Consider the following 288,358-nt stretch of genomic DNA (forward strand, 5'->3'; position numbering starts at 1 on the left):
ACCAGTATTCCGATTTAGAGGCAACCAGGAGGTCTCGAATATTTTATGTCTTCAAGAGAGCATTCTTGAGGCACCTGGGTGGCTCAGTCCGTTGAGTGTGGGACTCTTGGTTTCCACTCAGGTCACAGTCTCAGGGTCTTGAGATCTACCCCAGTGTAAGGCTCTGGGCTCAGCAGGGAGCCTGCTTGAGATTCACTTCCTCTCCCTCTGCCCCTCCCCGGCCCCCCCGCAAATAAATCTTAAGAGAGTGAGCATTATTTTGCTTTTAAGACGGCTTTAGGGACGCCTGGGTGGCTCAGTCAGTTAAGCGTCTGCCTTCAGCTCAGTTCATGATCTCAGGGTCCTGGGATCAAGTCCCACATCTAACTCTCTGCTCAGCGGGGAGCCTGCTTCTCCCTCTCTGTCTACCCCTCTGCCTACTTGTGCTCGCTCGCTCTCTGTCAAAGAAATAAATAAAATCTTAAAAAAAAAAAAAGAAAAGACAGCTTTAGACATGCCCACCTTTGGGTAATAGGCTTTCCCCAAAGGTTCATTTTAATTCACATGTAGCCCAGTAGCTTCTGGATTTCTTGGAATTTATATTGAAAATTCCAGAAAACCTAGGAATGATTTTAAAGCTAGCACCTTTACTATATTGCTATGTGAGCATGTATAATACCTATCACTTAATATCCTTACTATGGTCCTAATCTCTGCATTCTATGTTCCTACATTGACCCAGCATTCCTCTTAGAACTCACTTAACGTCAACCTTAATTCTTTTCACATTCCTCATCTACCTAGTAAACTTCTATTCATCCTTCGAAAACCCAATCAAATGTTACTACTTCTGTGAAGCCTTCCCAAACTCTCTGAGGCGGATTTAATCAGCCAGTCTCATAGCCTTTTATGCATGCTTCTGTTATTCTTTTTTTTTTAAGATTTTTATTTATTTGGGGGTGGGGAGCACAAGCAGGAGGAGAAGAGGGAGAGGGAGAAGCAGACTCCCTGGTGAGCGGGGAGACTGACACAGGGCTCTATCCCAGGACCCCGAGATCATGACCTGAGCTGAAGTCAGACACTTAACTGGTCCATCCAGGTGCCCCCTTACTTCTGTTATTCTAAATAGCAGTTGTACTAGACCATGAATTCCTTGAGAGCAAAGATAATTTGTTCTGTGTATGCTCTGTACCTCACACAGACACTCAATAATTTCTAATTGAATTATTGAATGGCAAAATACTACATTATTTTCATCTAGCTAGGTTCAGGGCCTTTTAGGAAAATAGGTGTACTTCCAGGGACTTAAAAGTCTTCTCTCCCCACATCCCACTTCATCTCAGGCATAGAAACCACTTGCTGATGCATGAAATTCCTTTAAAAGGAAAAAAAACTTATGCACATTCGTAAGAATGTAGTCTTTAGGGCGCCTGGGTGGCTCAGTTTGTTGAGCGTCTGCCTTCGGCTCAGGTCAAGATCTCAGAGTCCTGGGATCGAGTCAGGCATCTGGCTCCCTGCTGAGCAGGGAGTCTGCTTCTCCCTCTGACCCTCACCCTACTCTCATGCTCTCTCTCACTCTCTCAAATCTTTTTTTAAAAATGTAGTGTTTAAGGGCGCCTGGGTGGCTCAGTTGGTTAAGCGACTGCCTTCGGCTCAGGTCATGATCCTGGAGTCCCTGGATCGAGTCCCGCATCAGGCTCCCTGCTCAGCAGGGAGTCTGCTTCTCCCTCTGACCCTCCTCCCTCTCATGCTCTCTGTCTCTCATTCTCTCTAAAAAAAAAAAAAAAAAAATGTAGTGTTTAAGTGGCTGAGGACTATATTGAAGCCTGGCTCAAACCATTGTAAGGAATCAGTATTTCCTCTCAGTGTCCGTGACATCAAATATTCCATTGCTTCAGGTTCCCAGTGCGTTTCAGATAACACACTGAAATACTGGATCCTCCTTGAATTCCACCTTTGTGAAGCAATAACTGCAGGAAAAAAAGAGTACTTGTAAAACGGCAAACGAGTTTGTTTGAATTTTAAACTGGAATCACTTTTACCCAGAACAAGATGTACGCAAATAAGACTCACAGTTTTAATCTGCTAAATACACTCTACAGATGGGGCAAGCATATCCTATGCTCACATTTTTATGGAACATGCATTCCATTCGGCAACCTAGAATAAACTGTCCAGAAGAAACAGGAAGAACCCATTTCCTATCCAAGGTACGCATACTGTGCCTCTTCTACAACCATGTTAAACAGCCATTTACTCACTTGCAGAACACCCTCAGTAAGATTCAAGCATTTTGTTGAAGAATTAGCTTGTGATTTTAGGTGAAGTAACCAGTTGCCCAAACTGAAAATCCTCTATCACCAGTCGTCGTTGTCAGGAAGCTCGCCCTTCACTTAGAGAAAACAGAGGCCCCACCACGGTGAACTTTCAGATTTCAGCAAATCTATTGTAGAATCTTGAGTTATGCTTAACCACAGAGATGTCAATAGGGTGCCTTTAGACTCAGTTAAAGGAAACCTAGCTCAAGGATTTCAACAATAAGGAAATTTAGTCATCTCACTCCAGGCATACATATCCAACTGCCTACATAATGTCTCCACTTGGATAACCCACAAGTATCTCAACCTTTAGATGGCCAAAACTGAACTCCACCTTCCCTACATATCAACTTCTTTAGTCATCCTCTTCTCAGTAAATGACATCTCCACTCACCCATGTGCTCCTGGCAAAAGTCAGGAAGTCCTTTGTATCACCCTTTCCCAAACCCCTCACATCCAATAAATTACCAACTCCTACTTCCAAAATACATCTTGATTCATCTAAATGCTTCTTAGAACATAAACAGTGGTGTTATTCCTAGTTAGATATATTCACATTCAAGCATGCAACACATGGCACAGGTACATTTCTGGTGCTAGGAATATAACTGACCAAAACAGTAAGGTCTTTGATCTCAAGGAGCTGACATTCTAGTAAGAGAAACAATAGACTAAATATGTGATAGATCGTGATTGGAATAAAAATAATGAGTAAGGTGCTAGAGCTAGAATATGTGCTATTTTAGGTAGGGTAGTCTGAGAAGACTCTTCAAGAAGGTAAGTTTTTGAGTAGAACCCTCAAGGGGTTCTACACATAGCTTAGGGAAGACTTTACACAAAGACTAGAGTGTCCTTGACACTTTCAATGAATGATGGAGGCCAGTGTAGCTGAATAGAGTGAAGGGGAGAAAATGTAATAGATCATACCTGTGAGGTATCCAGTAACAAGTTCACCCAGGGCCTTGTAAGCTGCGGTTAGCATTTTGCTTTTATCTTCTTTTTTAAGATTTTATTTATTTGTCAGAGAGAGAGCACAAGCAGGGGGAGTGGCAGGCAGAGGGAGAAGCAGACTCTCCACTGAGCAGGAATCCCAATACGGGGCTCGATTCCAGGACCCTGGGATCATGACCTGAGCTGAAGGGAGACGCTTAACAGACTGAGCCACCCTGGCGTCCCGCATTTTGCTTTTATTTTAAATGTGAGGAGAAACTATTGGAGGTTTTGAGCCAGGGAAAAACATGACCTGATTTAAACGTTAAGTGGCCAGAATAATCCAGATCATTCTGGATGTTGTATAGACAGTGGACTGAGGGAGGGTATCAGGGAGATGAATTAGAAGGCCGCTGCCATGAGGTCTCTCATGGTTGATGTCTTCTGGCAAGAGAAATCTACAAACAGGGTGTTATTTACATGTGATCATATGACTTTTTTGGGGGGGGGGGATGATGTTTTCAAAAAAGAAAAACACGCTCCAAAATTGTTCAACATCACTTATTGTCAGGGAAATGCAAATCAAAACCACAATGAGATATCACCTCATACCTATCAGAAGGGCTAAAATAAAAAACACAAGAAACAAGTGTTAGTGAGGATGTGGAGAAAAAGGAATCCTTGTGCACTGTTGGTGGGAATGCAAACTGGTGCAGCCCCTGTAGGAAACATTATGGAGTTCCTTAAAAAGTTAAAAATAGAACTACCATATGATTTGGTAATTCCACTACTGAGTATTTACCCAAAGAATATGAAAACACTAATTTGAAAAGATAAATACACCCCTATGTTTATAGCAGCATTATTTTCATTACTTACAATAGCCAAAATATGGAAGCAGCCCAAGTGTCTATCAATTGATAGATGAATGGATAAAGAATATGTGATATATATATATTTTAAATATATTTTTATATATTTTTAATATATATGGAATATTACTCAGCCATAAAAAAGTATGAAAGCTTGTCATTTCCAACAACATGGTTGGAGCTAGAGAGTATAATGCTAAGCAAAATAAGTCAGAGAAAGACAAATACCATATGATTTCACTCATGTGCAATTTAAGAAACAAATGAACAAAGGGGGAAAAAAAGAGACAAACCAAGAAACAGACCCGTAACTATAGAGAACAAAGTGATGGTTACCAGAAGGGAGGTGGGGGGGGGGGGAATTGGTGACATAGATGAAGGGGATTAAGAGTATATTTATTGTGATGAGCACTGAGTAATGTATAGAATTGTTGAATCACTGTATTGTACACCTGAAACTAATAAAACACTGTGTGTTAACTATACTAGATTTAAAATAAAGTTTAAAAAACGAAAGAAAAACATGCTCTAATGATAAGAGATCATTAAAAATAAAATAAGAATTGGATTATTACTGATAACATTCGCAATAAAGAATAAGACCAACATTTTCATTAAATTCAGTATTTTTTTCTTCTTTTTCTCCCCCTTTCTGCAGCTCTGGGATGAAATTTTGGTTAGTTGCTGCAGTTAGGTTTTATCCAGAGCCTTTTCATAATCCTGCCTCAGGCATTGCAATAAGTACAATATTCTTTTCAGTTTATTTTTTTTAATTTTTTGGTAATCTCTACACCCAACATGGGGCCTGAACTCACAACCCTGAGAGGAAGAGTCACATGCTCTTCCGACTAAGCCTACCAGATGCCCCAGTAAGTACAATATTTTGAGTTGAACTGAGTTCTGGCATTTTGGATACTCCAGACTTCTCTCTTTTCCCAGGCACCAAGGCTGAAGCTTGAAGGTTGTTTTAGCTGCTAATTTTATAATTGTCCTACTTAGTTTGTAGAAGTTACAGTTCAAGAGAATACTGAAAAAGAACATAATCAGAAAAATTCAAGTTTTCAGATTAAGGTTCAACTAAGAACTATTGAAAATCTCAAAAAAAAAAAGTTGAAGAACATATCTCTTGTTTGGGGGCTATTTGGGGCGTTATCCTTTGTTGCAGTGGCTCTGAGTTATTTGATATTCCTCATCCCATACAAGCTGCATGAGACTAATTGCTTTCTTACACCAGGGCTGAGAGTTCTCAGGTGCTCAGACTCAGTACAATTGCTCAAAAGTCCCACTTTTTAAAAGTAGTGACACATAGGGCGCCTGGGTGGCTCAGTTGTTAAGCGTCTGCCGTCAGCTCAGGTCATGATCCCAGAGTCCTGGGATCGAGCCTCGCATCAGGCTCCCTGCTTAGCAGGAAGTCTGCTTCTCCCTCTCCTGCTCTCCCTGCTTGTGCTCTCTCTCTCAAATAAATAAATAAATAAAATCTTAAAAAAAAAAAAAGTAGTGACACATAATCAAAAGTCCCTCTGGCCATAAGAGGAGGGGTTTATTCTATTTCACTGGTTCGTGTCCTTGATGTTTTGGCTGCTGTAGTAGACATTTGGGGTTGGAGCTCCCTAACATCGGTTTTCCCTTCTCAAGTCAGCTAATCAGAATGAATCCATCATCCCCATTATCCTTGGTCACATCACTGGTTTGGGAAGGGCATAGGGCCTACGGCATCCAATTATATTGAAGAACTTCCTTTTGACATTTGAGTGAAGAAATACTCTCCTACCCACTGCTCATTCATAATCCAAGTATGTAGCTGAGGGAACTACTGACCTCCATTCTGCAACAAAAAGATGCCTGTAAAGATAGGTATCAAAGAGCAATGAAGAGTTGACAAGGATCGGGGGACTGGATACCAGGTCCTGCTCATGTGCTTTGTGCTGCCAGATCAATTTCCACTGACAGCTATCCCTACCTCTAGACTTAGTTACATGACTCAATAAATTCCCGTTATCATTTAAGTCAGTTTAACTTGCCAGTTTATTTCTCAAAATCAAAAGTATTCTAACTATACTGGATTGTTTGTTGTCAACTTTGCCTTACTACCACCCCCTTGTACTATCTGCATTGCAAAAGAGAAGCTAGGCACGTTTCCCAGAATCCCCTGCCGTTTATGGTTCTGAGTTAGAGTTGGCCAAAGAGAGGTACTCACAGTAGATGGGAAAGGCAGAGAAAAGAAGCTTTCACTCTCAGAAGGTTGTGGCAGCTTCACAGACTTCTCTTCTCCCAGGAGACCTGCAGTTTCTACCTTCTCAGATCTCACCACAAGCTCTTGCTTTGCATTGACAGCAGCAAAACACAATGGCTTCTTAAACTTCTGTGCAAGTTCCTGCCTTGTAGTCAAGGGGGCCATAAATGGCAGCTTCTCCGACTCCTCTACAAGTTCTGGCATCTTGTATTTCTCCATGGATTCTGGTTTCTTCATCTGCTCCAATGCTTCAATCCATCAGTGAATGTTCTCTAATCCTTCACCTGCAGTGCCCAGCCCTTCATGCCTCCAGCTTCTGCTACAGTAAACTAACCCTCGGTTCCTACATTAAATCTCTTTGTTCCAGAATACTTCCAGTGGCTTTGCTCTCCTCACTACAGTCAGTGATTAGTAATAGAAAGGGTTTCCAAGACTTGCAGAACTTTAGGGCTCAGAATTGCCTCTCTGATCCCATTAGATTTAAAGGACTCCATTGCCAATGATAATAGCATTGGTAGCTTACAGCATACAGTGGCAAATGGCTAATTTGTTATCACCTTGGATGACCAAGACATTGCTGCAATAGGATAACGTAGAGGAAATAAAGGGTACAAGGACTGTGGAGTGGTTTGGCTATATCAAATTACACTGGAGAACTTACAGAAAGAAAATGATAAGCTCAAGGTTTGGAATTTCCACTTCAAAGTCTGGGTAAGAAACAAAGTTTCTTACCTGCCTGGGGAAAAAAATAAACCTTACTTGATATAGCCACAGGGTCAACATTTCTGAAACAAACTTAAAAAATCTGATAATGAAAGTGGATGAATTACAAAGCAAATTGAATTAAATTGCATGTTCTCTTATGTTCAAGTTAAGGTATTGGTGGAAAGAGTGGAACTGAAAATTAGGTGGGGACATTTGGACAAATTTCATTGAAGCTGAAGACCTTGAACCCCAAAATTTTGTGGAGCCTTCCTTGCCAGTAAAAAACAGATTCTCTTCTAATGTAGTAAGCAGGATAATCACCCCCAAAGATGACTACATTTGAATCCCCAAAACCTGTGAATGTATTACCTCACATAGCAAAGGGATTGTGCAGATGTGTTTAAGGCTCTTGAGATGGAAAGATTATCCTTGACTATCCGGGAGCGTGCAATGTATTCACAAGGGTCCTTGTAAGAGGGAGGCAGGAGGGTCAAAGAGAGATGTGAAGATGATACATTGCTGGCTTTGGGGATGAAGGAAGGGGCTGGACGGAGTGGGGGGGGGGAGGGCAGCGCGGAGCGGGGCTGTGGAGGAGGCACTCGCCCAGGAATACGTGTGACCTCTAGAGGCTGGAAAAGGCAAGGAAAGAAATTCTCCCCTAAGGTCTCCATAAGGAAAGGAGGCCTGCTGACATCTTAATTTAGCCCAATGAGACCTCCAGACCTGTAAGATAATAAATTTGTGTTGTTTTTAGCCTCTAAATTTGTGGTTAGTTGTTAAGCAGCAATAGGAATCTGGTCCATCTACTGTTTGGAGAGTAGCCTCTCCTCTTGCCTAAAGACCTCGTAATGACCTATCCTGAAATGGTTGCTTTGCAGAGGAATACTGATTCTCCTCAAGACTTATTTCCTTGCTTGTAGACTAACAACTAGACTCAAATCTTGGAAGACCCCAATAGACAAGTACATTACATAACATTCTTTTGTGTTGACCATAGTTTAACAAATTTGGAAAGCTATTTGTAAGGTTACTAAAACATTTCTCAAAGTAGATACAGTATTTGCTCAAGAGGACTAAAACAAGAGTTTTTGGTCTGCTGATAGTTTATGGCCACCTGGCAGACTAAGTGACATATAGCTCTATGTGTGGGGGCTGATTTTTTTCTTTAGTATCACACCATGGTTGTATGATGATGGTAATGATCCAGTAGAAAGATAAAAACTGGTGATGTAGGTGGAAGTGGAGAGATAATTGCAGAAAATAAGTTCTTTTTTTTATTATTCCAGTATAGATAACATACAGTGTTATGTTAGTGTCAGGATGTAGTATAGTGATTCAACATTTTCATGCATTACCCAGTGTTCATCACGACAAGTGCATTCCTTAATCCCCATCACCTATTTCACCCATCTCCCCACCACTCTCCCCTCTGGTAATCATCACTTTGTTCTCTATAGTTAGGAGTCTGTTTCTTGGTTTGTCTCTCTTTTTTTTTTCCTTTGCTCATTTGTTTTGTTTCTTAAATTGCATATATGAGTGAAATCATATGGTATTTGTCTTTCTCTGAATGATTTCTTTTACTTAGCATTTATACTCTCTAGCTCCATCCATGTTGTTGTGAATGGCAAGATTTCATTCTTTTTTATGGCTAAATAATATCCATTGTGTATATATATATATATATATATATATATATATATACCACATTTTCTTTATCCATTCATCTATCGATGGACACTTGGACTTCTTCCATAATTTGGCTATTGTAATTAATGCTGCTATAAACATAGTGCTGCATTTATCCCTTTTAATTAGTGCTTTTGTATTTTGGGGGTAAATACCCAGGAGTGCGATTACTGGATCATAGGATTGTTCTATTTTTAATTTTTTGAGGACCCTCCATACTGTTTCTCACAGGGCTATACCAGTTTGCATTCCCACCAACAGTGCACAAAGATTCCTTTTTCTCCACATGCTCACCAGCACTTGTTGTTTCTTGTGTTTTTTATTTTAGCCCTCCTACAGTAGCTTACTGTAGTTTTGATTTGCATTTCCCTGATGATGAGTGCTATTGAGCATCTTTTCATGTGTCTGTTGACCATGTGGGTGTCTTCTTTGGAGAAATGTCTGTTTATTTCTTCTGCCCGTTTTTAAACTGGATTATTTGGTTTTGGGGTGTTGAGTAGTATCAGTTCTTTATATATTTTGGATACTAACCTTTTATCAGATATGTCATGTGCAAATATCTTCTCCCATTCAGTAGGTTCTCTTTTAGTTTTGTTGATTCTTTCCTTCACTGTGCGAAAGCTTTTTATTTTGCTGGGGTCCCAATAGGTTATTTTTGCTTTTATTCCCCTTGCCTCAGGAGACATATCTAGAAAAACGTTGCTACGGCCAATGTCAGGGACATTACTGGCTGTGCTCTTTTCTAGGATTTTTATGGTCTCAGGTCTCACATTTAGGTCTTTAGTCCATTTTGAATTTATTTTTGTGTATGGTGTAAGAAAGTGGTCCAGTTTCATTTGTTTGAATGTAGCTGACCAGTTTTTCCAACACTATTTCTTGAAGAGACTGTCTTTTTCCCATTGGTTATTCTTTCTTGCTTTGTCAAAGATTAATTGACCATATAATTGTAGGTTTATTTCTGAGTTTTCTATTCTGTTCCATTGATCTATATGTGTCTATTTTTGTGTCAGTACCATATGGTTTTGATTACTACAGCTTTGTAATATAACTTGAAGTCAGGAATTATGGTACCTCCAGCTTTGCTTTTCTTTTTCAAGATTACTTTGGCTATCTGGGGTCTTTTGGGGTTCCATACAAATTTGAGGATTATTTGTTCTAGTTCTGTGAAAAATGCTTTGGCATTTTCATAAGGATTGTATTAAATCAGTAGAATGGTTTGGGTAGTATAGACATTTTGACAATATTTGTTCTCCCAATCCATGAGCATGGAATGTCTTTCCATTTCTTTGTGTCATCAGAAGGCAAGTTCTTAAGTAAATGAGAGGAAATGGGATCCAATGCACAATATTGAGTAGAGACAGTTCATCTGTTGTATAAGAGGGAAAGAAGAGGGATGTCTGGGTGGCTCAGTTGGTTGAGTATCTGCATTCCGCTCGGGTCATGATCTCAGGATCCTGGGATCAAGCCCTGCATTGGGCTCCCTGCTCAGCGGGGAGTCTGCTTCTCCCTCTCCCACTCCTCCACCATGTTCTCTCTCTCTAATAAATAAATAGAATCTTAAAAAAAAAAAAAAAGAGGGAAAGAAGATTATATGAGTCAGATATAGGCCAGTAGATGGGTTTGGTGATAAACAGATAATTAGTTCTAAATCCTTTTTTTCTCAGCCAGTTAAGATGTCTGTCATCAGCTGACAGTGTGGACAGGGGTGGAGATAGAGAAGACTTAGGATATTAGGGAAAGTGGAAGCACAGATTCACTAGGCCCAGAGAATCCAAGACTTTGATAAAAAGTGTTGATCAGGACAAGCCACCACAGAGACTTACTGGATGCTAATGGAGATCTACTTGTAAGATCTGAAAGCCACTCCCTCCAGAAACTTCTGGCAGGATGTCACTGATTTATCATTTGTGGGTGTGGTCATTTCACAAGTTGCAATCTATCTTCTTCCAACCAACTCCTGTTGGTTAGAAATCTATCTATTCAACCAACTTCTGTTTTTCTACCTTGACCCTGAGGACTTATGAGAAACCTAGGTAATAAATACCTTTTGAATTGTTTGCCAAGCCACAACCCCCTTCTCTGAACTCTCCCCACTATCAAGGGTGGCCCCTTTGCAGCCAAATTTACATTGCATGACCCCACCTCCATTGCCATGACCAAGTCCAGGGTGGACACATGACCCAAGCTGATCAATTGGACTTTTTCTCCTGGGAATGGAAATTGGATACTGGGTCTGTAAGAGGTTGGCCAGAGGGCTGGAGCTAGGGGAAAATTTGGTTATAGGACGGAGCAGCCTTTTGGCACCATGTAGATCAGAGAAGATGAGAACATGGGCTTGAATGTGAAGGGGGAGACAGAGAATGAAGCAGATGTGTAGAAAGAACCAGGGACCAGAGACCACGTGGTCTTGACAAGATGCAGATGGTACCTGCCTCAGCTCTTGATGATAAAGCAGTTACGGACTTCTGTCCTCAGCTGAACTTCCTCCCTTGGGTTATATACAATGCTCTTGGTTCCCCTAGATTCACATTTTACGTTAGCAAATCTGAGAAGATTTCTGTTACTGTGTAATCCAAACAATCATGATCAAGAGCAAAGATATATCAAATGCTATGCTGAAATCAGGATATACTGTGTCTATATCATTTTGCTAATCTAGTATAATAACTAGATCTATCAGAAGAAAAAGAAAGTGCCATGAGACTGGATGATTATTTACTGACTCCATGCAGATTCTTGGGAGACTTGAAAAGAGAAAAGCAGTAGTCACTATGTACAGTCCAGCTATATTTTTTTAAATCATTATAAAAATGTATTCAGTTTGAAAAGCAATGAAAATAAAGACAAATTATTCATTAAGACAACCTTCCTAATACAACCACTGTGAGTATTTTGATATGTTTCATTTATATCAGTTTTGCCCCTTATGTTGTTTGTTTTTAAACAATGAAATTAAAGTATAATATATAATTGCATTTCCTACTTTTTTCATCAGATATTATGCCATAACATTTCCTGTGTTGCATAATCTTTACGGCTAAACTTGTAATGGCTGCCTAATAATCTACTGATTAGATATACCACGAAAATAACATGGCAGTGATTATCTAGCATCCTCCAGTCTGAAATTCCAAAAAGAAATTCCTAACTTAGTGTATATAGTTATAGAAGTTCTTTTTTGTAGGGTCGCAAATCATTAATCAGACTTTACCATTTCCTGCATCCCTCAAGATTAATGTTTACCTTTTTCTTGGACCTATTCTCAGTCGATCACACTTTGATTAATAATTCAGCCTCCTACTTACCAAGGATGGTTATATGAGGAAGGTGTTATCTTTTATGGCACTTATAAATGTTCAGGCCACTGGAAAGGAAACTTTCCCCTGTTACCAAAATTTTACATTAATAAATTAATAAATTGGTGTTTGGGGTTTTGCAGTGACATCTTGTGTGTTTGATTGTACCAGTGGCATAATCTATACCTAGAACCTGAGAACAGGTTTCTATGGCGGTCATACTTAAGTACTGCCACGCTGTGGGCCCTTTTTGGGAAGCTTGCCAGCCCCCTTCATTCCCATCTCTGTCTTCTGAGCTTTGCCTCATTGACTATGGAAGACCTCAAACCTAAAGCCACAAAAATCAGCTAAGCAATTGCAGAGTGATTTGCAAGAAGTAGCCAAGAAGAGGATAGAGTGATGTCATCTACATTCATATACCATCTCGTTTTGATAACTTGAAGACTTTGGATTTCTGTTTTGTTATTCAATGTTAATTTAGGTGCCTTTCATCATAGACAGATTTAGCATTATCTGCGTTTTCACCCCCGTCCTTCAGTATTTCACTTACAGCCCTCTTGATCAGTTTGGCATATTTCTGGGAAATTTTGTGTTCCTCTAGTCCTTTAGGGATATGCTCTACCCCTAGCTTACATACCAATTTGCATTATCCAAAGATATGATTAATTCTATGCACCAAAGCATCTGCATACCATATCATTCTTCTTCCTTCCCATTGACAACCTTATACTGAAAACACTGGTGACAATGCTGTTTGTATTCCTAAGTACTTCATCTTTTGGCCTAACACTTCAAAACATATATCTTAAGTCTCTTCTGCAAGGGATAGATGATCTTCTCCACAAATCAGTAAAAGCAGACAGTGACTGTCAAGTTTGGTGAGACTGTAGATCATATATCATTTTTCAGCAAGATACTCCAGGAAGACAGCCTCCACATGGGCCACAGAAGGGACCAAGGTTGCCTCTGCCCTTTTAGGAAGTTGCCAAACACCATTCAGTTAACACAGAGTTCATTGTGGGCTCTTGTGTGGCAAGCAGCCTGACAGGCTTAGCACAGAGTCAACTCACAGTTTAACAATCTCTCAGGGTCTAGGAACCATATCCTTACATTCTCTACAACTTGTGAAGTTTCATTATTTCATTTTGTCCTATATTCTCATTTTACCTTAAAGTAATATTAAAGTACACAAATAATATATAGATGCAGTTTTACTAAACATCTGGACAAACAGAAATTTATAAAGAAAAAAGTCCTCAGGGCACCTGGCTGGCTCAGTCAGTAAAGCATACAACTCTTGATCTCTCAAGGTCTTGAGTTGGAGTCCCATGTTGGGAGTGGAGACTACTTAAAAAAAAAAAAAGGAAGTCCTCTTCTCTCCTAACCCACTACCACTCTCCAAAAATAGACACATAATCTATTTTTTTAAATTTTATTTAGTTATTTGAGAGAGAGAGAGAGCACACGAGTGGGGGGGGTGCATGGACAGAGGGAGAAGCAGACTCCCCACTGAGCAGGGAGCCTGATGCAGGGACCCTGAGATCATGACCTAAGCCAAAGGCAGTCGCTTAAATGACCGAGCCACCCAGGCACCACAGAAACATAAACTTTAGAGTGATACCACCATTCTTGAATTCTACCATTAAGATCTTTTGATCTGGGGCATCTGGGTAGCTCAGTTGGTTAAGTGTTGGATTCTTGATTTCGGTTCAGGTAATGATCTCAGGGTTTTGAGATTCAGCCCTTTGTCAGGCTCTGAGCTGAGTGTGGAGCCTGCCTGAGATTCTCTCTCTCCTCTCCCTCAGCCCTTCCTCTGACTCTCTAGAAAGAAAAAAAAAAAAAAGATTTTCTGATCTACCCTCTGTTTAAACTGTATTGTTCCCAAGATTTTGTCCTTGGTCCTCTTCTTACTACAAACTCTTTCTGAGTGACCTCCACTATAGATGAAGTATATTCATAACTTCAAACACTATCTCACTTTGATAAATTTTTAAAAAATCAACATGGTTTATAATCATCTTAGTACAGTATATAATCAGAATTTCACAGTGGTCTACTAATTGCCAGACTGTTAGCCTCTAGAAGCAAACATCTAAATTGATCCATAAAGAAATATTGGTTTTAATTTTTAAAAATTACATCCTTACACGTTTTTCAGTTTTCATTCTTCTTATACTGGGAAAGTTTCTTCAGTGACTTCTTAATCTCTCTGACAGATAATGTTCTAGGATATTTTGTAAATTTTCCCATAATTACAGCTCTGAGCTCAGATGATTGAATGTCTAATATCACATAAAGAATTAAAAGCTGAGAGGCTGATTGTATAACATAAATGTATCTATTTGCCACATAAGAGTACTAGATTTATTAAAGATTTTTTATTGGTTTTTGACAACACAACTAGAAAGGTTGAAGTCAAAGTGGAGGCCCCCATCTAAGTTATTTTAGGCAGCTAAAGGAGAGGTCAAAAGATCTTCCTGTCTGCAGGGCCTTGATTGTCCTCAGTTCAAAATAATCCACATGTCAAAGTGGCATATTTTGGGGTGCCCTGAGCCCCATCACACTGTTCTTTTTTTTATCTTCTAAAGTCTACTCTTCAGATATTAACATGGTTAACTCAGCTTAATGAAGAAGAAAATTGAACACCAAAAATATATGATATTTATTGATAAAGTTCGTGTTTCCAATTACTGAATCAGCTATTTCTTTTAAGGAATGTGTATCACAACTACTAATTGACTGGAGTTACACCTGTGCTAGAGGAGAGAAATGCACATATATATCTGTGCTAATGATTTTTATGCATGCTTCTATCCCTTTTCCTCTACATTATACCACCATCTGAGATCAAAGGTCCTCCTTTAGAATAAAACGTTGCACATTAAGAAGTCCCAGAGACTTTAGTGATATTAAGCACATCACTCTTCTAAAACTCAAAATAATAGTAGAAATTTGAGGGGCTCCTGGTTGACTCAGTTGGTGGAGCATGCGACTCTTGATCTTGAGGTTGTGAATTCAAGCCCCACATTGGGCATAGAGCCTACTTTAAAAAAAAAAGTGGAAATTTGATTTCTGAAAGATAGAATGATCTGCTGGCATTTCCAGCCCAGATTCTCACTCTTCACATCATGAAGAAAGACCTAGCCATCCCTGGTGAGCACTCCCAGAAAAACTGCTGGGTAAGTTATCTTACACACCAACCCCCAGACATTCTTCTTTTCTTCCCTTGCATCCCAGAAATGCTGTATTATTCACTTGCTCTGTGCTGTATCCAGAGCATTTTTTCCCGATTCACTTGCCTATGAAAATTTAAGTGTCCCATCTTTTATTTTCCTAACATCCTCTACCTTCCACAGCCTAGAGTCCCCTTTATGGAAACAGATTCCCACAGCCCCACCTTGCTCCAGCCATTTCTTCACAATCCAAATATTATCCCTACCAACTGACTCTCATTTTCTAATCAGGTATCTCCCAACTGTTGGCTTAGCAAGACAGACTTAGACAAAGCAATTTAAATTAAATATGTGTTTGACTCATATTCTCTTTAACTTTCTAATTGAAAAGGTAATACCTCTTTTAAGATTACTTCTTTTTAAAATAAAAATAATATGTATACATTATAAAAAATTGAGAGTATGTGGAATATATATGCAATGGAATACTACTCACCCATAAAAAGAATGAAATCTTGTCATTGGCAATGACCTGGATGGAGCTAGAGAGTATCATACTAAGTGAAATACATCAGTCAGAGAAAAACAAATACCATATGATTTCACCAATATGTGGTATTTAAGAAACAAAGCAAACAAACAAATGGGATAAAAAAAAAAAGAGAGAGAGGGAGAGACAAACCAAGAAACAGACTCTTAACTATGAGAAAACAAACTGATGGTTATCAAGGAGGAGGTGGGTGGGGGGGATGGGTGAAGTAGGTGATGGGATTAAGGAGTGTACTTGTGATGAGCACAGGGTGATGTATGGAAGTGTTGAATTACTATACTGTACATCTGAAACTAATATAACACTGTATGTTAACTAACTGGAATTTAAATAAAAACTTTAAAAAAAGGAGCACCTGGGTGGCTCTCTCTCTCTTGCTCTCTCTCTCTCTCTCTCAGGTAAATAAAATCTTAAAAAAAAAAAAAGACAGAAACAGCCCATAAATACAGAGAACAAACTGATGGTTGCCAGAGAGGAAGGGGTGGGGGGACGGGCAAAATTGGTGAAGAGGAGTAACGGGTACAGGCTTCTGGTTGTGGAATGAGTAAGTCATGGGGATGAAAGACACAGCATAGGGAATAGAGTCAATAGTATTGTAATAGTGTTGTATGTGACAGGTGGTAGCTATACTTGTGAGCATAGTATAGTGTATAGACTTGTCCAATCACTATGTTGTACACCTAAAACTAATGTTTTAACATTGTGTGTCAATTACAATTTTTTTAAAAAAGAAATATCATCCATGTAACAATTTGTAGTAAAGAAATTGTAGCAAGATGACCTCACAAGAAGTTCTTGAACTCCCTTCCTCTTGTGGACACACCAAATCTATAGCTACATATGAAATAATTCCCTCTGAAAAAGACCTGAAAACTAGCTAAATAGCTTCTTTACAGCAAACATTAAAAAGGCCACATTGAGAAGGGTAGGAGAGGCAAGGATGCAGTTTTGCCAAAATCCCCACCTCTACAATGGGGACAGATCTCACAAACCTGGAGCTTCTCCCTGAGACACACGGGGTTTATGTCCCACATCAGGCACCCCAACCCTTGAGGCTTGCAACAGAGAGACAAGTCCCCAAAATGTCTGGCTTTGAAAATCAATGCAGTTTAGGTCCAGAAGACTCAAAGGGATATAGGGAACTGAGATACTTCTTTTAAAGGGCTTGTGCACAAGGACAAGCACAAAAGCAGCAGTTTGAAAAGCACTTAGACTATATGTGAAGGAGATTGATTTGTTAATCTTAAAGCATCTGCCAGAGGAGCAGAGTTCTGTTGGGACTCTCTCTGGGGCCTTACATGCTGAGAGGCACCATTTTTGTGTTCTCCCTATCTTGATAATGCTTGTGGTCATGCCCTAGCCATATACTCTCCCAAGTCCCTCTGAAAACTGGCAGGCACATGCAGTCCACACGGGGGATGCTCCTTATCATCTGGCTCTGGTGGCTGTGGTGGTGGGGGGCGCATGCATCCCTAGATCCCATGGGACTATAACAATCAAAGAGACAATTCTTGGGGCACCTGGGTGGTGCAGTTGGTTAAGTGTCTGACTCTTGGTTTCAGCTCAGGTCATGATCTCAGGGTCGTGAGATAGGGCCCCGTATCAGGCTCCATGCTCAGCACGGAGTCTACTTCAGATTCTCTCTCCCTCTCCCTCTGCCCCTCCTACTCATGCTCTCTCTCAATCTCTCTCTCTCTCTCTCTCTCTTTAAAATAAATAAATAAATCTTTTTTAACAAAAGAAAGAGAGAGAGACAATTCTTGACATGATGCCACCCCTTGGGCACTACACATAGCACACTGAAACACATCCCCAGTCTTTCTGTTAAAAAGGCCTATTTACAGGGTGGCTGGCTAGCTCAATTGATGGAGCAAGTGACTCTTGAGCTCAAGGTTGTGACTTCAAGCCCCACACTGAGTGTAGAAATTACTTAAAAAATAAAATCTTTTTTTTAAAAAAAGAAAAAAGGCCTATTTACTTGACTGGACCTTTAGCTTGGGGGGCAGAATTCAGGTTTGCCACATATCTAGATGCTAGGGAGGGGCTCTCAGGAAAGATAGGCCAGGGGACGCCATATGTGTGTTCTCCCCAGCCCTGCTATAGTTTGCTGGTACCTCCCAGAAAGGAACTTATAAACTTGTCTGAAGCCCCAATTCTTGCAACTGTCAACTCCAGATCCCTGGTCTGGAGCCCAGCAGGCTTTATGATTGGGGTCCCATAGGACTGTACATATTTGCATGGTTTAAACCTGCTGCCTAAGGCTCTGGTTTCCAATCAACTTGAAACTAGATGCTGACTGAAATCCCTTCTTTTAGAACACCCTCAACAACTGGGCCCTATCAAGAATAAATCAGGTCTTCAAGAGACAACCAAGAGCTAGGGTGAGGTTGAACAATAAGGTTCATCTGCTATACAAGGCCATCCTTCAAAATTGGGGGTGGTAGCTGTTTTGCCTAATACATTGAAACAAACACAGGGTGGGGGCTCCTGGATGGCTCAGTTGGTTGAGCATCCAACTCTTGATTTCGGCTCAGGTTGTGGTCTCAGCGTCATGGGATTGAGCCCTGCATCAGGCTCCACACTCAGCACACAGAGTCTGCTTGTCCCTCTCCCTCTTCTCCTCCCCCTGCTTGAACTTGCTCTCTCTCTCATATAAAATAGTCAAACAAATAAAATCTTTAAAAAAAAATAGAGAGTCAAACAAAATGAGGAAACAAAGGAATATGTTCCAAACAAAAGAACAAGATGAAACCTCAGGAAAAAACCAAAAAACCCTTAATGAAATAGAGACAAGAAATTTACCTGATAGGGATACCTGGGTGACTCAGTCAGTTAAGTGTCTGCCTTTGGCTCAGGTCATGACCTCAGCGTCTTGGGATTGGGTCCCACACTGGGCTCCTTGCTCAGTGGGGAGCCTGCTTCTCCCTCTGCCTGCCGCTCCCCCGGTTTGTGCTCGCTCTCTCTCCAACAAATAAATACATAAATAAATAAAATCTTTTTTAAAAAAAAGAAATTTAGGGGGCCTGGGTGGCTCAGCTGGTTAAGCAACTGCCTTCGGCTCAGGTCATGATCCTGGAGTTCCGGGATCGAGTCCCACATCGGGCTCCCTGCTCAGCGGGGAGTCTGCTTCTCCCTCTGATCCTCCCCCTCTCATGCTCTCTGTCTCCCGTTCTCTCTCTCAGATAAATAAATAAAATTTAAAAAAAAAAAAAAAAAAGAAATTTACCTGATAAAGAGTTCAAAGTAATTGTCATAAAGATGCTACTGAACTTATGAAAAGAATGGATGAAATAGAGAAAACTTCAACAAAGAGATAGAACACATGAGAAAGTACCAAACAGAAATCACAGAGCTGAAGAATACAATAACTGACCTGAAAAATATACTAGAGGAGTTCTACAGCAGACTGGATGAAGCAGAAAGTGATCAGGGCAGTGGAAATTCAGGACAGTGGAACAGGGCAGTGGAACTCACATAAACAGAGCAGAAAAAAAATTTTTTTTTAAAGTGACGATAGCTTAAGGGACCTATGGGACAACATCAAGCAGAACAACATTCACATTATGGGATTCCCAGAAGGAGAAGGGAAACAGACATACAGATCCAGGAAGTCCAGAGAGTTTTGAAGAAGATGAACCCAAAAAGATCCACACCCAGACACATTATAATGGAAATATCAAAAGTTAAAGAGAGAATCGTAAAAGCAGCAAGAGAAAAATAAATTGTTACATATAAGGAAACCCCTATAAGTCTATCAGCAGATTTTTCAGCAGAAACTTCGCAGGTCAGAAGAGAGTGCCACAATAAATTCAAAGTTCTGAAAGGAAAAAAATGCCCAACCAAGAACACTTTCCTGGCAAGGTAATCATTCAGAATTGAAGGAGCAATGAGAAGTTTTCTAACAAGCAATAGCTAAAAGTGTTTATCACCACCAAACCAGCCATACAAGAAATATTAAAGGGACTTCATTAAGCTGAAAAAGAAGGGCATTAATTATTAACAAGAAAACTTAGGAAAGTATAAATCTCACTGGTAAAGGAAAAGATATAGTAAAGGTAGTGGATTAATCACTTATAAAGCTAGTATGAAGGTTAAAAGAAAAAAGTAGTAAAAATACTGTAACTACAATAATCAATTAAGGAATACACAAAATAAAAAGATGTAAAATGTGACATCAGAAACATAAAATTAAGGAAGTGGTAGTAAAAGTGCAGAGTTTTAGTATGCATTCAAACTTAAGTTGCTATCAACTTAAAATAGACTGACATATATAAGCTGTTATATGTGAGCCCCTTGGTAACCACAAAACAAAAACCTATAGTAGATACACAGAAGATAATAAGAAAGAAATGTAAGCATCACAGTAAAGAAAACCATCAAAACACAAGGGAAGATAGCAAGAAAAGAAGAAAGAAAGAAGAAAGAAAGAGAAAGAAAGAAAGAAAGAAAGAAAGAAAGAAAGAGGAACTACAAATGAGCCAGAAAACAATTAACAAAATGGTAATAAGTACTTAACTATCAATAATTACTTTAAATGTTAAATGGTCTAAATTCGCAATCAAAAAAACATAGAGTGCCTGAATGGATAAAAAACAAGAACAACCTATGTGCTGCCTACCAGGGACTCACTTCAGAGGTAAGGACACACACAGACTGAAAGTGAAGAGATGGATGGAAACAAAAAGAAAGTTGGGGGACTTATATCAAATAAAATAGACTTTAAAATAAAGACTGTAATAAAAGACAAAGATAGGCATTACATAATGATAAGGGGGTCAATCCAACAAGTGGACATAACATTTGCAAATATGCACCCAACATAGTAGCACCTAAATATATAAAGCAAATATGAACAGACCTAAAGGAAGAAATTATCCGCAATAAAATAGTAGCAGGGGACTTTAATACCCCACTTACATCAGTAGATATATCATCCAGATAGAAAAATCAATAAGGAAGTGTAAACCTTAAAAGACACATTAAACTTGGGGCACCTGGGTGGCTTAGTCAGTTAAGTTTCCAACTCTTGATTTTGGCTTGGATCATGATCTCAGGGTGGTGGGATCGGGCCCCAGATCATTCTCTGCTCTCAGCAGGGAGTCTGCTAGAGATTTTCTCTCCCTCTACCCCCACCCACACTTGCGTGTGTGCTCTCTCTCTCAAATAAATAAATAAATCTTAAAAAAAAAAAACCACGTTAAACCAGACAGACTTAATAGAGACATACAGAACATTCCATCCGAAAGCAGTAGAATACACATTCTTCTCAAGTGCACAAGAAACATTCTTCAGGATAGATAATATGTTAACTCACAAAACAAGCATCAGTGAATTGAAGAAGTTTGAAATCATATCAAACATCTTTTCCAACCACAGTGGTAAGTGGTACGAAACTTGAAATCAATTACAAGAGAAAAACTGGAAAAATCACAGATAGGTAAAGACTAAACAACATGCTACTGAACAACCAATGGGTCAATGAAGAAATCAAAGGAGAAATCAAAAACTATTTGAAACAAATGAAAATGGAAATACAACAAATACAAAGGCTCATAAGAAACGACTATGAACGGGACGCCTGGGTGGCTCGGTTGAGTGTCTGCTTTCGGCTCCGGTCGTGATCTCGGGGTCCTGGGATCGAGCCCCACATCGGGCTCCCTGCTCAGCGGGGAGCCTGCTTCTCCCCCTGCCTGCCGCTCCCCCTGCTTGTGCTCTCTCTCCCTCTGAGAAATAAATAAAATATTAAAAAAAAGAAACTACTATGAACAATTATACTAGACTACACAAAAATTAACTCAAATTGGATTAAAGGAATGAACATAAGACCTAAAGCCATAAAACTTCTAGAAAAAAAGAAAACATGGATAGTAAACTCTTTGGCATTGGTCTTGGCAATAATTTTTGGATCTCACACCAAAATCAAAGGCAACAAAGAAAAAATAAACAAGTGAAACTACATCAAACTTAAAAGCTTCTGCACAGCAAAGGAAGCCATTAACAAAACGAAAAGGTGGCCTACTGAATAGAAGAAAATATTTGCAAATCATGAATCTGATAAAGGGTTAATATACAAAATATAGAAGTCATACAATTCAATAGCGAAAAACCCCCTCGCAATCTGATTTAAAAATGTGCAGAAGAGGGGCGCCTGGGTGGCTCAGTCGTTAAGCGTCTGCCTTCCGCTCAGGTCATGATCCCAGGCTCCTGGGATCGAGCCCCACATCGGGGTCCCTGCTCAGCGGGAAGCCTGCTTCTCCCTCTCCCACTCCCCCTGCTTGTGTTCCCTCTCTCACTGTCTCTGTCAAATAAATAAATAAAATCTTTAAAAAAAAATGTGCAGAAGATCTGAATAAGCATTTTGCCAAAAAAGATACATAGATGGCCAATAGGCATATGAAAAGACACTCAGCGTCACTTAAAAAAAAAAAAGACAAAACAGGGTGCCTGGCTGGCTCAGTATGTAGAGCACGAGACTCTAGGCCTCAGGGTCTTGAGTTTAAGCCCCACACTGGGTGTGGAGCCTAGGAAAAGAAAAGAAAAGAAGGGAAGGGAAGGGAGGAGAGGAGAGGAGAGGAGAGAGGAGAGGAGAAGAGAGAGAAGAGAAGAGAAGAGAAGAGAAGAGAAGAGAAGAGAAGAGAAGAGAAGAGAAGAGAGAAGAGAAGAGAAGAGAAGAGAAAAGATGTTTAGCGTCACTAATCATCAGAGAAGAGCAAATCAAAATCACAATAAGATATCACCTCACACCTGTTAGAGAGACTATTACCAAAAAGACAAGAAGGGCACCTGGCTGCTTCAGTCAGTAGAGAATGGGACTCTTGATCTCCGGGTCATGAGTTCAAGCCCCATGTTAGGTGTAGAGATTGCTTTAAAAACAAACAAACAAACAAACAAACAAATAAAATTTAAGAAATGTGGGGCACCTGGGTGGCTCAGGTCATGATCCCAGAGTCCTAAGATCGAGCCCTGCATTGGGTTACCTGCTCACTGGGGAGTCTGCTTCTCTTTCTCTCTGCCCTTCCCCCGACTTGTGCACTCTCTCTCTCTCTCTCAAATAAATAAATAAAATCCTTAAAAAAAATTAAAAGGGGCGCCTGGGTGGTTCAGTCAATTAATTGTCTGACTTCAGTCGAGTCATGATCTCAGGGTCCTGGGATCAAGCCCCATGTCTTGCTCTCCACTCAGCGGGGAGTCTGCTTCTCCCTCTGCCCCTCCCCCTGCCTGTGCTCTCTCTCTCTCTCTCTCTCTAATAAATAAATAAAATCTTTAAAAAAATTTTTTAAATTTAAAAATTAAAAAAAAAGTGTCCCTCAAGCGGTGCCTGGGTGGCTCAGTCTGTTACACATCTGTCTTCTGCTCAGGTCATGATCCCAGGGTCCTGGGATGGAACCCAAATCAGCAGGGAGCCTGATTCTCCCTCTCCCCCTCCTCCCCACTCGCACTCTCTCTCTCTCTCTGTCAAATAAATAAATAAATAAAATCTTTTAAAAAAAAAAGTCCCTCAAAAAAAATAAAATAAAATTTAAGAAACGGTGCTAGTGAAGCCTAATTAAAAAAAAAAAAAGAATTGGGGCACCTGACTGGCTGAGTCAACAGAGCAGGCAACTCTTGATCTCCAGGCGGTGAGTTCAAGCCCCACATTGGGCGTAGAGCTTACTTAAAAATAAAAAAAAGAGAGAGAGAGAGAGAGAGAAAAGACAAAAAATAACAAGTGTTGGTGAGAATGTAGAGAAAAGGGAACTCTTGTGCACTGTTGATGGGACTGTAAATTGCTGCAGCTACTACAGAAAACAATATGGAGGTTTGGCAAAAAATTAAAAAACAGAACTACCATATGCTCCAGCAATTCTACTTCTGGGTATTTATCCAAAGAAAATGAAAGCATGAGTTTGAAATGCTATATGCACCCCTATGTTCACTGCAGCATTATTTATGATGGCCAAGATTTAGAAACAATCTAAGTGTTCATCAATGGATGCATGGATAAAGAAATTGTGGTATACACACACACACACACACACACACACAATGGAGTCCTCCTCAGCCATAAAAAAGAATGAAATCTTGCAATTTGGGACAACATGGATGGCCCTTGAGGGTTGTATGCTCAGTGAAATAAGTCAGAGAAAGAGAAGTAATATATGATCTCATTCATATGTGGAATCTAAAAAACCATTCAAACAAACAAAACTCATGGATACAGAGAATAGAACAGTGGTTGCCAAAGGGGAGGATAGTTAAGAGGTGTGGGAAATAGGTGAAAGTTGTCAAAAGGTAGAAATTTTTAGTTATAAAATCAATAAGTCATGGGGCTGTAATGTATAGCATGTGACTACGGTCAATAATTTTATAGTGCATATTTGAAAGTTGCCAAGAGAGTAAATCTTAGAAGTTTTCATCACAAGAAAAAAAACTGTAACTATGGTGATGGATAGTAACTAGACTTATTGTGGTGAACATCTCATAGTGCATACAAATATCAAATCATTATGTTGTACACCTGAAGGTAATATAATGTTATATATCAATTTTACCTCAATTTAAAAATCTCATATTTATTTTCCTTTTTTTTTTTTTTTGGATAGTTTTTCAGGATAAAATTCTAATCCAAACTTCTTTCCATTAATTACCCTGAAGTGTTGGTTACCTTTTAAGTTCTCTTCATGTGACTTTTTCCTAAAAAGAATTTTAAAAGATTTTGTAAGCTTTTTTTTTTTTTTAAAGATTATTTATTTATTTATTTGACAGAGAGAGAGGGAACACAAGCAGGGGGAGTGGGAGAGGGAGAAGCAGGCTTCCCGCAGAGCAGGGAGCCCAAGGTGGGGCTCGATCCCAGGAGCCTGGGACCATGACCTGAGCGGAAGGCAGACGCTTAACGACTGAGCCACCCAGGCGCCCCTTTGTAAGCTTTTTTAATAATTAAATGTACTGACATTGATTGCACCTTTAATTTGTTTTTTACCACTTAGATGATTCTTATATTAATCTTAAGAATGCATTCATATATATGTACTCAGACATATATAAGTACATGGGTATATAAATATAAAATTGAAGCTTTTAAATTTAGTTTAAGATAAAATTAATCTGATCAGCATAGTAAATCAATGTGCTTATTACTTGAAATTACATTTAAATAAACCAACAATTTAAAAAATAGACAAGGTATAGCTATTATCTTGTATACATATTCATACCTCTCTGTAATTATTATAAGTAAAATAACTATTATTTTATTTATTACTACCTTTAACCAAGTAACCAACTTTTCTGTTGTCCCGACATAAAGAAGCCTAGAAGACAGTAAACTAAGAAATGTCTACCTAATTTTTGAGTATACATTTAGGATAATCTTTACAAATTTTTTTTTTAAGATTTTATTTATTTATTTGAGACCGAGAGTGAGCACAAGTGGGGAGAAGGATCAGAGGGAGAGGGAGATACAGGCTCCCCGCCGAGCAGGGAGCCCGATGCGGGACTCCATCTCAGGACCCCAGGATCACGACCTGAGCCGAAGGCAGACGCTTAACCGGCTGAGCCACCCAGGTGCCCCAATCTTTACAAATTTTAAGCTGATAAAACAAACTGGGCGGGAGGGGATGGCACCTGGGTTGCTCAGTCAGTTGACATCCAACTCCTGGTTTCCGCTCAGGTCATGATCTCATGGGTCATGGGATGGAGCCCTGCATTGGCTCCACCCTCAGCGGGGAGTCTGCTTGAAGATTCTCTCCCTCTGCACCTCCCCCCACTTTCTCTCTCTCTCAAAATAAATAAATAAACCTAAAAAAAAAAAAAACACAAAACAACCCAAGGGGTGCCTGACTGGTTCAGTTGGTGGAACATGTGACTCTTGATCTGTGAGTTTGAGCCCCATGTTGTGTGTAAAGATTACCTAAAAAAAATTTTTTTAGGGGCGCCTGGGTGGCTCAGTCGTTGAGCGTCTGCCTTTGGCTTGGGTCATGATCCCGGGGTCCTAGGATCGAGCCCCACATCCAGCTCCCTGCTCCGCGGGAAGCCTGCTTCTCCCTCTCCCACTCCCCCTGTTTGTGTTCCCTCTCTCGCTGTCTCTCTCTGTCAAATAAAAAAAAAAAAATTTTTTTTTAATCTTTAAAAAAATAAAAAATAAGCACCGTTTTATATTTTTAATCTTAAACAATTTTTGAGAATGATCACTTATTTGACTCATAACACCAAGAGAAAAAAACGAGATAGTTTAAAGCATGAGAATTTTAATTTTAGTCCTATAAAAATTAAAATATAGTGTTAGCATTAATTTTATACAATAAAACAGTTTACTTTTTCTTTCTTTTAGAAATGTTTGATTGTTTTTGTGGACTAGGTATTCCTAGAGTGCACAGATGGCAACAGAATGATTTTTTCCTTATCAATTCACCTTTAAAATCTCTCAAGTGAGGGGAAGAGGGAGAGGACAGAAGGCAATAAGAGATTAGTGGGACCCAGCTTTAGACAAATACAAAATTATCATTGGAGAAAGGCTAATAATCTTTCTGCTGCAAGGCGAGGAAAAAGTTTAGATTTAGAAAAACCCATTTCGGGCGCCTGGGTGGCTCAGTTGGTTAAGCATCTGCCTTCCGCTCAGGTCATGATCCCAGGGTCCTGGGATTGAGCCCCGCATCGGGCTCCCTGCTCCATGGGAAGCCTGCTTCTCCCTCTCCTACTCCCCCTGCTTGTGTTCCTGCTCTCGGTGTCTCTCTCTGTCAAATAAATAAATAAAATCTTAAAAAAAAAAAAAGAAAAAGAAAAACCCATTTCAACACACACACATACACACACACAGTGGATACACTGGTTTAAACGGTAACTCGGGCTCTTGGCAATTTTATCAAGTCAAAGAATGAAACAGCCAATATTCATTAATCTCCTTAGAATGGAAATGAAGGATGCTTGAGGAGGGAGGGAGTCTTCCATTAAACTAAATGAAATCTCTTGTAGACAGGTGAGATAGACAATCCCTTCAAGAGAGGTTCCCCCCACCCCCCTTTTTCATTCTAAGGCCTCTCCAAAATGGACATTCTTATTCAGGTCAAAATACTTCCGAGGAGACACTACAATTCCAAACCATCCTCTGTGAAGTTATGTCAGCAGCCGTGCAAATTCATTAGCAGGCAACCCATTAGAAGTTGGCTGGCAGTTGGTCAAAAATAAAAATATCACAGTTTGGGGCCCTAACTCCAAGGATAAGTTGCCTTCAAGAAATCAGCACGACTCTGAAGAGCCAAAGAGATAATAAAAGTGCAGATATAGTACAAAATCATGCAATCAGGGAGAGAGAAAGTCCTCAAACGGGGGACACGCAAATGGTCCTAGATGTGCATGTTCTTACTGAATGGAGGTCCGAGTTCATAGCAGGGAGGGTCTTGGCTGTCCGTGGTGGTAATTGTTGCAGTCCAATCAGCCCAAGACCATCTGGGACAAACCTGTAGTCAAACAAAGTGAGGTTTACATACTTGTTGCAATGAGAGAGACTGCACCTGGAGAAACTCTGGGGTGTCTCACTAAACAAAGGGAAAGATAAGTCAGAGGATTTGGGGGAAGGGTGACATTTAGGTGAAATCTAAATGAAGCGGTGTTTTGATAAGATCAAAGCAAAGCAGGGTCCTGTATGAAGGAGGCAATGTCCGATCTGGACCGCAAAATTGAACAGGCTCCTGTTCCCTTGGAAACGGCCAAGTTAAAGTAAGTGTGGAATGTTGTCTTCAGAAACCTCTTCTCTGAAGTTTTGCACCTGGACTGGAAATCAAGATTGCTTCTTTGTGCCTTAGATTCTCTAAGAAAGAGTGGGACATTTCATTCTTGATGTATTTTCAAACAGCAAAGTTTCTAGTCTATGATCTTAAGAATCAATAACCACTCAACAAAGGGGGCTGTGTGGATGCTTTACCATGGCCCCATGTCCTTGGCGGAAATACTATTCCTTGTTAAATTTGCAGCTGACTTTATCTGTCCTCCTAGACTGACACATAGCAGGGCATATTTTTACTTTGTCAGTTTCAGCCAATTTATTACTTTCTCAAGTTTAAAGCCTGCAGAAAAAGTGATCCTCTTTCTAGCACTGTTTAGGACAGGACAAAAAAAGTAGGCTTGAGATGTTATAAATCAATTCTTACTGGTTTGATATACTTAAGAGGTATAGACAGGTATATAGATGACCTTGATAAACTTTTCCATGAAGATCCAAGCTAGGGAAAACACCTCTGAACACAAACTGCAGTGTTGCCTGCATGAAAGTGTACATGTTTCTACACATTCATGTTTGAGATCCTGGCTGTGAAAGGATGAGGCATTGGACGAATCAGTTGTCCTTGCTGAAGTTTTCGTCAGCTGGCACCGAGCAAGTTACTTTGCACTCTCTAAACTGGATTTCTCTCAACAGGGTTAGTGTGAGACTTAAAGAGGTTAACAGGTACCTATGATTTAGCATTGTTCATGTCCCCCAAAATATGTTACCCAAGAGCCTTGAAAAGCAAAAGGAAGTCTGCAGGTGGGGACCATGGAGTCACAGATGTATTCCTCCCAGTAGATGGAGGAGGAAGAAGTAATTGAAGTTTGCAAAGGGGAGCAGGGGTCTAAAAAGATAGTCTCTAAGAACCAGAGATATAGGGGCGCCTGGGTGGCTCAGTTGGTTAAGTGACTGCCTTTGGCTCAGGTCATGATCCTGGAGTCCCAGGATCGAGTCCCACATCGGGCTCCCTGCTCGGCAGGGAGTCTGCTTCTCCCTCTGACCCTCCCCCCTCTCATGCTCTCTCTCTCTCATTCTCTCTCTCTCAAATAAATAAATAAAATCTTTAAAAAAAAAAAAAGAACCAGAGATATAAGGTATGTTGTCTTTTCTAGCATGATCTTTTCCATATTATAAGATCTCTAAAGTTAGGCAACAGCTTAAATCTATATGTACATTTAACACTCTTTCTTTCTTTCCCCTTTTCTTTCTTGCTTTCTTCTTTTCTTCCTTCCTCCCTTCCTTCCTTTCTTTTAAATATGCTCCACACCCAGCATGGAGCCCAATGCAGGGCTTGAACTCACAACCCTGAAATCCAGACCTGAGCTTCAATCAAGAGTCAGACACCTAAGGGCGCCTGGGTGGCTCAGTTGGTTAAGCGACTGCCTTCGGCTCAGGTCATGATCCTGGAGTCCCGGGATCGAGTCCCGCATCGGGCTCCCTGCTCGGCGGGGAGTCTGCTTCTCCCTCTGACCGTACCCCCTCTCATTCTCTCTCTCTCAAATAAATAAAATCTTTAAAAAAAAAAAAAAGAGTCAGACACCTAACTGACAGCCATCCAGGCGCCCCAAAACAGTATTTCTTATTTCAACATGTTTGGATCTCTTTATGGCTGTTATTTTCTTTTAATTTTATTGCATTGCCATCAGTGACTATGACTTGATTTCTGTTTTGAATTGTATTGTATTTTGTTTGGTTCCTAAGGGTTCAAAACTAGTATATCTTCCTGGTGTTTTATACTACTATTAATATGAAATGTTTCACATTACCTTTAACTGCTTTTTGCATTAAATTCCATTTTCCCTATTACCAGAATCGTTAGTATTGTAATACTGTATATTTTCCGATGTCAATATTTTTAGCCTTCTTGTATCATTTTCTTTTGGGTATATCTTCTTATAAATTGCATATACAACATTTGTCTTTATTTTACCCAGGTTGTCTTTTATCAGTTGAATTTAATTCATTCATGCTGTGGTTTCTGTTGTGTTTGGACTTACTCCAGCCACCTGAATTTATACCTTAAATTTACCATTTTTTTTCCTAAGTATATTGTCTTTCTTTCCAACTATGTCAGACAAACTCTAAGGTAGCACCACATTATCCCCTCTTTCTCATATTCACGCCTTTGTGTAATTATCTACCCTTGACTGTGAATGGGACTTCTTAGCTGCTTCTTTTTTTTTTCTTTTTTAAAGATTTTATTTATTTATTTGTCAGAGAGAGCGAGAGCACAAGCAGGGGGAGCGGCAGGCAGAACAGGCAAGGGGGGAAGCAGGCTCCCCACTGAGCAGGGAGCCTGATGCAGGGCTTGATCCCAGGACCCTGAGATCATAACCTGAGCCGAAAGCAAATGCTTAACCGACTGAGCCACCCAGGCGCCCCTTCTTAGTTGCTTCTAAAGAACAGAATTTGGCAAAGGTGGTGACGTGTCACTCCCATGATTACCTTACCTTGCATAGAAGAATAGAAGACTCTGTTTTGGTATTAGACTCACTCACTCCAGAGACTCTTCTTGCTGGCTTAATGAATCTGAATGGATCTTTTAGACAAAGCTTATACTAGATTGGATTTTAATAATTTTCTCTCCCAGTAAATAAGGGGGAGATCAGAATAATTTTAGGTTAAAAAAAAACTTGTGTTGGGGCACCTGGCTGGCTCAGTCAGTGGAGCATGGGACTCTTGATCTCGGGGTTGTGAGTTTGGGCCCCATGGTGGGTGTGGAGATTACTTAAAAATAATATATTAAACAAACAAACACACACTTGTGTTGTACCATGTAGTGTTATTTCACTGATGGGAAATTGGCCAGACTTAAATATACATCAAAAGAGTAACAAATGTGTTATGGTACGGCCTTATGATGATTTATTTTAAGTTTTTTTTAAAGATTTATTTATTTATCTGAGAGAGAGAAAGAGAGTGTGAGGTGGAGGGACAGAGGGAGGAGAGAGAGTCCCAGGCAGACGCTGAGCTGAGCGTGGAGCCTGATGCAGGGGCTGGATCTCACAACCCTGAGACTATGACCTGAGCCAAAACCAAGAGTCAGTCACTTAACCAACTAAGCCACCCAGGCACCCCTGAAATGTGATTTTTTTAAAAATTTTATTTTATTATGTTATGTTAATCACCATACATTACATCATTAGTTTTTGATGTAGTGTTCCATGATTCATTGTTTGCGTATAACACCCAGTGCTCCATGCAGTACGTGCCCTCTTTAATACCCATCACCAGGCTAACCCCTCCCCCCACTCCCCTCCCCTCTAGAACCCTCAGTTTGTTTCTCAGAGTCCACAGTCTCACATGGTTCATCTGAAATGAGATTTTTTAAAACTAATTTGACCGTATGAAGTTTTAAATGAAATCATTTCTTTTTTATGTCATTCATACCAATAATATTCATTTTGAATTTGATAAAAGACTGATAATTTGTATTTCTTTCTCAGAAAATCCATGAGAAAATTATGAACTTTTTGATCATTCAAGATTCTTCCATTATACTAGATGGTCTAATATTTGGCCAGTCTAATTTCTCCACATACTTAGGTCAATTTCTATATGATGTAACAACTGTCCACACTATGGCTAATACAAAGAATAAATAGTGGTATATGAAAATATTCTGAATGTCCAAAATGACAAAGTCAAAATATCCTGCTTCAGTAACAAAATTATAAGATAAATAATAAAAATTTCTTTTGCAGTTTAGGAACTAACTAACTAGTTCAGTCTTATTAAAATATAACAAAAGTGAGCTAAAAGAGCTTAAGTTAGTGTTAAATCTCTCTTAAACTAGAAAAAAAAAGTAAAGACCACTGTTGGCACACAAAACAAAATAGAATCAATTAGTACAAAAATGTTATAAAAGGCCCTGTAGATTATTTAGTCTTCTTGGAGAGCACAATAAGTATACAATTATACTACTTTGAGAAATGTACAAGAAAGAATTACTCCAATCCAAAGGAATAAAAAATATGGTGCAAAGCTATTTATAGTCTTCATAAAAACGGAATTCTGAAAACCCCACGTTGTAACCATGACCTTCTAAAAACGGTAGAATGTCTACAAGAACATATACTTTTTTATGCATATTTATTTTTTCATAGTCAACATTCATTTACATTTCCCCACATTTACACTAAATTTTTTTCATTCCTTTTTGTAACTTGGGCCTTTTCTCTGGGATCACTTATTTTCTACATTTAGTTTAAGCTTTAAAATTTCCTTTAGTGAAAACTTCCTCATGTGTTAGTTTTTTTCTTTCAGAAAATATTTTAATTTCATCTCCAATCTTGAAAAAATTTTGGCTGACAGATAATTCTTGGACTTAGTTATTCTCTTTTGGCATATTGAATATATCATTCTACTGTTGACTGGCTTCCATTTTTTTCCACTCAGAAGTTAGCTCAACACCTCACTGTTGCCCCTTTGGAAATAGTACTTCTCTCCCCACTTGCTTATCATTTTACTCTCTTATTCGTTATTTTTCATATTTTTAAAGGGAAATTTCAAAACATACACTAGACTAGAAATAATCATAAAATGGACTCATGTACCCATCACCCACTTAAAAAAATTATGTGTTATTCCTATCTTGTTTTTTCTATATTTTTCTTTTTATGCTGTAAATACCATATACCATATCATTTTAGCATAAATATTTTTTGTATGTATCTCTAAGAGGTAAGAACTTTCTTTAAAATATAACTACATACTACTGTGATGTCCATATTTTAATTTTCCCTAATGTGTGTGTGTGTTGTTGGTTTTTTGTTTGTTTGTTTTAGGGAAGGGAGGGACAGAGGGAGAGGGAAAGAGAGCATCTCAAGCAGGCTGCATGCCCAGTGCGTGAGCGCAAGGTGGGGCTCTATCTCACAACTCCAAGATCACCACCTGAGCCAAAATCAGGACGCTTAACTGACTGAGCCACCCAGGAGCTCCCTTAATGTGTTTTAAAACTGTCTTGTCATAGCTGATAGTTCAAATCTTTTTCAAATATAGGCATATAATTTGTATTGGATGGATATTTATTTATTTATTTTAAAGATTTTATTTCTTTATTTGACAGAGAGAGACACAGCTAGAGAGGGAACACAAGCAGAGGGAGTGGGAGAGGGAGAAGCAGGCTCCCGGCTGAGCAGGGAGTCCGATGCGAGGCTCGATCCCAGGACCCTGGGATCATGACTGAGCCAAAGGCAGACGCTTAACGACTGAGCCACCCAGGCGCCCCGGATTTATCTTTTTTTAGTAACAACTTTAAAGAGATATAATTCATAAAGTTTAAAAATTCATCTTTTAAAATGTACAATTTAATGGTTTGTAATCTGTTCACAGAGTTGTACAATCATCACCACTTTAGAACTTCTTCTTCACTCAAAAAAGGAATTGCATACACAATAGCAGCCATTCCCTACATCTTCTCCTAGCCCTTGAGCAACTGTTAACCTATCTTGGTCTCTATGGATTTACATATTTTGGACATTTCATATAAATGGAATCATATAATATGTGACCTTGTGTGTCTAGCTACTTTCACTTATCATGATGTTTTCAAGTTTCATCCATGTTGTAGTATGTATTAGTGCTTTATTACATTTTATGGCCAAATAATGTTCTATCATATAGATATTCCACATTTTGTTTACCCATTCATCAATTGATCCAAAAACATTTGGATTGTTTCCACTTTTTGGCTATTATGAACAATGTTACTATGAATATTTAAGTACAAGTTTTTGTGTGGACATATTAACATGTTTTGGGTGTAAATTTAAGAATGAAATTGCTGGGGGGCACCTGGGTGGCGCAGTCAGTTAAGCGTCCGACTCTTGGTTTCGGCTCAGGTCATGATCTCAGGGTGGTGAGATTGAGCCCTGGGTTGGGCTCCACACTCCACACGGAGTCTGCTTGAGATTCTCTTTCTCCCTCTCCCTCTACCCCTCCCCCTGCTTGTGCTCGCTTTCTCTCTCTCTCTTTCTAAATAAATAAATAAAATCTTTAAAAAAAGAAAGAAATTGCTGGGTCATATTGTAACTCTACATTTAACTTTTTGAGGAAATGGCACATTGTTTCCCAAAGTTGCTCCTATTTTATATTCTAACCAATGATATATGAGGGTTCTAATTTCTCCATATTCTCACCAAAACTTGTTATTGTCTGTCTTTTTGATTTAGTTATCTTAGTATGTGTGAAGCAGTAACTCACTGTGGTTTTGATATTTGCATTTTCCTAATGACTGATGATGTTCAATATCTTTTCATGTTCTTTTTGACCATTTGTATATCTTCTCTGGAGAAATGTCTGTTTGGATTTTTTGCACATTTAAAAATTGGGCTATTTGTCTTATTTCTGAGTTGTAAGTGTTCCTTATATATTCTAGATACGAGTGTTTTATCACCTATATGTTTTGCAATATATCCTATGTGTTGCCTTTTCACTTACTTGGTGGTGTCCTTTGAAGCACAGAAGTTTTTAATATAATATAAAAAGAATTATACACTACGACTAAATGGAATTTATCCTAGGAATGCAAGCTTTATATTAATCTTGTACCCTTTAATCTTGCTGAGCTCATTTATTACCTAATATTTTGTGGAGTCTTTAAGATTTTGTCATATACAAGATTATGTCATCTGCAAATAGAGAGAGTTTTACTTCTTTTCAATCTGGATAGCTTTTGTTTTTCAATCTTGCCTAACTGGCTTGGCTAGAACCTTCAGTACAATGTTGAATGGAAGCGACAGAGTTGACATCCTTGCATAGTTCCTCATTTTAGGCGGAAAGCATTCAGTCTTAAGTGTGATGTTAGCTGTGGGGTTTTCTAGACAGTCTTTATCAGGTTGAGGAAGTTCCCTTCTATATGTCTGCTCAGGTTGTCATAACAAAATACTAAAAACTGGATGGTTTAAACTATAGGCATTTATTTTCTCATAATTCCGGGGGCTAGAAGTCCAAGATCAAGGTGTCAGCAGGGTTGGATTCTGGCGAGGCATTTTTTTAGAGATTTATTTATTTATTAGAGAGAGAGAAAGAAAGAGAGAGAGAGCATGCGAGTGGGGAGAGGGGCAGAGGGAGAGAGAAAGAATCCTCAAGCAGACTCCCTGTTGAGTGTAGAGCCCAATGCAGGCCTGATCCCAGGGCCCTGAGATCATGACCTGAGCTGAAATCAAGAGCCAGCGTCCCTACCGACTGAGCCACCCAGGTGCCCCATGGTGAGGCATTTTTTTCCTGGCTTACAGATGTGTTTCATCTTGCTGTGTCCTGGCATGGCCTTTTCTGTGTCTGCGTGTGTGTATAGGAAAAGATTGATCTCAGGTGTCTCTTCATTTTCTTTTTTTTTTTTAAAGATTTTATTTATTTATTTGAGAGAGAGGGAGAGAGAGAGCACACAAGCAGGAGGGGATGGGCAGAGGGAGAAAGAGGAGCAGACTCACTGCTGAGCGGGGAGCCCGATGCGGCACTCGAACCCAGGACCCAAGGATCATGACTTGAGCCGAAGGCAGATGCTTAACCAACTGAGCCACCTAGGCACTCCATCTCTTCCTTTTCTTATAAGGATACCAGGTCTATCAGATTAGGGCCCTATCCTTATGACTTCGTTTAACCTTAATTATCTCCTTAAAGGTCCTATTTCCAAATACAGTTAGGGGTTAGGGCCTCAACATATGAATTTTGGTGAGGGAACACAATTTAGTCCATAACACCTTGCATTCCTAGTTTATTGAGTTTTTTTTTGTTGTTGTTGTGTTTTGTTTTTTTTTTAGATCATGGAAGGGCATTGGATTTTGTCAGGTGCTTTTCTGCAACTATTGAAGTTATGTAGTTTTTGTTCTTTAGTATATTAAAATATGGTATGTTACATTGGCATTGATTTTTATTTATTTTTAAAGATTTTATTTATTTATTTGAGAGAGAGAGAGAGACAGTGAGAGCAAGCATGAGCAGGGAGGAGAGGGAGAAGCAAGCTCCCTGCGAGCAGGGAGCCCGATGCAGGACTCGATCCCAGGACCCTGAGATCATGACCTGAGCTGAAGGCAGGTGCTTAACTCACTGAGCCACCCAGGCGCCCCAGGCATTGATTTTTAGCTGTTAAACCAACCTTGCATTCCTGGGATAAATTCCACTTGGTCATAGTGTGTAATTCTTTTTATATGTTGCTAGATTCTCTTTCCTAGGATTTTTTGAGAGTTTGTGTGTGCATATCCATAAGGGATATAGATCTGTAGTGTTTTTGTTATATCTTTATCAGGTTTTGATATCAGAGTAATACTGGCCTCATAGAATAAGTCAGGAAGTGTTCTCTCTTCTTTTGTTTCTTGGAAGAGTTTATGAAGGATCGGTGTTAATTCATTTTTTGGGGGGGGGGAGTGTTTATTCTTTAAACATTTTGATAAAATTCACCAGTGAAGTATCTGGTCATGGGTTTTTCTTCATAGAAAGCTTTTTTTTTAATTTAAAATTTTTACTTTAAAGTAATCTCTACCCCCCCCCAATGTGGGGCTTGACCTCATGACCCCAAGATCAAGAGTTGCATGCTCCACCAACTGAGCCAGCCAAGCACCCCTCTTCATAGAAAGTTTAAAAAAATTATTAATTCAATCTCTTGTTCAATTTGTCTGTTTCTTCTTATATAGTTTCAGTAGTTCTTATCTTTCTAGGAATTTGTTCATTTCACATAGGTATCTAATTTGTTGGTATATAATTGCTCATTGCATTCCCTTTAAGGGAAGTTACAACATCATAAAGCTCTCTTTTCTGAGATTCAGTCATTTAAAAAAGTGCACCTTGGATTGTTGCAAGACTTTATTTCCAGAGTTCTAAAAAAGTGGACTTTGGCAGTTTTTTGCCACTGTTCTCATTGCTTTTACAGGGAGTGAAATTTTGGATGCCCTCATTCTGCTGTTCTGGAAGTGCTTCTGATTAATACGTCTGTTGAATATCTACTCATGTATATATTTAGCTAAAAATGAATTTAATAATGTCTATTTTAGTACCTTACACCCTCTAGGAGAGTTGGAAAGCCACATTTGGGAACTCTCCTCCAGCAAGGATTTCCAAATCACACCACAAAACTGGCTCCATTGAGATGCTTCTGTTTCTACTGCTGTTGCTCCTGCTGCACACAGACACCGCTGTTTGAACATCGACCTGAGCCATGCTAGAGCCTTAGGAAAGTAGCTCCGCTGAGTGGTTGCCACCATGGCTGCCACCTCTCCTAGCACTGACTCCACTAAATCATCTTGACTCACTAGTTCCTGTCTCCATGTCTAATGTAGGAGAATTCCGATCGATAGGCCACATATCTATGCTCTGGCTCTAAGGGAGCCTGGGAATGTGATTATTAAATTTCGATTTTCAGTGTTACTCCTCATTTCTCACCAAGACTCGTATGAGAATTCTCCAGACATGGGAAGGCTGTCTCCATTTTCCATGTAACTCACATAATGTCATAATTAAGGCAAAATGATTTGCATTTAAATGCTTGCTTGCCATAATAAATCTTGCTTTCCATAAGTCTTCTTTAATCTTAGAACCACTTCCCTCCACACTTTTTTTCACATAATCTATTCGTTGAAGAAATGGAACATTCTAATTGTTGAGTTCTCCATATTCTAGATTTGGATGGTTGCATTCTTTTTTTAAAGATTCATTTATTTATTTGAGAGAGAGAGAGCATGAGTGAGGGGAGGGACACAGGGAGAGGGAGAGGGGGAGAATCTCAAGCAGACTCCTCACTGAGTGTGGAGCCTGACATGGGGCTTGATCCCATGACCCTGAGATCATGACCTGAGCCAAAATCAAGAGTCAGATGCTCAACCGACTGAGCCACCCAGGCGTCCCTGGATGGTTGCATTCTCATGTGCCTCTATTTCTTGTATTTCCTGCTTACTGGTAGTTGGATCTAGATTTAGCTACTTTGAAGGTTTTTCTCTCTCTTTTTTAAGATCGATGCATTTTATTGTGTGTAAATGACATCTAAAACACACCTCAATTTAAAAAACCAAAAACAAAACAAAGAAACAAAAAAGCCAGGGGAAAAGGAGAACAAAAAAATGCAGATGGCACATCCTATAGTTAGAAAATTAAATTGAGCTTTCTGCCAGTGAAAGCTAAAAGAGAAACACGACTACTACCTGATTCTGTTGCACAGGCTTTAGATCTCAAAATAATTTCTCTTAGGTACCTTCAATGAGGGACAGTATCCTTGAGGACAGCTCTGTAGTATGTATATTCTTTTTTTTTTTAATTTTTTTATTGTTATGTTAATCCCCATACATTACATCATTAGTTTTAGATATAGTGTTCCATGATTCATTGTTTGTGCATAACACCCAGTGCTCCATGCAGAACGTGCCCTCCTCAATACCTATCACCAGGCTAACCCATCCTCCCACCCCCCTCCCCTCTAGAACCCTCAGTTTGTTTTTCAGAGTCCATCATCTCTCATGGTTCGTCTACCCCTCCGATTTCCCCCCCTTCATTCTTCCCCTCCTGCTACATTCTTCTTCTTTTTTTTTTCTTTCTTAACATATATTGCATTATTTGTTTCAGAGGTACAGATCTGAGATTCAACAGTCTTGCACAATTCACAGCGCTTACCAGAGCACATACCCTCCCCAGTGTCCATCACCCAGTCACCCCGTCCCTCCCACCCCACCCCCCACTCCAGCAACCCTCAGTTTGTTTCCTGAGATTAAGAATTCCTCATATCAGTGAGGTCATATGATACATGTCTTTCTCTGTTTGACTTATTTCGCTCAGCATAATACCCTCCAGTTCCATCCACGTCGTTGCAAATGGCAAGAGCTCATTCCTTTTGAAGGCTGCATAATATTCCATTGTGTATATATACCACATCTTCTTTATCCATTCATCTGTTGATGGACATCTTGGCTCTTTCCACAGTTTGGCTATTGTGGACATTGCTGCTATAAACATCGGGGTGCACGTACCCTTTCGGATCCCTATTTTTGTATCTTTTGTAGTATGTATATTAACATGTTTCCTAAGACCATCCCTGACTGCATACACCAATGTTAGCCCTACTGAACATTTCTGCAGCAGGAGTTGGGTGGGCAGGCAATGTTAAGTCAAATGAGCAGCTTGGAGGCTCAAATGAGAGGAGGACCAAGAGCTCAGGAAGCTGTGAACCCTTAGGCAAGGGGTGCAAAATTGACTGCCCAGTGTGACTAAGCCAGCGAAACTCACAAGTGGCTTTGGCACCTGCCCTATTACAATGCAATTCACAAACAAATGGCTTCGTTACAAGGGTACTCTGCAAAATAACAACCAAGGGCACTCCTGGGCTCATCCATTGAGCTCCATGTAGCAGAGGCTCCTGACTGGGCCCCCACATCCATTTTCTCCTTCATCTTTTAGTTCTAGAAGCCCCTGAGTTTTAAATGGACACATGGTCACCCAAATAAGAGGCTCTATGTCCCAGCGTCCCTTTCAGCAAAGTGTGGCCACACCGATTTGAGTGAATCCAGGTCATATCCTTTAAAAAGAAACTGCTTTGTTCTCTTTCCCCAGTGTATTGTAGACACGGAGCTGACCTTCTGGGCAAGGTCAACACCCCAAGGTTGGCTGAACAACAAGATAGAAGGAAACCGAGGTCTCAGTGACCTTGTTTATTCTTCTCTCTTCTAATAGTACAGGTGTAATCAGATGGTCTGGGGCAGATTTTACTAAGAGCCACTGTACTTTAGGTTCTCTTTGTTATAGCGGCTTAGCCTGTGGCTTAACCTCATTCACAACAGAATGGAAAGATGCCAGAGGGAGACTCCAAAGGACTCCGGCAACACCCTAGAAAAGTCAACTCACAGTTCACTTCAGCAAACAGGTCAGGAAATGATAGCCATCACACCAAGGGATGCCTCTTACTCCTTCTCCAGGAGAAGCCTAGCTGCATCCCTGGAGTAGAGGAAGAGGCCTTTAGTACAGCCCAGCCCAGCCTGTCCACGGCGGACTTAGGCCAAATCCTCAATAGCTGGAGATACAGACTGCTGTTCCCACCAACCCTAGGCAGGCACAGCCCTGTCCTACCTTTTCCCCTCCACACTTCTCCACTCTTCATAATTACCATTCTTGAGAACAGGCCAAGTCCAGTAAGGCATAGGGTGATGCCGCTGCTGGGGGGCTGTGTGTGAGGGTCAGGGGAGGGGAGTCCAGATCCCCAGAACAAAAGTCACAGCTGGGAAGAGGGAGAGAAGCCTCCATGTCTGCCCTGGGTTTGTGGGGTCCAGGGGTCTCAGGGTGCAGCACCTCTCCTCCTGCGTGGCCCCCCTGGTGACAGAGCTCAGCCGGGCAGCTGCCAGTCACTAACAAATCCCAGCCACTAGCACCTGCTGCTGCTTGCGGATCTTACTGAAGAGTTCCATGTGCTGGACCATGGTCTTTGCTGGGCCGTACATGGCATTGCTGTTCCCAGACTCTGTTCCCTGGTGCGTGTCTGCCTAGAAAACTCTGTGGGAACTTGAGCAGCAAGCTCCAGCTGCCGCTGGCTACCATGCAGGGGCCATACTCTAGCCATGGAGATGCCTCGGGCACTGGGCCCCTAGATGGGTGGACTGTGTCCACCTTCACTAGGAAGTCACAGTGCTGGTAACAGCTACTCCGGGTCTCAATCTTGCTGGCCTTGGCACTCTGGAAGAAGCCCTTGAGCTTCACCATGAGCTCATCGAAGGTGTTGTCGGAAATAGGCAAGGGCCATTCTCAAAGGGTACTCTGAGTTGTGCATCACGTACATCAGCTTCCCAGCCTGACCTTGGCTGCCAAGAGTAGAGGCAGCTGTGCGGTAGGTCTCACAATCCACACAAAATGTTCCTTGCTTCGCCGCCTCAAGCATCTCCAGTTTCCAGTGAGGAGCTCCACGGTCTGCGGGACACTCATGCCCTTAGCCACAGGCATCTGGGACACACAAGTCACACCCACAGTATTGAGCCAGTAGGGTGGCAGGTTCAAACAGTTGAATCACAGTATTCTCCAGCTGCCCACAGTAAGTGAAGCCCCCGAATGCAAGGTTCTGTCGAGAAAGTTTTTCCTCTTTGTTGTTAAACATTTTAGTTTCACCAAGATGCATCTCTGCATAGATTTCTCTATATTTTTCCTACTTGCAATTTGTTGGTATATTCAATCTGTAGATTGTATTTCATCACTTCTGGAAAAATTTCAGCCATTTTCTCTTCATATACGGTCTCATTCTGTCTTTTACTTTTTTGGGGGGTGCCCCCACCCCACAGGAAGAGTCTAAGGCTCCTCTGCCATCCCTGCCCCGTGCTCACCTTCTCAGTGGGCTCCTGTGGGAGCCTCTGTCTCTTCTTCTAAAACCCCAATTAAACATGTTATGCCTCTTACTATAACCTTTATGTCATTGGTTCTCCATGGCAATTTTCATGTTTTTGTCTTTCCATGCTACATTTTGGGTAGCTTCTGTTCATCTCTCCTTCAGTTTACTAATTCTTAACTTGCATCTACTCTTTTTAGACCCATCCATCCTTAGTTTTTTTTTTTTTTTAAAGATTTTATTTATTTGACAGAGAGAGAGACAGAGCGAGAGAGGAAACAAGCAGGGGGAGTGGGAGAGGGAGAAGCAGGCTTCCCGCGGAGCAGAGAGCCCGATGCGGGGCTCGATCCCAGGACCCTGGGACCATGACCTGAGCCGAAGGCAGACGCTTAACGACTGAGCCACCCAGGCGCCCCCCATCCATCCTTAGTTTTTAATTTCATTTATTGTTTTATTTGTATCAGTTCTGTTTGATTCTTTATCAGTTCTACTGTGTTGCTTTAATAGTTTCCTCTTCCCTGAGGTATTTTCAAGCTTATATTTTATTTCAATGTAGTAAGCAAGGAGACCTGTTATCTTCTGGGTTTGTTCATTGTGTTCTCACTCATGGTGGATTTTAATTTATTATGTATCGGTCATTATGTTTGAAAAAACATTCGTGGAAACCATCAGAAATCTAGGGTGAAGAAATGATTTTCATTTGCTTTTTCCAGGCGCCTGAGGCCCCTTACATGACTAGAACTATCTTAATCTAAATTCTGAGATTAAGGTTCCCTTAACTACCCAGGTGAGGAAACTGGGTTCTCAGGTCTTTTGGAAGCCCTTAGTTTAATGGGGGTGATTGGGGTATCAGAGTCTCCACCTGGGGGTGGCCTAGGCTTTTGACTTCTGTGCCCTTTGTCTGGTAAGGCCATCAAACCCAACTTTGAATGCCAGGCTTACTCTCTAGGTTTTGACCTTCTCTAAATTTTAGCCAGGTGAGCTTTTCATTATATTTTTAGCTCTTTAGTTCTTTTAAGAAGACTTAAAAATATATTTCATCCTACTTGTGTTCAGGATTAATTTGAATTACTTAGGCCATAGTTGGTGAAAACAGAATCAAGTATTAAATACTTTTTGAAAAAATGTCTAATGAAAATTTTATCTAATATAGGTGTATACCTGAGTACATATTCTTACCCTATTGTGAGGAACGTGCTAATGCATGGAAATATGAATATGTACTGCTAAATTAAAAAACAATATGATCTTAGGAGCATTTTATGGAATAATTTAAGAACTGACATCTTCATGTAAGGCATTTTCTTTTCTCATGGCAACAACTGGAGTTAATAAACTCTGACCATTGTTCTTAACCAAGTTATACTAAAAATTTGCATACCTTTTCCAGAATTGCCAAGAGAACAGTAATTAATGCCTGTGTATTTCCTGGCTGAGTGTCTGCCTGTTTCTGTTAAAGGCAGGGAGTGAAATTTGCCCCCTGGTGGCCTTAATAAGTAAGAGGATGATTTCATCAAGGGGCAAATATTTATACCCAGGAGAATTTAAAAAGATTCAGATTAAACAACACTCGCCTGTAGTACTGTGGCTCTTGGCTATGGGTCAGTGGCAAATCTCTGCACCTGCCACTAACACCAAGACCCTCCTCTCTTGGGGGGTCAAGATAATAAAATAAATAAAGAATCCCACTGTCAGCAGAGAACGGGAAGTGAGATGATGTCCCCGAATTTGTCACTGTGTTGGATGGGGAATAGAAGAAAAATAAAAATCCTTCTGATGTATCTTAGTGTTCTAAAACATCAAGATAATAGCAATTAAAATAACTTTAATTAAAAGAATAAGGGAAGACCTAGGCCAGGGTGAAGTTTTTCTTAGTTTTGACAGGCTCTAAATCCTAGTTTACATGGAATGTAACTAAAGAATACATATATGAAAAACATAGAAGTATATATTTCAAATGACATCAAAGGTATAATTTGGAGGTCTGTTTCTGATTAAGTCATTCAAAAGCAGGATTTAAATAAATTTAAATTGGGGCACCTGGGGGCTCAGTCAATCAAGCATCTGCCTTCAGTTCAGGGGCCTGGGATTGAGCCCCAAATTGAACTGCATCGGGCTCCCTGCTCAGTGGGGGAGCCTGCTTCTCCCTCTCCCTCTGCCACTCTCCCTGCTTGTGCTCTCTCGCTCTGTCAAATAAAATCTTAAAAAAATTAAAAAAGGAATTTCAATTGTATTCATACTGCAGGTACTTTAAAATCACTTTCCCCAGAATATGAAATACATACTCAAAAATGCATTTTCTTTTTCCTTATTCCCAATGATGTGGTCAGTGTAGTGCTCAAGTCCTAGAAAGCAGTAATGAAAATTCTTAAGACTTATTTTCAGTATTTTAGAAGTCTGATAGAAATCATGTATTTTTAAAAATCTGCACAAGCTAATGAAAGTATTGTTTCTTTGCTTTTAGCTGGTATTGTAGTTGATGGTATGATGCCAATTATCACTGTGGAGAATTCTGACAGCTATATGCTTTTTTTTTTTTTAAGTAATCTCTACACCCAACGTGGGGCTCGAACTTAGAATCCTAAGATCAAGAGTTGCATGTTCTACCGACTGAGCCAGCCATATGCCCTATGTACCTTTTTAATAGAAACGTCATCACATAATGAGCAATATATTTGGTAAGTATATAACCATTCAAAACACAGTCCAGGGGCACCTGGGTGGCTCAGTCACTTAGGCATCCGACTCTTGATTTTGGCTCAGGTCATGATCTCAGAGTTGTGAGATCGAGCCCATCAGGCTCTGGGGCAGGGCGTGGAGCTTGCTTGAAATTCTCTCTCTCTCCCTCTGCCCTTCCCCTGCTCTCAAAAAAAAAAAAAAATCAGTAAGAAAAAAAAAAAAAAAAAACCAACCCCCCCCCCCCCGCCACGAGTCTGTGAAACAATGTATTTAAAGGGTGTCCTGGTAATGAAAAATGTTGGAACTACCCTAAAATGCCATTTAGCCCCCACTATCACTGTTCTTTCATCCCTCTACTTGCAACATCTATGGAAAACTTACGTCCCGTTCCAACTGTCTCATGGTTTAAGACAATTAAATAATCCCATAGGACAGATCTCTCATGAGAACGGTTTGCTGCAGACTATCAAGACTCCAGTTTCATTAGAGGAAAAAGAGTCAATTGTAACAAAAATCTTACTTTCCAACAAAGATCTCAGCACTTACAAATTAATTGTATTAAAGACTGCTGACCAATCTTCCTGGAAGTGACAAAAGCTTCTGTTCAAAATCTAAGACTCAAGAGATGCTTAAGGTGCCAGAAATTGAAGATTCCAAAATGCTGTGAGTTGGTATTTCCAATTAGCTAATTTCTCCAATTGGAAAAGGGGATTAATCATATTTTTGCCCTAGGGCCTTTTGTGGGGTTGGTCACTCCTGTCTTCTAAAGCAATCACTCTCTGTTGAGTGTTGACCAGCCAACACACAAACACCCAAGTAGAGGACATCTGAAGAAACCTCTACCTGCAACTTCATGAAGGATAGCAAATTCAGTAAATTTTAGTCAGTTACCATAAAAGCCAACCACCTCAAGAGCCTTTTAAACTAGATGGCTTTCAAAGATGTAATTTCTCTGAAACTACATTTAAAATATTTATGTATAGACATGCATCTTTTTTTTTTTTTCGGTCAGAATTCATTTTTGGTTAGATTCTCAAGATAACCACTACAGTAGCATAAGGAAACTTGTCTGCAAGACAGTGTTTCTCACATACTTCTCATTTGTGTTGGCCTTTTGACAAACCCAAACCTTAAAACATTGTTATTTGAAATTTCTACATTTAAAGTAACAAATCGGGAGTACACTGAATACCCTTTTTCAAACTACAAGTCAGTCCCAACACCCTCTGAGATGGAGATATACCTCCCCCCAAATGGAGGTACATCTTTTTTTTTTTTTTTTTGAAGATTGTCCAAAAGTAATCTCTATACCCAACATTGGGCTCAAACTTAAAACTCCAAGATCAAGGCACATGCTCCACTAAGCCAACCAGGTGCCCAAGGGGTACACCTCTTAAATTAAGTACTGAAAGAATAAAACCAGATTAAGCTGCCACTTAAACATAAATCAAGTCTTCAGAATGTACATCACCCTGTAACCCCAGGAATGCACTATGCTCTACCCTAGTTTATAAAAAGCAGTGGTTGAGAAGTCAAAGGTGAATTTTATTTTTTGCCATTCAACCAAAATTCGTTGAAATTCCACATCCAATTAAACTATTTCGAGACAAAAATACAAAACCCCAACTAACCCTAAAACAACCCATATTTTTATGACAGTATTTTCAAATGACTTCATAGAAAAGGTTAACAAAAAAATTGCAGTACACCTGCAGTGTCCTTGAATCACTTTTAATCAGTGAAACTTAGCATCCTGTGGTTGACATCCTAGCAAAAAATCTTGGTAATGGGTAGTAATTAAATTTTCAGATATTAAAAATTAAGTATTAAAATTTACAATTAGCAAAAATCCAGTCCGTCACCATCAGGGAATGGAATAAAAGCTCTGCTTATCCACGTTAGTATCCCAACAGACATCTTAATCTTACAAACATAACTATGAGACTGCAGAATAAAAGTTTCTATTATGAGTAACACCACACAGAACTCAGTCAAAACCATTCAGGAAGCACATTTAACAAGATACACAGGCTCATCAGATACACAGGACCTCAGAATCTCCACCCTCACGCCTCCAATTAATTTGTCAAATTACTTAGTTCTAAATGAATACTTCAGGATGACACCTTGGTAACTATCGTTCATCCAAATGAGTCCTACAGCTTAGCCTTGCTATATTTAAAATTTACATCAGTTGGCACTCATAGAGCCTAAAATCTGAATTTAGAGTCCAAAGCCCTTTGGGGAAAAAAAAATGCATTACTTTCAGTTCTTCGTAAATCTCAGACAATAATCTCTAGATGTAGTGTATTTCTTCAAAGTCATATATATCAAGACTTGATTGAAAAGTTTGGATTTTGTTTAAAAAGCCTTTATTCATTTTTGATCAGGGAAAGGACAATCTCAATGTCAACTTCTCACCTAATCATAAATTTGAACAGGATTCACTGCCTTAGAAGACACTGCGCCTACAGATTTTGACAACAACTTAAAATGAAAATCTCCCTTGTTCCCTAAGGTTGCATGTTGAAATAATAAACAGTCCCTTGCAATAACCAACATTGGTACTTGGCCTAGGTTTAAGGTCAAATAGCAAAACGGGAGCAAAAGGAGGCCAAGTGCATTGTAACTTGATAGCCAGCAAGTACAAACATCATTCAACAAAGAAAGTTGCAGGCACCAAATAAACAAAAGGCAGGTTCAACAGCATAAAAAAATTTACATTTGGTTGAAGGTGAAGTCAACTACTCTGCATGTGAACACGTATGCCAATCCTAGAGGCTAATGTGGAACCACAGAACACAAAACTTAAAAACCTTGAATCCAATTACACTGCATGTAAAATTCTAAACTTGAGTTTACCCAGGAAATTCTCCCAAATCTAGGGCTAAAACTGCTTTCTGATGCACCAGGAAGATGTTTTAATGACTTAGTCACTTAGATTTGCACTGACATACATAAAATTTAAAGTATACTTTTCCCTACTACTCCTTCCTATGTCCGAATCTGGGTATGCTTAACTACCCAGCTCATGCACTAATGCATTAAAAATGATGAAATCTACTACCATGACTTTTTCTAAGAACTCACATCACATTAACAGTTAACACCCAATATAGCTTCCTAAAAATGCCCCAATAGAAAACATTTTGTTCAGTTTGGTGCTTGCTGTGACAATACCAACAATACAACTAATTCCCTCAGCCACTACTTCAAATACCTCAATCTAACTTTTGCTCAAATTTTAACCTCATACCTATCTGCCAAAATGCTTGTTAAAATTTAACTGTTTTAAATTGTAGCTCCTATACACAGTTTAACAGGGCCTTTTCCCTGGGTATATCTGGACATTTTAATCAAGAAAACAAAGTCATGGTATTATGATTAGCCAAAGCTCTTTCTAGCAGACCACGGATTCTGATTTAGCGTATCTTTAATAAATGGCTTCCCAGAGACAGGAACAAAGCACAATCTTTTCTATTCGTGAAAGGAGCTACCAACATGCTTTGTGCCAGAAAGGTGCACTTTTCCAAGACATAGTCCAGAAGACTCATGGTCTGCTAGAAAGCTTCCACTAATGACAACCCTAGGACAAGGTCTCCAGATATACAGAAAAGAAACGTTAAAGGTGTGATAGAAACGCCATTTAGCAGGGAAACGAAGCCTTAGATAGTATACATCTAACAAAAATGGGGAACAGGGGGACACTGTAGCTGGCTATTCATAAAGGACCACAGTTTCTCCCTATGGACCAATACTCCCTACAAAATAAACTGTGCCTTAATTATTGCTTATTTTAAATTACACTTTTACAGAGCTATTTAGTACCTGACGCAGAAAAACAATCACATAAGGAAGCATTTATTTGAGGTTTAACATGGAATCATACAAATAAAATTTGTATAAACACAAATCCACATCGAGTCATAACACAGATAGCAAAAGACAAAGTAAAAACAAAGAAAACTAATTGGCGGCTATATACAGTTGGACACAGTTGTGTCTTGTACACTAGAAAGTCTTTTACAAAATAATCATCTTAGATCAACAGAAGACCAATCTTCAATGTCGTCCTGCAAGATGGGTTAACTTTAGCAATCTCCTCCTAAAAACAAAAACAAAATAGCAATTAGATCTGTGCAACTCTGAAAGCTTTCAAAGGTCCATTTTCATGAATTGTTTTAAGTCCTCAATTTATTCTTTTCTTCAATAATTAAAGATCACATGCATGTTCAATGGCAAAATGTAATTTGGGTCATTAATAAATTCACCCTGGAGTTCCCAAATGATACTAAATTTAAATTTCGTTAAGGAATTGGGGAATGCAATCTTCCCATATTCACAGGTTGAACTGTGCTAGATTAAGGTCTACTAGAAGTATCTCTAGTAAGCCAAAAAAACGCTCTTACAAAAATGAATTTCTAATAGGCTTATTATATTGTAAGACAACAAATTTCTGTGTGCATATGATCTTTAATTTATATCCCAGATTTTAAAGTTCTTGTTTTGGTTTGTAGATTTCACTATTAGCTATAAAAAGAAAAAGCAAGCATTAAATCTTAAAGAATGAACACTTAAAATGAGGCTCCACAATTGAAATACAACACTAAACAGAAGACCAAAATGATTAAGCTGTAAAAAGGCATTTATGTACTTTAACTCCTGTAAAAAACCATTTAAGTTAAGTTTAGACACTTAATCTTCAAAAAGATTAAAAAAGAAGCCAAAGTCTGAAGTTTTCCACTTTAATCTTTACGCTGGTACATGAAGTTGGAAGAGACCATACCACAGGACAGCGTTTTCTGGTGTATGCCTTGCGCTCTGCCCGCAACGTGCGACCCCCAGAGATAGACGTGGTCAGGGTGACACACGGCCTGCAATGAAGTTCCCGCTGGCGGGTACAAACAAGGTATAATGTCAGAGTTAGAAGACAACATTCTTGTTTTCCTTAAGTTGTACCCATTTCAGTACTTTACCTGTTAATAGTTCTAAAAAAGTTTAATTATTCCTCTAGACCACCTGGTACACAAAGCAAACAGAAAAACTCTTAAGTTTTTCTGTAGTACTAAAGAAAGTGAGATAAGACTTTAAAGTTAAAGATCTATAGACACTTTAGGCAAAACAGGCTCATAAAGCAATTAAAAAGTTAACAATTTAGTAAAAACAGACTACATAATATTGTTTTTACTTATTTTTCATTTGTCTATTGATCTTTAAATTAAATTAGACATTTCCACTGGTTTCTTGTACTCATACACACACCTGTTTTCTCCAACGTCCTCCTTTAGTATGGCTGGTAATTGTTTTGGTGATTGCCACCCCCTCGAGACGCCTTGCCATAAGTGCTCTGTTGGCCTAGTTTGGAAACACACGGAAATTATATTAAGATAGTTTTCTACAAAATGGTTTCATTATAAGTACTTTATAAAGCTATTAAACATGTACAACTCTGCATGCCAAATGTTAAAATTATCAGATATCTTAAATAGGCATTATAAACTAGTCATGTATCACATATTCTAGAACATTTCTAACCACCGAAGTTTTTACATTAGTATAATCACCCGGTAACTATCAAATGCCTAAAAGCTTAACTCCAACACTTCAAGAACGAAAACCCACACACAAACAATTTCAGAATGGGATTGTACTTTTAACATGGAATTTTAATACCATTGGTTTATGAAATTAAGTTAAATATTCTTACCACTGTAGTCTGCATATCCCTGTCCATATCCATAGTTCCCATAGTTATACCCAGTATAATCATAGCCGCCATAGCCACTATAGTTTTGATCACCACCATAGGCACTATTGTAATTTCCATATCCTTGATCATAATAGTTATTAAATCCTTGGTTCCAGTTTTGGCCCTGACCTGAAACAATGCACAATGATTGTTAGATAACAACTTCTGATCCCCAATCCTAACACAAAATGTTGTGTTCTGTCCCTCACTCTGAAAATCTTAAACAGGTGGAATAAACATCTATATAGTCATCTGAGAAAGTTATTTTTCCAGTTGTCATAAAAAGGGGCAGAAAGTCCAATTTTGCCAATTATCAAGCTTCCTAAATTTAATGGAAAAATCAGAACAAAGGTGAAGACAATTAGGCTGTTTAGTTTTAAAACAAGAACTCCTGCCCCCAAAAACCCAGTATGCCATGGTGTTTTCATGTAATCATAACTACGTTAAATTGGCATTATTTTCCCATTAAAAAAGGACACTGTCAGAGGGACCATTCTTCAAAGAGGTGAAACCAGTAAACTAACAAAAACCCATCCACTAACTTGAGCATTTTTTATGTTGAAAACCTGGCTTTACTTTCTCATGGGCTTATTCCTATTTAGCAGTTTATAGCTTAAACCAAGGAGTCATTTTCAAAGGATTAAGTTCCAAAGAATGAAGCCTCACCTCGACCACGACCCCTAGTACCACCTCGTCCACCAGCTGCAGCACCTCTTCCTCCTTTTTGTTGTTGCTGTTGCTGCCTGTATACCTCTTTGGGTTGTGCAACTTTGATTTCACACTATAAACACATTAAAACACCTTTTTTACTGTAACGTCAAGCCATTTTATTCTTCTCAAAACAAACTGAGAAATCTCATCTGAAGAAAACAAACCACCTTCAAATTTTCATTTAATAAGAGCAAAATGGCTTTACCTTCCCAGAACCAATTTGATGATATCTGCTTTCTAATAATTTCTTTACTGGCTCTTCGTCTGTGTATGTGATAAAACAAAATCCTCTTCTTTCATTTGTTTTTGTATCCATGGGAAGTTCAATATTTTCAATCTGAAACCAAGAAGCACACTCGAGATCATCCAGCAATGATAAAAACTACCAGAAGGTATTACAACACCAAAGGTCCCTGGTCCCCTTCAAGCGTCAATATAACATGCTGCACATTACTGTAGTCAGATTGCTTCTGTATAAAAACTCGTATTATATTATCAACATCGCACCACAAAGGTTCATCTGTGAAGCAGAGAACAAAACTTAGTATTATTTTGTACCTAACAGATGCCACTGGTCAAGTCCAAACACTGACCACCCCAAAGCACCTGTGTTTTGGCCAAAATAAATTAAGATGTTTATTTCCATCACAGGACAGAAAAAACAGCAATTAAGGTACAGTGACTAGAAGGGACCTGAGCAGTTAATTTAACCTCTTCCTCACCTGACAAATCAATTTGTTCTGTAAAAAGCTGGGGATTAACATTACATAAACACACCAAGTATGAAACACATATAAACGTAATCACACAGCGCACCTCTCCAAAGGCTCCAAAATATTCTTTAATTTGTTCTTCAGAAGTATCTGGGCTCAATCCACCCACAAAGACCTTTTTGGGAGGTTCTTTCCCTTTTAAAGCTTTGGCCCTTTTGGGGTCTATCAATTTGCCATCCAATTTGTGTTCTTTCAGTTCCAAAACCTAAAAGACATATGTATTTAATTTGACAACATACAATCAAACCCCCAATTTGCAAAAAAAGCACACAGAAGCAGCACAATGCAAGTACCTGCTCCTACCTTATCAACACTAGCAGCATCTTTGAAAAGCACAAATCCAAATCCTCTTGATCTTCCAGTTACTGGATCTGTTTTAATTGTACAGTCTACAACTTCCCCAAATCGAGACAAATATTCAGTCAGATCTTTCTTGCTTGTATCCCAGCTCAAGCCTCCAATAAACATTTTACTAGAAATAAAGTTATTTTTTAAAAAAAGATTAGCAGCACCTCAAGGATTACTTCAGTTCTGGAATTATGTTTAACTACGAAATAACTGGGGGGGGGGGGCGTTTAACCGTATATGCAAGTAATTCAATCCGTGTGTACACATCACATATAAACAAAAGACCACAAAACCCCCCAAATTCCATCGAGGTCACTTATTCGAAACAGTGGACATTTTGCTCACCATACTGCATAATACGAAATTTAAGCGAGGCCAACCAAGTTAGTTCTACATTGATTTAGTATTAAAAATCCAACTTCCTAACCCGATCCCTCACAATTTAGGTCCACCCCCTTCCACAGCTGTCAAGGCTATGTTCCACCTAAAGAACTCATAACGCGTTCTGGGGATCCGGGTACCAGTCACACACTGATTCCCAAACTAAGAATTCCCTAAACTCTCCCCAGTAAAACTGTGCGGGGGGCCCTAACACAGACACAATAAAAAGGCGGCGGCAGCTGCAGCATGTGGCGCAGCGAGGCCGGCCCCTCCCCCTCAGGCCCCACGCGGCGCCTGCGCACTCGGGACATAGACGCCGCCGCCCTCCTCCTCCAACTCCTCCGCCCTTCCCCCACCTTCCGCGGGCCTCTCGAGGCACCCCCTCCGTCCCTACTTTCCTCTTCCCTCCAAGCTAGTGCGGCCCAGCGGGCACGCGGGGAATCGACTCGGGGCAAGAACCGGGGCAGCACGCGGCTCCCGAGGGATGAAGGGCGCGTGCGGCGCGCTGGGGGAGGGGGAAGAGAGGAGAAGCGTGCGGTACCCGTCATCCTGCTGATTCTTGCTCGCGTTGATCTTGGATCCCTCTGCGAATTCCTCTATGTTGCTGTACTCGTTCATGTCCTCCATGGTGGCGGAGTTGTCGGCCGTGTGGTGCTGGCGCGCAGTCCGGGTCGCGGCAGCAGCGGCGGCGGAGCGTTGTATGGAGCTGGATTTAAAATGGCGGCGGAAGAGATCCGGGCGCCGCCTGCGCCCTCCCTTTATAGCCGCCCCGCCCGCCAATCGGGAGGGCTGCTGGGCGGTGACGTGGCGCTGGGCCCGGCGCGCCCCCTGCCGGGCGGAGCTGGGAGCGAGCGAAGGGAGGAGCGGGGCGAGCTGCCGCGGCGGCCGCGGCCGCCAATGGGAAAGGCTGCGGGAGGCTAAAGTAGCGGGAGCGGAGGGGAACAATGGCGGCGGCACATGGGAAAGCCGGGGCGGGACCTCCATCGCGGCCCTCCCGGTGAGGAGCGAGGTCGTGGGTGAGGGGACGCGGGCTTAAGATGAGAGAAGCGTCAGAAGAGAAAAACGAAGGGGCGAAAAGTCCTGGGGTCAAAAATCCCGAGCAGCGCCGTCGCAGGGCCACAGTCCCTCTTGTCTTGAGAGCCTTTGTCTCTGGAGTCCGGTCCAGCCCACTCCTAGCAAAGAGCCGTCAACCCCGCCTTTTTCCAAAGCCCTCGGTCCCCCAGTGCGGACTGCTGCGGTGGCGGCTGCTGCTATCGATTAGCACCGTGGCCGGGGTGCTCCGGGAAAAGGCGGACTGCGCCCGGCGCCGGCGGCTGAGACAGCGAGCGCGCCCGCCCGCCCGTCTGCCGCGCGCACGCGTGTTTTGTCCTCGAGCTGGCTGGAACCAGCCGAACAGGAAGCGGGCGCGCGGCGGCCCCTCCGGACAGCGGCGCGGCGCGGGTGCCTCTTCCGCTACCGCGGCAGGCGCGCGGGCCGAGGAGGCGCGGCGGGCCTCCCTAACCGATCGGCCGGAGCCCGGGCCAACGCAGTCAGGCAAACCAGTCCCGGCACGGCCTCTTTTGCTGGCTGAGGACGGGAGGAGGGGCGCGAGCCCGATCAGGTTACTGTAAATATGCAAAAGCGGAGGCAGTGGGCGGGGAGGGGGCTAGGTGCCGTAGAGGGCAAGGGGCACTCACATCCCCGGCGCGCCACTCGCGGGGCTCCCGTCTGCACGTGCCCCGGGCCTCTCCCGCTCGCTCAACCAGTCTGCGGAGAGGGCGCGCGCGCCCGCGCACCCGGCTCCCGCGTTCGCTTCTTTGTTCCCGCCCACGCGAGGCCCATTTTGACGGATCGGGTTCGAGGCTCTCTGGTGGCCAATCGGCGTCGACGCCTTTACCTCCCCCCACCCCCTCGGAACTACGCGAAGGCCGCCCCTTTTCCCTGCCCACGTGGTCTCGGCCTCCGGCCCTAGGCAGCCAGGTAGTTCAGGGCGCCTGTGCGGCCGTCTTATCCACCTTCAGGGGCGCGGAGGTGGCCTTGTTCCTCGTGCTGCGGGCCGCACGCGGCTGCCGGGTGGGAGATTCTTGCGGGGCTGTCGGAAACCCAGGACTGTGCTGGGGGAGCAGTGTGCGCCGCCTTCCGCCCTTCCTTCCAGTAGGCCGATTCCGGTAGTTGCATCCGGTAGGGAAATGGTCGTGCTTTCCGTGCCCGCCGAAGTCACTGTGATCCTGTTAGATATCGAAGGTACCACAACCCCGATTGCTTTCGTGAAGGTGAGGGGCGGAAGGGAGCGGGGAAGTGACTTGTGCTTAAAAGCAATTAAAAACATTTTTTTAAGTGTTGCATACCTTGTACCAGAGACATGAGGCGTAGGAGAGGCGGTGTGGCTTTGCACCCGCTGTGGGGTGGGAGGAAGTAGTGCGGCGGGTTGCGGGAATGCTTTTCCTCACCGTACTCTGTTCGTCCTCCCCAGTCCCTGCCCTTGGTTCAATGCAGATGGATAGGAAAGGGGTGGAGATGGTGGCGAAAAAGGGCGGAGGAGGGCAGATCCGCCCGGGTGGGGAGAGGGGACGTGGGCGCACCCCGCCGGCCAGGTATGCGCCCCGTCGCCCCGCAGGCGAGCGCCTGTTCGGCTCTGGGTTGGGCCCATCTAGGCGGCAGCCGCGATGGAGTGGTCCTGGAGGCTTCTAGTCCCGCAAAACGTAGACTGAAGTGTCAAGATGACTTTTCAGTTAGCCCTGGTATCTTGGGCCGTGGTGGTTACTTTTCGCCCCCTCCCACTCCTGCTATTAGTGTGTCGAACTGCACTCCTCATGTTATTGGGCTAGACACTGCGGAACGCTGTGCTGATTTATTAAGCTATAGAACAAACATGTCTAGATTCCGTTCATTTTCCTCTGAAAACCATGGAAACTTGAACCTCTTACCCAAAGCCTCTATCCTAGCCTCTGTCACTATTAACCAAACAATTGTCTACACCTAATTCGTAAACTTATAGCTCTGCATTATAGCAGGGCTTTTAAAAAAATACCTGTATTCTATCTATCAGTAAATATTAAATATTAATATAAATTTAAAAAGGGCCTAGTCTACGCTTTATTCGACTTATAGAGGTTTAAGATGAAAGCATTAACTAGGAGGGTTTGCATACAATAATAGATATTGTTTACAATGTAGGGAAAACCCATCTTCCAACAAATTGAGCAGTCTGAGTTTAAAATTTTTTTTAGTTTTATTTTTAAAATTGCCTGTGAAGAATGATTTTTTTGATGTGGATTATAATGTAAAATCAGTGTACACTTTTAGGACTCCAATATAACAACCACTTACAAATTTTTTAAAAGAATCACAATACCATCTTAACACAAGTTCTTAAAAAATCTAGTTTGACATTTTTTTCTGTTTTTAATCACACCAGAGGCCTCTGCAGAAATAGTCAGGATTGACCAAATGCTGGTAATGGAGTTGACTTATTTTTTCTTAATGACTGACAGAATAACCGCTTTCTCGAGTTTTCAGAGAGAAAAGGATTCCTCATCTTTGTGGGTTACAGTTCACAGCTTATTAACTCCACCAGGGATAATGACAGGAGAGGTAGTGATGCGGCATAAGATCATGTACCATTCTTGGAAAGTTGATTAGGGACTAGGATACCTCACGCAAATCAGTTTTGTAACAAAACATAGGTCCCTCTCCCACCTCTCCACTCCCCAGCCAATCCTTTCTTTTGCCAGATGACATGAGCCACTTCTTGAAATCTTCGTTATGGTAGATTTATCCTGACATCTTTCTGAGAGTTAAAATGTCTTCATAGCCTAAATAGATTTTTTTTTTTGAGTTTGACACTGATCTATAGGTAAAGTCAAGGCAGCCTGCAAAAAATGATTTTGGGGGGTTTTGTTCATTCATTTTTCAAATTTAATTATGTTAATCACCATACATTACATCATTAGTTTTTGATGTAGTGTTCCATGATTCATTGTTTGTGTACACCCAGTGCTCCATTCAGTACGTGCCCTCTTTAATACCCATCACCAGGCTCACCCATCCCCCCACCCCCTCCCCTCTAGAACCCTCAGTTTGTTTCTCAGAGTCCATAGTCTCTCCTGGTTCGTCTCCCCCTCTAATTTCACCGCCTTCATTTTTCCCTTCCTACTATCTTTTTTTTTTTTTTAACATGTAATGTATTATTTGTTTCAGAGGTACAGGTCTGTGATTCAACAGTCCTACACAGTTCACATCGCTCACCATAGCACATACCCTCCCCAGTGTCTTATCACCCAGCCACCGCATCCCTCCCACCGCCCACCACTCCAGCAACCCCCAGTTTGTTTCCTGAGATTAAGAATTCCTCATATTAGTGAGATCATATGATACATGTCTTTCTCTGATTGACTTATTTTGCTTAGCATAATACCCTCTAGTTCCATCCACATCATTGCAAATGGCAAGATTTCATTTTTTTTTGATGGCTGCATAATGTTCCATTGTATATATATACCACATCTTCTTTATCCATTCATCTGTTGATGGACATCTTGGCTCTTTCCATAGTTTGGCTATTGTGGACATTGCTGCTATAAACTGGGGTGCATGTACCCCTTCGGATCCTACATTTGTATCTTTGGGGTAAATACCCAGTAGTGCAATTCCTGGGTCATACGGTAACTCTATTTTCAACTTTTTGAGGAACCTCCGTAAAGTTTTCCAGAGTGGCTGCACCAGCTTGCATTCCCACCAGTAGTGTAGGTGGGTTCCCCTTTCTCCGCATCCCCGCCAACATCTGTCATTTCCTGACTTGTTAATTTTAGCCATTCTTAGTGGTGTGAGGTGGTATCTCATTGAGGTTTTGATTTGGATTTTCCTGATGCCAAGTGATGTTGAGCACTTTTTCATTTGTCTGTTGGCCATTTGGATGTCTTCTTTGGAAAAATGTCTGTTCAGGTCTTGTTCTTTGGGTGTTGAGTTTGATAAGTTCTTTATAGATTTTGGATACTAGCCCTTTATCTGATAGTCATTTGCAAATATCTTCTCCCATTCTGTCAGTTGTCTTTTGGTTTTGTTGACTGTTTCCTTTGCTGTGCAAAAGCTTTTTATCTTGATGAAGTCCCAATAGTTCATTTTTGCCCTTGCTTCCCTTGCCTTTGGTGATGTTTCTAGGAAGAAGTTGCTGCGGCTCAGGTCGAAGAGGTTGCTGCCTGTGTTGTCCTCTAGGATTTTGATGGACTCCTGTCTCACATATAGGGCTTTCATCCATTTTGAGTCTATTTTTGTAGGTGGTGTAAGAAAATGATCGTTTCATTCTTCTGCATGTGGCTGTCCAATTTTCCAAATTTTCCATTTGTTGAAGAGACTGCCTTTTTTCCAATGGACATTCTTTCCTGCTTTGTTGAAGATTAGTTGACCATAGAGTTGAGGGTCCATTTCTGGGCTCTCTATTCTGTTCCATTGATCTATGTGTCTGTTGTTGTGCCAGTCCCATACTGTCTTGATGATTATGGCTTTGTATTAGAGCTTGAAGTCCGGAATTGTGATGTCACCAGCTTTGCTTTTCTTTTTCAACATTCCCCTGTTATTCAGGGTCTTTTCTGGTTCCATACAAATTTTGGGATTATTTGTTCCATTTCTTTGAAAAAAGTTGATGGTATTTTGATAGGGATTGCATTAAATGTGTAGATTGCTCATGAGCATGGAACGTTTTTCCATTTCTTTGTGTGTTCCTCAATTTCTTTCACGAGTATTTTACAGTTTTCTGAGTACAGATTCTTTGCCTCTTTGGTTAGATTTATTCCTAAGTATCTTATGGTTTTGGTGCAACTGTAAATGGGATCGACTCCTTAATTTTCGTTCTTCTGTCTTGTTGTTGGTGTATAGAAATGCCACTCATTTCTGTGCATTGATTTTATATCCTGCCACTTTACTGAATTCCTGTATGAGTTCTAGCAGTTTTGGGGTGGAGTCTTTTGGGTTTTCCACATAAAGTATCATATCATCTGCAAACAGTGAGAGTTTGACTTCTTCTTTGCCAATTTGGATGCCTTTCATTTCTTTTTGTTGTCTGATTGCTGTGGCTAGGACTTTTAGTACTATGTTGAATAGCAGTGATGATAGTGGACAACCCTGCCATGTTCCTGACCTTAGGGGGAAAGCTCTCAGTTTTTCCCCATTGAGAGTGATATCAGCTGTGGGTTTTTCATAGATGGCTTTTATGATATTGAGGTATGTACCCTCTATCCTACTACACTCTGAAGAGTTTTAATCAAGAAAGGATGCTGTACTTTGTCAAATGCTTTTTCTGCATCTATTGAGAGGATCATATGGTTCTTCTTTCTTTTATTAATGTATCACATTGATTGATTTGCGGATGTTGAACCAATCTTGCAGCCCAGGAATAAATCCCACTTGGTGGTGGTGAATAATCCTTTTAATGTACTGTTGGATCCTGTTGGCTAGTATTTTGGTGAGAATTTTTGCATCCATGTTCATCAGGGATATTGGTCTGTAATTCTCCTTTTTGATGGGGTCTTTGTCTGATTTTGGAATCAAGGTAATGGTGGCCTCATAAAATGAGTTTGGAAGTTTTCCTTCCATTTCTATTTTTTGGAACAGTTTCAGAAGAATAGGTATTAATTCTTCTTTAAATGTTTGGTAGAATTCCCCTGGGAAGCCATCTGGCCCTGGGCTCTTGTTTATTGGGAGATTTTAGATTACTGCTTCAATTTCCTTAGTGGTTATAGGTCTGTTCAGGTTTTCTCTTGCTTCCTGGTTCAGTTTTGGTGGTTGATACATCTCTAGGAATGCATCCATTTCTTCCAGATTATCTAATTTGCTGGCATATTGTTGCTCATAATATATTCTTATAGTAGTTTGTATTTCTTTGGTGTTGGTTGTGATCTCTTTCATTCATGATTTTATTTATTTGGGTCATTTCTCTTTTCTTTTTGATAAGTCTGGCCAGGGGTTTATCAGTCTTGTTAATTCTTTCAAAGAACCAGCTCCTAGTTTTGTTGATCTGTTCTACTGTTCTTTTGGTTTCTATTTCATTGATTTCTGCTTTGATCTTTATTATTTCTCTTCTCCTGCTGGGTTTAGGCTTTATTTGTTGTTTGTTCTCCAGCTCCTTTAGGTGTAGGGTTAGGTTGTGTATTTGAGACCTTTCTTGTATCTTGAGAAAGGCTTGTATTGCTATATACTTTCCTCTTAGGACCGCCTTTGCTGCATCCCAAAGATTTTGAACAGTTGTGTTTTCATTTTCATTTGTTTCCATGAATTTTTTTAATTCTTTAATTTCCTGGTTGACCCATTCATTCTTCAGTAGGATGCTCTTTAGCCTCCATGTATTTGAGTTCTTTCCGACTTTCCTCTTGTGATTGAGTTCTAGTTTCAAAGCATTGTGGTCTGAAAATAGGCAGGGAATGATCCCAATCTTTTGGTACCGGTTGAGACCTGATTTGTGACCTAGGATGTGATCTATTCTGGAGAATGTTCCATGGGCACTAGAGAAGAATGGGTATTCTGTTGCTTTGGGATGGAATGTTCTGAATATATCTATGAAGTCCATTTGGTCCAGTGTGTCATTTAAAGTCTTTATTTCCTTGCTGATCTTTTGCTTAGATGATCTGTCCATTTCAGTGAGGGGGGTGTTAAAGTCCCCTACTATTATTGTATTGTTGTCGATGTGTTTCTTTGATTTTGTTATTAATTGGCTTATATAGTTGGCTGCTCCCATGTTAGGGGCATAGATATTTACAATTGTTAGATCTTCTTGTTGGATAGACCCTTTAAGTAGGATATAGTGTCCTTCCTCATCTCTTATTACAATCTTTGGTTTAAAATCTAATTTGTCTGCTATAAGGATTGCCACCCCAGCTTTTTTTTTTTGGTGTCCATTAGCATGGTAAATGGTTTTCCACCCCTTCACTTTCAATCTGGGGGTGTCTTTGGGTCTAAAATGAGTCTCTTGCAGGCAGCATATCAATGGGTCTTGTTTTTTTTTATCCAGTCTGATACCCTGTGTCTTTTGATTGGGGCATTTAGCCCATTTACATTCAGGATAACTATTGAAAGATATGAATTTAGTGCCATTGTATTGCCTGTAAGGTGACTGTTATTGTATATTGTCTCTGTTCCTTTCTGGTCTGTGTTGCTTTTAGGCTCTCTCTTTGCTTAGAGGACCCCTTTCAATATTTCTTGTAGGGCTGGTTTCGTGTTTGCAAATTCCTTTAGTTTTCGTTTGTCCTGGAAGCTTTTTATCTCTCCTTCTATTTTCAGTGACAGCCTAGCTGGATATAGTATTCTTGGCTGCATATTTTTCTCATTTAGTGCTCTGACTATATCATGCCAGTCCTTTCTGGCCTGCCAGGTCTCTGTGGATAGGTCTGTTTCTAGTCTAATGTTTCTACCATTGTAGGTTACAGATCTCTTGTCCCAAGCTGCTTTCAGGATTTTCTCTTTGTCTCTGAGACTCGTGGGTTTTACTATTAGATGTCGGGGTGTTGACCTATTTTTATTGATTTTGAGGGGGGTTCTCTGTGCCTCCTGGATTTTGATGCCTGTTTCCTTCCCCAAATTAGGGAAGTTCTCTGCTATAATTTGTTCCCATATACCTTTTGCCCCTCTCTCTCTTTCTTCTTCTTCTGGGATCCCAATTATTCTAATATTGTTTCGTCTTATGGTATCACTTATCTCTCAAAATTCTGCCCTCGTGATCCAGTAGTTGTTTATCTCTCTTTTTCTCAGCTTCTTTATTCTCCATCATTTGGTCTTCTATATCACAAATTCTATCTTCTGCCTCATTTATCTTAGCAGTTAGAGCCTCCATTTTTGAGTGCACCTCATTAATAGCTTTTTTGATTTCGACTTGGTTAGATTTTAGTTCTTTTATTTCTCCATAAAGGGTTTCTCTAGTATCTTTCATGCTTTTTTCAAGCCCAGCTAGTATCTTTATGATTGTCATTCTAAACTCTAGTTCTGACATCTTACTAATGTCCGTATTGATTAGGTCCCTGGCAGTCGGTACTGCCTCTTGTTCTTTTTTTTTGAGGTGATTTTTTCTGTATTGTCATTTTGCCCAGAGGAAAATAGATGAATGAGAGAACAAAATGCTAACAGGGTAACAATAACCCCAGAAAAATATACACTAAACAAATCAGAAGAGACCTGAAACCAGGGGGAAAGAAAGGGAAAGAAAGAAAAAAGAAAAAAAAAGAAAAAGATAAAAAAAAAAAGATCAAATATGATCAGGCTGGTGAATAGATCAGTGCCACACATTAAATTTTGGGGTTGTTTTGGTCTGTTAGAAGAAACTGCCTTCCAAAATTTTAAAGAAAGAAAAACTTATATATGTTCAAAAATAAGGGTAAATACGATGAAGGGATGAAATATGACTGTAAAGATGAAAATTATAAAAGATTTTATAAAAGGAATTGATAATATAAGAAGTTGGTTGAAAAAAGAAAGAAGAGAAATTAAAAAAAAAAAAAAGGAGAGAATGTGATCAGGCAGGAGACTAGAACAAAGCCATACACTAGAGATTTAGGATATATTTTGGTCTGTTAGAAGCAACTGTATCCCAAAATTTTAAAGAGAGAACAACTTATATATACATACAAAAATAAGGGTTAACTACTATGAAGGGTTAGAATATGACTCTAAAAATGAAAAATAAAAAAGATTTTTAAAAAAGGGATTGATAAGATATTGGTTGAAAACGGGAAAAAGAAAAATTCAAAAAAAAAATAGAAAAAGAAAAAATAAAGATAATTTAAAAAATTAACTTTGAAAGACTAAAGAATCAGGGGGAAAAAACCATGAATTCCATGTGCAGTATTCCCCTAGCACTGGAGTTCTGCCGTTCTCATTGATCCGTAAACTTGGTCTCGGCTGGCGGTTCTTGCTGATCTTCTGGGGGAGGAGCCTGTTGCCGTGGTTCCCAGATGTCTTTGCCGGTCTGAGCTAAGTAATCTGCTCGAGTTTGTTCTTGGGAGCTTTTGTTCCCTGCAAGCTGTCCGTACAGCTTTGGAGGCTGAGAGTGAAAATGGCGGCCTCCCAGTCTCCGCCCCGGAGGAGCCGAGAACTCGGGGTCCCGCTCCTCAGTGCACCCCCAGAGAAAAGCAGTCAGTCACTCCCGTCTCCCCGGTCTCCAGCCACACTCCGTGCTCACCCAGCCTGTGACCAAGCGTTTCTATCTCTAGCACATGACCCCGTGTGGAGTCTCCAAACCCAGCAGATCCCTGCGGTGCACTCCCGCGCCACTCCTCCCGGGGGAGGAAAGGGAGTCTCCCCGGATCTGCCGCTTGTTGGGTCCCTGCTGGAGGAGCAGTGGCTGGACTGTGCCGCCGATCACGGTTTATGGCAACCCCGAGCTGAGAGCCTGCGCCTCGCTTGGTCTCTGCAGCCGGCTTCCCCACTCTGATACCTGGGAGCTCTGCTGCACTCAGGCACCCCGGGTCTTTCTGTGACCCCGAGGGTCCTGAGACCACATTGTCCCATGATGGTTCCACCCCCCGCTTAGCCACTGGAGCGACGTCCCTCAGCGGAGCGGACTTCTAAACTTTCCGATTTTGTGCTCCGAGGCTCTATCACTTGCCAGAAGCAGCTGACAAAGGCCCCCTCCCCCGCCGTCTATCCTCCCGAATATCACCTTGGATTCACTTCTCCGCACGTCCTACCTTCCAGAAAGTGGTCGCTTTTCTGTTCAGAGAGTTGCTACTATTCTTTTCTCCAATCTCCTGTTGAGTTTGTAGGTGTTTAGAATGGTTTGATCCCTATCTAGCTGAATTCCTGGGACCAGACGAAATTTAGGTCTCCTACTCCTCCGCCATCTTGCTCCTCAAGATTCGGTTTTGTTTATTTTTTAAAATTTATTTTTTTTAATTTAAATTCAAGTTAGGGTATTATTAGTTTCAGGGTAGAGTTTAGTGATTCATCAGTTGCATATAACACCTAATGTTCATTTCAGGGGTTTTGTTTAAAGGATAGTTTCTTGTGCTTTGTCCTGTAATCTATTTTTATTTTATTCACATTAATTATTAATCTGTTATAATCTAATAAGCTATTATTAATTTGTTACAGATTAGTTTTTCAAAACTGATGTTTCCACAAGTATATTCAGAAGAACGTTAAGTCTATGTGGATATTTATAGTAATTTTGCAAAAAAGGATTCCATTATTAAGTGCACTTTTGGGAGATGTTAGGCTATACATATTCAACTGGTTTCTTTATTGCACAACTTCTCAGAGCCTTTATATCATACACATACATGCACACATATGCTTAATGAGTCTTCAAGAGAGTGACATTTCACAAATTTACTTGAACAAAAAATTTTTAGCAGAGTTATGTGAAGGATTAATCTTTTTTAAAAAACACCTTTAAAGAGATACTAAATCATATCCTTCTTGAATCTCTGAGTATGGAGGCGGGAATTGGGAGATGTTTGTTCTACTTTGGACCTTATAAGTCACATCAGGTGTGTGGAACATATAGCCCTACTTCCTGTGGAAACAAGCATCGAGTACTATATATATATGCGACTTGTATACTTGACTCATTCTCAAAGACTGTGAGGTATGTGTGCATTGTCCACGTTTTACTCATAGGAAACTAAGATTCTTAAAAATTGAACAGTATGACTGGAATTTGAACCCAAATTGCCTGCCTCAAAAGCTCTTACTTTTTACATTATTACATTTGACCTCTAAAGTGGAAACCACAGTGCTTGTTCTCTGTCTTTGCTTGGCTTCTGTATATGTTAAATGACCCAGTTGATATGAGAGCACTTTAATCAACCTAAAGTACCTTAAAAGGATATGGTAAGAAATTTCAGTTTATATATATATATTTTTTAAAGATTTTATTTATTTATTTGACAGAGAGAGACACAGCGAGAGAGGGAACACAACCAGGGGAGTGGGAGAGGGAGAAGCAGGCCTCCCGTGGAGCAGGGAGCCCAGTGTGGGGCTCGGTCCCAGGACCCTGGGATCATGACCTGAGCTGAAGCCAGGCACTTAACCGACTGTGCCACCCAGGCGCTCCCAAATTTCAGTTTATACTACCTCTTGGTGATAGGTTTAGTAGTGAAACCTTGAGCCACAGTAACTATAGTTGAGTCTTTATTTGGAGATTTGGTTCTATAGTCAGTGTATACTGTGAAAATTGAATATGTCAGAAATTGCCCTTGAAAGACTCTTAGGAAGTCATTCCTCTTTGGAGACTGATTTCCATTTTTCAGTAAGCCATGCATTAATTTTTCCTTTAGGTTGGAAACATATCCCTGCTTCTTCCCTGGGACATCAGAGGAAGTAGTTGGTTTGGGATTTGGTGATATAAATGAAAAAATACATTGTGTCAAACATTAGCCTCATACTGTGCCACTCACACTGCAAGAGACACTGGGGAACTGAAACTATTCCACTGGGGAACAGAACACCCCATTGAGTGCAATAACACAGATTGCCAGCACTGACTATGGTTATTTTTTCCTTTCCTCCTTTTTTTTTGGTCTGAGCACTTACAGTTAAATGTGTATATGATGCCCCTTAACTGTATAACACGAACAGTCTGGGATATCTCATGGGATCCCCTAGAACCCTCTCAGTCTGGGAAGTGGTCTCTGGACAGCTTGCTGCTCTTTCGCGACGTGCCTCAGCCCTTCTGTGTCAGACAACAATAAAAAACAACGGTTTTATTTACCAGCTGTTATATCTTATTTTCTCTGAGTCATAGAATTGTCAAATTTCTAGAACAGGAGGGGCTCCTAGCTAGGATCGTGCAGTGAATGTTGCAACCAGCTAATTAATTTCTCATGAATTGATGCCTGGAGGGAGGTCCTATATGAGGTCATCCCAACTTGTTGGGAGCACAGCAGCTCTAGAGCCCAGCTTTCCTTAGATGTTCCCCGTGCATCTGAATCCTCAGCCTCCAGCCCTGCCCCTCACTGCAGGACACATGCCTCTGGAGTTGGTTTTCTTTTCACGTGCTAATTCTGATCCTTTTACAGTGCTGATCTCCCAGCACTTTTTGGTCATGTACACCATCAACAGAATTGGAGCAGGCAATAGAATTTATAAATTGTGGGGGCGCCAAATGTAAATATGTTTGCCTCAATGTGGTTCAGTCAGTTGAGTGTCTGACTCCTGATTTCGGCTCAGGTCATGATCTCAGAGTCATGGGATCAAGCTCCACATCAGGCTCTGAGCTCAGCAGGGAGTCGGTTGGGATTCTCTCCCTCTGCCCCTCTTCTTTCTCTCACTCTCTCTCTCTCTCTCTCTCTCTCGTAAATAAATATTTTTTTAAAAAGAATTTATAGGGCGCCTGGGTGACTTAGTCGTTAAGTATCTGCCTTCGACTCAGGTCATGATCCCGGGGTCCTGGGATTGAGCCCACATCGGGCTCCCTGCTCAGCAGGAAGTCTGCTTCTCCCTCTCCCACTCCCTCTGCTTGTGTTCCTGCTCTCGCTATCTCTGTGTCAAATAAATAAAATCTTAAAAAAAAAGAATTTATAAATTGTGTATACATACTATTATTATGTTACATTGAAATTTGAAGATGAGATTAGAATAATAAATGTGAACAAATGTTATACTCTCTTCCCTTACCCCATTGAATCATCTTGCATGCCCCATGGAGCCACCACTTGAATTTTGTCCGTGGTGTTGTAATACTCATTTTCTAACTTTGTACCTTGTATTATTCCGGTGTGTTTAGTCTGTTAGCCTATGAAATAACACCGTCACCGGTTATCCTGTCAGGAACCTTCAACTATTGTTTCTGGGTTTGGAGAAAATTATCCTCTTTTTTCTGAAAATACTCTTTAATTTGGTGGCTTTCCTGTTGTTATGTGTTGACATGTGCATGTAACATGTACATGCAACAACAGTTGAGGTGGTTCTGTTCTACAGGGTCACTGAGAACCCCATATTAGCAAGAAATGACTCATTGCCCCTAAAGAAAATACAGGGCTTGGTTCCTGTGAGCCTCTGGTCACAACATTTCTCTGAACTGATCAACATGTAACCTTGTCTCATGTGTGTTTCTGTTTCCCTTATTTAATATATATTGTTGATTGATTAACATTGAGCTCACAGCCAGTGGTGCTGTAACTGCTTTAACAAAGCCTATCTAAACACATATATTTTCTCCCTAAGGCCCAGCACAGTTTCTTGTGCTCAGGACCACTAGGCAGCGCTTCAGCATTTTGCTTGGGGGCCATTTTGAAGTGCAAAATCATCAACAGAAGGCACAAAATGCAAAAAATATGGCACTACATAGACTCTGAAAAGGATGTTTAAACTACAAGAGGTGAAATAAGGCATATTGTCACTTTGTGCTGGGAATGTGTACAATGAAGTGTTTACAGATTTTTGCCACATGCACATGTACTTATTTCTGAATGATGAGGAAAGTGCAGCAAGTATTTTGGGGTTACAAATAAGTTTTAGTGAGTAGGAGAATTTGCAAGTATGGAATCCACCAATAATGAGGACTGACAGTATAGAGTAGTAGTTACATGTATGGGCTTGGACGCTATACAGGTCTGGATTAGCATCCTGGCTCCTCTCTATGTGTTTTATGGCAAGTTAATGTCTCTGAGGGTAGGTACATATTTCCTCAGCTGTATTATGGGGATATCTACCTCATAAGGCTATTATGGACATTTAATGGGTGCTTAGCCTTAAAAAAAAACTTTGTAAAATGAATGAATATGTTTACGTCAATATTTCATCTACCATCCCAATAAATCTTGTTAGGGAATAGTGGGCAGGGGACATGTTTTTCATCTATGCCTTAGGAAAACTTTGTGCTTGAGAATAAAATCTTGGTAATAATTAAGAAGATCCCGTTCACTGAAAATATGAATCTGATTGGGATTTTTGCCCCTAAAATATTTTAAGTGGGGGCATGGTGGGTCCCCTAGCCAAAGACTCTTTATAGGTGTGCTTCTCAGACTTGAGTATATATACAAATCATTTAGGGATCTTGCTAAAATGTAGTTTCTGATTCAGAAGATCTGGAATGGGACTTGATGAACTTTTCACAGGTGCCCAGATGCTGCTGCCTTGCTGCTCCCCGTACCACACTTCAAGTATTGAGGCTTCATACACATTTGTAAGTCATACCTATATGTAGGCCTGTTAGCCCTGCTTTTTTCTAACGGCTCATTTCATATGATAAAGTAGACCAAGCAAGAGAGTATAGATGAATTAGAGGAGGTCTCCATCAACATTAACAGAACCACGACCTCTCAGAGGTTAAGTTAGTTGGTTATGGAGAGAACAAGGTAATGCAGTAAGCCTGGTAGACAACGAAGCATTATACGAGTGGCCAGTCCCCAGCTTTAGCAAATCATCTTCCAGAACTGAAATGTAAAGAAAGCAGAAGCACTTTGTTATTCAGGGACAAAAAGAATGTTAGCAAGGAGTTATGTGTACTTACAGGACCAACTAGATAGTACACTTAAATATTTATTTAATTGAATGTGTATGTACGATAGGGACCTGCGTAATAAGCTTTTGGGATAGTATCCTGGCAGATGGGCAGGTAAATAGTGCTTTGCTAAACCTGTTGTATTAGTTTCCCATGGTTGCTGTAACAAAATTACCACAGACTTAGTGGTTTAAGACAATACAGACTTACCATGTTATACTTCTGGAGGGTCAACTCTGAAATGGATCTCTCTGAGTTAAAATCAAGGTGTTGGGGGGGTTGTGTCCCTTCTGAAAATTTTAGAAAATTCTAGAAAAATTTCCCTGCCTTTCCCACTTTCTAGAGGCTGCCCACATTTCCTGGTTCATGGGCCTTTCCTCTGTCTTCAGAGTCAGCAGCACAGCATCTTCAGACCAGTCTCTCACTCTCTGAGTTTCCTACTTCTCTTTACCTTTAAGGATCCTTGTGATTATATCAGGCCCAACCACATAATCCAAGGATAATCTTCCATCTTGATTCTTAATTTAATCATGCCCACGGTACTTTTGCCATATAAAGTAACATTCACAGGCTTTGGGATTTAGGATATGGCTATCTGAGAGTGGGGGAATTTTCCCTTCTACCATGTTTAATTAGCACAAACATTTCTAATAGATGCCTTTATAGGTTCTAGGCTGCATAGGAATTAGAATTTATAATGGTTCCACTTTTGTTTTGAAATTTGTCAGTAATGGTGTTGGATGCAATCTATATTTTCTTTAAGATTTATAATATTTTCTTTAAGATTTGAGAGATTTTTAAATATATTATTAATATATATAAGTATATAAATTCTATATATATTATGTAAATATAAATATATATTATATATATTTTTATATATATCTGCTTATATACTTTTCCTGGGGTTTGTTTAATATTTTTTGAGATATATTTTATGTTAAAACACTTTTAGAAATGAATAATGTATTCTTGATTGTTTAACGATGGTTGTAATTTTATAGTTCTTTTATAGTTCAGTATATTTTAGGGGATAATAATTGAGAAATGTTGAAGTTGACATTTCTTTCTCATGAAAACTGCTATGTTAATTTTATGGTCTTTCTAGGAAGAGAGCTTGTGCTGTCTGATAGTATATCGCAACTCGGTTAAACATCCATTTGATAAGTATTGCTTCTAATGTTTTCAGCACTGAGAGGTATATTATGCTCATTCTGCCCTCAAGAGGAAACTGCTAGAAGACAACCCTCAAGGGACAGCAAACTTCCTTCTACCTGTGCTGTTTATTTGACACCTGCAATTGAGTCATGTTCCCGGTCTTCATTCACTCTATGAACTTATTAGGCTTTTTCACCTGCAAGGATGAGGTTATAGGATCTGTTGTGCTTATAAAGTGGTGATGAAGATTGAATGAAGTGAATGCAAAAGCCTCTGAAAATTATAAAGCTCTGTGGAAACACTGATTATAATGCAAGAAGTACCAGACTAATACAGAAAGTGCTTGTGAAGGGTCAATAAGGAAAAGGGGGAACTAACATTTGGTGAAACCCACCTGCTCCACATTTTTTCCCACCACGATACCTCCACCTCTGCTCCTTATGACCCTAGTCAAAAATATGGTAAGAATGAGACCTAGAACATGTCTAATCTCAAAGAATCTGTGGAGGCATTGAAATGGCAGGACTGTCTTGATAAGTTGCTATTGGTGATTTGCTTCACATTCCCCCAAACCTTCCCCATTGCTTAATACTATCTCCCAAAGGGAGATAGACCCATGGTGGTATGTGAGCAGAGTTTTGTTGATTCAACCAGAAACAAAGGGAAGAGCCTTTGAAGAATCATTATATTGGGTCTGAGTATATCAAGTGGATGGAAAGTACCGCCAGCCTATATTTCTGGTCTCTTATTCTAGAACCTTTTGTGTCATGGCACTTGCATGATCTTTCCTTCCCTTTTGTCACATCTGTTTGAATACCTATCATGTGCCAGGCTCTGCTAGGAATACCAAATCCTTAAGACCCAGCCATCACCCTCCTGGAACCTGGTAAGGAGGACAGGTACATAAATAGGTTGTCTTTGCACCGTGGAACTCCTTTGTGGTTTCCTGTTGGCTAAGAGATAAAGTTTCAACTCCTGAACTTCAGTGAACAGGGTTTTCCAATTCCCTATCCCTGTATTCTGTTGCACTTTTTAGAGCTGAACATGCCTGTCCAGGTCATGCTCTTTCATGCCTCCCTGTTCCTCCAGCCTGGAATGTAATACTTTTTTTCCCCTCCAAGTGCAGGTTGGTTCCATGTACTCATTACCGTAAAAAATATTGATTGGGCTAGGCTGTGGGCATATAGAGGTGAAACTTGCTTCTGCTCTCAGAGGACTTTGTTTAAGCAGGAATTTTCGAGTCCTCTCCCCTTTTTGCAGGGCCATGCATTTGCCACTGCAGCACTTACTGCCTTTGGGGTTGTATTTGTGTCCTGCCTTCCAGCAATGCTGAGAGCTCCTTGTGGACAGAGCCTGAAGCCTTTAAAATATATGTGTATGTATATATATATATATTTATATTTATTTTTTTTTAAAGACTTTATTTGGGAGAGAGAGCACGAGCGAGGAGTGGGAGAGGGAGAAGCAGGCTCCCGCTGAGCAGGGAGCCTAACATGGGACTCGATCCCAAGACCCTGGGATCATGACCTGAGCCGAAGGCAGATGCTTAACTGACTGAGCCACCCAGGTGCCCCTATTTATTTATTTTTTTAAGGCTTTATTTATTTATTTGAGAGAGAGCATGTGCGTGCCTGTGCATGGGCCGGGGGGGGGGGGGGGTAGAGGGAGAAGCAGGCTCCCCACTGAGCGGGGAGCCTGACACGGGACTCGATCCCAGGACTCTAAGATCATGACCTGAGCCGAAGGCAGATGCTTAACCAACTGTACCACACAGGCACCCCTTTTTAAAATTTTAATAGCAACTGTTTAATTTCCTTATAAGATGGAAAGCTTGGTAGGTTATTAGGGTAATGACTTACAAGTATATAGCTTAACTTTGTACATATGAATTGATTGGGACCCAATACGACCTAAAACATAGAAATTCAGAACCACATAAGGCATTCAGCCAATGTTTGGAGATGGTGATATGATGCATTCCAGAATGGGCATGGGCAGGGCTGGGATTAAGTTTCTCCTAGCCTCTGCTATCGTTGCTATTTCAAATTTCCTCAAGGTGCTGCTTTATCTTATTTGAACAGTGTGCAACTTAGCTTAAGTGTTTCCAGAGTGACGTTAGAATTTTCATTGAGCCAGCATTTCTAAAACCTAGAGGTCCAAAGGAAGAAATCAGCTAAAAATGGACATTAAAAACTACGAAAGAGGGATACCTTGGCTGGCTCAGTTAGAAGAGCATGCAACTCTTGATCTCGGGGTTGTGAGTTTGAGCCCCATGTTGGGGGTAGAGTTTACTTAAAAATCATGAAAGATAGAAATTTTATTCACAATTAAGTTAAAAAGCTAAATATATCATGCTATGGAAACTTGTATCTGTTATTTTGTGGATAGAGGAAAGTGTTTTTTCCCCCCAGATTTTTCCTCAAAATAATTCATGCTTGTTATAAATTGCAAACATTACAGAAGAATATAATATAGAGAGTAAATGTCGTCTTTTGCTCCTGCCACCCAGAGATGACCATTAAAAATTTGGTGAATATTCCTTCTGATTTTTTCCTATGCATGCAGTAATTGAGATTATTAAAAGAAATGTAGTTCAATCTACTCCCCAAAAGGCACCAATTATAATATGTAACCCTCACTTTTTTTTTTTTAAAGATTTTATTTATTTGAGAGAGTGAGAGAGAGAGCACAAGAGGGGGGAGCGGGAGAGAGAGAAGCAGGCTCCCTGCTGAGCAGGGAGCCCGATGCGGGACTCGATCCGGGGACTCCAGGATCATGACCTGAGCCGAAGGCAGTCGCTTAACCAACTGAGCCACCCAGGCGCCCCTGTAACCCTCACTTTTTAAATAAATGTAGGTAGGCCTCTGTCTTGCTCAGATAAGCTTGTTTTTTGTTGTTGTTTGTTTTGTTTTGTTTTTGCTCAGATAAACTTTTTAAGGACATACTGTATTTAGCTCTGAGAAGTCCTTCCTTGTCTGATGATTCTTAAAATTTTCCATTCTTACAGCTTACCCTCATGTTCCCCCTTCACTAAAGGAAAAAAAAGGCATTCTTTTTATAGTAAAAGCTTATTTTTATGTAATACTTTTGATTTTCGTGTTTATTAACTCTTTTAATTTTCAAAATTGGTTTTGGTGGAGGTAGGAGTCCGGAGAAGCCAACGCCCTGTGAGCCTGTTGTACCTGGTTCTCCATCACCCCTCTGAAGAATGTTTGGATAGGCAGTAGCCCTGTCCTCAGAGGCCCTCTTCCCAGGGGACTCCATTTCAGAAACACGGATTTCTTTCCAAAGACAGAAGTCTTTAATACCAAAAAGGGTTCTTTGTCCTCTGGGTGTGTACATGAGGGGTTCATTAACTTGATTTTGTTTTCAGTGATTCCTTAACGCGCCTTTCAACAAGTTCCTTTTCTTAAGTCTAAAAAGTGTGGAGCTGACACCCTTCCCTGAGTAAAGAGAGACTAAGACACGTAGTTTGGACACTAATGATAATCACGGCAGTGGGTCCTGGGTGGGACTTTGGAGAAGAGCCACAGTCAGGCCAGTGTTTGGCAGTTCACTGGTATGCTCCAAGAGGCTGGCTGACTCCTGGACTGGGCCTTGTGTGGGTCTAAGTCATTGTAGGTTCATTTAAGCTCATTAGATCCCTGAAGCAGGATGATGAAGCTCTGGGATCTGGCTCTTCAAACTAAAAAAAAAAAATCTGATTGATAAACTGGTACCATAGTCTGTTAATTTGTACTTAACCTTTATGTGCTTATGTAAAATGGAATAATAGCACTTGTTTCATAAGGTTATTATGAGAATTGAAATGAGATCATTAAGACCATTCATTAATCAATTCGTTGCATAAATTTGGAGTGCTTGGTAGTTGAGGGAGAAGGTCCATGCTAAAGCTATGGATTTGAGGATCATCAGCAATAGATGGTATTTAAAATCTTGAGATTAGATGAAGTTACTAAAGATTGACTAGATAGAGATGTGCCTGGAATAGTAAGGGCTCAGTAAATGTTGGCAGTTACTCCCACTATTATTACAACTACTTGTATTATTATTACTATTTATTAGAAATGTTACAGAACTACAAGATGAACCGAAATCTCTCATTTTCTTAGTGCAAATGTATTTGAGAAACCAAAGCTTTATTAGAAATTTCTGTAGAGACTATCAGGATCCAGGGACTTGGGTGATCCCAATGAGTGGTGCTCCCCAAAGTCATCCATCTGCAGAGCTGGATAGGCTTAGGCACTGGGATTTGATAGGCCTGGATTTGAGTCCTGCCTTTACTTTGTACCAGCAGTGAAACCTTTTAGAACCTCAGCTTCTTCATGTGTTTAGAGGGATTACCTTGCAGGGATGGCAGGTGGATTCAAAAAGGTTGCCTGGGTGGCTTAGTCCATTAAGCCTCTGACTCTTGATTTCAGCTCAGGTCATGATTTCAGGGTTATGAGGTCGAGCCCCGCATCGGGCTCCAAGCTGGGCATGGAGCCTGCCTAAGATTCTTTCCTCCCCGGGGGCGCCTGGGTGGCTCAGTCGTTGGGCGTCTGCCTTTGGCTCAGGTCATGATCCCAGGGTCCTGGGATCGAGCCCTCCATCGGGCTCCCTGCTCGGTGGGAGGCCTGCTTCTCCCTCTCCCTCTCCCTCTGCCTGCTGCTTGTGTTCCCTCTCTCACTGTGTCTCTTTGTCAAATAAATAAATAAATAAAATCTTAAAGAATATATATATATGTATATATATATATTCTTTTCCCCTCTCTGCCCCTCCTTCCCCGCTCTCTAAAAAAATTAAAAAAAAAAAAAAAAAAAGTCAATTCCTTCCCTTTCCCTTCCACTGCTAGGGGCTAGGACTTCAGGCCAATCAGGTTTCCTTCTCTGAAACTCCAGAGATACTGGTATTCTGTCCCTGTGCCTCTTTTTAAAACCTTATCACAGCGGGCGCCTGGGTGGCTCAGTTGGTTAAGCGACTGCCTTCGGCTCAGGTCATGATCCTGGAGTCCCTGGATCGAGTCCCGCATTGGGCTCCCTGCTCAGCAAGGAGCCTGCTTCTCCCTCTGACCCTCTCCCCTCTCATGTGCTCGCTCTCTCTCATTCTCTCTGTCTCAAATAAATAAATAAAATCTTTAAAAAAAAAAAAAAAAAACCTTATCACAGCTACTAGCCCCTTTTCCGTTTCCTTTCAAGGAAACGATAACCTTTCCTTGTGTGATATGATTCATTGCAATTAATTAGATTATTGTTTATCTTTCTTTAATTAGTTTAATCACCTTAATGGGATTTAGAAGACACTTTTTTCCTATCTGGCAATGCATTTATTAATTCATTTTGAATGTAGATGATGAAATCTAATGTATGTTCATTCCTAAAGGCTTCTGCTTTCAAAGGGGAATGGTTACGTCCCTGCTTACCCCATTGAAGATAGGGACACCAAAATTATAATCTCTGGGCCTCTGTGGCCCATGTAGCAGTGAGAGCACCAAACTTTTGGTAATTCCTAGTATGGTCTTCAGGAAGGATATTTAAGGAGCAATTTTAATTCCACAACTGCTGAAGCTGTCTAACAGATGGCAGGGATCACTTCCATGAAGTGGTACATTCCCATCGTTGGAAGTGTTCAAGCAGGGACAAACTTCCAGTTATAAAATAAGTAAGTTCTGGGATATAATGTACAGCATGGTGACTATAGTTAATGATATTTTTATTGAATATTTGAAAGTTGCTAAGAAAGTAGATCTTAAAAGTTCTCATTACAAGAAAAAATTTGTGTGGTGATGGATGTTAACTAGGCTTATTACGGTGATCATTCCACAATATTTTTTTTTAAAGATTTTATTTATTTGAGAGAGAGACAGATAGTGACAGAGATAGCGAGAGAGAGCACAAATAGGGAGGAGAGGGAGAAGCAGGCTCCTGCTAAGCAGGGAGCCCGACGTTGGGCTTGATCCCAGGACCCTAAGATTATGACCTGAGCCAAAGGTAGACGCTTAACTGCCTGAGCCACCCAGGCGCCCCTCATTCCACAATATTATATGCATCTATCAAATCACTATGTTGTACATCTGAAACTACTATATGTTAGTTATATCTCAATTAAAAAAGAGATTATACACTGTCATTGCAGAAAATAGATAAGCAAAAAAACAAAAACCTTTGTAAATGGCCATGTTCCCCTTGATTTTGTTTTGTGCATTAGATATTCCCCAGAATGGAATTATGCCGTATATTTGAAACCTGTTTTATTTCTTATTTAGATAATGTGATTTCTTTCTTTCTTTTTTTTTTTTTTAAGATTTTATTTACTTGACAGAGAGAGAGAGAGCACAAGTAGGCAGAGTGGCAGGCAGAGGGAGAGGGAGAAGCAGGCTCCCCGCTGAGCAGGGAGCCCGATGTGGGGCTCGATCCCAGGACCCTAGGATCATGACCTGAGCCGAAGGCAGCCGCTTAACTGACTGAGCCACCCAGGCACCCCGAGAATGTGATTTGTTTCTAAGACCCATCAACCCACTTAATTTTCCTTTGCTTTTTATCTTCTGAGACTAATAGAAAAATAGTAGTCCACCAGTATTGCCTTTGTGTTGTTTAATTTTCTGGCTGAAAAAGATTTATTTTTATTTAAAAAAAATATTTTATTTTATTTTTAAAGATTTTATTTATTTGCCAGAGAGTGAGAGTGAGAGCATAAGCAGGGGGAGCAGCAGAGACAGAGAAGCAGACTCCCTGCTGAGCAGGGAGCCTGACGTGGGGCTCGATCCCAGGACCCCGGGATCATGACCTGAGCCGAAGGCAGATGCTTAACCGACTGAGCCACCCAGGTGCTCCTTATTTTTATTTTAAGTAGGCTCCATGCCCAGTGTGGGGCTTGAACTCACAACCCTGAGATTAAGAGTCGCATGCTCTACCGACTGAGCCAGCCAGGCACCCCTGGCTGAAAAAGTTTTAAGTTCTCAAATACTTTAAATCATTTGTTGCACTGTGTGGTTCATTGGAAGGCTTTTAAAATAGTTCCTTTAAATAGCTATACTCTTAAGTATTACCCATTACCTTTTTATTATCCATTTTCCTCAAAGGAGACTTGAGTAAACATTATAGCGACTATTTAATTCTTATTGATTCTGTGACCTTTTTATTGAAACAGCCACTTGACCATAAAGCAAATCCATATTTGGACTTCTAAACATTAATGAGGCAACTTGTTTAATTAGATGTTCAGAAATGTTGTGGCCCTGAAGGAGCCTTAATGGAGCTCTTTCAGAAAGCTACCGTTGAGCTGCATGGAGTAATATAAATTGCTGCTTGCATAGTATCCCCTCCAGCAGTTATAGTGGAACTTAATCATAGTCCCCTGAGAGACAAACACTCTTATTTAGTTCTATGGCCTTTTGTTATGTGTACTACTAAACCGCAACAGCCCCTTAGGTGCCTGGTGGACTAAACATATTTCACATGTTTATAGAACCCTGGGTTTATTGCAGCATTTTCTTCATACTGTAGTATTCTGAAATTACCCATAAATGGATTATGACTGAAGTTAAAACATTTGTCATCACACTTATTTCTGGAATTACTTTTAAAGCCTGAAAATGTTCAGTGGGCAGTGTTGGGCAATAAGCACTAGCTTTACCCACTCTTTTTTTTAGAGCATTCTTATATGATATCGTAACACATGTAATTCATATAATTACTGGCTTTTTAAAAAATAAGCAACTTGAAGGCATTTCATTTATTTTATAAAATAGGTTGCTCAAAAAGTATGTTGAAAGAATAGGATAAAATCTTCATAATTTAGTTATTTGCCCCATGTACCTTTATACGATGCAATAACCCTGCACTAAAATAGAAGTCTGCTAATATGTCTACCCCAGGTAGTCTTGATATTCCATGTGTTATATACTAAGTTCTGCCTTCGTGGCTTAGCTTGTGTGTTTACTCAGTGCACAGGGGAGTTTTATATCTAGAGGAAAGGGGCAAATTAGATGATCAGGAATTCTGAAGTAATCTCTAACTTTTAAAGCTTTTCCTAAAAGTTCAAAATTGTTTGAAACCTTGCACCCTTTATTTCTGTGAGTCCTCTGAGGAGAGAGGCTGTGGTTCATAACTCTGTTATCAGAAGTATCTGGCACTCAGTACGTCCTCAGTAAAAGTTGAATGTGAGTTCATTGTGCTTTGATTAATCCTCTGGGAACTTCTCTGCTATTATTTGTCACTAAATTTGGGTCAAAGGTGATCCTTGCCCAGTTTAAATGTTTTCTGTGATGGAGAATGTAAGTGATAAGGTCTAGGTCCTATCTATCTATCTATCTATCTATCTATCTATCTATCTATCTATCTATGTATCTCTAATTACTACAGTGACCTTGCTCGGTATTATCATTCCCATTTAGCAGATGAGAAAACTGAGGCTCAGGGAGGATAAGTTGAACATAGCAATAAAAGGCAGAGGTAGGACCCCGGCCTGGCATACTGCCCAGAGTCATTTCTTCTCCCACAGAAGTTAAGCACTTGGGCTCCCGGGAATCACAGGCCCTTCACAAATTGTTCTTGGGACCAGTAAAGCTGGATTAGGAAATTGGGCTTTGTGAAGCACAAAGTAGTATAGCACTGCATCCGTTTTTATACCTTTTGAGTACTTCGGCTATTCAGTTATTGGGAGGCCCTGAATCTAACCAACAGTTTTCCCCCAGGAATGTTTCCAGTTTGAGAATTGGGGAATAATGGAGACAGGACATTAGAGAAGGATGGCCAAGTGAGAAAGAAGCAGGTAGAGGATGAGGGATCAAAGTTGACTTGTTTTTTAATTGTGAAACATTTTAAATAAGGAAGAATAAGGATTAATATAATTGCCATGCACCTCCCACAAAGCTTATTAGATTTTATACTATTTTGTTTCAGATCTTAAAGAAATAAAACATTACAGATATAACTGAGACTCTTGAGTACCTCTCATTTTGTGTTAGAGTTTTATTTATATGTTAGAGTTTATATTCATGTTTATAATTTAAGTGCACTGATTTTTAACTGCTATATATATATATATATTTTTTTTTTTTTTTAAGATTTTATTTATTTGACAGAGATAGCGAGAGCAGGAACACAAGCAGGGGGAGTGGGAGAGGGAGAAGCAGGCTTCCTGCTGAGCAGGGAGCCCGATGCGATGTGGGGCTTCATCCCAGGACCCTGGGACCATGACCTGAGCCGAAGGCAGACGCTTAAAGACTGAGCCACCCAAGTGCCCCTAACTGCTATATATTGTTTTAGAGTATGAATGAATATACCCGAACTTATTTTCTAGCTGATGAAGATTTAGGTTGCTTCCATTGATTTTGTTGTAAAATGTAGTATTTTAGTAGTATTGCAGTATTGCAATAAACATTTTTTTACTTTCCTCTTTGTGCACATCTATTAGAGTTTATCTATGGTACATGTCTAGGAGAGGACTGGATGTGTGTGCACAAAACCTTCAGGTTTACTCTGTCTTCTCCAAGAGCATTCTTGAGTGGGGAGGCCAGCTTGCAGTCTACCACAGTGCATGAGTTGGGGAGAGAGAAGTAGATGAAAGGAAGGATAAGGAGGGGCACAATGGGAAAACCCAGTCTTTAAAGAAAAGCAGAAGTATAGCAGTATGGTAAAAGGAATCTTGCACAGAAAGCAAGCTGTCAATCTCAGCTCTTCATTTTCCTTCTTTGAGATCAGGAATGAGTTTTTATTGAGCTCGAACAAGGCTGTTCTGTCAAGCACGCTGAACAGTTTGCTTGATTACACTGTATGCTTTTGAGTCTGCTGAATGATCCATTACTTACTGGAATGCCACATGAGAACAAGCAAAATTGAATGACTTCTTTATTTTTACTAGGGCAGGTGAAACTTGAATAGCGTGTTATGAAGAGAGGTAAATGCTTCAGCCCTACTATTTACTTATTTATTTATCTATCTTTTTTTGTTGAAATATAGTTGACACACAGTATTATATTAGTTTCAGGTGTGCCAGCATAGTTATTGGACATTTATATACATTAGGAAATGATCACCACAATAAACTTAATTACCATCCATAACTATACAAAGTTATTACAGTGTTCTTGACTGTATTCCCTATGCTGTACTTTATACCCCGTGACTTATTTATCTTCTAACTGGAAATTATAAAGGGCGTTCAGTAAATATTTGAATAAATAAATGAGTGAATGAGTTTATAAATAAACAGACTTCTTGAGTTCAACTTGATTGTAGAATTTTCCTTAAAATGTAAGACCTCCTCTGAGTTGTATATTTGGGGTCTACACTCCTAGCATATATTCATTTTCTGGCTTTTTTAGACAGGTAATTGCTGAGACTGTTGCAGAGTCGTCATTCTCTGGATTTGTACAGCATTCTGCTCCTACTCTGCTTGTCTCACCCATTGCACCGTGTTGCAAGTCTTGGTTTGCCTGCCATCCTCCTGTCTCCCCACTAAATTCTTAAGCTTATTGAGAAAAGGGACTCTGATATATTTTGTCTTTTCAATTCCCTTTTGCATGCCCCACTTGTAGACGCTAAAAAAATTACTGAATGTGCCTCATTTGTTTTGAAAAGATACATATGCTCAATTGTAAGTAAATACAAATTTTGACCTAAGAGAAATCACCTTGCCAAAGTATGGATTATTGACAGGGTATTTATCTTTGAATTGTCTTGCCCATCACTCTCATATAGGGTGTTCTATAAGGAGTCTGATTACCAAGAAAGAATCACGGTGATCAAAAAAAATTTTTAAGCGTTTGTCATGCATGGACACCACTCTTTCAGCAGATATTTGACTTGTGTGCAAGTCCCAAGTACTGTGTGTGTATCAGGGATACAGCCGTGAGCAAGATAAACTTGATCCCTGCCCTCAGAGACCTGTGGTCTAGCAATCTAGTTTAGGAGTCAGTGGACTCTCTGTAAAGAGCTGAACAATAAATGTTTAGACTTTGCGGATCATATGATCTTGGTTACAAATACTCTACCTCTGTGGCCCAGAAGTAGCCTCTGACGCTATAATCAAATGAGTGTGGCCATTTCCAGTAAAACTTCATTTACAGGGAGTACCTGGCTGGCTCAGTTGGTAGAGCGTGTGACTCTTGATCTCTGGGTTGTGAGTTCAAGCCCCACATTGGGTGTAGAGCTTACTTAAAAAACAAAAACAAAAAAAATCTTCATTTACAAAAACAGGAGATGTCAGTCTGGCTTTGGCCCGTGGGCCATAGTTGGCTGACTCTTGACCTAGTTCATTTGTTTCTTGGTCTTTGTTTCTATAGCCACAACAGAAATTTTCATATTTTCCATGTAGGTTTCAGTGGCTTACTTGCTACAGTTAGCAGAGGTGAGATTGTTGAAGAACTTGATCTCATGCAAATGACAAGCTAATTCTTGTTTGTTTGTTTGTTTTTTAACTTGTTTATCCAGGACATTTTATTTCCTTACATCAGAGAAAATGTTAAAGAGTATCTTCAGACACATTGGGAAGAAGAGGAGTGCCAGCAGGATGTCAATCTTTTGAGGAAACAGGTTGGGACATTGCTCTTCCATTGCTTCCACATTCCCAAGTGTCTGAGAATTGAGGATGCCCGGAGACAGATGTGCTCTGAACGTACTGCAAAATAAGCGCTCTGGATTCACGGTGCTTGGACTTTGCAGTGACTTGCTTAGGAATTCACAGAACATAATTAAATGGCCAGATCATGGCAGTTTATTGTCTCTACAGTTGCCTCTCACTGGAGCTGTTTCGATCGCATAAAAATGTCATGTATTTTTTTTAATTATTTTTTTAAGTTTATTATATTATTTTTTTTAAGATTTTATTTATTTATTTCACATTGAGAGAGACAGCGAGAGAGGTAACACACACAGGGGGAGGGAGTGGGGGAGGGAGAAGCAGACTGAGCTTCCCCTCTGAGCAGGGAGCCTGATGCCCGCTCTATCCCAGTACACTGGGGTCATGACCTGAGCTGAAGGCAGACGCTTAACGACTGAGCCACACAGGTGCCCCGTCATGTATTTTTAAAACTAAGCTTTTTCTGGGGCGCCTGGGTGGCTCAGTTGGTTAAGCGACTGCCTTCGGCTCAGGTCATGATCCTGGAGTCCCTGGATCGAGTCCCGCATCGGGCTCCCTGCTCAGCAAGGAGCCTGCTTCTCCCTCTGACCCTCTCCCCTCTCATGTGCTCTCTCTCTCTCATTCTCTCTGTCTCAAATAAATAAATAAAATCTTTAAAAAAAAACTAAGCTTTTTCTGGGTAGTGTGCAAGAGATTTTGGTGCCATCTTACCACATTTTTCATTAATGTCTCCCAGTGATTCTCTAGTCTCTTCTGCCCCCTGCACAGTGCTCCTGGGGCCTCACCTCCACACAGCCCCGTAGACCTCGCACCCCGCTCACACTAGGCCCATCTTTGTCTCCTGTGCTATTCTACTCTGTTCTCTGCCCGGTTTACAGTCCGTTTTTCCTTCCGCATTCTGTGCTGTAGAACTCCTATTCGTTTTCTTCTTCAAATTGCTTCAGTGGCAAAGATCTTTCACACTGTGCAGGGCGAACTCTGACAGTTATTTTCTAGTTTGTTTTCTACATCAGACGATGTGGAATGCTCTAGAAATGTTTTAATGGTTGGGAGTTGGGATCGGAAATATAGCCTTTGGGCCATGGGGTATTTGGGTTTGTTAAATGTTCTAGATAACTCCGGGTTAGTCTGAAACACTCCCCTCCCTTAGCTTTCTGTTGTCTCAACTCTTGTTGAAATTATATATTCCCCCTCTATAGTATGTATATCGTAGGTCTTTAGAAATTGGACATATGCTTCATCACAGAGTCATTGTTTTAAGTAGCTGTTAGGTTTTTGGGGCAAGATGAGGAAAACTGCAAGATACTGAAAAAGAACCAACCCCAGGCATTGCTTTGCTAGCTTGTTTTTGTTGAATTCCAGGCATAAACAGATTTTGTTGACATTTTCTTTGTTTCTTCCTCGGTTCATTATAGTGCCGAGAAAATGATCAGATTTAACTGAAGTCCTGGTTTGTTGATCCCCGTAAGTGAATCGACACACTGGGTCCCACTATATCATTTTATCATTATATGCTGTCTCTCTCCTCATGTACACCGTGTCTCTCCATTTAAATTCCAGCTTTAGCAATATAGGAAAGGTGATGCGAATTTATTAATTATAATCCACTTTCCTTTAGGAATCATTCATATCAGCCCCAGAGTGTAAGATACTTGAATTTGTAACAGTGCTGGGTGCCAATGATAGTTGGAGAAAGTTGGTCCGCTGGGTTTTCGTGTCTCATTTTAAGTGATCTTTTTTAAAATTAAAATAAGAAACAAACTTCATGTTGTTTATGACTTAAAGGCTGAAGAGGATGCCCACCTGGATGGGGCTGTTCCCATCCCTGCCTCATCTGGGAATGGAGGAGATGACCTGCAGCAGATGATCCAGGCCGTGGTGGATAACGTGTGCTGGCAGATGTCTCTGGACCGGAAGACCACGGCGCTGAAACAGCTGCAGGGCCACATGTGGAGGGCGGCATTCGCAGCTGGGCGCATGAAAGCCGAGTATGTAGCTGCCCAAGGAGCTCAAACATTTCACCAGCCCTGAAACCCAGTACATTTGCCACTGGTCCTCTCTCTGTGTGATTAGTGTTAGTTGTGTGATTAGTCAAATAGATAAAATCAACATTCTTTTATTTTATATTTTTAAAGAATTTATTTATCTATTTGAGAGAGAGCGTGAGAGAGAATGAGGGATAGGCAGAGGGAGAGGGAGAAGCAGGCTCCCCGCTGAGCAGGGAGCCCGATGTGGGGCTCAATCCCAGGACTCCAGAATCATGACCTGAGCCGAAGGCAGACACTTAACCAACTGAGCCACTCAGGTGCCCCACATTCTTTTTATCTTAACAAGCAAGTGTTTGTTTTGTTTTTTCAAAGCCGGGATAAAGCATTCCACCCAGCTAAGTTCCCCAGAGCAGCATGCCTGGCTTTGTGGGATGGTTGAGGACTTTTATCCCAGTTTAAAACAGCTTCCCAGAAAATGGTGACTTCTTTGAGCTCAGTTATATTTGATCTTTAGCAGACAGTCCTGTTGGGCTGCTTCTCAGAGCTGTTAGGGTACCTGCTTTCTGCTCTGCTAGAGAAGGAAGAATGCTTTGAGATTAGTTACATATCATTTTGGGGTTACTCAGAGTGTCAGCAGTACCGCTCTGTCCTGTGCTGATACAACAACTTCCACAGACCATCTGAGTCTGGGCTGTGGTGTTCCTGAGAGCCTTCCTGCCGAAGGAAGACTCGTGAGTCTTGCATTGCTGAGGAATTTTTTTTTTTTTAAGATTCTATTTTTAAGTAATCTACACCCAATGTGGGGCTCAGATTTACAACCCTGAGATCAAGCGTCGCATGCTCTACTGACTGAGCCAGCCAGGCGCCCTGCTAAGAAATTCTTAATAAGACCCTGCCACTAAGGATTTTGAGTCATTGCCTGACGTACACCCTAAGATCCAATACTACTTCTAGTTGCTGTATTTCTTTTGTTCTTCTGTCGAATGAAATGCCATTCCTTTATTTATGTACTTTACAAGGGGCTTCCACTTTTTCATATATTTTTTTAAGATTTTATTTATTTCTTAGAGAGAGAGAGAGAGCGCGTGCAGGGCAAAGGGGGAGGAGAAACCGACTCCCCGCTGAGCGAGGAGCCTGACTCCTGGGCTCAATCCCAGGACCCTAAGATCATCACCTGAGCTGAAGTCAGATGCTTAACTGACTGAGCCACCCAGGCACCCCAGGGGGCTTCCACTTTTTAAAGGATGCATTAGAATATCAGGATAGGCCAATCATCTGGGAATATCCGCTAGTTCACTATATAAAACACTAAAGAGTGGAGCTGAGAGAGGACGCTCGAACTAGTTATAGTTAGTCCTTCCTTGTCTTGGACTGGTTTCCATAATTATAAAACCAGGGACTTGAAATAAGTTACCTTAGACTTCTAAGCCCTGAATTGGAACGATAACAATCTGCAGATTCAACGTGGAAAAATCCTGTCTCTGTGATTGCAAATAACGCACAAAGTAACCCACAATTATGTGTGCTGGTTTCAAATTAGTTGATCTCTTTCCTTCAATTAGCGTAATCCATTAAGCTGTTTTATCCAGTAGGAGACTTCCCTGACATTTTCCAGTTAATCTTTTAAAGATGACTGGTTCCACATTCCAAGTTCCTTGTGCTTCTCTTTTCACCTATTTCTGCGATAATTCCACCACCGAATATGGAAGACGGTGTAGAACTGGGAAGCAGGACTTCATGTCAGGAATCAGAAAAGCTAGACACTGTTTGCCGATTAGCTGATGTGAGATGGTACGAGTCTCTTAACTGTTTTATTAGGTAATTTTTTTCTATATTTTAAAACTTTAGGTTTTCTTAGTTCTCAAGAAATGGAGTTCCATTTTCTAGCTAGTCACGTATGAGTAGCTTTGAACCCTCAAATGTTTTTCTTGTAATTGTTTGGGAGCAAATCTTTTTAAAGGCATTTCCATGCTTTCTGAAGGCACACTGGACATCATGTAACCTCTTCTTGTCATAATTACATCGAAGATTACATAATTGTTACTTTTTTTGAGTTCCTTGGGAATTTAAAAAAGCACTTTATTTCATCCCTTATTTGTAATCACTTTTTACTGTCGGTAGTGTGTCTGCCTGTCCAAAACTGCTCTCTCCACCTACGTTGCTGCTTCTAATCTGCTGTGGTTCTGGAGTCCCAGTGACAAGCTTGTTAGGTCAGCAGGAGTTTGCAGTCTCTTGGAGGTGTTTCTCATGGTGACCCTTTGGGCTCAAATAAAAGAAACTTGTTACAGCTATTTTGACTGGTTTTCATCAGGCTAGATACCATGTTCCTGCATTTGAACTTGATGGTCTTTCCTCTAGGTTCTTCGAAGATGTAGTTCCAGCAGTCCGGAAATGGAGAGAGGCTGGAATGAAGGTGTATATCTATTCTTCAGGGAGTGTAGAGGCCCAGAAGCTATTATTTGGGCATTCTACAGAGGGAGATATTCTTGAGGTAGGTTACCCGATTACTCTGTTTTTCTGACGCTATGAAAGCATGAAAGAATGAATCTTAAACGAATATCCTACAGTTATAAGTTAAGTCAACATTCAGATCACCACATGTATATATGCTAAGCAGGTGGTAAAGAGAAGTGGATAAACTGGGGAATGCATTCGAGGGAAGGGTGAAATGTTTGTCGTACCAGTCTTGGCATCGGAGGTTCTTAAGCTGTTGTGAGTAACGATCACCAGGGGAGTTTGTTCAAAGTGTAGTTCCCTGGGCCGTGCTTCCTAGCACAGCTGCATTGGCAGGTCTGGGATGGGGGGGTCAGGAATATATATATGTATATATATACATATATATACATGCTCATGCTGTCATGCTCATGTCCACTCAGACGAAACTAATGGCCCACTTCTTTTGGTTGTTTCAAGTAGCTGGTGAGCAGCAGTACAATAGTGGCCCGTGCCCCATCCAGACACATGCACACGTACACTTGTTTAGCGAAACAGAGTGCAAGGTAGATTCATTTGTTTCTGGCACTTTGGAGAGAGAACAGATTTTATTTTAGCAGAAACCTCATTCTTCTGTAAGAGAACTGGGTGTGTTATTAAACGGTGATATGTTAAGGCCACCTGTTACCTTTCTTGTAGAAGAGAAAATTCCTTCTGGCTCCTCTGTCCCACCATCCCTGCACCCTCTGGGGACAGGGTGGGCACTGGGAAAAGGGAAGGCATTTAGGACTTTATTTATTTTTTTAAGATTTTATTTATTTATTTGACAGAGAGACGACACAAGCAGGGGGAGTGGGAGAGGGAGAAGCAGGCTTCCTGCCGAGCAGGGAGCCCAGTGCGGGGCTCGATCCCAGGACCCTGGGACCATGACCTGAGCCGAAGGCAGGCGCTTAACGACTGAGCCACCCAGGTGCCCCGCATTTAGGACTTTGAAAAGAAATGCCAACTAGCCGAATACAGGCTGAACTTAGTGATATGCAGTAGGTCACTCAGCCAACTATCTTTTAAATAAATATTTATTGAGCCTCTACTGTGCACAGAGAACACTTTGGCTTTGGAGATGTTGTATTCTCATTTTAGTACTTCCCTGTGTTTTATCTTAGTTTAAATCAAATATTAAATCAGGAATAAAACCCTTTAATATGTGTATCTCCTCTGAATACAGATGTAAGCTACTCTTTTATTCTCTCTGATGGAACAGACAGTAAGGTGATAGTAGATAATACACAATAGTTACTTACTGAATTCAAGGATAAAAATGTACTTGCTTATATACCTCTAACTCTTGCCTAACACAGTAGACCAAAAGCTCAAAGGTCAGCAGCAGAGAAAGTTAAGTAGCAGCTTAATAATGAGGCAGGTTAGAGAAATCTGTTCATTCTGGGATCAAAAGGACAATGTTCAGGACCTGTCATCAGGAGTGAAACCCAGTTCAATAAGTAATTTGAGTGCAAGTAGGGCTTTAAGGATAGAAAGTCGGGCATGTATATATTTTTTTTAACAGTTTTGATATTATTTCATTCAAGTACTTTCCCAAGTATCTATCAAATAGTTCTTCAAAGGAACATGGGCATGTATATTTTAAAAAATTTTGGATATAAAATTAATGCTAATCAAAGAAAACCAAGTAAATTGTAACATGATTTTATATACATTGAATTGGTAGTTTTCTTCCAAATGTTTATTTCTATAAAATCTACTTTATTTTCTGTAGCCTGCATAAAGTTCTCTATTAAATAGACTTTCAGGGATTATTTAATGAGGGGACGAAATCACTATGATTGTTAACGTATTTCAGAGCAAATGGAGGAGAGACAAAGGGTCGGGTTGCAAGTGTATTTATAACATTAGTCTTTTCTTTCCCTGTGTGCAGCTTGTTGATGGGCACTTTGATACCAAGATTGGACACAAAGTGGAGAGTGAGAGTTACCGAAAGATTGCAAGCAGCATTGGGTGCTCAACCAACAACATCTTGTTTCTAACAGACGTTACACTAGGTGAGTAATGTGACTCCTTACATTGTAAACTCCAGGGCAGGTGCTGAGCCTGGCCTTATAAACACATGGCCTCTCTAAAGAAAATTTGTGTGGACCCTTGAAAAATGAAACAGGTTTATAAAAAGAAGCCATGAACCAACTGATCCATGTTTCTCTCCATTTCCCCATCCTTGGGGGTTGTGTGTGGGCAAGTGGCACTGGAAAGACTAGATCTTCTCACTGTAACTTTTATCCATGGTTCCCCACCCATCCTTCTGTACGTACACACACACACACACACACACACACACACACGAAATGGTAAATAACAAAGGACAGTTTAAGGGGTGTCATTGTGGGAAGGAGCATGCAGGCAAGGGTATGAGGGTAGGTACATGGTTAGTTAGGGACATAAAGTGTATGTTATACACATAATGGACCTGATCATGTGAATTTAACAGCAGTGACATGAGCTAAAAACAAAAAAAGAAACAAAAAGCTATAGGGAAGGAGAACTCACTTTTGCCTCTTTGTTCCAGTTGATGAGCACTGCCCCACAGTGAGTAGGAGCCTCCTCTCTACCTTCCCTCAGGTGATCTCAGGCCCCCTCATGCTCTGGACCTCTGACCTGGTTGCTCATGATTCACCTGTTTAAAGACAGGCATCTTTTTTTTACCCACCATGGCCCTCTTTATTATATATGGTATGTTATTACTTTAAGGAGTGAATGCAGGCAACAGTATATACTGTACTGTATTGGTAATTTAAGTGAGTTCAAGAGTACTTTTGACCAAATGTAAAACTCACACTCCAGCTCCTGTGTGAGAATGGAGACCCTCTAGAGAATTACAGCAGGAAGCTGTAGTGAATGAGGAAACAAGCAGCAGCAGGTGAAGCGGTAGTGGGTGCCGGCTGAAGGTTGGGCCCTGGTTCTCCTCTGGAAGCCTCTGCTGGGTAAGGCTTTCCCACACTCCCCCACCTGGCTCCAGCTTTGGATTGCGCGCTCACTGTCCTTAGAGTTTGTGCATCTCCCAGGGTGCCTACTTTTGGTGTGTTTATAATTGCACCTGTATTTGAGGGCAGTTCTTTATATTTGTGTTCCTTCTCCTCACCTTGGATTGTAAGTTTCACCTCCCATCTACCCCAGGGCAGGACTTTGTGTACCGTGCAGCCACCCTGACATTCTGTCTGGGTCAGCAGGATGGGGAAGGGCATTTAGGGAAAGAGGCCAAGGGCTGGGTGCTCTCTTGCCTGGTTGGCTCCTTGTGACTCCTGGGCCCCTTGGAGTCTGTAGGCCGTCTCCCTCTCTCTGGTCTTTCCTATCTTGTCATGGAACTACAGTCACCCCTACCCCCTGGGACTTTTAGAGATAGGGCCCACAGGCAAATCCAAGCTGCTGACAAAGATATCTTACCAGAGGTAGTGTGTATGAACTGTATTCTTTCTCTGCTGCTGACCTTTGAGCTTTTGGTCTATTGTGTTAGGCAAGAGTTAGGGGTATATAAGCAAGTACTGATTTGATAAGTGGTTTAAAAAAAAAAAATCTTAAGCAGCATAGATCATGTAATGCCTTCAAAAAGTTACCATGTTTTCTAGAGAAAGAAAGACTTAATTTTACCTGACATACAGTAGACATTCAGTAATTGTTAAATTTCAGGCTTTGGTGAATGTAGACTGAAAGCTTTGATCCAGGTACATGGTACCAGATCACAGCCATTTGTTATCTTGAGTTTTGAAAACTCAGCAGATTGCATGTCTTACATGTCCTGGCTTGGGTCAGCTTCAGAGTCCAAGGGTTTCTACAAAACTGTTGTCTCGGTTTTCTGCATCCTGGAGAACTTTACATTTACTTTCGGACCGCACTGAAGGAGAGAAACAGACAGACAGACGGCACGGACACACTGCTTCAGGGTTCCCTGTGTAACTAGGTAGCCAGGCCACATAAATGTACCATCAGTGAGCATCAGCCTTGACAAAGTCATTTCACCTGGCCTCTACCCTGGACTGTAAATATTTGCCTATCTTATTTCTCTGTAGAAACTTTAGCCAATTCAAAGCTATGATATACCCTCCCTTGTGAATGGCTTTTGGGGGCTTAGAGTAGTGGGGTGAGGAGGTTGCTTTACTGTCTCCATAGGTTCAGGGTGTGAAACACAGCAGTCCCTGTGTGGAAGGATAATTTGAAGACCTTTTACTTTGTTTTGTTCCTTATGGAAAGGAGATAGGCCTTGCTCTCCTGAGGTTAGCTGCTTTAATCTGTGAATTGCTTTTCTGTCATCATTCATATGAAAGGGGCTGTTGGAGAGGCAGATCCATGGTTTGCCCTCTGTTTAATTTCCTAGCACTTTGGATGGTAAGTTTCTGCAGGCTTAGAATTAGAGAACTGCTTTGTGGCTGGAGCTCCCCATGTAGTCAACCTGTCCCGAGTATTCTGGGATTGAATGTGTTGTGATCCCCATATCTTCACCCCATTCCTCACTTCTTGGCTACCATTAATAATTATCCTTGCTCTAGTAAAATCACCTACAGGTTCTTCATATTCTTGTCTTTAGCCACATTTTCTTTTCTAGTTGTTATCATAGTACATCTGTAATTTTATGTCTTTCTCTTTTAAGCCATTTCCTTGGGCTGCAGTCCCAGAAACTATTCTTAACTTTAGCGAATAGAGATAATCCCCAAATTGGCCTCAAAACAAAATTGGCTTTCTCCAAGGTCTCTGCACGGAGGTTTTGTTCTTGTCCCTCATCATTTGCCAGTTCCACACCCATTTAGGCAGTGGGGCCAGAACGGGGCTCATGTGTAGCTGGGATGGGGCCAGGCAGCTGGCTGCTTGCCTTGTTCTTTTCTATTATTTCTGATCCTGTGTTTTTGGTACCACATGCCCAGACTCCATTGCCAAGGCAGAATGGAAGACTAAATTGATATCCCAGATAGCATCCAAGTATGAAAGAGAGACCCAAAAGACTTTTCCTCTTGGAGGAAAGGAGGGCGGTCCAGGGTTTTAAGTCAGTTTTATGCCAGCAAGGCAAATAGATGCTTAGGGACAACACTTGCCTGGTGGTGGTCTGGGTAAGAGGGTGAATGTGCAACAGCCACTAGCTAGTATCAGGTCCCACGTGCATCATGATGGCTAAACTCAGTTGGGATCGTGGGTTGCTAGTCAAGAGGAGAGCTGTGCTTGAGGCAGTCAGGCTGAGGACTAGGGATGAGTAGAATGACCCCTGCAGAGTTTACCTGGAGGAAGGGATTTCCACATGAAGAGGGGATGGTTTAGCACTTTGTTTGCTCTGGGAAGCTGAGAGCCCTTTCACAGGAAGAGAAGCTAGATACTTGAGGTGGGTCGATGGAAGAGAGAGCTCTGCCCCACTTACTCTCTCTGGGAACTTCTCATCTCTTTCAGCGCTACTGCCCTTTAACCCGTTCGGATGGTGTGACTGTTTTCCAAAGGTTAGGAAACCACTGAGGTTTCTTATTACACCAGATATAAACTCCATGGAACATGGTTCAGATTCTTTGCCAGTTTTGCTCCGTCTGTTCAAATATGCCCCACCTGACCCATGTCCTGTCTCCCACACTCTCTCGCTCCATTCTTCCGATATTTATACGTGTATTTTATGTCTGCCCAGAATGCCTCCTCTCTTGGCAGTTTTTTTTTCCTCGAAACTTCTGATCAAAACTTACCTTCTCTGCTGAGAAGTCATGTGTTAAATTGCAGATCCTAATTCAGTAGTTCCATGTTTGGGAGTTGAGATTCTGCATTTCTTTTCTTTTCTTTTCTTTTTTTTATTTTTTAAAAAGATTTTATTTATTTAGAGAGAGAGCGAGTGGGGGGAGGGGCAGAGGGAGAAAGAGAATCTCCAGCTGACTCCCCGCTGAGTGCGGAGCCTGATGCAGGGCTTGATCCTACGACCCTGAGATCATGACCTGAGCCGAAATCAAGAGTCGGATGCTTAACCGACTGAGCCACCCAGGCGCCCCAGAGATTCTGCATTTCTAATAAGCTTGCAGGTGCTTCCCCTGCTACAGGTCCACAGGTCACATTTGGAATAGTATTGCTCTAGAGCAGGGTTGGCAAGCTCGTTCTGCAGAGGGCCAGGTAGTGTATTTTAGGCTCTGCAGGCCTACAGTCTCTGTCACAACTCTTAAACTCTGTCCTGGTAGTGGGAAAGCAGCCATAGACAATACACAGATGAATGGGCATGACTGTGTTCTCATAAAACTTTATTTACAAAAGCACGTGTCAGGTCATCATTTGCTCGCCCTTGTTCTAGAGCACAGACCAGAGAGTCGGGCTCACACTTTCCCAAACTTTAGCTCTACCGCTCACTAGCTCTCACTTTCCATGTCTCTAAAATGGGGATAGTAATACTAACTACCTCAGTAGTACCTTGTTGTGAAGATTTAGATGAGAATGGGAGCTCCACGAAGGCAGGAGCTTTGTTTTGTTCATATATGTCTGTTCCTAGAAAAGTACCTGGTACATCGTATGTGCTAAATTAATATAAGGCATTAGCGGTTATCTTTCACATGGATGCAGAGTGGAGAGAGGAATGTAACCCAAAGCATAGTAGAGATATCCCCTGCTCTACCTGGCTTACCTAGTTTTATTGTACTAGTCCTATTTTTCTTTTACCCACCATGCAGTCACTGATCTTAAGGTGCTCACAGTCTAATGAGAAGAGAGACAACAGGTAATAACGTGTCCGTTCATAGAGTGGTGATAGAGCTAAACACAAAGCGCTAAAGGAGCACATGGGATGCTCTAATACACATGGCAGTCATTCTGGAAGGTAAGATATTTGAGCTGAATTTTGAAGAGTAGAAATTTGCCAGGCAAAAAAGATGGGCAGGCTGGCCAGGGAGTAGGACATATTTGGGCTCCTGATGTGACAGCCGGAATTTTGGCCTGATTGGATCTTGGGCCTCCATTTGTCCCATCTCTCCCTAACTGGTATTATTACTGACAGCCTGACTTTTGGGAAACACTCAGTTTTCTGTGGGACTGATGAGAGGGAATGGAGGAAAGTCATGGCCAGAACATGGCTCTTTGCTTCTGCATTCATAACTACTTAATAAAAGTGCAGATGTCTAGGATTCGTTCTTCACTATACACCAGGACAGGGACGTCTAGCCCATTCTAGTCTGCCAGGTACAGTCACGTATTTTTAAACATTTTTTATTATGGAAGTATTACAGTTACATAAAAGAAAGATAATGTGCTCAGACACCCCCCCCCCCCAGTGTGCCCATCTTCTAGTTTCAACAATGATCAAATAGGAGCCCGACTTGTTTCTTCCTCCCCCACATGCCCCTGATCACTTTGAAGCAAATCTCAGACGTCACCTGTTGATGGTTCTGACATGTACTTTGATTCTCATAGAGGCCAGCGCTGCCGAGGAAGCGGATGTGCACGTCGCTGTGGTGGTGAGACCCGGCAACGCGGGGCTGACAGACGATGAGAAGACTTACTACAGCCTCATCACGTCCTTCAGCGAACTGTACCTGCCCTCCTCAGCGTAGAGCAGGAGGCGTAAGGAGCACCAGCCTGGCCTCACAGACTTCTCCCTGTAGTCTAGTTTTATTCTAATGGTGAAAGTAACTTACTTAAAAAGCCATATATACACACACATAGGTATGCAGGTGTATATATGTGTATGTTTAAATTGCCTTCCACGGGCACATAAGTGGAAAAAAAAAAATCTCCGTTCAGTGAAAGGAAACTTATTTAAAGATGCTTTCGATGTAGAAATTGTTTGAAACCACAACTCTAACCCTTACGGAGGGCAAAATGTAGCTGATAGAAGAATTACCACAGTGCAGATTGCACGTGTTATGTTTATCAAGTCATGTTACCGACATGGAAAGGTAGGTTCGAGAAGTTATTCAGAAGCCTTGTTATTTTAAAAACTGGAAATATTTCACAGACTTATTCCCAATAATAATTCATTCCCCTTTTAAATTATGAGTTAGAAGATTGTGACAGCTGAATTTCAAAATATTAGCCTCCCTCGTACAAAAGACAGAGCCATTTGTTTCTGCTCCAAAAGAGCAAAATTGGGAGAGGAAACTCATTCGAATCTTGATGAAGCAAGCATCTCTTACTGAAGAAACTTGAGCTAATCATTGTGGCACGCCCAGCAAGCGGTTGCCTTACCAATGAAAACGGTGCATTGATACAACAGCTAAAACTTACTGTCTAACAGAGTAGTCCTAATCCTGCCAGTTGGTATCATTATGGATTTGATAGTTGCCTTTCTAACTACTTTTTAGCAGTTTGAGAATATAGGTTGCTGTTTACTAAAAACAAAAGGTTTACTGAAATCATTCCGTAAGACCCTTCTAGAAGAGCCCCAATAATGTAATATTTTCCTCTGAAATGGATGTGAAGAGTGTAAATTTTATAACAGCGTTATTTATCCTGGTTCAATCCTAATGGGTTGTCATGTCAGTTTCATGTTGTGATTAATAAAAACATTTTCTTCTCCACTCAGTTTTATGTAGGTTCCTGAACCATACCACCTATTGCCATAAGCAAAAGACAAACTGAAGAGAGACTGAGAAGATAAGAACTTTATTTTAGTTTTTGCCTTAATCTTGTGTGTGTGTGTGTGTGTGTTTTAATGCAATGCCAGTGGAAAATTATTGACTATTATTTGAGTTATATATACATATATGATCTCATTGGTTATTATTTCATATGGATAGTAAGCATTCCTGTTATGAGTGGGGTTTCTTCGATTTTTGAGAATCTTACATTTGAGATACATAAAATAATGTTTGAAGGAGGCGTGTTTCCTTAATCAAGAAAAGCTGTAATGAATCCTGGAGGAATAATTTTGGGGATGCCTTGAATACAAAAAAGTTTTGCGAATTTGAGAGGACAAGGAATATAAAAGACTTTATGTTGATAATTTTTATCTCCTAGTAACTAATTAAGAAGTCTGAGGACTATGAAAATGTAGAAGGATAGTAAAAGGGAAATGAGTTTAAGTAAATCTTGGAAATGGTAGTGATTTGTAAATGATAAAGCCATAAATGGCAATAAAGTGATGAACTTCTTATGATTTTCGAAAAAGCTAATGAGAAGATGATAGGAAAGGTGTCTCTTAATGCCAACAAAGGAATAATAGGAAAAGTAAGGAAGAAATGAGAGAAAATTATGCACCAGAGCCTAGATTAGAAAGGAATTAGGGGTGCCTGGGTGGCTCAGTCAACTAAGCTTCCGACTCTTGGTTTCGGCTCACCCATGATCTCACCCAAGGTTGTGAGATTGAGCCCCACATTGGGCTCCACGCTGGAGCCTACTTAAAAAAAAAGAAAGAAAAGGAAGGAAGGAATTAAAGAAAAAGGAGGGTGCTCAGTATGTGGCCCAAAGAGAATTGAGGTAGAGGTGTTGTTATAGTCTGGGCCACTCTCACAAAATCCCAGAGACCTGGGTGGCTTATAAACAACAAAATTTTATTTCTCATGGTTCTGGAGGCTGGGAAGTCTGAGATCATGGTGCTGGCAAATTCACTGTCTGGTGAGAGCCCATTTCCTCACAGACCAAAGTCTTCTTTCTATAACCTCACATAGTGGAAGGGGCGAAGGAGCGTTCTTTGGGCTACTTTTATAAGGGCACTAATCCGGGGCCCTTGACTGGCTCAGTTGGTAGAGCATGCAACTCTTGATCTTGGGGTCCTGGGTCTGAGCCCCATGTTAGGCACAGAGATCACATTTAAAAAAATATATATATATATGTATGTGTGTGTGTGTGTGTGTGTGTGTGTATATACATATACATACATATAGCACTAATCCCATTTATGAGGGTTCCACCAAAGGCCCCATCTCCAAATACCATCACCTTGGGGGTTAGATTTCAACATATGGATTTTGAGGGGGACACAGAAATTCAGTCTACAGCAAGAGACATTTCCTGTCCATGATGAAAAGGGTAACAGAAAAACTTATTTATTTACTTATTGAGAGGGAAAGAGAGAGAAGGGGGGAGGGGCAAAGGGAGAGGGAGAGAGAGAATCTATCCCCTGAGCTCGGAGCCCAATGGGGGCTCGATCTCACGATCCTGAGATCAGACCTGAGCCAAAATCAAGAGACGGACCGGGCATCCCAAGACTAATTTATTTTAAGTAATTGAGAATAGATTCAGGAATAAAGAAAACGTTCCAATATCAAATTTCAGTTTGTCAAAGTGGGAGGTGAAAGGAAGGGAAAAAGAAGTTGAATATTTCTTAGACCCTAAGAAACTCATTCACAAGTAAATGTTATGGAAAAGGATCTTAGGAAGAACTTGAGGTATAGTATAGATTGGTCAAGAGGAAGAAAAAATGCCTAGAAAGCAAGTAGTGAGCTAGGTGGTAAATGGAGAAAAATTCATGGTCCTTAGTAAGGGAAGGAGGAAAAAATCTCACCCTCTGGAATTTCCAAAAAGAGATCAAAGGCATTAAATTTTCTCAGCATTTTGTTTGCAGAGAATATAGGGAAGAAAGGCTTCTTAAAACTGTGGCCTGTTTTATTCCTGTTTGTTAATCCACATCTACCTCAGTTGTGCTTTCTTACAATGGCACTGATTTCCAATCTTGGATCAAAACCCAAGTTGATTTCTTAAAGTTTTTCTTTTTTTTGAAAGATTTTATTTTTTTTATTTAAAAAAAAATTTTATTTACGAGAGAGAGTGAGCACGCGCGCGCACACACACACAAAAAAAACGCGGGGGGGGGGGGGGGGGGGGGGGAGGGGCAGAGGGAGAGGGAGAGGGAGAGGGACAAGCAGGTTCCCCGCTGAGCAGGGAGCCTGACCCTGGGATCATGACCTGAGTGAAGGCAGATGCTTAACCAAATGAGCCACCCAGGTGCCTTAAAGGTTTTATTTTTAAGTAATTTCTGCAGTCAATATGGGGCTCAAACTCACAACCCCCAACATCAAGAGTTGTGAGCCCTACCAACTGAACCAACCAAGCACCCCCAAAACCCAAATTGATTTCTTAGAAGGGGAGCCTCAGACAAAGGGGTTTCTCTGATCGTATCAGCATTTCTAGAGTAGCAGGGCTTCCTGTTTGGCCTTCTGGAAGACAAGCCTTAGTTGCTAACCTGAACTGATGTCCAGTTTGGAGTTGCACAAGGAAAAGTAAAGATTGAGAGCAGCTGGCGATTTGCTGAGATGGGTGCACAGCAGTCTTTGCCCAGCAGATGGTGCTGTTTCTCCAGAGACCTTATCAAGTGTGAGGCCACCAGATATAGCAGATGTAGCTAACAGGTGGCCTTAGGAGAGACAAATGAGTAAAGTTCATTATCCTTAAAAGCCTGTAGCATGATGTTGCAGGAGTCAGAGCAGTTTGGAAAAAATGGCAATAATCCTGAATAAAATCCACCCATTAATATTCCTCTTCCCCTTTATTCCCTAAGTCACATAAAAATAACAAAAACCCATTTTTGGATAGCCAGTTTTTCCAACTGCAGTATGAAAAAGGACTTGTTTTCAGGTTTAAAATTCCCATCAGGGGACGCCTGAGTGGCTCAGTCGTTAAGCATCTGCCTTAGGCTCAGGTCATGGTCCCAGGGTCCTGGGATCGAGCCCCGCATCGGGCTCCCTGCTCAGCGGGAAGCCTGCTTCTCCCTCTCCCACTCCCCCTGCTTGCGTTCCCTCTCTCGCTGTGTCTCTCTCTGTCAAATAAATAAATAAAATCTTAAAAAAAAAAATTCCCATCAGAGTACAGAGTTGAATATAATATGTGCCAAATTTATTATCCCACTACTTGAGCCCCAGATGGCACAATGTTATTATCTTTAACCTAATATTTAAGAATCATTTTCAGTTTTTGCTAACACATTGGAGTAACCAGCAGGAGTAGAATTCACCTTCTTTGCCCAAGTCATTTAGATTTAGCCCAAGTCATTCATTCAAATATCAATGTTGAGGTATGTGTTTTTAAAAAACCAAACAAACCATGTAACATGTCTTATGTGTCTGTGTGTGCACATGCATAAAAGAAATCGGGGCAGCTGGGAGAAATCCTGGGGGCAAAATGTACAAACTGTTAACATTTGTTCTATTTAAGGGCATCTGTAATGAATTTGCTGTAAGGAGTCAAAGTCCTATCCTACTCTCCAGGTGCATATGTTCTTGGGGGAGGCAGTCAATAAACAGTGAACAACAACAACAAAGCCATGAGCTGTGGCCAAATAAGAAAAGTTTGTTGATTGAGAACCTGGACAGAGCTCTTAGTTTCCGACAGTAGAGAACAGCAAGGAGAGAGGCAGCAAAGGAGCTAGAAATGGTTTGGCACCGAGGGACGAAAACCAAGAGAGTGGGCAGGAGAGCCCAGTAAAGAAGGGGGTGCTTGGGTGTGTCTGATGCCGCCAAGAATTCAAGTAAGTTGTGAATGGCCGTGGCCCTTGGATGAGACAAGTGCAGTGTCTTCAGTGCTAGGAACAAAAGTTGAGGAGGGAAGGTGCGGCTAAAGGTTTATCAGTTTTGTTTGTATCCATTTTGTTTTCAAAGAACCAACTTGTAGTTTCACGGATTCTGTATTTTTATTTATCTCCACTCTCTTCTTTCTTTCCTTCTGCTTGTTTTGCATTTAGTTTGTTCATCTAGTTCCTCCAGGGGGAAAGTTAGGTTATTGCCTTGAGATCTTTCTTCTTTTTCAATGTACTCATAGCTTTAAATTTACCTCCCAGCCCTGCTCTCACGGCATCCTGTAGGTTTGGTATGTTGCGTTTTGTTTTCATCGTCTCAAAGTATTTTCTAATTTCCCTTGTGATTTCTTTTTAGACCATTGGTTGTTTAAGAGGGCGTTGTTTAGGTGCCACATATTTGTCAACTGTCTAAATTTCCTTCTGTTCATTGATTTCTCATTTCATGCCATTTACTTCGTGAACATACTTTGTATGATCTTTTAAAATGTATCAAGATTTGTTTTGTGGCCTGGCATATGGTCTGTACTGGAGAATGTTCTTTGTGCACTGAAGAAAAATGCATATTTGGCTGCTGTCGGATAGAGGTCTGGAGGTGTTTGTTAAGGTCTGGTTGGTGGATAGTGTTGCTTCAGTCTTCTGTTGCCTCATTCATCTTCTCTCTAGTTGTTTAGTCCATTATTGAGGTGCAGAATACTGAGTGCTCCATCTATTATTGTTGAACCATTTGTCCCTTCAATTTTGTCTGGTAATAAGATACACATCCAGCTTACTCCCAGCCAGCTTTCCTCTCCCCCTGCTTATGTCGTGGTCCAAGTGACATCTTTGTACATTGTGTGCCCATCACCAGATTTAGAATTACTGCTCTGTGTTGTGTCTTTTTTTTTTTTTTTTAAGATTTTATTTATTTATTTGAGAGAGAGAGCACATGAGAGGGGGGAGGGTCAGAGGGAGAAGCAGGAGTCAGATGTGGGACTTGATTCTGGGACTCCAGGATCGTGACCTGAGCCGAAGGCAGTCGCTTAACCAGCTGAGCCATCCAGGCGCCCTGTGTCATGTCTTTTAAATCAGGAGGAAAAAAAGGAGTTACAAACAAATATACCTTCTTTTAAAACTGACCTATTTGTATTAGTTTCCTAGGGCTTCAAAGAACAATTAATAGGGTGGCTTAAAGAAACAAATCTATTATCTCAGTTCTGGATGCCGAAAGTCTGAAATCAGGGTGTTGGCAGGGTTGGTTCCTTCTGGAAGCACTGAAGGAGAGCCTGCCATGCCTCTGAGCTTCTCATGACAGCCGGCAAGCCTTAGCGTTACTTGGCTCATAGACACATTGCTGTAGCTCCACCTCCCATCTTTGTGAGCCATTTGCCCTCTTCCTCTCCATCTTCACGTGGCTGGCTCACAAGCACTGGGGTACTGTTGGATTAGGGGCCCACCCTACTCCAGCTCGACCTCATCTTAACTAATTACATCTGCAGTGAGCCTATTTCCAGTTAAGGTCACATTCAGAAGTATTGGGGATTAGGACTTCAATATATTTTTTGGGGGTGACAGTTCAACGCATAACACCTGGGAAATGTCAGAGCTTTCCAAAGCCCTTACTTGCCAAAGCATCTCATTCTCTACTCTTTCCTCTCAAGCTTTTCCGTTCCTCGATTGTTCGCCCTAACTGTTATCCATTGCTCCAGGTAGCTGTGACTAACACATTTGCCTTTAAATGGTTTCGACACATGCCCGTCGGTAGCTCCCTTGGCACTGGCAGAATTCTTAGTTACCTAAGATAAAGGTGAACCCTTTGAGCCAGTCCTCCAAGGAGCCACCGAACAGGTTGCTATGGACTGAATTGGGTTTCTCGTGCCCCCCACTGCCACCTCTCTCAAATTCGTATGTTGGGAAGCCCTCACCTCCCGTGTAACTATTTGGAGATTTGGAGATTTGGGCTTTTAGGAGGTAAAGTTAAGTGAGGTTGTAAGGGTGGGATCCTAATCCAATCAGATTGATACCTGTATAAGAGGAAAAAGAGACACACCAGGGAACCCTCACCAAAAATCAAATCAGCCAGAACCCCTGGACTTCTCAGCCTTCCAGAAGGGTGAGAAAACAAACTTCTGTTGTTTAAAACCCCTTGTCTGTGATATTTTGTTATAGCAGCCCAGGCTGATTGATACATAGTTCAAAAGCATAATTCCCAGTGAATGAGGCCCATTGTTCTCCTTCTGGTACTCTTTCCTGCACCAGAAATACAGGCTGTTACTTTCAAGGCCACCACTGAGCTGGGGGCCTGGCGTGGGACCAGGATAAGCTAAAACACCACAAAGCTCTCTGTTTTTACTGAGAGTCAGCTAGATTTTCTTGATTGAGCATCCCCCTGGTTGCTGCAAGCTTTTACTTAGTTTCCAGAATGCTGAAAGAGTTGATTTTGGCGGGTTTTGCCAGTGTGTATGTTGGTGTTTTGGAGGGAAGGACTTTGGTGTTCCTTACTCCTCCGTTTTCACTGCTGTCCTCCCACCTGCTCTTTTCACGCTAGGACTTTGACTCTCCAGGCTAGGTTATAAAAAGGCTACAGCATCCATATCCTTTCTGTAGGAGCTGGGGTCGGGATACTTGCTTTGGGGAAGCCAGCTTCCATGCTGTGAAGGAGCCCAAATTCACTCAGGTGGAGAGACCAGGACGAGAGGAACTAGGGCCCCCAACTGACGGCCAGCCCTCAAGTCTGCCTGCTGAGACCCAGACCTCGAGGAGCAGAAACGGGCTGTCTCTGCTATGCCTTGTCTGAATTTCTGACCCCCAGCCTCTGCGAGCATAGTAAATGGTGATTTTATGCCGCTGCGTTTTCTGGTGATTGGTTGGGCAACCACAGTAATTGGAACAGTCACTGGTGGGTTAAATGGTGCTGAGCAGGGGACACATTTCTTCCTCCCTTCCAGTATAGCTGGGCTGTGAAAGGGCTATGCCGAAGCAGCAGTTAGGAGTGTCGAGATTATGGCATTCTTCACCCCTCCCTCCAGACAGCGGCATCTCTTGTTCTGCTAGACGTTGCAAGTGTCCCCATCTTCCCAAAAGCCCAGGCCTGGAAACACAGAGTGTCTGATTTTTCCTTTCCCTTCACCCTCCTGACAGAGGCAACAAGTGATGCCCATTATCTTTTTCCTCATGCCTCCACCAGTTTGTTCCTTCCTTCCCATCCCTAACAGAATTAGAGATATGATCTGGAAGTCCCCTGTAATTTGAGACCACTGTCTCCTACCAGGGCAATGCAAAAGGTGAGTCACCCAGTCTGTCTCTGGGGTACTGTTACTCCCTCACCTGACTTTGTTCCTGTGTTGGGTCCAAGCCCTTTTCCTCCAGCTCCTCTTAACTGTCCCTGGCTACAAAGCTAAATTTGGCTTACAGAAGTCTAGTGGTATTAGATATTATTCTAATATTGACTGTTAAATAAATCCCTTCGTGCTGCTTTCTCTGGAAATACTCATGCAACAGCTTACAGCTTTTTCTTTGTCCTGACCCAAACAGCATTTGTAGGGAGAGTTTTTGATGAGTTAAATTTAAAAATCTGAATATAGCCTGCAGGGTCAGCTCAGCTTCTTACCATAAAAACATGAAAAAATGCAGTTTTCATGAGGTAAGGACCCAGTTATCCCTACTATTTTATTTTTGAAGCTACACGAGAGGAAGTCTGGTACTGACAGAGTTTGTAGAGGATTATTTCAGGCCCTATTTAGAACGTGGGTCTTTAACATGTACTAGTTACAGCAGACATTATAAGAAATGACCCTTTTTATAATGTAGAACTTCCTCAAGACACAGAAAGCTGTTTGCTATGGGAAGCAGGAGAACGATTGCATCCTCTGAAATCTCACTATATCACCATTGTTTCCTAAATAACTTGAATGTTGAGCAGCTCACATTTTTTTTTTGAGAGAGAGAGAGAGAGACTGTGCGAGCAGGGGGTGGCAGAGGGAGAGGGAGAGAATCCTCAGGCACTACGCCCAGTGCAGAGCCCATGCGGGGCTCCATCTCCCAGCCCTGCGATCATGACCTGATTCGAAATCAAGAGTTAGACGCTTAACCAACTGAGCCACCCAGGTGCCCCAAGCAGCTCATATATAAGAGATTAAGTCTTTAAAAAAGAGAAAAAAAAGGAAAAGCGGGCAGCTACCAGTCCTTTATTGTGAAAGTATTTATGAACCACTGAGCTCTGTGCCGGGCACTGTTTAGTGACCAGGTATGTGACAGACGTGGGTCCTTGGGCTCCCTAAGTCATGGAAATTGACAGGAGGCCAGAGGGCATTCCAGGCAAGGCTTTTGTGAGGGCTTATGCACAAGGGATACAGCATAATGGGCAAGTGTCCTGCAGGCTGACTCTCAGACCAAAGGCCAGGGAGAGTTTTCAGGGGGGTTGAGGTGGGAGAGGGGGGACATCTAAGCACGTTGGGGCAGGGAGAGACAGGAGGTTGGGGGTGCAGGCACAGTGGACGGAACATGCTTCTGTATGATTCGCCCGTCTCTCTTAGCATGTCACCTCTCCACCCTGGGCATGATTTTTAGTATTTATAATGAGGAAGTAGGTGGAGGAAGTTCAGCACTGGGGTCCATCTTGGCACAGACTGGTTTGGTCCAGTCTTCACCAGTCTTTGTAGTCCCTCCTTTCAGTGAGCATCCTCCCTTCACATTCCTGCAAGATAATACTATTCAAGGGGCAGAGAGTTTTAGCTATGGTAGAAGATGGACTACTCAAAGGGCAGAGCTCTGTGGGACTGCTGGGTTTGGGTGGTTAGGGTTGATGGGAACCGAGTCCAAGCCTTCCTCTGCCTCAGGTACAGAGCAGGCAAAAATCTCTGCCCTAAAAAAAGAAAAAAATCCCTGCCCTCATGGAGCTTGCATTTTTGGGGTAGAGAGAATGAGATAATGAACTAAGTAAAACGTGTAAGACAGTGTTATGCACGTTAGAATTTTAACTAATCACAGGACCATGTTTATAAAATGCTGTTGAGCAAAATAAAGCTGGAAAGAGCAGTCGTGCTGTGTTCCGCTTGAGGGGGTTGAGTTTTAGAGGTCAGGTAGGCCTCGGTAAGAAGGTAACTTTGGAGGAGGTAAAGAAGGTGAGATGTAAATGTCTGGGGGAAGATCGTCCAGGGTGGAGGTTTCAGCAAGTGCAGAAGTCCTGAGGTCAGAGCATGCTGGCTACTGGAGGAACCTAAAGAGGCAGAGAGAATGGAATAAAGAGAATGAAAGGTGGAGAGACAGGTCTTCTTGGCCTTTGCAGGGCATTTTAGTGCTTGGGGTTTTTAGCCTAAGTACAAGAGAAGCCATTGGAGGGTTTTAAGTAGGCGAGTGTTGATGATCTCATTTAGCTTTTAACAAGAGCATTTTGCTGTGTTGAGGACAGTCTGAAGGGAGCGAATGATGGAAGTGAGAGACTAGTTTTTGTAGGCTATTACATAAGTCCATGAGAGATGGAAGTTACCTGGACCAAGGGGTAGCAGTGGATGAATTCTAGAATAATTTGAAGATAGGGCAGACTGGATTTGCTGGCAGATGTGGGGTGTGAGAGGAAGAGGAGATACTTTAAGATTACTTTAAGGTTTCAGTCTGAGCAACTGAAAGATGAGTTGTCCTTAACTTAGATGGGAAGACTCTGGGAGGAATGAGTCTAAAGATTAGGACTTACTGTACTTGACATGACAAGTGGAGATGTCACAAGTTAGTTGAATATCCAGGAGAAAAGTCTGAGCCGGTGAATTGGGAGAGGTCTGCATGTGGCAGCATTTAAAAGAAGAAGACTGGATGAAGTCACCAGCAGAGTGGATGTAGATAGGAAAGGAAGAGTTCCAAGGACGGAGGCATGGGACACTCCAATGTGAAGATGTCAGGGAGAAGGCCCAGCAAAGGATGCAGAGGCATGGACAGTGAAGCAGGAAATGAATTAAGAGGGAATGATCTCTGGAAAGTGAAGAAAACGTTTTAAGCAGAGAAGGGAGGGATTGATCAAATTGCGAAGTAGTGCTTATGGGTCTAGATAAGGTTGTAAAAGAACTAACCATCGTATATACTATCACGATGTCTCTGGAGAATGAGTAAAGCAGTTCCACAAAGTGGCAGAAGTAAGAGCTCCAAAGATTAGGCTGGGTTCAAGAGAGAATTCGAGAGGGACTGGAGACAGCAAATAGGGACTTTTAAAAAATCTTTTCAAAGTAATCTCTACATCCACCATGGGGCTTGAACTCATGACCCTGAGATCAAGAGTCGCATGCTCTACTGACTGAGCCAGCTAGGCACCTGGGGACTTTTTTTTCTAAGATAGGAGAAATAAAAGCATATTTTATGCTGATGAAAAGACCTTTGCTTTTCCAGTGAGGGACCTAGCCTTGTCACACATGCTCCCTTCTTTGGACTTCATATTTGGGTATTTGCTGTTTGTTGGAGCCCTCATAATAGGGAATCTGAACTGATAGGAAGCTGAGGATTGTGAAATCCAGCTTCTTTCATATGCAGAATGCTTCTCTTCCCCCAAACTGTTGATCCCCATTGCTCTGGGGAAACAATGTAGATGTGGTCAAGATGTTCCGTGGAATTGCATTTCTCTCATTTATTATTTGCATGGTTCTTCATATTGTGATTTGGTGCTCTATCTCAACTCCATAGATCACACCTTTCCCCAATTTCTTTAGGATGATGGTTCTTCACTGATTCTTCATTACTCCTGCTTCAAAGGAATGACAGTGACCAAAGAAGTCTTAAAAACTTAATGTGAACCCTGTGGCAGTCATAGGCTGTTCACAAAAATGTTCCTCCCATCTGGCCGCGTGGCTCTCAGATAAGACTGTGCAGTGTGTCCTAACCAATGAAATGTAAGCTACATGATGTTTGTCACTTCTAGTAGAATCATCGAGAACCAGTGCTCTGTTGGCAACGGCGGTGAAGCATATGTGGGGATGAAGCCTCTGTCAGCCAGGGTCCGAGTCATAGCACCGAGCACGGTCCCCTTGCCAACCCTGGATAGACCTCTCGTATGAGAAGTGAACTTAAGTTTTATTCCTTTTATTTTGGGACAGCAAAACCCAACGTACCCCAAATGACGCAATGCCTAAGCAAAAATGAACTAATGTTCCAGTCTCCATTATAACCAGCAGATGACCAAGTCTAGGATATGAAAGTTTCACTTTCCCACACCAGGGGCAAAGAAGACCCAGTAACAGGTGGTCAAACTTCACCCACAGTCAGTTCTCCATTCAATAGAAAACGATGGAACCTTTAAAATGTTAATGTTGTTTTAGAGATATTGCTCTCCTAACTAGGAGGAGAACTTTTCTTCAAGAGACCTAGTTGGACTACCAAAACGAAGTTTAGTTCATTTCAAACTTTGTTCTCTGGGCCATCTGCATTAGATCCTCCAGGCATGCTCCTTCCAAACACAGAGTCCCTGGTTTTGGCCTCTGAGAAGAATCCTGTGGTTCTTAACTCCTAGGAAGTACTATAATCTTGATCTTGATTTATATATGTGGCCTAAAACAAAAATATATTTGGTCTTTGTCCTAGGTTCCTGCCACAGAGCTGCTAAAACTCTTCAAATTTCCCTAGTGGTAGAAGTGCCTTGTGTTATTCATAATAAGCCCGATTTTATGCTAATGAGGTCACTTAGGGAGGGGGCTCCCAGATAGCCTCAGGATTGAGCTGGTCACCAGAAAGACCAAGGGATTAGACCTCTTGACCAACCTCCAGAAGCAGATGTGGGGGAGGGTACTGGAAATTGAGCTCTGTAAACTCTTGCACAGAGAGATTCAGAGAGCTTCTGGGTTGGTGAGCACATGGAATTGTTGGGAGGATGGCATACCCCTGCATCTCTCCCCTTCCTTGCCCTATCTGACTCTTTCATTTGGTTGTTCTTGAGTTGTATCCTTTATAATAAGCAGGCACATGGAAGTAGTGTTTTCTGGAGTTCCTGGAGCCATTCTAGCAAATTATCTAACTTAGAAGGGAGTTGTGGGACCCCCCCCTTCCCTACCAATTTAATAACCAAGTTGGAAAGAAGTGTGGGTAACCTGGGACCCAGTACTTGGGACTAGCATCTGAAGTGAGTGAGGGCAGTCTTGTGGGACTGACAGTAACTCTGGGTAGTGTTAGAATTGAACTGAATTGTAGGACATCCAGTTGGTGTCCAGAGAATCAGAGAATTGGCTGTGGGTATTGGAAAACACGCTAGAAATATGCTACCAATATAACACTGAGGTATATTTTCTGGTTTGTTTTTTTTTTAAGATTTTATTTATTTATTTGAAAGCGAGAGAGCACGAGGGTGGGGAAGGGCAGAAGGGGAGGGAGAAGCAGACTCCCTGCTGAGCAGGGAGCCCGACACAGGACTCGATCCCAGGACCCCGGGATCATAACCTGAGCCAAAGGCTGACGCTTAACTGACTGAGCCACCCGGGCGCCCCACTGAAGTATATTTTCAACAGAATGTCTGATGGACTTTAGTATCAGTATCACAGAAGAAATGTTAGTGTAAGAGACAAATCATAATTCTGCATAAAAGAATTTTATTTAGTGGTCAGATCCCAATGAATAATGCCAGTCATTGCTTGATTCTGCTAAACTGTGCTATTTAGATATACTCTTAAGAAAGTGTACAGTGCATCACCAAAAGCTGTTTAATTTGGATTGTGTAGAGTAAAAGAAAACTTCATAAATCTTTGTTTCCTGATAAAATTTTTAAAATATAAAAATGAAAAAACAAACCCAAAAGCAGTATTCAAAAATAATAAATGTCACCTTGGACTATTTACAGTAAGATGCCTTTTTCCTAGGAGAATGCTCTCTGCTTGATTCTTTTCCTCACATTTCACCTGTCACTCATAGGTGTTCTCACCCCGACCTGATCCTTCTCTAGGATTTTTTCCATTCCTGTCTTGCTTGAAACAGTCACCTGTTCTCTCATCTTTGAATCTTTCTCTGATACTCCTTTCTCCTACGCTTAAATTACCAGTAACTCTATTTAACAACATTTGTTGAGCACCTCTACGTGCCAGGCACTGTGCTGGGAGGCAGAGAGAAATACAGAGATGAAAAGTCATGGACCCCTTCCTCAAGAATCTGAGTTTGGGTTGAATTAAAAAACAATGTTTTCCACATTATATTCCATGAGATCCCAGGCTCCTGTGAAGTACATGTGGGGACTTCTTGAAACAAAGTGCACTCATGGAGGGTCTGTCAACGTGGCCCACTCCAGGGCATTTTGAACTCGGAATTCTGCTCTTTATGAAGCACAGCCTCAAAAGCCTAGGCCTATGGTTTGCGTTCTAAACTTTTTGTGGGTGAAACGTGTATGTTGGGCAGTAAGGGATCAGCCATGCCAGTTGGTTTGGGGGAAGGGCGATTTGTTTAGTTGGTTTCTACAAATTCCAAGTATGAAAAAGCCCTTAAACCCCCCCCTCCCCCACCAAATACTAAATTTGAGCTATAGATACATATTAAGTAGTTCTCCCTTGATCGGGACTTAAAACAAGATGCTCTAAGACTCCTTTTGTAAATGTCCAGCAGGAGCTCTTCTTATTACCTCCACAAATATTTCTTTGTGCTTTTCTGTGAACATTTTCTTAGCTTTGAACATAAAAGCAGCAAATGAAGCCTGCAGGTCACCTTTTTTTTTTTTTTGCTTTTATCATGGTTGAACCCAAAACAAGCTCAGCTCTTGCATTTGGCCTACATCTTCTTTGTCCATGAGGTCTTGAGAGACCCATGGTGTTACTTAAAGAAAAAAAGAAGGCAAACTATGAAATATAAAACAAAAGCCATACATAGCATACTATGGAAGCAAAAACGAAACCATACCCTCACTGCCCCCATCTTGTTCCATGCCTGGCAGACCACATCCCTACGAATATTCACATTTGGAAATATTTCTCAGTCACGGTAAAGTCCAAATCGTGGTAGTGGGCTTGTAGCATATTCCTCTCATTGATTCCAAACAGCTGACCACTGAACAGTGACGAAGGGAGTTTTTATGGGGAAGTTCTTGATGATACTCAGTCCATTCAAGAGTATTAGTGCCAGATTCAGAACTTCCTCATGAGCTGGTTCCAAGCCCTTTGGATCTGAAGGCAACTTTGGGAGTTGGCATTATTCCCATGTTACATTTGGCCCGCCCTACTCTGTGGTAGGGTGATCACAATGTCTGAAATACGTGAAAAGAATGAGAAGAGCAGGGAGTACTGGGGGAGAGAGGGAAAAGAGAAGTGATCATGCACAAGCTTCTTGCTCTGTCGTGCATATATTTTCAGTGTAACAGCATGTATTTCGACACATAAGGGCTTGTGCTTTTTCGTTAAAGAAGTAACTTGCCCTGAAAAGCTCATTTGGCAAATGTGGCCATGAACGTGTGTGTGTGTGTGTGTGTGTGTGTGTGTGTGTGTAAAATGTGTGATGAGGTTATGGACCAAGTCCTGTGGGTGTTCCTGGCTCCTTCTCCCAGCACACCCACCTCACAGGCAAGGAAAAGCTGATAGGTTACACCTGGTCGGTTTGATATTCAGAAGCTTCGGACAGGCTTTCCGAGAAGCTTAGGAAATTCTCCTGGTACTCGGAGCAAACAATCTCGTAACGGTAATGCCGGAACTCCACAGCAAAGGTGCCAAAATAAGACAGGAAGCACATGACCAGACCCCACTGGACCCTGGCTGCATACATGTGGATGCCTTGGGCCATGAGGATGAAATCTGGGGAGCAGCAGTCAAGGAAAGTACCCCCATCAGCCTCATTAAAACTGGGCTTTTTTCTGGACAGGGACAGGCTACAAGAAAAGGCTCACTCCCCGCCCGCCCCCATCAGCAGAACTTAGCTTGACAGCTTGCTGAACACACGACTTGCGTGAATAATCCGAAGTAACATTACTGAGCTCTTCCTTCATGCCAGACATCCGTCTAGGTGCTTGCGTGGAAAATCTAACTTAATCCTCACAGCAATCCTATTATCATCAGTTCATTTAAAAGTAGGGAAACTGAGTCCAGATGGTCAAGTAACTTGCCTGAGGTCACCGAGGTGTTAACTGGTAGAGCCGGAATTCAAATACAAGGACTCGGACTCCCGGGCCAGGCATGCAGCTGTACCGCCGCCTAATCTGTGAGATTAGCAAGAGGATTAAAATTCCCCCAAAAATTAGTTGGCCAGAAAAAGAAATCTCTCTTTAAAAAATCACTGCAAGTGACTGGATTCATAGTCATCTTTCTATCTGCAGAAACAATTTTGAACATATCAAATCACTAATCACCTACATCGAAGCTTTGTCTCTACGGTGCTAATAATGTGTAAGCAGCCCCTCCTCCTTTTCTGCTAGTTTTCACTATTAAAACAACAAATGAGACTCCCATGCCTGAATCTCTATGGAGTGTGCACGCACACACACCAGTGTACAGGCGGTGGGAGCTGGGAAGGAGAACGTTTCAAAGCATGCTTTAGTAAGAAGCCAAGAGGCCAAGGTCTAAATATATTTTTTAAGAAAAATCAGAAATGCTCCCTTGGAATTAGCTCTATCTTCAGAACTTACACTTAAAATCTTGGGAAATTTTCAGAGAGCAAAAGAATACGGTGAAACTACTTCAGCCAGACTCTGCTGTCCTGAGAAGGCCTGGATCTGTTCACCTGGGAACCAAGACAGGGTTCCAAATGTTCAGAAACAACACAGGTCAGGATTGTTTGGTATAAGCTGAAAACGCAAAATAAAGTCTGTACATACTCTTCTGACTGAGGGCTCAAAATAATGGCAAAGCAATATTATTACTTAAGTTAGTGGGGAAGGGATAAATCTTCAAATCTCATACCAGAATTCTGACCTTTCTACTCATAAAATATTTTATCAAGTGGCTAGCCATAAGCACGAGTTTTGGCTTGATTCTCCAGTCCTTAATTGTTCTCTAAGGTGCTGCAGAACTTCAAAAAACCAGTCACATGGTTGGCAGTTAGGAAAGAAGAAATAAAGACCTCAAAGGCTCCAGTAACTACAGGACATCTCCGAACCACAAACGTTTTCATGTTTTAAAGCCACTTTCCTAAGGCGAAAGGGTGTGGTGGGGAAGAGTTCAAACTGTGCCTGAGTTTTAAGTCGAGATCACTGCATACAGAGTGTGATCTTGGGTAAATTATCTCTGTCCTTACTATTCTTGTTAAAGGAGGATTAAAAGAGTTGATCCATTTAAAGTGCTTAGAATAACGCCTAGCACATGATAAGAGCCTAATAAATGTTGGCGATTACGTGCCCGAAGATGTAATGGGGTTAGCTATACGTTCTACCACCTAGGAACCTTATTCCCTTCCTCTCTGGTTTCTGAGGAGAACCTATTGGAGTGAACACTTAAGATCACTCTGCCCCACAGAACGAGTGGCTGATCTGATTGGTCGCACTGGAACTGGCCGGCTTCTATTGGGCCACGCCACCGGTAGGTGGGGTCACCGTGCTCCTCCCGGGCTAGTCTCCTGGGATGTGTTTGGGGTTAAGCTTTTCCTGGTTTCTCTGCTCGTTGCTGGGTGGATAAGCAGAAGTCCAAGGTGTGACACAGGAGGCCTGCCACGTTCTCCTTTGCAAATTAAACGAAATAACAGGGCCATTAATAAAGTCACAAATTAACTTTTTTTTTAAGATGTAAGGGAAAAACAATCCCCATTTTCGTTATGCATCTTCGTTATGCTTTTCATCAAGGGAAACTTTTACATCATTAATGATAAGGAACACCATTGCTACAGATAGAAACAATTTTGAGAAGGCAGAGCTTGTTTTATTTTTAGTTCCCCATCTCCTCTTTGGCATAAAAAAGAGGCCTGAGAGTTTTTGTTTTTATATCCATTACTGTTGTCTTTTGTCTAAGATTCTGAGATAATCTGACCAATATCCTAACCAATTGGAAATGGCGATTTTCTCATCTACGTGTCTGGGTTTTACTCTCACTGTCAAAGCACCTTCTTTTCACATTCAAAGGATACAGAGGACCACACAGAGAGTGATGGATGCTGAGAGAATAACTCGTGGAATTCCAACTTTCCGTCCTTCATTCTTGATGTTGACTTTGAGCGTCAGTGCAGCCTGGATCCAGCAGGTCAACGTGCCAAATCCAAAGGTCAAGGAAGTTCCGACATTGTGGATTTCTTCATCATTCGTGAGCTAAGGGATGAACAGATAATGACAAGGAGGCCCATTTAGAAAAGACATGATGGCCAATGGAACACCTGAGGGAGAAAAAAAATAGGTAAAGTGATGTCTCAATAATGGGATGATAGATTTTGGAAAGAGTGGAGTCCTTCATCTTCACTGGCTCTTTGTGTCTGTTCTCAAATGGTCTGAACTCTGAGGGGGGAGAAAAGGAAATAAATAGTACCCCCAGACCTCAAAATATTTGTTTAGAATAACCCACTCAGGCAGGGGTAATCTATCCTTGAATTTATTTTCCAGAAAAGTGTAGAAAAGCAAAAGAAAAACAGTTACACCAAAAAGAGAAATGTCAGTTTCTACAAACATACACCCCAAACTTTGTTTTCCAGACTAAGAAATGAGACCCGGGATCTGCCTGTGTATTTAGTGATCGAAGAGGATATAACTCTAAGCGGGTCAAGATTTTACTGACATAGACAGCTAACAACACTTACTCCTACAAAACTGGACTGTGTAATGTGACCAATTCATTGTTAATGGGATTTTGTTGAATTTTCCTTTTATAATAAGAAAATTGTCACCTAAAAGCTTTTTCCATATTTGTAGATCCATTAAAGGACATTAGTGTTTGAAGATTCCTGGTCAAGGCTTTTATAGAGTTAATAGGTTACAGGAGACCCATTTGGGTTATTTCATTTGAGGGTTAAAGACGTAACTCCAAATCATTGCCTACTGATGTCAAAAATATACTGGTCACTTTTTTTTTAATATAGTGGTCACGGGGCGCCTGGGTGGCTCAGTCGGTTGAATGTCTGCCTTCCGCTCAGGTCATGATCTTAGGATCCTGGGATTGAGCCCCGTGTCAGGCTCCCTGCTCAGCGGGGAGTCTGCTTCTTCCTCTCCCTCTGCCCCCTGCTTGTGCTCGCTCGCTCTCTCTCTCTCTCTAATAAATAATCTTTAAAAAAAATAATATACTGGTCCCTTAAAACATCTTTAGCAATTATATATTTTTTAGTTACACATATAAGAAAATAAAATCTATAGTTGAAGAGACGGCTCTTACAACATAGTAAAATATTTTTTTGAATTGCCATTGTCTTCAGATGTTTTATTGTTTGACATTGCTGTGAGAATAATGGTTGCATCAAATCAATATTGCTTTCCTTTTACAATTTTTTCTATTGTTTTTGGCTGTAGTATTTTTTCCTCTTTGGAAGAAGCCACTTTTTTTCTCTCTTAGCTCAAAAGACATATTTTCAAATCTTTATTTATTTACATATTTTTTTAATGCGGAGGACACCTGTATTTATTTATTTATTTATTTATTCATTTATTTTTGAAGATTTTATTTATTTGTCAGAGAGAGAGAGCGAGAGCACGAGGGGTGGGTGAGGGCAGAGGGAGAAGCAGACTCCCCGCCGAGCAAGGATCCTGATTCAGGACTCCATCCCAGGACCCTGAGATCATGACCTGAGCTGAAGGCAGATGCTTAACCCACTGAGCCACCCAGGCACCCCAAATCTTACTTTAAATAACAATTCCTCAAATACAATTTTACTTCTAGGCAATGGGTTTTCCATGTTATATACATAGTCCATTCATTTATTATTTTAAACTTAATTTAAAAAATAGATTATATAATTACATGGTTCAAACTTTAAAAAATTATAGAGTACAGATGGAAAACTCTGTCTCCCATCCCATACGCTAGCCACTTGGTTTCTTCACAGGCAACTAATTTGTTGTTTCCTTTGTATTCTCTGTAGATATTCCAGAAAGTGTTCTTCGTATGTCGTGTCATCATTCATGGTTTTGAGTATTTGTGGTTCACCAAAACAACCCAATCTCTGGACTTTAGGAAAGACCAAAAGGTCTACCCAGTAACTTCCATCCAGGCCCTGGTTTTTATAGAGTTAATAGGTTAATAGGTTTATAAACAGCCCATACAGCACAGGCAGGCAGCAGCCACTCAGTAAGTCTGGCTTGATAGGGGATGGGCCCTAGAGTAGTAAAAGAACGAGTGGGACTGCCAATCTGTCAAACGACCCATCGATTCAAAAGTAACTATTCCATTGCTCCTCTGTGCCAGGCGAAGTGCTGGGGAATGAGTTTTCCTGGTGTAATGAATTACCGGGACTGAGGGGTGGAACGAGAGACAGTTTTAGAAAATCCACTACCCTATATTTTTAAATGCCTCTGCCATTTGGATTTCACTCCACAGACGGGGAGAGGTGTCAGGATGGAGGAAGTTTCTCACCAGGATATAAAGCAGAGGTTGGAGGACACTGGGAAGGGAACGAGCCATGGGCAATCAGACAACCACTGTTCCAGTGCGGGGGGGCTCCTCGTCTGTCTTACAAATGGAGTCGTTCGAGTCCAGAGGTGGATGATGGTCTTGGCAAGGGAATTTTTTTTTTTAAGTAGACTCCATGCCCAGCGTGGAGCCCAGCACGGGGCTTGAATTCATGACCCTGAGATCAACACCTGAGCTGAGATTGAGAGCCAGATGTTCAACCAACTGAGCCACCCCTAGGGAAATGATTCTTAAATGTTGTGATCTCGGGCTTCTAAATGTCTGGGCAGAAGAGTTAGTGTTAGTAGATCTTTATACAAGTCCTAGGTGTTCTAGAGAAATTCTGTGTTTGCAAACTTGAGTCCCACGTGAGCTTGCTCTTATGAAATGCAAGCTTTCATCCAAAAAGGATATTCAGTGTTTAATTTAATTAATTAATTTTTAAAAAGATTTTATTTATTTATTTGACAGAGAGAGACACAGCGAGAGAGGGAACACAGGCAGGGGGAGTGGGAGAGGGAGAAGCAGGCTTCCCGCTGAACAGGGAGCCCAATGCGGGGCTTGATCCCAGGACCCTGGAATCACGACCCGAGCAGAAGGCAGACGCTTAACAACTGAGTCACCCAGGGGCCCCTTCGGTGTTTAATTTTAGAAAGGCCATGATCATATTAGTTTTCTAGAAAGTTACATCAGGAGACAATTTTTATGAGAAAAAGTATAAAGCACTTTGAAATCCTCTGTAGAAGATACACAGCGATTGTAGAGGCTACTTTTCCCCATAGCTGTGCTGTACTTCCAGTGCAGAGTGAGCACCCTCACACATGCAATGCGAACATCAGCAGACGGGCCCGAAGACCAGAAGGACTGACTGCTGGAGGACCTGTGCTTAATAGGAACCACCACTAGCATTATTTAAAAGATTTGTGCAGAATCAGTGGCTATGACCATCCTCTAGGCGAAGGGGGAGAAGGAGGTGAAAAAGGCCAAATGAAGTACCTGAAAATTACCAAGTAAGGTCATTCCAAAGGAGGCCAGACACAGCGCCACCAATCCACTAATATTCAGCCATGGATTTAAAACCTTGGGTTTCAGCTGTATGAAGCGCAGAACAGCTACCACGAGAGCTGGGGATAAAACAAAATGTTAACATTTAAAAATCTAAATCATGCAGCTAGATTCTGAGGCAGAGTTCTAAAGCTCCAATGTGCAAGATTAAACTTTGCGCCATGGTGCATTTTTAAGTCTCTGAAATGGCAGATAATTTCTAAAAGAAATTTTTCACGTGATGCTTATGATTATTTGGATGTTTTATTATGCCTACCCTGGGGGAGGCAGAGAGGAGTTGAAACAGCAGTGCTATATGTTATTTGAGTGGTGCAAGGGTTGTTCACAGAGTTTTCAAAAACAAGGTCAGCCCAGGACACACTGGCTTAGGAGAACATCGCAGAGGCCTCACACAACAATTAAGACAGGAATAAAGACAATCCATGGCTCAAGAGTTCACTAATTCACCCCCCCCCCTTTAGTTTCACAGTGTTAGAGCAGACACGGCAGGAAGACACAGGGAAGAAGATGGGTCCACCTCCAGACACACCTGCTGGTCCCTGTGCCAGAAATCATTCCTGGGGATAGGAAGAAGACAAGGCAAGTGTACAAATCCCTTGATTATTGGTTTATTCCCACTTCCCTCTAATTCTATCTGGAGGTGTCCACTGTCAAAGGACAAGGATAGTCGATCTAAATTAGAGCAGTTACAGTAATCAAATTATGAAATCTGAATTTTAACATGGATCTGGAGGCTTGGTATGTACTAAAAATCATGCTGATTATATGATGAAAGCTCAATACTTCTATGATGTTACTCACTTTGAAAGCCCACTCCATCTTTTGAAGCAAATTGTTATGGGAGACTCAGAAAGAATGAAGGAATTTACCTAGATTTAAACCTGACTTCTTTTTTTTAAGGTTTTATTTATTTAAGTAATCTCTATACCCCATGTGGGGTTCGAACTCACAACCCTGAGATCAAGAATCACATGCTCTTCCAACTGAGCCAGCCAGGCACACCTCAAACCTGACTTCTAATAGTAACCTTGAGGATGGTCCATACCCAAGCCATGAATATAAGAATCCCCTTTTAGTAATTGCTTAGTGCAGGGGTATTTTCATATTTATATGAAAAGCTGGGAGAGGTTAGTCTACAAATAAGTGAAAAAGAGTGCTTGCAGTTAATATAAGTTATATCTACATATAAGGAAATGCACTTTCTACTTCCTAAGACAATTTATTTTGACATTAAGGTTTAACAGGGAAGACAATTAGAAATTCAAGAATTATCCTATTTATACAGCAATTAAGTAGGTAATTATTTGCTAAAGGTTTTTTGTTTTTTTTTAAGATTTCATTGATTTATCTTGACAGAGAGAGAGAGAGAGACAGTGAGAAAGGGAACACAAGCAGGGGGAGTGGGAGATGGAGAAGCAGGCTTCCCGCCGAGCAGGGAGCCCGATGTGGGACTCGAGATGGGATCCCACATCCCACTCATGTGGGATCATGACCTGAGCCGAAGGCAGACGCTTAACGACTGGGCCACCCAGGTGCCCCTTGCTAAAGGTTTTTATCTTCATTATAGGCCCTTATTAGTAGTCATTAATAAAGAAAACCCTTCCATAAATTTGCATTTCCTATATTTGCTGAATGTCATAATGTGAAGTTACAAAGTTAAGCTCAGCAAGTTGATTTTCAGTTCCAAGTACCTCTGATCAGAGTGGTGTATACAATTTGGTTAAGATTTGGATTTTAGAAACAAAATAGTAGTAAACTGTAATTTATAAAATCTCAAATTGTTCAGCTCTGATTTAGCTTTTAGTATATTTATGCTTCATCTAACTCCCACTAGAGGTCATAGAATTTATAAATGATACTTGAGTTGAAAGAGTCCAAACCTAATGGTTTGAGGGACCTAGTTAGAAATTATAATATATCAGAGTCTATTAATAATGACAACAAGTATCCTAGAGGATGAAAAAATCAGCACAACTTCTTCCTACTTTTTAAAATGGGAATAGGAGGAGGAAGCGGAGAGGAGAAATTCCACATAAGCCCTAAGTGATCATCAGATAAAGAGGTCACTAGGTTAAGACCAGAATCCTCAACACAGGGCACCACAGGAGACACTTGCTATTAACTGTATGGATATTAGGACACAATGACCACATACCAAGACAGCACATTTCATTTCTTTTAAAAATGACTAGTGAGGGCGCCTGGGTGGCTTAGGCGGTTAAGCGTCTGCCTTCGGCTCAGGTCATGATCCCAGGGTGCTGGGATCGAGCCCCCGCTTCGGGCTCCCTGCTCAGTGGGGAGCCTGCTTCTCCCTCGGCCACTCCCCCTGCTTGTACTCAATCTCTCTCCGTCAAATAAATAAATAAAAATCTTTAAAAACACTTAAATTAAAATGACTAGTGGAAAGTATTACTCTAGCAGCTCTGGATGTCATTTAATTTGGGGGAATAGGATTGTACTAGAACTTCGGCTCAAGCCCTAAAGCACTGCTGAAGCAGACACAGATGGCTCTCCTTGTTGACCTGTCGGGTCAGTTTGTTCCCTTGCGCCCAGAGCAAGAGCGTCAGTGGCCATATTCTGTGTTACTCATTTCTCCCTGGTAAACACAGGACACGTATCATCTTCTGGTCTCAGCCCTGCTAGCCTTCCCACTTGTAATATGATGATAAATCATTTTATCATGAACAGATGATGAAATTAAGCAGGAAACAGAAACCTACTTGGAGACATGAACTCAACCCAACACTCCTAACTTCCAGGATGGCATTCCAAACACCACACTCGGCCCTCTTTACCTATTAACGCCATTATTAATCAGCTCAGACTAGGCAGATTTTCCTTCAAAAATAGATTCTATGGGCAACTGGCTGGCTCAGTCAGTAGAGCGTGTGACTCCTGATCTCAGGGTTCTGAGTTCAAGCCCCACGTTGGTCATAGAGGCTACATTAAAAAAAAGAAAAAAAAGATTCTAATCGAAATTTTAAGGTGGTGGAAATTACAAGCTTCTGGTCCTTTAACAGTTTTATTAACAGGTTTAATGGAGGCAAGATTCAGATTATCGGTTATTAAGTCCTTTTCAACCAAGTAATGATTTAATTATACATGCTTGAGAAAGACTTCTGGGCAGTGGGGTGATTTCAAAGCTGTCTTTATATATACTGAACAATTTGTTACTACATTAATGTTCTGATCAGAAGATATGTCTTTTAGTTTCATTAAAAATTTTAGATTTTAGGGGCACCTGGGTGGCTCAGTAGGTTAAGTGTCTGCTTTCGGCTCAGGTCATGATCCCAGGGTGCTGTGACCGAGCCCTGCATGGGGCTCCCTGCTCATCAGGGAGTCTGCTTCTCCCTCTCCCGCTCCCCCTGCTTGCTCTCTCTCTCTTTCTCTGTCAAATAAATAAATAAAATCTTTAAAAAATTTTTTAGATTTTATTAACAGTTTTAGAAAAGATTTTTAAAACCCACCCTTCTGTTGTTTATGGTATTTGGAATAGTCCTTTGCTATATAAGTATCCCCTATTTATATTAAAAGAACACAAAGAGTAGAATAATTGCCTATTTTCTTTACTAAATTTTTTATTATGAGGCTGACTGGGCCTTTATTTTTATTTATTTATTTTTAAAGTGGCTCCACACCCATGTGAGGCTTGAACTCACAACCCTGAGATCAAGAGTCGCACGCTTTACCGACTGAGCCAGCCAGGCGCCTCTGGTTGGGCTTTTAAAGTTCAAACTCAAAACAGCAGCTCTTCATTGCAGTTCTAAATTGGTGCGTGGCCAAATTCTTTGTTCATTTGTTTAGTTTTATTGTTTGTGCATCAATAATTCCTATTTATGACTGCAGTAGAACCCAGCAATCAGTGTGTTTTGGCTGAAGGAGGGGGAGCAGCTGCTATTAAGTGACTGAGATCATTCAGCCTATCAGCTTTATCCTCACAACCTGTTCAGGGCAGAAAAGAATATTCCTTTCAAGAAATTTGTCTTAGGTCTCTTTCCCCACCGCCCTGGGGAAATAAAAGTGTGGATTTGGGACAAAGTGCATAACTAATTGGGTAAAGAAAATAATTGAGTTCGATCTTTGATTAGTACATCAAAAAGACAGAAGATCTTTGCTAACTGGTTTTAATAAATGCTACACTGACTCACTTGTAGATTGTAAATTAGAATCTAGATTTCTGCCAAAAAGCAGTGATTTCTAGGCAGTCCACGTTGTTCCTTAAAGTCAATAATGCCATCTAAAGTAATAGTCCGAGGTCTAACAGGGACTGGCCTGGGGAGATGAAAGCCTCCTCCACTTGGAGCAAGAATCATTAGTAAATGGATTCTTTTTCACTCCCAGGGTTGATAAATAAATAATTGTTGGTTTCCTCCCACTGAACACTAATCTTCATCAGTTTCGTTCTACCAGATGGCACCGAAAATGCTGGAAGATAATAAAGAAGAAACACTGGATACTGCAATACCTCAGAGCGAGCACTAGTAAAGGCTTAAGTGCTTCTTGCTGGAACAGGGGAGGACCAGAGAATAAGATGATGACGGATGTCATCTGGAAGAGGGGAGCTTGTTTTCATTACTTTGTTTTTGGAAATGCTTTTATAATTAGTTAATCATAAGCTTTATACCTGGATACATTTGTGAGCTGTGCAAATTGGCATTTTGAAGATTACACACTAAAGACTATGGGGAAATATCAATTTGTCTTAAGAATGTGAAGGAAGCAATATGTGGCGTTTTCCAACATGTTCATTGGTGTCTTCAAAGCCCAAGTGGAGGACAAACAGCTCGTGACAGCTTTTTAATAAGGGCAGTCTCCTGTGTCTCGTGATTAGATGAGGTGGTATTTGCAAAGCACTTAGCATTATGCCTGGAATATAAATGACTGCTATTAATTATTGCTATTATTGCACCCCGTGGGGAAGAGCATATGAGTAGGTACCAACCTGCAGCCCTACGTGGTGTGACTGCAGGCTGACTGGGAAAGGTCCCTGACCCTGCAATTCAAGATTCTCTCTCGGGGGCGGGGGGGGGGGGGGTGTTCTCTTAAATGCAAATAGCTCCTTAGCAGTCATTTATGCCTTGGTGTCAAGAGTAGGAAAAAAAAGGTGAGAATTAAAGCTCATGATAGCTGAGGCTGATGGCAGGGAAGACAGAACCTGACCGGCCAGGACTGACACTGGTGCGCACGTGTGCGTCAGCTGCAGTAAGTACTGCCTTTTCCAGAACCGGGGAATAGCCGCGACATGAAAATCCTGCCTACCAAGGACACGACGAGGAGAGTTCTTCAAAGACTCAGCAACTTCGGCATCACGGTTGTATCTGACCTCCTCCTTAGTGGTGGCATGGCAGTCCATGCCTTCCACACATCTCCTGCTCAGGCAAAATGGGCTATGTTTTGGGGACGCCTGGGTGGTGAAAGGTTTTGACCCACATAGAGTTAGCTCCAGGGAGGAACTTTAGTAACCGCAGACAAGTCCCCCAGTGTGCTTCTCATTGAACTCCACGGGTTCAAGAGAGGCCTCCTGGGCCTCCCTGGGAACATTCTCCACGTTTCTCATATTTTGAGCCTTCTATATCAAGATTGTGCCTATGTTGCATGTTGGACCAACCATCTCCCTTGATTTTCCAGTGAGTTCTATAGGTCTTTCCTTTTCCTACAGCAAACGTTAAAAAAATAACATCTTAAAAATGAGAAGAACTTTTTTGGGGTGGAGTTCTACATAGATGAAATAATAGGTCACCTCTTTGGGGGGCAGATGCCACCAAGGCTGAAATTCTCACCATCCAAAAGAACCATTTCCAGAAAGCAGTTGTTGAAAAATTTAGCTATCACCGGCCCATCCCCTACAGCATGCCAACGATGATATTAGCTGACCCTTTGAAAGACACCGAGGAGACTGGCCTTGGGGAGATGGTATACAAGGGGGACGTGGGAAAGGACAGAGAGAATGGCTGGTTCCCTCAATCCTCAGAAGGAAACACTCACTGAAATGATGGTCTTGGGCCCTGAAGGAAAAGGACGGAACAGGGACCAAACCTGAGCACCAAAGGTTTCTTCTTTTTTTTTTAACCTACATCTCCACTTGCCATCTTGGTATGTGTATATATGTACAGGAGACGGCATCACCCATGTTAATGCTGACCTTTAGATCTAAAGACAGTGTCTCCACACATCAACATTTATCACAAAGCCCAGGCATTTGTCATCCTTGCCAGTGAAGAAATAAATAAGGCATTCTTTTTAACACAAATGTATTGCACCATTACTACATTGTCATGCAGGAATTTTATGGCACGTGAAATACAGTATTTCACGTGGCAATAGAAATAAAGTCAAGAATACACTGAAATGATAAAGATGATAAGGGGAAGAGAAGATGTAAGGTAAGCAGGGTGAACATGAAAGTACGAGAAAAAAGACCCTCAAAACGAAAAGCCAGCTTCAGCATATTGACATGATATGATACCAAATTATCAGCTAAGCCCACCGTGCTTTTGATGTGGGTTGGGAGGATTTAAAATAAAAAAGAAAGGTACAAAGCACATCAAGCATTCTTTCACTCTTCTTACCTAGGAATGCTGCCATGTTCATGACTTGACTAAACACACAGCTTGCAGGAGGCTCGTCACCTGCAATACTTGAAAATAATGACATGTTTTATTACTACTATCTTAAAATCTGCCACCTTCAATGGTCTGTGTCCCTTCAAAATTCCTCTGTCGAGATCCTAACCCCCAATGTGATGCTATGAGGAGGTGGGGCTTTGGGAGATGCTCAGGTCATGACGGTCGAGCCCTTCTGAGTGGGATTAGTGCCCTTATAAAAGAGATCCCAGAGAGCTGTGTCGTCCCCTTTCTGCCGTGGGAGGACACAATCAAAGGATGGCCATCTACAACCCAGAAGAGGGCCCTCATCAAGACTGCTGGCGCCCTGATCTTGGACCTCCAGCCTCCCGAGGAGCTGTGAGACATAAATTTTTGTTTATTAGCCACCCAGTAGCCCAAACTAAGTCACCTGCCAACTTCTCCTAGGATCCAACAGATCAGAAGAGCTATCGAGTTACCTTATATAAGGTGCGTGCTTCACGCCCGGTTTCCTGGAAAAGAAAAAGCGCAAGTTAAAGCACAGTCATTTGTGCACAATTTAACCTCACCAGTGGCAAAGTTTTATTAAGTCTGTTGATAAACAACGAATTACCCAGAGGTTGGCTTTACCTTTCAGCTGAATTTAATGGGAAAATTTTGTCATCTTCCACAGCTATAAAGTATCTACGAAGAAAGAACAAGTAAAGTTTATAAAACAAAGAAAATTTTTTTAAAAGACTCATTTGTTTCCCAGTTTTACTAGATTAGTCACATTAAATCATATTCATTGTTTTTCCCAGCTGGGAAAAATCTCTTTTGCTATAATGTTTACCTACAGATCACTTACAAGGCTCTTTACAATTCAAATGTGATTATTAATACTATTTCTTGAATTTTCAAAACACCCTCCAAATTGATGGTAATCATTATAATCTGGAAACTGGGAAAACAAAGAAATAAGACCTTATAACTTTGAGGAAACTAAAATTAGAATTCAAATTTTCTAATTTCTCAGGAGTGTGCCCACCTCTCTCAGTGAACAGCAAGGAACTAAAATAATTTGCTGGAAGTGAAATAGTACTTGAAATAAGCAAGTGTGGGAGCATTTTGTGATAAGCTGAGTACCAAACCCAGTCATACCAGACTATGCACTAGACTGTGAATGGAATCTTTAGCATGTGAGAATAATGAGCAAATCTTGAAAATAATGAATCCCTATCACCAGTTTATAGAACGTTCATTACCGAAAGAACACGGGAACACAAAATAAAACCAGTATTCTTCACTACCTGCTTTGCATAATTTATTACTCATTCTTGCTTTTTACTTTGGGTAATAGAAGGGAAGACAAAGGGGGACTTTAGCAAGGTCGAATTAGTAAACATTATTTTAAAGTATTTATAAATACACTTATATAGCTATGCCATATACTATCAAAACTACATTTTGATCTACACTGCACCGAGTCCTTAAATAATTAAATAAGAGAATACTCACACTATCCATAATCCAGCTGAAGTAAACAAAGTAAATACAAGAGGTAAAAACATCCATACGCTGCACTTCTTCCCATCCATGCCTGTACCACTGAAATAAAATCAACAGGCATTAATAACTAAGGCAAAAATTCACCTTACTCTTTCAGGGCGGAAAGGGAGTTTACTTTAACTGAAAAGAAGTGTATTTTATGAAACCAGGATCCAAATCAATCTATTACTGCCACTTACGCTCGTGGAAATCCCATGAACAGTTAACAAGGATGATAGTTGTCCAGCATTAGCTTAAATATTCCAGAGCCTTAGTTGAGAACTAAATGGGAAACTTCTCATAAACACAGTTATCCTTATATGAGCATCAATATTTTTAAGCAAGGACAAAAGGGTTTGGGTTAGGACTTTCAGAAGAGCTAGGTACCAAAGCTTATTCCAACCTACTTTTAGTGTGATTATTAACAGTTTTGGATTTATGGCTCTATGGATCTGGCATGTACATATGTCTACAGCTTGGCAGATAAGAATGCTAGAAACAAATGCTTACTAAATAAATTAGCAATGCAGGAGGAAATGACAAATGCTTTGCGAATCTGAACTTTTCTCATGACATGTTATTGAGCAACTATCTCCAAAGACTCTAAAGATGAATTTCAGGAAAACAATGCATTGTGAATAATTTTAAATTAACTCCAGTGAACACAGTGGGGAACAAGAACAGATGTCAGGCATTTTGGATGTTATATTTGAAAGCAAAAATAAATGAATAAAAAGATTCCCCACATAAATGGAAGTGAAAAAGAGAAGCTGCAGGGGTGTCTATGAGAAATTGACCTCCACAGGTGACCTGCCAAACAGAAGAATAATGTAATTAATAGGTATCTCTAAGAAGCTATCACTGCTCATTATTTTGAGTTTTCCAGTGAACCACCAGTTGCTTACGAGTTGAACCAGTACTGCTACATATCTGAGCACCTCCGTGATATCTGCTTTTGCACGCTGACACTCCCTGGACCTCCCAAGTCCTGGGATCAGAGAACTAACATGGCCCTCCCTGGAGGCTGGCGACCGGTAAGGTGTCAGGAAGGTCTTGGTTACCAGAAATCACCTGCCTGATAAAGTAGATCTTTCAGGTGAGGGGACACACACCCGAACCTAATAATGTATCTGTGACCCATCGTGGTATGGTCTAAACAGCTGTCTGGGTAGGGATGTTAAATAAATGACAGTAGCTAAGAGTTGAAAGACATTAGAACTGGGGCCCCTGGGTGGCTCAGTCATTAAGCGTCTGCCTTCAGCTCAGGTCATGATCCCAGGGTCCTGGGATCGAGCCCCACATCGGGCTCCTTGCTCAGCGGGAAGCCTTCTTCTCCCTCTTCCACTCCCCCTGCTTGTGTTCCCTCTCTCGATGTGTCTCTCTGTCAAATAAATAAATGAAATCTTTAAAAAAAAAAAGACATTAGAACCACTTTCAATCAATTTAATCCAGTCTACTCCGATCCAATCCAATCCACAAGGATTGACATCCTGCTTGTGCCACATATCATACCAGGTAGTGGAAATAATTGAGGTGAAGTCTCATGAATACAACTATTTATATGTAACAGTTTATTCAATATAGAAAAGCTATTGTAGGAACCAGTGGTGCCTACCCAGTTTGTGTAATATAGAAGGATGATGAACATTTGAAGCACACCCACTATGGCTAGTCAGTGTCTGTGCATTTATTTATGTCCAGAAAATCGTGGGCTTATAATAAAGCTATCAGTTTTGCTAAAAAAAAATAATTTCATCATTAGCCAAAGACGTAGCATGAGTACAGAAAACTGGAATGTGGATTGAGCATGCAAACCCATTATTCCACATCTGCCCCTGAAATCGGATGCTCAGACAGCATGAGCACAGATGAAATGGTTACACTGGAAGAAGAGTTCAGAGACCTAGTTCTCAACCTTAACGTTGCCAGTGATCAACTCTCTGGGTCTGGGCCAGTTACTTACATCTGTAACACCATTTCCCCAACTTGCTGCATGAAGACTGAATTTTAAAAGAGGGAGGACATCAAAGACTGTGCCCTCACACGGGAGTAGTACCCTAGAGGTTAACCTAAGCATGGTATCTAATCTGTCTGCAGGAACAGAATGCTCCAGCGTACAAGAATCATCAGCCTGCAGGGAACCCATGCCTCTTAAGCATTTTTACAATAGAGCGGTGAACAAATCAATGCCAACGTGTTCATGTACAGGGGGGAATACAACTGCCAAATGGACAGATACTCACACTGGTTCCCCTTTTGGAACCTCTATCTGGGCAATCAAAATGTGGAAGCAGGAAAGTAGAATGAAGAGAGTTAACGAGCTAATTCTAAGAGCATGGCATCAAGCTACAACAGTTTTATGTGCTTGCTGCCTCTAAAGAGCAGTATGGTGGAATGGAAATGGTATGGTGGTGCATAGGCCTGAAATCCACCTCTGTCACTCACCACGTGTGTGATCTCTGGCTTGTTATTTCATCTCTTAAGCCTTAGTAAGTGTGCTGATAACTTCATATTTGGGAGGATTGTGCTGAGAATTAATGACGATGCAGGTAGAGCACCTCACCCATAATACATGCTCCGGAAGTGGCAGCCGTCCCAAGCAGATCAATGCCGGTGTGAGGCCGAGGTACTTGCCCTCCAAGGCAGGGCTCAGGACAGCTTAATACAATCTTCCTCTCTGGGCTCCTGCTTTTCTAGAAGAATGCAGACATCCTCCCTGAGATCCTTTGATATCTTTCAGTATGCATTGCTCTTCTTATTGTCAAAGCATCTAAGATGGCTAATGGCTACTGTCCTAAATTATTTTATTTTTACTAGTTTAATTCTTTTTATTTTAAAATTTTTTTATTTATTTGAGAGAGAGAGAAGAGAGAGAGAGAGCACAAGCAAGGGGAGTGGGAGAGGGAGAAGCAGACTCCCCACTGAGCAGGGAGCCTGACGTGGGTCTCGATCCCAGGACCCTGAGATCATGACCTGAGCCGAAGGCAGATGCTTAACCGACTGAGCCACCCAGGCGCCCCTACTAGTTTAATTCTCATAGGGCAAACTAATACCAAATTCTGGGAAAACCATACGGTAAGGCTTGCCTAATGATAGATGAAATTGCTCTTTCTTAACCTAAAGGGATGCCTTGGGAGGTAAAAAGAATAAGTCTATGGATAATGGTATCGTTAGCTTCCAATGGAACTACTGTGGAGCTTCTTCAGAATTTTACGTTGGTCACGCTGTTCTTGCCGGGGTGGTGATAATGGCAAATTCACATGCTGTTATAAGAAATAATACACAGAGATCCTGTATATCCTTCTATCTCCTCGATGGTAACATCCTGTCCAACCATATAGTACAATATCAACGACCAAGATATTGACATTGATACAATCCTTGACCTCATCCAGATTTCACCAGTTTTATATGTACTCCTTTCTGTGTGTATTTAGTTTTATGCAATTTTACCACATGTGTAGATTTGTATGATCACCACCACAGTCCAGATATAGAACATACAGTTGCTCCTAAAAGGGGAACCAATATGGCATGAGTTACAGGACCTTAAGAATTCCTTTTGTTGCTCTTTTATAATCACACCCACCTTCCTTCCCCACACCCTCCTTTCTAATCCCTGGCAACCACGAATCCTGTCTCCATTTCTATAATTTTATCATTTCAAAATGTTATACAAGTGGAATCGTATAGTATGCAACCTTTGGGATTGACTTTTTTCTACTCAACGTAATTCCCTGGAGATTCATCTACGGTTTAAAAGACTCTTTTCCTCCATTGAATTGTCTTGGCACTTAACAGGGTCTTTTGCAGGGCAAAAGTTTAATTTTTTTTTTTAAGTAAGCTCTATGCCCAATGTGGGGCTTGAACTCATGACCCCAAGATCAGTAGTCACATGCTCTACTAATTGAGCCAGCCAGGCACCCCTGGTTATATCTATGTATGTATGTATGTATGTATGTATGTATGTATCATCTATTTATCTGTTTGAGAGTGTGAGCTGGAGAGAGGGGAAAGGGGCAGAAGGAGAGGGAGAGAGAGAATCTTAAGCAGGCAACACTCTCAGCACAGAGCCTGACGCGAGGCTCAATCTCAGGACCCTGGGATCATGACCTGAGCTGAAATCAAGAGTCCAATGCTTAACCAACTGAGCCACCCAGGCACCCCATGTTTATGTCTTTTTAAACTATAGATCTCTATTGTCTTATTGAAGTGGGTTAGACCCTAGACAGTTTATAAATCACTTTGACAAGGATCAGGAAATATGTGATGATCTAAGTCAGTTTTCTGAAATAGTAAAGGAAGAGTCTTGTAATGGAGAACATATACTTTAGTCATAATACACCCTACCATGCCAGGTTGTTTTGGCAACTGATAAGCATGAGCTTAAGAACAGAACAACGAAGTGTGTGTGTGTGTGTGTGTGTGTGTGTGTATGTGGAAGGCTCCCTTACCTACATCACCTCCCTATCCATCTTTGAGTTATTTGGTATTGTTTCTGGTATTGTTAACCTATCAATGCCCCATCTGACATATCTTGGTCCTGTTACTTCTTTCTCCCTCCCTGGTGGGACTGTATTAACCACAGTAGAGGACTCTGTTACATATACTTTTTTCTCTTCTTGTCCAAAATAATCCATTTGTCCTTCTTTAGCCCATATGCAGCTTATAATGTGACCAAAGAAACCTGCAGTAAAGAAACAACACTGATGCATTCTCTACTCTCTGCACTGGAGGAGGATTCTGGAGGCGGCAGGAAATAACGTTTGATTTGGTGAGGTTTCATAATCCTCTGAGCTGTTCTGGCTTAATAAGTTTAGATATTTGACTGGAAGTACCTCTGCAAAGAATAAATGAATAGGTCTATTAAATTAACTCTTTTCACTGCCTCAGTGTTATCTGAGAATTAAAAGTTAAAACGGAGATGGTTCTCTTTCTTCTATCCTTCCAGACACCATCAAAATAAACTGGTGCATTGCTTCCAGTCACATTAGAAAGCATCACCCAAACTTTACTTACATTTCCTAGCAAGGACACATTCTACCCTTTCCCTGAGCTATAGGAATACCGTACCTACCAGCTAAGAGAGGACATTTTTCCTTGCCTTTTTAAGGAAAAGAGGGGGCGTGGGGAAGGAGCACTCCATGCTCCTAAGATACTTTTATCTTTGCATTCTGAATTATACTTTTTTTTTTATTCTGTGTAATATTTATTCCATTGATATTAATCTTCCAATAATACCTCAGAGTAAAGAAACTTAGGATAGTTCCTGTGTCCCAAATGGTAAACTCTATCTGGAACAATGGCACCTAATGAGTTTCTGACAACAGGAGGAAAAGAGCCAAAATTGCACAAACCTTCTTGAAGGGGTTCTGGCATTTAGATTTGGTTTGGAAGGCTCTCCTCCAAATGGTATCATTTATCCAAATGATTTGCAAAGCTGTTATCCAGATGGTCAAATCCTCCTAGAGAGCCAATACGAGCTCTCTGTACTCTGCACATGTATATTGTGTGTCCTTTTCTTGCAATAAATATTCCCAAAGTTTGAGTGAGCTTCACTCTCTTTCACCCCATCTGTGGCATGAGTGAGACTGCGTCGTGGAGACTCGTCAGCACAGAGTCACAGGCTGGAAATGCTGCTCTGTCCCCTGCTTCTCTGAAGCTTTCCTTCTTCCTCAGAGAGAACCTGACCTGTCGCAAACATTTGTGGTGGCTCCCGCTGGTGACACTTCGGTTCTTCTGTAAGTCCTCCAGCTGTAAATCATCAAGAGAAGACCTGGCCATTTGAAAACTTACAATCTCATGGAAGCAAACAAAGTGTTACTTTAAAAAAAAAAAAAAAAGATTTTATTTATTTGTCAGAGAGAGAGAGAGAGAGAATGGACACAAGCAGGGGGAGCGGCAGGCAGAGAGAGAAGCAGGCTTCCTGCTGAGCAGGGAGCCCGATGTGGGACTCGATCCCAGGACCCTGGGATCATGACCTGAGCCAAAGGCAGAAGCCTAACCTTAACCAACTAAGCCACCCAGGCGCCCCAACAAAGTGTTACTTTAAGCACACTTTACCTGGGCACCCAAGATTCCAACTACTTTAACTGACTCGAAAAAGGGGTCTTGATAAACTTGAGGTCATATAATTATTTATACCTTTATCATCAAATTTCCAAACAGATGGTTCTTACAGTATAACCTCATGAAGCTACTGAGGTCAAAGAATACAGCATACTGTTACCAATGATAATCCTTGAAGACAAACCTTCTAGTCTATCAGCGATGGTAAAACTCCGCCAATCTACAAATGGAAAAGTAAAGCCCACTGGATCATCTTCATTTACAGATTTTACAACTTTATCGGTGAGAAACCACTTATAATAAAATGTCCCTAAGGTAAGACAATATTTTCTGGGGCTGGAAAGGATTTGCCTGTTATGAGTCAGAAGGATTTTGCACAAGCTAAGGTCATAGTGAGGAGGCAGCTGTAGCTCAAGGACTCTGGAGCCAGATGACCATGTCTTCGAGTTTCAGCTCTGCCACGACTGCTTGTGCGAGCCTGGTTGTTAATCTCTCTCTGCCTCAGTTTCTTCGTCAGTCAGGTGGGAATAATAATGGTACTTACTCAGAAGGTTTTTATGACGGTTGGAAATACATTGAAAGCACTGATAACTGCTTAGCATTTGATGGCTTTTCAATAAATGTTATAACCATATTCCACTGCAAGTGATGTTCGGGATCTTTATCTGTTTTTTGTTTTTTGTCTTTTTAATTTTGTAATTTATCAGGAAGTGAGCTCCCTGCCAAAGCAATTTTTTCTTTCTGCTCTCAGGGCCAGCTGGAATGGAACAGGAAAGATTAACGAGTCACCCACTAATAATTGGGATTGTCACAGTGTCTATGAACCAAGAGCATCCTTGATTTTTTTTTTAACCTTTTGGGAATCTTAAGTTATTTTCCGGTCGTGTCATGAGCAAATGTGAAAGCCTTGTGTTATTTTGTAATTCATTTACAATAATAAGGGGTAATAACAAGGACTACTTGTTTTGTTTTGCTAAAATGTTTATAGGCTCTCAGATACAAATCTGCAGTACAACCAGCTCATTATGCTGACAGTAAAAATTTGCTTTCGCTGAATCCTAAGTTTGGGAAAGCATAATTTGGGTGACCTGGTGTCATCCTAAAACATATGATGTTCTTTAATTGGATGTGAACAATATTTTTCAATCAATGAGCTCAATTTTGCCCCAAAATGATTTTCGTGAGTACCGGCAAGAGAAAATATATTAATTAGTAAAAGATTTCTGTAAAATATTACCATCTCCAAAAGAACATGATGATTTCTAAGTAGAACCATGGTGACTGGTTTATCCCCAGTGCTCTCTTGATTTCTAAAAGCAGTTACCATCATTCCATTGACAGATCACTATAGGGATCCTCTCATGCTAGTGGCCCAAAGAACTCTCTCAGAAACAGATGGTAGACACTGTCCCCACACCATTTATGGAATAATCCCAGAAAGAAGCCCCTCCTACCAGGTTTTCAATTTGATATCTTCTTAGAATTTCTAAGAATTTCCCCAGAGTCCATTTATATCTTTAACAATATTTAAAAATGTTGCCCATGTGGCAGATTTATTGCCAACCCACCAGTCATTTCTCCTCTTAGGTGACTGTCTAGTTTTAATCAGGACTGGGATGCTTTCAGCCCTGACTGATGTAAGTCATTACTGGTCTAAGCCAATCATAGCTATGTCATTCCTGCAATGCATATCTTTCCAGATCTCTTGAACCTGGCCAGTGAGAGTCAAGGGGAATTCTACTTGCTGAAGAGCAAATGAGAAGGGTTTGCATCCCTGGTAATGGAAAGCTTCTTTCACTCTTCTCCTTTCCCACTGGGGATGCTGTGGTGAAAATATGATACCTAGTGTCATGTTAGTCATCATGTAACCATGAGACAACAAAAATGATCCAAAGACAACATACTGAGGGTGGCAGAGCAGAAGATGGAAAGAACGGACTCCTCGATAACATCACTGGGACACTGCACCAAACTCCCAGTATCACCAGCCACCAAAATTTGTTTAATGTGAATCAGTGAAGCCTTTAGTGCATTATTGCTGTAGGTTGGTAAAGCACCAGAATCCATCCTCCCTTCTTCCATTTTAACTGGGCAAGTGGATGCTCAACTCCACTATAATTAGCAGCCTCCTTTTCAAGGAAGGGTGGCCCTATTTGTAAGTTCTCTCTAGGGGAATGTGAGTGACTAGTGTTCATATCACAATAGTAGAGTATCATACAGTAATAGTATTGTATTACAGAGGAAAAGGTCTCTGTTTTCTAGAGACACATACTGAAGCATTTAGGGATCAATTGTCATAATGTCTAAAATTGACTCTTAAACACTTCACCAATGGGATGATGAAAAAGTTTTGGAGGGGGCACCTGGCTGGCTCAGTCAGTGGAGCATGTGACTCTTGATCACAGGGCTGTGGGTTCAAGCCCCACGACAGGGGGAGAGATTACTTAAAAATAAAATCTTAAAAAAAGGAAAAGAAAAAGTTTTAGAAATAGAGTGGTGATGGTTGTACTACTTTGTGAATGTAATTAATGCCACTGAATTGTATACTTAAAAATGGTTAAAATGGCAAAATTTATGTTATATCTATTTCACCATAATAAAAAAAGTAAAAGAAACAATAGCACATCAAAAAAAGACACCCATTAAGATGTCTATTATCAAACACACACACAAAAAAAAACCCCAGAAAATAGCAAGTGTTGGCGAAGACGTAGAGAAATTGGAACCCTTGTGCACCATTGCTGGGAACAGAAAATGGTGCAGCTGCTGTGAAAAACAGTGTGGAGGGTCCTGAAAACATTACACCAGGTATTAACATATGATCCAGTACTTCCATTTCAGGCTATGAAGCCATACGGATTGAAGGCAGAGACTTGAAGAGATATTTGCACATAAATGTTCCCAGCAGCATTTTTCACAATAGCCAAAAGGTGGAAGCAACCTAAATGCCCATCGATGGGGAAAGGGATAAACAAAATGTGAGACATACATACATACAATGGAATATTACTCAGCCTTAAAGAGGAGAGAAATTCCGACCCATGCTACAAAACGGATGACCCTTGAGGACATCTTATTAAATGAAATAAGCCAGTGACGGAAGGACACATAGTGTATGATTGCAGTTTTAGGGGACTTTTAGGGTAGTCAAATTCATAGAGACAGAAAGTAGAATGGCTTGCCAGGGGCTGGGGAGAAAGGGGGAATGGGGAGTTAATGTTTAATGGGGACAGAGTTTCAGTTTTGCAAGACGAAAAGAGTTCTGGAGATGGGTGATGGTGATGGTTGCACAGCAGTGGGAATGTACTGAATGCCACTGAATCACACACTTAATTGGTTAACATGGTAAATTTTATGTTATGATATTTTACCACAGTTAAAAGAAACCGACATAGGGAAAATGTCTTACAAAAATCTGGTCTGTGTCAACAAAGTTTCTTGATTCGTTAAAAAAAGAAAGAAAGAAAACAAAACTGTCCCCTGATATGTCTGACTTGGAAAGCAGATCACATTCCGATTGCACTTAAAACTTTATGAGAAATGATTGAAAAGAGCCTGCATATTAGTATGAATTAGCTGTTCTCGTTCTTAGTATGAATTATAAGAAAGAGACAAGCCTAGGGCAGGGTAGACGGCTTTGCAAAGAGACAGATGCAAAAGACTGGGAAGAGTGTAGAAATTTGGAGCCCTGAAGGGTTGGAAAGGCCCGTGGCTTCTACACCTCATACAGCATGAGATTAGAGATGAGAGAAAAGCATGTTGCCCTCCTTCCAAAGTCTTTTGTTTCCGAGGCCCCAATACGGCTGCCATTAATTTGAGAGAGGAAAGCATGGAAGCAAAGAAATAAAGCAGGCCCAAGAGCCATGACTTGGAAAGAGCTTGGGGAGAGACTGCTGGTATGTGAACTGCCTGGAAATTAACAGACCCGAAGCCAGTGGAGTTTGCGAGGGAACTGTGGGTTTTGTGAAGGTCCTGCTGCCAAGCCCATAAAACCTTGTGACCGCTGTACTCGCAGACCCCTACATTTGCACCGGCAGGCAATGTGCCGCGAAAGCTGGACAGCCACCAAGGAGGGCAGATCCCAACACCCACTTCAGATTCGGATAACGAAGATAGGAATATGCCCCCCCAGGGGCAGGGCCAAGGGACACACAGAGCCAGGAACGAGGGGACCTCCCGAAGAGCAGAATCAGGGTCCCACCGGGGAACCTCCCTCTGTAGGGCAGGGAGCCTTCCCGCTGCCTGCTCCGGGATTCCAGCATGGCTGTGGGCGGGGGGCAGCTGTGTGCATTTCCTTCTCCTCTTTTTCAGATGGCAATTTTAATTGTGGTTTTCCACCCCCTGCTCTACCATTGTACGCTGAGTGTGAGTATGACTGTAGAGGGACGATCACGTGCCTTTCAGTTCACAGGCTGCCAGACCATGAGGAACCACATCCAAGCTTGATGGGAAGGACTGTGCATTACCCAGAGATCGAGAACTTTCAGGTGGTGCATTAATGGATGGGTTTTGCTTGTCTCGCTTGGGATGAAGAGAGAGTGTTTTACCTGTTGGAAACAGGGTGTTCAATGATATCTGGTGGCCAGAGGGACCGACTGTGCCTGGAATGTTAGCTGTCTATGAAGATCCATTCTTCCATGTTCGAGGAATAGCTAGGCCTTTGACTGCTCAAACCCCTGTGGGCTGTGAAGTCACCATGTGACTAAATTCCTGCCAGTGGGATCTTCCTGGCCCGGCGCACACAGCTCTCAAACACTCATTTCCCATGGGCTGAGATGGTGATGAGCAGAAGAAAGAAGCTATGCTGAGCATGGCCTGGCTCTCATGAACCTCTCCTCCTCCGATGATATGGGACCGTCACCCTGGACTCTTACGTGAGAAAAAAAATAAACTTCATTTTTAAGCCACATTATTGTTGGCTTTCTTGTTACAACAGCTGACTCTTTTATTCTAGCTGACATTCAGATACTCTAAATGCATTCACATGCTCTGTTTACAGGCCAAATATCTTATCCAATACCTCACATTATTCCATATAAAAATGACAAAGTCCCTCTGTCCATGAGCTCCTTGAGAGGTACATGGATTCTTAGGCAAGAATAATTTCACAGAATTCTGCCCTGCTGAATCAGATGTTCCAAGCAAATAGGTGGTTTCTCTAACGAGGTGGAAGAATTAAGGCCAGGGAATGGCTTCCTTACTTATTAGCAGTGACTACCCTTTCATATATAATTTTTACGAAGGTTTTATAAATACACACCCATACCTCCCCCTAAAGAGCTAGCTGCATTTTATAGACCCGGAATCAAATGATTACTCACGGTATCCTGGGAGGTCTGAAAAAGGCTAGGTAAACATTATTAATTTTATTTTATAGATGACAATGAGGTGTTTACTCTTGACAGGCCTGATTCAGCAGCTCTAAAGAACCTTTTCTAGAGCCTCCACCATATGCAATTACTTCATATGCCTTCCCATCCCTAAGGCAAAACACAAACACAAAACAACTCCGTAAAGCAGTCTGACCGCAGCTAATTGAAAATGAAATCCTCGTGCCTAAAAGTCCCTAGCCTACAGCTTTGAAAGAGCATCACGGCGGCCTCTTCTGACCCAGAGTCCCAGCTCCAAGTGCCAAGACAAACTATGACTCCTCAGGATGCTGATTCCCTCTTGCACCTCAGGCCTGGTGCAGTGAAGAGAAACAACCAAATATGAAACAAACCAGAGCAAACAAGAAATCCCCAAAGGACAGAGAAGTCCACTAAGTCCAAGAGATGGGGACCCTGAGAAGGAGACTCCGGCAGAATCTTATACGTCTAGCGGTAGAATGCTAAGGCTTAGAAATGCTAGGCTACTGCACATGACCATCGAACCCCAAACCCTGAACTTGGATGTCCTGGGCCAGCAGACTAGCAGCTGCTCGGTGGATGCCTTATACCAAAGGTGATGGCCCTAATGATAATTCGTCCCCCCTCCGTTAGAGTGGGAATGCAGACCACAGCCAGAACCGTGAACACACGTCCTGGATCCAGATTCTCTGGTTTCAAGTCCAGGCTTTGCCACTTAGTGGTGGGGTGATGTTGTGCAAATCGCTTAACCTCCCTAAGCCTCAGTCTTCTCATCTAAAGAATGGGATCATAATAGTACCTATTTCCTAGGGCTGCCACGAGGATTAAGGGAGTTAATACATATAAGGCTCTTTGGTGAGCATATGGCAAGCACTCAATAATTAGAAGTCTATTATTATAAGTAGCTGTCCTAAATCTCACTGATGCCCTGCCCATTTGTGATCCAAGAGAAACAAGAAGAATTACAGATTTATTCCAGCTTAACGGTGACTACTTAGGAATTCTGTGAGAAACCTGAAAGAGAATGTAGGCTAGGCTTTTAATGTTCTGTTGGTGAAGCAGGGTATGACCTCATACAAAAATCCTCCCAACAGTCTCTTAGAAATTATACTGATGACTTCTTCGGAAAGACAAAAACCACATGAAAGAGATGGGAGCAGAGGTTGCTTTGGAGGGTTCAGACTGGTGCTGAAGAAGGTCGTACATCATCTTGCATCCTTCCCACGGCCAGAAGGATGAATCAACAACTCAGAACCCAAACTCCCCCAAACACTCAGAACCACCACATCCCCAGAATGAGAACTGTGGAAACCGGGGCCTCGTAAGACGTAGTTAACTGCCTGATGCCTGTTCTTCCACAGCCGGGCTGCCTGCCACACACACCTTGTGCAAGGTGACCTAATACAGTTTCTCATTCCGTACAGCTCCCTGTCCAGAAAACCCCCTGGAACAGACCTCATAAATTATCAACCTTCTCGGTCTTCCCCAACCCCTCATGCCCACAGACGGGGTCACTTCATGTTAATCGTAAGCATTACAAGGTTTCAGGGTATACATAAGTGTGTGTCTCAGGATTAGGAGCAAAATGAGGAAGGTCACCAATAAAGGTGGCTCCACAGTTAACCAAGGACGTGAAGCGTGTAGAGCCCGACACAACCCAACAAGGACTTGCAAGTGTGCCGCTAAGAGGACCGGAATGTTTCTATTTTTAAAATTTTTTTAATTTAATTTTTAATTTTTATTTTTTAAAGATTTTATTTATTTGAGAGAGAGCGACAGTGAGAGTGAGAGCCAGAGAGAGAGAGAGTACAAGCGGGGGGGAGGGGCAGAGGGAGAAGCAGACTCCCCGCTGAGCAGGGAGCCCGATGCGGGACTCAATCCCAGCACCTTGGGATCATGACCTGAGCCAAAGGCAGACGCTTAACCGACTGAGCCACCCAGGCGCCCCTATAATACGGTTTTCTGAATGGAGTTACTGACAAGAAAGGATTTTCCTAAGCAAATAATGTTACTTTAAGCCCACCGTGAATACATTTCTATCCTGATTGTTATTGTGAGTTGGCCTCCAAGGTTTGAACTTTCTGGTGAGTGAAGAAAGAAATATGCAAAGCTGTGAGCCGAGGCCTGGGATGTGGGCAGACTTCCGAGGTACGATCACCCTACCTCACCTGCTCTGCGCTCTGCCCTCTTCTTACACACACCAAGGCCCGGGCCATGTCTCACACATCTTGTTGCTCTCAAATCACCTGGACTTAGGGATTGCATGCACGTGGAATTAAAAGTTAGGAAATGGGAAGTGAAAGCCCCCAGCAATGCCATGCCCGAAACAGTTAACTGTTAACAGTTAAACGTCCATCCTCCAGGTTTTTCTCCCCATACGTGTACACGTGAAATCTTGTACTTAATGAACTGTGGGCACCTTTAAACGTCAGTAGATGCAGATGTTGTTTTGATCTCGTTCCCCTAAACCTGTAGTCTCTACTTCTCCATTAGCGGGTGGCTCCATCCTTCCTATTTCTCAGACCAAAATCCTCAGGGTCGCCTTAGACACTTCAATTTCTCCAACAACACCCACATTCAACGTGCCAGGAAAACCTGATCTAAAAATGGTCCTGATCCTGGCTAAGTCTCACCACAGCGGCCAGGGAGATCCTTTTAGAACACAGATCAGATCATGGTATTCTTTAGCTCAAACACCCTGCTAAGGATAAACACCCAGGCCCCCACCTCGGAGGGCACTCCCCTCTGACTTGGTCCTCTACCTCCCCCTTCCTCCGACCACTCTGGCCTCCATGAGGACCTTGGATATTCCTGGCACCCTCCCTGCGCTTCCCCCCACAAATGCACATGACTGTTCCCTCACGCCCACAAATCTTCATCAAGATGGTACCTTCGTGGGGAGGGCTTCCCTGAAAACCGATTTTAAATCACCCTTACCCCTTACCTCCTGAACTCCCTGCACCAGTCTCTTCCCTTATTCTCCATGGCACATTGTACTATATTTTATCCATTTATTTTATAATCAGACCTTCTTCTTTCACTAAATGTAAGCTCTGTGAGGGAAGAAATTTTATCTTCTGTTTCCTGTTTTATCCCCAGAGTCTAGAACAAGGCCTGGCCCATAGTAGGGTGCTCAATGAATATCTGGTGAAGAATGAATGAAAGACGCTATGCTTGGAAATGGGAAACACAGGAATTAAAAGAGTAAAACAAAAGCCGGAACCTTGGCTCAAGGGAACATAAATGTGGCCACAAATAACTATGGCATAAGCAGTAAGCTGACGACTGCTGTGCATACATTGAAAACGAAGATCTATGTCTACACAGTAAGAGTGATTGACTATGGGGATGAGGACAGGGTCTGTGGAGAACGTGACATTTGAGCTGTGCCTTGGAGAATGAATATAATTGCAACATACTGAGAGGGAACAGAAGGCTATTAGCAGAGAAACTGCCTGAAAAGGGAGTAGAAAATATTTGTGGAGAAGAGTCTGTGGGGCAGCGGGGCTGATGGTGAGGAGAATTTGGTTGAGGAGATGTGAGGTGGGAGGCAAGGCTGGGGAGGCATCTGCAGCCAGGCTGTAAGGAGCCCGCCACCCTGGCTTGGGGAGGGGGTTGAGGGGAAATACATTCTTGGGTAACGGGGGGGGGGGGGGGGGGGGGGGGGGGACTCCTTTGGGCGGGGGGGGGGGGGGGGGGGGGGGGGGGGCGGGCATCACCTTATTGAGCAATAAGGTGAAGGCAGTGCTTTAGGAGTAAATTCACTATGTGTTTACAGTATTCTCCAGAAACATAAAGACATGGGAAGTAGAGAAAGAGGCGAGGAGGCCACAGGAAGCACATGCCCATGTTCTATTCACACTTCTCTTTGGGAGTTCTCTGGTTGGGAATGGTGAGCTAGCCAGGGTGTGCCCTGTCCTTGTTACCTCACCAAAATCCACACCTGACCAACGCGAGACAATGTGGAGAGACCACAACATTCAATGTTCTTGAAAGGGCTGACATGATGGGAATAAGCTCCAATAAAACACCACAGAACATATTCTGGCAATCAGTTAGAGGTCATGAGCACTCACAATTTTATTTCCTGATGAATATTAAATGATAGATTTACAAAGATAAAGAGATGCTTTACACTGATTTGGGGGACAAAGAAATTTTGGCATCTTAATGCATAGAATCACAACGGGTACTGTCCCGACAGGCCATCCGGATAGCCAGCTGCATGATCCTGACGCATTCTAGATGATGTTAAAAGAATGAGAGGAAAGAGCATGTTGGATCAAAATGACCTGCTTTATTAAAACACTTTAACTAGGGGCACCTGGGTGGCTCAGTCGTTAAGCGTCTGCCTTCGGCTGGGTCATGATCCCGGGGTCCTGGGATCGAGCCCCACATCGGGCTCCCTGCTTCTTGGAAAGCCTCTCCTACTCCCCCTGCTTGTGTTCCTGCTCTCGCTGTGTCTCTCTGTCAAACAAATAAATAAAATCTTATAAAAAAAAAAAGACCAAACTTTAAACCATGACTGTAATTCAAAATTAGGTTGCACAAGCTAAGTTTTTCTCAGAAGTCCCATTTTGTTCTTTGATTTTCTTTTTTGAGGACAGCAAAAAAAAAAAAATTTTTTTTTTTCTTTCTCCAAGACATTCATTGTACATTTAGGTAGGCACTACGCATTTCGAAAGAGAGAGAAGTGTGTGCTGGGAGCCCAGAATTTCATCCTCTAGCTGTGAATGAATAGCCCATTTCTTTTAAATTGCAAACCAGTACTTGCAGCTTTCTCTAGTTTCTTCAGAAAAATATCCAAGTAATTGTCTTCTTTATTATGTCTTCCTTTCTTATTTGTATACCCAGCTGAAAAAACGTATTTACATTCATTCCACAAGTATTAAGCAAGTAAGTGCCTCCCTGCCTCAGGTACCGCACCAGGGAGTGAGTGGGTTAGGTACAATCATGAAGGCAAGGATTCTGCCCCCAGTGCGTCTAGAGAAGACAGACACAATGAAATAATTACAAATGCAAATGTAACAGTTTTTGTAATACAGCAAGCTCTACCCAGCCCAAAATAAGGCATGCGTAATCCCAATTGAGGGAGCTGGGAAGAGATGAAAGGAGGAGGTAACATTTAAAATGGTCCTGAAGGAATTCACCAGCAAACAAAGCTTCAAAGGGCATTCTGGGCGGAGGGAGAGCTTGAACAAAGCCTCGGAAACATGATTCAGTTTGGAACCTATTTTGCCAGTGAAGAGGATTTCAGTGGGGTTGCGGTATGGAAGTATGGGGGGGCGGCGTGGGAGCTACTGCAATGTTCCTGGAGAGAGACACCCACATCCTGGACCGAAGCAGGAGCTGTCATGAAAGAAACGGATTCAAGAAATACTTTGGGGGTCAGGAGGCGAAAGCAGAAAGAATACTTGATGCGTTTCTTTCTTAGAAACATATCCGAGGTAGTACCTGCAGTACACATCTTTCAATAAATAGAAACCCTTTATTTCCACTGAGGGAATTTTCGCATTTGGAGTAATGTGAGTTTGGGCTCAGTAAAGGAGAAAAAGTTACCGCATTGATGGGATCCATAGATTTTGTTCTAAAAGAGAGGTATGTAAATGAAAGTACATTCTGGGGATCCAATCAATACTGGATCGAGTAGTAAAACCAGAAGGGACTATCATTTCCAAATTATACTTCAGTGATTTTTCTCCAGTTAAAATGCCCACAAACCAGAAAACCTAATTAAGATGGGGGGCGGGGGAAAGAAAATGAGACTGCAGATTTAGAGGAGATAAAGATTTATGGAAACTCAATGATAATCAGGATAAAGAAGGAGGTTAGAATAGCTCTTTAATTAAAGGATAACATTCCATTCTTTGTTTGTAATTGTTCAACAAAGATCAAGAGATACCCAGTTCTCTCTTTCTCAGGCCGACAAAGGCTTACAGCTCCCGTTTATGGTTATAGGAGGACACCCATGGTGGAGGTGGACATCAGTCTGTTTCTCTGTGGCCTCATAACACAAGTCCCTAACCTCTGCTTCGGGGAGGCCATCAGTCGCTTTCACCTCATCTCGTTTCTCCCTGCGGAGGACCATTGCTGCCCACATCACCGACCCGTAGGGTGCCTGTGTCTCCAGCCGTTGCACCCTGGGTTCTAAAACCATCCTCACCCAACATCTGGTAGAGCAGGGGATCCGAAAAGCGGCAAGGCCCATTTCTTAGACAGAGGAAAGAGATCTTTTACAGGGAAGTGGAGGAATGCATTTTGGGGTTGGGGTTAAGAGCAACTAAAGGAAGCATTAAAAATAACTAGAGGGGCGGCTGGGTGGCTCAGTCGTTAAGCGTCTGCCTTTGGCTCAGGTCATGATCCCAGGGTCCTGCGATCGAGCCCCGCATCGGGCTCCCTGCTCCGTGGGTAGCTTCACCCCCCTACTTGTGTTCCCTCTCTCGCTGTGTCTGTCAAATAAATAAATAAAATCTTAAAAAAAATAATAATAACTAGAGAAAAATTCTTGGGACAGTCAACGCCAGCCCCATCTGCTAAATTGGCCTGCCGCTTTGAGTGGACAAAGGTATTACTGAGACTCTGGAAATCAACCTGCCTGGAAAGCATTTCCTAGATCAATAATAAAATAATAGCGACCACAACGATGATGATAAGATATTGGCAGCAGCTAATTTACTATGCACCTAATATTCTGCTAAGCACTTTATATGAATTCTCAAGTCCTCGTAAGAACCCTGTGCGGTAGAGACCATTACTATTGCCATTTTACAAATGAGTATACAGAGGCTTACAAAGGTTTAACATCTTGCTCAGGGTCACACAGCTAGTAAGTGGTTGAGTCCCCGCTCTTGCCATTTCTACTAAACTCTATTATCCTTTATTACACTCACCACTTCTTAAAAAAACTCAATGAACTATAATGCGTGGATGATGTTCTAATTAATTAAATTTAGATGGCTTTGCTTTGAAATCTTATTGAAAATCTTTCTCAAATCTATCTCACCCCAGGAAAGACAATAAACTCAGCATAATTATGCCTTTTACTGGCGACTGAGGGTCTTCTGTTGTGAATCGTGATTGTCTCCCATGGGATGTTTTAGCCTTCCCCCGTGGAATTCTTAACCCATCTTTCTGGAACCAATTCCATTGCCAGCCAATCTACGAAGGGTTTTCCCTCACCACCAGCCCACAGTGGCTTTTTTGGCAAAATATTGCCCATATTTCAGATTTTTCGGTTCACAGAGTAAACCTCAGGTATTTCGGAATCAGACACATGGATATTGTGCTGGCTTTGTTAAGTTTTCCAGAATTACCTTCCCTGTAGGTTTCTGGCTAAGAGTGGGCTACAAGAGATATTTTCACATGAGAATTGGAGGTGAGGGGCTCCTGGGTGACTCAGTCGTTGAGCGTCTGCCTTCGGCTCAGGTCATGATCCCAGGGTTCTGGGATCGAGCCCCCCATCGGGCTCCCTGCTCAGCGGGAAGCCTGCTTCTCCCTCTGCCCCTCACCCTGCTTGTGTTCCCTCTCTTGCTGTGTCTCTCTCTGTCAAATAAATAAATAAAATCTTTAAAAAAGAGAGAGAGAGAGAGATTTAGAGGTGAAAGTGAAGCAGGAGCCATTTAAAAAAAAACAAAACAAAACACCAAACAAGCTTTATTTGGGAATGATTTTAGGTGCACAGAGCCTTTCTGCTTTTATGTCGGAGGGTTGGGGCAGGTGCTTTTGTAGCTCCCACACATGGCTGGTCATCTGCGGGCTCCCTCCTGCTGCAGGGCAGCGCTGGGTCTGCAGCTGCTCGCCTCTGCCCAGATCCCCCTCAGCTTCTCCAACTGCTGGGTCAGGAGTGTGGTCGTTCCATGAGGGAGGCACCGGCTTCTCAGGTGGGACATCTGCTTCATCACGGTTGGAGTCAGGAGAATGGACTCGGTCCCAGTCTGTCCTCGTGGGTTCCAGTTCATGCTCATGAGTTCCACTGTGTGCTCATGGGATTCAGTCTTCCTTCACTTTCCCCCACGCCCCCTTCTCATGCATCTCTTCCTTCCCAGTGTCTACGCAGTGGACTTCAAGCATGGAAGGGAAGACAATAGCTTTGCACAGTTTAACCGGTTCTACACTTGTGTTCAATTCAAATCCCTGTAATCAATCATATATATATTATATCTCTCTCTCTATATATATCTATATCTATCTCCATTTGTGGTTTTGCTTCTCTCTTTGAGCCCTGTCTGATAGATATGAAGAGGCTGAAACCGTGAATCCAATGAAAACAATGCTTGTGGGTGGTAAGATCTCATGCTGATGATTTAGTCACACCCAGAAGCCAAGATCCAGGAAGATAAAGAAAGGGTAAGAGAGAGTGAAAAGGGCTCATGGAAGCAGAGGAAATGAAAGTAATTTGTGATACTATGACACAGATCTCCTGCATGCCAGACACTGTGCCTGGTGCTGGAAAATATAAAGAGCAACAATAACCCTAGACCTTATAATCTATGGAGGAGGAAGTACTCTTAGCTAACTATAATAAAACAAGTGCGATATAATTGGCAGGAATGAAGTACTATGGGCAAACGGAGGAGGAAGTCATTAATTTTGTCTGAGAGGGCCGGGAGGGTTCTGCACATGAGGTAGTTTACAACTGTAAATTCTAAGTAAGCGAGAGCAAGATAAAATCATTCTTACCTACGGACATGCAGATTCTGTTCTGCCTGGTGGGAGTTCAACTGATTCCCCTGTGAAAAACCCACTTCTGCTTCCACTCGCTCACTTATTCATTCATTTCAGTACTGCTTATCTATAATTCAACACTGTTGATCTATAAATTTTTTAAAAATTCTCTTTGAACTGGTTATAACATCTGCCTGGTTCCCTCACTGATTAATGACTACAATAAAGTCTGTAACACATGTTCATTTTTATATCTGCAGGAGAGTCACGAATTTGCCAAATTCTAAATATTATCCTTTAACAGTTTCAAACTTTTAAGGAAAAGCCAATTTTAAAGCTAAATATATTATACTCTAGTTCTAACTCATATTATACTCATGTTCTAACATGGAAAACTATGGGAAGCTACCCAAATTCTTTTGAAAGTAGGGTATTTCTGATACCAAAAACTGATGAATATATCTCCAAAAAATATACAGACTAATTTTATTTCTGAATAAAAAGATATCATCTCTCATATTTTTGAATAAGGATTTGAATATTTGAATAAATATATTTAAAGATTTATTTATTTTAGAGAGAGAGAGAAAACACGTGTGTGAGCAGGGGGAGGGGCAGGGAGAAAAGGAGACAAGCAGACTTCCCACTGAGCGGGAGGCCCCCTGTGCAGCTCAATTCCAGGACCCTGAGATCAGGACCTGACCCAAAACCAAGAGCTGGACGCTTAACCGACTGAGCCATCCAGGTGCCCCAGAATAAATATTTTTGATATAAAACTTCATCAAGTTTTATAATTCTTTACCAAAAATTACAAATTCTTGATTTTTTTTTTTTTACATATCCATAGCTTATGCCCTTAAACAAACAAACAAAACAAAAACCAAGACAACAATTATTGCTGTCTTTAGATCTTGTAGGTACATCTATTCAGTGGATCAGAAAGATCTCTTGGCTCTGTCTTCTCTATACATGGATCGATCATCAGGAAGCCTCTTCAAAACATGCCAGTAGGTACTTCAATAATTTTCTTAAATGACCATAGTTTAAGGAATATTTAGCCAAATTTGTAAAAAAAAAAAAAAAAACAAGGGAGATTTCAAAGCATATTCAGTCTTCTCAGTGAATTATGAAACCACAAAAATGTTTTCTGATCAATTAGAGAATGTGAATCAGGAAAAAAGGTACCTATCCACAGGTTTTAATATTTTTTTAAAAGATTTATTTTAGAGAGAGGGGAGAGAGAGAGAGCATGCACGGGCAGGGGGAGGGACAGAGAGAGAGAGAGAGAGAAGCCTCAAGCAGACTCCCCAAGCTGAGTGTGGAGCCCAACTCAGGGCTCGATCCCACCACCCACGAGATCATGACCTGAGCCGAAATCAAGTCGGACGCTTAACTGACTGAACCACCCACGTGCCCCTCTGCATGGGTTTTAATATCAACAAATTTGGTTTGTTTTGGAAGAGCTTGCCTCCTAGAACTTTCCCTTTACTGAATTTAGTTCATATTCAAAACTGAAGTCAGTGCCTTACCCTAATCTTTAAAACCTTGGTTTTGACAACTGTAGTTTGGCAGGCAAGCTACTTTTTAGAATGAAAATATCTCACAGTTAGAGATTGCAACTGTAGGGAATAAAATTCAGAATAAATGAATAAGAAGAATAAGCCACAACTAAGTAGGAGTTATTTCAGAAGGGTAAAGATGGGTTCGAAATTTTTTTAAAAGATTTATTTATTTATTTTCAGAGAGGTGGGGAGTAGAGGGGGAGGGAGAGAATCTCAAGCACACTCCCTGTTGAGCGCAGAGCCCAATGTGGGGCTCGATCCCAGGACCCTGAGATCATGACCTGAGCCAAAATCAAGAGTTAGATGCTTAACCAACTGAGCCACCCAGGAGCCCCGATGGGTTAGAAATTTTATTAATATCCTTTAAAAAAAAAAAAGGAAAAACAATTTCACTCCTTAAATAGACACTGAAAGGCACTAAGTAAGATTTGAAGGGGATCGGGCAGGATGTGCCACCCCAAAGCATACCTCTTTGACATAAGAATTGTTTTGGGGTGAAGGCATTGGAGTTCCTGAAATTCCTTATCTGTCTATAATAAGAGCCTCCCCAAAGAAATCAATTGTCATAAATCCCCCACCAGGAGTGACTCACACACACACACTGGCATGTCTCCTGTCTATTCTCCCAAGGGCCCACAGGTCTTCCCAAAAAGTTGTCTGCTTTTCCAGAAGTGCCCCTTCTTCTCCCCTGGGAAGTTAGATATATGGACCCCTAATTTGTTTTTCTTACTGTGGTATAAATGACATACAACATTGTATTAGACCACAAGCTCTCCCCACCCTTTTGAGTTGCTCCGGCATAAGTGGGAGTTCACATGCTAATAAACTTCTTTGTTTTCCTTTGTTCATCTGCCTTTTGTCATCCCAATTTACAGGGTCCCAGGTGAAGAATTTTAAGAGGGGGTAAGAACAAAGCCTTTTTCCTCCCTACAGTTTCTACGCCTGTTCCTTATTTAAAAAAGTCCCGGCAGCAGCAGCATTAAGAAGACCAGGAACAGTAAGCTATTTCCCTTTTCTTTTTCTTTTTTTAGTAAGCTATTCCCTTAAATTTTAATTCCATAAATGTAAAAAGATCTTTCTAAAATCAATAGCCAGAACCGGGGCGCCTGGGTGGCTCAGTCAGTTGGGCGTCCAACTCTTGGTTTCGGCTCCGGTCATGATTTTGGGGTCCTGGGGTCGAGCCCTGCCTCAGGCTCCCTGCTCTGCAGGGAGTCTGCTTATCTCCCTCTTTCTCTGCCCCTCCCTGGCCTCATACTCACTCTCTCTCTAAAGTAAATAAATAAATCTTAAAAAAATAATAATAAAAATAAAACCAATAGCCAGAACCATTCTTAACCGTGAAACCATAATAAGGCATTCCCTTAAAGTCAGGAACAAATTAAGGGGGGGGGGGCTCTTTGAGTGTTTATTTAGCAACGTTCTGGAAGCTCTGGGCAATGCAGTGACACATAAACTAGATATGATAGGTATAATGTTATGAAGGAGGAGGCAAAATCAAGTGTTCCCTGGTGCTGAGCTGATTTACCAATCTCCCCCTCACCTCACCCATGCAAAGGGTTTAACTGAAAAACTATTAGATTTAACAAGAGAAGTTAGCCAAGTGGCTGGATAAAAAACAAACATCTAAAAATCAATAGCTTTTCTGTGTACTAGCAATAACAATTACAAGATATAATAGGAAAAAAAAATTCACAGTGTGCAAGATGTAACATTTGAAGGAAGAACTTTGCTAAAAGGTAAAAAGAAGATCCAAATAAATGAAGAGACTGTAAGAAGTTGTCAATTCTGTGCAAATTGCTCACAGCAGTGTGTCTCTAAATGGAGTCTAGGGATGACTGCCTTACAATCCCTTGATGATTATTAAAATGCAGATTCTTGGGCTGAACCCAGACTTAACAGAATCACGAGAGAGGGAGGGGGAAGTTTTCAAGAAAACTGTCTTCTTACCAAGCTCCCCAAGTGATTCTAATACACATTAAAGTTTAGCAACCACAGCTTTATGTAGGTTTCATAAAATTTCAGTAAGATTCCAACTTCATCTAGAATGGGAGTCAATAAGGGGGCTGCCCTAACATATGTCACAGTAGATCACAGACTTAAAGGATATACATAAGGTACATCATAAACTTCAGTAATAAAAATGTGGTTTTTTTACAAAAAGCAACAAACAAATTAACTGAAGAGTCCCAAGACAGATTCCTGCATTAAGTTACAAAAGTAAAATTGTTTCCATGTGTCAATTATTGCGTCATCAGAAACCGGCTGCATCTTTTAAAACCCAATATGGAGGCTATGTTTGGAACGATTTGACGCTATGTGCAAGAAAAGCAACTTGACTAGGGAGGCCACAGGTACATGTGTGTAAGGAGTAATTATATTACTTAAAATGGGTTTTTAAAAAAATTATTTATTTATTTATTTAATTTTTCTGGGGGCACGGGGGGGCAGAGAGAGAGAGAGAAGCCTAAGCAGGCTCCGTGCCCAGCACAGAGCCCAATGCGGGGCTCGATCTCACAACCCTGAGATCATGACCTGAGCCAAAATCAAGAGTCGGATGGCTCACCGACTGAGCCACCCAGGCGCCCCGAAATGATTTTTTTCTATTGTTTTGTTTTGTTTGGTTTGGCTTGGTCAGTCAGGTGTGCACCCAGAATAATACCATGGAGAGAAGTACGGAAGTGAAAGAAACTGATTATACTCACAGGTCCTCGAAGAGGGAGGTATGACATTCCACTCGGGGGCTACATGGGAGGATGCCCACTCCAGCCAAGAGAGGGGAGTGGGGGGAGAGGGAGAACCCACGTGCAAGTGCCTTAATCGGGGGCCAGAAGGGAGGGCACTAATAAAAGAAGGGAAGGCATTTCACTGGTGCGTTTGAAGGTCACTATGTCACAGTCCGGGGAGGGTGAGAAGGCATACTCGTGGCAGGGACCAGCTTTATCACACTGGTGCACCTGGCTGCCTGGGCAAGGGTACTCATAGCCTGGTAGTAGGGATGCTGGGGCATCGGGAAAGTATGAAGTTTTTAAAAGTTATAATGCAATCGATCCTATGGTGCCTCAACATCATTAACAATACTAACTGGGATGGCTAACACTTGCATCTGGGTTGTGGAGATGTGAAGGGTGAGTGGGGCAGCTTGGCTTAGCCCCTGGAAGGCAAACTTTGGTAAGGGTGACAGCTCAGAAAAGTCCTATTGGGCATCTGATGAGAATCAGTGCAACCAGGCACCCTACTCTGCAGGCAATAGCCAACAAACAGACCCGGCATCTCCGATTTTAAGGGAATCTGCTGGAAGATGTTGGTTACTTTATGAGAAATCTTTACCTCTTGGCCCATTCCTTGTAGTCTGGCCTGTACCTGCCCAGAGTTAATAATGTCATATAGCAGGAAGTACCCTGAATGGACAAAGCCCCCCTTCCCTGGCTAGTAAATAGTCGAGGGCCAGTCTGTTACCATTTGGGTTAGAGACTCATGGATTGTTGCATCAGGGACAATGTTTTGTGCAGCCCTGGAAGGATGTGAAAGGGCTGCTGAAAGGTGCTGGTTGGCAGTTACCATTTGATTTTGTTTGAGAAAGGCTTCCACACTGGTGCGGACGCCGGCTGCTTCTGCAGGGTGTGGTCGGAGTGGGGAAACATGCGGGGGAGTCAACATGGAAACATACATAAAGTTCTGGGTCTCTGAGTTTGGGCCACAGTAGTACCTGAAGGTGTCATTATTTAGAGCATAATGTACCTGTGAGAAAGAGGTGTTGTGCTCAACCAAGGGGAAAGAGTGGTTGTGGTGGTCATGGTTGGAGACACAAGGCAAGAGATTATGGGGGATATCTGGGGGAGGGGTGGGTAGGAAAAGGAAAAGGCATCAGGGAGTGGGTGATCCTCTCCCCAGGGGGTGGGGGTGACAGATACCTGGCAGGTGCCTCCTGAGGAAAGCAAGAATCTCCATCAGTTTTAGTAACCTGTACCAAATTTCCTTTGAGGCATGGAAGTGTTGGGTGTACGTTTTAGCAGAGAGTAAGGAGTATACGAGAATCATGGGCTAAAGCAGACAGCAAACTCAGGCAGAAAAGCACAAAATAGCCTGTGTCCACTTTGTGCCATAGGAGAGGTGGGCCATGGGGTTCCTGGGGTGGAGATTTTAGCGTAAGAAGTGAAGTCACCTCCAATTTGGTGAGGTCTTGGATTGGAGCAACATCATCTGGGGCCATGTCGTCTCTAGCTGAGATTCTGGGCCAGGGCAATGTTGTCTGGGATGTGGGATTGGGTATCCACTTGAGTGAGTCTCCAGACTATAAACCAGTGAAAGCACCCAGACCAGCAGTTACCAGACCGATACTCAACAGCCACACCTGACAGGGTTTTGTTTGAGTTTTTGGTGGGAGTTTAGGTTCAAATTGGTCCCCTATCAGAGAAGCAAGCTTTCTGGCTGGTGGGACAATCTATGGTTAATGAGTCCCAGGAGAGTATGTGCCCCTCATCTGGCCTCCAGCCCTATGAGATGGGGATAAGATTGAACTTTTATAAAAATAAATTAAGGGGGTTAAATGTCTGCCTTCGGCTCAGGTCATGATCCCAGGGTCCTGGGATCGAGCCCCATGTCGGGCTTCCTGCTCAGTGGGGAGCATGATTCTCCTTCTCCCTCTGCCCCTTCCCCCGCTCATGTTCTCTCTCTCTCTCTAATGGACAAATAAAATCTTTATAAAAAAAAAAATAAGTTAAGGCCTGGGGCAAGATAGAGAACTTTAATTTGTTGTACTAGTGTTTGAAAAGGAGTTGTTTGAGAAGACCATATGTCTCTCAGTTAAGCCAATTACCTGGGACCTATCATGAAAGTTCTATTGACTACCTTCTTTCAAGAGTCCAGCGTTATGTATTTTGAAAAGTGAAAATGTGTGTCTTGTTACTACCAGTAATGTCTGTAACTCTGAAAGGAACAAGGAGTGTCTGGCAAAGCCGTGTATTGTGGCCTTAATACATGCAGAGGCATGTGTGATTTCAATTTATATTTTGGCTATTTGTGAGGCAAGAGATTTCTAAAATATTCTCCCTGAAGGAGGTAATTTTTAGGCAATGGCCCAACAGCTTATAATAAATGTGAGGATGGGGCCATAACCGGCCAGGATATCTGGCGCTAAGATGACAGCCTGATGTTTGGCCAAGTATGTTGTTTCTTGGGTCCCATTCTTTATCAGGGACATTCTGGCTGAGGGATAGAAAGCAACAACATTCTCCTGACCTCCAGCCTGTGTGATGGCGAGTAGTGCCATTTGTACAGGACATGAACCCCCACTGCTATTCACTCAGTTAATCCCAGGAGGTCCTCCAGGTAGCCAAGGGGTGTGGGGGAGTGGTAACCTCCTTTAGCACCCTGGTGTCTGGCAAGAAACTGAGGACAGGGGAAGTCACCCCCTCCTGCAGGGGGAATATGCCAGAGGGTCCAGGTTTGGCTCCATCTTGTCTTTAGGAGGCCTCAGTTGACATAGCAAGCTTGTGGAGTGTTGTTTTAATCCAAAGCATAAGGTGCAGCTGGGTATGGAGCATCCCAGGCTCAGGATCTGTGAGAGTCTCTATTTCCAGGACAGCCCAGTAGGTAGCCAGTCATTTGAGGTTTCGATGGAGTGTAACATGAGATGGAAAGGGGCAGTTTTCTTTCATGAGAAGCCCAGGGGCAACCAGTGACCATCATAAATGGTCCAGAGATTTCCAGGAGGCATGAGAAGAGGTTGCCAAAACCTCTACAGTGAAGGAGTTTTTGAAGACACCAACAGGAGTGCCTGTTGATTTTTTTTTTTTTAAGTTTTTCCAGTTTATTTATCTAAGTAATCTCTACACCCAACGTGAAGCTCGAACTCACGACCCCTAGATCAAGAGTCACATGCTCTTCTGACTGAGCCAGCCAGGCACCTCCCCTGTTGAATTTAATTAAGTAAAATTGGTAAATGAGGAGTATATTAACAGAACTCAAAAAGCACTAAATGATATTAGTCTTAAGTGTCATTAATATGTGTATCAAGTGAGCCTTCTTGAAAAAGGATGTTATTGATTTAAATTCCTGGAGAAGGGTGGATGTCGGCAAGGTCGGAAAGACTGTGATGGCGAAGCTATAAAAACACCCCGTGGGCAGCTGAGGAAAGGTACCTGGGGACTTCAGAGGTGGAGGCAAACTGCAGCTGAGACTATTGAACAGGCACTGAATAGAACACGTCAGCCAATCTATAAGAGCAAAATGTTTACCGATTGTTGATTGAATAGACTCCGTAATTTCAACAATATTGGGTATTGGGTACGGGGGCCTGGGTGGATAGGACCACAGCACTGAGCTTGTAGTAATCCATCAGGAGGTACCATTAGTTATTTTTCAGGCTGAAGAACAGGCAAAATTAGACTGTCAAATGGAGAAGCTGTGGGGATAATCACTCCTTTATTTATTAGGTTTTATATAATAAGTTTTAATCTTTGAAGGCCCTATTTTAATTTATTTGGGGCCATATTAACAATCTTAACTGGGATCCATGGGGTTCCATTTATCAAGCCAATTTGTAAAGAGCCCAAAACTTATGTTAATTTGAATTTATTATTCATTATATCCAAGCATCTATGTCTAACATGGGATATTTTAGGTCAGTGAGTACTAGGGCTATGGGAGATTTAGGCAAGGCTACAGTTACAGCGATGCATACTTATTTTCCCCTCTATTTTATATTTAGAGCATATTTGAGCTGCCTTGAGATACAGAGTACTCGAGAAGGTTTTGTGGAACAGAACAGAGGAGGAGGGTTAGCACACAGGCCCGGTGATCCTGTGGTTGGTGTTCGGCTGTCTGGAGATACCACCTCCCTCCCTCTTTCTGCTTATTCTTACCAACCAGAGATAAAAACTAAAGACCTAGGCTTTCAGGTGGCTAAAAGCCTAAAATGGGGCGGTGGGGGGGTGGGGAAGAAACTGTCCCCTTAGGTAGCTACAAACCCAAAAGGGAAGAAAAAAAAAAGATTATCAGGGCATATGTTTAAATTCAGTGGGATGGAGGCGGCTGGGTGGCTCAGCCGGTTCAGTGTCCAACTCCTAGTTTCAGCTCAGGTAATGAACTCACAGTTGTGGGATCGAGGCCCGTGTCAGGCTCTGTGCTCAGTGTGGAGTCTGCTTCAGATTCTCTCTCCCTCTCCCTCCTGCTCTCTCTCTCTCAAATAAGTAAATCTAAAAAAAAAATCAGTGGGATGCCCAGGTATAACTCTAAGTTGAGCCCCAGTATTAAGCCTAAGAAGTTTGTAAATTGGTGCATTTTAGCAAATGTTAAAATTAATGAAGAACATAGGTTGTAGAGGCATGAAAGCCAGTCAGCACCCTTTTAATCCTTCTGTTACAGAAATTCCTCAGTCTAGGCTCGGTGTAGAGACTGCTTGTCCCTCTCCCTCTGCTCCTCTCCTCTCTCCTTTTTTCTTCCTAAATAAATAATATCTTTAAATAAATAAATAAATAAAATAAATTCTTCAGTCTATAAAAACTATCTAAATTTTGGATTCCAGTTGGATCAAATTATAGAAACTTGTTTTAAGTTAGTTATACACACACATACACATATATATAATTTATTTAAATACTTTAATTTTTCCCCTATTTTTAGGGTTTTTTGTTGTTCCTGTTTTTTGTTTTTTTTAAAGATTTTATTTATATATGTGACAGAGTGAGAGAGAGCACAAGCAGGGGGAGCAGCAGAGCGAGAGGGAGAAGGGGCTCCATCCCAGGACCCTGAGCCGAAGACAGATGCTTAACCAACTGAGCCACCCAGGTTCCCCTGGTCTTGGTTTATTTATTTATTTATTTATTTACTAAATAATGAGGACTAGCACTGTGTTTGCTAGACCTGCCATTGGCTCAGTACAAAAGGTTTAAAGTTCCTTTTTTTCTTTTTTCCCTTTTGGGTTTGTAGCTACCTAAGGGGACAGTTTCTTCCCCACCCCCATCACCTCTGCTTTTTTTTTTTTTTTCCCCCTGTTTTAGGCTTTTAGCCACCTGAAAGCCTAGGTCTTTAGTTTTTATCTCTGGTTGGTAAGAATAAGCAGAAAGAGGGCTGGAAGTGGTATCTCCAGACAGCCGAACACCAACCACAGGATCACCGGGCCTGTGTGCTAACCCTCCTCCTCTGTTCTGTTCCACAAAACCTTCTCGAGTACTCTTGAGGCAGCTCAAAATTTTTACTCCATTTTTGGTTGCCTACCTGACAAGTTTCTGGTGGTCAAGAGTGACCCCAGCTGTGAGGGGACTCCCTCTCTAGGGGGTCCCAATCAACTTCTGAAAGGCTAGGATCTACAAGTAGGAGAGCAATCTCGGCCTCAACTTTGTCTTTTAAATGCTTTGTTTTGTGACAATTTAATTCTAAGGACACTCTCAACATGTCAGTAGGTAGCAGCCCTTGAAAGTGCCCAGGCACTGACCGGGAGATCCGCAGCCTCAAAGGAGCTGAGAAACCTCCTCGTGTTTTGGGGGGGCAGGATCAAAGCGCCGCTTCCCCTCCCCCATCCCACCCCTTCTTTCTGTTTTTTACGTGGAGCCACCAGTTTGCATGGATGGGGTTGGCGCCAGAAAGGGACAGCTGCAAGGGATGCAGCAGAGAAGGGGTCACCAACCCCGGGAGCAGGGACCCCTACAGGGCCCCACGGTGGACTCTCCGATGGCGGGCGGGGCGGGGGGCGTCTGACACAGAATGGGAATGGAGCCGTACTCTCCCTTCTTGAGTGTCACTCAAAGACACACTGGACTGTGCAGACGGGGTTAGGGCACACTAACACTCCGCAGTGCCCTAACCAAGACACCAGCAGGGGCTCTTCCCTACGGAGCACAGGCTCCGGACAGCCTGGGAAATGACAGCCCCGGAGCCGCAAGACGCCTTTCCCTCTGCTGCCAGGCTCAGGCTGGGAGGCGGGGTCCTGGGAGGTCCCACGGGGGCTGGGACAGGACCCGCACCTTCGGATGGGGGCTCGGGGCAGCGCTGTCCCGGGCAAGACGAGGCAGCGCACGTGAGTCCAAAAAGGTGGGGCCCCGTCGCCACAGCCACGCCGTCAGCCGTGAGCATCCAAGGGCATCTCCGTGGGGTTTTCCGTCCTTACTTAGAGCAGCCCATCCTCCTCGCCAAATGTAAGGAGTAATTGTTACTGATTTTTTTTTTTTGCGGGGGCGGGGGGCTGATGAATCTGGTGCAAGCGTGGAACAACACTGCGAAGGGGAGTATGAAAGTGAAAGAGACCGACAACTTGCACAAGTCCTAGAAGAGGGAGGCGGCAGGACAGGCGGGGGACCACGTGGGTGGGGAGCCCCGGGCGCCGCGCCACCGCGCAGGGGGGCGCAGAGGGAGTGAGCCCTTGCCCGCCAGCGGCGCTACTAGCGGTTGGAGGGGAGGGCACACGCGAAGGGCGGCAGGGGGCTTCGTGGTGCGCCTGAATGTCACTAGGTCACAGTCAGGGGAGGGCCGGAGAGACAGGAACGTGGAGCAGGGGCCAGCCTACCACACTGAGCTGGTGGCCTCTGCAGGGTGCCTACTGCCTGCCAGTGGGAATGCTGAGGCATCAGGAAAACGGATCGCACCATCGACAGCAGAGTACACACGAAAACCAGAATGCGGAGAGGCCATGAAACCTCCAGTCAGGAGATGCGTTGTGCATGTAAAAAGAGTAATCAAAAAGGGCCTCCTCCTTGGAAAAATGAAAGAACGGCCCCAGGAAATGAAGGCACTAACCTGGGACTGAGTTGTTTCTCACACCGGAAACTCTGCGTAGTAGGTTCTGGAGTGAGTAGCAGCTATGGTTTCCGTATTTAACAACAACTAGTATCTAATACGGTGAAAGCCTGCTAGTCTAAAATAAACTGTAAAAGAGGGGTTTCTCAACAGCAGCGCTGTTGACATTTTGAGCTGGATAATTCTTTCTTGTGGGGAGATGCATTGTACAATGTTCAGCACCATCCCCACCTCTAGCCCCTAGCTGCCCATAACACTCCTATCCCTATTATGACAACCAAAAAGGTCTCCCGACATTGTCAGATGTCCCTGAGAGGCAAAATCACTTCTGCTTGAGAACCACTGCTTTAAAGGAATTAATGAGGAATACAGGAATTATTGAATAAATGTGCTGGGAAAAACCAATTTTAAAATGGGGGGAAACCCCATCTATTTAGATCCTTATATCATACACATAGATAAAGAGTAAAATATAAAACTTGAAACTCTAACATGGCTGGGAAACTTAGGTAAATATTTTAGGCAATGTCTGGCTAGGGAAGCATTTTCTGAACTTTAGAAACGAAGAAATCACAAGAGAAATACTGATATCCTTGACCACATACGGCTAAACTTTTGTAAAATTAAAAGGTAAATGACAAACTGGGAAAATATTTACAAGCAATATGACAAAGGGCTAATATTCTTCGTATATAATGACAATATCAATAAGAAAACAACTAATGTGTCAAAAGAAAAATGGGCAAAAGGCTTGAACAAAGATTTTATAGATTTACGAATGTCCATAATAAGTACATAAAAATATTGTCAACTTTCCCAACAATTAATGGAATGAAATTTAAAAATAATGAGTTTCTTTTTTTACCCTATCCGAGAGGTAAATATATATATATATTTAAATGGTAATACTTAATGCAGGTGAAGATGTAGACGAATGGGTACTCTCTATACCATGGATGATAAATGAGCCAGGCCCTCTTACACATTCTGGAAAACAATATGGTCCTAAGTATGAAGAGGCTTGAGAAAGCTCCTATCCTTTCACTTTGTATTTCTACTCACAGAAAGTATACTGAGTTGAACTGTGTCCCCTTCAAGACATGTCCAAGTCCTAACCCTCGACCTTATCTGGAAATAGGACCTTTGTAGATGTAATGAAGTACCATGAGAAGATATCATCATGGATTTAGGTGGGCCCTAAGTCCAATGACTGGTGTTCTCATAAGGAAAGGAGAGGACACAGAGACACACACAGGAAAGGAGGCCATGTGAAGACAGAGGCAGACACCGGAGTGCTGCTCCACAGTCCAAGGAGCTCCAGGAGCCACCAGAAACCGGAAGAGGCAAGGAAAGATTCTCTTCCTAGAGCCTTCAAAGGGAGCATGGCCTCGCTGACACCTGGTTTTGGGTTTTGGCCTCGAACAGTGAGAGAATAAATTTCTGCTGTTTTAAGCCACTAAGATTGTGGTAGTGCTTGGAAACTAATACACTATGGAAACAACTGTTGATAGGAGTGAAGGTTTATATGTAGAGATGTTCATCTCTGCATTATTTGTAACAGCAAAAATTAGGAAGAACTTAAAGCAATGAAAAATAGAGGAAGGGTTAAATAAGCTATAATATATCTATAATACATTGTACAGCCATTAAAAAATATGTTTTGAAGAATTTCTAATGCCATAGGAAAATGTTTATAGTACATAAATAGAAAATTCAGAATACAAAAAGTGTATGCACAATGTGACCCCCAAATGCACATGTATATAATATGCATGCTTATATGTGTGAATAACCCTGATGGATAACAGGAGTAAAAAGTCCCAGATGGAAAATATCACATGAAGTCAACAGTATACTAAAAGAAAAATAAACCATGACCTAGGAGAGTTTATCCCAGGATATATATAATTATTATTATCGATGTAATGCAATATGTTAATAAATCAATATGATCAATAGGATATTGAAAAGACATCTGATAAAACTCAGTGCCCATCCCTTACAAAATATCTAGGAAAATTAGGAATAGAAGGATTCTATGAGGGGCGCCTGGGTGGCTCAGTTGGTTAAGCGTCTGCCTTCGGTTCAGGTCATGATTCCCGGGTCCTGGGATCAAGAGTCTGCTTCTCCCTCTCCTTCTGCCCCTCCCCACCACTCGTGTTCTCTCTCTTGCTCTGCTCTCTCTCTCAAATAAATAAATAAAATCTTTTTTTAAAGGATTCTATGAGTATCTCTCACAAACCATCAGCCAGTATCATTCTCTGGTGTTAAGCAAAACTAGCATGAATGAACACTGTTACCATGATTATTAACACTGTTTTGGCAGTTTTTACCAATTCAGTAAGACAAGAAAGAGAAGTAAGGGGTCTGGTTATAAGAGACAGAGAAATGGAATTATTTTCTGCAATAATAGGACCAGAGAATTAAAATATTATTGGAATTAATGAATGTTCACATGAAGGGTTGGATAAAAGATGAAAATTCAAACAGCTTTTTTTTTTTAAAGATTTTATTTATTTATTTGACAGAGAGAGACACAGCGAGAGAGGGAACACAAACAGGGGGAGTGGGAGAGGGAGAAGCAGGCTTCCCGCGGAGCAGGGAGCCCGATGTGGGGCTCGATCCCAGGACCCCGGGATCATGACCTGAGCTGAAGGCAGATGCTTAATGACTGAGCCACCCAGGCGCCCCATCAAACAGCTTTTAATTATACAGAAAAAATGGAAACAATAGATTTATAATACCATTAAAAAAACATAAAATATCTAAGACTATCTATAATAAGAGATGGACATGAAAAAAACCCCACAAAACTCTGAGACACACAAAAACTTAAATAAATGTTCCTGGAGGGTTAATTAGAGTACCGCGAAGAAAGCCACTCTTGCCACATTAATTTAGAGATATCCAGAGTTCAATTAAAAACAAAAAAACTCAAGGGGATTAATTGGAATTTGACAGGGTTTCTATAGTTCATCTGGAATGAAACACATTGTGGTTGAAACACAACTACATATAAGAATTTGTGTTTAAGTCCCTTTTTAAAACCTATTTAATAATCCTGAAGGAAGTTAGTTTTATTTGGAGATTCACAAAATAAGTCATTCAATGTCTCTGCCTATTCTTTTGGCTATTAATAAAGAAGAGATTAGCATTCATTACTTTAGAGGCTTCAAAACTGAAGGATATTTTCTTTAAAAAGTTGTTTTTTTCTGCCTGTTATTTCTTTGCATTTTATTCCTTTTTACCCTGGCTAATTTCTTCTAGGGGAATGTGAGCCCCTGCAAGGCTTTGTGGCTATTTAAAAGTACCCCTTGAAACCTTTTAATTTACTGATTAAACTTTATTTTATAGTGGCATAAAAACAGGTTGGTACAGTAAAAGAGTGGTTTAGAATTCAATCCCAGCTCTGCTTCTTTTGCAGTGTGTTCCAGTTTATTTTTGAAAAGTAGACTAATATACCTACCTACCTCCTATCCTTGCTGTGAGGATACAGTCACATAATTATTACCTAGCACAGAGCTTGGCACATACTAGAAACTTAGTATGATTTATTGTAAATTATATACTTTTCAAGCTTCCCTTTCTTTCTCTTTATTTTCCCTGGTTTGCTTTATGTAACCATTTACCTTTTTTTTTTTTTTTTAAGATTTATTTATTTATTTTAGGGGGGTTAGGGGCAGAGGGCTAGGGAGAGAATCCTCAAGCCTACTCCTCGCTGAGCGTGAAGGCTAGTCAGGGCTATATCCCAGGATCCTAAGATCATGACCTAAGCTGAAATCAAGAGTCGAACCCTTAACGGACCAAGCCACTCAAGCACCCCGTAACCATTTACTTTTATTTAATTTAATCTCATATTCTAGTTAGAACACAGTTGTTCACATGTGTGTCTCCCATGCTAGGCTGTGATTTCTTAGAGAGAGAGGGTACTGTTTTACTCCTCTACACATCCGCACAGCTCCTAGCCCAAAGCTCTCTCTGCATTTCAGATGCCATCCACGAGAACGAGAAGAAAAAGAAAAGAGGGAGGGAGAAAGGAAAAGGAGATGTTGATGCTCATGATACATGTAATATGTTTGTACTCTAACAATACAATTTTATTTCATTACATCTTAAGTTGAATGAAATCTTGGTATTGTAGAAGACGTACTAAATTAGTACAGAGAAGTGAACTGACTTGTATAAATCAGTCTCCATCAGTGAGGAGCCAAAAGTAAGCCACAGACTAATATGTTCACAATATTTACTGAATTCCCACTATGTACTTAAATGATTTCAGGGTTCTGGCTCTTAATTCTATACTCTATCCATGGCTTAATAGTGAAGAAACGTTGCTATACTAAAGCAGCCACAGTGTCCCGTATTATAAAAGTCAGGAAGTGGTGACTGATGAGTCCCATAACAGCAATAGTAGCCCTGCCTGCTCAACAATATTTTTTGTTTTACCATATTTGGTCTGGACCGTAGGGCTTTATTTATGTGCAGTGGCGTGGAATTACAGCTGCCAAGAGGAAAATGTTAGTTTTTAATTAATTTTTTTTTTACCTATACATATAAAACAAGTACAGTTTTCCTCAATGCCTAACTGGTAAGCTTATAATATCATCAAGTGAACAATCTGAGTCTGCAATGAGAATTTTTAAATAGCACCTAACAAAGCTCTAAATTAAATATAAGGAAATGCAAACATATAGGGCGAAGCTGATCAGTGTTCAACAAGAGGTAGGATTGACAAAGCAGGTGGGCCCTTATTAAAGCAGTGGGCAAATGTAAATAAATAGCACGGACCCGGCAGGGCATTTTGGTGTGAGAACCAGGAAAATGAGAGTAAGAAGCCAAGACTGTGTTCAGGTGAGTGGGCAGAAAAAGTCTACATTAGAGAGGAACTGGAAGAAGAAGAATAGATAAAATAAATAGATAAAGCAATAGATAGAATGGGTTCCAATTACGCATGGCCTTGAATGTCGCTAGTACTTGGGTTTGGTCCCATAAATAAGATACTTTCTCAGGGGGGTTCCTGGGTCAGGGAGACCTTATGAAAGTAAGATGCTGGGAAGATGAGCAGACAGCACTGCACACGAGAGACTCAAGTGGCCAAGAGGCAGGAAGCAGGGAAACCAGCGTGGGAACTACTAAGTGTTGTCACATATGAAATCATTATTATTTAACATGATCTTACAAATCTGTAATGCCTGGGACTTGACCAGAGTTATTTCTGTACAGCAAATAGTGGGAAAAGGGCAGGCAGCAGGTCTAGGCCTGGGCAGCCCAAGGTTGGGCCTTCTCTGAACCTTATATTTTATATCAGGGTGAGCATGAGTGTCTTGATTAAAGGGCCCACATGAAAGGTACCCTACCTGGGCTTTAGAGAACGTGAAACAGAGTGGAATCACCACTCGATAAGATAGGGAAAGACACACTACTGAAAGTATTTCAGAGCGTCCAATACTTGGCAAGACCTCACTGAAAAAATGTCACCTTTACCTGAGCAGCAATTTGAAGAGCTTTTCACATGTCATACCAAGAGCTGGTATGTGTAGAGTCCTGACCCTCTGACTGCCAGGCCCAGCTAGTACTCAACAACCCTAGGAGGTAGGTCCCCGCATGTGCTTTCACAGACGCACACAGGATAGTGAGCTGCCCGACGTCACGCTGCTGGGAATGCTGGGAATGCTGGGGCCAGGACCGGGACCCAGGGGGCTGACTCCAGAGCCTTTGCTCTCAACACTACATTCTACTGCTGCGCGTCCCACCTGCTCTTCGAAACAACCTATGAGCTGAGTAAGTAAGAGGAATCTGATTTGCTCGACAAATATTTGCAGAATTCCTACCTGCCAGGCCTCGTCCCATGTACTGAGCTTCTAAGGACGGCTGAGCCACAACCCCTACTGTGAAGAAGCTTGCAGTCTAGTCAGCAAGGCAGACAAATACTAAATCCACATTTTACTGATGAACAACAGACACTCGAAGCTTCCATAAATTAAGTAACTTATCCAAGCACACAGGCAGTAGAGAGGGCGGTTCGGACTTGAAGACTATTAACATCTCCAAGTCTAATGCTTATTCTGCATAATGCTCTAACTTCCTTTTGGTGGCCTACTGGGCAAAAATAAAAGGAAACAAAACAACAGTATCATCATCAGGGCTATCCAGTCTGGCCAAGCTTTCAGCAGAACCTGGTCTTGGTAAGAAGGAAACGTTAAAGGAAGCCACTGTGATTCTGATGCAAACAGGCCAATGAACAACACATTGGTTCAACAGTTGAAAAATGTATCATTTCAAACACTAAGTGTCCTATCGTTAATAATTTTTGCTAAAATTATTTCAAGTGCTTTGGGTGAATCACTCACACTGGGCCACTTTCCTTAAGAAAAACCAATATAAATCCCTGTGGGTTGAGAAGCTGAAGATGGCACCAACTGATTAAGTTCCCCAGTAATTAAAACTATTTTTCATTTTCCCTTCTGCCCCTTTCATGTCCCCTAAAGGAGGCCTAGAATCCTCCATTTACATGGAAGGGAACCATCCAAAACTACTTAACTGTACCAGCCTATGAAATGTGTGTGTGCGTGTTTTTAAAGATTTTATTTGACAGAGAGAGACACAGCGAGAGAGGGAACACAAGTAGGGGGAGTGGGAGAGGGAGAAGCAGGCTTCCCGCTGAGCAGGGAGCTGGATGCGGGGCTCGATCCCAGGACCCTGGGATCATGACCTGAGCCGAAGGCAGACGTTTAACGACTGAGCCACCCAGGCGCCCCTGAAATGGGTTTTACCAACTCTGTGTGGCCCATGATGGCTCCTCCGTGTGAACAACTATTACTCACATTATGATGTTAGCTGCCAGTCCAGTGTAGCTGGCAAGATCAAGGGCAGCAAGCAAGCATTCATTAGCTGTCTCTACTCACCAGGGTGCTCAAAGCCATGCCAGTAGTACATCTTTTTACTTCTTTATTTCTCCAAAGGGTCTTGATCAGGATCAATCATACACGTAGCGTAGGCTGCTAGTCACTATCCTATGATGTGTGGGGGGTGATAATAAAGGCCTCCCATTCCTCTCAATAACTCCTGTTCCAGCTTGTCGAAACAGCTGAACTGAAGGAAGAGAGGTTTGATCATAGGGAGCTGGGAGGGTTATCAAGGAGATGAACAGGGATTTACCAAACATGCATTATGAGCCCAGCACCACAGGAGACCGGGCACTGTCAGTGTGACCAGGGACAGGGGCTGGAGTTCACCAGTATTATTAAGATAAAAATGTAGTGTCTTTCAATGATTTTAAAATCAAATGTAGGGGCGCCTGGGTGGCTCAGTTGGTTAAGTGTCTGCCTTCGGCTCAGGTCATGATCCCAGGGTGCTGGGATCGAGCCCCACATCGGGCTCCCTCCTCAGGGGGGAGTCTGCTTCTCCCTCTCCTCCCTGCTCTCTCTTGCTATCTCTCTCTCTCCAATAAATACATAAAATCTTTTAGAAAATCAAATTTATTTTTAGTAAAATGGAAAGTATTTTTAAATCTTTACATTGTTCATGCAAGGGGCAGCAGTGGGTAGTGGAAAAAGGGCCTCAGGGCAAGTCTTCCTTCTACTTTTCCAGCCTCATTTCTCAGCATCCTGTGATCCAGCCCCTCTGAGTGACCAGAGGCTCCCCACGCTGCTCAGCTTGTTTGCCAGGCTCTGTGCTAACTGCTGAGAATAAACAGATAAAGGCAGAGTCCCTGCCCCCAAGCAGCTCATAGTTAATCAGGAAAGAAGTGCAGCACCAGAGACTGGTATGGGGAATTAGGGAGCTCCTCAGGGAGGAACTGACCCGGCACTGAGGGCAGAGGGTGGGCAAGCAAGGAGGAAATGACCCTGGGCTGAGTCTGCAGGGATGTGGAGGCCTCCCATGCAGCTACAGTGAGTGGCATGCCTAGGGGCTCCAAGGCATCCAACCACTGTGTATGCAGGAAGCAGGGGTTTGTGGTGCTCAGAGCGGAGTGGTGACAGATGAGCTGGGGGGTGGGGGGAGGGCAGGTGCCAATCATGGGCGTGACTCCACTGCAGCTGATGAAGAGCCACTGAAGGCCGGTCTCCTCTGGCTTTTACTGCAGGGAAGTGTGCTCACTGTAAATACTTTAGAAGGCACAGATCAGGAAAAAGATGAAAAGTATTCAGAATTCCACAACTGAGAGAGAACCACTGTTAACATTTTGATATACAATCTTTTCTATGTGTGTGTGTGTTTATACTAATAATAATTTCAAAAATGGAATCATTTAAAAATGGGGTATATACATACAAGGTAATAATACTCAACCTTAAGAAAGGAAGGAAATTCCACCACATCCTACAACACGGTGAAACCTTCAGGACATTATGCTAAGTGAAATAAGCCAATCATAAAAAGACAAATACTGCGGGATCCCACTTACATGAGGTACCTAGACTAGTCAAATTCACAGAGAAGGCAGAATGGTGGTTGCAGGGACTGGGGAAGGAGGCGGAAAGGGGAAGTTGTTTAATGGTACAGTTTCAATTTTGCAAGATAAAAAGTTTTGGAGATTGGGTGCACAACATTGTGAATAAACTTAACACCACTGACTGTATACTTAAAATTGGTTAAGATAGTAATTTTATATTATGTGTATTCTACTACAAAAATTAAAAAATAGAGAAATAAATTTTAAAAAGAAAATCAGTTAATAAATCTGTCTTAATGCCTTTTAACTTATTTTTGTGATCATCTTTCCATGTGAGATATATATATATACCTCTATCAATATTCCAGATTACTGTATAGTGTTCTTGGAGTGACCTATCTTAACTTACTTAACGTAAGAAAGTTGTTTTTATGGAAGTAACCTGCGAGTGCTTGGCTAATGGGAGGGGCCGGTAAAGGGCAGAAATATAGTACCACAGAGGAGAGGGGAATATTAACAGAGCAAAGGTCCTGAAAGAAGCAAGAAGGGATGGCATTTGGGGTTCAGGTAATAGGCTGGCCTTAAATATGGGGAAAAATGGATACCACAGCCTCTGAGGAAAGGACATGAAGATGGACATGACTGTATTTGCATATATAAGGAAGAGTTGGGGCAGTTGAAGGAAGTCAAGGGACTGGACACCTCAATGAAGTCAAAGAGGTGGAGGGAGTAGGGAATGGGGCAGCTGGAAGGATACATAGTGATGCTAAGAGAATGGTACACTAAAGGTTAAAATTTCTGAGGTGAAAAAGTACCAATTGGACAAGAATTTGGGTGGAGGGTTGGGAGCAAACAGCTATGGTTTAGTTGGAGGTGAACTTATTAAAAAGGTCCAGTGGATTTTGAGGCCAGATTTACGGTCAGATGATCCAGGATGGTGCCATTACCAAAGGTTATGACAAGAGTTGGGGAAGAAGGGAGACAGAGGAGATGCGGAGCCAGGTCCTCAGCTCCTCAAGAAATGAATGAAGTGACGGGAGCTGGATAGAGAGCAGTGCTGAGAAAGGGTGGAAGGTGATTTACCACATTTGGCCTTAAAGTGGGTGATGACACACGCCTTTCAATGCAGTGTCCCATACAGAAGAGCGAGAGAGCGGTCAGCCAAAAGGTCAAGGGCTTTATTAACCATGGATTCCCTGGGGTGCAGAGGAAAAGAATGGGGGGAATCAACAGAGGACCAGAAGTGAAAACGTTAAGAAGGCATGAAAACACAAGATACGATATATGGGGGTAAGGGAGGTGGGTGCGAGAGGTCTTGTTGACACAGTTAGATGGTCGAAGAAGTAGGAGGTCACAGGGTTATGGACATTGGTGGATGGCCAGGCTTGAACAAAGGAAAGAGAAAGACTGCAGGACCCAGGTCCAGTTTCAGAAAAGTGGTAAGAAATGCTATTAAATTTGCAGAGAGATAGCATGCTATGAGACTTCTAGTTCTCAGAGCACCTTCTCCAAATTCTTTACCATGATTCCTTTTCCTCCATAACACATTTGTCACACACTATACTATTTCCTTATTTATCTATTTCTAGTTGGTCTCCTCCAATAGAATATAAAGCTCCCTGAGGGCAGGAACACTGTCTTGTTTTGTTCACTGCTCTATCTACCGGCACCTAGATGATATCTGCATACAGTAACACCTCAATAAATCACACTTGTTTTTTTTTTTTTTTAAGATTTTATTTATTTGACAGAGACACAACAAGAGAGGAAACACAAGCAGGGGGAGTGGGAGAGGGAGAAGCAGGCTTCCCGCTGAGCAGGGAGCCCCATGTGGGGCTTGATCCCAGGACCCTGGGATCACGACCTGAGCCAAAGGCAGATGCTTAACGACTGAGCCACCCAGGTGCTCCAATAAATCACACTTGTTGAATGAATGAATAAATGAGTGAATGAATAAATGATAAAGCCCAGTTAGGATAAGGATATCCCAGGAGGTTTGCTAAAACTGCAGTGAGGGTCTCCCTCAGGAAGGAGCCCTCTTATGGGGTTCAGTCTTAGAGGGACAGAAAATGTACACCAGGGCCTCCTCCCAGGCTGTATCTGTTCTTTTGTCCATTTTCCCCTTCTTCATATGACTACTCCTTCTGATCCTACAAGACTCAACTTGCGTTAGTGTCTTTTAGAAACCCCCTGATGTCTCTCCTCTTCTATCCAGGATAGCTACCGCCTCGTGGGTGCTCTCAAGGCACCCAGTGGTTTTTCTCTTCATATTATGCTTACTCTACTATACGATAACTATTTATGTGTCAGTCTCCCCTACTAGATTGAGCAAGCACGGCTTATCTCAAACACACAGGAGGGCGTCTATAAACGTTTGCTGGATATATAAATGGAAAAGTACTGCACATGTGAATCAGGTCAGTAAGAGCCTATTTTTTTTCCTTCTTTGAAGCTCAATTTTGTCATACACAAATTTGCACTTTGGCCCACTGAGCAAGGGGACTTCTGCCGCAAGGGCAACCAGGTAGGAAACAGATCAGCTCTCAACACCAAAGATAAGTTGGAGTCTTTATGTTTAAGATAAGAGAGGGGTCCACTGTCTTTTGTGTGCCCATTCGCCTGCCCATCCGACCACGGGCAAGCCTGTCTTGCCAGCCGGTGATGCTGCCCAGCTGACAAAATGAAAGAGCACCCCGGGAACATTTAAAAAATGTCTGATTTGGTCTGAAGCGCAGCCTGGATTTTTACAGCTCTTCAGAGGACTCTATTGCACAGACAGGGTTGAGAATCTCTACCCCCAGCAACCTGACATTTTCTCCTGGCCCGTGGCGCTGTCCAAGGTAGCCGCTCCTCCAGCACGTCTTCACCCCAGTGTCCTCCCAGGCCGGTCATGGGCAAGGGTCAGTGGTTGTCTGAACCACCCAGTGGAAGGGCGCTGCACCTTGGGGCAGTAACCGAAGCCAAACCACACAGTTAATTGTACTGGAGGAAAGCACAACTTTGTGTTCAATCTAAATAAAATGGTGCTGTCCAAGAGCCCCCTCGTGGCTATTGAAATTTAAATTAATCCAAATTTTTAAAATTTTAATTAAAAATTCAGTTCCTCAGTTGCACATTCAAGTGCTCAATAGAGACTGGCTACTGTATTGCACAGTGCGGAAACAGAACATTTCCATTACCGTAGAAAGTTCTACTGGCAAATGCTAACAACAACAAAGCCCTTTCTTCTGAAAATAACCTGTGGCTATATTCATTTTCTGCTAATCATGGGCAAAATGGTTCGCAGAGGGTAAACAAACTGAACTTCCAGTCATTCCTTCTCAGCAGCCACACCTTGATGAGTGAGAGTGGCCCTTTATACCCCTTTTCCAGAATGAGAATGAAGACAGGAATTCTATGCTCTCATCAACAACAGTTCTTCTGAATAGTTCCATATATGTATTAGGGCAGGAGTGGCTTTCCAACTTTTTTGACCGTGACTGACAGTAAACAAAAATACTTTATATCACAATCCAGGGCCACCTGGGTGGCTCAGGTAAGTGTCTGCCTTCGGCTCAGGTCATGATCCCAGGGTCCTGGGATCGAGCCCCACATTGGGCTCCCTGCTCAGTGGGAAACCTGCTTCTCCCTCTCCCACTTCCCCCGCTTGTGTTCCCTCTCTTGCTGTGTCTCTCTCTGTCAAATAAATAAATAAAATCTTTAAAAAAATACTTTATATCACAATCAAATATACATATACATATGTATATAATTGAAATGTTTTACAAATCAGTATTTTTCCTTACTATAAATTCTGCACTTGGATATTTTCTTTATTATTCTATTATATTGTAATTTCTGTTTCATTAGAAAAATTAATCTACTTCACTGTTTTCATAGCCCTGGTGACCTACAATTTGAAAAACCACTATCTTAAGATATAAGTTGGACACACAAAACTGGGACTCCCCTTCACACATCAGAGTTAATAAACAGCTAGATAATAATTAATAGCTAACATTTATTGGGCACTTATTGTCTGCCAGGCACTGTGTTAAATGTCTTCTATTCATTACCTTATTCAAGTTTCATAATAACCCCACAGAATAGGTGTCTGAGAACTGGAAAGGTCTGGGATTTTATGCTATTTGCACAAGTCATCCTGCCACAGTTTCATGGATGCTGGCAGAAGACCCAGGGCTCCTGGGACAGGGAAAAGGACTTTTTTACTCTCGGCAATAGCAGTAGCCAGAGTATTTGCATTTTCTTTTAATCCTCCAGCTCCAATGCCTGCAGGTGTCACAAAGAGGGCCACGTGACACCTGCACACAGAGCAGCATTCCTGGAGAGGGACTCCGACCTGGGGCAACTCACATCTGTTATACTAGATGGAAGCATGCCTGCCCCTTGCTTCTGAGGACAACACTACCTCTATCATCCAAGACTGTTTACTACACAAACATGCTTGAAAAGACAGCCCAGGACAAAAGTGCAGCCGGTGCCTCTCTTTGTAAAGACCGGTCAAAATGCATGGGACGCACGGAGAATTGCCTCCCAACAATAGGTACCACAGTACCTATAACAGCTGGAAAAGGATTAAGTAACTTATTCAAGGTTACACAGCTAGTGAGCCAGATCTGTAAGATACCTAAGCCTATGCTGATGACACCTTCTTTCACAGCCAATGGATAGTGCCATAGGAAGAGGGAAGATATTAGTCACTCATTTAGTCATTCAGATGTGAAATCTGCTCCTACAGGGAATAATTCACCATATATAATTTGTAATAGGCCATTTTCCCCCACATTTTCCTCAAGGATGCCATAAGAAGAGTATCACATGAATGGGGATTGATAAACTTATCCTATACAGAACCAGAGAGTGGAGATTTTCAGCGTCATGGGCCAGATGGGCTGTTGGAACTACTTGACCCTATGGTGGTAATGCGGAAGCAGTCACAGGGAATATGCAACCAATGGACAGGGCTGTGTTCCAATAAAACTTTATTTACAAAATAGTTTGCCAACCTCCCTCCCCAGACAATCCCGTGGGATACAAAAAATTTACATAATATAATTTCTACAGGCAAAGAAACAATGATTTAACTGGAAAGACAAGGTAAATGTACCACAAGCAAGCAAACCAGGCGATACTTGAACCTGAAATGAGCCTAGGTTCCACATCAGAGTCCTGTGAAGTCAGCCTGGATAGACAATATGTCAACTGGTGTAAAATATTCATAGGCTAAAAGTAGAATGGAGTCTACACATCATCTTTCTGTGATGACTGTGGTCATGCAAAGACTCTAAGAAATAAATTATCTAACTTCCTAAGGCTTTTTCTAGCTCTTAGAAACCCTCAGCAGTTATCATCCAGAACAATCCTCTTTCATTTCCCATGTGATGAAATGAGTTAAAACCTGTGTTATGAATAAGGAGGAAGTAACAGTGAAGAAAAAAAAGTTACTCTGGGCGAGGGACCATGCTAAGGACGGCACAAATATTGTCCAATAGCTAATAAAGAACACCATTGCTGAACTGCCAAATTTATGGCCCTGTAAGTAAACGCTCACTTTGTTCAATGGCCTGACTTAAAAGATCACCATGTGCCACTATTTGATCACAACGGTATCCTTTCCCCAAATCAGTCAATGGAAAAACTTTGTCTTTATTTTTACATGCATACATAGAAAATCAAAATTTTGGTATACAAATGGCAACCCACCCCTTTTCATATACATCAATTTTTATGTCACATATAAGTTCAAATTAAAATGGAAAAACACCAATCAAATGTCACAGAAAAAAGAATCCGCTTATTCAGGAACAATTCTATTAGCTGTTAAAATTACAGGGTGACAAATATTGTTCTTGTGAACACTGTGCTGTCACTGACAAGACTGGAAAATTTTTCAAAATGACGTAAGTCTAGGGCATGAGGGAACATAATACCACAAGAAAGAAAAACTGTCACCCGTAAGTTAATATGCCTGCCACTGCATGTAAGTATATTTTAGTTACTAGTGTTTCTATGTAAATACATTTCAAGTTTTAGTGAAAAGTAGAATTTAGGAATTCCAGGAGATCTATTTCCACTAGAAATTCCAGGACAATTACATTACAGAATTCTAATTCTAATTTACAAACACTCCAAGTGCAGTAAAAAATAATATTTCTGTAAATGCTTCATAATGGTATCAATATTTCTTAATTTTAACACCTTTCACTCATGAATCAATAGAATGAAAGATAATTTGAAAGACTGTTTTATTAATCAGACCAGTTTAAATACTATAATGTCCATTTTGGCTATGTACAGTTTTTTTCTTTTTTTTTGTTTTTGTTTGTCTTTTGCTTTTGTTTTTTGTTTTTAAAGACTATATTTATTTACTTGAGAGAGAGAGAGAGAGCATGAGTGGGGGTGGGGGAGGAGCAGAAGGAGAGGGAGAAGCAGACTCCCCACTGAGCAGGAAGCCTAACGTGGGTCTCCATCCCAAGACCCCGAGATCATGACCTGAGCCAAAGGCAGATGCTTAACGACTGAGCCACCCAGGTGCCTCTGTTTTTTGTTTTTAAAGTGGGCTCCATACCCAGTGTGGAGCCCAACACAGGGCTTGAACTCATGACCCTGAGATCAAGACCTGAGCTGAGATCAAGAGCCGGACGCTTAACCAACTGAGCCACCCAGAAGCCCTTTTTTTTTTTTTTTTTAAGGTAATCTCTACCCCCAAAATGGGGTTTGAACTCACAACCCCCAGATGAAACATTACATGCTCTACCAACTGAGCCATCCAGGTGCCCCTCGGCTATATACAGTTTTAATTTTGCTTTAAAACTTCCAATTATTACCATTTAAAATATTTATTTGGCAGCTAAGTCATTATAAGTGTAAAAAAAAAAACAGGAAGAAGTCTACTTTGTTAATAAATGAAATGTTTGATGAACAGTAAGGCTATGCTATTTTTGGAGACATTTATGTTTACATTCAGTTGAAAACTATTGTAATTCATTATGATTACTGCAGAGTTCAATAACACCATTTAAACTACAGGCTAATTTCCTCTACTGCCATAGTTAATCACAATTGCTTCTTAAGCTTTGTCTACACTTGCCTAAAAGTATTAGACGACTTTCAACACTTTTCCAAAGACACTTCACTGGACTCCTTTGTACTCCTCAGGCAGAGTCTGTACCACGGTCTCCAGAGGTGGACGCCTCTGCAGCCTTGAACGAATGTCTCAAGGACATACTGTAGTTTTTAAAGAAGAAAAGTAACCATGATGACAAGCTGTTGCCTCTTCTATTCTACCTGACGAAGTCTATGGACATGTGATCACTTATATTTAGTTTGACCTTTAGGGAAAACTGAAATCTACTTCCAAAATGAATTTGGTTTTACTTTCTAGATTGCACTAGGGGAGGGAAAAAAAAAAGATTTCCAGCCTCAATTTTAAGACCCTCCTTGTACATAAAATTCTTTTTTTTTTTTTTAAGGATTTTATTTATTTATTTGACAGAGAGAGAGAGCACAAGCAGGGGGAGCAGCAGACAGAGGAAGAGGGAGAAGCAGGCTTCCCGCTGAGCAGGGAGCCTGATGCGGGACTCGATCCCAGGGTCCCGGGATCATGACCTGAGCTGAAGCCAGACGCTTAACTGACTAAGCCATCCAGGCACCCCTGTACATAAAATTCTTAAAAAAACATTGTTTTCCATTTATTATATTAAAAATTAAATCAAAAGGTACAAACTTCCAGTTACAAAAAAGTCTTGGGGATATAATGTAGCATGGTGACTATAGTTAATAATACTGTATTGTGTATTTGAAGGTTGCTAGGAGAGTGGATCTCAAAAGTTCTCATCATAAGAAAAAAATTTGGAACTATATGTGGTGAGGGATGTTAACTGGACTGACTTAGTCTTTTTGCAATATATGCAAATATCTAATCATTATGTTGTACATCTGGAACTAATACAATGTTATATGTCAATTACATATTAAAATACATACATATCATGAAGCACTTACAGGCAAAGAGTGATTGTGAAAGACAATTTAGAATGTAGTAAAAAGTGGGAGATTTATGGGATGGACCTTATCTATTTAGACCATTTGTGATGATTTGCTACAAAGCAGTGTGCAGAAGTTAGCGAGTGGTTAGGAGGGAAGGAAGCCTGTACAATTTGTAGTCAGTCTCAGGGTCATTTGGGTTTCTTTGGTCCCCAGGCTTCCTGACCCAGGACGTTCACTTTTAGAGGCCAGAGGCTGGCAGCTGCGAGGTCTCTCCTAGCCTAAATATAATGCAGTGACTCCCCTCTCAACCCATCAGGACTCATCTTACACACAAAACAGCTGTGGTCTGCTCGTTTCTACACTTGTGCAAGGCTCTACAATGAGCCTCACAGGTCTGCAGGGGTCCCTCTGTGTATCACTGTCACACTGCAATGTGGAAGGTGAGGTGGCTGAACTCGTGGGATCTGGCACCAGACTGCCTGGAGCTCAGATCCTGCCCCTCTGACTTCCTGGGACAGAGGTACTGTGGGATTGTGGCAGGGCTCATAGGACTGTCGGGAGAAACAAAATAATCCATGTAAAGCACTCAATGGGGAGCCCTTGGGAAGTACTCAATGATTTGCGGGTTATTATTAATGATTACACAGGTCTTAGATCAGTGTTTCCCCAAAGTGGGTCCCAAGCCTAGTTTCAGAGGCAGTATTTTATATCATGATCTAAGAGACATATATACACTTATATAATAATACTATAAATAATGACCCTGATTATAAAGTCCTCACTATCTATGGACTGGGCAGTGCAGAGTCAGGATGTGAACCCAAGGGTCCTGTTAATGTAGTGCTTTTAATCACCACCCTCCCTGTGGCCTTGTATTTGCCATACATGGGAGAACCAAAATTTCATCAATCACTAGCAGCCCCCACTAAGAGGGATGCATAGGGAGAATTCCTATTCTACTATATATTCCATTTCATTAAACAAACAAACAAACAAACAAAAAAACGCTGACCCTAACCTTTTAAATCAATTCCATGACTCAGGATACACGGTTTAAAAAATACTGTAAGGGTTGTATGAAAAATTTTTGGGAACATAATAAAAAAGTTAAACAAGTATATGTATCTCCTCTTAGAGGCTTTACCATGTTATTGTGTAAATCTCAAAAAAAAAAAAAAGGATTATATGGAACATTTCTTAAATTTATGCAAGCATCCCCAAGTGGCTTCAGCCACTCCTTGAGGCAGGGGTACTCATTTGTCGGATTTTTCACAGGGTTTCTGTGACTGTTAGAGAGGAATGGGGATTAGAAGGCGGAATGATTGTGCATCACCCCACCTTCTACCTCTCTTCAAATATCCCTCCCCCTGAAAAATTTTAAAGTGCAGAAGCTGACTTTAAGAATAAATGATTCTATAATGTGCAAGAGAGCCAAATTCAAGGAAGTTCAAGAACACAGACTCATGGGGCCAAGCATCTAAACAACTCTGGGCAATGTTTATTTTTGTGGCTAGCAAATATATATAAATTAAAAAGGGAAACTTTATTTTTAGAGTGGAATGGAACTTCAGCTTTAGAGTAAATGCTAGTGTTTTTTTTGTAACAACAGGATGATAGAGTGAAATCTTAATTCCTGGTTCTATCAATGCCTATTTCCACTTTCTTCTAAAGACTAATTGCCATCAGGGGCACCTGGGTGGCTCAGTCACTTAAGCGTCCAGCTCTTGATTTCAGCTCAGGTCATGATCTCAGGGTTGTGATATCGAGCCCCAAGTCGGGCTCTATGCTTAGTGCAGAGTCTGCTTGGGATTCTCTCTCTCCTTCTCCCACTGCCCACCCCCAATCATGCTCTCTAAATAAATAAATAAATAAATAAATAAATAAATAAATAAAATCTTAAAATAAAAAAAGAATTGCCATCAAATGTTATCTCTACAGGAAACAGGTAAAGACAATTTAGAGCTGCACTGTCCAGCATGATAGCCACTAGTCCCATGTGGCTATTTAAATTAATTAAAATTAAATAAAAATTAAAATTGAATCTCTCCATTGTAGCAGGCACATTTCAAGTGCTCAAAAGCCACATTTGGCTTGTGGCTAGCACCTTGGACAAATTATGGAACTACAGAAAGTTTCATTGGACAGCACTAATATAGAGAAAGGCCATTTACAGATGCTAAAAGAAAAATGCTAATTTCTTACTTGGTAAAAGAGTTCCAAACCCAACTCAACAGAGCTGGCTTGACTTGAACTGCAGTGAGGTTGATATTTGAAGGCCAGTGCCCAAAGATTGCATTATTATCTCAAACTATCATTCCAACTGGCTTGTCTAAAATCTCTTTGCATTAAGACCTTCCATTGCCACAAGCTATCTTTCAAAATCCAACCCTGCCAGGAAATGATATTTGGTGATAACAACAACTTGTTAAAGTTCTACTAACTTATAAGCTAGTTTGAAAGTACTTAGAACAATCTATGAAAAACCATCAGGACACAAGGCACCATCAGATCCAGGAAGAAAAGTCTGCAGTTAAAATAAGTAGGGATGCATTTCTGTTGCTAACCTTAGGATAAGGAAAACATTTATTACCCACCGGACTGTGTTCCTAGCCTTGTCATGAATGTAAACCCAGATTCAGTAACACTTGGGTGTTTGTATCACATTTTTGAGAACTTTAGCACAAATCTTATTTGAGCCTCACAGAACCTAATTAGCACTGTAGTGTGGATTCTGAGTGCTACATATTCTTCTGGTGGAGGGGAAAACTGAGAGGTAATACATTATCCTGTCAGTGTCTGTGTGGCTTAATTGGTTACTGAAATGATCCCTAGTGGCCAGATTATAGTGAAAGCAAATGGCTAAAATTGCAGGGGCCAGCTAGCTTTTCCTCTTTCATGACTGCAGGCTGCCCTGCTAATCTAGCCATTGTACTGCAGAGGTGTGCTTAGGTCACAGGGGAAACAAAGCAGGGGCACAGACAAGAGTGTAAAGCAAAGTGCTGTCCCTTTTGATGATCACACAGCAGGTAAAGTAAGCACAGAAACCCCTGCAAGGTCATTGTACGCATGATTGTGGTAGTTCTAGAACAAAGCCTAAACATTAGGCATTATTGTGTTTATACAAAAAATTATTCCATAGAGCAAACTATTTCCTCCACAAAGCAATCTGTAAAAGGCATTTGATGAGAAATACGTGAATTAAGCAATTGCCATAAAGGCACTTGAACATCAATTTAAATAATCCAAACAGATTGCCTTCTGCTAATGGCAGATTTAATAAACATGCACTTTCCAAATCCTTTAATGTGTTTGTTCAATGTCATAACATCTACCAACTAGTTATCATTGTTAGCAAAATTTCTTTATCCTTTTATTTACCACGTCCAGTTTTTGAGCTTCCAACTTGGGGAGCTCGCAAAACATTTACCAAATAATGTATAAATGAAGGACACACCATTAAAATTCCTATGCTATGCTTTGAAGATTAAACTCACATTTCTAGTTAAGAGATGACAGCTATAGCTAATCTTAGAAACATGGTGTCTCTAGGACACATAGAAAAAGAAGTTTGGGATTTAATGCATGAGAGCTGAGACTAAAATTCTTTGATCTGCAAATGTCACATATATGAGCCTAACAATTTTTTCTCGAAAACTTTAAGTAGGTCAACTTATTAACTGCTACCACGGAGTTTATATATTCACATTCGCCTATCTTTTTGACGAACTGCAGCCCAGGATGGTGTTACAGCCCTGCATTATAAAAAAACTTGCCTTTGATTCAAGCAGAGAAATGAAGAAGCAGAAACTAATATTACCGTTTGGCTTCGTTACTGTAATGGATCCAATACCTTTTTTTTTTTTTTTTTTAACATAGCATTAGTATTTCTGGTTCCCAAACAAGACCTCGCATGTAGTAAGTCAGAATGGGTTCACTGAAGGAAAGGCTTCCACCCCAACTGGCTATGTTCTCACATTTGCAGTCAAAATCCTGGCTCAGCCGTGAAAGACATTCTGGCCGGAATAAACCTGACAAAATCAGCGAAGTGTTCGGGATATAATAAAGTGCTCTGGAGGTAGGGGTGAACGGACAAGAGGGATGAGTAGAGAGAAAGGGAACATGAATTTCAAATGGGAAAAACACTCATTCTCGATTTGATTCATTAAAGGAGGAGAAAACCACGAAACGAGGTCTTTCTCCATAATCCAAAGCTAATCACTCTTTTATTGCAATGGATGACCAAACGGCCTCGGTAACCGCCCCCCCCCCCCCCAACACCGCTGCCTCCGCGGAGAAACAGAAAACCCCACGTCTTTCTCAGCGTGCCCCCAGGAGAGGAAAGCAAGACTGTGCATTTAGAGTGGAGGGCGGTGCACAGGGCCAGGCAAGTTAGTGCCTCCTTCCCGGATCCCTCCTTTCCCGAGCCAGCCTGACTTGGCTAACGGTAAAGTGAACAGCGAGTGGCAGAGAGTCCGGGAGGCCAAATTTGGGGTCGCTTCCGACCAGAGTCCACCCGACAACAGAAGGCCGGGGTATCCGGAGGGGGCGGCGGGTGGGGACACCTGTCAAAGGACCGGACGGAGCCGCAGCCGGCGGGCGGCGCAGGGGCTCGGCGGACAGCACTGCGGCGGCGGCGGCGGGGACCGAGGCGCGGCGGCTCGGCGCTCACGCGCGGGGGAGAGCCGGCGGGGACCACGGGGCGCTGTCGGACCCCCGCGCCTCGCCCGCGGGGGCTCGGGCGGGTGGACCCGCGCCCGGGACGCTCCGGGGCTGGGGCAGAGCGGAGCATGCCCCCCCCCCCCACACACACACAGCCGGGAGGACCCCGCCGCCCCGAGTCCCGCTGCAGCGCCCGCCGCCTCCGGTCTCTGCCTCCGGGCTGGGCGCGGAGCCGGGCCCGACGCCCCCTGGCTGCCCGGCGGCCCGGGCGGAGGAGGGGGCGCCGCGGATGCCGCGCCTACCTGCTCCGGTGCGGCGGGGCCGCGGTCGCCTCGCGGGGCCGTGACCTGCGGCGGCGGCAGCGGCGGCGGCGGCAGCGGCGGCGAGGAGGGCGCTTCCTTCAGGAAGGGGTGGGATCTGCTCGCTCGCCCGCCCCCGCCCGCCGCGCCGCGGCCCGCCCCCGACTTATTCTGGGGTCCCCGCCGCGAGGCCCTGAGAGCTGAGCCCCCCGGCACCCCCCGAGCCTCCAGCTGCCGGCACCCCTCGGGGCCCCTAAGAGTTACCCGGGACTGGAGCCGCGTGGGGTCTGCCGAACCGCTTCTTTCCAAAGCCTTTGTGGACGGGTGTGCCTGGCGCTCCTTACCCAACAAAAGGAAGGACAGAATCTGGGATCCTCCGCCTGGTGGTTATTTATTCTTGACCTGTTGTAACCTTCTGGCTGGCTCCCTTCTGTCCACACACCTAGGGTTTTTGCACATAGCAGCTCAAAGTCATTTTCATGCCCACTGGCCGAATGTAGTTCTCCGCCACTCAGCGCTCTCCCGCGGTTTTCTGTCCTCGGGAAGAACAAACACCGGGCCAACTTCTGACCCCGGCGGGGCGCAGCGGACTCCAAGGCCGCCCTCCCAGCGCCAGCCTGCTCTCTTCCCCGTGTCTCCTCGGAGTCTGTGATAAAACTGTACTCATCGCATTTTAATAACTATACCCCCCCACCCCGACCTCAGCCTACCGGTGGCACCACGTCAGTGACCTGGGGCAGCAGCGTGGAGCGATGCCATTTTTACCGCACGCGCCCTGTGGCCTTCTACTCCACACGCAGCCTTGCGGGGCTCCCACAGTAGCACCTCCTTTATCAACCCGCCTTAGGACGACCGCAGTTCCTTTGGGGGGCCTCCGTACCACGCCCATCTCTTTTCATCCGTTGAATCATTCCAGAACGCTCCCTTCCCCCACAACTCTTGCAATCCTTGCTTACCTATGTGTATATTGATTTATTGTCACTGTTTCCGCTTGGCTACTAGACGGTGAGCTTCTTGAGACCAGGGACCTTACCTGAAGGAATGCGAGTGTCATCTATCTAGTTAAAATAACAAAAACTTAATTCTAATCTAGAATCTCTTCAGAAATTCTGAGGAGAGTAACTTTATCTTTCATCACACTCTCAAAGTGATCTGTGAGTCCCTCAAGGTTAAGACTTGCTTGAGTCCCATCCATGAATGAACCCCAGCTCCGATGTGAGGACCTCCTCACTCCACCCCCCCTCTATGCCATACATTTCTCTCTGCAATACCTGAAGGAACCCTCTAGCTAGACTTTCTTCCAGTCCATTCTTTTAAAAGTTCTGGATCCTTCCAGTTTGTGATCCCCTCGACACTGTCTGCACACCAGAATCACACCAGTGAAGGCTTTAAGAAAAAGACAAATCCCTGGTTCCCCCTCAGATCCCCCAGTCAGAACCTGGGGGGGGGGGGCTGGAAGAGGAGAGGTGGGATTCTGACCTGCCCATGACTAAGTCACTGCCTTTCTTGGAAAAAGGGTCCCGAATTTATAGAATGTCCTTACTTGTCCTTTTCTCCATGGAAAGATTGAGAACCCCTGTACTATGTTTAATTTATGTGAACATTTTCATTTTCACTTAGAGCCAGGCCCACTTTTGCTTAAGAAACCAACTTGAATTTGTAAGGATAGCAGGCTCAGCGCCATTTGTCAGCAGCATTAAATCACTGCCACCTTCATCTCCAAAATGTCCATCCAAATAAACCCGAAGTGTGAAATAAATTGTATTCCTGACAGTGATATTGACAGCTAAAATATTATGTTAAAATAGTGGCCATGAAGGAGAGCTGGTTGCTGTAAGCAGATCCATTAGATCTGTTAATGTCATGAGAGTTCTAGTGAAGCTTCAAGAGAACCGATGACAAACAAAACAAGTTTATCGGAGCGCCCGGGTGGCTCAGTCGGTTGAGCGTCTGCCTTTGGCTTAGGTCATGATCCCAGAGACCTGGGATCGAGCCCCATGTCAGGCTCCCTGCTCAGTGGAGAGCCTGCTTCTCCCTCTCCCTCTGCCTGCTGCTCTGCCTACTTGTGCTCTCTCTGTCAAATAAATAAATAAAATCTTCAAAAAAAACCCAAAACACATAAGTTTATCTATGCTTTTATCTTTCTTTTATTGCTCTTGGAATCGCACCCATTAAAATGTGTTCACTGTGTACTCAATACGACCTTCAATATTTTAAATCATGTATGGGTGTAAGATCGAAATACTTTCCTAGAACTGGTTGTCTTTTTAAAAAATGTACATAGAGTCGTCCTGTAGTCTTAAATGATTTGTTGACAGTGTTCCAAAAACACTTCAGGCTTTGAGGAAAGGGCTAAGTACAGAAAGAACAGGATTTAAGGCCTGGCAATAGATGCCAACCATAGACGTCGTGGGGCAGGATGGAGATCAATACTCAGAGACATAATCACTCTCCAGGACCACGATGAGGCACCATGATTTGGACACCGTGCTGCTCTACCAAATCTGCTGACCAATGTCCAGTGAAGAGCACAGGTGTCCATCTATATGAGTAGGGGCCATGGTTCTTCTGATATAAGAGACCTTGTTATCTAATGGAAACCACAACAAAACATGTAGGATTATAAAGAAAGTCTATATTTTGCTCGTTTCCTTTCTCTTAGGTGGCCAATTTGTTGTTGTTTATGATTCAGATCACTTCCCTTGTTCAGTTGGAAAAACAGACGGGAAGCACAACTTATAAATAGCACTCCCAGGATTCTGGGATCCTTGCTGTGGATTGAGTTGCAGTATATCTCATTGTAATAAAAATCTCTGTATCACAAAGTTATTGCCAACCCTTCTCCAACCACCGATAATTCAAGTAATCTCTGATAAACAGCACAATTATGCAAAGTGTGTTGAAACGGCATTTGATCTTTTCCAACATCTACCTATTTAGGAACCTTTATAGGGGCAATTGGAAAGAGAAAGAGAATATATTTGGTAACAGGTTGTTAAAATGGGAGCTATTATTTTATTTCCATTTTGACAGAGGACCCAGATACTAGTCGTCAGCCCCTCTCACCTTCCAAGCAAGGCACAGGACCGTGATGTGGGACTCGCACAGGGGTGTCCCCTTAACATCTCACTTACCTGGAAGATGTGCAAAGGTTGAAGTGGAGGCTGGTGAGGCCGCTTGGATCAGAGAAGGGTTTCTGTAGAGGAACTGAAGGTGTTCTAAGAGGTCCCTCCTATGCACCCCCAGGGGCAGGTCGGAGGGGGATTTTCTCTCAGCTTAGGTCCAGTGGAGAGCTCGGGATGCGTCCCCTGCCGTTTGGGGAATGCCATGGGCTTGTGTCTGCCTCATGCTTGAGAAATCTAAAGGGCCAGAGTTGGCAAAAGTGGCCTGAACACGGGGTAGAGACCACGGTAGGGGAAGTAATTTACTCCCACGGAAGACAAGTCTAAAGAGAGTGAGACAGACAGTGTGGGCTTGACTTTGATCCTACCCAAGAGGCTTGCCTGGAAAGGCAGACACCTCGGCAGAAAGAAGCCAGAGGTTTGCCTCCACATGGCTCGGGGCCCAGAGGAAGACTCTGAGGCAACCAGTCAGAGGCAAAATGACCTTGCTCGTGCCGAGGAAATGGGTGGCGAGAGATTCCTCAGCAGGGTGGTAGGGGTGAGGGGCGGCTTTGGCAAACCTATAAAACTGCCCATGAGAGAAAGTGTCAGTTGGAAACATCCGCTAGGGCCAGAGAAGCTATGCCTGCTAGAGCCCCCCAAAGCCTTTCTTTCTGCCTCTTTGGCTCTCTCTCTTCCCCGCGTCAACCCTAGAAGATTGGGCAGCCTCATGAGTGAGAAGGAGGGGAGAAGCCACAGGCTGGAAGAAACACAGAAGAAGCCAACTATTACTCCCCTTTGCCGCGGAAGTATGGAGTTTTTTTATAATGACGCCTTCATTACTGATCTAAGACTGTATTTTTGACTAAAAGTAACCAGAGACCCTTTTGGTTATTTGAAAGTGACCCCAAGAGTCATAAGGCCCACACATTAATTCCTCTGAGGGGCAGGAAACAAAGTAGCCCCACAGAGCAGGTTCACACAGGCACGATGGAGGAGAATAAGGCTGTTTTCTTTTGTTTGTTTGTTTTTGGTTTTGTTTTCTGACTATACCATGAGTCCTGCTGCGTCAACATAGCAGCGATACATTCAGAAATAATGCCTTCCACCCTACACCTTATACCTCAAAGTGTCTGAGGATGTCTCATTTTGGCTTCTTACTTGAATCACAAATAAGTGATATGTGTCCAGAAATCCCTTCACGTGCATATACATTATAACTGAAGCTTACCAACCAGAAAGAAGTGAAGATTCTGGAGTAAAACATCCAAGTGGATCTAAACGTTGGTTTAACCTTCTATTAAAGAGCGGGCTGCCACATTTTCCTCATCTCTAAATGGCTAGGATTAGATAAAAGGTATCTCTCAGTCAGAAAATGCTATGTTTTGAAAGGCTACAACCACATACAGTATGTCCTAGATCAAGGACATATTAATTTTTCAGAGTCTGCTTCACCAGACCAGCAGCTCTGCAGTGCTCTGGAGTGGTAAAGGATTTCCAACATGTCAACAAACACAAACAGGGGTGCCTTCCTGTGGAGGCTGACATGTGACTGAGGTTGATATGATCACCTTGGTGACGGTTTCCATATCATGTACTTGGCAGCTGGGATGTGGGAATCCCCAAGCACTTGTCTGTATTCTCTTGAGTGCTAGGTGTCATTATCTCATTCTCTTCCTCCAGTGGGAGAGCAGAGTTGCAAAGAGGTCTACGACTGGTGTTCAGAGGGGAAACCTTGAACAAACACCAGATTCTGTATTTTGAAATTCACTGTGACCCCATTTCCCCTATTTGAACTAAGAGATTGTTGTTTGCTGCGAGAGCATAAGCCAGAAAGTGTGACCAGTTTTTATTTCAATCAATCCCTTCTCTTTTAGACCTTTTGCCAACATGCATTAAGTTTATGGAAGCCATCCATTATCTATCTGATAAAAAAATTCTGCATCAGAAAGCTAAAGATGAATCATTTTATAGCATGATATTCTTTTGTTACAAATGACTGTTTTTGAGGAATTTAGATCATTCTTTTTTTTTAACGATTTATTTATTCATTTTAGAAAGAGAGAGAGAGCGCGAGTGAGCGCAAGCACGGGGAAGGGGAGAGGGAGAGAATCTCAAGCAGATTCCCCACTGAGCACGGAGCCTGACTTGGGGCTCCATCCCATGAGCCTGAGATCATGACCTGAGGCCAAATCAGGAGTCAGATGCCCAACCGACTGAGCCACCGAGGTGCCCCGGAATTTAGATCATTCTCATTCAGTCTTCTAAAGTTCTAGCCAAGAGATGTTGCTTCAAGCCCTATAGTTTTGTTGCCCCACTCTGCTGCCTGCCTCTCAGCTGCCCCAGCCTCTACCCTAGACCTTGCCAGGACCAGCAACTAGAGTTAACATGGAAGAGAGTTGGGGGCCTACTGGTTCCTGCTGCAGCGCAACCCTCTGCACTGTTTGTTAACTATTTTAATTATCACCCCTGCATGGGGGCTCAATTTCTCTTCACCAAAACAAAACAAAACAAAACAAAAAAAATAAAAACAAAAACACAAAAACAAAAACAAAAAATCACCAAACCAAAAACAAACAAAAAAACCCACCACCTTTTTATTTTTAATAATTCTCTCTCACTCTCTCCCCACTCTTAGAATATGAAAGTCCTTGTTCTATTTCCAAGCTTAACTCAGTATACCAGTTGTTATTCTTATTTCTGTCCTCTCCCAAGACTCTCTTAAACGTGTCTAAACCTTCCCTCTCAAATGCCTATAAACACAGGCATATTTCCTCCATCCTAAAAACGCCTTCCATACAAACTGCTTTCTCAGTCAAATTCCTATTTCATTACTTCCCTTCCCCTCGATAAGAAGTTTCTCAAAAGCATAGTGTTCTCTGCTACTTCCTCTTTAGTCTGGTCTTTGATTAATTCTCAGCCCCCAAAAATCTGGATTCCACACCCACTCTGTTGAAAATGCTCCCTTATGGATGCACGAGGAATGACCTTGCAGGCACCCAGTTCCACTGACTGCTTTGTGGTCTCCTGCTTCACCACCCTATCCTCTTTGAAACTGGCCGCTCCTTCCCTTCCTGGCATGTCATTGCAATCCCCTGGATTGCTCCCCCTTTTTCCTCTGACTACTTCCTCACATATTCCTTCACAGGAATTCCAGGATGGTAATGTGGTCTTCAATACCGTGCCCTTGGTCTTCTCTTTTCTAACACATTGGTCTCTCCCTCTGTATAATGTTATCTCTTTCCAGATGACTCCCCAAAGCACTCATCTATCATGGGTCTCCGTCTGATGAGCCAGCCAACACCTCCAACTCAAAGCCAAATTCTAGGACCATCTCCTTATTTTTAGACCAGCCTGGAATCTTGAATTAGCAACAACTCCTTTTCTCTTTGAGTGATTTCATCTTCACCTGGTAACAAAGTCCTATTTCTTGCTCTACTTACACAAAGTCTTAGGAATCTGTCTCCTTTTAATTTGTATTGCTTTTGGGCAAGCCTTCATCACCTCCAGCAAGCCCGATTGCCTTATTTCTTCCTTCTGCCTCCACTCTCTCCCCTCCTCCAATTCCCTTTCTTGCTGTTCCCCAAGATCTTTAAAATAATTTTTATTTTCTTCCTTTATTTCACTTTTTTTGGATACATGGTCCTATATGCCCATTTAAAAAAATGAAAACAATCCACTTCTGTGTAAAGTAAAAATTAATAGTCTCCCATTGTCTTCACACCCTTCCTTCCTACCTCCCAATGTTAACAGCCCAGTATATATCCTTTGGCAATTTTTTCATGCTCATACAAACATATGTTCATATTTTTAACAGAAAAATGGAATCATAGTATATATTACTTCAGAACTCTCTTCTCACTTAAAAGTGTACCATGGTCATCTCTCCAAGTCTATAGATATAAAGCTAACTCGCTTTAAAAAAAAATCACAACTTTATTGAGATGTCATTCACAATACCATACAATTCATCCATTTAAAGTGTACAATTCAATGATTTTTAGTATATTCACAGAGTTATACAACCATTACCATAATCAACTGTAGAACGTTTCATCACTTCAAAGAGAAACCTCATACCCATTATCAGTCATTCCCTACTTTCCCCCACACCTCTCCCAGCCCCTTACCACTACTAATCTACTTTCTGTTTCCATGGATTTGTCCATTCTGGATATTTCATATGAATGGAATTATATAAAATGTGGTGTTTGGTGTCTGAATTCTTTCACTTAGCATGCTTTCAAAGTTCATCCAAGTAACATCTATCAGTACTTAGTTCCCACTTTTAGCTAAATAATATTCCATTGAATGAATATACCATATTTTATTTATCCATTCATCTGTGGATAGACATTTTGGATTGTTTCTACCTTTTGACTGTTATGAATGAATAATGCTGCTATGACCATTCGTGTATAAGTTTTTAAAATGTAGATATATTTTTAAATTTCTCTTGGGGATACACTTAGGAGTGAAATTTTGGGTCATGGTGACTATATTTAACCTTTTGAGGAACTGCCAGTCTGTTTTTCAAAGTGACTGTACCATTTTACATTACTACCAGTGATTTGAGAGGGTCCCCATTTCTTCACATCTCCTCCAATGATTGTTATTGTGTTATTTTAGAAATTGGTTTTAAGGGGTGCCTGGGTGGCTCAGTCGTTAAGCATCTGCCTTTGGGTCAGGTCATGATCCCAGGGTCGTGGGATCGAGCCCCGCGTCGGGCTCCCTGCTCAGTGGGGAGCCTGCTTCTACCTCTCCCTCTGCTGCTCTCCCTGCTTGTGCTCTCTCTCTCTGTGTGTCAAATACATAAATAAAATCTTAAAAAAAAAAAAAAGAAATTGGTTTTAAAATTATAGCCACCCTAATGTCTAATTGCCCTGATTGGACCTACAGTGGAAACTGAATAGAAGTGGCAAGAGCAGACATCCTCATTGTGCTCTGATCTTAGGGGGAAAGCATTCAGTCTTTGACCATTGAACATGATGTTGGCTGTGGGTTTTGTAGATAGCTGCTATCAGGTTGAGAATGTTGCCTTCTATTCCTAGTTTGTTGAATGCTTTTGTCATGAAGGGGTGCTGGATTTAGTTCAATCTTCTCTATTGAGATAATCATGTAATTTTTGTCCCTTGTTCTATTAATATGAAGTATTGTATTAATTGAGTTCTTGGGTATTAAACCTTGCATTGTTGACAGAAATCCCACTTGGTCATGATGCGTGGATTCAGTTTGCTAGATCCCACTTGGTCATGCATGCTGGATTCAGTTTGCTAGAATGTTGTCAAAGATTTTGGTATATATTCATAACAGATATTGGTTTGTAGTTATCTTTTCTTGTGATGTCTTCTCTTGTGATGTCTGGTTTTGGTATCAAGGTAATACTGGCCTCAAACACTGAGTTATTTTTTAACAGTTTATGAAATATTAGTATTTCATAATTTGGATGTATCACAATTTATTTAACACATACAAAGCCCTATTTATAAATATTTAGTTTCTTTCCATTTTTTTGCCACTATTAACAATGTGTTAGGTGCCTGGCTGACTCAGTCTGAAGAGCATGCGACTCTTGATCTCAGGGTTGTGAGTTTGAGCCCCACATTGGATATAGAGATTACTTAAATAAATTAAAAAAAAACCCAAATAATGTGTTGGATATATATGCTTATGTTTTTGGATAATATCCATATATATGGATATATATGCTTTTATTTCTGAAAGAAAACCCTAAATGTGAGATTTCTGATTCAAAATGTATATATATCTTAGTTTTTGTAGCTATTTCCAGGTATCTTGCCAAAAAGATTGTAACAATTTAGACCATTGCCATCAATGTATGAGAATATCAGCTTCTCTACACTCCACCAATACTGAATGTTATCACTGTTTTTAAATACTTTTTTAAAGATTTTATTTATTTATTTGACAGAGAGAGAGCACACAAACAGGGGGAGCAGCAGAGGGAGAAAGAGAAGCAAGCTCACCGCTGAGCAGAGAGCCCAACATGGGGCTCCATCCCAGGGCCCTGGGATCATGACCTGAGCCGTGAGCCGAAGGCAGATGCTTAACTGGCTGAGCCACACAGGTGCCCCTTAAATATTTTTTTAAAGATTTATTCTTTCATTTTAGAGAGAGAGAGTATGAGCGGGAGGGGTATTGGGAGAGTGAGAGAGAACACCAAGCAGACTCCACTCTGAGCATGGAGCCTGACACAGGGCTCCATCCCACGACTCTGAGATCTCGACCTGAGCCAAAACCAAGAGTTGGACGCTTGACTGCTCCATCTAGGAGCCCCTGTTTTTAAATATTTTAAAGTTGCCAATTTGATGCTTTCTTTTCATTTTCCTCACTTCTGTTTTTTGTCACATAATTTTTTTTTAAAGATTTATTTATTTGAGAGAGAGAGAGAAAGAGAGAGGGAGAGTGCTGGGGGAGAAGCAGCAGGGGAGTGAGAGGGACAAACACATTCCGGGCTGAGTGCAGAGCCTTACACAAGATCCATGAGATCATGACCTGAGCTGAAACCAAGAGTCAGGAGCTCCACCGACTGAGCCACCCTGGCACCCCAGTCTATTACATAATTTTTAAGAAGTCTTGATATATTAGAGATAATAATCCTTTTTCTGTTATATATCTAACATTTTTTTTCTGTTTATCACTTTTTTGACTTTGGTTTTGGTGTTTTTGACATAAAAATATTTTTATTTATTTTTAATTTATTAATTTTTAAATTATTTTTAAAATATTTATTTTTTATAATATATTTTAAAAATATTTTTTATAATATATTTTTAAAATATTTTTAATTAATTAATTAACTTATTTATTTATTTTTAAAGATTTTATTTATTTATTTGACAGAGAGAGACACAGCGAGAGAGGGAACACAAGCAGGGGGAGTGGGAGAGGGAGAAGCAGGCTTCCGGGGAGCAGGGAGCCTGATGTGGGGTTCGATCCCAGGACCCTGGGATCATGACCTGAGCCTAAGGCAGATGCTCAATGACTGAGCCACCCAGGCGCCCCTAATTTTTTTAAAGTCAAATATTTCTCTTCTTTCCTTCCTAGGGTCGAAGAGAAATATTCGACCCTAAAAAAAAATTCCTTCCTTTCCTTACTTCCTTCTTTCTTTTTCTTATAGCTTCTTATAGTTTATAGGTTTCCAGTCTTACTGGGGAAGGTCTCTTCCAATCCAAGTTTACACAAACATTTTCCCAGTTTTCTTTTAATGTTTTTCTGTTTTGTTGTCTTTTACTTTTAATTCTCTGATGCCTTTGAGATTTTTTATTTATGTTGTAAGGTAGGGATCAAACTTGGTCTCCTTTCAGTTTGATTGATAATTATGACCATACTTTTAATTAAATAAACCATCATCAAATTGCCACTGTTGTCATGGACTAATTTTAATGTCAACTTAGATTTATTTCTGGGTTCTTCGGGCCAGCACCATTCCATTTTGGTAATTTTAATAAAGTAAGGCAAATTGTCCCTTGCTGTTCTTTTTCACAAATTTCTTCCTTATCCTTACACATCTATTTTGTTATTTTGCTGTGAACGTTATTTGTTGCCTTCTCAGCTTTCCAAATACCCCTTTCCTACCAGGCAGTCACCATGCAGTTTGGGTGGACTGATCCACTCTTGGCCATGGGGGTGGCCTCCATTGGCCTAAGCCTATTTCTCTGGCTCTGGCTCAAGAATTTGTTCATGGGAGGGGCGCCTGGGTGGCTCAGTTGGTTAAGTGGCTGCCTTCGGCTCAGGTCATGATCCCAGGGTCCTGGGATCAAGCTCCACATCAGGTTCCTTGCTCAGTGGGGAGTCTGCTTCTCCCTCTCCCTCTGCCTGCCAATCCCCCTGCTTGTGTTCTCTCTGTCAAATAAATAAATATAATCTTAAAAAAAAAAGAATTTGTTCATGGGGGGTGAGACCTAAATTGGTCTAATCGGAATGAAACTTTGGATTTTTCTTTAAAGGTTGAGAGAAATAGCAAATAGCCCAGGTGGCAGCAATCTTGCAACCAGGAGAGAAGCCAGTCTGAGGATGATGACAACACACCCACCAAATTCCCTTTCTTAAGTTCATTGGAATCAGGTTTACTGTTACTTGCACTGGAAAGCCCCTTAAATGATACACATGTGGGCTTTTCAAAACTTTTCCTTCTAAAAACTAACATGAAAATGATCTTTCATTGTCCCCAGACCCTTCCATTTCTCCACTGGATACAAAACTAGGTTATAGTCATTTAGCATGGCCTTTTGGGGCTTGTTACTGTCTGACTCTATTCCACTCCCCAGCCTTATTTCCCATTACATTGTCCCTCCCCACAACCTACCACCTAAGTCCACCTCAAATGCATCTCCCCATCCCCATGCTTCTACTAGATTCTTGCATGTTCAGCCTTATATTAAAGTTGTGTACAGATTTTGACATACAATTCCCCAAACATGTATCGGATGCCTATTCCTATGCGAATGGCCTGTGCAAAATGCTGGGGGGACACAAGCATGAGTGAGAGACAAATGCTGCCTTAAAGGACCTACTGTGTGGTGGGGGAGTCGACTCATAATGAGAGGGCTTCAACGTGATGTGATGAATGTTCTCATGGTCAGCTGTACGATGCCTTGTAGATGGTAATGATGAATCAGTATTTGTTAAAGAAAATGGGGTTTAAGGCCACATTAACACAAACATGGATTCTAGATCCTTATAGTTGCATATATGCAAAGATAAATTAGTGCGTTTGAAGGAACAGAACTATCGTGCAGGAAAATAAACATATGAAATGAGTAAGAACTTTTAGCAAAGTACCGTCATTTACAACTCTTTCCTTGTGATGTCTTTGGTTTTGGTATCAAGATAATACTGGCCTCAAAAAAGATGAGTTGAGCTAAGTTATTATTTTTTAAAATAACCCATCTTCCCCCCCCCCCCCCAATAAGCTGGGACTGCCCCATTGCTAACAAAGCCCTATCTTATCTCCAAGCTATTTATTACCTTCTCCCACATCTCTTCCTGACCTTTTTTTCCTTAAAGGCTGCCTCCACCTTCATTTGAACCACAGTGACCTGTGAAAGGAGGTGAGCAGGGCCTATTAGCACAGCGTCTGATCCACCCTGGAATTCCAAACTCTCCTGGGGCCTGTCTCCACAAAGTTAATAACAAATCTCAGACTGTTTATTTCTGAACAGGTCCCTGAGAACTAGGCCCTGAGTCTCAGACCACAGCTCCCACTGCATGAGTCTGTCCAATCTTTATATGCGGCTCAGCACTGCATAGACACACTTAATTATCTTTCTCACCTTTTGCTCCTTCAAATCCATTAATTGAAAGCTAGGCATCCAACACTACCGCCTGGCGATCTCAGCCCCTGGCCTCCGCAGATCCTATCTCTCCCCAGTGCCAGTTGCCGGGTCCCCCCTCAGGCAGCACTTTCAAACCCACAGACCTCTGAGCCTCCAAGAGGCAGGCTGGCCAGATCCTCCCCCGCCCCCCCGGCCCCCGGGGGTGGTGGCCCGACCTCTCCTTGGCTGCCCTTTGTTAACAGTTTCTGTCACTCCAGGTATAGTACTTGAAAGTAACAGAACTCTCCTTGCTTTGCAGCGTCTTCAGTGTTGCCCTGGCTCAGTTGGCTCTCCTCCTAATTGTGAGTTAGGGAGACCAAGTTTAAGTTCAGGATTCAAAAGCACAACTTTGCAAGAGGCCATCTTCATTATAAATAGGCATGACAGGCCCCCAAGTGCTGTGTGAGAAGGAAGCCCCTGAGGGAGTCAAGTCGAGTCACTTCAGTTAAACTCCACCCAGCAACCTCCTGTCAGGGAACATACAAATCAGGGAACAGTACAAGTCGGCTCTTATGCCATCAGCTGGTCGTGTCACCTTGGGCTAGCCAAATTCCCTGAGTCTTGGCTGTAAATTAAGGGCTTGGACCTTAGATGATCTAGTTCTGACAGACTATGACTTTAGATGTAGGGTCACACATGCAGTATGGAGCTGAGGTAAGGCCCTGTGGGAACCCCTGTCCTTCCCCATTAATAGATTTACACAGATGAAACCTGATTACAAAATCACATCAACAGCAGTCTTGGTTGAGTAATTAAAGCTTCTAACACCAAAAGGGGAGGAAGCATCACAGGTTGCCAAACAACTGTCAACTGTCCTTGTTAGCAGAAGAGTAGGTCTGGCTTGGCCTTGGTTTAGCTGCAAGGGGTTGGGCCACTCTGGGCTTTTTCCCAACCAACCATTGCCGTCCCATGGAGCTACATCCAAACCATCCTCACGGGAGTTTAGGGAGACTCCTGCCCCCTCCCCATTCTGAAAATTTACAGACTAGAGCAATGGAACCAATTTCTTAAAAGGGCAGCTCTACCTATCTTTCTGTTGTACATATACATGTTGGCTTAATACTTGAAGGAAAATATTAATTAATGCAATCTCCCCCCTTATCGAATGGAATTCTTCCTCATTTGCTCCATTTAAGACAGTTGCTCCTTCTGTGCTCTATCTCATCACCTGGTTTCTTTCCTTCACAACACTTACCCACAATCTGTAATGCTTATTTATTTATTAACTTATTTATTAACTTTTTTTTATTAACTTACTTACTGTTGGTTTTTCCCATCCGAATCTAAGCAAGGTCATGAAACAGTCTATCTTGTTCATAGTTTTATCCAAGTGTCTAGCTCACTGCCTGGCACATATTAATTATTCAATAAATATTTGTGGAATATGAGACATGCCAAGATAACACATTTTCATATAACCACACACATACATAAGAAAATCACTCATTAGTGCTTACTACATGCCAGGCATTATTCTAGGCACTTTACATGGGTTATCTCATTTAGTTCTTACATGAGAACAGTGTGAAGTGGGTGTCATCATCATCCCCAGTTTACAGGGAAGTAAACAGAGGCACAAAGTGGATAAGGAACTCACCTAAGGTCACACAGTGAGCTGGGTGGGGCTGGAACTGAATCCCAGCAATCTCTCTACAGAGTCTGTGCTCTTAACCATTATGCTATAAAAACTCTGAACAAATAATAACGTATTTAGCACATTTTGAGTCTCCTGGTGTGGGAGATGCTCTTGGCTGCTCACCCGATATCTATCTCAGCCTTCCCCACCTTTTTCTTACCAACAGAACCTCTCTGGTTCAGAAAGGCCATGTGGCCCACCCCAGCACTAGGCCAATCTTGATAACTCCATGCTCTGTTGCTATTTACTCACATCTTCAGTCTTTTTTTCCATATAGGGGGCATGTGCCCTGGTTCTGGCCAATGAGAAACCAGAAGTCCATTGAGGACCTTCCTCTTCAAAAGAGATCCGCAGGAACTAAGAACTCACTGATGCCATTTTTCTTCTTGCTGTGTATGTGGAGTTGCAAAGGCTATACTGGGATCATGAAAGGATGAACATGAGCACAAAATGCCAACACACTCAGGATGGTAAACTAAAAACACAAGCCTGATGACATGTGGAGCGGCTGAACCAAGTTGGGAATCACCTTCTTTCCGACTTCTTATTATAAGAGGTAATTAAATATCTGTATGTAACTTTTTTTTTAAAAGAGCTTTATGGTGGTACAATTTAATTTAGGCACCATAAAATGCTCCCGTGTTAAGCATACACTTTTAGTAAATTTACAGAGTTGTGCAGTCACCACTACAATCCAGTTTTAGAACATTTCCAACTTGTGCCACTTTGCAGCTGGTCCCCATTCGTACGACTCTAAGTAACCACTAATTTGCTTTCTGTCTCTATAGGTTTGCCTTTTCTGGACATTTCATAAACAAGTTTTTTTTTTTTTAGTTAAAAGTATTCCTTTTTAAAAAATTTTTATTTATTTGACAGAGAGTACAAGCAGGGGGAGCGGCAGGGAGAGGGAAAAGCAGGCTCCCGCTGAGCAGAGAGCCCAATGTAGGGCTCGATCCCAGCACCCTGGGATCATGACCTGAGCCAAAGGCAGATGCTTAACCAACTGAGCCACCCAGGCGCCCCACTAAAAGTATTTCTAATTGCTATTCATAGTACATGGTTATGCAACTGGTAATGGAACCCACACTCAGGTGACAACAAAATGAAGGAAACAGGATGGCCAATAATACGGTGTCAAGGAAAGAGCCCTCAAGACCAGGAGACCACATTCTGGAGCTAGCTCTTTTCCTAACTAGCTCTGTACCTTCGATAAGCTTTTAAACTTCTCTGAGTTGATTTTTCTCAATCATGAAATGGGAAAATTGAAGTGAATGGCTTTTAAGTTCCCTTCTGGATCTCAGATTCTAAACTATTTTCTTAAGAAATAAAGGCAGTGTTTGAGTTTTTTCATAAAAAAAAAACTCTGTTTCATTCAACAAAAAACCGATTAAGACAATCCCATTCTTCTATACATCTAAACAGTCATGTTAAGGTAGATAATTCCACTAAATGGGAGAACTGAGGATGTTATGAAATATCTATCAAAGAAAGAGATCTGTATTGGGCAAGAAGGTTGTATACAAAAGAAAATGAATGAGTTGTTGCAAAAGGGTCATGTTTGTTTGGACCTCTTGTCAGAAACAAGGGTGAAGGATGCTTAGAACATGTTCTATGTATGGCACATATGAGTGCCTAGACATGAACATTTCTTTTGCAAAAGGGACGCTATGAATTAGAGTGTGTTATCTAATGATTATAGAGAAATAGGATCATATTTATACTTAAAAGTGTATATGTTATTGTCAATTTTTTTTAAGAAGCTCTACACCCAACGTGGGGCTTGAACTGACAATAGGTCCAAACAAACATGATTCTTTTGTCAAGATCAAGAGTCACATGCTCTACTGACTGAGCCAGCCGGGTGCCTCTGTTATTGTCAATTTTTTTAAAGGTGTGATAATGTTATTGTGGTTGCAGATATTTTTTTTAAAAGAGTCCTCTAGGGGTGATGGGACTATTCTGTATCCTGACTGTAATGATGGTTACATGAATCTATCCATGTGTTAAAATTTATGGAACTATCCACACCGCAAAGGGGAAGTTTTACTGTATGTAAATTCAAAGATTAAAGTTAAAAAAGAGTCCTTGGCTTTTAGAGATACATGTTGAAATATTCATGGGTGAAATGATACAAAGTCGAGTATTTGCTTCAAATGTTATGGGAGGGAGGGAAATGGTGGGGTGTAGATGAAACAAGATTGGTCACGAGTTGATAATTGTTGAAACTGGGTTCATTATACTCTTCAGGGGTTCATTACGCTCTCTTCTCTCTTTCTGTTTATGTTCAAAGACTTTCATTGTAAAAAGTGAAAAATAAAAAGCATTGGTGGGCAAGAATAAAGTTCTTCCTGCTTGCATGCCTAAAAGAAGCTTATTTCTGATTTCCAGACTGATGGCTCTCTCACTACACAGGTGAAGTGACAGGAAAAATATGTGATTTTTCTATATAACTTATGCACATTTCATGATATGAGAAAAGATTTTTTCATGTATATGACCCAGCTGAGCTGACTACATTTTAAAAGTTACCCTTATATCAAATCAGAAACTAATAGCTACCATATCAAGCACCTGCCTATGGTGGTCAGCAAAATAATACTTCAAATAAAATATCTTAAACCTTTACACCTCCCCCAGAAGATATTATTCCCATTTTACAAAGGAGAAAACCAAGGCTTAGTGAGGACAGGCTATATATCTAGCATAGTGCAATTGGAATGCAAATCCAGATCTAATTCCAGAGACTGCCTCTTACCCACTGGACAGTAGGACTGCTTCTGAGTGGGATGGCTTTTTTGGGTTCCATGCCACTTCTGCCTGCTACTCTTCTAGCATCTAGTACCTGTAACTTTCTTCAGAGGACTCCCGAGGGCTACTGGGTCAGCTTTGCCCCAGCCCAGAGAGCCAAAAGTGCACAGAGCTTACATCCCCACAAAATGGTGCAAAGCCAGTGATTCACTGCTCAGGGGTACCAACATCGAAGTCCCTTGCTCTGATGGAGACAAACTCTGAGGTGTAACGAACACTCCCGAGCCCCCCTGGGGATCAGGCAGAAGCAGAACCGGCACCTGAAATTGCACCCTCGCTCAGCGCCTCTTACTTCCCTATCTTGCTTCCCCCTGTCCCTCACTGGCTTCCCCCTGGGAATATTTGCTTAATATATCACTTGCTCATGAACCCCTGTCTCAAGGACACCTTCTTGGGAGCCCAACCAAAGACAACTTCTTTCTCCTATTTAGATGCAGTTTCATTGCGAATAATTCCTTACCTAGGAAGTATTTATAAGAATGTTGATGTGTTTGTACATAGGTAAAGTCATAGATACTTAAATATTTGTGTATGCAATTACGGCAGTAACCGGAAATAGAAATGTCAAAGAAGCAGGGACAGGTATTACTTCTATAAAGATCACACTGACCTGTAATAAGAAGCTAAAGAATGGGCTCTCCTCTGCCACAGTGCCCACACGAGGACTCTAGTAACAGAGCTGTATGAGAACAGGCTTCCAAATGATGAGCCAAATACCATCTGATGAACCAACACTGCTTTAACCCATAAAGGCGGGGATGAGTGTTGGGAAGAGAGTCCGATGGTGTGGGTTGAAGAGGAAAGAAAAGATGCTTTGAAAAGACTTAAAACTGGGTCCTAACACCAGACTTTCCTGTAAGCCTCTTGCTGGAGAGCAGGCATCGCATTTATAGGGAACAGAGCCTAACTGTGTTGCATCCCCGGTGAGAAGAGGCTTTCAGTTTGGAAAGGATTCTCCTAGCCATGGCGTTGCGTTATCCACAGGAGATGTGTTTCCATATCTAAACTGGAGGAATTAGTAGTCTGGCTCCATGACTTTCCAGTTGTGTGAGGCTGGCAAGTTACTTCACATCTTGGAACTTCTATTTCCTATTCTGTAAAATGGGACAATAACAACCAGCCCATATTGTTGTTGCGGGAATTATATTAGATCCATGAACCATTGGAACATGAAACGAATTCAATAAATGATCATTATTACGATTAGGAGAGCTGCAAATATTTTCCTTGGAATGTTTTTAGTAATGACATGGGGCTGGAGAGATTGCAAAGCGTGCTCATGCACTGCTAGGGGCACCTTCTTTAGAAAGAAATATGGCAGGGCGCCTGGGTGTCTCAGTCGTTATGCATCTGCCTTCGGCTGGGGTCATGATCCCAGGGTCCTGGGATTGAGCCCAGCGTGGGGCTCCCTGCTCAGCAGGAAGCCTGCTTTTCCCTCTCCCACTGCCCCTGCTTGTATTCCCTCTCTCACTGTCTCTCTCTCTGCCAAATAAATAAATAAAAGTCTTTAAAAAAGAAAGAAGAAGAAAGAAAGAAAGAAAGAAAGAAAGAAAGAAAGAAAGAAAGAAAGAAAGAAAGAAAAAGAAAGAAAGAAAGAAAGAAAAAAAGAAAGAAAGAAAGGAAGATGGCAGGGGTGCCTGGGTGGCTCAGTCGGTTAAGCATCTGCCTTTGGCTCAGGTCATGATCTTGGGGTTATGGTGAATTGTTAAGTGAAAAAGAAAAAAAATTCATCTAAACGATCACTATAACCCTGTGAAAGTTATATAGATGCATACAAACAAGCACTAGAAGGGGATTTGGACATATGAAAACAGGTTATTTTATTACAGTGATGACCTTATGGATAAATAAAAAAAAATGTTTAGCTTTCCATCAGTATTGCTACAATATTGTGTGTGCGTGTGAAGTTAAACAATATTTAAAAAAAAAAGAGAGTGGCAGATCCTCCACTATGGAACTATCTCAGATTTTCATAGAATGATGGCCTTTCAAGGTCCCCACTGGCCAGGAGTCTGGTATTTTCCAGCTCCTAGGACACACTCTGAGACTCCCAGAAAGCTCAGAAGCAATTGCTTGTGTATAACGTCTATGCTGTCAAAACCCAGTAGAAAAATGTTTACAATAAGGTAGAGTCAACACAAGTTGTGAAAGGGTTGACCCCTAACTCTAAAAGCACTCTTTATTTTTTAAAAGATTTTATTTATTTATTTGTCAGAGAGAGAGAGAGCACAGGGGGCAGAGGGAGAGGGAGAAACAGGCTCCCCGCTGAGCAGGGAGCCCAATGCGGGGCTGGATCCCAGGACCCTGGGATCATGACCTGAGCTGAAGGCAGACGCTTAACCCACTGAGCCACTCAGGCGTCCCTAAAAGTACTCTTTAAGCATTCACTGAGTATCTGCTATGCTCCTGTGACTCTCCTAAGGGCTGGGGATACAGAAGATGAACAGGAGGACGTTCTTGTCCTCAAGGGAGTTCAAAGCCCAACAGGGAGGGGAAATGGCAAATAAAGAACTACACTATGATATAGTAAATACCAAGATAGAGCATGGGATAGGTGCTGTGGGATGGTTAATTAGGGCATGTTTGGGGCAAAGAATAGGAATGACTTCAAAGTGGCTGCGATCCAGAAGAGCTCATTATAAAGATGCAGGGAAGTATCACAGAACACAAGGAGGAAGTGCACCCTGGCCCCTCAAGATGCAAGAATCGCAGTTCCTTGTTCCTACCTTAGGAAGTAGGGGCACCTGGCTGGCTCAGTCAGTGGAGCGTATGACTCTTGATCTCAGGGTTGCGAGTTCTAGCCTCACGTTGGGTGTAAAGATTGCTTAAAATTAAAATCTTAAAAAAAAAACCAAAAAACCTTAAGAACCAGAGTAGCTAATAGTCTCTCATCTCTCTCTCTCCCTCTCTATCTCTGTATCTCTCATCTTTTCTAGGGTAATGGGATCTCATCTCCACTTCCCTTGGCACATCTATTCCTCTCCCTCTCCCAGTAGACTAATCCCATTGCTCTGTTTTCGCATGGTTCACTGTGGCTTCCCTCAGATGGTACCAAGCCCCAGACTCTACATGACCTTCAGATCCAACACTTAACATTTAATTAGAGTCGCTGGGTCCTAATTCCAAATTCCCAAGAAAGAGAATATGTTAGGTGAGTCTTGAGTCAGGTCCATATGTCGTTGGGGGCAGTCATGAAGCTCATTGTGTGCTTACTCAGAAGGGGCACTGGGGACAGACTTGTTGGCAAGGGGGCATTATGAAAGCAGACAAGTTGGCTGACCTAACGGCAGACCTAACCCTGACTAGGACACCATGATCAGGAAGGTGGTTTTGAGTTTAGTTTGGGGGTAATAGTGAAGGGTTAGACTAGAGTAAGGTATGGATTTCAAGTATAATTAGGAGGTAGAATCAATAAGCTTGATTGGATAATAGAAGGAGGGTTGTAAATTGAATCTCAGTCTATCACATAATTGCCTTAGCTCATTGTATTTGTTAAGAAACCTTTTAGGGCACCTGGGTGGCTCAGTTGGTTAAGGGTCTGACTTTTGATTTCTGCTTGGGTCATCATATTGGGGTCTTGGGATTGAGCCCGGCATCAGGCTCTGTGTTCAGTGTGGAGTCTGCTTGAGATTCTCTCCCTCTCCCTCTGCCCCTCCCCCACTTGCATTCGCTCTCTCGCGCGCTCTCTCTCTCTCTCAAATAAATAAATAAATACCTTCTAAACTTCACTGTCCTTGGAATGATCAGAGTTTTTTCTATATGCAAACCCAGTGAAGTCCCGCCTACTTCAGCAACAGTCCCTTTTGTTCATCATTAATCCCAAATGCAGTAAGAGCAGAGTTATGGAAAACAGTGTGATTCTTCAGAGGAATTTGAGAATTCCATGTATAGTCTAAACTTTTCGCAGCGTACACACGCACACAGCTGCACGCACGCACACGTGCACACACACAGATGCAGCCCAAGCACTGCCACGGAATGATACAGAGCATTTTTGCCTGGCTATATTTATTTTATTTGTTTTGCATAATGTGTGGAATAAATTCACTGCTCTATTAGTTGGAGAGAATTACAGCCAGCATATGTGGTGTGTTGTACTCTGTATATATGCAAATAGAGCCCATTTAGAAACACGGTGATTATGTGCATATGCGTGTTTAAAGCTAGCTTTTTAAATTTTTTTTTAAACAGAGGAGCTGTGAGTTTACAAATCCTTATTTATGTTTTGGGCTTTGTCCTTTCCATTCCCACTGCCATCAGCCTAATTCAGGACATTAGCAACTCATCCCAGCTTATTCTGGCAGCTTCCTAACTGTCCGTTCCATCCACAGCCACCGAATTTAGCATCTTAAAGTGCCCCTTGCATGATGACACTCCCTGTTCACAAACCTTCCATGTTTCCCTATTACTGACCAAATAAAGTCCAAAGTCTATGTCCTAGCATAAAACCTCAGTAGAATTTAGTATCTACCAACCTTACGGCTGCTTTGCTTCTCCTCTCTGCTGCAGCTAAATTTAACTGCTTGACTACTAGATTCCTAAATATACATGGGTATTTTCAATGAGTATATGTACTTTTCCTTCTGCCTGGAATAACTACTCTTTTCTTACCTCTTCTCTCACGATCAAGCTAATTCCATTTCATCCACTGCATCTTTGCTAATGAACCCATCAGGAAGTGATTCCTTTGCACCCCCAGAATATGCGGCCTGTACTCCCCCCCACCATATATATACTTGAGTATGTGTGCTCGCTCCTTCTAGATGGCCCCGCATGCACTCCTTCAGGCTTCTCTGTGTTTGCAGATACTATGATTCTCTCACCAACCCTCCTCCCCTGCCCGGCTAACTCTTGTGTCATTCAGTCGCTTCAAACAACACAACCCAAGCTTGGCTCTTTTTAAGGAATTTGTTGGAAGGGTTCTGGGGACTCACAAAATAATAGGAGGCCAGGGAACCAAGATTAGAATACAGATAGGAACAAGGGACCAAGGAGGAACAAGAGATAGAGCTCTTATCTAACAGGATTCTGCCATTGCTGCCATTCGCCACCCCGGTCCCCACCATCACACCCTCTCACATCTGCTATAGATGCTTTCTGCCCATCCTGTCTTCATTCCTCCAGCGCCAGATTCAATATCCTGGGCAAGGAGTCTGACAGGCGAAATCCAGGTTTTGCACTCACGCCTTGGTTTCTAGGAAAGAAAGAAGTATAAACGGAGCCTCTTACCTCTCTGACTTCCCTTGAGGGCACAAAGCTCTATGGACCCAACAGGACCACACACAATAAAGAACTACCCCCAGATAAGAGGGTTAGGCAAGATGACACTCCCCAAAAGACAAATAATAGCCACAACTTCTATTTACCCTTCAAGCCATTACTTTGATGTCACCTCTCTAAGAGGGTGATGTGAACTTCTCACTTCTCTTTCCAGGAGGAACTAGGGACTCCATCTCAGTTCCCAGCACATGATGGACATTTCTCTATAAAAACACTACATTGTGCTTAAAAATAATATGTATCATTTTTCTATCTTACAAGTAATGTTAATTTTTGAAAACAAAGTATAAAGAAGAAAACAAAAGTCCACCTGTAATCCCATAATTAACATTTTGAATTGCATATTTTCATTTTTTCTTCTATTATACATGTGTGTTATTTATCCTTTACAGAGCTTGGGTCAGACTTGTTACATGACATTGTAATATTATGTTCATATCTCTTTCCCCTACTATACTCTGAACTCTGTGAAGGCAGAGGCAGTGATGTTTTCTATCTATGCATCTACTAGCTGGTAGCTCCTCCCATAGTGTTTGGCATGTGCTTGACCAATGCTTGCTAAATCAACGGAAAGCTCCTTGAAGAGAGAAATCATGTTTTATAAACCTTTCTAATTAATATAAGATGTATTATACTGTCTTGCATATGGTAAATATTTTAACTTAAGAATTTTGAATTAAATAATTTAAGACACACGTCAATCCTAAATTTTGAAGCTTTCCGCTATAGATATGTATGTTTTCTTTCCCTGGCTGCATAAATTTAGGAGTGAGACCAGGAGCGTGAATTACGGTAGCCGTGATAACAAAAATCGCCTCTGTCACCTCTTCCCTAGCAAATCACCAGGAATATTGAACTTCCCAAATTTCTTTTTCCTTCTTCTAGACACTTTCTCACTGATAGCCTTCAAGTTTTACTTCGAGAGCCATTTGTTCTGACATTTTAAGGCTGACCTTTTCCAAGGCTCATGGAGTTTATTAAAGATGGCGGCAAGTCTTTGTCACTTTCGTCACTGAGAGGTGGACTCTATTTCTCCACTCCTCTGCATATGGGCTGGGCCCATGACTCCTTTGATCAACAGAACACAGAGAAAATGATGCTGTCCCAGTTCTGAGACTTGCCTTTAATAAGACTGTGAGCTTCACTCTATGACCCAGCAATTGCACTACTGGGTATTTACCCCAAAGATACAAATGTAGTGATCTGAAGGGGCACATGCACCCTAATGTTTATAGCAGCAATGTCCACAATAGCCAAACTATGGAAACAGCCTAGATGTCCATCAACAGATGAATGGATAAAGAAGATGTGGTATATATGTACAATGGAATATTATGCAGCCATCAAAAAAAGAAATCTTGCCATTTGCAACAACGTGGATGGAACTAGAAGGTATTATGCTAAGCGAAATAAGTCAGTCAGAGAAAGACAAGTATCACATGATCTCACTGATATGAAGAATTTGAGAAACAAGACAGAGGATCATAGGTGAAGGGAGGGAAAAATGAAACAAAATGAAACCAGAGAAGGAGACAAACCATAAGAGACGCTTAAACTTAGGAAACAAACTGAGGGTTGCTGGAGTGGAGGGGGTGGGAGGGATGGGGTGGTTGGGTGATGGACACTGTGGAGGGTATGTGCTATGGTGAGTGCTGTGAATTGTGTAAGACTGACGACTTACAGACCTGTACCCCTGAAACAAATAATACATTATATGTTAATAAAAAAATTAAAAAAAAAATAAGACTGTGAGCTTCTTTTGTCTCTCTTGGAACCTAGCCTTCATGCTGTGAGTGCGCCTCAGGAGCCACTTGGAGCCACGGGTTCATGTGGAAGAGAATCAAGGCCCCTGGCTTCCAGGCCCAGCTGAGTTCTCAGCTGACAGCCAGCCCCAACCTGCCAGCTCTGGGAGTAGGTCAACTTGAAAGTAGATCCTCAGTTGGTCAAGTTTTCCCAGCTGATGCTACATGGGACAAAGATAAGTGTCCCAGACTAATCTTGACCTAATAAATAATAAAATTGTGAATAAATGGTTCTTGTTTTAAGCCCTTATGTTTTGAGATAGTCTGTTACATCGCAGTGTATAGCTGAAACAATCCCCAAAGTTGACCTTGCTTCTCTCCTAGAGGTAGAGGAGAGATCTCTTCCCTCTGGGGCAACAGCAAGAAAATTGCTCTTCCAGTTTCTAATTCCTTCTTGACTCATGTCAAAGAACCCAGGAGTTTAAGTGGCACCTTTAATTTTCTCATTCTAAAGAATTTCCTTTCTTCAACAACTGGCCAGTGTTTTTAGAGAGTCCTCAGGCCCTTTAGCTTTGCCCTCCCACAAAGCAATCTAGATCTCTCTAAACATCTAAGGCATTGCCAGAGAGAATGAGGGTAGCCCTGATGGCCCCTTCCTGTTTACAAATCTTCATATAACTTCCTGGAGCAATCCTCTAAATCCTCTTTGTTTTCCCCCCAAAGATTTGACAGATCTCTGTGAAATTGGGACTCCATTTGGCTGCCCTGGTAGACAAGGCTGCCCCCCTCTGATGCCCACATCTAAGCTATTTGCATGATTTCCAAAGTGCCTTGCTAATCCCAGGCAAGGTTTAAAACCTTCATTAGGTCACAGTAAAGCAACTCAGTATCATTCCCTTGGTTTTGCTTTCCCTACCTGTCAATTTCTTTTGCTCCATGCTTCAGCTTTCTGCTTTGAATATCACTCCAGCATCTTAAATCAAGAGATCTCTTCTGCTTCAACGGTTCCCACTGTGTAATTTCCTCTTCCAATTCTGAAGGGCTACAGCAGGATGTGCATTATCAGAGCATCCTGGGGTTGGGGGGAAGCTAGGGAAATCATTCCGACCATTCCCCTGCCTTCAGATGGGACTACATGCACACCAGCATGGTAACAAATAATTTAGCACATAAAAATAACTCAGGAAATACTTAACTTTCCACAAGACTTCTGAGATTCTCATGCAACCCCCAATCTTCCACCTGAAATTGAAAGCCTCCAGGGTTGGGACTGAAGCACTTATTAAAAACTCCAGCAAGCCAACTGAGTCCTCGGCAAACCTGGGCTTCCTATCAACATTGGGATAGGCATGCATTTATCCAAAATAGGCGAGAGGCAGTGTTAAGAGTCTTGATTAAACTAGCTGCACTAACAGTCCTTTTAGGTAAGGCGACTAATCATCCAAAATGGGATATTTTTTAGGGTAAGGGGGCTTGCAGTTGAGAATTATGTTATGGCAACAGTTATAAACTAAGATTGTCCCAGGTCACTCTATGTTTGGGAGATGCTCAGAACATGGTAGGAGAGGTGGGGGTGAGGCAGGACAATGGCAAGAAGGAAAATGTGTCTTAAAATATATCTTCTTTGTCCTTTGGAGCTTTTAGACCAATGGTGCTCACATTAAAATTGCTTGGGAAACTTTAAAAAAATATCAAATCGCAGACCTTGGCCTAGATGAATTGCGTCAGAACCTCTGCAGGTGAAGGCCAGGCATGAACATGTCTTGAATCACCCCAGGTGATTTTAATGCACAGGCAAGGTTTCTTGAGACCTTAGGTGAGTACCTAAATTCATATGGGTGCAAGCTGAGTAGTCCCTTTGGAGCCAAAATACTCAAACATACCACATATAACATGAAAGCCTAAGGTAGGGTGGATCTAGGCTTGCTTAATTCTGTGGTTCCATCATCAAAGTCTTATGTTCTTCTGTCTGTTCCCTGTATTATCCTAACTTGTTGGTGTTCTTCTGGGCTAGTTTCCTACATAGTCACAAGATGGCTTCCATAGTTCTAAGCCTCAACCTCAGGCTTGAGGTCTGGAAGGACTGTCTCATCCCCGTGTCTTTCTAAGATCTAGAAGACTTTCCCAGAAGCCTCTCAGCAGACCTGGTCTCCTGTTTCATTAGCTAGAACTGGGTCATTTGCCACCCCGAGAACATCGTTGGCAAAGAGAATAAAGTCATGATTGAGTTGGGTTGTTCAGGGCTTACTACTGAGCTGGGTGAAGGTCTTCTTCCTCCAGGGAGGGACACCTGGAAAATCAGAGTTGGCAAGGAAGGAAAAGTGTAGAGGAATCAGTAGTGTCTGCAGGCCCTCACAGTGCCCTAAATCAGGAACATTTGCAGCAAACCTGGTCTAATTGGTTTGTAGATAGAAATACCCACCCTAATTGGGTTGTTTTAAGATCAAATGAGATAGTGCATGCATAAGTGCTATATGTGAAGTACTATTTTTAAGTGATATACTTCTTAGAATTTCATTTTATAGAAGAAAAAAAACCAAGGCACAGGAAAATGAAATGCCATTACCAAGTTTACCCAAGCAATCCTGGTCAGAAGCCATTGGAAGTGTGCACCAGTGCTACTTAAAATACCCCGCAAGCACTTCCCACCATCTGGCTTCCTGCAGCTCAGCCATGGGGTCTTCCAGAGGGACATGAGAATGAGGTACAATGTAAATATAAAATAGAAGGTGAGTTGATGTTGTTGGAGAAATACCATTTGTGGTTTGTGGGAAGAGAATGGAAGATGGGATCATGTACAGTATTTGCTATGGCCAGGAGAAGAAGAAACACTTAAAAATTTTATTCATCCATTTATTTGAGAGAGAGAGAGAGAGTGGGGGCAGGAGCAGAGGGAGAGGGACAAGCAGACTCCGTGCTGAGCACAGAGCCTGACACGGGGCTCGATCCAACAACCCTGAGATCATGACCTGAGCTGAAATCAAGAGCCGGCTGCTAAACCCACTGAGCCACCAGATGCCCCAGGAAGAAACACTTAAATAGGGGTGAAGTGAAAACCAGAAGGAGACCCGGAGGATAATGCAGATGTCAAAACAAAACAAAATTGAAAACAGAAACTCTGACAGGAGAAGTTTGGGAAGCAGGACACACTATTGTTTAATATCTGTCAGGCTCACAAAGGGTTCAGTGCGCATGGTGTTACATGATGTTTCTCTCCTGATTCCTAGAAGTTGATCTGTCAAAATACAGATGTTGCATTAGGCTGCTTTGCCATTCACGGGGCAGCTTGGCATCTTCTGTTAAAGACTTGAGCCACTAGGGGAGTCTTTGCAGAGGGAAGATGGGGAACTAAGATGTGCTTGAAGCTGAGATTCTGTTCCGTTGAATCATGTGGGAAATGATTAACTTAGTTCTTTGCCAATGCATGTATCGCTTTTCTTCCCCTCACTGTGTCCCTTTAAAAAAAAAAATCTTCGCTCCAGTCTAAGTTGTTTCTTCATGTTCTTGGAGTGGGCATAATGATATGCTTGAGAATTTTGAAATCCAGACCATGAAACAAAATATTCTGTGGTTAAACCACAGTGCCAGGGGGCTATTGTCATTGAGGATGCCACCAGCCAAACACCACATATACCAGTAATTACTCTCTGATTGTACCTTCTTCACCAGCTTTATATTCCAATTTACAGCTGGAATAGTAAACAAAAACAAACAATACAGAGGAAAGATCCAGAGTGAAGCAACTGATGCATTCTTGGTAAACATGTCCAAATAAGCAGGGCTGCTCTTGGGTAAGATTATAGAAAGGACAATGTCCCTTTTGGGGCCCAGCAGACTTCGCTTCTGTGTGTCTCTATTCCCTGCTTCTTTCTCTTCAAGTGTTGAGAGTTCTCCACCTCTGGAACTCCAGAGTCTTTCTCCCTGCTGCCCCCTTCCCACTCATCTGCTCCCACCCCATTCCAAAATTACTGTAAGCATCCCGCCTCCCTCCCCCCCCCCCCCGACCCCTCCACACCAGCCCTTAGTACGTGGCTGATCCACACTGGCTGTTAGGACAGGGTAACTGAGTAAATCAATTTACTTTAAGGCATGAATGACTGAAGATATTTACCTTTTAAATGAGATGCTTTTAACCCAAATGAATCTGTAATTGGTGGAATTTTAGGCAGTGACAAAGAGAAGTAAAAGTGAAGACTTCCACACAGTGACTAAGAGAAGAGAGGTGAAGGAAATCTGGGGATGTCTTTGATATCACCCACTTAGGCCACAACAAACTCAACCTACTTAAGGTCAGTTCTAGAATCTCCTCCTCATCTGCGACAGAGTAGAGAAGAAAGTAGGGAGAAGCTGACCTTCTAAAATCATGAGACACCTGCCTTCTGCCTTGGATTTCCCTCCTACCTCCCTACCTCCCTCTTTTTGTGTCAGCTGTCATGGATGTCTTTGGGCTACGTCCTTAGTCAATCAGCATAGGTTTATGATTGCCCAGAATGTGATAAAGGAAACACATATTCCAGGATATATTTTTCTAGAAGCAGTTCTTCTAATATATCAGACTTTGGACAATATGTTCACAAGGATCTAGTTGTATAGGCAGAGTTTTAAAATAAGCAAACCCAAGACAAGATTAGTAAAAAGTGACAGTGATAATGATACATCCATGGGGCTCTAATTCTCTGGTCCCTCAGGGCTCCTGGATGAGAAGACTCCATAAGAAGGTATAGGTTCTTTCTTTCTTTCTTTCTTTCTTTCTTTCTTTCTTTCTTTCTTTCTTTCTTAAGATTTTATTTATTTATTTGAGAGAGAGAGAGCGAGCACGAGAGAGAGCACGAGTGGTGGGGGAGGGGCAGAGGGAGAGGGAGAAGCAGACTCCCTGCTGAGCAGGGATCCCTGATGTGGGGCTCAATCCCGGGAGCCCAAGATCATGACCTGAGCTGAAGGCAGATGCTTAACTGACTGAGCCACCCAGGTGCCCCAAAAAGATATAGGTTCCTTTAGTTAAGCTTGATGAACTTCGTCTTGTGTTAAATATCAAAAATGGGTAAGGAATGACAGCACCGAACAAAACAGGGACCTAAGAGGTTCTCCTATTTACTGTTCCTCTCATAATATACACACATAGGCACTCTATCTTTGTTTTTCCACAAAAATAAAATTCTGGGCTTGATTGTCTATAATAGCAAAAGGTTGGGAAACAAATCTAATGTCCACCAATAGAGAGCTTGTTAAATAAACAATGGTACATCTACACAGTAAGGTATTAGGCAACTGTCAAAAAGGACAAGGAAGCTATGTATTTGCTGACACAAGAATACCTTCCATAGAGATTAAACATATAAAGAAGGGGGAGTTATTCTCATTATTTATTTATTTGCATAAATAAATAATAATTGGATGGTTCCTTGTACAGAAAAAAATGGGTAGGAAAGTAAGATAAATAGGAATAAGAGTGGGAAACAGATTCTTCACCATTTTATATTGTTTGGGTTTTTGAGCCATGAATATGGATTATCTATTCAAGGGCTTTTGTGATTAGAATTTGAAATGTTTTCAAAGTGGTTTGTTGAGCATTTAATAAATTATTCTCCAGTGAAACAGACTGAACTTGGACAACTAACTCCATGGGACAGAGGAGAAAATGGAGCCTCAAGATGATTTGGGTAAGATCCCACCTCTGTTATTCTTTGAGCCTGAGCAAGTTGCTGACCTTTTCTAAGCCTCTCTGTAAAATGTGAATTAACAACAGAATGGAAACGATGGGTGTGGAGTGGCAAGTAAGGACTCAGTAAAAACTAGCTATTATCACATAGCTGGTCAGTGGCTGAGATGCTAACCCAGGTTTTCTGGCTCCTAGTCCACTTTGTGTCTCACCAGAAGCTACATGGCAAAATGGCCGTTCTTTGCTGTTCAAATACGTAGGAGTTTCCGGGAAGGAAGATATCTTAAGCTTCTAAGAGGTAAGAACAACTTGGTATTAACATAAGAAAAGTCTCCAAAATGAGATTTTCCCTCTAAAAGTTATGTCCTCTGTTCATATCACTTTAAAACATAGCATTAACAGGGGCACATGGGTGGCTCATTCAGTTAAGTGTCTGACTCTTGATCTTAGGTCAGGTCTTGATCTCAGGGTCTTGAGTTCAAGCCCGGTGTTGAGCTCCATGCTGGGGGTGGAGCCTACTTAAAAAACAAACAAACAAAACTTAGCATTAATGGATGGTTACTTAGGTAACCAGAGTGCACATGCCTCCCCCCCCACACAAACAACTTAAAAATTAAGTGCAGGACATTTAAACATCTGGTTACCTAAAATGTTGCAGCATGATAAAACTAAGGTATAAGAACTTGGTTCTCAGTGTGACAAAAATATTTAAATATTTGATATTCAAGACAGCATTGTAAACACAGACTGGGTCTTTTTAGTAAGTAAGTTGTAATGATAAGTTGTGAAAGATTCACTTTTAGAGTCCACATCATTCTGCTAGTCTTCATTTGGTACCACTTTTGTTGACAAACTATTGAAGGGCAAAAGACTGTCAAATCTCTTCAGAAAAATATGCTACAAATAGATCCAGTCATATCAAAACTGAACGCTGATTGGTGGCCACTTTTCATGGTTTTCCATGTCCTCCTTTCATTTGGTGACTCACCATAATTCACGGAGGAGACATAATATTAATTGTAGTTTTATGAGCAACCATTGATTTTTTAATCCAGTTTATTCATCATGTGCTGGTGTAAATTGCATGTGAGTGGTGATTTTACTTAATGGAGAGATGTCCATTTTATTTATAGTCATATGTGACGTAGTTAGCAAACAAACAACAGAAACAGAAAAGACAGAACTTCACCGGAGTGTTCCTGGGCTTTATAAAGAACCTATCCAGTTCACCAAATTGGGCAGGTATATCAAACACCAGCTTTTTCATAAGGCCCCTCCCATTGTCCCATCTGGAATAGCAACCCCCTAACTCTCTAACCTTGCTCCGCCTTACTTTTCTTCATTGTAATTATGAAGGCATACATTTTACACTTACTGTTTGTTGTCTTCCTTCTCTGTCACAAAAATGTAAGCTCCTCAGAAAGAAGAACTTTATTTTATTTTATTTAAAGATTTTATTTATTTGAGAGTGTGAGAGCGAGAGTGAGAGAGAGAGAGACTGTATGAGCAGGGGGGAAGGGTAGAGGGAGAGGAAGAAGCAGACTCCCCACTGAGCAAGGAGGAGCCCGATGTGGGACTCGATCCCAGAACTCTGGGATCATGACCTGAGCCGAAGGCAGGTGCTTAGCCATCTGAGCCACCCAGGTGCCCCAGAAACAAGAACTTTAGACTCTTTGGGCCTAAAACATTGACTGGGACCTGGTAAATGCATAATAAATATTCATTAAGTGAATGAGGATTTTTATCCCAGTTAACTAATGATGGGAAATCACCTTAAACGTATCAAAATATGGGAACAGTTAAATAAGTTATAGTACATCCATGGGATAAGATAGTATGCAAATTATGATGGGATGCTGTTTCCAAAGCAGCCCATGGGTGATGCTGGGGGGACTTTGAAGTGATGCCAGATATCTCTAGGTCTATAGGAGACCACCAGCTGCCCAACACACACTTTTCTTTTTATGGGAAGGATTATTTAATAGTCGTTCACTTGTTCTGAAATTAAGAAGGCAGTCAGGCACCCGTTGCCTGAGGGTGGGACAGTACATTTTCTCTGACTGAGCCCAGGTATCTTTCCTAGTGCCTCCTAGTGCAAATCGTTCCAGGAAGGAGGTGCTCTCATTTGCATACGGAGCCCAGGGGCCTTCTGAAGGGGAAGTGACAAGACTCCAATAACTTGTACCTGAAGCTTAACATTAGACAAATCTTTTGCGGTAGATTGTGAGGGCCCTGACTATGGCTTATGGTCAGGTTAAAGCAAAGGGTCTTTCAAAATAAAATTACCTTGAGGTCAGAAAGCGATAGGACTAGTAGCCTGTTGTATCCTGAGCCGACCAGTGTCAGTGATCATTCTAGGCCCATGAGCATGAAGACATGAGTCTAGGCTAAGGCAGGGCTTAGGAGGCAGGCATGTGCTCGGGGAGTAGCTGTGTGAATGCTGGCCTGAGAAAATGGTGCGTTGGGTGGCTCTTAGGTCACACTTCACCCCGTGAAGGGGCTAAACGCAGGCTATAGTTCCCGTGATTCTAGGGAGATTGGATTCTTCTCCCTGGGTCCTGGATGATGTCAGAAACACCCCCACCCTGCCCCAGAAAGAAAGCAGACATTCCTCGGGGGAAGTATGGAAGGAACTACATTGGACTCAGTAAGAGGAGATTCAAATATTACATTTGGGGTATCGCAGGATGAGGAAGCCTACCACATCTTACACGGGATAGCCGGATGGCCTCAGCACATGCTGTACTGGGTTGAATGGTGTCCCCCAACTATTCAAGTCCACCTGAAACCTCCGAATATGACTTTGTTTGCAAATAGGGTATTTGCAGATATCATTAGTTAAGAAGAGGTCCTACTAGATGAAGCTGGACCCTAAATCCAGTGAGGGGTATCGTTACACGAAGGCCATGTGGGCACACAGAGACACAGACACACCGGGGGGAAGGCTATGTGAAGAGAGAGGCAGAGATCAGAGGGAGAAGGCCAAGGATGGCTCGCAACCCCAGAAGCTGGAAGAGGCAAGAAAGGATCCTTTCCCAGAATCTTCAAAGGGAGCATGGGCCTGCCAATATTTTGATTTCAGGCTTCTAGGCTCCAGAACTGAGAGAATAAATTTCTATTTTTTAAAGACATCCGATTTGTGGTACTTTGTTATGGTAGGTCTGGGAAACTAATACACATGCATTTATAGAATTACCTTATTTTTGAAAAGATAGATAGATAGATAGATAGATAGATAGATAGATAGATAGATAGATGATAGATAGATAGATCGATCTATCCACATACATGTGTATGCATAAGAGAGAGCATACGGAAAATTGGCGTATTGCACATGAGAGCAGATAGCCAACATTCCTGGTGGTTATTTTTAGTGGTAGGAGAATGAATGACTTTTCATTTCCTTCTTTTTTTCATTTTCAGATTTTCTATAACCAGCAGCTATTACTTTCATAATCAGAACTAAATGAAGTGCTCCCCTAACTGATACTTCTGACAGCCTAACCCCCACGTCTGTAAGTCAGATCATTTTAAATCCCATCTTAAAATGTACTTACACTAGCATTTAACCAATATTGCCCACCAAAAGTATTTGTCTTTCTGAGAACAACTATGGTTTGCTTTTATTTAGATTTTTTTTTTATCTCTTTGTTTAGTTTTCTGTGAAAAGATAATCCTCTTCAAGTCACAGTACTTTTGAGTCTGACGCAGTTTCATGGAGTTTTAAATATTTCTTGGTTCTCCCTTCCAACCATGTTGATGCTTAAAATCAGTTGGTGGTTCTAGTCTTCTCAGGAATCAGTGAAAGCATCTCAGGAACGACGACACTAGCCTTACTATGAGCTGGACGCCACTCTAAGTGCTCCACGCACATCGGCCTATGCTGGGCCCCCCTTCTGTCTCCCAAATGTCCAGTTTGGATGATTAATTATGTGGTCACCCTGCCTATGAGTTCCTATTATTATCTCCTGCTTCACAAATGAGGAAACCAAGGCACAGGGAAATTAAGTGACCTGCTCAAATTCACACAAGGAGGTAAATGACAGAGCCAGGATTTGAACCCCAGCTCTAGGATCCGTTCTCTTCTAAGTGCTCTGCCCCACTGCCTCGCATTGCACCTGGTAGGAGAATATGGAAAAGTGTAGATACTATAGGTACTACAGGTGAAATTTACACTTTTTCCCTAAGGACTTAGCAATTAGGTTCTTTAGGTGTTATTGAAAATCTATTTTATATCCTACAAATAAGCATGATAGAGAGTAAAATGGATTTAACGTGTTTCGCTAAAGTCCTGGAAAATGAGTCCGGAATTGTTCTTACGTAACAGCACAGCAATTAGGCAAGGACATGGTCAGAAAATCAAAAGACTGCGGAGACCAGCTGACCACAGGGCACAGAGCAAACCGATCCCTGACTTAAAACCCTCCACTGCCTTCCTTTGCCCTTAGGATCAAGTTTAATAGTCCTCGCCTGGACTCCCACTGTGTCCATCTTTCCAGTCTACGGGTTTTCTTTTCTTTTTTTTTTTTAAGATTTTATTTATTTATTTATTTGAGAGAGAGAGCACAAGCGAGCACGAGCAGAGGGAGGGGCAGAGGGAGAGGGAGAAGCAGGGGAGCCCAACTCGGGGCTCGATCCCAGAACTCTGGGATCAGGACCTGAGCCAAAGGCTGATGCTTAACTGACTGAGCCACCCAGGTGCCCCATCTTATGGGTTTTCTTTCTGCTTCTGGAACATATCATCCTTTTGCCACTTTAGGGTCTTTCTCTGCACATACTGTTCCCTCTGCCTGAAAAGTCCTTCCTTCTCCATTGCATTTGCCAAGAAAATTCAAGAGTTAAACCTCACTTCTCAGAGAGGTGTTTCCTGACCCTCGACCCCACCCAAGGGACCCTCTCTGTTACACATGCCAAGGGCTCGTTCTGCTCGCTTTCATAACACTCACGGCTCTGTGCCAACCTGTCTTATTACACTGGAAGGGTCCTTATGCAGCTCGCCCAATGCTGCGTCCCCAGCATCAGTAGACATGAAGTCATCTGGAAATATCTGTGGACTGAATTTCTGACTGCCAGATAGACTAAGGGAAAGAGAAGATTCATTCCCCTCCACACACACATATGCTTTGGGCTTGAGAAGTTTACAGTTAATGAAAGCTATAAACAAGAATACATTTGTCATAATACTGCAGAATTAACATGGGGTTAATGCTGTGGCTGAAGCCATGCAATTTAGTTATCCAGAAAAGCAAATGGTTAAATTCATTAAATAGGATTTGAAGAAGATGACTTATCTGTATTAGTTAATTATAGTATGTTTTAATTTGCATGCATAAGAATTTACATTTCTTGGGCGCCTGGGTGGCTCAGTTGGTTAAGCGACTGCCTTCGGCTCAGGTCATGATCCTGGGGTCCTAGGATCGAGTCCCACATCAGGTTCCCTGCTCCGCAGGGAGCCTGCTTCTTCCTCTGCCCCTCCCCCTCTCGTGCTCTCTCTCTCTCTCTCTCTCAAATAAATAAAATCTTTAAAAATAAAAAAATTTACATTTCTTACAACTCACATTGTGCAGAAAGATCCAGAGCCCATCTAACACCAGGATATGATCCCCATCAGTAAGATATAAGAAGACGTTGAACTAACGAATGATTATCTTTCATAGTGGCTAATTGTTTTTCTCTTCTGGAGAGATTAGTCATGACATATATAAATATCAATTATAGCTATTTATAGATGGAGAGGTAACTAAAACGCAAGCAAATTGATTTTTAAATGACATGTATGAATTCTTTTATTAGTTTATATAACTCAGAGATCAGCTGCCTAGTTACTCCCTAGGTGTTCCAGAGTTATGGGGATCGCTCTTTTCTATGTTATTTAAATAAAAATTGTCAATTATACAGGGTGTCAGAGGATGATAAGTTGATAAATGCTGGGGAGAAAAGCAGGAAAGAGGAATCGTAAGTGAGGGAACATTGTGATGTTAGAGCAGGCAAAAAAAGCCTCGCCTCACTGAGAAGATGACTTTTAAGAAAAGATTTGAAGTTGATGAAACCAGGGGTGAAGGTAGGACAGAGAGGGCATGAGCTGTCTAGGATAAGGGAACAGCAAGTACAAAGGCCCTGGGGCAGAAGCATGCCTGGTGAGTTCAGGAACACCATGGAGGCTGATCTGGCTGAAGTGGACGCAGCAAAGAGGAGAGAAGCAAAAGATGACTCTGAGAGATTGGGGGGTGGGGGGGAAGGAAATGGGAGGAGGGAGCCTTGTAAGACAGTGGTGAGGTCTTGGCTTTCATTCAAAAAAGATGAGAAGTCATCAGAGCTTGTGACGAGATATCATTTGACTGCTTGTTGAGTATAGACTTGAAGGGTCAAGGGTGACCAACCTGTATGCTATTTTGGAAAAACAGGCAAGAGGTGATGGTGGCCTGGACCAGGAAGGTGGCAGTGGCTGATGAGAAATGGACAGATTATAGATAGATTTTGAAGATAGAGCTGCTTCTCTGATTACAGCTGACCCTTGAACAACATGGGTTTGTACTGCACAGATCCACTTACATGCAGATTTTTTTCAATACAATACAGTACTGCAAATGTATTTTCTCTTCCTCATGATTTTCTTTTTTTTTAAGTATTTATTTGAAAGAGAGAGAGAGAAAGAGAGAGCGAGCAGGGGGAGGGGCAGAGGGTGAGAGACCCTCAAGTAGACGCTGTGCTGAGTGTGGAGCTTGATGCGGGGCTCAATCCCACGACCCTGAGATCACGATCTGAGCTGAAACCAAGTTGGATGTCCAACCAACTACGCCACCCAGGTGCCCCTCTTCCTCATGACTTTCTTTTTTTTTTTTTTTAAGATTTTATTTATTTATTTGACAGAGAGAGAGACAGCGAGAGAGGGAACACAAGCAGGGGGAGTGGGAGAGGGAGAAGCAGGCCTCCCGTAGAGCAGGGAGCCCGATGCGGGGCTCGATCCCAGGACCCTGGGATCATGACCTGAGCCGAAGGCAGATGCTTAACAACTGAGCCACCCAGGTGCTCCAACTTATGACTTTCTTAATAACATTTCCTTTTCTCTAGCTTACTTTATTGGAACATACAAAATATGTGTTAATCGACCATTTATGTTTTCAGTAAGGCTTCAAGTCAATAGTAGTTAAGATTTGGAGGAGTCAAAAGTTCTATGGCCAATTTTCAACTGTGCAGGGGGTCAGCACCCCCAGCCCCCACATTGTTCATGGGTCAACTGTACTTCCTTTTAAATGCTGATACACATAACGTCATTTTCTTCCAGAAAGCTTGTATCAAAGAACACTTCTCACCAACAATTTAAGCAGCAGTCATTTCTCCATACCTTCACCAACAATGAATTAACGTACTGCTTAAAATTTTAAAAACCAAACGTAACTCCAGTTAAGGGAATCAGTCATCCCCTGAAATGACTGAAGTGCCTTGGCGTTGAGAATCCCCCTCGTAGCACGCAAGGGTCATGAGCTGTCATCTGTCGCCATACACCATCCTCATTCTCAGTTGGAGAGAAGGCGCTTCGGGCCGAGGCACTGACGTCTTCAGGACAACAAGCCTTCAGGACAACAAGTTGTGCAAACACATCTCTGGCCTCCCCACCCATGTTGGGTAAGCGACCAGGTCCAACCACACAACTGAAGAGGTTTACCACTCTGAACATTCCACTCTCCCTTCCCACAATGAAAGGAGTATGACTTTTTGTGGATTTGCTGTTGTTGTGTTGCTGTTGAACTTGAAGAACAGTTTGTTTTACTTAAATACCTTTTTTAAAAAAATTTAAAGCAGGCCCCCACCAAACGTGGGGCTCGAACACACAACCCCGAGATCGAGTCGTATGCTCTACTGACTGAGCCAGCCACGCACTCCTGTTTGTTTTACTTAAGATGAAATAATTCAAAGTACTTTTCTTAGGCTCCGTGTTTCAAGGACTTGTTGAGTTTTCTGCATTACAGGTCACGCGGGCGACTGTCCAGCTCCTGTCTAGCAACTGCCCTTGCGCTCCCAATTTCTGTGTCTGCCCCCGTGCACTGTAGTGAGTACACCCTGCAGTTTCACTTCTTACTTCGTTCTGCTGAGATAATTGCACATTTGGGGAATGGCATCTAAAATACCGCCGAGAAAACACAGTAAGAGAAAGGTGGACTCCTTAGAGTCCTTTTGTTAATGTAAGTCTTTATTTTGGCTTGCTTTCTCTCTGGCTTCTTATTTTATGTATTTATTCCTCAGGGTTGGAGTAATTGAATTTCTGGTCTCTCTTATTTGGGTGACCACAATTGGCTTAGTAATTCTATTATAACACCTCAAAGGCTTCTTTTGTTCCAACACACTCTGTTTCTTTGTGTTGTTTATCCTTACTGTGAATTGTTGCTTCTCTGTCCCTACCCTTCTCAAATTGTCTACTGTTTGTACACAGGTTTCTTTCTGCACCTGGAATTGCTCGCTGAGACATCTGTGCTCTGCAGGCAAACGGGAGAGAGGCTGACACGGGAGACTGTCGCCTTCTCTCTCTCCAAGTGTGCTCGCATTTTTGTGACAGTTTGGGCTATGAACTGATTTCCTGGTGTTTGGCAGCACACCAAGATTGCTGAGGCACCCGTCACACCCCCACACACAAGGAGGGTTTTTTGAAGAGTTGTGATTAAATCTCTCCCAGCTACCTCCCGTTTGCCTCTCATCTTTTCCTGACTCCCCTGCTGCCTCTTTGGGGGGGAGTTTTGAGTTTAAATGAGAAAGAATTATTTTCCAGGTTAGATTTTCCAAGGTAGCCGGCTGTTCAGCTGTGCTTGTTATCCCTTTAAAAAGGGGGTTTCTTATTTTGGAACTGAGAAAGAAGGGAGAATTCCATAAAAAAAACCCCAAAACAGTAAGGTTTAAAACACCCCCACCCAAATGTTCATTTAAATTTAGAAATATTCACACAGTATCATCCAATCACTCTTCTGTCTTAGATATTAGAGGCTGATCATCAATTAGTCTTCCTTGTTGCTTTGTCTGAGCCTATCTTTGAAGGCTGGTTCTATGGGAGCGGTTGTCAAGGCAACCTGGACCACCAGGCTGGTTTCCTGAGTTGATCCTGCCGGTCTCCAGCTCTGGGAGCACAGTTGTGTGCTGGGGGCTTTGTTCCGCAGCTTAGTATAGTTTTTACCTTGATTAAAATGAATAATCATTTGGTAATTTGGGGAAATTTTTTACATCTTGTGATGAGGCATTAAAAAAATGAGATTGTCATTTTGTTCACCAGCTGGGTTTTAATTGATGTGCCCCCGTAATGGTTCAGTAATATTGTGTCCAATGTCACCCCCGAAGACTTTGATATGTGGATTTAACATGATGTCCTAATAAAAGTCCGAGTCAAGAAAACTACCTAGATTTTCAACTCTGCAAAGATGAAAATTGTGGTCTAAATATTATTCACAGTCTCCATTTCTCTACTGATATCAACGTTATGACTCAAGGAATAAGAGACTCCTCACCCTCTCAGTATAAATTTTTAAATGTTTCTTTCAGCATAGCTTTGAGATTTTATTTTTTCTTAAGCCATTGTCATCTAATGTAAGGGTTTTAAAACAGATAATTTCCCCTTTTGTTTTGTTTAGGGAAAATCCATAATACTCTATGATTTGGCTCTATTCTGAACTTAGCTATTCCCTAAAGTCATCTTTTAAATGAAACGAGGAACTTGGAAAAATAGTTTTTTTCCCGATACAGTAAGAAATTAGTAGATCAACTTTCCTAGCTCAGCAACTTTGTACTAATCTTGTACTAACAAAATTATTCGGGAGCATACAGAGATGAATATGACTCAGTCCCTGCCTCAAAAGGCTTGTGGTCTATGGGGTGCCTGGCTGGCTCACTCAATAGAGCAAGAGTCAGTGACTCTTGATCCTGGGGTTGTGAGTTTAAGCCCCATGTTGGGTGTAGATCTTACGTAAAAAAAAAAAAAAAAAATGCTTATTGTCTACTGGAGGAGACAAAATCTGTATTTATTCATTCAATAAGTATTTATTGAGCATTCATTATGTACCAGGAATGATGCTAAGTCTTAGAGAGAATGTTTAAAAAACCAAGATATTCATGATCCCTGTTCTCATGACATTTACACGCTAGCCAGGAAGAAGTAATTATAATACAAATTAAAATAAGCGGAAATACAAGAAAGACTTCAGAGAGAATCTGATGTGGCAGGTTTTAAGGAATGAGTGGGAGTGTGCTAGGTTTGCAAGGAAGGTAGGTGTGCTCTAGATGGAGAGCCTAGTGGATAAAAAGAACGGAGGCACGAAATGGCAGGGTGTGATTGAGGAACTGCACGTGTGTATTGCTAGATCATAGCACTGCAGGCAAAGGGGGGTGGGAGATGAGCTACAGAGCTGTTCCTGCAGCCAGAGGGTGGGAGGTCTTATATGCAATAATAAAGGGTTTGTGTTCTTCTTGAAGCCAGTGAAAGCCACTGACAGCAGTGTGAAGGATGAATTGGAGATGCAGGCGTGGAAGTAGGCAGACCAACGAGTGTGCTAGTGGTCCAGGCCAAGCCTGACCCAAGGACAGGACCGTCAGGACGCCGTGGAGATGTTTATCAGGTAGAACCGTGGGGATCTGACCGATTGCCCACAGGCGCAAGGAGAGGGGGCGTGCACTTCGGGTCCCAAGCAGGAGAGGAGAACAGATTTAGGAGGTGGGGAAATGTGGTGGGGGAGTGAGGGAGAGCAACCCACCAGCCATCAGCTGAGCCGCGAGCACAGGGCTCTGGGACACTCACATCCCACTGCTGTCTTCACCCTTAAGTCTCGGTCCTCATTCTCACTTTCCCTGGCCCGGGCCCACTGCCGTGATCTGCTCACCGGTCTGGTCCAGGCTTCGGCTCCAGTTTCTCCTCCGTGAATCTCTCCCACAACTGAAATGCGAATCTGTCGGGTGCCGATTAATTCCTTCCATGACACTTGATGTTTCCTGATTAATTCCTTTCGTGGCCCACACCTAGCTGTCATGGGGTAAAGGTCAAGCTTTCAGGACAGCCCAGGAGTCCTCTGTAAGTGGCCTTGCCTACGTCACGAAGCATCCCTAGCTCACACACCAGCCACACCAACCCCCTTGCAGCTCCCTGACCTCACTGTGCTGTTTTCTGCCCCACTATTGCTTCTTACTTCTAGGGTTGAAGAAGTAGGAACAAATGGGCTAACTAGTGAGGCCAGGACCTGGAGGAAAGAGAAAGCAAGCAGTCAGGGACCCAGGAAGAAAGGCCTGGAGAGAGCCTCTATTGGCATTTTAGGAGAGGCATTTGGATTGCAGGGGATGTGGGTAAATGTGTGGGTGGTTGAAAGGGCAGGGAGTTGAATGCAGAGGGAACACTGCTGGCTCAGGGCCATTTCTGCCAGACAGAAGATCCCTCTGATGGGCAATTTTGGCTCAAGGACTTTCCCATGACCTGACCCAGATTTCCTCAGAATGATGCTGCAGTCGGAGGCTCTTTCTTCTCAATCCTTCCCACTTTCCTTTCACAGGTATTAGATCTGTGTCCTGGTTTGAAGCCTCTCCTCAATTCCTCCTGCTCCCCTCTCTTTACCTTCACAGGCATTTCTCTCAGTAAATGTCTCATCTACCTAATTCCATCTTGGTGTTTGGCTCTCTGAGGACCCAAAAGAAAATCAAGAAATAACCACATCTGGAGGTGAGGGACACTAGTGGAGGACCACTGAACTTCATTTGTTACATAAAAAGATCCAGTAACTGATATGATAGGAATGGATCTTAGCATTTTGGAAGTTTCTCAAAGAATATTTTGAAGAATATTACAGTCATACTTCGCCTTTCCACCGTTTCTTTCCCTCTCCTAAAGATGCTGCATGAACAATAGGACCAAATTTTCTGAATCCCAAAGGAAAAGATACAATCTGATCATAAGTGTGTTTTTTGACAAAAGGCCACAATTGTTGAAATTAGAGCGGCCCTAGAAAATGTAGCCTCGATGTTCAGGTTCTCTATGACTTATGCTTTTCATGACAAAGTTGATTTTGTTTTTAGGGTTTTGTGGCACTCATCCTGTCTTAAGAGAATTAGAAAAGGTGTGGAGTGTTGCACATATCAGGGAATTTCTCACCGAGATGTCTCCCAAAATTGTGTTGGACATCCCACGCCCCCACCTAGGCAATTCAGGCTCATCCCACCTACAGAGGACCCCCGCTTCTTCATCTTCTCTCCCGTAGAGTGTAGATTGGCCCAGAAAGGCCAAGTAGCCCAGTTCCCAGTTAGTAACAAGTTTAGGCTCCAAGGTTTATGATTAGACTTCGGGCCTTTCTGATGCTATTTTTGCCTCACTGCTTCCGTGACTTTGGACGTTTTCTTCCAAATGATGAGGATTAAATGCACTTTCCTAAGGTTCTGTTGAGAAAAGCCAGACACCCGCACTTCTTATTACTGCGGCTCCTTGTTCCCCAGCATCTCGCAGGTTCTCCTCACCTCTCCAGCTTTCCCTGTTATCTTAGGATCCCATGCCCAGGCCTCGCTGGGGGGGGGGGGGGGGGGGGGGGGGGTGGAGTATGGATGTGGATGGTGAGGAAATGCAGATGGGGAAGCTGGGAGGGAGCAGGGACGGGGGGCTCAGGTTCATTTCTCTTGGTCTGCAATCACAGGCAGGGCAGCCCCCTGGAGGGGCTCTGGGGCCTCTCCTCCCCAAGTCAGTATGTGAACCCATGTGAAAATCCACTCAATGAATATCAAGGTGTCTCAGTTAGGGGCCTGGTAGGGAAGAGGTGCTATGGTCAAATAGAGTCATTTGGGGAGGGTTTTGAAAAGGCATATGTTAGTTGGATTGCCCAGGAAGCAGATGCTAGAGTTGGGGGTGTCATTGATTTGTGGGAGGTTATGCCCATGGAAGATAGGAGGGAAGCAGGAATGAACTGGGAGAGCCTTCACTCGCAGATGAAAGAAAGGAAAGAAGCACAATTGGGCAGGGGAGCTCCGCACACAACTCAGAGCCGGCCCAAGGGGGCCTGGGAGCCAGGACTGCCAGTTCGTGGAGTCTTCTTACTGGGCCAAAGTGGCCAGGCCCTGGTGCCCACCATGCTCGGTCATGGGCTAGGGCTGCTCAGGAAGTGTGGCAAAACAACAAACAAACAAACATGTTCTGAAGCTTGAAGGCAGTCAGTTAACTGTGATTTTGTTTGGGAACAGCAAGTTCTTTCTTAAGAGAAGATCTGACAGGTGCACCTCCACGACTGTCTTACAGGCTACTCACACAAGCCCTGGGGTGTGTCGAGCAACCACAAGCAACAGCGTGAGTCGGTCAGAGCACCATGACCCCCCCTTAGCTCCAAGGACAGAGACGGGGGCCTGACTGTCAGCTGAGGTGGCAGCCAGTGTGCAGCCAGCCTGCAGGGAGGGAATCTGGGAATAAACACCTGGACCACCCCCTCTCCTCCCTCTGTGCTCCGGGCGCTCCCCATCCTCCATGCCCTGCCAGCTCACTGATACCATGCTCGACCCGCAGTCTCTCCGAGCAGAGCGCAGACGGAGCGCAAACAAAATGTGCTGAGCATCCAAGGGCAGCCACAGAGGAGAAAGAAAGTCTTTAAGGGAGAGCAAATGGAGCCTTGGAGAAGGCAGGAGTCAGGGGAAGAGGTTGCCTTGCTGGCTTCTCCCAGCTGTCTGCCTCCCCAAGTTACTGGAGTTCCGCACGATCGCTCCCCACCCCCTCAGCAGCTCCTCTTGCAAAGCCGGGGCCTTAGGAACAAGTGATATGGAGTAATTTATTGGAGATTGAGGAAGGGAGGGTGGGAAGGGAGGAGAGAGAGAGAGTGCAAGAGAGAGAGAGGGGAAAGGGAGAGGGAGAGAGAAGAGAAAGAGGGAGAAAGGGAAAGGGGGAAGGAGGAGGGGGAGGGAAAAGGGAAATAGGAGGAAAAGGAGGAGAAGGATGAAGAGGAGGAGGAGGAAGAGAGGCAGACTGAGAGAAAGAGAGAGGAGGGGAGGGGGACAGCGAGGGAAGAGGAGAGAGAGGGATTGAGAGTACTCAGTCACACATATCGCACAGGCACACACACTCTGTTCTATTTTTTTAGCTCTCACGTGGGAGCTAAGGAAGGGACCAGAATCTGAAACCAGAGACACTCCTGCACTACTTATAAACCTGCCTGTGCCGTCCCAACTCCCCAGTTCTGCCCACCTTTCCGAGGCCGAGGCCGTGGTGCTTTGCAGAGTGCCTGTGGCCCCACAGGTCTTTTTTAGCACTTCCTGCAAGGGCTACCCCCCCCCCCCCCACCGCCCCAGCTCACTTTCCCCTGGCTGCCTGCAGGCATTTATCTTGTGATGTTACTTCAGAAACACTCACAGGAAACATTACTTCTGCTTCTGAGGAGTGGACAATGCTGGGCAAATTACTTTTGGCAGCAAGCAGTTAAGATAATTTTTTAATGAGACAAGGCCTCAGCCCATGGTGTGTTCAAGACAGGCCCGCTGGAGCTGAACCCGGAGCTGACAGATGGTTTCTCTCCTAACTTAGTTTGACTGAGTGAGACATTTGATTTGAGCTTCTATTAAAGGGAAATAATGTATTTAATTGTTTGATGATGCTTGGCCTATTTTCAAGGAAAGAATGTAACTCTTTTTGTCTATAACACTGACCACCTCCCCTGCCACCCCCCATGTAATATGTCCAAATTCTTAAGTGCCGGCTTAGGATTTACTAAGTCACTTATTTGTCTACAACCTTTAGCAAAGTAATTGTGGACAAAATGTCCAAAGACGTGATTGTACTTGGACAATGGGGTGGGAGACAGGGAAGGTTTGATTTCTTCCCTTCCAGGTGAATTTGTCTCCTCCTTAAAAGTCACATCCATTTATTGGATATATTCCATATTACTTAAAAGTAATATCCATTTATCTCCCCACAATACTCCGTCCTATGCCTTCCCCATAGCGGGAGCTAAGTAAATTCCTGTTGATGGTCAAGAAGAAAAAGGGCAAAACGGTCTTTGGTGCTGTTTTCTGTTGGGACGGTGATGTGATGTGATGTTTTGATGTGATGGTTTGAAGGCACCCGTCTCCATGGAATCACTGACAGTGTGAAATGAAGAGAAAGACCCGGTTGAGAAGAGGCTTAACTTAATCACCCCTTTAAAGAGTCTCTCTCCAAACACAGTCTGGTTCTGAGGTGTTGGGGATCAGGACTTCAACGGGTGGATATGAGGGGACACAATTCAGCCTCTAACGCCATCTTTGCCTGTTTCACTCCTTAGCATGATCTTGTTCTTGTGGCTTAGGGGGCGACCCCTCAGAAGGGACGTGCAGCTTTCTAACTCTGACCATCTCGGAGTGGCTCTGTGATTGGACAGTCCTCACAAATTAAGGGGTACCTTATGCCCCCCACCACATGTGCTTCTTAAAAGTTGGGGAAGATACTTTTTTAAAAATTTATTTATTTATTTATTTGAGAGAGAAAGCACAGTGTGTTTGGGAGGGAGAGAGAAAATCCCAAGCAGACTCCCTGCTGAGCGTGGAGCCCAGACACAAGGCTTGATCTCAGGACCCCGAGATCATGACCTGAGCCAAAATCAAGAGTCGGACGCTTAACCAACTGAGCTTCCCAGGTGCCCCTAAAGGCTGAAGCATGATTTCAAAGCCTGTTTATGAAAGGAAACCTGCACCAAATACTTTTGTAAAATTAAGAATTGTCTTCTAATTTTTTTACTTTTGTAAGTTTGGATTTCTGGGTCAACTGTTGCTGAAAGTAGGGCTTGCATGTATTCATAAACAATGACAGCTCAACAGACATTTTGGAGGTCCTGCTTCCAAGCTCTCTGCTGGGAGCTCACCATACAACTGTGCCCAAGACACACATGGGCTTGCCTGCCTGGAGCGTCACATTTAACAAGGCAAACAACGGAATGAGTTACAAAGATGAGACACAGCAATGCTACATAGGGTTTATTTCTGCAATGCACTACATTGTAGCTATCCACCCATCCATCCATCCCTCCATCCTTCCATTCATTCATTCATTCAGTAACACTTATGGAGCACCTCTCATCTCTCAGGCCCTGTGGATTGGGAAACACTTGGTGATTAAGACCAGCATGGTTTGCATGACTCTTAAATGTGAGCTGTGAATTCTTTGTACATTGTTTTTAGAGGGAGTTGTAATAGATTTATAAAATCCAGCCAAGTATAGCCCAAACTAGGTGTAGTTTGGGAAAATACTTTTCTTTTTTTTTTTTTTTTTTAAGATTTTATTTATTTATTTGATAGAGAGAGAGACAGCGAGAGAGGGAACACAAGCAGGGGAATGGGAGAGGGAGAAGCAGGCTTCTTGCCCAGCAGGGAGCCCGATGCGGGGCTCAATCCCAGGACCCTGGGATCATGACCTGAGCCGAAGGCAGATGCTTAACCACTGAGCCACCCAGGCGCCCCAGGAAAATACTTTTCTGATGAAGAGTTTTTTATTTTCCTTTTTTTTTTTTTGGTCATTCTTTTTTTCTAAAGGTGGTGTGTTGAGCAAAATTTCAGTGACTCGAGGTGTTTTTGCAGACTGGTTTGCTGAGGTCCTATGGTATTGCCAGTGGTCTTTCACGTCTGATGTGCTTTCATTGATTTCTTTTTTGATGCAAAAGAAATTATTAAGATGCACTACAATCAGTGGTCTAGAAATTGCAATAAAGGATGTTCTTCTCAATTAAAATAACCCATAAGCGCTATGTATACGAGCCAGGAGCACTCATCTATTTAGAGCGGGAAAACCAAGTGAGATGGGGATAGCAAAAAAATAGATAAATATGCATACTTTCAAAAGAGTAATTATATTTTTACACCTCTTCAAGCTGTCCCATTTTCTCTTTCTTCTGTGGCAGTGCTGAATTTAAAGCAAATGGAAAAACAGCAGATTGAATGTTACAATAAAATACATTATATCAATCAGACGAACAAGGCAAGCTTGTTGGGAAGGTTTAAATTATCTCTGTGCACACTCAGCCTACTTCTAACAGGGAGTGTGGAAATTTGGCAGCCAAATCATGATGGCATGTGATGGTTAGTGACCTTATTTTGAAGCATGTTATTGTTTCCAAGGTTTATAATGCTGGTATTTCCTGGACACAGCAATACTCAATTTAAGGACATCTCTCAAATGGAAACTTAAAACCAAAACAAGGCAAAACAAAAACAAAAACAAAAAACCCCTGAGATTGTTGAGAAATATTTAGCCATTGCAGTGACATTCCAGGAATATCAACCAGCCTCAGTGAATTACCCATCGTGTCATTGGCCACCCTAACACTCAGGATTCTGCTTTCCCACCTACAAATGTTTTCTAAGTTATACTGTGGCCTGCAGTCTCTTCCTTTCTTTTTCTTTTATAAAGATACAACATTGAGATGGCTTCCAGCCACATTTTGCTGGGGTAGAGCAGAATCTAGTGTTTTCTAAGCTTGCTTGCTATTGATTCCTGTGGTCTTGGATCGAAGAAGGGACCTAAGCAATCATTTGTTCCAATGTGACATATTATAGATGAAGAAGTGGAAGTTTTGCACATTTTTCCTTAGGCTATTTGTCTACCAACAAAGTAACAATCTAACCATCCCTGGGTTGTGTAGATGTAGGCCAAGGAGCCAAATAATGTCAACAAAATCACATCAAAATGGCCTGTCGAGAGGCCCTGTCGAGAGGCCCCTGCCACCACCAAGATGGAGACCTTGTACCGGGTCCTGTTCTTAGTGCTCGAATGCCCAACCTGACCCTGAAGAAGCCTCCCTGGGGGCACATGGCTTCCGCCATGATGGTGTATGTGCTGGTGGTGGGGTCTTATGTCCTTATCACTGGAGGAATAACTTATGATGTTATTGTTGAACCTCCAAGTGTTGGCTTTATGACTGATGAACATGGACATCAGAGACCAGTAGCTTTCTTGGCCCACAGAGGAACTGGACAATATATTATGGGAGGATTCGTGTCCAGCTTCCTATTTACAATGGGAGGTTTATGTTTCTTAATCCTGGACTAAGCAAATGTACCAAACGTTCCAACATTCCAAAACTCAATAGATTTCTTCTTCTATTCACTGGATTTGTCTGTGTCCTATGGAGTTTTTTCATGCCTAGAGTATTCATGAGAATGGAACTGTCGGGCTACCTGATGGGTTCAAATGCCTTTTCAGAAGAAATCAGTGGATATTGGATTTGCTCCTGTTAATGAAGTTTTAAAGGCTGCCCCAAGCCAGTGATGTGAAATATGGAAAAGAATGAAAAGCAGCAGAAAAGAAGCATCTAGTGAAAATATAGGAGCATGTTGACACTTGAACTAGAATGTCTTCTTAGTATCAAAGAGACAAGCTCATTCACAGTACTTTTTCCTCTTGCCTATGCTGATGTACCAGTGATGTTAAGTGGCATTTTCTTCTTAGTTTTTAATGTCTTAGAGAATATATACTCAATTTCTACAACTATAATATTGAATAAAGTGATTATTTTTTACAGCTCCCTTAACATTTCTTGGAGCTGACATTTCTGACTTTGAAAAATTAATGTAAAATCAGGAAGCGAAATCCCATAAGCTGAAAACTCTGGACAGATGATCAGCTTTACTTATGGTGCTTTGCCTTTAAACAGAATGTGTGACAGTACATTATCTCAGACAGATATGCAAGACTGTTTCCTACACAATAAGATGTATGAAAGGAGCAGAAATAAATAATTTTTCTAATTAAAAAAAAAATAACCTGTCCATTTCAGTGTCATGAAACTGATCCAGACCCTGGCTTCAAATAGACTAAAAAGGTGGTTGGAAAGAGTCCAATATATCATTGCTTAAAAATTCCCCACATAGGTCTTCACTTTTAAAATAGTGATCTGAGGTGAGCCTGGGTGTCTTAGTTGGTTAAGCGTCTGCTTTCGGCTCAGGCCATGATCTCAGGGTCCTGGGATCGAGCCCCACGTTGTGGGGCTCCCTGCTCAGCGGGGAGTCTGCTTGTCCCTTTCCCTCTGCCCCTTCCCCCTGATCATGCTCTTTCTCTCTCTCTCTCAAATAAATAAATAAAATCCTAAAAATAAAATAAAATAGGGGCACCTGGGTGGCTCAGTCATTAAGCGTCTGCCTTCGGCTCAGGTCATGATCCCAGTGCCCTGGGATCGAACCCCGCATCGGGCTTCCTGTTTGGCAGGAAGCCTGCTTCTCTTTCTCCCACTCCCCCTGTTTGTGTTCCCTCTCTCGCTGTGTCTCTATCTGTCAAATAAATAAAATCTTTAAAAAATAAATAAATAAAATAAAATAGTGATCTGAAACCATAAAGGGCAAAAGATGCACTTTGAGATCACTTTTCACCTTGGTTGGCTGTGGTGTAAGTGTGTATGCGTTCTTCCTAATAAGCTAATTTGCCTGCGTTACAAACAGCTCAGTCCAGCAGGACCTGTAAAGAGCAGTGCAAGGACAGGTGCTCATTGGTTGGCACGTCTGCAAAAAGCACTTTATGCTGCTGGCTTAAATGCCTTTTAAATTCAGAGGACGGAGTTGTTGCATCCATGGGCAGGAACTGCGGGACCAGGAGAGAAGTGAAGTGGGTCTTCCGGATCCCTCCACCTCAAGTGTGAGAAGCCTGTTGGCTGGCCCTGGAGAGGCATCACCTACATGGATGATTCACTCTTCCTTTGAGAAGCTGCATATCCCAGTTAGCCAGTTCATCCTCACTCAAGGATTGCAGTGATCACATCGGGTACAGGTAGGGGCTCCGCCTGCCTCCCCCCACCCTCACACATGACATTGTCATTCAGTCTGGGAAAAGGAGCGTCTTCTACAATTGGCCCTGCTGTTTAATGATCCATACATTGTGAGCACCCGCTTTTAAGAAATCTGGTAATAGGGGCGCCTGGCTGGCTCAGTCGTTAAGCGTCTGCCTTAGGCTTGGGTAGTGATCCCGGGGTCCTGGGATTGAGCCCCACATCGGGCTCCCTGCTCAGCGGGAAGCCTGCTTCTCCCTCTCCCACTCCCCCTGCTTGTGTTCCCTCTCTTGCTGTCTATCTCTGTGAAATAAATAAATAAAAATCTAAAAAAAAAAAATTTGGTAATAAGAATACGACTGTGCCCTGCTCCAGCGGGACCCAGTTACTTTGTCCATCGACAGCACAGAGTTTGGCGGCTCTGCCCAGCAGCTGGTGCTTCTATCAGAAAAGCAACTTTGGAGATTTCTCTCAGTGACAGGAAAAGTAGCCCTGCAGAGGATCAAACAAGGGGAGGATGCGGACATCGATTTAGTCAATTCTGAGTTGCAGGGATTTGAACCGGTGGTCGGAGGCCAAGTCATCTCTTTTGCATAGTAACTGTAGGTTTAGGAGCAGTAAGGAAGGGTAGTGTGTCGGGGCAGAGGCCCCCGGCCATAGCTAACTGGGGCTGCTGTCTGCGGGTCTCTTCCTCTTGAATCGGTGGGCAGTCGAGGCAATCTGCGGCTGACTGCTCGCCCAGGTGCCCAGGCAGAGGTGTCTTGAGAGGACAAAAGCAAGTGAGAAGCCTGTCACAGAGCCACGAGCCACAGTAGCTGCTCGAACACAGGCTTGCTGCCTGGCGCTGGAAGGGGGGCGGGGCAGAGGCAACACTTTCCTTCCTCTTGCTTCTGACTTGCAAATTTTGAAGTCAGGAACATTCCAGGGGGCAGGGAGGGGCGGGATAGTCTTGAACTCTACCACCCTTGAGGAGAACAGGAGAGGAGTTTGCAGGTCATTTATAGCACTTCCTTGACGCTGAGGAAAGGGAAGGAAAGGATTTTTTTTTTTAAAGATTTTATTTATTCATTTGAGACACAGAGATACAGAGAAAGAGAGAGAGAGAGAGAAAGCATGAGGAGGGGGAGAGGCAGAGGGAGAGGGAGAAGCAGGTTCCCTGCTGAGCCAGGAGCCCAACGTGTGGCTTGATCCCAGGATCCTGGGATCATGACCTGAGCCGAAGGCAGACACTTAACCATCTGGGCCACCCAGGCACCCCAGAAGGAAAGGATTTTCATGAATACCCTAAACTAAAAATGGGGGGGGGGTAGGATTATAAAGGTTAGGATACTTCTTTCCTTCCTTGTTTTTCACATGAGCAGCCACTGAGAACTCAACTGGCTTCCAGTGTCTTCTGTAATTTGAGGACAGGAGTGAAAGGGATAAATGAATGTCACATAATCCCCGAAGCTCATTCTCATCCAGTAGCTTCAGCCTTGTCCCTCTCCCAGTCTTGTCTCCCAGCTCCTGGGGAGGAGAAAAATGAGCTGTGGGAAGCCTGGGTGACTCTGCAAGTGGGGTTTGTCCTCTGATGGAGGCCAAGGATCAGTGGGAAGCTCAGGGCCCTGCCACTGTGCGGGGCTTTTCCACACAGGGGGGAATGACTCCTACAGGGATACCAGGGCAGGACGGGATCCAATCCAGTGGGGTTCCTTTATGGAAGGGCTCGCTGAGGCTCCAGGAGACAGAGCCTTTGTAGGCAAGGCAGAACTTTCCCTCCAGCCTCTGAGGGTCAGGCTGGGCCTGAGAATTCAGTTGACAGAAGACAGATTAGCGGGAGAGATGCTTACAGAGTTTATTATTTACATATTCATGGGAGCCTTCACAGGAAAATGAAGCCCCCCAAAGTGGTTGGGCCCAAGTGTTTATATACCAGATTGGACTAAGAGCACTAATTGTGAAAAAGTACCAAAAATATATGGGGAAGCTAACAGGAGATAAGGGTTACTTGCAAACCCTTGTTAGCACTGATTCTGTTGGTACCTTGTCTGTCTCTGGTGATAAGGATGTTTCTTCCCCCCCTGGTACAGAGGGCAGCTCTCACATGGGAGTTGCATCTCCTGCTTTGAGGAAGAAAAAGGGAGGTCAGAGGGTCCTTCTTGCATCTGCTGTTTCCAAGTGCCTTTCTTCTCTTTTTCTTTCTTTCTTTCTTTCTCTTTCTTTTTCTTTCTTTCTTTCTTTTTCTTTTTCTTTCTTTCTCTCTCTCTCTCTCTCCCTCCCTCCCTCCTTCCTTCCTTTCTCTCTTTCTTTCACCTCTACACCCAACATGGGGCTCAAACTCACAACCTTGAGATCAAGAGTCACATGATTTACCGACTGAGCCAGCCAGGTGCCTCTCAAGTGCCTTTAACTGGAAATAATCTTATGTCAAACTGGCATTTGGGGCATATTCTGCTACCCTTCACCATCCAGCTAGTTACTAGCAAAACCAGAACTAGAAGCTGGTCCTCTTCACTTCCAGTCTGTGGCTATTTGACTATATCTCAGTTACCATCTTGTGTCTGAGACAGTTACCATCTTGTGTCTGAGATGTGCTACTCACCCTCACTTGATGTCTTGTGGGGACCTATGATGCACCAGGCCTGTTCTCGGGGCCTCCAGATTTATCTGAGCACATAAGCTTTACTGTTCCTACCTTGTGGGTGAAGACGTGGAGTTGCAGAGAGGATCAGTAGGTTAATAAATGGCACTTTCACATGGTTCAGCCTAAAAACATGCACTAGGTAACACAGGAAGTTAGATCATGAGTTCAAATTCAACATCTTGCCATTTGTGACAATATGGATGGACCTAGAAGGTATTATGCTAAGTCAAGTAAGTCAGAAAGAGAACGACAAATACCATATGATCTCTCTTATATGTACAATCTTAAAAAAAATAACAATGAACTCACAGATACAGAGAACAGATTGGTGGGCTGTGGGGGTGGGCAAAATTGTGAAGCTGGTCAAAAGATACAGACTTCCAGTTATAAAATAAATGTCATAGGGATGTAATGTAAGCATGGTGACTATAGTTAATAGTACTGTATTTCATATTTGAAAGTCGCTAAGAGAATATATCTTAAAAGCTCTCATTATAAGAAAAAAACTTTTCTCACTGCATGTGGTGACAGATGTTAACAAGACTTGTGGTGATCATTTTGCAGTATACACAGACTGAGCCAGCCAGGTGCCCTTTTTTTGCAATATATGTAAATATCAAATCATTATGTTGTATACCTGAAACTAATATAATGTATGTCAATTATACCTCAACTTAAAAAAGGGAAGAGAACTCAAACTCAGGTCTTGAACTTGAGTCCAGTGCTATTTCTACTACTCCACTAGGCCAGAGGTTTTTGGAGTACTTCCTTTCATTAAATTGTTTTCCATTGATTATGTTTATTTTTATTGTTTCATTATATTTTGGGAATGAATGAAACGATGCATTTTTTTTTTTTAACCAAGAGCATTCCTTTCAGCCTCACTCTGTGTTCTCCCACTCAGACCCAATTATTTCCCCTCAATTTTGACCTCCCAGATCCAGATCCCAGAAAGGAGGGGCAAGAACTTGAGAGATGTTTCAAACCTGAAGTCAGCCATGTCCCTATCTCTGTTGCTGTTGGTGGCTATTAGGGCTCGATGGGACCTTAGCCAGAGTCTGGTTTTATCCTCTCTCTTTGCAGATGAGAAAACTAGATCCAGAAAGACTGGTTTTCTCAAGGCCACACAGCTGGCCAGCTCCATAACACGCATGGGAGATGCTCCGTTGGAACCACTTCCCCTTTGCTCCCCTCACCTGGATGCATGGGTGGTTGTGTCTGAAATAGCCTTGTAGGACACGGGAGATTAAGGAGAGGGCATCACCTTACTTTAAACTGATCCTCTCAAAAAAAAAAAAAAAATGTACCAACCTCTCTAGGGCCACTTTGGATAGTCTTGGGAGATATGTCCCAGGGTTACTTTCTTCCCTTAGATGCTGCTGAGACCTGCAGGTAATGTTAACATGGAAGACTCTAGAGTGATCTAACTTCCATCCACTCCTTCAATAAAATCATCCCGATCCTCATTCATGGCCACTGCTGCAGATAAATACGTGACTCTCAGGTTCAAAGGAGTGAGGTTCTGGATTTATTTGGACTAGATGGGGAATATCCTCATTTTGTGAGAAGACTTCAAATAGTTTTTCCAAACGTAGCCTTTCCTATTAATGGGCAAGCAATAAGATTGGTACATTTAAGGGTCAAAGATTCATGGAAATATTCCCAATCGGAGATATTCCCAATCATTTTTGGCCATGTTGATACAAACTCAACTTGGAATACAGTTACACCCTACCAATTCTCCATCAAGGTCTCAGCAATGTGCGGCCACAGTATGAAGCAGCTGGTAGATGCCCTGTCATGCCCAAAGGGTCCAATGGCTGGAATCCCACTCAACGGCAGGCAGGCCAAGAAGTCTGTATCTGACGGCAAGGGCACAGGTGTTTCGGGGCAAAAGAAGGGCAGAGTGAAGAGTTGGGAGGCAGGACTGGAGGGAAGGCTGAGCCTGTCTCCTGTGCCTCTGGTCACTCCTAGTGGGGCCCGCTGGGGCTCGGGGAAGGAAGGTGTCCTTCATGCTCTTTTGGGTGACAGGTAGGAGTAGAGGTGCCCATTCGTCATCTGGAAGCAGCCCAAGTGGCCATACTGGTGAGTGAGAAGTGGAGAATGACACCACTGGGGTTCTGCATTCCAAATAAAACTAGCCAATTTTCCCTCTGGCCTAGGCCTAATGGGATACAGGAGGCCTGGTCTTAGGGGCGTCAATAGTCCAGTGCTCAAATCAAATGGAAATCATATGGTCGTCATGGAGCATCAAGTACCCTTGAGAGAACATCCTCTGAACAATATTTAAGTACCTGGTCAAGAACACCAACGAATTCATAATCATTTATTGTAAATCACTCATAGTTTATACATTATTAATGGCAAAATAACACTGTTAAACACCTGCTGGATGAAGAACTTCATTATGACAATTTCCTACTGGTATCACTTTTTTTTCAGAAATTTTAAGTTCCTACATCTTTCCTGAAAAGATCTATCTTCGAAGTGCTCCAACATCTTTCTTTTGCTCTAACAACTAAAACAAAGGGCACGCTGTCCCATTAATTCAACATGCTCTTTACAAGGCAACTTAACACATGAAAATTTTTTTAATCCAGAAGCTGCATAATGATCACTTTATATTTTGCTGCAAAATCAATGAAGGCCGCATGCAGGGGAAACATTAGTAGACACTGAGCTCTAGATAACTGTCGGTTATTAAGATCTGATGGCCTGGTGTGGAAAATTAATATGCTTATTTAGCAGGAGTAGCTAAAGTACATGCATCAGTGGCTAGGATCAATTAGAATATAAATTAGGTGTCTAAACATTTAAATGAGAGCTTAATTTGAGCTTAATTTTATGTCTGGCACATCTGAGTTATACACCTTTAAAATGACAATAGTGAAGAGAACAAAATCAAACACTTAAATAGACACTGATTTATAGGGTCGGCTGGGTGTAATCGGGACACAAAACGAGCTGAGCAGTGGACAGATCTCTTCTGAAGCAAAGACAGTGGAGCATTAATAAGCTATAAACAGGGCCAAAAAAATAAGAGAGCCATTTCCTGTGTTGTCATTTTTTTTAAAGTGTTCAATTCTCTTATTTAAAAAACAACAACAGCAACACACACACAAGCACATTCACGCAGTAATTACAAAACAGAAACATTCTTTAGTTACTTAGACCCTCTCTTTTGTCTTCTACCCTGCCTCTCTGCTCCTTCAGATAAGGGGTTTAAAAACAGTGCTGGGTTAACTGGTAGAAAAGAAAACCAGTGCTCTCCTGAATCACACCGAGAGAATATTAAGCTCCTTCATCCTGTCAGGGTCAACATCATGTACAAGCACACGACCATGTGTGTTTGATGTATTGTAGCTACAGCGACTAAATCACGTGCTTACACTCTAATGTTAAATCATAGTTACGTTGACGTTAAAAATTTTTTTCATTGATAGTTGACAATATTTTGAGACAAACAGAAAGTTCCCAAACCACAGAGATTCTGTTCCCTCCCTACCCTCTACCCCCTCCCACATCCAATGAACAAAAGAACTATAGTAACAAGAGCCATGAACTAAGGTGTCAATGGCAGACATGTTGGATGGTGGTTCCATGTTTAAGTGCCATCTCCAGTCTTGGCTTTCCGGGCCTCGATCATCGGCTTGGTTGCCCGTTTGCGGTCAGTGGCCAGACCCAGCCAGCACATGAGGTCAATGAACCAAGTGGTTGGGTTGAAATTTAAGCCAAATTCACTCGCAGAGTAGTCAAAGGGAAAGGTGTGGTGGTAATTGTGGAAGCCTTCACCTGGAAGACAAAGTGGGCATTGAAATAACCCATCTCCACCTCTCTGCACAGATTTATTCACCCCCCCCATTTATTGAGGGTCTACCATGTGCAAGACATTATGTCAGGCTCTAAGGGGAGCAGAAGACTTGGTGTCTGTCCTTAGGAAGCATTGGCTAGACTAAATAGGAACAGAAAAATAACAAGAAAGTTAATCAGCATAGAGTCATGAGATTAATTTCCCCGTATGAATTGTAGATATGCTACCCTGATTTCCAAGCCTTACTTCGTAGACGAAATGCTAAGTGGCTGATAACAGATCCTCATTTTGATGTTTGTTCATAAGAGGAAACTAGCCTCTGTGGGCTGGAGGGATTAAAGGAAGGCTCGTTGGGAGAGCCTGGAAAACCAGATGAGTACCGTTCAGATAGGTAAGCAAATGGAGAAGCTGGACCGTTAGATGTCCCAGATGGGCTTATATATTATTCTCTCCCTCCCGGTGAATAGCTTTTCCTCCCTTACTTTTTTTTTAATTAAAGTGTTTTGAGGAGGGATCTCAGGGCTTCTTTCCTCTGACTTTTTATTTTTTTATTTTTTATTTTTTTTAAGATTTTATTTATTTGCGAGAGAGAGAATGAGAGACAGAGAGCATGAGAGGGAGGAGGGTCAGAGGGAGAAGCAGACTCCCTGCTGAGCAGGGAGCCCGATGTGGGACTCGATCCCGGGACTCCAGGATCATGACCCGAGCCGAAGGCAGTCGCTTAACCAACTGAGCCACCCAGGCGCCCCTTTCCTCTGACTTTTTTAAGCAGCTTTATTGAGATATTATTCACCATATAATTCATCCATTTGAAGTACAATTTAATGGCTTTTAGTATTTTCACAGAGCTGTGCATCATCACCCCAATGAATTTTGTAACATTTTCATTACCTAAAGGGAAGCGCCACACTCCTGAGCTGTCATCCCCCAACCATCCCTCCATGCCTCCAGCCCTACTTTCTTTCTCTGTCATGGTTAATTTTACGTGTCAGCCTCACTGGCCAAGGTTTGCCCAGATTAAACATTTCTGTGAGGCGTGTCTGTGCGGGTGTCTCTGGATGAGATGAGCATTTGAGTCAGTGGACTCAGTAAAGCAGATTACGTTCCCCAGTGGGGGCGGCCATCACTCAATCTGTTAAGAGCCTGAACAGAACAAATGGTGGAGGAAGGGGAATTTGCCCCTTTTTTTTTCTGACTCACTGACTGAACTGGAACATCTTTCTCATCTTCTCCTGCCCTCAGACTAGGATTTACATCATCTGTTCCCCTGGTTCTCAGGCCTTTGGACTCAGATTTAATTATACCACTGGATTTCCTGGGTCTCCAGCTTGCAGAGAGCAGATTGTGGGATTTCTCAGCTCCCATAATCCTGTGAGCCAGCTTCTCATAACAAATCTCTCCCCCCCACCAATCCCTCCGCTCCCCCCTCTCTATACATAAAAAGTGTGTATCTACGGATATATACATATATACACACACAGAAATAGTAGGGTATCTATTTAGATTCTACAAATATATATATCTATTTATATCTATATAGATATCCTACTGTTTCTGTATATATATATATGGGGATTTATTATGAGGAAAAATATATATATATTACAGTATATACAAAAACTGTATAGTATATGTATATAATAGTATTACATATGTATAGATAGATATATCTGTATCTATACGTGTAGTGTATGTGTGTGTATACATATATATGTATACTAGTATGTATATATATATATAATGATTCTTTCTTTAGAGAACCCTAATACAATCTCTATAGACTTGTCTATTCTGAACATTTCATATAAATAAAATCATACAATATGTGATTTTATAATTGGCTTCTTTCACTTAACATAATGTTTTCAAGGTTATAGCAGGTATCAGTACTTTATTTCTTCTTACTGCCAAACAGTATTCCATTGTATGGATGTACCCATTTGTATTTATCCATTCATCAATTGATGGACATTTGGATGATTTCCCCTTTTTGGCTATTATGAATAACGTTGCTACGAATATTCATATACAAGTTTTTGTGTGGACGTATATTTCTATTTCTCTTCTGTGTAAATCTGAGAGTGGAGTTGCTGGATCATATGGTAACTATTTTTAACCATTTGAGGAACTGCCAGATTCTTCCTTTACTTCTTTTTTTTTTTTAAGATTTACTTATTTATTTGAGAGAGAAAGAGAGAGCACAGGAGGGGAGACAGAGAGGAAGAGGGAGAGAGAGTCTTAAGCAGACTCCCCTCTGAGCTCAGAGCAGGACACCAGGCTGGATCCCACGACCCTGAGATCATGACCTGAGCCAAAACCAAGAGTTGGATGTCTGCCCGACTGAGCCACCTACGCGCCCCCCCTCCTTCACTTCTTAAGTGGGCTGGTCATCATATAGCTCTTCTGTTGACCACAATTGAAGGATTCTGCTCTGCAATGAGTACATCAGATGGATGGATCTGTGGTTTACCGTTTTCTTTTTAATTCAGGTCTTCTTTACCCTGCCCCTTCCAGCCTCATCATCATTTTTAGTGTTTTTCCTTCACTTGAGTATATATAGAGGAGTTTCCCCCACTATTTTCAGAAGTAGACACTGCTCCGAGAACCCTGGATATACTCCCCATCTACCACACAGTAACAGGTGCCTTCCTAGGACCTTAATGAAGAAAACTGACTAGGAGTCCACTGTTGACCTGGGTGGACTGAAGACCAATACCCAGCTCTTCAGGGCCTGTACCATGCCCGTATTCCCTAGGTTTTCTGGCCCATTGTCCCTACATAAGATGTAAGTCCATCTTGTCCCCCCTTCATCTTCTGAAAAGACTGCAGTGGGGGAGTCACGTCCAGGGTTGATTCTGAGAGCTCGGGGACAGGAGGGAGCATGTGGGTGGCTCAGTCAGTTAAGTGTCCAACTCTTGATTTTGGCTCAGGTCATGATCTTGGGGTCATGGGATCGAGCCCCATGTCGGGCTCTGCACTTAGCAGGGATTCTGCTGGAGATTCTCTCCCTCCCTCTCCCTCCGCTCCTCCCCCAGCTCACTCTCTTTCTCTTCCTCTCTCTCTCTCTGTCTCTCTCAAAATAAATAGAAAAAAAAAAAAGGAAGATGAAGGGTGAGGAGGAGGAAGTAGTAGGGGCATCAGAAACTTTCCAAGACACTTTTCTCTCTGCTTAGCCAGTGTTCCCATAGCTAAATTTGATGTTTTTTTCTACCTTAGCTTGCTCTTGTCAACATAAGATCCTTGGGGTCTTAATAAGTGCATGACCCTAACACTGTGGTGGCAGAAACTCCTTGCTAGGGGATGCAGAGACCGTTACTACTTAATAGTATGATCTTCCCTTCCTGGTTCAATCTCCATGCTCAAGGCCCAGGTTACCAAGAAGCCCGAGTTGCCTCCATATACAGCTAATGTTTATTTATTTCTGTGTGCCAGCCACAGTGGTGAGGGCTTTAATGGGTGTTAACACTTATAATCCCCACATCTCTGAGCTAGTTGCTATGATCATCCCCATTTTAAAAAAGGGGATGTAAATGTACAGAAGGGACAAGTAACTTGCTTAAGACCATAAAGCTGGTAATAAAAACAACATTACTGAGGCTTATTTCGTGCTAAGCACTGCTGCAAAGACTATGCATTAACTCATCGAACCCTCCCATGACCCCAGGAGCAGGTAAATGCTACTGTTATCCTCACTTGACGGAGGAAGACACAAGGTGTGGAGGAGTCAGATAACTTGCCCGGAGAGTAAGTGGAGGAACCAAGACTCAACCAAACTTGTCAGAATCCAAAGGCCTCGCTCTTAACCATCTTGTGGCACCATGAGATGCCACACTCTTGTTTCTTCCCATCTCTCTGTTTGAAGGCCTTTTTTCCTTACAGTCAGTCATATGATTGGACAGTGGAGGCTAGAAAGGTTAGGGCAGTTTAAAAGAAAAGTCAGCTGCTACGCCTCTCAGGAACATTTCCAGGGTAAAAATAAATAGCTTAATTATTGAGCACTTACTATATGACAGACATTGTCCTAAGCCGTGTACATATAGTAGCTTACTTAATCTTCATAACATCCCTATGAAGTAGGCATCACGATTCCCATTTCACAGATGAGAAAACTCTAAATCAGGGAGATTAGGTGACTTGTCCAAGACCCAGGATTCTAACACCAAAGCCCAAGTTCATCCCATCTGACTCCAATCCACTGCCTCTTTTCACAGATTCCAGAAAACCATTGGAAAGCCAAGAAAATCTGAGCTGTTGTATTTCCCATTGGCTCTCACCGCCCCCACTCACCAATGGCACCCAGAGTGACAAGTGGGTTCTGCCGAGGGCTGATGTGCTTGTCGTAGGGCCGGTTTCCATACATGTGGGCAGCACTGTTGACCAGCCAGGTGATGTTGAGGGAGATGGTATAGCGGAGGATGGAAGCCAAGAAGTAGGAATTCCACAGACTCTCTCCCCAGAAGCACCAGGGCACCAGCGTGGGAATCACGAAGCACATGAGCACCACGCTGATCTTATAGTACCTGGAAGGCAGAATATTACACTAGCATCGGGCCCCTGGTGATGGTGGCAGGGATAGGCTGAGCAAGCTACAGGAGAAGTCAGGAAATGTACCCGTCGGCTCCTTCTGCTCTTTCTGTATGGGGAACGCCCTGTTGTGTGTCACCCTGCACAGGGGCCTCAAGCCCATATCCTTACAAGGGCTAGGCAGGTAATCCAAAGTGGAGTTAGGATGTGTAGAAGGCTCTGGGAAGTGGGAGGGCCTGTAGCAGGCATACTTCAGAGAAATTCCAATAGCAAACAATGTAGTGCTGCTGAAACCCATGTATCTCCAGCTCCATTTCTCCTACAGGTCACCAGGTTGACAGCAGGATCTTCCTTTCCTGGTTCAATCTCCATGCTCAAGGAGTAGCTCTTAGCTACTTCCTTCACCTGTCAATCAACTGGATAATCAGGTTTTCTCCAATGATTTCAAGAAACATGTATTTCTTGAATAATGTCCAGACACATGATTCCATACTAACTTAGCTTGGTACAAAGGTAAACGATCCAATCCCCTCAAAAAATGTTCTCTGCTCATTGGAGATTACATTCCAAGCCAGCATAAAAAAGTAAATAATAAGGCTAGGCTTGTGCCACATAAAAAGTCATCTTTACAAAGAAAACCATCAGTAGTTTGGTTGCCAGACCTGTGTAGCCAGCAAATATTTACTGAGCACTTACTGTATGCCAGGCCATGAATGCTGATGATATAAAGGCAAAGTCGACAGAGTCCCTGCCCTGGGCTTCAATCAGGTGGAACCCCTGTTTCCCGTCCCCCCGTCCACAGAGCATGTGGAACCAGCTCTGTGCAGGGACAGGAAAGGGGCTGTGCTATGAGTTCATAGGTCTTTCCTCTCTGGCCTCACACTGCCTAATCAAGCTTCCAGAAGACCTCTGTTAAGATGCATATGTATGAAATGGGAGGTGGCACAGTGTGAGGGAATGACATTCAAGAGGTGGAAGACTTGAACTTGAGTCTAGATCTGATTCTGGATGTTGAACCAGCCGTTTTCTTTCTTTCACTCTCCTCTTGCGCACAGTTAGCTGGTTCCCCAAAGAGCAGAGCATGAGGCAAGGGTGTGTGGGGGGGTAGTCTATTCTGGGAAGAGTGAGACAGGGAAGGAGGGAATACCAAGCCAGGGGTACCCATGCTTTGGATACCTGAACTTGGACCTCGATGGGACAGATTACACCTCGGAGTTATTCTTTCAAGGAATGAAAGAAGGGGCTATTTTCCCATTGGCTCCAACTCCCTCCTGGTCAGGGGATGTCACATGGGATATCAGCTCCCTCACAGTTCCAAGTCTGCTTGGGTCAGGATAGCTGAGTGCATTTCTGGGAAGCATCTCAGGTGGAGGTGGCAAAGAAACCAGGCAGGAAGTAAGAAATAGGCCGTCCAGCTGAGCAAGGTGCTCTTAGGTTACACCTGGGCCAGCAAGTGGCTGCAGCAACAGCTGGAGTGAAAAGATGGGCAGAGAGTAGGAGGTGGGGCATGAGAGGGGTCCAACACAGGTAGTGATTATAATACCTCCAGGGGTTCTTGTAAGGATCTAATAAGTAATGTATACTATGTGCATATTATGTCACAGCTATTCTGAGACCTTTATGTGTACTGGCTCATTTAATTCTAATAAAAACTCTAGGAGGAAGTGACCATTATCATCACCATTTTACAGAGCAAAGGAAAAGTTATGTAGTTGGGCCAAGGTTACAAGACTAAGATGTAGTAGGACCAAGATTCAGATCCAGGCAGAATCACTTTAGAGACTATCATCCACTTAAAATGCAGCTATCTTATATCCCAGTGACTTGAAAATGGGTGCTGATGGGTACCTGTTGCCCAACAAAAAACAAACTGACGCTTGTGTGCAGCTAGCAATCTGAAAAACACCCTTACATACATGATTTGCACATGAAATCATTTAAGTGGAAAGAGGGTGCTTGGGCGGCCAGATGAGTGGACTGCGGCTAGAGGGGCAAAGACAACAGACAATGAAGGGACTGGTGCTCTTACGTTGGGCTCCCTAGGGTCACATGCAGAAGGCTTTTGTAGAGCGCTTTAAAAAAAAAAAAAGATTTTATTTATTTATTTGGGAGACAGAGAGAGAGCACGGCGGGCGCGGGGTGCAGAGGGACAAGCAGACTCCCTGCTGAGTGGGGAACCCAATGCAGGGTTCAATCCCAGGATCCAGAGATCATGATCTGAGCTGAAGGCAGATGCTTAATGGACTGAGCCACCCAGGTGCCCCAAGAATGCTCTTGAAGGATACTTGTAAGGAAGGGAGGAAGGCAGGTTGGGCCGAGGCAGAAGCTCACCTACAATGAGTTTCGGCAGATCCAACGGGAACCTCTGGGGCCGGATGACCCTTTAGAGTTGTCCAAATTGAAAGGTCTCCGCGCATCATCCAGCCTTTGGCCTTGGGGCGCACCCTGGGAGGGGTGAACCCTGGGACAGGGCAGTTCCATGTGGGCAAGGGCAACTCCCAGAGAGGACAGCAGCTGCAGGCTGGGAGCATCAGCTGAAGAGGGGATCTGGGTGAAGCTAAGGCCCTGGGAATTGGCGGTGAGTGTGTGAAGGGAGGGGGGTGTTCTGAAGGGAAAATGGAAGAGGTGCCCAGAGCCATGGGTCTGCTACTTCTCATTTGCACCTCTGAGGAGGAAAGGAGGCAGCTCTAGTTGCCAACAGAAGGCATTTTGCAACTTAAGAAGTTTCTTTCCTTCGTCCACTCTCTGCATTACAGTCCAGTACCTTTGAAAAGAACCTGTCCTGGGGCGCCTGGATGGCTCAGTCGGTTAAGCTTCTGCCTTCAGCTCAGGTCATGATCTCTGGGTCCTGGAATTGAGCCCGGGTTCAGGCTCTCTGCTTTCAGGCTCCCTGCTCGGCACTCATGGCTCTCTCTCTCTCTCAAAATAAAGAAATAAATAAAATCTTAAAAAAAAAAAAAAAAGAAAGAAAGAAAAGAGCCTCTCCTAGTCCTGATCTGAGCCATTGTCTTGGCCTCTCATTTTGCTCCTGAAAAGAAGAAAGAAAACACACACACTGAGGGCTTGCTCTGTGCTGGGCACCAGGCTAAGCATCTCAGAGGCCTTCTCTCACTCCTCCCAGCGGGCTTGGGATAGACAGTGAGGACCCCAGGCCTTAGAGAGGTGCCATGCTTCCCCCAGGAAGAGGCCAGGCCCTTGCTCTGGCTCTCGGCTCTGCCCCAACCCTACAGAATCCACAGCTCACAGGACTCAGCTTCTGCTCACACCCTGCCCCTGCCTCTTCCCTCCGAACTTCTTAGGGAAGCCACCTGCGGGCCTTGGCTCTGGCTCTAAAAGCCTGCTGTGGAGGGATGGAGCTTCCCAAGTGGGAGGAGAAAAAGGTCTGGGCTTCCCCCCCAACCCACCGCCCCCAGCACAACCCCTGTCCAGCCAAATGTCCTCTTCCTCAAAAAAGACCCTCTTTAAAAACCATTCCAGGGGACGTCAGGGTGGCTCAGTTGGTTAAACGTCTGCCTTTGGCTCAGGTTGTGATCCCAGGGTCCTGGGATCGAGCCCCGCATTGAGCCCCACACCGGGCTCCCTGCTCGGTGGGAAGCCTGCTTCTCCCTTTCCCACTCCCCCTGCTTGTGTTCCCTCTCTTGCTGTGTCTCTATCAAATAAATAAATAAAATCTTAAAAAAAATTTCCAATATCTCAGGAAACAAACTGAGGGTTGCTGGAGTGGTGGGGGGTGGGAAGGATGGTGTGGCTGGGTGATGGACATTGGGGAGGGTATGTGCTACGGTGAGCACTGTGAATTGTGTAAGACTGATGACTCACAGACCTGTACCCCAGAAACAAATAATACATTATATGTTAATAAAAAAATCATTCCAATAAAGCGTTATCATATTTAATTATAGGGTTATTCTCTGATTGCTCTTCCTGTATTCTGCTAGGATTCCTTGTTGTGTGTTCAATGGAATGAATGGAAGAAGAAGGGATTTTTAGGGGCCACAGAGGGTCTGGGTGCGGCTGCCAGTGGTATGGATCTTGAGGCTGATCTCTGCATCGTTAACATTCTCCCCAGCCATCAGACGGACTCGACACCCTCCTGTGTTGCTGAGGAGCCTCCCTCCTGTGCCTATTCGCGTCCAGCAGCTTAATCACAGTCACTGGCCTTGCTTCGGAACAAGTATGGAGATGGCTCCCTGGCTTCCTTGCTTAATGACACTCAACTCTGAACCCCTAGCCGAGGGTCCACCTGCAAGTCCATGAGGCCTCCAACTCCTAGTCCTTCCTCATCTGAGGGACTTCCTTTCTTCAGCTGTGGTAGGGAGCAGGCTGCAGAAGGGCCATTGACATTGCTCTGTCTTTTTGCTAAATGGGTTTTTTATGTTGTAAAGCGTCATAGAACAGTAAACTACCCAACTCCGCTACTTCCTAGCTGTGTTATCTTGAGTAGATGGTTTAATTGCACTGAGCCCCAGGTTTCTCTTCTGTAAAATATAGTATTAACAAATTTATTGAGTCCCTACTATGTATGTGTCAGTACTATCTTGGTACTGGAGATATAAAGTGAAAAAATCAGACAAAAATCCCTGCTCTTGGAGAGTAGGGGTATTCTGGTAGGAAGATTTGATAAACATATATATTATGTATATACTATACAAAAATTTACATATATGTATATTCTGGTAGGAAAGAAAGCTAATAAGAAATATATAGAGCATGTTAGTGGTAAATACTAAGATAAGAGTAAAGCAGAGAAGGAGAATATGAAGTCAAGGGCAGGTGCTGCAATTTAAAATAGGGTGTCTAGGGAAGGACTTAGTGACATTACAGCTTTTGAGTAAAGATGTGAAAGCAGTGAGAAGTTAGCCGTGTGGCTAAATGGGGCAGAAGATTCCAGGCAGAGAAAACCACAAGCATAGAGGCCCCAAATGTTCCTGGCACATTCAGGGATGAGCAGGAGGGGTGGGGCTGAAGCGGGTGAATAAAGGGGAGAAGGTAGGAGATAAGAGAAAAATGGTGGGCCGAGTCACAGGATGTCTTGCTGGTCATCATAAGGGTTTCAACCTTTACTCTGAGTGAGATGGAGCCTTGGGCAGATTTGGCTCAAAGGAGTGGGGTGATCTGACTTACATCTTAGCAGGGTCACCCCAAGTGTTGTGTGGAGAATGGGCTGTGGGGGGGGGCAGAAACAGGGGGCGCAATTAGGATGCTGCTATACAATCTGGGCAGGAGAGGACATTGACTTGGAACAGGACAGGGGTGGTGGGTGTGAGAAATGGTGAAATTCTGAATATATTTTGAGAATAGAGTGATAGGACTTGTTACCAGACTGGATTGTGGAGAGAAAGGAGTCAAGGATGACATTAACAATGGAGATGTCATTCGCTGGGGAAGGATGGAGGGGAGCTGGTTTTGAGCAGCACATGAGGAGCTCAATCTTAGACCTGTCAGGTGGAAAATGCCCACTACACATTCAAGAGGCCATATCAAGTAGACAGCTTGACGTGCAGGTCTGGAGATCAGAGGTGCTCTAGAGAGAGGTTTGATGGGAACAGAAATTTGGAACTCATCAGCATATTACTGTATGACACTCACACACGTACATTTTTTCATCTGGGTTCCACCATAGTCCTGTGAGGTACTTATTATAACCTCACTTTGTAGGACCTTTCTGGAGCCCCAGAGAGGTCATGGGATTTCCTCAAGGCCATACTGGTTGGACAAAGCATAGGCAGGCTTAAAATACAGTGCATATAACCTACTACTTACTTGGTTTACCAAGAGCAGGGCACAGGGGATAGGTAAACTTACCCAGAGGTAAACCAGGCTGGAGTGTGTGACCTAGCCATTGCCCTAAGAATTGCACATATCCAAATAAAAATGTCACCTCAAGGTCGGAATGCCACACTCCAGCTGAACTGAACTTCTTCCCATTCCTCAGGCACAGCCTTCTCTCTGTCTCCTGTGTCTATGTCCTCGGCCTGGCTTACTTGATGTTTCCAAATATCAGTCTATATGTCACCTCCTCTGGGGGGACTGCCTCCATCCCCCAGGACAGGCCCTGTCCCGTGTTCCTGCTGCATGTTGTACTTCTCAGCTCTCACACTTGTTGGCTTAGTGGGTGGCCTCACCCACGAGGTTAGTGGTCTCAACCCTGAGTGCAAATTCGAATCAACTGGGTGAACATTTAAAAATGACTGATGTGGGGAACCCACTGCAGACTGGCTCAATCAAATTGGAATTTCTGTTCCGGGCACTGATATTTTTAAAGCCTCTCCATGGCAGACATTGATGGTAGCCTCCCTAAAATCCACCCCTGTCCTTTCTTTCTTGCTGGAATCCTCTGATTTTGTTCAGATATCCAACTGCTCTCCCTGCAGCCAAGTCCTTCAGGGAATGTGAACTCTACCCACGATGTGAGTCCTGACTGGTTTGGAACAATCAGTGGTGATCTCATTCACTTTCCCAATAATTAATTTGGAATTGGTCAATAGTGGTCAATAAGATATGAAGGGAAAATGGGTATAATTTTTAAAAAGGTAAGTAACAAATGTTGGTAAAGATGTAGAGAAATTAGAACCTTCATGCATTGCTGGTAGAAATGTAAAATGTTGCCGTTGCTAAGGAAAACAGTTTCTCAAAAGGTTAGATATCAAATTATCATATGACCCAGCAATTCAACTCCTAAGCGTACGTTCAGGAGAATGGAAAGCAGGGACTTGAACATACACTTGTACGCCAGTGTTCATAGTAGCGTTATCCACAGTACCCAGCCAAAAGGTGGAAACAGCCCAAGTGCCCATTAATAGATGAATGGATAAACAAAATGGTGTGTGGATAGACAGATAGATAGATAGATATACATATATATAATGTATATGTGTGTATATATGGATGTATATATATGTATAATGGAATATTATTCCTCCATAAAAAGGAACAAAATTTTTATATGCTATAACATGCATGGATGGAACTTGGAAACATGCTTAGTGAGATAAACCAGACACAGAGGACAGATATTGTTTATAATTCCACTTACATGAGGTACCTAGAATAGGCAAATTCATGAAGACAGAAAGTAGGATAGTTGTTCCTAGGAGCTAGAGGGAGGGGGAAAGGGAAGCCCCTGTTTAATGGGTATAGAGTTTTTGTTGGGAATGATGAAAAAGGTTTGGGTATAGGTATTGGTGATGGTTATACAACATTGTGAATGTACTTAATGCTGCAGAATTGTACACTTAGGGTTATAATGATAAATACTATGTTGTGTATATTTTACCACAATAAAAAAGAGCGAGATGAGGGAATGTTTTCTCGACCACGGAAAGTACACACGGGCAGAGGTGGCTTCTCTTTTTTCACAGTGACCCCAGGACCTGCTACAGCCATCTGTGACCGTGACAGGAAGAAGACTGAGAAACAAAGCGGACCCCTTAGGTTGACGGAGCAGAAAGATGGAAAGGTCCTTGAATGAGCTACTGAACTAACCAGCCCCAGAGTGGCTTTATCCCTGACATCTTACTCTGGGACAAGCCAGTTGAGTCAGGACCTTCTGCAGAGTAGCTGAGCTCAATCTAGTAGACCGCAGGGGACGCTGACATGCCATCTGGATCTCCTCGCAGGGGAGAGTCACTAGCAGTGCTGCTTCGCTGGAGGGAGCTGCCCTGCCCTAGGTCATGCCCTCTCTTAACAACCCCTTCCAGGGACTGGCCCTACGTAAGGCGTGTAATCCATTGTCCAGGCCTGGTCCCACTGCCTCATCTCTCAATGACTCTGAAGAGTCACCCCAACTTCAGAACCCACAATATGGTGGGCTGAGGCCTTTGATGGGACTGATGAGGACCCAGCTTCTTCCCTCGCCCAATCCTGTTTCTGACACTTCTGTTTCTGACACTTCTTCCATAGGTGTTGACCCTAAGGAATCTCTCCAGTCCACTTCTTACAACGTAATATCCACCTCAGAGCCAGCTTCCGGGGTAACCTGTCCTGTGACGTGAATATATTGCTGGACTGGCAGAGTCCAGCAGAAGGCCACTCTCCAGAGCCTAGCACAGGGACTTGCACAGAGTAGGCACTCCTACTTATTTGTGGAACAATTAAGTGAATGGTTCTTTGGTTAATAAATTACTGAGAAGCTCTCAGCTTCTCAGGAAAATAAAAACACTACAGTGACTCAGTAGAACACAGAGCATGAGAGATAAAATGCCAAGGTTTCCAAAAAACACAAACCACACGATAAATGTGCCACCTGCTTTTGGGTTCCTCATAAGATGCTTATCTCTTGGATTGGTGCCAACACAGGACTGTGAATATGAAACCAACAACTTGATTAAAGACATTCGTGCTCATCAGGCCCCAAACCCCAGCTTCCAACAAAGGCTTGGAAGGCTGTAAGGCTTCATAGCTCCGGTTTAAAAGAATGATTTGTGAGCATGAGCTTCTAGGTCATTTTCTGAGCTGCCAAATATGGCAAAACGTTGGCAATATTTAACAGCCACTCTAACAGGTTTTGTCTTGGTTTGGAATGTGAGTGGCTTCCTCTCTGTGTTTCTGTGGATACTCAGACCCTGAGATAGGAGAAGACTCCTAGAATCATCAAGGGAGAAAAAGAAAGGGTTGGTATGAATCCAAGAATGACCGAAGGGAGAGTAGTTCTCTTCCACAGATTTGAAACCAGAGATCCACAGGTTTGAGTCCAAAACACAAGAGCCAAAGCACTCAAGCTCACCCGACAAGTAGCTCTGAAGCAGCTTTCTATCGCCTTAAAGTGACAGCTTTCAAGAACAGACCCACAACAGATACTGGAAACCTTCCCCATTCCCACCACCAATTCCACGGTGGGAAGATGCTTTTCAGCATTTAGCTCAAGATAAGAGGTCCATTTACACAATCCAATGCCATCACACATCATAGTGCCCCAATCCAAGTAAGTTTCAGTGATAGGACACTAACGAAGATATGGGCCCCCATCTTGCAACATTGTCAATGCTTCGAACACTATCTTTATTCCCATAAACTGGATCACAATAAAGAGAACCGAAACAGACGGGAAGAATGAAGGGGGGGAAATCGGAGGGGGAGATGAACCATGAGAGATGATGGACTCTGAAAAACAAACTGAGGGTTCTAGAGGGGAGGGAGGTGGGAGGATGGGTTAGCCTGGTGATGGGTATTAAAGAGGGCACATTCTGCATGGAGCACTGGGTGTTATATGCAAACAATGAATCATGGAACACTACATCAAAAACTAATGATGTAATGTAAGGTGATTAACATAACATAATAAAAAAATAAATAAAAAAAATAAAGAGAACTGAAACATTAAAAATAGACTTGAGACTTGGGCGCCTGGGTGGCTCAGTCGGTTGAGTGCCTGACTCTTCGTCTCAGCTTAAGTCATGATCTCATGGGTCTCCCTCTGCCCCTCCCTTCACTCTCATGCAAGCGCGAGCGCTCTCTCTCTGAAATAAATAAATAAATAAACAAATCTTAAAAAAAAAAAAAAACAGACTTGGGGCACCTGGGTGGCTCAGTCGTTAAGCGTCTGCCTTCGGCTCAGGTCATGATCCTGGGGTTCCGGGATCGAGCCCCTCATCGGGCTCCCTGCTCAGCGGGAAGCCTGCTTCTCCCTCTCCCACTCCCCCCTCTCCCACTCCCCCTGCTTGTGTTCCCTCTCTTGCTGTCTCTCTCTCTGTCAAATAAATAAATACAATCTTTAAAAAAAAATAGACTTGCGGCCAAAAATTTGTTCTATGGAGAAGAAAGGATTTAGGATTTCTTCCATTTTTCCTTCCTCACCTCCCAAATCTGAGTGTGCTAAGCATCTTAAAACTCTTTTTTCTTTAGATGAAAAAGAAATTGCTGTTCTCTACCTACAAGCATTTCCTATTGCTTGACTAACCCTAAGCCCAGCGGTCCAGAGCCAGTGGTGTGTGAGATCTCCAGAGGGAGAACCATGAGAGCGTGAAGGAAGGGGAAATAATCTGCCCACTGCTGACTTCTGCGGGGGGCTGGCCTGAGGAAATGCAAAAAGAAGTAAACACCACCATGGGTGAGAGAGAAATTACAGCCCCACAAATGGATCCTAATGATGAGCGATGAGCTGTCACTGGCATCTTGATTAAACATGTTTGGTTTTGTGATTTCATTTAAAGCCTAGCCAGAAAGTCATTTTCCCTACAACTTTTGCATCTTGTAGGGAACCAGGCAAAATCATCTGGATGCTTACTAAACATTCATTTAGAGAACAGATAATACGCCCTGGCAGTTTGTAAATGGAATGGAGGGAACTCCCCCCCCCCCCCCCCCCCCCCCCCCCGCCCATGTCCCCTCTGGCATCGCCCACAAGGAGGTGAACAATGTGATTCGTTTGAATGCAGATGTGAAGACAGAAGCCCCCTGATAGGGGAGCTCTTTGGAGGGTTTCAGAAAATCTTCCAGACTCTTTGAATTGTTTGAAAATGGGCTCTGCTGCTGTGCTCTCGATTTTTACCTCTCTGGTGTTTCAAGGGCTTTAAGTGAGAGAGCTCATGATGACTGCATTTGAAGTATTCCCTGAAAACCTTGATCATTCCAGATTTGGCTTTGACCCTCAATTAGTCTTGACATCACTTCCCCTGTGCTACTTCATAATAAGCATTCCCGTAGAAGAAAATCTTTTAATTGGACTATCTAGTTGCATAATCGTCGTCTTCCGGACGCCTCTCCTCCCCAGTGGAGCAGAGATGGGGAACGACCGCTCACGAAAATATCTCCTTTGGAAATTTGCAAGGCAGTGGGGGGGGAAAGACATATTTTTATTTTCTCTCTGCCTTCAGCTTTTTTGCTTTTGAGGTCTGCATGTGGAGGTTAGTTGCATCCATCCACTTGAATTTAATGTGTCTTTGTACAAACAGCTTGCATTCATTCACTATGCAGCAGTTTAAAAGATAAACACAATCATTTCAGAATTTCAACACAAAGAGCATTATTTGTACCTCACCAACAATGAAGTGCTTAAAGAAAAGACCCAGGCATGCTGATTGCTAAGACCGAGTAAGGAGGGTTAAAAGCCTTTTTTGCCCTTTTCAAAGCTTTGATTCTAAGTAGATGGCAAGTTTTTGGTGGGCAGGATTTGTCTTGATCCAAGTCACATCACCTGCAGTTCCTTGAACACAAAACACTCGTTAACACAGTAGGTGTCTCAACACAAGTTTAAGTTGATTAGACTGCTGTTCTAGTCTTTCTCCGGGGCTCTTTGTCTCTGCCTTTGTCTTTCTCTGTCCTTCCTCCCTCCCACCACCCTCCTCCCTTCCTGATTAGTTCTCAATTGTTCTGGATAAGTAATCGGAACACAGACTAATTCCTGACGGTATATAGAATAGGATGACTAAAATGAACAATTAAAATCACTTACAAAATAATTTTTTAAACAAAATTGCTGCATTTCCAGTTTCTCTCACCCTTAAAGCTCCATTCCACTTTCATCCTTCCTATCTGAGATTAAGTGAGCATTGCAGGAAAAAACATAATCACTTTTCTTTTTTTTTTTTTTTTAAAGATTTTATTTATTTATTCATGAGAGACAGAGAGAGAGAGAGAGAGAAGCAGAGGGAGAAACAGGCTCTCAAGGAGCAGGGAGCCCAATGCGGGACTTGATCCCAGGACCCCGGGATCATGACCTGAGCCGAAGGCAGACGCTTAACCATCTGAGCCACCCAGGCGCCCCATAATCACTTTTCTTAATCTGGGACCTATGAAATTGTGTGCAAACTCTTTTGTGTATTTCCATTTTCTGGGGCTCAAAGTCCACAGCTTTCATCAAATTCTCAGAGATACTCGATTCCCAAGGCCCGAAACATTTGATGTTGTTGTTGAACTTTCATTTTCTTTGTTTACTTTAGGATTTGGCCTAGGATTTAGGTAAAAAAATTTAATTCAGTTTAAGGAAGGGTCAATTTAAAGAATTTAAAGAGGCGCCTGGGTGGCTCAGTCGGCTAAGCATCTGACGTCGCCTCCGGTCATGACCTCAGGGTCCTGGGATCAGCCCCATGTCTGGTCTTGTGTCACCCCATGATGGGCCCCCACGTGGGCTCTGCACTCAGCGGGGAGTCTGCTTGTCCCTCTCCCTCTCCCCCTCACCACCACCCGCCCGGCTCCTGTTCTCTCTCCCTCAAATAAATAAATAAAAATCTTTAAAAAAATAAAATAAAATAAAGAATTTAAAGAATAGTACTTTTATTTATTTCTTTTTAAAGATTTATTTATTTATTTGACAGAGAGAGACACAGTGAGAGAGGGAACACAAGCAGGGGCATTGGATGAGGGAGAAGCAGGCTCCCTGCTGAGCAGGGAGCCCGATGCGGGGCTCAATCCCAGGAACCTGGGATCATGACCTGAGCTGAAGGCAGACGCTTAATGACTGAGCCACCCAGGCGCCCAAGAATAGTACTTTTAAAAATGAGATTGCCCGACCTTTTTTGGCAGTAAGATATTAAAAGGGATTACAGTGATGCTAGATAGAAGTGTGTGTGTGTGTCTGTGTGTGCACTCCCCTGATCATTCTAGCCTATATATATGTGGACCTTTTGCTGAAAGGACAGTCACCAACTGACAGAGTTCAACTCTCCACCCCCACCCCAGGGAGAAAGTTTAATTCCAAACTCCAATCCACCATGAGCTACTCATGGGCAGCCGGTCTCTGTGCAGGAAAAGGGTCAATGGAGTCACTTCAGCCTCCTTCATGACCAGTGTTACCTGCTGCAGCTGAATTGATTAGGTAGGCTGACCATTTTGTTGAGAATGAATAGGCTGATATAAACACAGCTTCTTCATTTCACACGTGAAAGCCATGATCCTTGGGCACAACACATGCTTTCTAGCACATTTCCTACACTTAAGCTGCGCCGTCCTTCCAAAGCTCCTCACAACTCAACTCAAATTGATTTCTTCTAGAAAGCCTACCCTGATAAACCCCCTCAACTATGGTTACCGCATTATTCAACATCCCATCAGTACAACTGTGCTGTAGACTCAAGAAGACAATCATTTTAGAGAGTTGAGTTGTCTGACTAGCTGATGGTATACATGTTCAATTGCACCAACTTTAAAAAAAAATTGTATGTGGAAATCACTACCCATTTTTATGCCTTCTTAATCAGTTTATGGAGCAAAATGTGACCTTCCTTGGTGGTGATGAATGTCTTATCCTGGGTTCCCCAGAAGGCAGGGCTTAAAGACAAAAGCTTATATGCTACTATTTTATAAGAGGAGTTCAGTCCAAGGGAAACAGAATGTGGGAGGCAGGGAGGGTGGGGGAGCTGATAAGACTGTGTGTTACTGAGCCAGCCACTGCTTGATATCTCAGCCTGGTGGGACCGTCTTCCAAAAGACCATATGGATGACTAAGCCTCAGAACACTCCCTCTGGGAGGAGGATGCGGGAAGAATGTGTCTACCAGCAACCCGCTCCCATTGCTCCCACCCCCACACGAACTTCTGGATTATGAATGTGGCTAGAATCCACATTTCAGGCATGCTTAGTTAGCATTTGACAAACTTTAGTGAGTTCATAAACCAGAGGTCCATTACAGGCTTCAACTATTTTTATCTCCAATCACCCCCCAACGAGTTTGTAATTAAGATAAGGGAAATGAATTTTCACTGGTAAAATCAGTGGTTGAAATATGTGGATTGGCTAGAAATACTACAGGTACCTCTCGGCAGCATCTATTCCTCAGAGTGACATCACTGAAGGCTTTGCTCCCTCCTGTGCCCAACTACTAACAGGATTCTGTTGCTGGATTCTGACAAGAAGGTGGTACGACTGCAGCATGCCTGCCCTGCAAGGAGCTCACGGACATGTCCCAAAGGGCAGCAGGCAAGGCTTCATCAAGCTTCTGATGCATTGCGTGGCTGTTTTTGTCCGTAACTGCTAATTGTGGTAGAATTTGGTTTGAGGCAGGATTCTGCTGTAGGGAAGAGCCGTTTCCTTCTTCCTCTTCTCACACTGGAGTTGGCCAAGGTCACTTCCCAGCAGACACGGCCAAGGGGTCTCTTGTTGCACGATCTTTGTTCTGTAGTCCTCTTGCCGTACCTTTAAGGGTTAGAGGCACCACGAATCCTGGTAGGAGACACCGCACAAATGGGCAGTGTGCTCACGAAACTTCCCACCTCACACTGGGCGGCAGGGCCCCAGGCTGCTGAGCCATACTGTGAGGAAATGGAATACACCATGGCTGGTGGGTGTGTCCAGGTGCCACTTACTTCAGCAACTGAGGGTGTGACAGCATCTTACAAGAATTATCACCCCAAAAGCTGGCTCTCGGCTGTGGGTTGTCCAGCACGCTCCACAAACTGGGTAGTAAACACACTCCTCAGTCCGAAAAGTATCTTTGGGGGTACTAGGTGTTTCATTAGTCTCAGTAAATAGAAAGATGAATAGGACATAGTCAGAGTCCTCAAGGAGTTTATGGTCTAATGAGACAGAAATACAAGTGGATCAGTTCAATACAACATGATAAGCAGCAACATGAGATATGCCCAAGGTTCTACAGACCTGATGAAAAGGGGCACTTCACTCACTCTGGGACAATGGATCTTAAACTCTTTGGTCTCAGGACCTTTTAAAGTATTTTATAAAGATTTTATTTATTTATTTGACAGAGAGAGAGAGCACAAGCAGGGGGAGCGGCAGAGGGAGAAGCAGGCTCCCCGCTGGGCAAGGCAGCCACTTAACCAACTGAGCCACCCAGGCATCCCCAGTATTTTAAATATTATTGAGAGCTCCAAAGAACTTTTGTTTATGTGGGGGTACATTTATCAATATTTATTGTAGGGGAAATTAAAGCTGAGACATGTTTCATTGATTTGTTAAATATTCAATGTTAATATAAAATTACATACAATATAGAATATAAAATAGTATCTATAATATACAAATGCATTTGTTAATATTATAAAAGAAATGTGGAATTGATTAAAATAATAAACCTATTACATGTTAACATAAATAACACCTTTTTGAAAAATAACTATTTTCTAAAACAAAAAAAAGTTTTAGTGTGAAGAGGTCATCAATTTACATAATTGCACATCTCTTATGATGTGCAGTTAGAAAAGGGAGGACCTCACAGAACTCCTAAAAGGGGCTCAGGGAGCCCCCACCCAGAGAGTCCTTGAACTGCGGACCCCAGCTTCCTGGATGTGAGTTTTGAAGAATGAGGAAGAGCTGTCTAGGTGAAAAAGAACATTCTAGATCAGTGCTTCTCCAACAATCACCGCGCATCTGAATCCCTTGGGGCCTGGGGTGGGGCTTGAATCCTGCATTTCTGACAAGCTTCCAGGTGACACTGATGGTGCTGGTCCCAGAACCACACTCTGAGTAGCCGGGACCTCGGCCAGAGGAATAAGGGAAACAAAGGTGGTGTCACAGAAGAGCGTGAAGCGTGAGGGGAATGGCGGAGCTCCTAGAGAGTGAAGTACCAGGCGGGAAGTACCAGGACAGAGCGTCGGCATGCCAGGGAGATAACAGACAGTCTTCACTTTTCCCAAGGGGACGTCATGAAAAGGTTTTAAGCAGGAGGCAACTCTGGCTCACACGTAAGTAAGCATCATTTCTTATTCTGAATAACTCAGAACTGCGATAAATACAGAACATACGCGCAGAGGAAGTGGGCAACAGGATGAAGTGGGGGAAGAAGAAAGATAATATTCCCTATACGGGGTGCCCGGGTGGCTCAGTTGTTAAGCGTCTGCCTTCAGCTCAGGTCATGATCTCGGGGTCCTGGGATCGAGCCCCACGTTGGGCTCCCTGCTCAGCGGGAAGCCTGCTTCTCCCTCTCCCACTCCCCCTGCTTGTGTTCCCTCTCTCGCTGTCTCTCCCTGTCAAATAAATAAAATCTTGAAAAAAAAAAAAATTCCCTATACAGCATAGCTTCCTAGAAGAAGCATGTGCTTTGCTTGGACTTGGACAGAATTTGCTCAAATTGCAGCCCTGCCATTTACAAAATGTTCCTGAGTCAGCTTCTCAGAGGCTCAGATTCCATCATGGGTAAAGATCTGAGAGATCCGAGTTACACGGGCAGAGAACAGAGTGCTACCTAGTGAGTACCCACTGAACTGAAATCCATATGATAAAGGACGTTATAGAGATAATAAAAAATAACAACGAGAAGCGATTATTGTTATTCTAAGACTAGATACAGGCTTGAAACGAGAGACCCGAGTTTATTAGAATTTTGTATTTTCAAGAGCAAAAAGATTCTGAGTGAGAAGCTGAGGGGAATCACCTAAACGTAAATGGTTCACTGATTTGAACGCCAGGCAGCGTGAGCTCACAGCTATGCACAGTGACAGAGGACGCGGGCCGGCGACTGCGGGAGAAGGACCTCAGGTCTCAAGGTTGTCATCCTTTCTGGCAAGACTACTTGGACCCAAATTTTCAATAGGAAATTTGAATGGCTTAAGTCGTAGTCTCCCTGCTCCCCTTTCTCCTGACCTGATAGTACTTGGTACAGATAATAATGAGCACAAACACAGAGCACAGAGAAGAAGAGTGATGTTTGCATTTTAAATAGAGCCATCCCAGTTTCAAAAATCTCTCTCTGTGTGAGCACCCCCATGAGAAGGACTTTCTTCACTTCTATTCCTCTTTTTCTCTGGAAGCCCTTGGCCTTGAAGACCCAGAATTCCCCTCATCCCCCCCTGGGATTCTGAGACTCTTCATATCTCATTCTTGCCCTGAAGCATGAGTTATTACGTTCCAGATGATGCATTGCTTTCTCAATCCCCTAAAACAAATATTGGCTCTCCGATTGTAAATGAACGTTTTCATTATCCTAAAACTCCAGGTTCTTAGTTGGACAGAATTGGAAAGCCTGTTCGTTTATCTTGAAATATATCGAGATATATGGGGTTTGTCTAAATCTCTTGATAATTAGGACATCTGAGTAATTGTTTTTCTCTATTTTAAAATGAAAGACAAGATAAGAGTAGGTTTATAAAAGAAAGCCAAATGTCAGAAGAGATAGCACACTTCAGTTGAGTCAATGAGCGTGTTTTGACAAATCACATTATCTCAGCACTAAGAGTCTTTGTATCTGTGCGACAGATTTGTTATTGTTTTATATGAAAATAGGCAGTGTGAGGAGAAATAAGTGACTTGGACAGGGAGACAGTTCAAAGCTGATTTCTGACAAGGATTTCCTCAGCCAGTGGGCTGACAGAAATTTCTTTGGTTTTTCTTTCACCAGGAATTCATCCTTTCTCATCTTTGTAATTTCAGTATTTTAGACTAAGAATTTGACTCTTAGAACACCCTTTGCATCAAGGTTCGCTCCCCAGGAAGGGAGCATTTGCCTATGCTCCTGTTCCTTCATTCATTTATTTTTTAATTTTCTGAATCCGTGGAAGCATTTCTTTGAGAAAAGCAAGGAGGGAGGAAGGTGAGTTTTTAATTTCTAAGGCTGATTGAGTCAGCTATCTCGCTGGTGCTTCTCGGCTGGAGCCCTTTGCCCTTGGTGTGGCACCCAGTGGCGCTGCGAAAAGTCTGGGCACCTTGACAGTTCTTGCTGTTCACCTGGGACAGCGAGGGAGGGGAGCTGAGGTGTCTGTGTATCCAGTCCCTGTCCCTCTCACTGGGATAAAAACATGGCGATTCCTGTCAACAATAACCACAAAAATTACAGAATGTCTAGGAATAAACTGAACACAAAACATCCAAGATCTGTATTTAGAAAACTATGAGCCCTGACTGAAGGATGTAAAAGAAGTTGTAAAAAAGGGATAGACTCTGTCCCGGAAGAATGAGAGTGTCAGAGAAGACCATGAACCATCACTTCACGCGGACCTCGAGGACCCTCTCTCCTTTACTGCATTCCCTCAGCTGCTTTCATATATGGACTTGGAGACCTCTGGTTATTTTATAAGTATGTGTCTTTTCTTACCCTTTTTTTTTTTTAAGAGCACAAGCAGGGGTGGGAGAGGGGGATGGGCAGAGGGAGAGAGAGAATCTTTTTTTTTTTAAAGATTTTATTTATTTATTTGAGAGAGAGAGTGTGCAAGCAGGGTGGAGGGGCAGAGAGAGAGAGAGAGGGAGAAGCAGGCCCCCCGCTGAGCAGGGAGCCCTATGCGGGGCTCGATCCCAGAACCCTGATATCATGACCTGAGCCAAAATCAAGAGTCAGACGCTTAACTGACTGAGCCACCCAGGCGTCCCTCTTTTCTTCCCTATTAAATGATACGATTAATAAAAGCCAAGACTATCCCTTTTCTTCTCTTTATATCTTCCATTTCCCTTAATACAGAAATGCCTCTACTTACAACTCTTCCATTTAAGGAAGTTCGCAGTACAAACAAAGCAGGGTGGAAAAGGGCATCAACTTTGCCCACCACCAGCAGATGGTTTTAGCAGTCACAAGCCATCATTCCGCCACACATTGTTCCTTAGTCAGGGGGATGTCAGCTGGATTGGTGCTCAGTTCTGAGCTCTTTTATGAACATCAGTAACATCATCAGTCTGAAAAGTGTAAAAGTAGTGAGTACATTTAAAATGTTGCAAAAAAGAGACACACGATTATGACGGAAACAAAAGTAGAAATGACTTTTCAAAACTGAAAGTGGTGAGCAAATGCCTATTATTGCAGGGTGCGCCTGGCAGAGCTGGAAGAAGCCTCAAGGCCAAAGACCAAATCATGAACAAAAGGAAGGAACAGGGATTGGTGAAATGAAAAAGGCAACTTTCGGGGTTGTGGCTGCATATTAGCAGCAACGAACGCTATCCCTTGGCCTAAACTTTGTTCATCCTGGTGAAGTCCAGGAGTTTATGAGTGAACTTAAGCCTAAGCATGGTGAAGAGTGTTCATGAGTCTGCTGTAAGGTAAGGGTGGCTCCCCAGGGTCAAAGTTGCTGGGTTCAGGGCCCATCTAAATCAGCAAAACCTCATCTGTTGGCCAAGGAGAGTGCTGTAGCCATAGGAGGTCCACATTTGGGGGAAAATGTTGAAGACAATGTAAGGAAGAGAGGAGTACTCCCAGTTTAAAGCTTTGAAGGGCCCACTTACGTTTTGATTTATGTGGATGCATCTGGAAATTGGTAACTTAAACCTCTCTTAGTCACTTTGAACTTAGGAAAAAAATGGACACAAGAACGGGGTTTTAGAACTCGGGTCTTCATAAATGGAATAGCTTCCATATAGAGCTTTACGTGTGGTTAATTACACAAATATTTATTGCACATCTCCTCTGTGATGGACCCTTTCACACACATTAACTAATTTATTCACTCAATGATTCTGTAAAATAGGTATCACCATTATCACCATTTTATGGCTGTGGAAATGAAATCCGGAGAATGCCAAAGTGGTCTCTTTTGATTCCAAGGTGCTGTTTTACCTCTCCATACATAGCTGCCTCCTTGTGTCAGCCAAGTGAATGAATGAATAAATAACCCAATGCTAATATACATTATAATTCTACCTACGCTTCACACAGTTAAAAAAATGGCTTGATTTTTGAATGCACAACTATTACTTTATATATTGTCACCAATATATAGAGTATGTAAATAATGCCACCAGTGTTACTTGATATAATATCACCAACTCCCATTGCTGTGTGTCTCCCTTCTGACCTTCAAAATATCTCCAGGGGCATAGAAAGGGCATGCAGCATGGAGAGCCACTTTGAAGAGTGGTTTCAGTGAGTAATAACAAAGTCAAACAGGACCCCCCAGGAAGGGTTACTTTTCAGTATGTATCTTTGATGCAATTTACAAAACATCTTGCAGCCTCCTGGTTGAGGGCCCTTCCTTGTCTTTGGAAATCCTTTATACTGATAGGGATTAGAGAAAACGGCTGAGAATCCTAACCAGGGTTGTTTAGCAAGGGTGTAATTTCTCCAGTGCTCCTGTGTAAATTGTGGTTGTAACAAAACCTCATCTCTCTCAACCTAATCATTCCATGACACATTCAGGAGGATACAACATGGTGAAATGAACACTGAGAAATTAGAATAAAATGTGTCAAAGGAAAATCTCCCTAATAGCTCTGACATGACAACCTATACATGAATAATCTAAATATTCATTCTGGGTAATAGAACAGCCATCAACAAATTCATTACTTAAGACAACCAAAACATCACTGAGATACCACCTCACACCAGTCAGAATGGCTAAAATTAACAAGTCAGGAAAGGACAGATGTTGGTGAGGATGTGGAGAAAGGGGAACCCTCCTACACTGTTGGTGGGAATGCAAGCTGGTGCAGCCACTGTAGAAAACAATATGGAGCTTCCTCAAAAAGCTGAAGATAGAGCTACCATACGACCCAGCAATTGCACTATTGGGTATTTACCCCAAAGATACAAATGTAGTGATCCAAAGGGGTATGCGCACCCCAATGTTTATAGCCCCAATGTCCACAATAGCCAAACTATGGAAAGAGCCAAGATGTCCATCAATAGATGAATAGATAAAGAAGAGGTGGTATATATATATATATATATATATATATATATATATATATATACACACACACCATGGAATATTATGCAGCCATCAAAAAAAACGAAATCTTGCCATTTGCAACGACATGGATAGAACTAGAGGGTATTATGCTAAGCGAAAAAAGTCAATCAGAGAAAGACATGTATCATATGATCTCACTGATATGAGGAATTCTTAACCTCAGGAAACAAACTGAGGGTTGCTGGAGTGGTGGGGGGTGGGAGGGATGGGGTAGCTGGGTGATGGACATTGGGGAGGCTATGTGCTACAGTGAGCACTATGAATTGTGTAAGACTGATGAATCACAGACCTGTACCTCTGAAACAAATAATACATTATATGTTAAAAAAAAAAAAAAGAAAATAGTAGGAAGGGAAAAATGAAGAGGGGTAAATCGAAGGGGGAGACGAACCATGAGAGACTATGGACTCTGAGAAACAAACTGAGGGTTCTAGAGAGGAGGGGGGTGGGGGGATGGGTTAGCCTGGTGATGGGTATTAAAGAGGGCACGTATTGAATGGAGCACTGGGTGTTATATGCAAACAATGAATCAAGGAACACTACATCAAAAAATAAATAAATAAAGGTTTCAAGAGAATAAATGGGAAAAAAAAGACAATATTTTCACTTCAATTGTCAACTGACAAGGGGTCCCCACAATATATTGCTATTTGCAGTTTGTATAAGAAAATGTACTTGAATTTCACAAATATGCATGAATCATACTCTTTCAATTTTAGAAAGGGACTCAGCCTATTCAAAAATGTTCACAAAATAGCTATCACAAGGACATTAACCTCATAAATCATTTCACGGCAAGAACTACAAGCTGGACAATAATTAATGGATTTGTTTCCAGTTAACCAATTTATTTCTTACTTTAAATATATGCATTTGTGCCTTCAGATGCCTCTTGTTTAAACAACTTCTCCTATATTATTCTCTTTCTAGCTTAGCAGTAGCTGGATTCTTTAGAGAGTCTTCCATGAAGCAAACCAGCACTAAAATGACTATTACTACTTATCGAGTAGTATATACCAGCTCAGAGCACTGGGGAGAATATGAACAAGAAATATGTAAATGCTCCATGTGTTAATTTATCTGTATAGACACCAGATTCATTTGTGGCTCTTCTACCCTCCTGTTCCATGAGAAGCAGGAGAATTCTGGGTAGGAAAGTGGGCTTTGGCATCTCACTTTGTTAGATCTTTTTCTTCAACAAAAATGGAGGAAGGAGATGAAGAGATGGTATCTTTGTCCTCAGCCAGTGGGGGATTTGGACTTGTGTGGACAATAACTGTATGTCCCTTTTAAAAAGCAAATGGAAAAAAAAAAAAAAAAAACCACATATGAACACATATTTAGCCTCACTAGTAATCAAACATCTACAAATTCATTATGCTATGAGTATCACAAGTTGAGAAATTTATATATTATTTGACTCAGCTATTCTGATTTTAGCCAAAGGAAAATATCATAGCTATGATCAAAAATTTATGTATAATGTTATTCATCTTGGCATTGTTTTAATGATAAAAAAGGTGAAAATCCTTCAGTATTCATCAGAAATAATAATCCATCCTCACAATGAAATATTAAGCAGGGACTAAAACTGGAAAGATTCCACAGGATTCCATTGGGCAAAAACTGCAGGTCCTATAAAATAGAAGGCAGAGTTCTGCTTCCACCTAGGATGTAGAAAGTCACAAAAGAACATTGTTTCCATCAGAACAAAGAGAAAAGGTGGGCAATATACAAAATAATAACTTATCTTGAGCCCACCAGAGAGATGAGGTCACAAGGCAACTAAGTGAATTGAATTCCAAAGAGTGGTAGGCCCATCCATGAACTGCTTCACTTGGCAGAGCATCAGGGAAAGATGTGGCCACTACATTCGTAGATGAGAAGAAATCAGCTAAACATTTAATGAATGAATCCTTAAAGGCCAAGTGTGGGCTAGTGCGTCAATTTAGAAGAGCTTAGAGCCTTAGACACAAGGGAGTTTGCATTCACCCTCCAGCTCTGTTCTATAGACCTGCACTGGGTGGTCACAAGAAAGTCAGAGGCAAAGGAGGAAATTGGAGAGAGCCCCCCTCCACCATATAGACATGCAGGAGGTAACCAGCTGCTACCGAAAGACAAGCACAAAGCCTTGGCTTCTTCCCCAGAGACTTCTCTTGTAAAGCCAAAGTCTTTTTTTTTTTTTTTTTTTAAATATTTTATTTATTTATTTGACAGAGAGAGAGAGAGAGCACAAGCAGGGGAAGTGGCAGGCAGAGGGAGAAACAGACTTCCCGCTGAGCAGGGAGCCCGATGCAGGGCTCGATCCCAGGACCCTGGGATCATGACCTGAGCCGAAGGCAGCCGCTTAACTGACTGAGCCACCCAGGCACCCCTTGTAAAGCCAAAGTCTTAAGCTGCTGGGGGAGGGCAGAAAATCTTCCGCCTCTAGGACCAGGCAAAAGTCCAATGCTTCTTTGAGAATAAGAAAAACAAAACCTGCTTGTCTCTGAGGTGGGAGTAGGAAACTCTCACCCCACTCCCAGACATAGGCAGAGCCACTGCCGCTGAGGGAGGGGTAGAAGCAAAAACCTTCTGTCCCCTGATTTGTGCCCAGGATCCTGCACTGCTCCAAAGCAGAGACCTCCTACTGTTGGGGGAGAGGCAAGAATGCTCAAGAAGCCTTAATCCCAAGGTTCAGGCACTCAGGGCTTGCCTCAGACTGATACAGGACCAGGACAACAAAGAAATCCCAAACCTCTACAACAAGACATGCATAGAGAAGCAACAATAGAAGTCCCCTCTACTTGGGATAGAGGCCATAGAGAGAGCATAGAGAGAGATGTCCTTGTGGTGCAGGTATGCAGGGACAGCTGAAAGCTGAGGGTAAAGCATTAATACTTAGAAGTCCTCTCCAGTACTCAAGGGTCTACTCTTAGCATATGATAGCAGCAGCTATCTACTGAAGTCCATGGTACACTAAACCCAAATCTAACTTGACTCCTGATTGACTGACTCAACCTTCACCCTCTGTCACCCTCCCCCACCTCACTAATGGCCTGAAAGAAGAATAGGTGTGGCCATTGTCAAGCATAAATTATATTTACCTTAGTATTTCTGTTCTTCTAGACATGTCCTGCATATAATTAAAAATTACAAAACACATAAAAATGTAAAAAAAAAAAAAAAACATTGTCAAGAGATAAAGCAATTAATAGAACCAGACTCAAAGATGATTCAGCTATTGTAACTATGGGGAGTTTACTATAATTAACATGTTAAAGAGATCTAATGAAAAAGGTGGGCAATATGCATGAACGGATGGGAGATATCATCAGATAGATAGAAGGTATAAAAGTGTCAAATGTAAATGCTCAACTTAAAAAATAGTATTGGAGATATGGAATTCCTTTGATGAATTCATTGGCAGACAAAACATAAGGAAAGAATTAGTGAACTTGAATATATGTTAATGAAATTATTCAAACGGAAATATAAGTTAAAAAGGAATGAATTAAATAGAACAGCACCTCCAAGAGCTGTGGAAAAATATCAAATGGTATAACATAGGTGTAATTAGAGTTCCTGAAAAAGAAAAGAGAGAGAAAACAAGGCCAAAAATAATGACCAAAAATTTCCCAAAATTAATGAAAGACAACAGTCTTGGTTCCAAGAAGCCCAAAGAATCTCGAGCAGGATAACTGCTTCCTCACAAAACAAACAAACAAAAACAAAACAAACAAAAATCCCTATACACATCCAGAGTCAAACTGCTGAAAAGCAAAGATAAAGAAGAAATCTTGAAGACAGTGAGAAAAAAGAAACATTACATGCAGAGGAATAATAATAAGAATCACAGCAGACTTCTCAGAGACTATGCAAAGCATAAGACAAGGGATTGACATCTTTTAAATCTGTAAGAAAAAGACTTGCCAATCCAGAATTTTATGTCCAGTAAAAATACCTTTCAAAAATGAAGATAAAACAAAGACCTTCAGACAAACAAAAGTTGAGAATTTATTGCCAAAAAGCCTGTGCTACAAGAACTGTTAAAGGCAGTTCTTCAGGCAGAAGGATGGTATCAAATGGAAATTGGGATACACACACACATAGAAAACAAAGAGGCTAGAAGTGAAATAAAGAAGGCAAATTTTAGGGCCACGTGGGTGGCTTGGTTGGTTAAGCATCTGCCTTTGGCTCTGGTCGTGATCCCAGAGTTCTGGGATCAGAGTCCTGCATCCTGCTCCTTGCTCAGCGGGGAGCCTGCTTCTTTATCCTTCTGCCTGCCACTCCCCCTGCTTGTGCTCTCACACGTGCTCTCTCCTTCTGTGTTAAATAAATAAATAAAATCTTAAAAAACAATTCTCTTTTAAAAAAAGCAAATATTAAATAGATTCTTCTTATTTTAATTACTTTTTGTTTTTTTTTTTAAAGATTTTGTTTATTTATTTGAGAGACAGTGTGAATGGGGGTGAGGGGGAAGAGCAGAGGGAGAGGGACAAGCAGACTCCATGCTGAGTGTGGAGCCTGATGCAGGGATCAATCCCATGACTCTGAGATCATGACTTGAGCCAAAATCAAGAGTTGGACGCTTAACCGACTGAGTCACCCAGCCACCCCTGTTATTTTAATTACTCTTAAATAGTATGCAGGGTATGAGTAAAGTTTTGTAAAAGGAAAGCAGAGCATGATTCATTAAAAAAACTTTAGAAGAATATACAACCAAATTTTAACTGATTTTTTTTCTAAGTGGATTATAGATTATTTCATTCTTTATAAAGTTTATTTGCATTTGCTAAATTTCCTGCAGTGAACTTTTATTACATTTTGCACTAAAAGTAGAATTTTATTCTTACGTTCTGTCTTAAATATTTTTTAAAGATGATGTATGGATCTCAAGAGCTGTGAGGTTAGAAAAATTTTATAAGGTAATTGTTGGAGGAAATAATATTTAGAAAAAAAAATTTCTGTTATGAAAAGTTTTCTCCACCTTTTTGCCCTTCTGGTAAAAAGAGAGACAATGAAAAGGAAAAAAGGGCTTTCTTCTCTGATGGCATAAGCCATTGGTAATAAATCTAACTTTTAAGAAAATAAGTAAGTATTAAATATAAGCCTCTTATAAGAGTTACTGATGCTCTCTCTACTGGATGAAGCCTTGGAGCTGGAGCCACATACATGACTGAAGGACTGTTTATGCCAAGAAAATATCAGAAGATGATTCTCTATGTGGTCAAGAAATAGAGCCAAGAATTGATGGTATCTAAGTATTACTGAGAACTTTTACTTGTACCAAAATGTCTTTCATAAAATTTAATCTTGCTTTGACTTCTATATAATTACTTAATTTTTACATTAAAACTTAGCTGAGATTCTTCTCAGCTGTGGTAGTAAAGTAGTATTTTACTAGAGAAAGAATAATTTAGTGCAAACATCTGCTATTCTTTTTTGATGGTTAATTGAGGCCATAGGGAGCCAGAATATTTAGAATTCAAGTCCAGAATCAAGATACCATCATCTACATGATAGAGTTATTGTAAGGATCAGAGATAATGTGTGAAAAGACATGAAGTAAGTACAAAATAGGCAGCTAATAAATGGCAGCTATTATTGGCTACTGAAGTGTATTGAAGATAAATGAAGAAGCCTTCACTGCCATCAACAACGAAGCTAAGATAACACTTTACAAGCAGCAGTTCCAGAATCCACTGACACCTGTTAATTAATATGTCTGACATGCTAGTCAGTGAAGTATTGAGATTCCAGACATTTGAGAAACTGTCTCCTCATCTTGCCAGGGGAATTTCACATAGACATGAAATGGTCAGTGTGGGGAAAGAAAAAGGACTGTTAATGCAGTTGATGTATTTTTATGCACCCAGAACGGGGTGGGGGGGGCTGATGGGAGGGAGGAAGAGAGGGAGAGGGGCAAATTGGCAAATGCTCACAAAGTTCTCATAAGAAAAGTACCTCTTACAGAGGCAAACAAATAACATTTCGACTTGGAAATTTTTAAAAAGTCAAAATGAGCTGTTGAATTATATGCCACACTGGTTTCTCCCTCGCCCAAATTTTTAACCACTAAAATAGGGAAATGTTGGTGTTGATGCTGCAACCTCAATATTGAATCATCTCTTTCTTGTATCCCAGAGTACAGTTCAGCTCTCTGGCTATAGCAATCAGTCGCTTTAGGAAGGCCAAAGGTTTAAGAAGAGTAAGGGGTGTTCTACCTCTTCCATTGACGTTTAATAAAAGAAATCTAATTAAACATAGTTCACGCTTCTTTAGCTGATTTCATCATATCCTTGGAACTTAGAGGTTCAGAATTTTAACTTTCGATAACTAGAGCTGGATGCAGGGATAACTATTCAAAGAAAAAATGATTTCATCCTCAAAACATTTACAGCACCAGGATAAGATGCAAAGATTTGAGGTGAGGGCAGAATGGGAGAGAAGATTCCAGGACTCAGGCTGTTAACCAAAGATAGACTGCTCCTCAGAAATGGAAGACGAGATTCAAGGAGAGGGAATATTTACATACACAGGGAACATATGGAAAGACTAAATCAGAGCAAGATGGTGACATGAGGAGAGAATAGAAGAGGACAAAAAAATCCTCATCTCCCCCCCAAAAAGAAGAAGAAGTCTGCCTGAGCAATCGGCTAAATGGCTTTTATTCTCTAATGAAACTGTGCAAAAGGAAGAACATCCTAGCTTGGAGAACATAGTGTGACTAATGAGGGAAAATGTCCCCATGCAGAGAAGGGCACAAAGGAAGGAACAAAGCCCTTTGGCAGGTGAAGATACAAAGGCTGTGGGAACAGAAAGAGGCAAATAGACAAGAAGGGAGTTAACCCAAACAGATTCATGGGACAGAGACGGAGTAACAGGAGAGATGGAAAGGGGAGCAGAAAATGTCTGTCTGTGGAGAGAGAGGCCCAGTCAGGCAGAGGGCAGATGCATGGTGGGGCTTCCTCTCTCATATTCCCAAACCCAAAGAGGGGGATCTCTAGAAAGAGAGAGCAAGTGTCCTCCAGAATCTGATTCTCCTGTTGACTGTCCCATCCCCAGCACCTAGAACAATTCCTGGTATATAGTGGGTGCTCAAAATATAGTTGTTGGATGAAAAGTGATATATGCAGAAAAGGGAAGGAAGCTGAATCCCCTGAGAAATGCCATATGCCTCATGGCTTGCATTATTAAGGTATGAGGTGGCAGAGAATACACCAAAGAGCGGGGGTCTGCATATAGCATAAACAAGTGATGCTTACCCTGGAGCCAGTTTGGTTTTGCTGTTGCAGGACCATCAAAGACCCGAGTGAAACAGGCAGTGGTCAAAGCAGGGTAATTGATGAGCAAGGAAGTAGCAGAGGGTGGCACTGCCACCCTTGTCTGTCCCCAGATCTCACTCACAAGTCTAGATGTTTGAATATCTCATCATCCAGGGTCTCTCGTTTGGGGATTATTTCCGTAGAGTTTTCCACAAAATACAACTAACCAACCAAGGCCTTGAATGTACTCAGCCACTCAAAGTCACTATTACCTAGACAAGAATTGTTCTATTAACTTAGCAACCAATAGGGTAGGTCTCCAAGGAAAATGGATTCAGAATAGAGACTCCCTGGGAGCCCCACATGGAACTCTGATCAAAGAGCAATGGATTTGGTCAGCAGAGTTGGAGTCACGTTGGTTGTAAATTCCCAGATGACTCATCCCACTCCCTAGGGCATTCCCCGTGTGGAAGATGGGGGATGAGATGGAGAAGTGAAGATGAGTCAATTGTATACCTGTCTGACTGCTCTGGCCTGGCTATTTGATGTCATCAACACAGAAACACATGTAGGTTTAGACATAGGATTGATATAAAGTCACAAAAAGGAGGGTATCACCGAGAGAAGTGATATTCATCACTGAAGAAAAAAAAAACTAATGATAACAGACCAGGGGAGAAATTGAACTGAAGTAGGCCTCAAATAGATTCTAGCCATTCAAGTGTCAATCTTATTGGAATGGCAAAATTTATACATTTTCATATCTTCCCAGGGCACCAAAACAGAAGTGCTTCACTCTTCTGGATCATTCCATCCATTTTCTCTTAGCTTATCCCATCACCATGGCAATGAGGCAAGGACATTGTTTTCATGTGTCTGGACTAGACTAGTACCTTTGTCAATTACTTTGAAAATGCAGATGACGGTGTCTGCGTGCTACTTCTAAGGAAATTTCTTATCTAATAGGGGAATCAATGGGATAAGCAAAGCATTAGGAGGAACAGCCTCTGGATTTTATCCTCATTCTGCCATCTCGGAAAAATGATGTGAGATTCCAATTTCTGCTCACAAAATGGTGGCAGAAAGGCCACTCACTTGCTTTATAACGAGAAAACATCAGACTGAGTAACTTGTGATGGCCAGTCATTTTGCTTAAGTAATTAATTAAATAACTATGGGAGACACTGCTAATTGCTTACCCCATATCAGTTCACACTTTCTTCCATAGGAAAAAAAACAGGATTTTATACAAGGGTGCAATGCATCACCCAAGAGACTACATTTCCCAGTTTCCCTTGAATGCAGACATGGTTAATGTGAGGTGTGTGGATAGGCTGTATGTGTCTCCTGGGAAAGCTCTTTATAGGTAACTGACTCAAGTGAGCAGTGTTACCCCCCACCCTCACCCCCATCTTCCTTTTGGTTGGAGCTCTAGTGGTTACCTTGGACCTTAAAATGAAAAATGAAAGTCATATGCTAAGGTTGATGGAGCAGAAGATAAAAGAATCCGGTTCTCGACTGACCCTGTGATGCTGTCATAACCTGGGCCTTCACAGTTCTTTTATATGTAAGGGAAATAAACTTCTATTCTGCTTGGGCCAAACACAACTCCTAACTGACAGACCCACTGCCAACCTTATGAGTGGCCCCCTTCTAGGCTCACCCCAACATTCACAGGGCTCAGACCAAGAGTAGAGGTGGAGGCTCTAGCCTGTGGTCTGCCCATTTCTATTTCTACCCCTTGCTCTGCCCTCTCTCTGTGGACAGCCAAGCTCATGCTTCTAAGCTCATCCTCAGGCTAACAGTGCACGTTGGCCACTCTTCAGGACTAGGGTACACACATCTCCCACCAGGAGGACAGAGCCCCGGAGAGGCTGGTGTAGGCTCTGGAAGTAGGCTCAGAGCCATTTGGGCAGGGAATTCCAGGTTCCTCTAACCCTGAGGCATGGTCTACAAGTGAGAGAAGATTCCTGGTGGTATGTGCCTTTGCCCTGTGATCTCCTTACTGCATGGGGAAAAGCACAGCCCTTGTAGGATGGGACCTAGGGCAGGGTTCAGTCACCAAAGTCTAACTGTGATACCATTAGCTTCTCTCCGTCTCACCTCCTACAACCTGCCTTTTTGTCATTCACAACTGGACAGTAGAGCAAAACTTGAAGTGGTCCAGTTAACTATTTGTTATAACAGTCTTGGTAAAATTATCTTTAAGAGGAAAAGTCTAGAACTATAGCTTGAATTATGTTGTTTTCCTGTTATCTTTAATGCCACTATCTTCTCTCTTTTATTATACTGTATAATGGAAATTTGATCAAGCCTGGATCTCTGGCAAGCCTTTTTTTTTTTTTTAAAGTAGACTCTACACCCAGCATGGAGCCCAACATGGGACTCGAACTCATGGCCCTGAGATCAAGACCTGAGCTGAGATCAAGAGTCAGACACTTAACCGACTGAGCCACCCAGGCACCCCTGGCAAGTTTTTCTCTGGTAAGTTGTCATGAGGATGGCTAAGAACAAGTTTATCAACCAACTGCAATATTCATGCTGGATCAGCACTAACATTAGTGAGTCAGCTGCAAACCCAGGGCACCGAAACTGGAACAGGGCCTGGTGCCCTCAGAGAACCACATAGGAGCAGGTGGAAATTCTGACTAGGGGAAGAACTCTATAAGGTGTGCCACTGAAGTGACCCAGGACTGGGCCTCTGTTACTCAGGGAGTCCCCCACTCAGCTGAGGGTAGCAAGGACTGAGACCTCATGTGGCAGTGCTGCCAATGACAGGGTCCATCCCCACCCCAACTCACACCCCAAGTGCGAGGACTCAATCTTTAAGGAATCTGTGGCCTCCACATGGCCTGATTGGCAGGACCAATAAAGTTGGTTTCGTGGACATGAAGATACCCAAACTGTTGCACTATGTCTGTGTATTCTGGTAGCTCTCTCCTTTAGTGATCCCCGCAGTGATTTTAAGCCTTATTTTGGATTATGGTTGTCTATGTTCTCCAGGCTGGATAATTACCAAAGAACATGAGTACTCACCCACACTTCAGAGAACTGCTGTAACCCCTTTCAAACAGCAAGGTATAATCAAAAGAACATTAGGCAAAGAATTTGAGATGTAGGTGGTCACCACAGAGTAAATGTTTGTGTCCCCCCAAAATTCATATGTTGAAACCTAATCCCCAATGCAATGGTATTAGGAGGTGGGGCCTTTGGGAGGTGATTAGGCCATGAGGGTGGAGGCCTCACAAATGGGATTAGTGCCCTTACAAAGGACACCCCAGAGAGCTCCTTCCCCTCTGCTGTGTTGGAACAGCAAGATGGCTGTTTATGAACCAGGAAGAGAGCTCTCACCAGACACCAAATCTGTGACACCTTGATCTTGGACTTCCCAGCCTCCAAAACTGTGAGAAATAAATGTCTGTTGTCTATGCTACCTAGTCTACAGTATTTTTGTTATAGCAGCCCCAAAAGACCCAAGACAGTGCTTCTATCTCCAAGTTTCTATCTACATTTTGTTTATTCATTTTCCCATAGGAAAAATGGAAGGCATGAGCTAAATGATTTATAAGGTCCCTCCCTACTCTAAAGTTCAATGGCTCTATGTAGTTCTATGTATTGACAGATATTTTAAATATCCTTTTCCCCATCTTCATCTTCTTATCATCTTTCAGGTCTTGGCTTGGAAGCTAGTTCCTTCCATAGGCCTTCCCTCACCCTCACCAGCCTGCACTGTGTCCCCATGGTGCCCTATAGTACCCTATTATAGCACTACTCTCACTAGGGCATAATTGTTTGTAAATTTATCTGTGGGTTCCCTGCTGGTCTGCAAATTGAGGGGGTACAGACATCAATCTTTAAGGTTGTATCTTCAGCACCAATTCTTAGCAGGAGCTCAATGACATATATGAAATGATGATGTGAATGGATGGTTTATGATAGCTACAACCCCTTTAGGTCACTGGGCTGGTGATGAAAGATGTTCTCAGATAACTATTCAGGGAACATGCTGAAATAGTCTTGGTTCTTCTGCCTGTATTTAGAAATAGTCTTTGGACATGTGTACCATGAGTATACACCTAATGAATTAGATTACCACATTTTTTTTTTAAGGAAAAAGATGGAAAAAAAAAAGTCTTCCACTTTTATGATGAGAGAAACCCAGACGATTATACTCAGCTCAGTTCTCATTAATAAAATAGAAGATCCTTTGCCTTCTCATCTGAGCTCTTCAGATTAATCTAAGGCCTGATTGTCCCAAAGCATTACTAATTATATAGCAACATCATTTATATCACAGAATTGGAAATGACATACATATTCAGTTGCAGAGTGATGGTTAAATAAACTGTGACACTAACTAGTGAACTCACACAGCCCTTCAACAATGGTGCCTCCAAGATAATCTGAAGTTAAAAGATAAGACATAAAATTACATTTGCAGTATGACTGTCATCATGCAAAATATATCAAATATAGGGATAAAACATGGAAAGATATGTTACAGATTATTAATAGTGACTGTGTTTATGTGTTAGGACTGAATTATGTTCTTCCTACTTTTCTGAATTTTGCAGATTTTCTTTAATGACTTAATATTTTATGCTCATGGTGAAAAATCAAAATGAACAAATCATTTAATTGTTCATTGAAAACATCCTGTTATTTTCTGCTATAAAACTACTGGTGTGTCCACCTGAAATAGCTGTGTTGAGACACTCAAAGACCCTTGGGAGAAACCAACAGAAGCATGGGATGGAAACACACTGAATCCTCTGGCCTGTGTAATAATAATCACTGATCTAAGCTCTTAACTGTGTGCCAGGTGTTTCCCATACATTTTGCTTCATTATGTCCTCATAAGAACTGTAGGAGACAGTGGTCAAGAGCAGTCAGATCTTTTGCAAGCACATGGAGGAGCCACAGAGTTTGATCCTAGGCAGTCTGTCTCCACATCTGCCATTTTGTCACCATGCGTTGCTGCCCACTCCAATGTAAGGAGAGAGGCCGAGGGGAACGCGAGCACAATTAGAAGCCATACTTCCTTTCATGCAAGAATCATTTGTGTCAGACAAAGGTGTAGCCTCCATTTCTATTTTCAGGAGTTTCTATTTGGATAAGTCCTCAAATGACTCCTGCTTGTCAGTGGAGATGGTCTCTGGTAACCACTTTTTCACCATATTATCTCAAGGCTCTAACCAGAATGCAATCCATAAATTGTCTCTCTTTGCACATAAATCCATTACTTTGGGGGCAAAAAGTCCATTTATAAATGCTCTCATAGTGGCCCACTTTGCAGAGCCAGACCAACATGGATACAGTCTATGCCAGCTTCCTGGTTAAAAGGCTAAAAATAGCCAGTCTCTATTTGCCAGCACAATTACAGGCAATTTTCTCCATGTGCCTATTGAAAGTAGATCTACCCTGCAAATGCTGACTGACTGAATATGCTCAGCTGACACCATTAGTGCACACCAGCACTTTGAGGCTCTCTGTTACATGGTCGCATTTTCTCTGCACAGAAACCTACTGGTGTAACATTTCAGGAGTCAGGGGAGGGGAGCCGTCACTACAAGAGAATTCCAGGAGAAGAAAGCAGGATATCTGGAGAGAGTCCAGTGCTGTTGGAGTCAAGTTTCGCTAAAATAAAGCAAGTCCTCCCGGCCCTCCCTGCCACCCCAGGGAAACCCGGATGGGGGAATGGGGGACTATAGAAACAGATTCCATAAAATCAGTCGTGCGGATTGGTCTGAGGGAAATGACATTGGGCTTAAAGGAAATCCATTTTGATTTAAAATTAAAATTAAAAACAAATGTGTAAACAGGGAAGACTTAATGAGCAAAAGGAAATGAATAAACAGAGGTAAATCCTAACAAGAAGGGTAAGTGCTATGAGGAGAACTACTTGGGGGTATTATTGCACCCCATTGTGCTCTGTCTCTTGGTCCTGTCCCCCGAGGGACAACTCTATGGTGTCTATTCACTTACTTTCTCTGGAATCGGACCACAGGATCAGCCAGCAGGTCAGTGAAGTCAAGCTTGCTCCCCTTCTCAATGACATCACGATGTTTGCGAACAAACAGCCAGCCGATGTGGGAGAAGAAGAAGCCCCGACGGGCATTGTGAGGATCAGCATCAGTCTCTGAGTACTTGTGGTGGACTCGGTGGTCCCTGGCCCACTCGAAGATGTCATTCTGCAGAGAGAACACAGACCCTGAGTGAAGAGACAAAGCACCCTGGTACCTTCTTGAAAGCTTCTCAGCCTCTCCCTGGACACATCCCCCACCATCCTCACCAATGACTTCCACTTTGCTCCCACAATCAACCCACAATGTCTTCACCTCAAGTTCAATCCCTGGGGTTGGTCTGGGATGGTCTCCTTGAAAACAAGAGGAGATCCTTCCTTAGTAGGGATCTGAGCTTGTGTTTGGGGTGTGCTCCCTGCAGGAGGTTCAAGCTTGTTGAGTGAACGAGAGGGGGAACCTGGAAGTTCTGGTGGAGGCTACGGAAGTCTCCTGGGAGATCATTCATGTCAAGAAAAGAGGGATCCAGTCTCAAGATGAAGTCTTGGTTGTCAGAGGAGAGGGGCAACCTTGAGTGTGAAAGAAGGTTGGTGCTTGGCCTGAATCTCTCTGGCCTCTCTCTCATTCTTCGATGGCCTTCATATCCAACTTACAGAGAACAGGAAGCCAGTTAAGTAAAAACCCAAAGAGTTATTCATCAAATCTCTGCAGAATACCAAGACACAAATAATACTGTTTGAAGACTGCTCCAACAGTGTGTCACAGGGAGGGTGGGGAGGTCACTTTGGCTCCCCGTGGAATCTGAGGTACTTGGCCTGGCCGTAGAAGCAGAAATGCCTCAGGGACAGGCCGTGCCTACTGAAATCCCAAGAGAGACTCTGGTGCCCGAGGAAGGAGAAGCATTGTCTAGCAGATTCTACCAAACCCACAGACAGGGTGGGGCTCAGGTACACCAGGTGGACACATCCTGTTGACCCTCTCATGATGGGAGACAAAAGGAGGGTATCAAATGACTAGAGGTTCTGGGTGAGCTATCAAGGACAAGAACCAATGGCATTTAGGCTGATAGTATTAATGAAACCTTATCTATAGTCAAGGGCCAGTGAGAGCTCTAGACTTTTAGTTTAGACTCAGTTTTGTTTTTCTTTGATAATGCTTTCAAAACTTTGAGGAGGCAAACTACACTGGGAAGTAGTGCTTTTGATAGGAAAAGTAGTCTGAAAATAGAAATAAATTTATATAGTGCATAAGCCCTTTTTTCAAAAAAAAAAAAAAGGTCATAATGTTTTATACTATACTCCTCAGGCCTTAGTCATGTTTTCACTAGCAACCTGCCAGTTCACAGATATTGGCTTCAACCTGCTGATGAGAAGAGAGGGAACAGCTTTATTCTCAAAATTCTAACAGTTTCTTTAATCCAAAGGGGGTTCATTGAGTTTTTGGTTTCTTGGGCTCATCCAATTGCTGCCGGAAGGGCTACTCAACCCTTTATCCAATGCTGTTTATCCAACAGCACCACTGAAAGCTTCACCTTTGGGGAACAGGACAGACAGAGGGGAGGTAGACACACCTGAGGAGTTATATGCTCAGCTTTGAATATAAAAAGAGAAAAGAGGTTCTTAGTAGTCTGTGCAAGGCAAAAATGATAGCCTGGCTTACTGAGATAAGAGGTCTTTAGGTTTTACCAGAGTATTTAAACATGGTGGTTGAAAGAGCAAAAGAATTTATTATTTATAATCACAGAATCTGGAGTTAGAAAGTGGTCAAGACCACTGCAGCCCAAGGAATAATTTATTCCTTTTGCATTCGTGTATTGCAATGCCCACATGAACACAGGAAGAAAGGGGGATACTCTGTCCCTGGTTCACAGACGGCAAAATTAAGGCTCAGCAGACTTTTACTCAAGTTCGTTGGGTGAGTCACAACAGTAATGGAAAACAGACAGCCCTCCTTCAGTTCTTAGTTCACTCTCTTTCCAACAAGGTATTTCCCTCCTTCTCCAAATTTAGAGGCAGAGAGTCTTTTACAGAGAACTCTCATTTTCCTTGTTAAAAGGTTATATTGGTTCTTTATCACAATGCAGTTTTATAAAAACTCTAAGTAGAGGGTTCCCGGGGACTGGCAACATTGTTCTCACACAATTCAGCTTAATGCAACCACAACAAAAGAATGATGATGAAGACAGGTTGGAACAGAGATGTTTGTTTGCTTTAATCTCTCTTACCTAGATACCTTCCCAACAGAAGCCACTTGGACTCCGACAGCGGGATGAAGCAAGGGTTTGGGCCACTTTCCAAATGGTCGAGCATGTAATCGAGCCCCCAATACTTTAAGATATATTTTTAAAAATCTTCTGTTATTGTTCTGTTTTTTGTTTTTACGCTAAAGCCGAGTCCAGTGAAAAAGTGACTCAAAGAACGAGATATAAGCCGACAACAGGGCAGAAGAGAGCAAGATTCACATGCTCACCCAAGGGCCTTTTCCTTCCGACTTATCTGCATTTTGCATCTATCCTGGAGTGACCGTGAGTGGGAGCCAACCCATGAACGGCATTTGTCTTTGATGAAAAGCTGTGTGTACTTAGGGTGTGTTTGGTACAGTCAATATGTGTGAAAGGACGAGTGGAGGGCTGATGAGGAGGGCGAGGTGGCTAAGCGAACCTCAGGTGGGGAGTAAGAGGAAACAGCCCCAGCAATCTCCTGCTAATCTCTTTTCCCCCCAGTGTTTACAAAGTGCTGACTCCTCTTGTCTGGAACTGTGTGCACCACTCCATCATCCTCGCTTCAAGAGAAAGAAAAACAAAATTGAGGCACAGAGAGATGGCGAACTTCCATCAATGAACTGACTCTTAAGTAAGCGTATTCTGTCTGCTCTGTGCCCTGTGTGCACAGTTTGGAAGGGGCGTGATACTAAACTCCGCAGCCATTTCTGAAGCCCAAATACTTCAATGCTCTCACAAATCAGTGGATATTGATTCCGTTTGTGACTCAGAGTTTACACCTAACAGTTCTGGGAGATCACAATCATAACACGCAAGCCCATTACCTTCAAAAATGGACACTCACTTTTATTGAGTTTATTGATCATTCTTGGAAAAGGTGTTTTTTAAGGATTTTATTTATTTATTTGAGATAGAGATAGAGAGCAAGCAAGACAGCAGGAGCAGGGGGAGCAGAGGGAGAGGGAGAAGCAGACTCCCTGCCGAGTAGGGAGCCCGACATGGGGCTCGAACCTAGGACCCCAGGATTATGACCTGAACCACAGGCAGACGCTTAACCGACTGAGCTACCCAGGCGCCCCTCTGGCAAAGAACTGGAGTGGTGAAAAGTACTATGTTAGTTAGTTCTAAGAGCCCAGTTAGTTCTAACTGAGACACAGGGGGCTTGGGGGTGCGGCACCGGAGAGGAACAGGCAGAGGAAGAGACCGAATCAGGTGTATGTAGCTCACATGGTAGGTTTTATTATCTGAGGAGCCAGGCCATGTCCTACTCTGTGCTGTCCAAGAGAAATATAATGCAAGCACACTTTCCTGGTAGCCACATTAAAAGAAGTGAGAAGGAAAAAATAAAATTAATTTTAATAATATATTTTACTTAATATATCCAAAAAATCATTTCAATATATTATTAGCATACAATTATTAATGAGATATTTTATGTTATTTTTGGTACCAATTCTTTGAAATTGTGTGTGTCTTTGACACTTCTAGCAGACCTCAATTCAGACTAGCCACATTTCAAGTGCTCAGTAGCCACGTGTGATTAGTGGCTACCATATTGAACAGTGCAGGTCTAGCGCATGGCTTGTCCACTTTTCTATATTGTGTTATTAAAAGTTTTAAAAACTTCAGTGTTAAAAAATAATAAAAAAATTTAAAAATTCAGTGTTGCTTACTAGTGAGAGTGTGAAATTGTCACAAACCATGTGAATGGCAATGGGCTGCACATATCAAAAACATTAAAATTGTGCCTATCTTTCAGTGTAGTGACCCGTTTTCTAGAGTTTATCTTAAGGAAATCATCATGGTTGTGTGCAAAGATTTAACCACAAAGATGCTCACTGCAGTGAAAACTGGAAAAACCCTGAATTTCCACGTAACAGGATTTCATTGAGTACTTTGTGATATATTAACTGAATACTGTTCGTGTGTGTGTGTGTGTGTGTGTGTGTGTGTGTGTCACAGAAAAAGTTTCTGGAGAGAATATTAAGAAAAAAGTCTTAGGGTTACCTCAGGGGAGGGAGGTAGGAGATGAGGAGAACTACTTTTACATTTTACCCTATACTGTGAAGTTTTTAACAAAAGCATCTGTTGGTTTTGAATTAAAAACGAATTAACAAAAGGATATTGTAATATAGACATGGAGAGATGAAAGGGAAAGCGCAGTCGAGTGAAAAGTAGTTTTCAAAAATATTAAGTATAATTTTAATAAAAATGTGTGCGTAAGCATAGGAAAAATAAAGGAAGTATGTAAGCCAACCTGTTTAGATTGGTTCTCTCTAGGATATGAGATGGTGGGTGATTTTAAAAATTTTTCTTTTAGTTTGCCTGCATTTTCTAAATTTTTATAATAAACAAGTTTGTCTTTTGTCATATGGGGTAAACGGATTTTTTAAAGCATTTCTTTTTTTTTAAAATTTTATTTATTTATTTGACAGAGAGAGATATAGCGAGAGCAGGAACACAAGCAGGGTGAGTGGGAGAGGGAGAAGCAGGCTTCCCGCCGAGCAGGGAGCCCGATGTGGGGCTCAATCCCAGGACCCTGGGATCATGACCTGAGCCGAAGGCAGATGCTTAATGGCTGAGCCACCCAGGCGCCCCTTTTTAAAACATTTCTATCCTCCTGAATCAAAACCACCCAGCTTCTGCCATCTGCCCCATGTCAGGAGAAACTCCACGAAAGAGGAAGATTCGTCTAGTACTCCAGTCAGTTCCACATCTTTCCATCGCTCATCTATCTTTGTTCTTATTAGCACGCATCAACCAGTCACACCGCAGTCAGTGTGACCATGCCCTTGCCGAAATGCGCCCTGTGTCTTGTACCTTTAATACTTTACTCTCCTTCATAGATAACGTCTCTAAACAGAGTCCCTGCTGAGACTGTGGAAATTGAAATTGATCGTGCGGTGATTTTTCTCCATAAGCACAACCTCTGAGTATTATCTCGGACTTGAGCAAAGGTAATCAATCTCAAAAGCTCCACTGAAGCAAATTATGAAGCAACCCGCTTCATCAGAACTACTTCTCCCCAACTTCCTTTTATGTTCAAAATAAATTCTTGAATCCCATCCTCTAAGATGGCAAGAGGTGAACCTGTCTTCTGAGGCCCACATCATTTCCACTGGTTAGCAAGATGAAAGCTAAATGTAAAGAGCATCTAGCTTGTCCTACTCAACAGATCTGAGGCCAGAATCATTGATGGGCTTTCCCCCAGCCTGGCTGCATGCAAACAGATGTGCGCTTCTGACCAGACACCACTGTGGTCATACTGTCCCCTAGTTCAGTTGCTTAACGTTCCAAAACGGAAATTTACCAGGTGGCCTCCAAACATAGCCAATGGTGTTCATAATACATCTTTGTTTCCAGTCAGTAGTGAAAAATAAACTGGGACCTACATGATAGCTCCAACAGGCAGGTTTTAGAGTAGAATGTGTGTGTGTGTGTGTGTGTGTGTGTGTGTGTGTGTGTGTGTCCTGTGAATGAACGGCATCTTGTCTGGAAAGAGTCATTTTATCAAGGGGGGTCAAAGAAAAGAAGCCATTGCTGCCTCCACTCTTTAGGGACCATAAAGCTTATTTGAAATAGACTTTATCTCAGTCTCTGGGGTCTGAATTTAATCTCCTCCAGCTCAGACGCCAACATTGTACTTTTCAAACAGTGAAGAACATTCAGTGCTTTCCCCATTGTTAATACTGGGTCAGCACTGATATCCCTCCAGAGAACACAATCTGTGAGAAGAGCCCAGAAAGTCCCAAGAAGGGCCTGGCAGAAGTCTATAGCACCTGGCAAATTGTAGCTTCCAGAAAGCAAGTTCCCACCTGCTGCCTAGCCTTCCTGTGGCACTCGGCCTGGGGAGGTGTTATAAGCTGGGCAAGTGTTAAAAGCCAACTTCAGTGATTTGAAAAGTGTTTGCTGATAAAACTTAAAGATTGCAAAGAAGGAAAGGGGCGTTTATTTTCTTTTATTACTTTATTGTTTAGATCTCATACAATGAGGAACACATTTTTAACACAGATTTTAAAAATGGCTTGGGTAGTCTTCTTGGTAGACAAGTTGGCCTCCTGTGAATCTTTTCGATTTGGCTTTTGGAGTTATTTTTGGTCAGTGATGTTCTAGTCTCCTGAGCTATATCTCCTTCACCCAGTGAGCCAAAATTCCAGGGAAGAAAGGCCTAGAAAACAATAACAGCCCAGCAGCAAAGGGCACACCTTGCTGTCAGATCTCGCTTTTTAAATATTACTCCCCTTTAAAAGGAGTCAGGACTCTGACGAAATGGCAGATGTCAGGACCAGGGCAGGAAAAGTACGAGAGGAATGTGGTATATTTTGTTGTGCCAGAAAGTAAAGAATGGCTCAAAAAATGATAGGGATGTGTCAAAAAGGACATGGGAGCCCATCTGTAGTGCCTCCCACTGAACAAACTGGGATAATTTGATAATAATTTGGGGCACTAAGATGAATAACAGTAATGAATTAAAAACGATATAATAAGTAAGAGTCCATGAGTCCATAATAAATAAATAAATAATAAATAAATAGAAGAAATGATGGAGTGAGAAAATCACTGTTTCGCAGGTGCCATGGCAATAACTGATTCCAGCAAGAATCGCCCCTGTATGCTGGAACTACTGGGTAAAAGGTTGATGAAGGAAAAATATTTACATAGGCTTACAGTATCTCAGCATAAATTACTTATTAATTACAAAAGGAAAAGTGGTCATCTTATGGGAAAACCTGGGTAAACACCACCTTAACTAAGTGGTCAAAGTTCATACCACCCATAATGGCATAATGACAAAGTGATGTCACAGGCCTCTTATTTGATGCTCAGGACACAAGATCATTAATGTAGCATTCCCGACAAAAATGCACAGAATACAGGTAGGAGAAAACATGAGCCAAGCAAAATGGGAGGCATTCTAGAAAATAATTGGTCTGTGGATTTCAAAAATGTCAAAGTCATAAAATCAAGGGAAGACTGAGGAACTATTCCAGATGGAAGGAGACCAAAGAGGCATCACAACTCATTGTAAGACAGGATCCTGAATTGGTTCTTGGGCTAGGATCCTGGATATAGCATTTTATCAGCATTAAATCCCCTGATTTTGGTCCATGTTCTATGTTGTTACAAAAAGTCTCTGCTATTAGGAATTACATAGTGAAGTATTTAAGGATGAAAAGGCATGATGTTTTTAACTTACTCTCAAATGACTCAGAAAAAATAACACAGAGGAATGCATACACACATATGAAAAGAGAAAGAATAATAAAGCAAATGAGGTCATATGTCAACAATTAGTGAATCTGGGTGAAGGGTATACAGGATTCCTCATGGTATTTTTGTAAGTGTTTTGTAAGTTCAAAATTATTTCATTTTTAAAAAGATTTTATTTATTTGACAGAGGGAGATATAGCGAGAGCAGGAACACAAGCAGGGGGAGTGGGAGAGGGAGAAGCAGGCTTCCTGCCGAGCAGGGAGCCCGATGTGGGGCTCGATCCCAGGACCCTGGGATCATGACCTGAGCCGAAGGCAGATGCTTAATGACTGAGCCAGCCAGGCGCCCCTCAAAATTATTTCAAAATAAAGAGTTAAAACTAAAAAGAAAAATGTCAAGGGCATCTTTCTTTAAAAATCTCAGATTTTCCCCTTCCACTCCATTTCTACCCCACCACTCTTGCTCAGTCTTTCAGCAGTCTACCTGACTCCTCCTGCCTCTAGTCCTTTGCCCTTGTGCAATACATTTGGTACACTGCGACCATCCTCCCCCATATTCATACTCCCCAAATACCTATCCTCTTGCTTATTATCCAACAGCCTCTCCGTACTACTTTTCTCATCAAGTCTAAACATTTCCTCTTCTTGACAATCAAAGAGCTTCAACTGGTCTGATCATCCTTATCATTCGCACTTTGTTTATTCTTTAATTTGACAAATATTTACTGACCGTTGGTATGTGCCAGGAGATAAGAAACAGGACAACCAAGGCTCGGTCCTCAAGGAGTATATATTGTATGGAGAAGACCAACAAAGTTAATGGGGTCAACATAAATAAAATCATTTCAGATTGAGATTAGTGCTATGAAGCAAATATACATGGGGGATAACAAGGGGATAGTGAGCAAACACTTTCTAATCAGGTAATCCGAAGTCTGGGAAGAGCTGCGGGTGGGGGGAGGACAGTCAGGAGGGGGAGTGGGGAGAAGGGAGCCATCTGGAGCAGAGGAAAGGACTGGGCACGGTCCAGGAACTAGGAGACCAGTGCGTTGGGTATGTGGAGGTAGGGCAAGAGTGAAGTCTGAGAAATATTGTGGTGTAATAAAGAATGTATCTGGGGACACGTGGGTGGCTCAGTCGGTTAAGCATCTGCCTTCGGCTCAGGTCATGGGCCCAGGGTCCTGGGATGGAGCCCCACATCAGGCTCTTTGCTCAGTGGGGAGCCTGTTTCCCCCTCTGCCTGCCGCTGCCCCTGCTTGTGCTCTCTCTCTCTGACAAATGGATAAATAAAAATCTTTAAAAAAATAAGAAATAAAAAAATAAAAAAGAATGTATGTGGTCTTCATCCCTGGTGGTTCCTGGCAGAGAGCTTCAAAAACCCTTGGAATTTCCTGAGTGATAAAGAGTTTCTTTATTATGCTAGTGGTGTAACTGTGGTGGGCCCCCAGATAGCTTCAGGATCAGGCTGGTCACCAAAAAGACCCACCACGTGACTAGAGGGTTGGCACTTTGTGAGGGGAGGGGCCCTGGAGGCTGAGTTCAGTTCCTGGGGCCAGGGATTTAATCAACCACGCCCGTGCAATGAAACTCCAGTACAAACTCTGGACACAGGCCTGGAGGAGCTTTTTGGCTGACCAAGGCACTGATATGCAGGGCAGGTAGCACACCTTGATTCTACTGGGAGAGGGTATAGAAGCTCTGCCTGAAGGATCCTCAGACCTCGCCCTTGGTGTCTCTCCCATTTGGTTGGTCCAGATACCCTTTATAATTAAAACTAATAGTAAATACAACACTTTCTTGAGTTCTGAATTGTTCTAGTGGATTCTCGAATTGTGGGAATTTGTAGCCAGTAGGTCAGAAGTACGAGGGGCCTGGAGACCCTACTTGCAGCTGGTACCTGAAGTGGAGGCAGTCAGGTGGAAGGTTGAGGCTCGACCTGTGGGATCTGACGCCAGCTCAGGTGGTTAGTGTCACAACCGTAGTGAAGTGTGCTTGGGGTGGAAGCAGAACATGGGGATGCAAATGCCTCATCACTCAGGGCCTTTGAGGCCATAATAACAGGGCTGGATTTCATTCCAAATGCAATGCTAAGCCACTGAAAGATTCTTTTTTTCTCGCTAGAGAGTGGTTTAATTTTCAATAAGTTCTGTTTGGCTGCAGTAGGGCGAGGGGCGGGTGTTGAAGGAGGAAGAGCAGCTGATGAGGCAAGAAGTGGTGGTGGCTTGGACCAGAGGCTGGCACAGATGAGAAGCGGGCAGATGCAAGACACTATCTAGAAGTGGAACTTGAAGAGGTTGGCTAAGAGACTGGAGTGAGGGATGATTAGGGAAATGGAGAAATCCTGAATGAGGCCCAGATTTCTGGCCTCGTTAGGGGGAGATGGTAGAGTCACAACTTTGGTTTGGGGCACATTGATTTCGGGAGGCCTAAGAGACATCCAGTGAGAGATGTGATGCAGGTAGCTGGGTTTACAACATGCGACAGCTGTTTGCATTCAGTTTCCTTCCTCCATCAGACCGATTTTCGACTGTACAGGGACCCCATACAATATGCCATGATTATTATTCTCTCTCCACCTTTGCTTACGTGTTTCCCCTACTTTCCCCCTTCTTCCCGGCCTATGCAAATCCTCCTCACCTTTCAAGGTCCAGCTCAAAACTCCCCTTCTGCACTAGGTTTTAGCCTAGTACCCCAGCCCATATTCATATTTCTGCAGCCCTAAGAGTCAGTATGAAGCTTTTGAGCAATTTAACTCCCTATTGTCTTATACGAGTTCCCCTTTATTATACCGTTCCCCTTTATTAGCCACTATTAGCCAGCTCTATCAGATTATAAACTCCTTATGACAAGGGCCATTTCTTATACATCTCTTGTATTCCTCACAAGCACATAGGGGTTTATGCACCTTTAAATTAAAAAGGAATTAACTAGAGATTTACACAAAATGCCATAGAAGAGTCAACAGGAGAAGATGAAGATGATCAAATGTGTCTGTCTTCTAAAAGAGTTTTTAAAAACAAGGCTAGAAATTTCCTCTGGCATATGAAACTATAAATTTTACTATTAATTAAAATTGTTGATTCAATGGCTCTTGAAGCCATTGTATCTTTGGAGCTTTAATAAAGCATGTAAAACAGCATCCCTGACACACTTCTGTGACAAGAGCTCTGATTGGCGCTAGTAGGAACTATGACAGGATGATTGAAAGCCTGAACTCTGATAAACAAGGACCAGAGATGAAAAACAGCTCCATATCTGATGAGAGGAAGGGGGCAGGGACGGGAGCTAATGGAAGGCCCCAATGGATCTGTGAGATCTAGTTTTATGTAGCATCTTCATTAATGACTGGGAGCAAGGTGTACACATTATGTTAATAACGTTTTTTGGTTGTTACCAAATTAGGAGGTGCTGCAGACATCATTGAGGACAGAGAAATAACACAGATGGATCTAAAGAGGTTGGAAATATGAATAGAAATTATCACAATGAGATTTGATTTAGGAAAAATGCAAATGAAGGCAGCTGGGAGAGAAATCATCCAAAATGCAAAATAATCAGTGGGTTGGGAAACCTAGAAAGCAACAACATGGAGTGTCTGGCAGGAGAGCAGTGAGAATAAAGAGTAAAGAGTGACAACTCAGTGCTAGCTTAGCCCAAATAGTCGGTGGCAGGTCCAGGAAGAAATAGCTTGTCAAGGAATTGCATTGCAACACAGTGTCCTTGGACACCTATACACAGTTTTGGAGACAATGTGGGGAAATAAACAAAAATCAGCTCAGACATTTGAGCCTTAGTTTCTTCAGTTATTAGACAAAGGATTGGACTCTGCTTCCGAGGGCCCCTGGTGCCAACCCTCTGGTGGGTTCTAGGAGAGGAAGCGAGTTTTGGAGGAGAAGGGGCGTGGCTACCGAGGTGCCGGGTCTGAGTGCCCCGCCAGGAGAGCTCTCCTATGAAAAGCAGGCAGAATGAAACACTTAGCTTAAAAATATATTTCAGAATAGATTCTATATTGACAGGCCTGCATGTGGAATTCATCATAAACAAGTGTTGGGGCATCTGGGTGGCTTAGTCAGTTAAGTGTCTGCCTCTGGCTCAGGTCATGATCCCAGGGGCCTGGGATCCAGTCTGGCATCAGGCTCCCTGCTCAGTGGGGTGGGTGGGGGGTGGTGTCTGCTCCTCCCTCTCCCTCTGCCCTTCACCCAACTTGTGCTCACTCTCTCTCTCTCTCAAATGAATAAACAAATTCTTAAAAAAAAAAATAAAGAAGTGTTAAGTTCTTCCAATAGAGATGTGGAGCCAAATGAACATATAAAATCTGATAGCTATACATGTACAAAAACACCTCTACTTTACCAAGTATTTTTTTGAATACAAACTCTCTGTGTGCCTTTAAAGTATAGATCTTTTTGTTTATAAAGACTGGATCACCTTGCAATGCTTAGAAAGATCCCATTGTACAGAGGGTGAGATCTGCATGAAGAGTCTCTGCTCTGATTGGCGTTAGGGTAACCCTAGAGGCAGACTGGCCCCTGGATTGTGTGCCCGTCTATAGAAGGATGCCCTTTCCTCAGGCTAGCTCAGACGAGCACATTTCATTCCCTTGAGGTGCGTTTCCACGGGTGGTTTCACTCATCTCCCCAGCTTTCCCTGACCTAGATCCACAACACGGAAGGAAGTGAGGCATGTTGGCATAGGATCCCTTTTTCATCTCCCCCTTACGAGATCCATTTTGACTGGCAGGAAATCCTGCCAGGTAAGCACAGGCAGAAGACCCCGAGCCTCCCGTGGCCGCCTCAGGAGTTTCTTTTCTCTCTCTCTCCCCCTTCCGCGGCTGCCCCGTCAGGGGTAGGAGCACCCTGCCACTAGTGAGGAGTGACAAAGCAGGTATACACCACAAAGGCTCTGATGATTCCCTAAATCACCATCACCATGAACAGAGAAGTTGCTCAAAGACCACCGAGCTGTTTGTCCTTCCCATGTGACTCCCAGACCTGCCCGTGAAGGAGACGCCGGGAGGCAGTGTGCGAGCATCTTCCAAAAGCACGCCCAGAAGCCTTCTCAGGGCCTCGGGGAGAGAGCTGCTCTCCAACTGCCTGTTGACACTGGAAGGAAACCAAAAACTACCCAACTTGAAAGGAGGAAGGCGAACCTGTTTCTCACCTGCAGAAGAAAGGCTGTACATCCGAAGCTTTGGCTGGCAGTGAGGAAAGATGGCAAACACTGCTACAGGGTCTCTGCAGAGAGAGCTAGAGCCGGCACAGGGAGCCGCCCTGAGGTTAAGGATGCTTATGCCTGCAGTAAGTGCTCCGAGCTTTCATTCTCCTACCCAAATGCCACCAGTACCGCTGCCAAAGCCCTGAGCTGTCGGGCAGATGAGCGAGTCTCTCTCCTTGACATGCACACCCACACACAGCCAGCCTTGGGGGCTGGTCTGTGATCCTGAATCTGGCACATTTCCAGGGTCTTGTGACTGTGGTGTGAGGCTGAGGTGTGTCACTGAGACATATGAGGCCAGGTTGCTCCCCGCCTAAAATTCTGCAGTGCCTTGCCATGGCGTATAGAACGACATCCAAACTCTGTGCTACACCTGACAGGGCCCTGCACTGATGTGGCACCTGTCCCCCCCTCTATAATCTCTTCTATAACCCTCTCCCACACCCACGTGGACCAGGTGCACTGGCCACCTTTCTCTTCCTTTAACGTACCATACTTGTTCCCATCTTAACTTCAGCTCTTCCTTCCATCTGGATTGCTCACCTACCAGTTGTCTCCATCGGCTCTCTCAGCTCTAACATCAACTCCTGGGGGAGGGCATTTCTCCCCATCCTCTCTAAAGCAGCCACCTTCCTCCACTCTGTCACATCGCTGTGGTTAAATGCTTCATTCTTTTCTCTCTCTGATTAACTTTGCTTATTCATTTGCTTACTTGTTGATTTGCTCTCTCTCCCACTGAAATTATATATACTCTATGAGGACAGGGCCCCATCTGTCATGTCCCTCAGTGCCTGGAACTGTGCTTAGCCCGTCTATTTGCTGAATAAAAGAATAAATAGACACTTCGATCCTAGGAGAGGCATTGGAGCATCGCAGTGAGAGAGTGACCTCTGGAGTCGAGCTGCCTGTACTTAAATTCCCCTTCTGTCACTTCTGTCTGTATGTCCTTGGCCAGGTTACATAGCCTCTTTTCTTTCCATTGTCTCACCTATCCAATGAGGAAGATAACAGTCTCTACATTTTCGGGGTAGTGTCATAAGACTATATAAAATACTTAGGGAAGTGCTGGTATGTAGTTGGCACTAGATCATTGTTTTGTTTTGTTATTGTGGTAATTACATACTTGCCAAAGTTTATGGCCCATGACCGCGTGATTTATTTGACATTTATAGGTAAAGTTTGGTCCATTGACAAATCACACTATAACTTCCACTTTCTGGCCTGATGCATAAAGAGCTTGAATCCTTGCAATAGCAAAAGAAGCCAAATGAACTGAAAATCAACAATTCTTCTCCGATCCATCAGAGAATTGAGGTTACAGGGCAAACAGCTGCCCCAAAACAAGAGAGATAAACAGGCAGTTACAGAGAAGCGCTGTGAACCAAGAGCGGAAGCCCACAGCTAGTGCCAGGGTGGGCAGGCATATTTTAACCTGTAATCAGTGAACTGCTGAAGTCTTAGTGTGGACAAGCTGGAGAGTTAAAAACAACAGGGCCCCAGTGCCAGGAGACCCCAACTTTCATAAATGTTACCTCCAGGTATGAACAGCTGAGAAAAATCCTCTGTTCTCCCAGCAGGTGGAAGAGAAATGTCATCATTCTGAAATACACAGAGCTCTCTCTTCTCTTTCCAAGATCTGTCCTCAAGAGAAACTATTTTATCAGATCCTCATCAACCAGGGTTTTACCAAAGCCTAAGGTCCCCAGGGAAGGGAAATATTCACCCCAGGCTCACAGGCTGAAACCTAATCATAAGACCATAGAGTGCCCATCCATCTCTATGTTGATAGTGCTCCTGTCTGACGACAGAATTTCAATGGAGAGAACTGAGAGCCTTCAACCTCATTTAGAAGAAATCTCTAGGAAACCCAAAGCCAATGGGAGAGAGAAAAAACAAGGACACTAGAGGAAATGTAAGCCCTTGACACCACAGCTACAGCACACAGTAAGCACACAGCCTAATTCCTACCCAGATAAACATAAAACCTCACACTAAAGCCCTATTGCCTTGGTTCCTTTTACCCAGTACATCACATCCAGCTCTCAACAAAAAATTACAAAGTATGCTAAAAGGTAAAAAATACCACCTAAAAAAGAAGAAGCAAGCATCAGAACTAGATGCAGATATGGCAGAGATACTGGAATTATCAGACTGAAATTCTAGAACAACTATGATTAATACACTAAGAACCTTAAAAGAAAAAGCAGACGACATGGAAGAACAGATGGATACTATAAACAGAAACGGAAACTCTAAGAAGAGATGAAAGAGAGGAGCAAGATGGTGGAGGAATAGGAGACCTAAATTTCGTCTGGTCCCAAGAATTCAGCTAGATAGGTATCAAACCATTCTGAACACCTACGAACTCAACAGGATTTCGAAGAAAAGAAGAGCAGCAACTCCCTGAACAGAAAAGCGATCACTTTCTGGAAGGTAGGGCGTGCGCAGAAGCGAATCCGAGGTGATATTCGGGAAGATAGAGGGCAGAGGAGGGGGCCTCCGTCAGCCGCTTCTGGCAAGTGATAGAGAGCGGAGCACAAAATCGGAACTTCTAGAAGTCTGCTCCACTGAGGGATGTCGCTCCAGTGGCTAAGCAGGGGGGTGGAACCCTCACTGGGACAGTGTGGTCTCAGGACCCTCACACTGAATGCGGGAGAGCTCCCAGGTATTGGAGCGGGGAAGCCAGCTGCAGAGACAGAACCAAGGAGCAGGTTCTCAGCTCGGGGTTGCCATAAACCGTGATCCGCGGCACAGTCGGGCCACTGTTCTTCCAGCAGGGACCCAACAAGCGGCAGATCCGGGGAAACTCCCCTTCCTCCCCCAGGAGGAGTGGTGAGGGAGCATACTGCAGGGATCTGCTGGGTTTGGAGACTCCACAAGGGGTCGTGTGCCAGAGATAGAAATGCTTGGTCACAGGCCAGGTGAGCACGGAGTATGGCCAGAGACTGGGGAGCCGGGAGTGAGTGACTGCTTTTCTCTGGGGGTGCACTGAGGAGTGGGGCCCCGAGTTCTCGGCTCCTCTGGGGTGGAGATTGGGAGGCCGCCATTTTCACTCTCATCCTCCAAAGCCGTACAGAAAGCTTGCAGGGAACAAAAGCTCCCGAGAGCAAACCGGAGCAGATTACTTAGCCCGGACCGGCAAGGGCAGGGCAATTCCGCCTCTGGCAAAGACATCTGAGAACCACTGTGATGGTCCCTCCCCCAGAAGATCAGCAAGAACAGCCAGCCAAGACCAAGTTCACCGATCAATGAGAATGGCAGAACTCCAGCACTAGGGGAATATGCACATAGAATTCATGGCTTTTTCTCCCTGATTCTTTAGTCTTTCAAAGTTAATTTTTTTATTTCCTTTATTTTTTTCTTTTTCTTTTTCTTTTTTGGAATTTTTCTTTTTCCCTTTTTCAACCAACACCTTATCAATTCCTTTTTTAAAAATCTTTTTTATTTTTCATTTTTAGAGTCATATTCTATCCCTTCATTGTAGTTAACCTTATTTTTGATATGTATATAAGTTGTTCTCTCTTTAAAATTTTGGGATACAGTTGCTTTTAACAGACCAAAATATACCCTAAATCTCTCCTGTATGGCTTTGTTCTAGTCTCCTGCCTGATCACATTCTCTCCCTTTGTTTTTGTTTTTTTTTTTGTTTTTTTTTTATTTCTCTTCTTTCTTTTTTTCAACCAACTTCTTATCCTATCAATTCCTTTTATAAAATCTTTTATAATATTCACCTTTACAGTCATATTCTATCCCTTCATCGTATTTACCCTTATTTTTGTACATACATAAGTTTTTCTTTCATTAAAATTTTGGGAGGCAGTTTCTTCTAACAGACCAAAATATGCCCAAAATCTAGTGTGTGGCACTGATCTCTAATCACCAGCCCGATCATATTTGATCATATTCTTTTTTTTTCTTTTTTCTTTCTTTCCCTTTCTTTTCCCCCGATTTCAGGTCTCTTCTGATCTGTTTAGTGTCTATTTTTCTGGGGTTGTTGTTACCCTGTTAGCATTTTGTTCTCTCATTCATCTGTTCTCCTCTGGACAAAATGACAAGATGGAAAAACTCACCTCAAAAAAAAGAACAAGACGCAGTAGAGACTGCCAGGGACCTAATCAATACAGACATTAGTAAGATGTCAGAACTAGAGTTCAGGATGACAATTATAAACATACTAGCTGGGCTTGAAAAAAGCATGGAAGATACTAGAGAAACCCTTTCTGGAGAAATAAAAGAACTAAAATCTAACCAAGTCGAAATCAAAAAGGCTATTAATGAGGTGCAATAAAAAATGGAGGCTCTAACTGCTAGGATAAATGAGGCAGAAGATAGAATTTGTGATATAGAAGACCAAATGATGGAGAATAAAGAAGCTGAGAAAAAGAGAGATAAACAACTACTGGATCACGAGGGCAGAATTTGAGAGATAAGTGATACCATAAGACGAAACAATATTAGAATAATTGGGATCCCAGAAGAAGAAGAAAGAGAGAGAGGGGCAGAAGGTATATTGGAGCAAATTATAGCAGAGAACTCCCTAATTTGGGGAAGGAAACAGGCATCAAAATCCAGTAGGCACGGAGAACCCCCGTCAAAATCAATAAAAATAGGTCAACACCCTGACATCTAATAGTAAAACCCACGAGTCTCTGAGACAAAGAGAAAATCCTGAAAGCAGCTTGGGACAAGAGATCTGTAACCTACAATGGTAGAAACATTAGACTGGAAACAGACCTATCCACAGAGACCTGGCAGGCCAGAAACGACTGGCATGATATAGTCAGAGCACTAAATGAGAAAAATATGCAGCCAAGAATACTATATCCAGCTAGGCTGTCACTGAAAATAGAAGGAGAGATAAAAAGCTTCCAGGACAAACAAAAACTAAAAGAATTTGCAAACACGAAACCAGCCCTACAAGAACTATTGAAAGGGGTCCTCTAAGCAAAGAGAGCCTAAAAGTAACATAGACCAGAAAGGAACAGAGACAATATACAATAACAGTCACTGTATAGGCAATACAATGGCACTAAATTCCTATCTTTCAATAGTTACCCTGAATGTAAATGGGCTAAATGCCCCAATCAAAAGACACAGGCTATCAGATTGGATAAAAAACAAGACCCATCGATATGCTGTCTGCAAGAGACTCATTTTAGACCCAAAGACACCTCCAGATTGAAAGTGAGGGGGTGGAAAACCATTTACCATGCTAATGGACAGCAAAAGAAAGCTGGGTGCAATCCTTATATCAGACAAATTAGATTTTTAAACCAAAGACTATAATAAGAGATGAGGAAGGACACTATATCCTACTTAAAGGGACTATCCAACAAAAAGATCTAACAGTTGTAAATATCTATGCCCCTAACATGGGAGCAGCCAATTATATAAGCCAATTAATAACAAAAACAAAGAAACACATTGACAACAATACAATAATAGTAGGGGACTTTAACACCCCCCTCACTGAAATGGACAGATCATCTAAGCAAAAGATCAGCAAGGAAATAAAGACTTTAAATGACACATTGGACCAAACAGACTTCACAGATATATTCACAACATTCCATCCCAAAGCAACAGAATACACATTCTTCTCTAGTGCCCATGGAACATTCTCCAGAATAAATCACATCCTAGGTCACAAATCAGGTCTCAACCGGTACCAAAAGATTGAGATCATTCCCTGCATATTTTCAGACCACAATGCTTTGAAACCAGAACTCAATCACAAGAGGAAAGTCAGAAAGAACTCAAATACATGGAGGCTAAAGAGCATTCTACTAAAGAATGAATGGGTCAACCAGGAAATTAAAGAAGAATTAAAAAAATTCATGGAAACAACTGAAAATGAAAACACAACTGTTCAAAATCTTTGGGATGCAGCAAAGGTGGTCCTAAGAGGAAAGTATATAGCAATACAGCCTTTCTCAAGAAACAAGAAAGGTCTCAAATACACAACCTAACCCTACACCTAAAGGAGCTCGAGAGTGAACAACAAATAAAGCTTAAACCCAGCAGAAGAAGAGAAATAATAAAGATCAAAGCAGAAATCAATGAAATAGAAACCAAAAGAACAGTAGAACAGATCAATGAAATGAGGAGCTGGTTCTTTGGAAGAATTAACAAGACTGATAAACCCCTGGCCAGACTTATCAAAAAGAAAAGAGAAATGACCCAAATAAATAAAATCATGAATGAAAGAGGAGAGATCACAACCAACACCAAAGAAATACAAACTATTATAAGAACATATTATGAGCAACTATATGCCAGCAAATTAGATAATCTGGAAGAAATGGATGCATTCCTAGAGATGTATAAACTACCAAAACTGAACCAGGAAGAAATAGAAAACCTGAACAGACCTATAACCACTAAGGAAATTGAAGCAGTCATCAAAAATCTCCCAACAAACAAGAGCCCAGGGCCAGATGGCTTCCCAGGGGAATTCTACCAAACATTTAAAGAAGAATTAATACCTATTCTTCTGAAACTGTTCCAAAACATAGAAATGGAAGGAAAACTTCCAAACTCATTTTATGAGGCCAGCATTACCTTGATTCCAAAATCAGACAAAGACCCCATCAAAAAGGAGAATTACAGACCAATATCCCTGATGAACATGGATGCAAAAATTCTCACCAAAATACTAGCCAACAGTATCCAACAGTACATTAAAAGGATTATTCACCACCACCAAGTGAGATTTATTCCTGGGCTGCAAGATTGGTTCAACATCTGCAAATCAATCAATGTGATACATTAATAAAAGAAAGAAGAACCATATGATCCTCTCAATAGATGCAGAAAAAGCATTTGACAAAGTACAGCATCCTTTCTTGGTCAAAACTCTTCAGAGTATAGGGATAGAGGGTACATACCTCAATATCATAAAAGCCATCTATGAAAAACCCACAGCGAATATCATTCTCAATGGGGAAAAACTGAAAGCTTTCCCCCTAAGGTCGGGAACACGACAGGGATGTCCACTATCACCACTGCTATTCAACATAGTACTAGAAGTCCTAGCCTCAGCAATCAGACAACAAAAAGAAATGAAAGGCATCTGAATCAGCAAAGAAGAAGTCAAACTCTCACTCTTTGCAGATGATATGATACTTTATGTGGAAAACCCAAAAGACTCCACCCAAAAACTGCTAAAACTCATACAGGAATTCAGTAAAGTGGCAGGGTATAAAATCAATGCACAGAAGTCAGTTGCATTTCTATACACCAACAACAAGACAGAAGAAAGAGAAATTAAGGAGTTGATCCCATTTACAATTGACCCAGAACCATGAGATACCTAGGAATAAATCTAACCAAAGAGGCAAAGAATCTGTATCCAGAAAACTATAAAATACTCATGAAAGAAATTGAGGAAGAAACAGAGAAATGGAAAAACGTTCCATGCTCATGGACTGGAAGAATAAATATTGTGAAAATGTCAATGCTACCTAGAGCAATCTACACATTTAATGCAATCCCTATCAAAATACCATCCACTTTTTTCAAAGAAATGGAACAAATAATCCTCAAATTTGTATGGAACCAGAAAGGACTCCGAATAGCCAGAGGAATGTTGATAAAGAAAAGCAAAGTTGGTGGCATCACAATTCCGGACTTCAAGCTCTATTACAAAGCTGTGATCATCAAGACAGTATGGTACTGGCAAAAACCAGACACAAAGATCAGTGGAACAGAATAGAGAGTCCAGAAATGGACCCTCAACTCTATGGTCAACTAATCTTCGACAAAGCAGGAAAGAATGTCCAATGGAAAAAAGACAGTCTCTTCAACAAATGGTGTTGGGAAAATTGGACAGCCACATGCAGAAGAATGAAACTGGACCATTTCCTTACACCACACACAAAAATAGACTCAAAATGGATGAAAGACCTCAGTGTGAGAGAGGAGTCCATCAAAATCCTAGAGGAGAACACAGGCAGCAACCGCTTTGACCTCAGCCGCAGCAACTTC

At 42.4% G+C, this 288,358-nt stretch overlaps 4 protein-coding genes, 1 non-coding gene and 2 pseudogenes across 16 annotated transcripts in view; 2 read left to right on the top strand and 5 right to left on the bottom strand.

Moving 5' to 3' along the window:
• Window positions 1-39,802: 39,802 nt before the first annotated feature.
• Window positions 39,803-40,445, bottom strand: LOC116630272 (annotated as a pseudogene).
• A 5,356-nt stretch (window positions 40,446-45,801) lies between these two features.
• HNRNPDL (heterogeneous nuclear ribonucleoprotein D like) lies at window positions 45,802-52,404 on the bottom strand. 3 transcript variants are annotated; one of them, XR_004298878.1, is made up of 9 exons: window positions 51,950-52,404; window positions 50,983-51,151; window positions 50,723-50,884; window positions 50,112-50,243; window positions 49,862-49,976; window positions 49,154-49,324; window positions 48,709-48,801; window positions 48,233-48,337; window positions 45,802-47,551 (listed from the first exon to the last, which is right to left on the bottom strand). XR_004298878.1 is itself a non-coding variant. In XM_032400642.1 (8 exons), the coding sequence occupies exons 1-7, from the start codon at window positions 52,390-52,392 to the stop codon at window positions 48,731-48,733; spliced, it is 1,263 nt and encodes a 420-aa protein (XP_032256533.1). In that variant the 5' UTR covers window positions 52,393-52,404; the 3' UTR covers window positions 45,802-47,551; window positions 48,709-48,730. The 3 variants fall into 3 exon arrangements, 2 of the variants coding, with proteins under 2 accessions (XP_032256533.1, XP_032256534.1); XM_032400642.1 differs by lacking the exon at window positions 48,233-48,337; XM_032400643.1 differs by having other exon boundaries at window positions 45,802-48,337.
• An 898-nt stretch (window positions 52,405-53,302) lies between these two features.
• ENOPH1 (enolase-phosphatase 1) lies at window positions 53,303-92,481 on the top strand. Of its 5 annotated transcripts, XM_032400645.1 has the most exons (7): window positions 53,303-53,631; window positions 66,429-66,496; window positions 79,387-79,488; window positions 81,320-81,522; window positions 83,881-84,013; window positions 85,889-86,012; window positions 91,372-92,481. In XM_032400645.1, the coding sequence occupies exons 1-7, from the start codon at window positions 53,577-53,579 to the stop codon at window positions 91,509-91,511; spliced, it is 825 nt and encodes a 274-aa protein (XP_032256536.1). In that variant the 5' UTR covers window positions 53,303-53,576; the 3' UTR covers window positions 91,512-92,481. The 5 variants fall into 5 exon arrangements, with proteins under 5 accessions (XP_032256536.1, XP_032256537.1, XP_032256538.1 ...); XM_032400646.1 differs by lacking the exon at window positions 66,429-66,496 and having other exon boundaries at window positions 53,304-53,660; window positions 91,372-91,682; XM_032400647.1 differs by lacking the exon at window positions 66,429-66,496 and having other exon boundaries at window positions 53,305-53,631; window positions 91,372-91,682.
• Window positions 74,810-74,882, bottom strand: TRNAK-CUU. The gene has a single exon. It is a non-coding gene; the product is annotated as a tRNA-Lys (tRNA).
• Window positions 92,482-104,926: 12,445 nt separating the features above from the next.
• On the bottom strand, window positions 104,927-174,344 carry TMEM150C (transmembrane protein 150C). 6 transcript variants are annotated; one of them, XM_032400650.1, is made up of 9 exons: window positions 173,731-173,795; window positions 126,368-126,764; window positions 120,981-121,070; window positions 120,114-120,167; window positions 119,963-119,995; window positions 119,469-119,536; window positions 112,831-112,958; window positions 109,376-109,553; window positions 104,927-107,118 (listed from the first exon to the last, which is right to left on the bottom strand). In XM_032400650.1, exons 2-9 carry the CDS (start codon window positions 126,427-126,429, stop codon window positions 106,910-106,912), a joined length of 822 nt encoding a protein of 273 aa, XP_032256541.1. In that variant the 5' UTR covers window positions 126,430-126,764; window positions 173,731-173,795; the 3' UTR covers window positions 104,927-106,909. The 6 variants fall into 6 exon arrangements, with proteins under 6 accessions (XP_032256541.1, XP_032256547.1, XP_032256544.1 ...); XM_032400656.1 differs by lacking the exons at window positions 126,368-126,764; window positions 173,731-173,795 and adding an exon at window positions 174,072-174,344; XM_032400653.1 differs by lacking the exons at window positions 126,368-126,764; window positions 173,731-173,795 and adding an exon at window positions 173,992-174,065.
• A 45,783-nt stretch (window positions 174,345-220,127) lies between these two features.
• LOC116628287 lies at window positions 220,128-221,940 on the top strand (annotated as a pseudogene).
• Window positions 221,941-227,936: 5,996 nt separating this feature from the next.
• The window catches only part of SCD5 (stearoyl-CoA desaturase 5), a 159,816-nt gene continuing 99,394 nt past the window's right edge, over window positions 227,937-288,358 (bottom strand). The window contains exons 3-5 of the mRNA XM_032400657.1: window positions 267,692-267,897; window positions 233,722-233,954; window positions 227,937-229,415 (exon numbers count right to left, since the gene is read on the bottom strand). Coding sequence (XP_032256548.1) covers window positions 229,228-229,415; window positions 233,722-233,954; window positions 267,692-267,897 — 627 coding nt within the window. The 3' untranslated portion in view covers window positions 227,937-229,227. The remainder of the gene's footprint in view (window positions 229,416-233,721; window positions 233,955-267,691; window positions 267,898-288,358) is intronic.

This window comes from Phoca vitulina, unplaced genomic scaffold (assembly GCF_004348235.1).
Source record: "Phoca vitulina isolate PV1807 unplaced genomic scaffold, GSC_HSeal_1.0 scaffold3, whole genome shotgun sequence".
Classification (NCBI taxonomy): domain Eukaryota; kingdom Metazoa; phylum Chordata; class Mammalia; order Carnivora; family Phocidae; genus Phoca; species Phoca vitulina.

Coding starts and splice junctions, on each gene's coding strand:
- HNRNPDL (XM_032400642.1), bottom strand. CDS start 52,392: ATGGAGGTCCCGCCCCGGCTTTCCCATGTGCCGCCGCCATTGTTCCCC. Junction 49,325..49,861: donor TACTAGGGGTCGTGGTCGAG/GTGAGGCTTCAT, acceptor GCATTGTTTCAG/GTCAGGGCCAAAACTGGAAC. Junction 48,802..49,153: donor GGGATATGCAGACTACAGTG/GTAAGAATATTT, acceptor TTTCCAAACTAG/GCCAACAGAGCACTTATGGC.
- ENOPH1 (XM_032400645.1), top strand. CDS start 53,577: ATGGTCGTGCTTTCCGTGCCCGCCGAAGTCACTGTGATCCTGTTAGAT. Junction 66,497..79,386: donor TTGAGGCTTCATACACATTT/GTAAGTCATACC, acceptor TTGTTTATCCAG/GACATTTTATTTCCTTACAT. Junction 81,523..83,880: donor GCTGGGCGCATGAAAGCCGA/GTATGTAGCTGC, acceptor TCTTTCCTCTAG/GTTCTTCGAAGATGTAGTTC.
- TMEM150C (XM_032400650.1), bottom strand. CDS start 126,429: ATGATACCATTTGGAGGAGAGCCTTCCAAACCAAATCTAAATGCCAGA. Junction 120,168..120,980: donor TCAGCTGGATTATGGATAGT/GTGAGTATTCTC, acceptor CTTTCTTCGTAG/ATACTTTATAGCTGTGGAAG. Junction 109,554..112,830: donor CCTTACTTGGTAATTTTCAG/GTACTTCATTTG, acceptor TTCATCCCTTAG/CTCACGAATGATGAAGAAAT.